Source organism: Nelumbo nucifera, chromosome 4 (genome assembly GCF_055504915.1).
Source record: "Nelumbo nucifera cultivar China Antique chromosome 4, China Antique-T2T, whole genome shotgun sequence".
NCBI classification, from domain to species: domain Eukaryota; kingdom Viridiplantae; phylum Streptophyta; class Magnoliopsida; order Proteales; family Nelumbonaceae; genus Nelumbo; species Nelumbo nucifera.
In genome coordinates, this window is record NC_142652.1 from 48,789,620 (window position 1) to 49,077,072 (window position 287,453).

General features: G+C 37.6%; 8 protein-coding genes, 2 long non-coding RNA genes and 1 other non-coding gene across 22 annotated transcripts in view; 6 read left to right on the plus strand and 5 right to left on the minus strand.

Annotated features, from left to right (window-relative positions):
• CCB3 (cofactor assembly, complex C (B6F)) overlaps window positions 1-183 on the plus strand; it is a 1,713-nt gene extending 1,530 nt beyond the window's left edge. The window contains exon 3 of the mRNA XM_010278982.3: window positions 1-183. This exon is cut by the window's left edge and continues 452 nt beyond it. Within this exon, the coding sequence (XP_010277284.1) occupies window positions 1-70 (70 nt within the window). The 3' untranslated portion in view covers window positions 71-183.
• A 37,860-nt stretch (window positions 184-38,043) lies between these two features.
• Window positions 38,044-42,266, minus strand: LOC104611779 (Pentatricopeptide repeat (PPR) superfamily protein). The gene is made up of 3 exons (XM_010278981.3): window positions 41,837-42,266; window positions 41,364-41,733; window positions 38,044-41,257 (listed from the first exon to the last, which is right to left on the minus strand). The coding sequence occupies exons 2-3, from the start codon at window positions 41,496-41,498 to the stop codon at window positions 38,138-38,140; spliced, it is 3,255 nt and encodes a 1,084-aa protein (XP_010277283.1). The 5' UTR covers window positions 41,499-41,733; window positions 41,837-42,266; the 3' UTR covers window positions 38,044-38,137.
• A 4,412-nt stretch (window positions 42,267-46,678) lies between these two features.
• LOC104611817 (uncharacterized) lies at window positions 46,679-61,942 on the plus strand. 5 transcript variants are annotated; one of them, XR_016068632.1, is made up of 7 exons: window positions 46,679-46,910; window positions 47,009-47,057; window positions 50,907-50,961; window positions 51,249-54,014; window positions 57,018-57,061; window positions 57,161-57,209; window positions 61,262-61,942. It is a non-coding gene; the product is annotated as an uncharacterized LOC104611817 (long non-coding RNA). The 5 variants fall into 5 exon arrangements; XR_016068631.1 differs by having other exon boundaries at window positions 51,249-53,853; window positions 53,949-57,061; XR_016068633.1 differs by having other exon boundaries at window positions 51,249-57,061; window positions 57,735-61,942.
• Window positions 61,943-73,357: 11,415 nt separating this feature from the next.
• LOC109115799 (uncharacterized) lies at window positions 73,358-75,380 on the minus strand. The gene is made up of 3 exons (XR_002023472.2): window positions 74,754-75,380; window positions 74,404-74,656; window positions 73,358-74,302 (listed from the first exon to the last, which is right to left on the minus strand). It is a non-coding gene; the product is annotated as an uncharacterized LOC109115799 (long non-coding RNA).
• Window positions 75,381-100,894: 25,514 nt separating this feature from the next.
• Window positions 100,895-108,426, plus strand: LOC104611778 (delta(12)-fatty-acid desaturase FAD2-like). 2 transcript variants are annotated; one of them, XM_010278980.3, is made up of 3 exons: window positions 100,933-101,031; window positions 101,616-101,695; window positions 106,875-108,426. In XM_010278980.3, exon 3 carries the CDS (start codon window positions 106,911-106,913, stop codon window positions 108,057-108,059), a length of 1,149 nt encoding a protein of 382 aa, XP_010277282.1. In that variant the 5' UTR covers window positions 100,933-101,031; window positions 101,616-101,695; window positions 106,875-106,910; the 3' UTR covers window positions 108,060-108,426. The 2 variants fall into 2 exon arrangements, with proteins under 2 accessions (XP_010277281.1, XP_010277282.1); XM_010278979.3 differs by lacking the exon at window positions 101,616-101,695 and having other exon boundaries at window positions 100,895-101,031.
• Window positions 108,427-116,603: 8,177 nt separating this feature from the next.
• Window positions 116,604-120,619, plus strand: LOC104611777 (mitochondrial import inner membrane translocase subunit TIM17-2-like). The gene is made up of 2 exons (XM_010278977.3): window positions 116,604-117,386; window positions 120,336-120,619. The coding sequence occupies exon 1, from the start codon at window positions 116,662-116,664 to the stop codon at window positions 117,361-117,363; it is 702 nt and encodes a 233-aa protein (XP_010277279.1). The 5' UTR covers window positions 116,604-116,661; the 3' UTR covers window positions 117,364-117,386; window positions 120,336-120,619.
• Window positions 120,620-139,851: 19,232 nt separating this feature from the next.
• TRNAF-GAA (transfer RNA phenylalanine (anticodon GAA)) lies at window positions 139,852-139,924 on the minus strand. The gene has a single exon. It is a non-coding gene; the product is annotated as a tRNA-Phe (tRNA).
• Window positions 139,925-139,952: 28 nt separating this feature from the next.
• Window positions 139,953-147,309, plus strand: LOC104611776 (E3 ubiquitin-protein ligase, putative (DUF177)). 2 transcript variants are annotated; one of them, XM_088902410.1, is made up of 7 exons: window positions 139,953-140,205; window positions 141,456-141,635; window positions 141,810-141,899; window positions 145,431-145,520; window positions 145,602-145,682; window positions 145,837-145,882; window positions 146,885-147,039. In XM_088902410.1, the coding sequence occupies exons 1-7, from the start codon at window positions 140,065-140,067 to the stop codon at window positions 146,893-146,895; spliced, it is 639 nt and encodes a 212-aa protein (XP_088758536.1). In that variant the 5' UTR covers window positions 139,953-140,064; the 3' UTR covers window positions 146,896-147,039. The 2 variants fall into 2 exon arrangements, with proteins under 2 accessions (XP_088758536.1, XP_010277278.1); XM_010278976.3 differs by lacking the exon at window positions 146,885-147,039 and adding an exon at window positions 147,046-147,309 and having other exon boundaries at window positions 139,955-140,205.
• A 5,892-nt stretch (window positions 147,310-153,201) lies between these two features.
• Window positions 153,202-237,722, minus strand: LOC104611774 (uncharacterized). 6 transcript variants are annotated; one of them, XM_088903051.1, is made up of 9 exons: window positions 237,393-237,703; window positions 207,455-207,871; window positions 198,673-198,746; window positions 198,184-198,564; window positions 176,700-177,999; window positions 174,747-174,838; window positions 164,292-164,427; window positions 154,104-154,238; window positions 153,202-153,951 (listed from the first exon to the last, which is right to left on the minus strand). In XM_088903051.1, exons 1-9 carry the CDS (start codon window positions 237,589-237,591, stop codon window positions 153,941-153,943), a joined length of 2,745 nt encoding a protein of 914 aa, XP_088759177.1. In that variant the 5' UTR covers window positions 237,592-237,703; the 3' UTR covers window positions 153,202-153,940. The 6 variants fall into 6 exon arrangements, with proteins under 6 accessions (XP_088759177.1, XP_010277275.1, XP_010277274.1 ...); XM_010278975.3 differs by having other exon boundaries at window positions 153,813-153,951; window positions 164,292-164,451; window positions 198,184-198,567; window positions 237,393-237,722; XM_010278973.3 differs by having other exon boundaries at window positions 153,202-154,238; window positions 164,292-164,451; window positions 237,393-237,700.
• A 20,710-nt stretch (window positions 237,723-258,432) lies between these two features.
• LOC104611773 (Class II aminoacyl-tRNA and biotin synthetases superfamily protein) lies at window positions 258,433-268,730 on the plus strand. Its single transcript, XM_010278971.3, has 11 exons — window positions 258,433-258,564; window positions 258,671-259,228; window positions 259,308-259,418; window positions 260,218-260,331; window positions 261,910-262,200; window positions 262,673-262,783; window positions 262,889-262,942; window positions 263,571-263,650; window positions 263,757-263,872; window positions 264,128-264,242; window positions 268,459-268,730. The coding sequence occupies exons 2-11, from the start codon at window positions 258,695-258,697 to the stop codon at window positions 268,583-268,585; spliced, it is 1,653 nt and encodes a 550-aa protein (XP_010277273.1). The 5' UTR covers window positions 258,433-258,564; window positions 258,671-258,694; the 3' UTR covers window positions 268,586-268,730.
• Window positions 268,731-272,293: 3,563 nt separating this feature from the next.
• On the minus strand, window positions 272,294-273,339 carry LOC104611772 (protein DMP3-like). Its single transcript, XM_010278970.3, has one exon. The coding sequence runs from the start codon at window positions 273,256-273,258 to the stop codon at window positions 272,347-272,349; it is 912 nt and encodes a 303-aa protein (XP_010277272.2). The 5' UTR covers window positions 273,259-273,339; the 3' UTR covers window positions 272,294-272,346.
• Window positions 273,340-287,453: the final 14,114 nt, after the last annotated feature.

A 287,453-nucleotide genomic window follows, 5' to 3' on the forward strand; every position in this document is an offset into this window, starting at 1 on the left:
GATAAGTTTCCTGAATGAAATATTGGTAGGCCCACAAGGGCTTCTTGTACTTCTTTCTCAACAGGTTTAGCTGTTGACAAAAAATTTGCATGGGAATGATAGAAATGTAAATACTGAGATGAAATTTTGTATTCACTTCTCATTGAATTTGATGACTCAGTACAACATAGTAACTTCTCATCATTTCTACATTGTTTCAACTTGGTTGTTCCATGATTTAGTAAAGGTTGAGAAGGTAAACAATGAACAAACTATTTGCAATTTGAAGGGTAAACTACTACTGATCCTTTTTTTCTTTGGCTTCATAAACTGCTACTGATCCTTTTTTTCTTTGGCTTCATAAACTGCTACTGATCCTGATAATATGCTGGAACACCAGAACCACAAGTCATACAAAATCCTGCTGATACTTGAGAAACCATACCTGAGGCAGCACATCAAGTAACAACGAAAACATGTTTGCTCATAACTTGACATAACCTGCACTCAAATGCATATCCCCTAGTCTATACTGCAGGATGTTTAGAAAAAGTGAGTTTTCTGTTTCAGGATGGGAGTTGCTTGACATTTTAAACCAAGTCTCTGTTTTTGTTGATACCTCCCCACAAGGTCTGTCAATGGACTGGATATTGGTCCAACCTGATCTGGAAGTATGAGTCCATTACAGATGGACCAGTTTCAATCCAATCCAATGTATATTTGGACCGTTTTGGAGCAGTCCAATTCAATGTCTGGACAATCCAATCTGTTCAAATTGGTTTCAATTTAGATTGGGTCCAACCAAAACCTGGTCCATTGAAACTCATACTCTTATGTTCTGTGAATGACCTGGATATTGGTTCAATCTAACCCAATCCAATATAAATCCATTATGGATGGACCAGGTCCAATCCAATCCAATAAATATTTTGGACCATCAAGTCTGGACTGGTCCAGTTCAATGTCTTATTAGTCCATCCAACCCATCCAAATTGATTTTGATTTAGACAGGTCCAACCCAAATCAGGTCCATAGACACCCGTAGTAGTCTACACTGCAGGATGTATAGTTAAAGTGAGCAAAAGGAAAAGGGTCATGTGAATTGAGTTAGAACTTAGAAACTGTTGATGATAACATGGCCTTTGTCTTGGTAAGCATTGTAAAAGCCTGCACAATGACCAATAAAAACGCACCTATAATCCAACTATCCAAATCAACTACTACTCTTTTCAACTTGTATTTGAAATGGCTCTCATGTTTGGCACCATTTATTAGAAATTTGGCCTTCATCTTGTCTTGTCTTAGCACCATATTTATCATTTTTCTTTTTCTTTATTCTCGATCAATCAAAATAGAAGAAGAAAAGAGGAGCAGAGAATCCCTTTACTGCATCAGGGGAGCTCAACCTTCGGTTGTTCTCCCTTGTAGCAGGTAATTACTAGCTATTGGAGAACTTCGTCAAAGCAAACGATTTGATTGTCTTAATAGTTGGGGCGTGTATTGTAACAAGAGTTAGAATGGTCTTGCTTTATGATAAGATACACCATTGCTTTTGAAGATTTACAAGGGATGCTCTTGAATCATAAAATTAGAATTGCTGCTCTAAAGTCCAACTTGCTAAATGCTAATGTAGCTACAAAGAATTACCTAGATAACAAATCTTCCAATTTCAAAGGCAAAGGTCCTAATAACGAATCTGTTAAGGTCTTAAAAAGTTAAATGGCTTGCTTTGATGCATTCTAACAATCTTAAGCTTTTGGTGTATTGGTCAAATACTCAAATATGTAATATTGGTTATGTTATAATAGGTCTGACAATCTTGACCCCAACCCACTCACCTTGTAACCCACCCATTCTATTGGCGGGTCAATATGGGTCGAATAACCCATTAGGGTCAGTGGAAAAGGGTCAGGGTGGGTTGAGTTGAAGGTACCCATTAGGGTCAGGATGGGTTGGGTCGCGGGGGTCAGGAAGGGTTTGGTCAAGCACCTATTTATACTCGCCAAGTCTAAAAAAAAACAACAGTTGAGGTGACTCAAATTCAAGCTTCCTAGCATGTCCACATCTTATTACAATTCCAAACCATCATACCACATTTCATTTTGTGATTAAAAGCGAAATAAAATAGATTTTATTAACTTTTGTTTTCACATGCAATTTTACACGAAAGCACTTTTATGAAAACAATTTTATAAAGTAATTTTATGGAAAGTACTTTTACGAAATCACTTTTACATAAGTATTTTTATGAAAGCACTTTTACCAAAGTAATTTTACACGAAAGCACTCTTACAAAAGTACATTTACACAAAAGTGCTTTTACAAAAGTTCTTTTATAATAGTACTTTCACGGAAGTACTTTTACAAAAGCACTTTTACACGAAAGCACTTTATGAAAGTACTTTTATGAAAGCATAAAAACACTTTTATATAAGTTAAACATTTTCTTTTGTATCTTTTGAAATTTCCACTATTTTCTATATTTTTCTGTAATGTTACGGGATTTTTCTGTATTTTTACAATTTTTTGGTGTTTTCTACATAATTTCTGCATTTTCTGGTGTTTTCATGCATATCCTGCATTTTTTTTTGCAAATTTTCTGTATTTTACGCAATTTCTAGTATTTTTCTGCATTTTTGTAGAATTTTTTATTTTCTGTATTTTTTGTAATTTTCTGATTTTTTTGTAATTTTTTGGCATTTTTTGCATTTTCTTTAAATTTTTCTGCTATTTTCTGCATTTATCTACAATTATTGCATTTTGGGTATACGGGTTGACCTGGCCCATTTTTGTCATGTAGTCTTGAGAGAGATGATTCTCTCAAAAATGTTTTTTTCAGATATACGGGCCAACCCAACCCGTTTATGTCACATGGCAATCTTAAGAGACATGGTTTTCTCAAAGATGTTTTTTTTTTTTCGGCCATACAGATTGACCCAACCTAGTTCTTTCACTTGGCATCCTTGAGAGAGATTATTCTTACAAACATTGTTATTTTTGGGTATATGGGTTGCCCTAACCCATTTCTACCACGTGGCAGCCTTGAAAAAGATGTTCTTCTAAAAAATTTGTATTTTCGGGTATATGGGTCGATCCAACCCGTTTATGCAACGTGACAACCTTGAGAGAGATGCTCCTCTTAAAAGGTATTATTTCAAGTATACAGGCTGTCTCATTGTCCCCACTCATTTCCATATTTATAGGTGAGGGTAGGTGGGTTAGTATGGATGAGGGTGGCTAAAGGTCAATATGGATGGGTCAAATGGGTCAATATGAGTGGGTCAGGGTGGGAAAGGATTGGGGTGGGTTATGACCATTTAACAAGGATTGATGATGGGTCATAGTGGATTGGTGGTTCAATATGAATGGGTTGGTATTCAATCCTTACCCAACCGACCCATTTGCCACCCCTACTCCTAAAGGTGAGATGACTTGGCTTATTGTATTCTAATAGTTTTAAGGCTTTTAACATACTAGATGGTACCCGTGCGATGCATGGGCTTATTAAACAAAATTGAAGTAAAAGGAACCCTATGATATTATTCCCAATTGAACTGTATCATTTCAAAATTAATTTTACAATTTTATTAAATTATAAACTATGCATTAAACAATATTGAAACAAAAGTCCTACAAAATTTCTAATTGATTTGAGTGGCTCCAATTTCTTATGTTTCTCATGATAATTTATAATTCAAAATATATCATAATTATTGTAAGGAAACAATGTAATACTCATTTAAATTAATAAATGAAAATTAATTGTTTTATTTTTAAATGTAACTCATATTAATATTGTTACTGTATTTTCTTATGTTATTTGTGTTATTTATTTTCATATTTTGTATTGTTTTCCCTTTGCTTTGTAGTTTGTATTATTTTATAATTTTCTTTTGTTACTATTATCACTTTATTTATTTGTCATATTTCATTAATTGTTTTATTATTATTTTATTAGTTATATTATTTGTAATTGATTTATTAATAAAAATCTGAAAATGTATAATAAATCAAATTAATAAAATCCATATAGGGACGGGTAGTGAATACGGATTGCATGAAACTCGTTTAATACGTACCCATACCACATACACCCATTGAAAACAAACAATGAAGGCCCCGTTTTCTTATCATCTTCTTCGCCAGATTGTTAAAACGGGTTTTGCAGAACCCATTTCAATTTCTTTTTGTTTAAAAAATAAGTATTTATTCAAATAAATACTTATTGCATCTAACTTCCTTTTGTGATGCATAGACTTTCGAGCCTAAGTTTAAAGCCAAATATTTGACTTCTGTAACAGTTTCTTTGCTGTCTCTTTGGCTAGGAGTCTGCAAATCTAATTTGTAAAGTTGAAGATGGCATAGTACTCCTTGAAGGGGTCAGAAGAGATGGTACAATGAATAACCTTGTAAGACAAATCTCTACTACATAAATAAACATAGCTTTTGGAAGACAGAACATCTCCCCGATTGACGTCTTTGTAGATGGTGTGGTGAAAATATTAATGAGAATTGGGGTTGCAACTTCTATTCAAATTGTCTTTTGGATAATATTAGTGAGAATTAGGGATGGCAATTTCTACCTTATCCGGTGATATCCGCCCCTACCCTCCCCGATGGGGCTGATGTTTTTGCTTGAAAACGGGTTTTGGGGTAGGAATGGGTTTTGGAATTCTACAATCCATATGGGTATGGTATTAGGCTAAACCCGACCTGCATATTGTTGGAAAGCATATAAGCTTTATTTATTAGGTGTTGAATTAAATAATATTTTGAATTTTATGTGGAGGATAATTGATAGATTATATATTTTTTTACAATTTTTAATCAAATAACTTTTAATCTTGTTGTTTGTTTATGTTATTTTACTTATTTATTGCTTATATATAATAAGAAATAATAAAAAAAATTAGATGTGGGTTCTAAACCCAACCTGCCCTACTGTTGAATGCGGAGAGGGTTTTGCATTTTCATGTAAGGAGAGGGTTTGTTTCTCAAAATGGTTTTGAGGTGGTCACGGATTGAGAGGTTTAGGGAGGTGGATAGGGTCTAGAATTTACAAAACTCTCCCGGAATCCGCCCTGTTGCCATCCCTAAACAAGATCACCAAACATCATTTTAAATAAAAGTAAAAATAAAAAAAGGAGAAAATTGGATAGATGATCTGGAGAAGAGGATGAGAGGTCAAGTGACAACAAGGAGAATGCTAGAAAAGGGGAATAGAGGGAGGAGAGAAAATTGAGGAGAAAGCAAGGAAGGGGGAATGAGAGGGCTTCTGACGTGGCCTATATCGCTATATAATATAGTATTGATTGGTAACAATTGGTATTATAAAATGGCTTAGCGCTTTTGGTGTATTGGTCAAGTACATCATGACAAAATGTTGTCTATCATATGAAGAAAAATCATATTGCTCAAGATCATTATTTCAAGTATCACCAATAACAATTGCATAGCTACCTCCAACAATTTAAATTAATAATGGTAGTTGGTGCCTTGATTAAGGAGCCACAAATCACATCACATTGGATCTTAGAAATTTGAAGCAAGGTTTTTAAAACTGAATCGAGTAACGAACTGGTTAGGGATCCGGTTTCTAGATTGAATGGTCCAATTGTTTGAATTGAGCGGCCCGTTCTCATAAAAAAATTAAAAATTAAAAAAAAAATCAAATCGTTGAATGGTTCGAACGGTTCAACCGCTTGGGTTAACGATTTACTGACCAAATCAATGGTTTTTGACAAAAAAATGGTTCTGGGGTAAAATAGAACCGATCACCTAACCGGTTCCCGGTTTTTCTGGTCTAACTGTCTGGTCTGATCCAGTATTGAAAATCATGATTTGAAGCTTCACTTTTGAGTACATTGGGTTGGGACTGATAAAATCCAAGTAGGCAATGTTGCAAGTTTACTGATTTTCAATATTGACTCTTCTACATTGCATAATGCCCGGTTCTCAACAAAGAATTTTGTTGTGAAGGACTGGTGCACGATGAAAGTTTTGCATCAGGGGTTGAATAAGCAGGACCTTTACAGGAGAGAATAAGAACTACAGTACTTGATGCATGGCATTAATAGAGGCTTACACATCTTACTCCTCGAGTTGTTCACAGAAGCAACCATTTCATCCCAGCATTACTTACTAAGATTGCATTTCCTTTATTTGGGTTTTTTTGTTTTGTTTTGTTTTAATCCATATGGTTCAGCCCTTGTAATTTCAAATATTACATGTTTTTAGCAAATACAAGTAAATGTGTACATGTATTTGCACGTGGGAGTATCTCTAAGACAACTATTTATAATTCATAGATAGTTTCTGAATTGTTACAAGTGGGCAGTTTCTGAACAGTTATAAGTGAGCAGGTTTTGAAATGAGAGTAAAGGACATATATGCCCTCTTTATGTCTGCTGTATTTTTAGACAAGGGGATAGAAAGCGTCCAATGAAAAATTCTAGAAAAAAGGGACATTTTCTCTTTTATAGGTAGTATAGATATAGATGTGTGGATTGATTCTCTTACTCAAAAATCAGATGCATTGGGGATCTTCTCAAATTTAATATATTGGCTAAAATCCTTTTGTTGACAAACGAATGGTGGGGGAGAATTTGTTAAATTTCAACATACTCTTGTGTCCCAAGTTATTTTTTGGGCCCAGTCTCACTTTGGGCCCCAAACTTCAAAACGTGATAATACAATATCTAAACTTTTAAAATGTGTCAATTTAGTACAAAATCATTAACCACTTTTAAGTGGCATGTGAAAGAACACTGTTGAGTAGGAGACCAAGAAGAAGAAGAAAAGAAGAAGAAAGAAGAAGAAGAATCAAAGGCAACTGAGTTAAGGCCTCAACAAAACTTAGCTTCAACCGAGTGAAGCTTTCTATTTATACTGTTCTGGCCGTACATAACAATATGTATACAGAATTACGAAAATACCCCTACGGGTACTAAGCCTGTGTACAGTACATATAATACACCTGTTAACACTCTCCCTCAAGTTGGGGCATAGATATCAATCATGCCCAACTTGTCACAGAGACCTTGATGTCTGGAATAATTTAGCCCTTTTGTAAATAAGTCTGCAAGTTGGTCTTCAGAGCTGATGTATGGAGTGCATACTTCGCCTGTAATGATTTTCTCTCTGATAAAATGCTTGTCAACTTCAATGTGCTTTGTTCTATCATGTAGTACCGGGTTGGTAGCAATACTGATAGCTGCCTTGTTGTCATAGAGTAGAGTCATGGGTTTACCAACTGGAAAACCCAACTCTCCCAATAGATTCTTTATCTACATACCTTCAGCTACTCCGTGTGCCATTACACGGTACTCAGCTTCAGCACTGGATCTAGCTACCACGGTTTGCTTCTTACTCCTCCAAGTAACAAGGTTCCCTCCTACAAAGGTGCAGTAACCACTAGCAGACCTTTTGTCACTTTGAGATCCAGCCCAATCCGCATCTATGTAAATTTCAACCTTTAAGTGTCCATGTTTCTGGAATAATAAACCAGCATCCGGGAACTTCTTAAGATACTGTAGTACTCTCTCTGCTGCTTCAAGATGGGTGGACCTAGGTGCATGCATGAACTGACTGAGGACACCAACAGCATATGCTATGTCTGGATGAGTCATAGAGAGGTACAACAATCTCCCTACAAGCCTCTGAAATTGCTTCACATCCGTAAGTGGTTCACCTTGACTGTCACTTAACTTATGGTTGGGATCAATGGGAGAGTCAACTGGTTTAACCCTAATCTTTTCAGTGTCCTTAAGCAAATTTAGGATATATTTCCTTTGAGAGATGAAGATACCCCTTTTTGATCGGGCAACCTCAATCCCAAGGAAGTATTTGGCGGGACGTAGATCTTTCACCTCGAACTGAGTGGCAAAGAAGCCCTTCAAACTTTGAATTTCATCCTTCTAGTCACCAGTAATAATTATGTCATCCATGTATACTATTAGGGCAACCATTTTACCTTCTACTCTTTTTATAAATAGTGTGTGATCTGACTGACATTGCTTGTATCCCCTCTTCTGGATTGTAGTATGAAATCTGTTGAACCAAACCCTTGGTGATTGCTTCAGCCCATATAAAGACTTCTTCAACTTGTATACCTTTTGTTCACTTCCTTGAGCCAAAAAACCGGGGGATTGAACCATATAAACTTCCTCTTCAAGGTCACCATTCAAGAAGGCATTCTTGATGTCAAGCTTATGTAGATCCCAATTCGGATTGGCAGCAAAAGAGAAAATGACTCTAATAGAGTTCATTTTGGCAACAGGTGCAAAGGTTTCTGCATAATCAACCCCATATACTTGAGTGAAACCCTTTGCCACTAAACGAGCTTTATACCTCTCCACGGTTCCATCAGCCCCATGCTTAACAGTGAACACCTATTTACATCCAACTGGATCCTTTCCCTTAGGGAGATCAACAAGTTCCCATGTGCCATTCTTATGAAGAGCATCAATTTCTTCCTTCATGGCCTTCATCCATTCTGGTACTGAGAGAGCTTCTGCCACATTCTTGGGAATAGGGATACTGTCAATGAAGGTAAGAAAAGCACAAAATGAAGGTGAGATGTTCTCATAGGAAATAAAATTGGAAATGGGATGTTTGGTGGTGCACGACCTAACACCTTTCCTGTGGGCAATGGGAAGGTCAAGATCATTAGCAATAGGGAGGTTGGGAGTCAAGTTACCTGAGCGAGTATGATCTTCCCCCAAGGAATCTGATGGCATTTGAGGTACAGCTTCTGCATTCTTCTCAGCTCTTGAACTTGATTGGCCTTTACGACGACGAGAAAAAACACGGAAAGGTGGAGGATCAGAAGGAGGAAGGGGAGAAGGAGAAGGAGTAGGAAGAGGAGGAAGTTGAACCAGTTTCTCCTCATACCTACACTCCCCCTAAGGAGAAACAAGAAAGAAGGGCTCATCCTCAAAGAAGGTAACATCCATGGACACATAGAATTTCCGTGAAACAGGATCAAAGCAACGATACCCTTTCTGAGAGAATGAGTAGCCAAGAAATATGCATGGGATAGCACGAGAGTCCAATTTTCCCCATGTGGGGGAAAGGTTTTGGACAAAACACCGACAACCAAAAACACGAGGAGGAGTAGAAAGAAGAGGGGCCTTAGGAAAGAGAAGCTGATGTGGAGCTTTGTACTCTAACCAACGAGAGGGCATTCGGTTAATGAGGTATGTAGAACAAAGGACGGCCTCAAGCCAAAAACGTTTGGGAACATTCATGTGGAGTAGTAAACCCCGTGCCACTTCAAGAAGGTGACGGTTCTTCCATTCAGCCACACCATTTTGTTGTGGCATGCGGGCACAAGAGCTCCGGTGAAGTGAGCCATGTGAAGCAAAGAACTCCATGAGGTCACTATGAAAAAACTCTTTTGCATTGTCTGATTGAAATATTTGAATTTCGGTCTGAAATTGGGTGAAGACCATCCGCTGAAAATCTTGGATAATTTTTGGTACTTCCTCACGGGTTCGCATTGGATATACCCAAGTGTATCTGATCCCATTTATCATGTTCTGCATTTCCAGAAGGTTGTTCTTTGATTCTTCCATTTATGTAGCCTACTTTTCCCCTTGTAGTTATGTATAGTTTGATCCCCCTTGACCACTCTAGGTAGTTTAACCCGTCAAGAGGAACAACAGCCATAGGGAAGGATAGATCACTGTTCCCACTCATTCCATTCAGCATTGTGGAGATTCTGGATGTAGCTGAATCTTCACTACTCATGATTCTCAGTTCAGAAATACACAAAACCAAAGCACAGTCTTACAGAGCTGCAACAGTCCACAACAAGACACTTGCTGATTTTCGGCCCCACAGAGAACCAAGCACAAACACTGCAACTGCAGTACTAGGGTTTATCACCTACACTGTGTAGGAGTCCACAAAACAATATACGAACTGCACATGTAGTGTAACCAGGTCTGAAAGACCTACAGTTCACAACTTTGATATAGCTTCTCAGCCCTAAAAAAAAAACACAGTAGGAGCAGCAATACAAGTGGTGATTCACCACACCTAATCGGTTGATATCCACTTTTCGGGGTAGCCGAACAGTCACTCAAGTTCTAGGGTTCATCACAGCCCCTTAGAGTGCAGACTAGGGTAACATACAATCGGAGGAAGGGGAACAGTCCCTACTCAAATTCTGGAACATTAACAGTCGTGCAAGAAGCCATAAACAGGGAAGAGAAAAAAAAAATCAGTACCAGCAATAGGCAGTACAGTCATGAACTCGAACTTCCCTTCAGGTCAGAGCCTTCCTTCGAACATCTGGGATGGATTTCTACAGTCCTCTTAGCCGAAGAAACCCAGTTACCAGCAAAAATACATGTAGTCGAACCCTTTTTTTGTGCTAGGAAGTTGAACAGTCAGCATACTTGTAGCAGAGCCCTACTTGGCAGTGGAGACTAACCGCAGCACCAGAAAAGCTTCCTCTTCCTTGTCTTCGAGCATCAGTACTATAGCTCCTTCGCAGTAGAGGAGAGAGACCTCAACTAGTTGTTTTCTAGGCCTGGATGAACCTGCTCTGATACCATGTTGAGCAGGAGACCAAGAAGAAGAAGAAAAGAAGAAGGAGAAAAGAAGAAGAAAGAAGAAGAAGAAGAAGAAGAAGAAGAGGAAGAAGAACCAGAGGCAACTGAGTTAAGGCCTCAACAAAACTTAGCTTCAGTCGAGTGAAGCTTTCTATTTATACTGTTTTGGTCGTACATAACAATATGTATACAGAATTATGAAAATACCCCTGTGGGTACTAAGCCTGTGTGCAGTACATATAATACACCTGTTAACAAACACAAATGCCCTTCAGCTATCATCTATTTTTCTTTATCAACCATTCAAATGCCCAAATCTCTTAGAAGCCAATAGAGAAAAGCAATTAGTCAAAAATGATCGGTTGCTTTGGTTCAACCTTGATTCTTGAGGAAGAAGATGATGAACAGTGCCAAAGGGTAATTTTGACATTTTCAAAAGTTTTAAGTCAGACATGTCATCACATGATAGAAATAACTGATGGAGTGCTAACGGTAGGGAGTAAATTGGCACATTTTGGAAATTTAGGAATTGGATTGACACGTTTTGAAGTTTAGGGACCAAAGTGAGGCCATGCCTAAAGTACAAGATACTAATCTACAATTTTCCCTATTTTTATCTATGTGGATCAGTCTTTGTAATTTCAAATATTATATGATTTTACATAACTTTTCTCAAAGTTGTGGTTATTGTGGTTATTAGTAGCAGGGTACTAACCTACAATTTTCTCAAAGTTTGTGGTTATTAGTGTTTTCCTTGCTTAAATGCCTTTCAACAAAAATAAGCTTGAGTATAGTTCCATTCCTTGTGTCTTCTTTGGTTATAGCCCTAACAATTATAGAAATAAGTGCCTTAAAATCTCTGCTGGACATGTATACATTTTTAGATATGCTCTCTTCAATGAGGATGTTTTTCCCTTTACAGGATTCAAAATATCGATATACCCTATATCGGACATATCATATTGTATCCTTTGGTCTTCGATATACCTATTTACAGGTGTTTTTGGTAACCCATTATTTCAAATAATATATATATAAAAATACATTTAAAACTGAAATTAAAAAAAAACTAAAACAAAGAAATAAGAGTATGGTTCAAAGCACTGATACATCTCTACTGATACATACCAAATGTAGTGTATTGATACTTTGAACTTGCTACCACATCAGATAATCCATCACAAGTCTCTTTACCCAAGCCTGATTGTTCCATTGATTTCGGTAGGCCTACCTCCTATTATGATATCTGCCCAACTCCTACAACTCCAATAGTTGATACTACTATTCAATCCTCTTCCACGGATGGGCCCAATACTAACTTTGTTTTAGCCCAACTCATAGCTTATTAAGCCCCTGCTGCTTCCATGCCCAACCAACTCACCCTTTTCATCTTAGTTCAGTCCACCTATCCCCTAACAACACTTCCCAAATTTTGAACTTTCTAGCCCAAAATCTATCACACGATCAAGCATTTCTCCTCATACCCGTTTATGGAGACCACCTACTTTTAGTTTACCTATCCATTAAACAACCTAAATGGTTTGGTTTATGAAATCCAATAAACCAAACTCGAACTGTAAACCACAATTTAAGAAACTAACAAACCGAATCAAACCATTTTTAAATACAAACTGAACCAAACTACAAATTCGTTTTGGTTCAGTTTAGTTTTGTGGTTTGAACCATACAATTAATACCCCTGTTTTTTACCCTTATAATAAAGAGGGACGAAATTCAGCAATAGGGACATTTTTGCCAAGAAATTTTTTAAAATTTAGACTTCATTCCCACTTTTAGTATAAATATGCCAACATTTAACATTCCCCTACTATTAGTCATTAGACAACAATGAAGGGCATTCATTATGGTCTTTGCATTATTAAGTCCTTTACTAATCAACCTCATCTTTCTTTGTCGGTGATTAGGTTGGTTGCTAAATGATATGAAATACTAGGGCAGATATTATGCATTTTATGGCAACCATACAGTTTTTTGATCAAGTAATCCATAGTTTTTTGGTCAAGAACCAAATCAAAGTATCGTAAGTTCGTAACATAGATTCAGAATCTTCTAAACCACTTTTTTTTTACATTTTCTTCTAGGGTAATTGGTCTCACTTTTCGTCTACTTATTTTAGGCTCCGTTTGGTTTGTGGGAAGATTTGGGTGGGATGGAAAGGTATAAAAATTTAACTTTTCTGTGTTTGGTTTTATTGGGATGGGATGAGATGGGAAAGTACCGTTCACCTTCCTCTTTCATTTGTCCTTCCTCAGGAACTTCATAAATAGAGGCACAACTTCAGGAACTTCATGAACAGAGGCACGACTTCAGGAATTTCACGAACTTTGTTGACCCTCGCCAGGAGCTTCGCCAACGACGAAGACGATTCGCTAGGAGCTTCGCCAAGAACTTCACGAACAGAGGCGACTCTCGCCAGGAGCTTCGCTAGGAACTTCACGAATAGAGGCGACTCCCATTGAGCCCGTCATAGTTTGAAGAGGAAGAAGAGAGAAGACAGAGGGAGAGAAGACGGTGAGGGAGAAGAGAGAAGAGGAAGACGGAGTCGCACTGAGAAAGGGAGACAGGGATAGAGAGAAGAGGAAGGCGAACCGAGGGACAAAGATGGGACCACTGTCTATTTGTTGTCGCTGAGAAAGGGAGAAAGTGAGGAAGACGGAGTCGCACTGTTTCTCTCCTTCCTCTTCGTTGTCGCTTGTTCATTTTTCTTGGCCTTCCCTCCTTTGTTCATCGTGATGGTAAGTGGTAACAGTGATTTCCCAATTTTTCCACCGGGGTCGCCCTGTTTTGGTGCGACCCCGATTGCATGATTTTGGGATCTTCCATCCCACATCATGATTTTGGGATCGCTTGTTCATTTAGTAACACTACTAACTGAGAACAAATTCATGGGAAATTTTGGAACATGAAGAACATCAAGAAGTGTAAGACCAAGAGGAAGAGAGAGAGTTCCTTGACCATCTATGGAAGTGTATGATCCATCAGCTAGTCTCACCTTGTCTCTTCCAGAAAGAGGGTGATAGGTTTGAAAGTAAGAGGACATATCAATCATGTGTTTTGACGCTCCAGAATCAATGATCCATGGAGAGTCAAGGTTGTGAGAAGTAACATGGAAAGCTGTGATAGATTCTAGGGGTATAAGATAAGGAGACCCCATTTCTCCTTTCTTGTTCATTCTAATTGCGGAGGTTTTGGGGAAATTGATTCATAGAGCAGATTCTAGGGGGCTCATTAGAGGTTGGAGAGTTGGGAGGGCAGAAACCCCTCTTACTCACTTGCAGTTTGCTGACAACACGATTCTGTTTTGTGAAGGCGGTAATGTGAGTTTTATTAGGAATTTGAAGTCGGTGATACAACTGTTTGAGCAAATATCCAACTTGAAAGTTAACCTTGGGAAAAGTTGTGTTGTGGGGGTGAATTTGGAGGAGGGAGAGATCAGGGAGAGTGCTGATGTATTGGGGTGTGAAGTCTCGGGTTGGCCTTTGAACTACTTAGGGTTGCCTTTAGAGGATAATCCCATGAGAGAGAGTTTTTGGAACCCGGTGGTGGAAAGGTTCGAAAAAAGACTGGTGTCATGGAAAAAGAACTACCTCTCTCTTGATGGGAGAATAACTCTTATTAAGGCCATGCTTGCTAATTTACCTATCTTTTTCCTGTCGGTGTTTAAAATCCCAGTGAAGGTTGCTAATAGATTGGAGAAGTTAATGAGAGATTTCCTATGGGAACCGAGAGAGGAAAAGAGGGATCATAGAGTGACCTGGGAGATAGTTTGTAGGAGTAAGACTTGTGGTGGCTTGGGGCTTGGGAATATTAGGAGAAGGAATATGACTCTGTTGGGAAAGTGGTTGTGGAGATTCCCCTTGGAGAAGGAGAAGCTTTGGGCTAGAATAGTGGCAAGTATTCATGGGCTGGAGCATAATGGATGGGACGCTGGAATCAGAACTAGGACTACAAGCAATTCTCCTTGGAAAGCCATTCATGACCTACTACCAGTTTTCTCCCCTAATATCAGGTATGATTTGAATTCCGGTAACTCCATAAAATTTTGGGAACAAACCTAGGTGGGGAGTGCCCCTCTAAAGGATCAGTTTCCTTCTTTGTTTGCTCTTTCTGATTTGAAAAATGAGCCAATCTCGTCTTTTACCACCCCGTCCTCTTCCATTTCTAGGATTGGGTGGAATTTGGGTCTAAGAAGGGATTTGAGGGACTCAGACTTTGACATTATTTTGAGCCTTATTGCAATTCTTGATAACGTTGTCTTAGACCCCACTAGGGCGGACTCTAGAATTTGGACACCTTCTCCCAATGGCATTTTTACTTGTGCTTCTTTCTTCAAAGTCTTAAGTCAGTCCACCAGTCCTACCTTCCCTCATTTTCCTGTTGATGAGGTTTGGTGCAAAGCAATACCTCTTAGGGTTGGTAGTTTTTGTTGGGAAGCCTATCTGGAAAGAATCAACACATGTGATTTACTCCAAAAGAAGAGACCCGATACTTGTTTGTCACCTCAGCGGTGTGTTCTTTGTAAAGCGGATGGGGAGACTGGTTTTCACCTACTGGTGTCTTGCCATTTTGCGAGGTCAATTTGGAAATGGGCTTTGTCCCTATTTGGTTGTTGTTGGAACCCCCCATCAGACTTGCAAGGCCTTTTTTCCCCTTCTTTTTTTAGGTGATGGATAAAAAGGGGAAGGACAATGTGGAAAGGACTAAGGGCTATAGTATGTTGGACACTTTGGGAAGAAAGAAACTCTAGGATATTCTCAGAAGCTCAGAGAGGAGCAGCAGATCTGAGGACTATCATTCATATTAGAGCGGTACAGTGGCTGAAATCTTTAGAGCTTTTCACAGATTACACTGTGGATGACATGTTGAGGAAGTGGGGTGAAATTGGAAGTTGCACACAAACTAAGTAATGAGTGTGGCTTGGACCCCTCCACCTAGTGGATTCGTGAAACTAAACTTTGATGGGTGTAGCGGGGGAAATCCGGGACAATTGGGGATTGGGGGTGTTTTTAGGGATGAAAATGGGGTCATTTCTGCCATGTTCTCAGGCCCAATTGGAGTGGGTGACTCCCTTAGAGTTGATATCTTTGCAGTTATGGAAGGAGTCCAAAAAGCTAAGGAGTTGAACATCAGGAAACTCTTAATTGAAGGGGATTCAGATGTGGTGATAGTGTGGTTGCTTAAAGATCACAATGGCTTATGGAAGTACAATAATGAGAGGAGGAAATTCAAGTGGCTGGTGCGGGAGATGGAAGTTAAGATACGTTGGGTTAAAAGATCGGCTAATTCCCTAGCTGACGGTTTAGTTAAACAAGGGGCAGAAAGGGATTCACTTTTTTGGGCCAAGCTGAAACTTTAGTGTGTTTTCTTTCTTTTCTCTTTCTTTTTTCCTTTTCTTGAGGTTCTTTGTTGCTCTTGGAGGATAAGCATGTTTGTCTTCCTTTTGTAAATCTTCTATTGATGAATTGATGAATTAATGAAAGTGTTATTGATAAAAAAAAAAGTTTCTTGTACAGTTTGGCATCCTCATCACACTTCTAATCAACATTCTGGTAATGGTCCAATTCCGACAGAGGTCAAGTCAGAGTAATATACTAATAAACTTCTCTCCCCCTATCGACAAGTAGATGATGTTGCCTGTAGTTAATAGATCTTGGCATAGTCTCGTAGTTTTGAATATGTGGATTTTGCTTGTTCCCAGATCTCATTTGCAGTTTCAGCCCACATGAAGTTCTTTCTTATTTGTGGTTGCATGGAGACCAAGAGCCAAGACATTACCATACTGTTCTCCTGATCCCATCTATCATATTCAACATTCCCAAAGGGTGGTTCTTTGATTCTTCCATTAATATAGCCTATTTTCCCCCTTGTAGTGATCTATAACTTGATCCCTCTTGACCATTCAAGGTAATTTAATCCATCAAGAGGAACAACAGCCATAGGGAAGGATAGGTCGCCACCCCCACTCATTCCATTCAGCATTGTGGAGATTCCAGATGTGGCTGAATCTTCACTATGCATGATTTCAAGTTTAAGAGCACACAACACCCAAGGCACACTGCCTCACAGAGCTGCTACAGAAAAGGGATCTTATGTCCTTCAGTCCACAAAAGAAGAAACACTTGCTATTTCAGCATACAACTAGGTACTTCTAACCCACGGTTTCACAGAGAGCCAAGAACGAACACTGTTGCTGCAGCACTTGGACTAGTCTGTATGACCTACAATTTTTGTAGGAATCCAAAGAACAAACATACAAACACTGCAGTTGTAGTACATAACTAGGTCTGTATGACCTACGGTTTTACAGTTTTCATACAACTCCTTAGTAGAAAGAAAGATACAAGGTGATAGTTCACCACACACCTAATCGGTTGACACCAACTTCAGGGTAGCCGAATAGTCACTGAGATCAACAATGTAGCCGAACAGCAAGAACAATCAATGGGAGAAAAAAAAACTTCAGTCTATCAACAATGTAGCCGAATAGTAGCAACACACAAGAGGAGAACACCACATTCGAATTTTTAGGGCACCATCAATCCATCGAAGGGTGCAAGAAGAAAACAACAAAAAAAACAACCTTAGTTGAATACCATGGCACCCAAATAGTAGATGGACAGTACCTTCTTAAACACCAGCCTCTCTGCAAACTAGAACATCCTCTTCGTACATCAGGTGACAGCCTCTCTACAGCCGAGCAATCAAGGAAAACAGCATTTGGGCTGGAAGATGAAAAGACTATACCAGAACTCTTTTCTGCGCTAGGAAGCTGAATAGTCAGGCCGACACCTTCTTCCTTCTTGAAATCGAACATCAGGGATACAGCTTCTAGGAGATGAAGAGGCAACCTACTCGGCATTGGAGAATGACCTCAACTAATTTGTTTTCAGGCCTGGACGAACCCGCTCTGATACCATGTTGAACAAGAGAAGAGAGAAGGAAGAGAGAAAGAAAAGAAGAGAAGAGAGGAGAGGCGAGAGGACTGAATGCCTCAAAAGAACGCTTCAGGCGAGTGAAGCAGTTGTTATTTATACTATACTGGTCGTACAACATAAAGAATGGAAAAAATTACTGAAATACCCCGGTGGTACTAAACCTGTGTACAACAACTTCTGTCAACAACTATTATTATTATTATTATTATTATTATTATTATTTTCAAAAAGAGTTTGCAAAAATTTTTTGATCTTAGGATCCATCTAAGTAGAGAGTGTGATATTGTACTTTGCAGTCAAGGAAGAGGTCATTCTTTGTGAACAGTGTTTTAATGATTATGGGCTAAGAGATCAAGGGCAAGACGAATTGGGATCTTCTCCTCATGGAGCACTCCTCAAACCAACCTCATAGCCACATCCCACCATGTATTGGGAACATTTCTCATAAATAACAACAAATAAGTACGGGAGATGTTCTCAATGTATGACTAGAACATGTTGTGAGGTCGGTGTGAGGAGCGCTTTTTGAGGAGTAGATCAGGACTCAAGTAAGAGACCATTATAGGGTTGATAACCTAATGGGCTTCATCTTACATAAGTTCATCATCCTTGGATTTTCATAGGGTGGCTAAATCTAAAGATCGTTTATGTTTAAATGTTGGGCCCAAACTGAAACCAAGCTGATTGGGTCAGGGGTTCACTACCCTTAGGCAATGAATTTGGCCTACCCCTGAACCATAGTGGACTTATATGAGACCTTTGTAGGTCCTACACTATATGTTAGGTTGAAGGTTTTGTATGTATGGATGGTTCGGCTGATAAGAGTTCTTATTAGCTTGTATTTGAGTTTAAGTTGTTATGTACTGGGCTTGTGTTAAATGGGCCTAAGTCTATTTAGTGTTTTAAGTTGTCTGGGTGTCCCATCACTAATCAGGGGCATCCCAGTCATTTATTGTAACATTGTACTGTACTTTAATATAAATAATAGTACTATCGACTGGGTAAGGCTAGTTCGACATTCCAGCATCTCTTCTTCTTCTTCTCTTTTCTGCTACTTCGGCTACAGTAGTTTAGCTTTCATGGTATCAGAGCATTAGCTTCTTCCTGGTTTCAGCCGGCGCACACTCTCTTCTCTTGCTGTCTTTTCATCTTCTCTCTTCCTTTTCTGGGTTGCTGCAGTAAAGACCTAGGGGTGTAAGAGAGTAAAGCAAGTTCGAACCTAGGGTTTCTCTTGGTTGTAGGACTCAAGGGAAGTAAGACCCAGAAGTAAATGTCCTACTAGGTTATTTCCAGCAAATAGTAGCTATTTGGCTACTAAGACAGGTCTGTATAGGACAGACCTAGTTGAGGACTGATTTCAGCAGTCCTAGCACTAGCCGAAAGGGGGAGAGCTTCCTCTACAATTGCAGCTTCGGTGCTCCAGCAAGACTTGCACAGACTCAGCTTCTTCTACAGAGCCCACTGTTCACTTGCTACTGTTGCAGCCTCGAACTGTTCACTTACTACTGCACCCGAACTGTTGTAGTTTCGGTTCAGCCCAAGTGAAGTCTATCTAGTGTTCTACCAGCACTGTGAACACTTCTACCAGCACAGCAAAGTGGTAAACAGCTCCAAGTTCAAGTTGGTTATCAGTCCGAAATCCCTCACCACTGCTGTGAGATTACCTGGGGAGCTGCCAGCTCCATATTGTTTAGCACTGTGAACCCTAGTTGAGGACTGATGTCAGCAGTCCTAGTATTGGCCACAAGGAGGGGCACTCTCCTTACAGTTGCAGTACTCGAAGTTCAAGTGGAGTCTGCATAGCACAATAGTTGAGAATCCTTAGCTTCAGGTCGGTTACCAGCCCAGAACTCCTTGCTTGCTGCTGTAACTGAATTGTTTCAGAACTGTGACAGTCTCGGCAAGTCTAAAACTGTGTCAAGTGCTGTCAGAACCTGCTGTGATCATTTCGACTAATCAGAATCTGCTCCAGAACTGGTTCAGAGCCTTCAGAACTGCTTCGGCTAGTCTTAATCAGTGTCACCTGCACAGTGGCTGCAGTCAAGATGTCTTCAATACCCAGAGAAGTTTCTTCTAGAGATAACAGGCCTGCGGCAAGTGGGAATCTTGTCACCAGCAACAATGATGACAACTCACAAAAGACACCAACAGTGTCTCCTTCTCCTATGGGACAGGTTGTTGATTCCTCTGGAACTGATACTTTGGGCTTCACTGCTAGCGAGGTAGAGGGCCTTAACAGGGCAGTGGCCCGTCTAAGGAATAATTCTTTTGCTTCTACATCTCTTGCCAGATCAAGTACAGCCTCTGCCTTCAGTGCCACTGGATCTATTGACTCTACTTCTTGGGTTATTGATTCCGGTGCAACTGACCACATGACACATATGTCTTCCCTATTCTCTTCATATCATTTGCTGTCTGGTCAGGATAAGATGAGAGTTGCTGACGGGTTTTTCTCCACTATCTCTGGAAAGGGAATGGTTGACCTAAGCAAGGACCTCTCTCTTAAATCAGTTTTGCATGTTCCCAGTCTCACCTCAAATCTTTTGTCTGTTTCAAAACTTACCAAAAATTTGAACTGTAGTATAACATTTTTTCCTACTCATTGTGTCTTCCAAGACAGATTAACAAGGAGAACGATTGGGTGTGATCATGAGTATGGAGGACTTTACTATCTTGATGTAGACATCGGTTCAGCCTTACAAGCATCTGCTGGTAGTAGTCCGGAGAGTGTGGAGTCAAAAACTAAGTTGCATCTTTGGCATGCTAGACTAGGTCATGTGTCTTTCTCCTCATTAGAAATGTTGTTTCCCGAACTGTTTAAGGGCATTTCAAGTCAGAGTTTAACCTGTGAAGTATGTCAAGTGTCAAAACAATGTAGAACTATGTATCCAATTTTCAGTAATGAAATTTGTGCTCCTTTTGATTTGGTTCATTCTGATGTCTGGGGTCCTTCACCCATTGTTTCTTTTGATGGCTTCCGGTACTTTATCAGTTTTATTGACCACTACTCTCAATGCACATGGATTTACCTGTTAAAAGGACGGGATGAAGTACCACAGATAACTATGGCATTTTGCAAGATGGTTGAAACTCAGTTTAACAAGAAGATTAAGCAATTCAGGTCAGACAATGCTGCTGAATACTTTGAAAAATCCTTGAACTTACTCATGGAAGATGCTGGCATACTACATCAGTCATCCTGTGCTTATACCCCTCAGCAGAATGGGGTTGTTGAGCGCAAGAATAGACATCTATTGGAGACAGCTTGAGCCTTACTATTCCAGCACAAAGTCCCCAAGCAATACTGGTCTCAAGCGGTTCTTACTGCATCATATCTGATAAATCGGATGCCATCTAAGGTGTTGGGTATGAAAACCCCTTTCTCTGTTTTGTGTCCCACTCTTCCAGATTTTTCCCTTCCTCCTTGGGTCTTTGGCTGTATATGTTTCATACATGTAAAGGATCCAAAGAAGACCAAGCTGGATCCGAAGGCTACAAAGGTAATATTCCTGGGGTACTCTCCTACACAAAAGGGTTATAAGTGTTATGACCCTGTCTCCAAGAGAAAGTATGTCACCAGAGATGTGGTCTTCTTTGAGTCTCAACCTTATTTTCAGTCTTCTCAGAATCCTCTTCAGGGGGAGACTGGTGGGATGGAAGAAGATTCTCATTCTCCCTCCTTTTTTGTTCCCCTATCTACCTCGGATCTTCCACCCTCTCCTGCTACTCCTTGTTATGGCATTCCAGGTCAACACAGTGAGGCTCCCACTATTCCGGTTACCTCTCCTGATGCTGCAAATGTTCCTGAAGGCTCCAATAGGCAACAGAAAGAGATACTTACATACAACAGAAGAAAAAGGGGCCCTCAATCTCATGACAGCAACTAGTTGGACTCGGATCAATCTGTCTCTACAATCCAAGGTAATTCCAACTCACATACTTCTGATTTGGATCTTCCTATTGCTCTCCGTAAGCCTATTCACTCTTGCACCACCCGACACCCCATTGCTGATTTTGTTTCTTACTCATATTTATCTCTTGCCTATCACTCCTTTGTGTCTGCTCTTTCCTCTGTGTGTGTTCCTTCTAGGTACTCAGAGGCTGTGTCTAATCCAAGGTGGAAAGAAGCTATGAGTGAAAAGATGGAAGCCCTAATGAAAGCAAGAACTTGGGAATTAGTGGATCTGCCAAGGGGGAAGAGCACTATTGGGTGCAAGTGGGTGTTTACTATAAAGCACCGGGAGGACGGGTCTATTGAAAGGTACAAAGCCAGATTTGTGGCAAAGGGGTTTACTCAAAAAGAAGGGATTGACTACAAAGAAACCTTTGCCCCAGTAGCAAAGCTCAACACAATTTGGGTTCTTTTGTCACTAGCAGCAAATTTTTCATGGGAACTTCATCAGCTGGATGTGAAGAATGCCTCCTTAAATGGTGACCTTCATGAAGAGGTATTTATGGAACCTCCACCAGGCTATGATTTTGGTAGAAAAGTGTGCAAACTGAGGAAAGCATTATATGGGTTGAAGCAATCTCCTCGTGCATGGTTTGAGAGGCTTTGTGGGGCCATGAAGAAAGTGGGGTACACTCAGAGTGGTGCAGACCATACCTTGTTCATAAGGAGATAGGATAGCAAACCTACTGCACTCATTGTTTATGTGGATGATTTGGTAATTACCAAGAATGACTTAGAAGAGATAAGAAAACTGAAGAAGTTTCTAGCTTCGGAATTTGAGATCAATGACTTGGGTCATTTGAGATATTTTCTTGGGATTGAAGTTGCCAGGTCAAAAGAGGGAATCTACATATGTCAGCGGAAGTATGTTCTTGACCTCCTAGAGGAAACATGCATGATGGGGTGTAGGCCAGCAGATACTCCAATAGAACAGAATCATGGCCTACAGGAATCAGTAGGGGAGGACTACTGTGATAGAGAGAGGTACCAAAAATTGGTAGGGAAGCTGATATACTAATCCCTCGCTCGGCCAGATATTTCTTATGTTGTGCATGCTGTCAGTCAATTTATGCACTCTCCAAAGATCCCTCATATGAAAGCAGTTGAAAGGATTCTCAGGTACTTGAAGAGTTGCCCAGGGAAGGGAATTCTCTTTAGGAAAAACAATAGAATTGAAATTGAAGCCTACACTGATGCAGATTGGCTGGGTCTGTTGGAGATAGGAAGTCAACCTCGGGTTACTGTACATTTGTGGGAGGAAACCTGGTCACATGGCGCAGTAAGAAGCAGAATGTAGTGGCTAGATCAAGTGCAAAAGCAGAATATCGGGCTATGGCTCACGGGGTTGCTGAACTCTTATGGCTCAGAACTCTTCTTAATGAACTTGGCATTAAGGCTGAAGGTCCTCTAAAGCTATATTGTGACAATAAAGCTGCCATCAACATTGCCAACAATCCCGTGCAGCATGACAGGACAAAACATATTGAGATTGATCGGCACTTTGTTAGAGAAAGAATTGTCTCAGGTGAACTTTGTGTGCCTTATACTCCATCTGAGATGCAAATTGCAGATGTATTGACTAAAGGGTTGGCTGCAGCAAAGTTCATGGACCTTCTTGGCAAGCTAAACATGATTGACAACCATGCTTAGCTTGAGGGGGAGTGTTAGGTTGAAGGTTTTGTATGTATGGATGGTTCGGTTGATAAGAGTTCTTATTAGCCTGTATTTGAGTTTAAGTTGTTATGTACTGGGCCTGTGTTTAATGGGCCTAAGTCTGTTTAGTGTTTTAAGTTGTCTGGGTGTCCCATCACTAATCAGGAGCATCCCAGTCATTCATGTAACATTGTACTATACTTTAATATAAACAATAGTACTGTCGACTGGGTAAGGCTAGTTCGACATTCCAGCATCTCTTCTTCTTCTTCTCTTTTCTGCTACTTCGGCTACAGTAGTTTAGCTTTCACTATACAGTATTCAGGCCTAAAGTGCCCATGCAATGCCTAGGGAGATGAACAATTAAGGAAAATGGGTCTTAGGCCCTTAACTATTAAGATTAGTTAAGTGATTACTTGGATCAAAAATGGGTATGGATCACCCATTTTTCTTAAGAAGATAATGATTATCTAACTATGGATGAGTCCTAATCCAAATTTGATTTCGATATGCTCCTAATAGGATTAGGAGAGTGCTTTATATAAGGGATGCGAGGGAGGTGGTGAACCACTCTATTCTCCTCACTCTCTTGCCCTCTTTCTCTCCTCACCTTGTACCCCAAAACCCTTGATAATTTTCTATGTTTTACCATTAGTTGATAAAACTATAGAACTTTTATCAACACCTATTTTAGTGACAACTTGCCAACTGTGGGTAAAAGTTTTAGTGGCAGTTTTTCTTGTAATGTTTCTTCAACTCCTCAACACTTTCATTAGAAATCAAAATTTGACCACCACTAAAAGTACTTTTCTTGTAGTGTCTCTTAAACTCCTCAACACTTTCATTCACAATCAAAATTTGATCAACAATTTGCCTATCCTTGACAAAGGTGCCTTGGAAGGGAGAAATTATAGAGGGAAGAACAACTCTAATCCTTCTTGGGAGCACTTTAGCAATTATTTATACAGGTTATTAATCAAGCTAATCAGCCTAAAGTCCTTTAGGTGCATTGCTTCAACTTTTTTTAAAACCAGAGCAATGAATGTAGAGTTGAGACTCAGATTAATTACACATATTTCAAAAATCTCATAAAAAAAACCTTCAATAAATCCACTTTCAATACCTCCCAACAATCTTGATAGAAAGCCATTGTGAAACCATCAAAGCCAGGAGCTTTGGATCTATCCATAGAGAACACCACATCTTTGATTTCTTCCAAATCAAATTTCCTTTCCAACCAAATCTTAGAAGCCTCAGATTGCTTGAACTATTCCAAAACCTTCAAGCCATACTCTTTCTTCCAAAGGTCTCCTATAAATTGATTCAAAGTGATTCACAAAAGCTTGGGCAATTTCCTCCTGATGGGTCAAAGAAATTCCACCCACCACCAATTTAGAGACAATTCTTTTTCCTCCTTTCTTTTTCCAGCACATGAAAGAATTTTGTGTTTCTATCCCCCTCCTTAAGCCAATCATTTCTTGATTTTTGTCTCAAACTTATCTCTTCTTTCAACAACTTATCTTCCAATTGGTTCCTTAAATTCCAATCTTCTTCTTTATCCCTCTCCTCAAAGGCACCCGAACTTTCTCTTGAATCAAGATCCTCAACCCTACTGATTAACTCTTGCTTTCTCTTCCAACCTTCCAAACTAATTAATATTCCATTTTTAATTTTGGCTTTTAAATCCTTCAATTTCCAGTGAAATTTCATACCTTCCCCATTAGCCCCCAAAATACTCATTTCCCATCAATCCTTAACTTTCTCCACAAAACCATTGGAACTTAACCACATATTCTCAAACCTAAGTGAGGTAACCCTAGGAAGGGCCCTAGAAGCTAGGTCACCCCAATGTTCCTCCCAATCAACTATGAATAAAAATCTGTCAAATTTGTAGCAAATTGGGTTGGTTTGTAAATTTTTTGATCAGCAAAGAAAAATTAATTTTATTAAGCAATGAGAAACAAGTGTCGAATTACAATACAGACATGTCAACAAAGCCAAAAAAATTATAGTTGTGTCTAAAACTGTTGCTGCCTATGGACCCCCTGTTTAGCTAATGAATCAGCCATTCCATTTGCAGTCCTTCTAATCCAAGTGGATGAAGCATTGAGTTCCCTTGCCAGACTTTCTCTCTCTCCCAATATGTGTCTATACATCCAGGGGACCATTACACCTTGTAGTAGTCCAAGAGATAACCAATTTTGAATCCCCTTCAACTTCCAACTTTTGAAAGTTTGCATGCTTAGCGAGTTTTAGACCTTGTAATAGCGCTTGTAGCTCAACCTCAATTGGGTCTCCTACCCCTAGAGGACCTGAGTACATTGCCAATACTTTCTGTGAAGAATCTCTAAATACACCCCTACGCCTGCCAGTCTCGGATTTCCTAAAGTGCTCCTGTCAAAGTTCGGCTTGACTTTATTGCCATCTAGAGGCTTCCAATCCATCACTTTTTTATCTTTCCCTAAAGTAGAGTGTGCTACTTCATTCCATGATCTTGTTTTGTCAATCACTAAGAAGCCTTAGAAAAGCTCTAGTGTTGCTAGCCTACTTGCAACCTTTATCTTTATAGAATCCACAATTTCTTCCTTTGACCAATGTTTTTCATTAAAGATCCTTGCATTTATTTCCTCCCAAATAGTCCACACCACCACTACCCTAACTGTTTTCCACATAACCCTTCCTCTTTTCATTGTCCGCCTTAGGAAGTTTGAATTAAAGAGACTCACTACATCCTAAGGAGTAGCCCACCTACAACCAAAGAGAGAGAAAAAAGAATCTAGACAAAGAGCACAATAGGACAATAAAGCAATAAATGAGGTAGGGATTCACCATTTGCCAAGCGAACGAAGAACACACACATAAGGAGAGAGGCAATTGTTTGGCCTCCTCTTTTGAAGCATGTCATAGGTATTCTCCTTTCCAAGGAAAACTTTCCAACACAAAGCTTGAACCTTGGGTGGAATTGGGTTGGTTTGTAAATTAGACTAAGTGAACTTATTATAGGCCAATTACAACTCCTTGAGCTCAAAACTATCAATGAATTGATTAAATTTCTTCATGTTTATATTTATTCTCTGTCTCAAGTTATTGGTCTCTTCCAAAAATCTTATTACATTGAAGTTACCACCCAAACACCAAGGCCCTTCCCATAATCCCCTGATATCTTCCAAATCTTCCCATAGTTCATCTCTTTCTCTATAACCATTAGGCACATACACATTTGCCAACACCCATTCAAAACCATCGGCAACTCGTCAAAATTTAACAGAAACCAGGAATGTACCCACAAGCTCTTCTACTCTAATCAAATATTCACTATCCCATAGTGTAATTATCCCACCCCCAAGATCCCCAAGAAGGGGAGGTTGCTAACTGAATTCCTTACTCTTCTATAAGCTTTTGGCCCACCTGCTATCAAATTCAGCCAGCTTAGATTCTTGTTTCATGATTATATTTGGCCTCTCCTTCCTCAAAATTTCTTTTATAGTAGCCCTCTTCCTAGATCTACCTAAACCTCTTACACTCTAGCTTAAGATCTCATTCCAACTGATTTCATGGTCCCTTATATTACCTTTCTTAGTTACTTCCCCTAATCCTCTCTTTTTTCCCACAAAATTCCTTGTCATAAAACATTGCTTTGGCATCCTAAAAGTAACAAAGGGTTGATCGATCTGCTATATATTGCCCAATTCTTGGATTTTTTTTTGGTGGGATCTAGTCATTAGGAAGGTGATCTATTGTTCAGCATCAAAATCAGGAAGAACTGGAGTACGGGGAAGAGTCCCAGAAAAGTTGGACTCTTTGTTTTTTATCTGATCTTGGGCGCTCAGGTATTATTAGTTTTCTCTTGTTATTCTGAAGAGAGTGATTAAATTTCTAGAATTTTCTAAGCCTCCTGGAGTGATCGATTCACTCTTCTCTCTGTTGGAAGGCATAGGGAGGAGAGAGATTTCTCTCTAGATAGGGTTTTCTTCTTCCGGAAGGGTTGGTTTTTGTGTGTGTGATATTAAATTGTTTTTGGAAGATCTCCAATCTATTTCTTCTTACTGTTGAACTGTTTGAAGTAAGATGGAGAGTTGGAGTACCGAGGTGAAGACCATCTGTACCGTAGGACTGAGTGTTTGAGGTAGTAGTGATATTTTTGGGTCTAGAATCATTAATATAGTAAAACTTGATGGTACAAATTATTTAGATTGGGCACTAATATACAAATTATTTAGATTGGGCACAATCAGCCAAGATGGCTATTAGTGCCCATGGAAAATTAGGATACATCATTGGGGAGGAGAAGAAACTTGATACAGATTCTTCCCAATGGGTGCAGGAGAATTACATGGTAATGTCCTGGCTGTGTAATTCTATGTTACATCATATTACAAAAAATTTCCTATGGGCTAATACTGCTAAGGAGATTTGGGATGGAGTGACTGAAACCTATTCTCAGAAGCAAAATGAGGTCAGAGCCTATCAGTTAAGGAATCAGGTGATAAGTATGAAATAGGGAGAATAACCCCTTGTTGTGCATTTTTCCATGCTAAAAACCCTTTGGCAGGAAATAGATCACTTAGAAACTGTGGTATGGAAAAGTGTAAATAATGTTGCAACCTATCAAAGACTAGTAGAGAGAAATAGGGTTTTTGAGTTCTTGGCAGGGTTGAACCCTAAATTTGAAAATGCTAGGAAGCATATTCTTTCTAGGGAGAGTGTGACACTCTCTCAAGCCTATGCCTTTGTCTCTGGAGAGGAGAGTAGGAGGAATGTCATGCTAAGACAGTCTGGGGTTGACTAGTCGGCTATGGTTAGTACAACCAAACCTAAGCCGAATGGAGACAGGGGTAGTAGTGAGACTAAAAGGAAAGATAAGGACTTGGTGTGTAATTATTGTAAGAAGCCTAAGCATACCAGGGACACTTGTTGGAAGCTTCATTCAAATCTTATGCCTGTTCGAATAAGGAACAAGAAGAGAAATGCAAATGTGGTCACTATAGGAGACTCTTCAGCCCCTCTTTCCCAAACTGATTGGGAATCCATTGCAATAGCAACAGTGAGAACAAAATTGGAGAGGTTTGGACAGCTTATGAGTAAAAAAGATTCACCTAGCTCTGGCCTTCTAGATGGACAACAGATTGTAGGAGCCATCTACACCACTTCTTTTGCACATACATGTAGTTCATATGAAACTGCAAATCTTGCATCCACTTTAGGTAAGGAGGTATCTTCCTAGATTATAAACTGATGAGCATCTAAGCACATGACTAATGTCCCTACCCTTTTCAGTTCCTATCAATTGTGCTCTGGTAGAGACAGAGTCTTTACAGTAGATGGTTCACATATTCCCATTACTGGGAAGGGGACAGTTAGAGTGACCAATGATATAACTTTATCTTCTGTTTTACATGTCCCTAGACTTCATACCAACTTACTTTCTTTTAGTTCTTTGACAAAAGATTTGAATTGTTCCATGACCTTTCTTCCTGGTAATTGTGTTTTACAGGATCTGGAGTCAAAGAAGATGATTGGGAGTGGTCGTGAGGTGAATGGAGTCTACCTTCTGGATGAGATTCCAAGACATCAGAGCCATCGTGTTAGCAGCAATAGTAGTAGTGGGTCAGAGTCAGTGAACCAGATTATGCTTTGGCACAATCGCTTGGGGCATCTTTCTTTTAGTTCTTCAAAATTTATTTTCCCAAAGTTGTTTGAGTTTGTTCAATTATCTACCTTGGAGCGTGAAAGTTGTCAGTTAGGAAAGCATTGTAGACATTATTTTAAACCAAGTAATAAAAGAAGTATTTTTGCTTTTAATATTATTCACACTGATGTATGGGGGCCATATCATATCCCTTCCATGGGAGGATACCGTTACTTTCTCTTGTTTGTGGATGATTATACACAGTATTCTTGGATATATTTGATGAGATCACGAGATGAGGTTCCTAACTTGGTACGATCCACTAAATGGTTCTCACACAATTTGAAGTAAAAACTAAGAAAACCTTTAGATCAGATAATGCTAGAGAGTACTTTGAGAAGGACCTGACCACATATTTCTTAGAACATGGTGTAATTCATCAGAGCAGTTGTGCATAAAGTACATATTTGATGTGCATTTGATTCATGTTATTGTGGGGAGATGCAATTCTTATAGGACGGCTATAAGAATTGCAGCTCCAATGATGTACATTATGACATTTATTGTAAATGAATAAAGTACATATTTGATTTATGTTATTGTGGTATGTTTCTGTGTAATACCCTTAAATTGGACACATATGAGACTCATTTTAGTTTAGAATCTTCACATCCGTTGGATAGATCTGGGGAGATTTATCCTGCCAAGGATGACACTGATGTGCTGCCAAGTTGGTTAGGGTGGCTAATCTCAACTACCAGGGTGAGACCTGAGGTACATGTGTCGATTTTATTGAAACCCTGAACCGGACCAAATTCCAATATTACCTTGGACCTTGGAGACAGATGGGCAAAACTGGTATGTTACACCTAACCCCTATACTCAATTATGATACTGCACTATGTGTCGGATTGGGCAGTCTTTGATGTGCTAATCAGTGAGATCCTTAGAGGGGTCAAAACCTGGGTATGTTGGGACAGTCCAAGAATTCATATGAGTGGGTGATCATAGTGATAGGATCAGCCCCTTTGTCGGACAAAATGAACGATCGGGGAAATGCACTCTCTCTGATGGAAACCTAAACTGTCGTAGTAGATTTCAAATGTTTTGAAATTTTGTTTTGCAAAATATATTTATATAGAGATATACTTATATATTATGGTTTCAAATTGTTTGCAAAAGGTTTTAATTCCTAGGATCCATGTAAGTAGAGAGTGTAGCACTGTACCTTGCAGCCGAGGAAGAGGTCCTCTCTTGTCGGGCAGTGTTTGATCATTAAGTGCTGAGGGGTTAAGTGTAAGACCATTGAGGGTTATAACTGATGGGCTAATCTTGCATCTGCCCATGGTCCTTGGGCCTTCATAAGATGGCTGGACCCAAAGACCATTTAGTGTAAATGTTGGGCCCATTAAGAGCTCATGGTGATGGACTCAAGGGTTCACTATATTTAACAGTGAATTCGGCTAAGCCTTATAACAAAGGCTAGGCTGAACCCATGTAGCTGATGTGTAGATCAATGATAGGGTCCCACGCCATACAAAGAGAGTCAAGCTAGCCAACATTAAAAGGAAGTGAGCCTGAAAGCTTAATGGGCCTAAAGCCCATTTCGAATTGGGTTAATTGGATTAATTAAATAGGGGCGAATCTAGGTATCAACAGATAAGGATAAGAGGTTAACTCTTATCCACTTAAAGAGTCTAGATATTTGGATCAAGGAACTCCTAATTTGATTAAAGAATAGTTGGTCTTTATTTACAGAGATAAGGGATTATCCTTATCACTTAAAGAATTCAGATCCAAATAAAGATTTGGATCAAGAGACTCCTAATCAGATTAGGAGGTCATCTCTTTAAGGCTATAAATAGAGAGCAGGGTGGATCTGGAAAAGACACAAACAATTCAGAAGACAACTCAATTTGACTATTTCTGCCTTCAGTTCTTTTTCTCCTTGCTCTTGCCGTCCTACCCTATTCGATCTTCAATTCTTGGAATTGATCAAGATTTGATCTTGATATTGTTTCTTGCTAGAAGAAGCAATTCTGAAGCTGTGCTCACTACCCCATTCGATTCTTACTAAAGAATCAAAGGTTCTTGGTGAAGAACTACCTACTGATCCTGCCTCATCCTAAGCTGTCATGTTCAGTGGATGGAGGATTTGGTACACTCTTTGGGCGTGAACACCTGCGTTGGAAGGAGCTTTTTGCGTGAATTCCGTATCAGGTATATCCCTCCCTAATCTTGGTTTCAGATTTGGTCCGGTTTGGTTATAAGAACGAACCTTGAAAATGTAGTGTTCTAAATTGGGAATAGAATTCCCGGATGGAGGTAAAGAAATTTTTGAAATTTCGCCCAACCTTCCTGCAGGGTTCAGCCTTCCATATGATGGATCTCCCATCCCTTCAGTGGTATCAGAGCTAGGTTCAAGTCTTGAACCAAATTAGATCATATCTGAATTTGCGCAAATGGGCATAAGGCGTTCTACCCGATTTATGCAATTAGCGTTTTTTTTTTTGGGAATTGGTTCCCAGATTATGGGCGAATGATCTGAAAAATAAATCTTTATTATTCTGTTATATTTATAGAACTGTTCTATGAATGTTTCTTGAATATTTGGGCTGCACATGTGATGGAGATCGAATCTTTTTGGTGCCAAGATTGGCGCACCTTGCTATTTCTTTTCTATTCAATCTGGTCTGTAAATATTTTTGTTTATTTTTAGACAAATTATATAGGAATTCAATATTTTATTTCCATATGGAGATTGTTGGAGTGCGCAATAGAGGAGAAGAAGATTTCGTAGAAAAAAGTTCTACGATCTACGATTTTGCAGATATCAATTCTCCAATCTGCGATTAATTATTCTTTGCAAGTTTACAGGATATCCAAGAAAATCACAGTGCAGCCCTCTGATTTCGTTTTCTTCATAATTTGATTATGTAGATTTAATTTATTTTTCAGATCATTATTCTTGAATTAAATCTTGAACACCAAAACTTGGGCCGATTTACACCAGATTTGGTACAAACTGGTTGGATTGAATTTTTGGTTCATTGGAGTTGGTATTTCTGACCCAAATTCGATTTCGGCCAAAGAGTTGATGGCCCACTTCAAGTTTTAATTCAGCCCTCCTTTGTAAAAACCTAGTTTTAATATGTTAAAACTGCATTAGCCCTGTTTTAGTTATATGGGTCGAACTGTTTTTTGTAGTACAACCCATATACATAGATAATATCATATGATAATGTTACGAACTCCATTGGGCTGATACAGATTTAATCTAATTAATTTAGGGTTTTGCCGATATTTTAATTGATTGGATCAATTTGTTTCATGCATGTGATGTATGGATGTGTGATGTGCTACGTACATGGGCCATAAGCACTTGGCCCATGTTAATTCGATAATGACTCTTTCGCACACCATGGCTAAATGCACATCATTGCCATGGTGTCCATAAGATCATTGGATGATCTCCCTACTTGATGGACCCCACATCAGCTTCCTCCCCAAGAAGAACCGTGCGGAACCCTAGCCGTTTAGGGCCCATTTAAATATGGCTTTGAGAAAGTCAGTGGGGGCCACTTTGGTTTGACCTAAATAAAACTAGGGCACAATATTTTGTTCCCTCCAATGAAATATAAGTGCATGTGATAGGGAGATTCATATGATGAACTCTCTAAAGGTCTCCCATCATTAACATGAAGATGAGTCCTTCAGTAATGAGAAAAAGCACCATAAAATTAGGCTATCCATTTGCTACTGGATCAATTGGATTGTTTCATAAGATGATAGGGGTGTCATAGACCGATGTGGGAGAGACCTATCCTAAAATAGAAGACCCTCTTACGGTACCTTGGCATTCACGAATATGATGGGTAAGCACTTACTAGATAGAAAGGTTTAACATAAAATGGCAATGAACCTTGTCTAACAGAGGCCAAAGGGAAAGTTTATAAGATGAGTGGATGTGATCCTTCACAGAAGGTGGTGGGGTTATGTAGCTGAAACAGTTGGCTCCATGCACTGTATGTAGTTTCCCACATTTCCAGAGACATAGTTCTCAGTCTCCGTCTCTGAGATAGGAGGGAAATCTCAAAGATGAACAAATGGAAATGGAACATAGATTAAAAGCCATATCTATGTAGATAACATGAATCAAATAAGGTTGTTGACTAATATTTGCTTTGCCTTTTATCAGAAATGGCAAACGGACAATTCACCAAACTGTTAGACGATAATAAGTTTAAGGGCCCAAACTATGCTGACTGGTTTCGTAGCCTTATGCTGGTTCTGACGTCCGAGAAATTGGACAAAGCTGCTAAGAACCCTGCTCTGAATCGTCCGGGTGATAGGGCTTCTGAGGCCCACAGGAGGGAATATCAAAAATGGGAAAAGAAAAACTCTCTTGCCCGGTGCTATATCATAGCCTCCAATGACAGTTCGATCAGATTGAAGTGTCCAAAGATATATTGGATAGTCTAAGGACCATGTATGAAGAGCAGAATCGTTCCACTCGTCAAAAGGTCCTAAAGCAGTTTATGACCGCATAAATGTCCAAGAACCAACTAGTTCATGACCATTGTCTTAAGATGATGGGATACATTAATGAACTGGAGGCTCTTGGATCTTGGCTAGATCATGTCACCAAAGTTGATACCATCCTGAACTCTTTGCCTCCTTCCTTCAATTAGTTCATAATGAACTATAATATGAACAAGCTAAATGTTAGCCTTCAGGAACTTAGCAATATGTTGTAGAGGGCCAAAGAACTAATAAAGAAGGATGAGCCCTTAGCCATGCTTGTTAAAGGTGGAAAATCGGGCAAAAGAAGAGGAAGGCAAAGAAGAAACCTCAGAAGAAAACTAGCAAGCCTAAAAAGCAGAAGAAAGACAAGGCATCAAATCATTGTCACTTCTACAAGTAGACCGGCCATTGGAAGAGGAATTGTCCTCAGTACCTGATGACCAAGAAACAAGGTAATTTCGAATCCTTTGTCATAAAGACCAATATGTTGGTCACATCTGCTTCCTGGTGTATTGACTCTGGGGCTTCTACTCATGCATGTAATACATTGCAGGGATTTAGAACAGGTAAAAGACTAAGTGGCGGAGAAGTGATTTTTTACTTAGGGACTTCTGCAAGTATTGTAGCTACAATCATAGGAACTATAGAATTGTATTTCAGAGAATGAATTATTACATTAAAAGATTGTCTTTATGTACCCAATTTGAGAATAAATTTGATTTATGTTTCAAAACTGTGTGTGGATGGTTATTTTGTTCTTTTTAGTAATGTGACTACTATCAAAAGAAATAACAAATTCCTCACATATGGAGAACTTGAGAATTGTCTCTATGTTAAGAAACACATAAAGTGTTTAAGAAACTAGAGAACTTGAGAAATTTGATTACAAACACAGAAAGTGTTAAAGAAACACATGAAAAGCTTGGGACTTCGGCTTGTACCCGATTGGAGCTAAGTGCAAGTGGGAGTTGTTAGATAGTGTATGCCCTTAGCTCCAATCAGCATAATGTACATTATGACATTTATTGTAAATGAATAAAGTATATATTGATTCATGTTATTATGGTTTGTTTCTGTGTAATACACTTAAACTGGACACATATGAGATCTGTATTAGTTTAGAATCTTTATAGTCGTTGGATAAATCTGGGGAGATTTATCCTGCCAAGGATGACACTGATGTGCCGCCAAGTTGGTTGGGGTGGCCTGTCTCAGCTGCTAGGGTGAGACTTGAGGTACATGAAGTGTCGGTTTTCTTGAAACCTTGAACCGGACCAAATTCCAGTATTGCCCTGGACCTTGGAAATAGATGGGCAAAACTGGTATGTTACACCTGACCCCTAGAGTCGATTATGATACTACACTAGGTGATAGATTAGGCTGTCTTTGATGTGCTAATCAATGAGATCCTTAGAGGGGGTCAAAACCTGGGTATGTTGGGATAGTCCGAGAATTCATTGAGTGGGTGATCATAGTGACAGGATCAGCCCCTTTGTCGGATAAAGTGAATGATCGGGGAAATGCACTCTCTCTGATGGAAACCTAAACTACCGGTAGTGGATTTCAAATGTGTTTGAAATTTGGTATTGCAAAATATATTTATATAGAGATATACTTATATATTATGGTTTCAAATTGTTTGCAAAAGGTTTTAATTCCTGAGATCCATGTAAGTAGAGAGTGCAGCATTGTACCTTGCAGCCGAGGGAGAGGTCCTCTCTTGTCGGGCATTGTTTGATCATTAAGGGCTAAGGGGTTAAGTGTAAGACCATTGAGGGTTATAACTGATGGGGTAATCTTGCATCTGCCCACGGTCCTTGGGCCTTCATAAAATGGCTGGACCCAATGACCGATTAGTGTAAATGTTGGGCCCATTAAGAGCTCGTGATGATGGACTCAATGGTTAATTGTATTTAACAGTGAATTCGGCCAAGCCTTATAATAGAGGCTAGGCTGAACCCATGTAGTTGATGTGTAGATCAATGATAGGGTCCCACACCATACAAAGAGAGCCAAACTAGCTAGCATTAAAAGGAAGTAAACCTGAAAGCTTAATGAGCCTAAAGCCCATTTCAATCTGGGTTAATTGGGTTAATTAAATAAGGGTGAATCTGGGTATGGATCAACAAATAAGGATAAGAGGTTAACTCTTATCCACTTAAAGAGTCTAGATCCAAATAGAGATTTGGATCAAGGAACTCCTAATTTGATTAGGAATAGTTGATCTTTATCCGTAGATAAGATAAGGGATTATCCTTATCACTTAAAGAGTTCAGATCCAAATAAAGATTTGGATCAAGAGACTCCTAATCAGATTAGGAGGTCATCTCTTTAAGGCTATAAATAAAGAGCAGGGTGGATCTAGAAAAGACACAAACAATTCGGAAGACAACTCAGTTTGACTATTTTTGCCTTCATTTCTTATTTCTCCTTGCTCTTGCTGCCCTACCCTATTCGATCTCCAATTCTTGGAACTGATCAAGATTTGATCTTGATATTGTTTCTTGCTAGAATTAACAATTCTGAAGTTGTGCGTACTACCCCATTTGATTCTTACTGAAGAATCAAAGGTTCTTGGTGAAGAACTACTTGCTGATCCTACCTCATCTTAAGTTGTGTCATCTTCAGTTAAGGCATTCTTTTTTCAGATACTTGCATATCTGAAAAAACACCCTGGCAGAGGCATTCTTTTCTCAAATCATGAGAATCTGAAGCTAGAATCCTATATAGATGCAGAATAGGTAGAATGCTTAGATGACAGGAGGTCTACATCAAGAGTGTATACCTTTGTCGGTGGAAACTTGATCTCTTGGAAGAGTAAGAAGCAAGCGGTTGTGGCAAGGTGAAGCGCAGAGGCTGAGTATAGATCCATGGCTCATGGTGTCTCAGAACTTCTTTGGGTTAGATCTCTTTTGAGTGAGATTAGGGTGAAAGCAGAGGAGCCTATGAAGTTGTACTGTGACAATCAGGTTGCAATCAATATTGCCCACAATCCAATTCAGTATGACAGGACAACACAATGAAGTTGATAGACACTTCATAAGAGAAAGGGTAACAGCCGGAGAAGTTTGTTTGCAATATGTCTCTTCAGAGTTGTAACTGGCTGATGTTCTCACTAAAGGGGTGGCAAAGAACAAGCTAGAGCATGATCCACACAAATTGGGAATGTGTGACATTTACTCCCAACTTGAGGGGTAGTGTTGAAGATTAATCAGTTTTATGTTGTTTTTCTGAGTAGATGTTTTATGTTAGTTGTTAGATAGGAGGTGGAGACCATAGTAGTTATGTGAGTCCAAATTTTATTATGTTTTTGAGTCTTATATATGTTGTTTTCATGTTATGCCGCCCTATAAGGGTATAGTTGTCTTTGTATTGCTCTATTATTTTTAACATAAATAATAAGTGAAGGGGGCGGCCAGATTACTGCTCTCTTTTCTTTTCAAAGATCTCTCATCTTCTTCTCCTTCTCTCTTCTTTCTCTCTTCAAGAAACCCTTTTCTGTTCATATTTTTTATTTTAGTAGATTTCTACTAACCTAGTGTCTGGACATCAAAGATGACCTATGTGTCAATGTAGGTTCTTGTCCCCTATTGTTTAGAATCATGTGGGGTCCACATTGATTTTTTGTATAGGTGAATGCGTGAGTGGCGCCCATAGGTGATATAACCGCATATGTCAATGTATAGATGGGGACTACATTAATATCTCGTATAGGGAAAAATATGTGGGTGGACCCAAAAGTACAATTTACATGTTTGAATGTTACTAGGTCCCACACATGACATTTCACATGTTTGTATAAGAAGGGCGGCCCACAAGTACTCTTACCAAACATTCAGTTTTTCTAGCTTTTGAGAAGATTTTTGAAAAAAAAAATAATGCCTTCAAAATATAGTGAATCAAATTAGAAGATATGTTTAGAAAGAAACACATAACTTTCTAGCTAAGAATTTAATGGGCCCAATGTCGAAGCAGGTACTTTGTTTTAAGTAACTTCATTGGAGCTTATGGTGGCTAATGTAATTTTAGATCATGGAGAAAGGTTAAGCTGTCAATCAGTAAAGTAAGATATGGCTAATGTTTTTGTAAGCAATTGCCTGTTGATTTTATGAAACATGGGGCCACTGGAGCCAGTGCCAATGATTCTTAATTAAATATTAAACGGGCGTATCAATGATGTTTTTCTTTGTTAAGAGGCATCTTAAAGATACAGTATGGTATCATATGAACTTGCTGTGGTGAAGATGGATATTTCAATGTGTTCATCGATTTGATTGAGAAAATGGATGTTGATCTCTGCTGGATGTTTTCAGGAAGCTCTAGAGCTCATTTAACAGATGAAGAGTGGATGCAATATGCCAACGTAATTCCTTGTTATTTTTAGTCTCCTAAGAGTTCGACACTTGACATCCTGACTTCCAAGTCCTTGTACATTTGAGACTTTGGTAAGTCTTCTCACTCCAGCTTGAAAGGTCTTATTCTTTTACTTCTCTGCATCTCTCTCCATAGGACAACCAGAGACTCCTCAACAGGAGACAGTTCGGAGCTACATTCAAGGGGGTCACATGTTATTCTTAAACTGTTTTTTTTTTTTATTTTGGTTGCAACATTTTATTAGCTATATAAACCATGTAGCTGATAGCTTCAAATAAATGAAAAGAAATTCAACTTCAACTGCTTGCTTCTCTATTAGTTGCAACTTCTGTTCTACATTTTTTTAAATCTTTTAGTCCGGTTAACTATTTCTAAATTTTAATTCAAGCTTTCAACTAGCAAAATAGCAGATATTGGAACAACTTTTTTCTACGAATTTAATGAATAAAGTACAAAGAAAAGAATGATAATCTATTGTTACAGTATATGCTCAATAGTCTGGCAGTTCAATTTACCAGTAATCTCTACATGAGCATAGACCACCTTCAAAATGGTGAAAGCGGTATGCATCTCGTACCACAACAGCCCGATTACAAACTTTTGAGACAAACTTCATCCAATTATGACAATCATTACAAACACGGAGGTTCTTAATTACACGTATAGGTATAACAGGGGACAAACTAATGAGCCCAAAAGTGACAGCAAGCTTTTCACTATGAACATATGCCGTTGAATCCTTGTCCTCTAGCTCAATATCATGTAAAAGGCTATAGCGATCTTGCACATAGCCAATTTCAGCTACCCGTTTGTTTAAATCCTCCAAATACTCGTAGATCTTATATGCTAGTGGGTGCAAGCGATCACCAACAAAAAATGCATGAATTGAGTTGTTGGCCTCAATCCAACTACGACCAGGTTCCTTCTTTACCCCTCTTTCTTTCATCATTTGCCTCATCCGATCTCGACAATCCCACTTCCTAGCCACTGCATATATGTTTGACAGGAGGACATAAGTTGCTGAGTCTTCTGGTTCCAATTCTAGAAGTTGTTGTGCTGCAAGCTCCCCAATTTTAATATTCTTATGCACCATGCAGGCACTAAGAAGTGTCCTCCAAACCATTGCATCTGGGACAATTGGCATCTCCTCTATGAATTCTCTTGCACGGTCCAACAAGCCAGCACGTCCAAGAATATCTACAACACAGGCATAGTGTTCTGCTCTTGGAATTATATCATGCTCCGTAGTCATGGAGTTGAAGTAGCTGAGCCCCTTGCTTACCAAACCCACATGACTACAAGCTGATAGGACACCCACAAATGTAATGTAATTAGGTACCAAACCTTGCTGCTTCATCTCCTTAAAGAGATTCAATGCTTCAATACCACATCCATGTTGAGAATATCCTGTGATCATGGCATTCCATGAAATCTCGTTTCTGTCAGGCATCTCACGGAACTTCTTCCAAGCATCATAAATGTTTCCACATTTGGCATATAATGTGATTAAAACATTACCAGACTCGGTATCTGAATCATATCCAGTTTTTATAATCTGTGCATGAATCTGCTTTCCTTGCTTGAGATCAGCTATGTTTGCACAAGCACTAACTACAGAACCAAACGTGAATAAATTTGCTCCTACACCTACTCGATTCATCTGAAAAAACACCTGCAAAGATTCCTCAGAGTGCCCACTTTGTGCAAATCCTGATATCAACCCGTTCCATGAAATCTGGTCTTTTGCATCAATCATGTCAAACACAGAATATGCATCTTGTATTCTACCACATCTAGCATAAAGATTAATAAGTGAGTTACCAATTGAAAGATCCATTGAATAACCAGAAACGCATGATTGAGCATGAATTTGCTGCCCTAGATTTAGTGCTTGAACTCCAGCACATGCACTGAGAGCACTGGATAATCCTATGTTGTCAGATCGAATCCCTCGAATTTGCATCTCTTCAAAAAGTGTAAGTGCCTCAATACACAAATCATTTTGTGCATAGCCAGCAATCATGGCCGTCCATGAGACCACATCCTCTTCTGTGAGATTTTCAAGAATTTGTCGAGCTAACTCTAGAACTCCATTTTTGGCATACATATCTATAAGAACACTACAAACGTATGCATTAAGCTCAAAGCCAGTCTTTATGATTAGGGTATGAATCTGCATTCCAAGACCGATAGTTCCCAAGGAAGTACAAGTTCTCAGGATACTCGGGTATGTATACTCATTAGGCCTGATTCCTCTAATTTGCATTTGGGAGAATATGTCTAAGGACTCTCTTAGATTTCCCAACTGCCCATAAGCTACAAGCATCACATTCCATAGAACCACATTTTCTCTCTTTGTTGCAAGGAAGAATTCATGGGCAGTTTCTATGTCAAAGCATTTAACATAGAAGTCAAGCAAAGAACCCTCAATCCTAATATCAGTAGAAACTCCTAACTTTATTGCATAGGAGTGGAGTTGTTTCCCTTTGTGGAGAGCCCCAACAGAAGAGCAAGCACTCAATAAGCTTGCAATGGTAACAATGTCTAGTTTAAATTCAGCAACCTGCATGTTCTCAAATAGTTGAATAGCTCTATCACTGTTTCCACACTTAACAAACCCTGAGATAACTGAGTTATAAGTGACTTTATCTCTACAGTCCATTTCATTAAAAAGCCTTTCAGTAGACACCAAGTCTCCATGGTAAATATAAAGAGTGAGAAGTGCATTGCAAACACAAATTTCAGAAGAAAATCCCCTCTTCAAGACTTGAGCATGCAGCTGCTCTCCCTGCTCAAAGGCCTCTACTTTGGTACAGGCACTTAGGACACTTGAGAACACATATGGGGTTAGAGTGATTCCTGACTGTTGCATTTGGTTAAAGAGAAGAAGTGCTTCTTCTTCATGGCAATTTTGAGAGAAACCAGAAATCATGGCCACCCAAGATTTGCTATCCCGCGAACATAATTCTTCAAAAATCAAACAAGCTGAATCTATGTACCCATTCTTTGAATACAAGTTGATCAAGGGATTACAAACAACTTGATCAGTAGCAAAACCATAACGAATAATCATTGCATGAATCTGTTCAACATAATGGAAACCAACATTGCCACCAAAACATGCCTCAAGAACACTGCTAAAAGTAAAATGGTCAGGCTTCACATTCTTTGCTATCATTTGTGAAAACAAACCCAAGACATGACTATATGATTTCTTTGTAACGAGGCCAGACATTATAATATTCCAAGAAGATAAACTTTGTTGAGACAGATTATCAAGCATGCCATTGGCATCATCTAAGTGGCCACAACCTGAGTAAATGCTAATAAGCTGGCTGCACAAAACAGGATCACAATCAAAACCCAATTTCAAAATCTTCCCATGGAGACATTTAGCATTGATCAACGACCCAGAACGTAAACATCCCTCCAAAAGCCAATGGTAGGTGTTGAAATCTGCATGAATACTAGATTCTCCACTTAAATGGAGAAAGTCTAAATTCTCTTTCTTGCTTAGCGTTTCCAATACATTTCCCCCCAATTCCTCATCGGAAGATTCATGAAAGGCACCACAAAGCACACTATTACCAAAAGCAGACGAATTCAATCTACAACCAATAGCTACAAATAACTGCACTTTGCACAGGCGAACAAAGAAGAAAAAGCGAGAAAAATTACTAACTAAAACATAGAGTCTAAACCAAAACTAAAATGGAAAATTAAGAGATCGACAGTACCTTCCGAAGCTTCTGGAATGATCCTATTGTGGTTTCCACCGGAAATTTTCTCGGGAAGAGACAAACCATTGAGTTTGAGAAGGACCCAACAGAGAGAATGCAAGCGGGATCCATGAGCTCATAAATGGGTTGCATTAATAGCAGCCACAAAAGGAAAGGGATGACATCTACTGTGTTCTTTCATGGCGGATTTACGTTGCGCCAACAAGCTAGAAAGTTTACATCCTCACAGAACAAAGTTTTGAAGCAAAAGTTGAAGAGCTAAATTGTTGGAACAATGACCGCTAAGCAGCATTAGTTCACTCGGTGCTCCCTTCAAAACTGTCTTTCTGGCGGTGATAGTCATACGTCCCGTAAACCTTCACCTCCCCTAAAGCACAACATGAAAGCAGAAAAGAAATCAACTATGATATGAGCGCGCCATTTGGATAAGCAAGCATTGAAAGAGAACAAACCATAGCCAGATTTCCTACCGAATCAGGTCTGATAAGCCAGAGCTAGTGAAACGTCTTCGAAGGTTCCATTTACGTTGTTAATTCTTATCTGCAACGTAAATTATAGAGTAAAGTAGTTAAAGTAAATTCAAAAGAACTGGAAAAAGAGCGGAATCCCTGATTTGTGTTATGGGGTGGAGACTGGAGAGAGAGAGAGAGAGAGAGAGAGGAGGAACTAAGGAAGAAGGACATCAAAATTGGTTCTCGGTGAGGAAGAGAGAGAGTATCGCGGTGGAGACTGGAAATCCCTATTTGTGTAAGGGTCCGTTTGGTTCTCGGAATCAGAATGATTTATTCCCTTCATTGGTTTAAACGGAAATCAAAATTGAATCAGAATTAGCTGGAATCGATTCTTATTCAGAGGAGAGGGAAAAGAAATGGGATTCCGGTTCTACTAAACCAAACAGTTGGAATTCAAATGGACCATTTTGATTCTGATTCTACACTTCTATTCTTTAAAATCAAATTTTAACTTTGCAAATTAAAAAATGAGAACGAGTACAGAGAACAAAGCTAACATTTTCCATCGGTTGATAGAGATCGATATCCCCGGATATGGGGTTACAACAGTCGTCAAATATTGGTTTCACATGTGAGTTTCACCAAGGATGGCTTGCCTCTCTCATCTCGATCATCTCGGTCGGGATCCTCGATTTTCATTGTCTATCTGGTTGATGTTAGGCTTCAAAATCGGGTTGGGTTGGGTTGGGTTGCATTGGATTGAAGTTCGAGTTAGAGTTAAGACTAAAAAGTATGAAAGTGTTTTAACTTTGGATTGGGTTAGGGTTTGATCCCTTAATCAATCCAAATCTAACTTAACTTCATGGATAATTATTGAATAAATATGCATTTAAGCAAGTATTTATTTACATATGTATTATTGCATATATATATATATATATAACTATGCATGATACAAGGAAATTATGTATGTATGGGTATCTATTTGTCTATTCTATTTATATGTAACTAGTAAATGTAAATATCACTATTAGAAAAATCACACAACAAAAAATGCCTTTAAAAAGAATAAGTGGCACTCCAAAAATAAGACATTGAGGCATAATCATGCCTAAAGCCTCTAAATCATTGTCATCAAAAGTATTTTATAGAGGCATATATTAATGCCACCAAATGTATATTTTTTGTGGCATTTTAATTAAATTTGAGGCAAATTTAGTTGCCTCTATAAGTAATTTTAAGAATCCTAGTTATGCTTTATAATAGTACTTGTAATTTCCACTAAAAGTATTGGTTGCTCTTATTTATAGGCACTTGTGACAACCTCTAAAAATCATTTATGTGTGTTTTAAAAAATTATTTTATCATATATAAAACTTTTATAAACCTATATAAGAATATTTAATTTACTATTTAAAATAATTCGTTGATATATCTATTAAAAGATCGATATTGATTGTTTCTGAATATTGTTTTATATTAATTGATACAAATTCAAAGAAAAAGAACAATTCATCTACAAAAACACATAAAATAAAAAATACAAAAATAAATTCACTTCCTACTCTAAGAAACGAAAAAAAATTAGTTTATCTCAACACCATTTGCATTCTTTTTCTTCGACAACCTACAAGAAAAAAATGGTACAACCAAAAGCAAAAAATTAGTCAAATTAGTAAATATAATTTTTCAAAAGCGAAAGATATTTAACCATCTAATTACATGTTGAATGATTCTTACCTTAAAAATAGCCTTGGGAGAGTAGTTTCTTCCTAGTCTTGCATCAAAATGCTACTTCATTTTGTGGCCTATATATATATATATATATATATAAGCAAAATATTTCATATTAGAAATGCCTTGGTATCGAATGCAACCTGAATGTGCCCAACAATTCTATAGTTCTTTATATTTTTTCTATTTTAATAATTCTCTTATTTGTTAATGCATCCTATAAAATTCAAATATTCTTTGTTGATTCATATAGCAAATTTGTTAATTGATTATGTCTTCACTCTTCATTCAAGTGAAACTACAAAATAAAAACTAGACATCCTAACTCAACCAAATTATTGGGAAGAAAAGGTTAAGTACTTACTTAGTTGTATCAGTAGCTTCTATAACTTCCTCCCTCATCTTCCCCTATAATAAATTAAATTGTTTCAGACTTTTAGTGGTAATTGTGGCATCTTGAGAAATTAAATCTTTATTCTAAATATAGACTGTCAGTGGTAACAGTTGTAAGTAAAACTAGTATCTTTTACCTAACCCAATGCAATTTCAACCCTCATTACATGTTAACCCCCTAAAACATTTGCTACCTGTTCAATCCCTACTTGGCCAAGGTATTGTCCAAGTTGTTAGCTGGTCTATAAATCCACTTGAAGCTAGTCACCACCTCTCCCATTAGTTTTCAACTTACCTCTCCCATTAAGTTCTTTATTTTTACCAAAGGTTCACAATTTCAAGACCAATGGAAATTATTTTAGCCTATTTTTATTAATGATGCATAATATCAAAGTAGTTTTTGATTTATCTTACTAACAATCTAATATCATGTTATTTTTCAAGTGCTTTTTTGATATATAACATCAAGATCCATAAACTTAAGATTTATATAAATTGACAAGTTATGGTGCAATTTAATAGCTTAACAGAATTTGTTTTCCTTTTAAACTTAGGAACTTTAAAAAACATGTGCATTTGTTATTAGCAGTATTTGGTGATTGTGAAAGATTTGGGGGAAATGTTATTTTAGAATGGTGAAATGAGCTATAATTAAGATTATGAAATTATACCCAGAGAGATATAAGCTAAATACTTTTCAACCTTTGAATCTAGTGAAGCATGTAGTTGTTTCAAGCTGGATATATAAGCATTGGATTTATTTCAACCACTGCAACAATGTGCATGACCTAAAGAATGTAACATAGTCCTAGTCAGAAACCAATGAAACAATAGTGATTTAATCATTTAAATATAAAAGTGAGAGATTATTGTTGTCTTTAAAACAAATTCTCTTAAGAGCAAAGCAACAAAAGTGAGAGATTCACTTGGGCCATGTGCATGCTCTTTTGTGGAGATTTTTTGCATTCTTTACCAGCTCCATATGATATGTGCAGAAAATTGTGTATATATCTTAGTAGACCTATTCATGAGCCGGGCTCGGGCTTGGTTTTTATCAAAATTTGAATGGGCCTGGCACATGCTTAGATCTATATACTATAGAGCCAGTAACCCAGGCGTTTCACATGCATAAATGTATATATGAAGCATATGTACCTTGTTCTGCAGCAGATCTAATTGCATTGATGTTTTGCAGCCCCACTAATTTTGTACATGTATGAATTTGAGCCAAAACCTCCAACACATGAAATCTACAAAAGTCGCATTAAATAAAAAATATATCAATATATGCCACAGACCCAATAAAACGAAAAATAGAAAAAAAAAAGTAAAATACTTGGTTTTTAACAAAAATTACTATTTCAAGAACTCAGGACATAGAATACAAGGTTAGCATAGAAAAAGAAAAACTGAAAGGAACAAAGAATTAAAACCCATGGGGTACATATCTCTGGTATAATTTCAAAAAACCTACTAGACTTAAGTCATTCGTCTAGTTAAATATTGGAAAAGTTTAATGCTTTACACTGTCAAGATGGTGGTTCATACTGCCTAAAAAAATGTGTGATTACAATATGGGGCATATAGCTTTTTTATGTAATCAATAAGGGCTTCAATAGACCACTACCATAATTAAAGGACAAAAATATAGTTAAGTTGTTATTGAAACAATCATGTCCACACAAAGTACAAATAAAGCCTTCTTGTCTGCATAAGTACCAAGACTAGATATAAAAGGTTTAGCCCTTAAAAGAAGACAATATTGTTAGAATATGGATTTCCTAGCTTACAAACTCAATCTCCACAAAACCTTCCCTTCACCCATATATCTTTAACAAGAAAAAACAAAAAGAAAAGAAACTCTAAAGCATGTAGGTGAAACTAATGTGACATAAAGTCAAGCATAAATGGTGGATAAAAAGTACTTCTATATGTATATATATATATATATATACATATAAGCCTTTGACTATTGATTGGATATAAAAAAAAATACAAGATTAAGAGTGAATGAAGACCTCTTGGACATAGAAAGGGTATAAGAAGAAAGTTCATATGCCACAACAATCACTCCATTCAATGCATCCTTCAATGAATGGACGGTTTGAACAGTTCGACTGCCCGAGTTAGCGGTTTATTGACTAAATCAACGGTTTTTTGCCAAAAGATGATTCTGGGGTAAAATAGAACCGGTTAGGTGACTAGTTCCCAGTTTTTCCAATTCAACCGTTCGGTCTAGTCTGGTTTTGAAAACAATGGGTTAGATTGTATTATTTTTCAGTATCAAGTATTTTTGGCATATATATAATTATAACCACATAATTTAGTTATTAGTGGATATAAATTGATTGTAAAATATTATAAAATAATAAATGTATTTAAAAACAATAAAGTAATAAATATTTTAATAAAAAGATAAAAATTAATAAATACTAAAATATTTACTAAAATGATTAGAAATTCATGTAATGCATGGAAATTAAAAATTAAGAAATGTTATTATTTATTAATTACTATTAATAGAAAAATTAATAATTAAGAAATTATTAAAATAAATAAATATGATTAAAAGTAAATAGTTAATAATTAATAAATTATTAATTCATTACTAATGCATAATAATAACAATTAATGATGAAATTATTAATAATTTCATAATTACATGAATTTAGCTTGTAACTACAGTCGTTTTGTCCGTGGCTAAAGACATTGTTTTGGTATTGTATCGTTTTTTGAATGCCCACGGTATTTTTGGTCTCTTTCCCTCCTGCCCCCAAAACCACTCTACACTTTCTCTTCTCTACTTTCTTCAATCTTCGTTTTTATACTCACAAAACCCTCCTCAATCGAGTTGTCTTGCTATACTCACAAAATCCTCATTCTTTTTCAATCAAGCTGTGTCTTTGCCAACAAATCATCAATTGGTTCGGGTGTTGCTGTTGGAGCAATCCATCAATTGTTTCATGTAAGATTTTTTTTGATTCTATAACTCTTTATCTCCCTCTCTCCCACTCTTTATCTCTCTCGTACTCACAAAACCCTCATTTATTTGTGTTTCTCTAGACGCAAGAGCTAGCTCGGGTGCCAAAGGTGTGCAACTTCGTTGGATCAGGTTTGTTTTAATTGCCCTATCTCTCATCAATTTCATTGTTCGTAAGTTTCCAATTGTTTTTGGGATACATGAACCGATTTTTTATTAAGGGATAATTCTTTTGAAAAGATTAAAATTGGAAACTATTACAGAAAAAGAAAATTATGCCTTGTTGTTCCCTGCAACAACTTTACAACAGAAGGATTCACCCTAATGAGAGAGAGAGAGAGGGAAAAAATGAGGAAAAGACCCTATGTTCCACAATGGATGGCACTCCAATGAGTACATTGAATAATTACTCAATAATTTTTTTGACTGTTATCTTAGAAATTGTATCTTACCTGTTTTTTCATTATTTTAGATTTCCTTCCATCGTGAAAAACAATACTAATTGTTTTGTCTTTTCAATATGTTCAGAGCTTGTCATTCACTGTAAAAGCATTGAAGTTATGACTTGTTGTTTGTTGGATTTTCTGTTTTGCACTAGTAAGGTCTGATTTATTTTCCTTCCAAACTTGAAGATGTTAATTTGCAGCCTTTCTTATTCTGGTCAGTGATTGACCATAACCCATCCCCCGCCCCCCAAGAAATTGGAGAAATAAAGTGAAATACTGGGTTGACTTTCAACTAGGACATCCTCTAGGTTGGACCTGTAGCATTGAGACCAGCCTATAACATATGGGCAGAGAAAACACTATTTGGTGTTGTTTCTGCACAATTTTGTACTCTTGTCTGATGCATGGAATCTTTATTGTCATAAAAAGGCAGCCTATTCTCATTCAAACTGATTAAAAGTAAACCATATTTTGAACCTTGGAGTGTAGCCATATTTTGAACCTTGGTTTCCCATGAAAAGTAAACCAAATTCCTTCCAAACGCTCACTAACTAATGAAATCCAAGTTTAACTTATCTTGTTGCAAAACGTTATTTTCATTGGCCATTGTAACATCATAACTTTTTCCTCTTCCCTAATATCACTCATGAAATGTTCATTCACAAGAAACCATCTTTTTTTCCTACTATTTAGTTAAAAAATCTGCCTGCTCCAAATAACTTAATCATATCCAATGTCTATCTTTGGACTAAGAAGGTAACACTGAACTAGGAGCCTTTTCCTTTTTTATAGTCCATGAATGGATCACTTAAACCAATCCTTTATCCATCCAAAAGATTGTTACCCTTAGAGACATGAATTGAAATCCTTATTCTGTTCTTGTAAATCTAGAAGCTTGTAATCAAATCAGCTGAATTATTAAGGGATAGAAAGTTTACTTGTAAAGCCTCTTTCCTATCTCCTTGCAAAATGTTTCATAGACCTCTATTCCTTTTCTAAAGAAACTTGATCCACCACACTAGCATATCCTCCAAACATTGTTATTTGTAGACAGACAACCTTATTTTCCTCTAACATTGGTTTTAAGTGGACATGTCCTTGAAACTAAACAATAACAACCAATAAATTATATACATTGCAAGGAACAGAAGAACTCCCATCCTGATCCTTAAGCATCCCATAGAGTGGGAAAGTCCAACAATGGATAAGTGCTTTCATATTCTAAAAAGATACAAAAGTAGGCAGAATTTTATTTGTACATTTCAATGACTAACCTTTACTTAATGAAAAGAACATGAGGCTAGTGTCTAAGTTTTAAAATGAACTATATGTTATTAACATATCCCACTCTAAGTACATGCCTTTATTTTGATTTTTTTTTTATTTTTTTGAATTTGATACATCTGTTCCATTTTCTTGTACTTCGGTCAAAGATACTATTAGAGAAACAGATAAATCATGATGGACAATCTTGATACTCAGGCAGAAAGCTATAGTGGAGTTGATTGAGCTTTATATTTCATGAAACCAAGTCAAACTATTTAAAAGAACAGCCATCCAATGAAACATTAAAGGGGGCATGCAAAGTGTCTAAGGTCTAAAGATAAATCATATAAAGGTCAAAATATGAGAAAAGGCAAAAGGTAAACAACAAAAAGATGTCACCATATTAAAAATAAAGAGGATTTCAGTTGTAAGGGTGGAAATTTTATAGAAATTGATAAAGATCAATGGGGGTTCAGATAACTAAAATTGAACCATTTGAATAGTAACCCACATATTCTCCATCGTTCAAACCACAATTGCTTGTTGTGGTTAGTTCGGATAAGTAAAGCCTAATTGTTCTAATTATTCTGGGGAATTAAGTTGTTCTCAATTTTCAAACTAAGCTTTCCATCTATTTCCGGTAGAAGTTGTTGCCTTATTTTCTATTAATCCAAATATAGCCTTAAGTAAGACCACTAACTGTGGGTGACAATATGTATGAAGCAAAAATATGTAAGACCAAATATAGGCCCCATTTTAGCATCTGAACCTTTGATGTGTAAGACCAAATTCAAGATTGACACCCTCCATTAAAGAAATGACATATTTGGTGGTCTGAGAGGAAAGATCATCCTTGTATTCAATTGACTAATGAGGTAATTTTAAGAGTTGTATATATAGAATCAGGGAATTTGAATCAAGAAGAAGAGTCGTAAAATAAGTAAATTTTACTTTCCTCGACTAGGTTATATAGGAATTTTGTTTTTGATCTAATAAAATTTTCTTACCTTATCCTATTAGCATCATTATCATGCCTCAAATCTTGTATTTTAAACACTACATCAAAATTTAGAAATAGTGGCAGTTTTGTAGGTGACTAAAGGCTCACTGCTGCTAAAATTAATAGTCTATAGCAGCAGTCATTTAAAATTGTCATTATAAACTGCATCGACTGCCACTAACAGTCAAATAAGGCGCAAAAATTTCCCCCTGTTTCTTTTCTCATTTTATTTCCGCCCTCTTTCTCTTTCGCACTCTTCATCTCTCATAGACTAGTCAACCTCTCACCATCGTAACTTGGTGAGAGGTTAGTATCAGAGTCCACGTGTATTGCTTCCGTGAAAGTCTAAATCTTGTTCCCATCAAAAACAATCTTGAGCTCTTCATACAGCTAAGCTTGTGCTTTGATCAAATAGTGGAAATAGAAATGGAATTTGTTGCGATGCAATTTTTCTTTTTCAAAGAGGATCTTTTCAGATTATTATTCCTAGGGCCTATCTGGTTCATGGGATTCAAATTGGATTATACGATTACATTCTTAGAATCAAAATTCGGATTTGCATATTTGTTTATCCTATGAACTATTGATAGAATGTTTATTAGCTCTTTTAGATTGACGTCCTGAGGTTAGTATTTTACTACTTCTTTGGTTCCTTTAGAACAAGTAAACTTGAATTCAAATAGTAGGTTTATTTTTGGGTTAGAAATGGAAGTGGGATTTGTTTGTTGTAGTTCAAATAGTAGGTTTCTATTTTGTGCATGTTATTGGGATTGAAATGGAATGCTGAGTATAAGATTTTTGCAATGAAATACATAAATAGAATTCCTATTAGGTCTTTTAGTTTCTTTAATCCTTGGTTTCTAATTTTCTACTATTTTCTTGGCTCTGATTTAGACAATTATAGGTTTTTACTTTTGGGGCTTGTCTACTAGGTTTTCTGTGGTGGTTTATTTGTTTTAAATCATAGGCACTTTTATCCCTTCTAAATATCTTTACCATATAATGTTGATACTTTCCTTGGCTTCATGACAATATGAACATCAAAAACGTTTTTCTATAGAGGAAAAGACATTTGTTCATGAAGTTTAATTGGCTATCTTTGACATACCATGTAAGAATATAGTCTTTGCTTCTACCCTTTGTTATCTATGTGCTTTTTAAATCTTGTTCTTGAATTGAGTAGGTCAAAGGGAAATTTGAAAAGCTAACCCATTTTCAAGTGCCTAAATTTTCAAGTCTAAAGCTAAAGACGTCCTTTAATTTTGATAGGTTTGCAAGTGAAGTTTTTGTTCTTATGGAGCTTTCATTTGTACTTGTAAAACATGTAAGTTATGTCTTGCCACTATATGTCTCATGGTCTTGCTTTTTAATGCCATTTTCTAAAGATTATTATAGGAATCATATAGAAGGGGTTACCCATAAGGCTTCTTGTGATTATTGAAGCTATACTCTGGTAATCTAACTTCTTTGACCCACTAGAATCTCCTTCTCAACCCAAAACAATAATCTATTATGACTTGAATGCTCTGTGAATTGTGTGGTTGACTTCCTTTCAATAGCATGACAAAAAGAATAATCTTTTTGATGTTTTTTCATCTTTGAATCTTCCAGGTATCTAAGGGCTGTCAAGGTAGAGGAAAGGTGCAACACGAATGGGGAGATGGACTAATTTCAAGGGAAGACCACAGTCCAATACACCACTTTGACCATTATACATTCAATAACAACTTATTTTGTATGCTTTTGATTTCTAAAGATCCTTACATTCCTTTCTTCCTAGATAGTTCAAAATCCAAATGATAACATCCCCTGTGCATCTCTAAAGATCCTTACATTATGTTTGTGTTTGCAGACTACAGTTGTTGATGACATTCATTTCACAAAAGATATGCTTATTGATAATTCCACCAAGGCTGCCTCCAAATTTACACAGAAAAAATCATCATCCTATAAAACCTATGCTTCCAACATTCCTAGAAAATTGGTCCTTATGACAGTAAATTTTTGGTGTGCATCCAAAATTTCTGTAGCTGAACTGATCCTACTATTTTTATTTATTTGAACACTATTGGTAGCAATGGGAAAGACCTTCAAATATCTGGAATCCAATTGGATCAAAACCATATTATTTCCATATTTCTTTTTCTCTTCTCTATTTATTTGAACACTATTATCTGATTTTCTGCTTGTTTTTCTTAACACTAAATTTATTGCTGCTCTGATTTACATCTCATACCTTTACCTTATCTTAGATAGAGATGTAAAATGCATATGTAGTGGTGAGATCCATTAAACTGTATTTAGAACCAGAAGTTCATATACATATACATCTTAGATAGATAGACGCTGGAAGTTCGTATACATAAAATGCATAAGATGTAATTTACATCTCATAGCTCCTCCTACTACTTTGTGACATTTCTAGATTATCTTTAATGAGATTTCTATCACTAAATTGATTAGAGATTCTTCTAGATTTGACTTCTACTTGAAAATTCTACCATTCCTTTCATACCTTATGGCATAAATCACAGCCAAAGGAACTACTGCCCAACAAACTCTCCCTTTCTTAGACATCCCCTACACTTTCCATTCTGCTAGAAAGGCCTAAACCAAAGCTAGAAAGCACCAAAATATGGGAGCACCTTTGTAGAAATGATCCCAGATTTTAAATGAGAACTTACAGAAGAGAAGTAAGTGATTCACTAATTCAATCTCCTGATTACAGAGAGACGGATTAGGTCAGGTAAGGTAGCATCTCTTTTCACAAGCATCTATTTAGCAAGAAAACATAATATTTCATTGTTTTCAGAGATTTGGGATGCACTTCACGTAGTTGTAGAAGCTGATTTGACTCTTGCACAAGCAATTGTGAATAGTACAGTTGTTGTTGTTACAAGTGCCCACTTGACAACCTGCTATGATGAAAGAGGTGCTTTGCTTAATTTGTTAGCTATGGATTCTTATTTCTTTCTTTGTGCCCTTAAGGTTTTGGGATTTGTCTATTACGGAGCTTCCCTTGCAAGTCTAAATATGAATTGCCCAAGTATGTTTTGAGTGAGCCAACTAATTTGATTCATGACAGTTGACAACAGAGAGAAGCTAATCACCATGCTTCAATAAGATTGAATGTAAATCATGTAGATCACTCATACTCTGAACACCTGAGATATACTTGAAGTATAAATGAATAGAGACACAAGGTTCTTTTTGCAGAAATGGGTGGAGATCTAAGATTTTTGTTTGCTATATAGCTTGACATTGACATAGAGAAGCACATGGACATGAATGGGTGACAAGGATTATCAGCCTATACCTATCATTTGGAAATAAAAAATAGGAGAAATAGTCAAGGAGGTCTGCTCCTTGGATATCTGTGCTCTAACTTCTGAGGCCCTTTAAACTTGCTCTTCATTGGATGTTCAAAAGATTGAAGATTGGAACCTACCACTGTAGGCTGCACTTAGGAAGGTTATTCCAAAAACTCAGCAAGATCAAATGACATTCAACAATCTGATTTATGCATTAATTCAGAGTTTCCAAGAATTCTATTAGGACTCTCATGCGTCGCCCAACAAGATGTCTGTGTAACTTAAATGTTTTGAAGCGAGAATGCACATTTATCTTTTATTTGAAATTGATGTTTTGATTTTTTTTTGTATTTAATTTCAATTTGGATGAATGAAGAGAGAACAAGTTATTTGAAACAAATTACAATTTTATTTAATAATTGAAAGCAATTACATGTTATTTGGATTTTGGATTAAATTATAGATTATTTTAGTAGGGGAAAAAGTAAATTAGTGTTATCTATAGTAGAGGATATTTTGAGCCAAACATATAGCGGCAATAAGGATACGCCTTTAGCGGCAGTCAGTGACTACTGCTAAATTCATATTTGTAGCGGCAGTTTTTTGAGTTGTACCGACAATCGCCAAAACTGCCACTAGAACCCTTAATGACACCTATTTTAGTGGCAGTTTGACGACTGCCGGTAGAACTTGTACTGGCATTTTTTAGGACTTTTAGCGGAAGTTTTGACTTCCACTAAAAGTATTTTGTTAGTTATTTGAGCCTTTCTATTTGACGTAGTTAATTTTCATGTCTATTGTTTTGCTTCTGTGTAGAAAATTGAGGAAGTTGCAAAAGAGTAAACAAATTAACTAAGCTTGTTCTATTGGTGTTACAGAATCACCTTGGTCTTGCTTGACGTGATGTGAGTCTTCCTTTCCTTCTTTTTTTCTTAATTTGGTCCATGCATGAATTAATGGAGAACAGGTTGCACAAACATGGATATGAAATTGATGGCAGTGCCTCGAGTGCGGAGGAGCCCTCTTCTTTATTCGCCCACTCAAGAATCGAATGATGGCCCTTGTGGTAGGAAGAATTGAAAGCGGACAATACCCATTGGTCCATGCATGTTTTTTTTTTTTTTTGCTATAGACTGCTTAGACCGTAGCTATAGGTTCTCATTTTAGCTACAAACAACCTAAGTTCGTAGTTGTAGTTTTTTTAATTTTAGCTATGGATAAAGTAAAGTGTAGCTATAGATTCATATTTATAGCTATGGTCATCTCAAAACCGTAATTATAGATCTAAATGTTGTAGCTTTGGGCACTTCGAAACCATACCTATAGAGCGACACTTAGCTACTATTGTAAAACAAATCGTAATATAGAGTGAAATTTGTAGCCATGGTTAACTTAAAAACCATAGCTAAAACTTCACATATAATTATTGAATCAGGCTTTAGCCACAGACATAGATTGTAGCTATAGGTTAGTTTTAGCTACAGATACTAGCATTCATAGTTATTAACTATAGCCACCGCGACTGTAGCTACTGGTTTCTGACCATAGTTAGTCCGTAGCTATAGACCTATAGCTACAGTTTTTTTGTTTATAGCTACAATTTTGTCCATATCTATAGGTCTATTTTCTTGTTGTGTGGTTTAACTTCACCACCCATGTCCATAAAAGAGCTATAACTATTATTCACTATAAAAAAAATACATAGTACCTTGTGACTTACAACTCAAACCAACTCTTAACCCTTGTACACCCATTCTCCCTTTTTCTCTCAACTTGAAGAACAAAACAAGAGAAAAGAGCCTATTATTACACTAAGAGCACTCCTCTCAACCTCCCTCTTTTTCCTCTCCAACAAGAAAAAGAATAAAGTTCTATAAACCTTACATACAAAAGATACCTTTTATATGTAAAGCTCACCTTAGCCTAAATGAAGGACCACACCAACCATTAGATTACAACCTAGTCCAATAGTATCCCGTGATGAATATGATTTATTGTCCCATTAATTAGGTTAACTTCATAAAATATATTAGTTGTTTTTTTATGCTTGGATGCTTTTGTGTGAGCTTATTTATACATTATGGCTACAACTATAAATATCTTTGTTATTTCCTCTTTGGTAATTAATGTTGGACTTCGAATAGAAAAAAAATTAAGGATTGGAAATAGGATTTTGAATATGTATTTGAAATTGCTAGCATTGGCTTAATAATTTTGGATGATAAGCCAAATATGAGAAATGAGAAGGCTCTAAATAGAACAAATTATTGTAGGACTCTTTTTTAGAAATATCTCTAAAAGAAATAATGTCAAAGAATTCTTAGTAGCATAATTGCAATTGTTCTAAAAGTTAAAAAAGGCTATAGTTAACATAATTTCTGTCAAATTAGTAATATGATGGAAATGGAAATGTGTGTGGATGCATCATGGACATGATACATCTAATGGGTTGTTTAAAGTCAAATCAAAGTAAAAATTTCTAAGGATTTCTGAATCAACCTTATTCTCATTTCTCTTCTTGCCTAATTTGGGACTTCCAATACTACATATTATATGTAGGAAGAGAAATAAATTGTTAATGAACTTATATCTATGTTTACTTAAGAGGAATATTATAAAATAATACTACTTTTGTGCCAAATGCACTTGATTATAACTTCAACTTTGGAAAAAATATTTTTGCATTCAGATGTTATTGCCAATGGTTCACTTTATTATAGGTTTTACAAATAGAATCTCAATTCTAATCAATAAGGGCTTCAATAGATCACTACCATAATTAAAGGACCAAAATATGTTAAGTTGTTATTCAAACAATCATGTTCACACAAAGTACAAATAAAGCCTTCTTGTTTGCATAAGTACCAAGACTAGATATAAAAGTTTAGCCCTTAAAAGAAGACAATATTGTTAGAATATGGATTTCCTAGCTTACAAACTCGATCTCCACAAAACCTTCCCTTTCACCCATATATCATTAACAAGAAAAAACAAAAAGAAAAGAAACTCTAAAGCATGTAGGTGAAACTAATGTGACATAAAGTCAAGCATAAATGGTGGATAAAAAGTACTTCTATATATATATATATACATATAAGCCTTTGACTATTGATTGGATATAAAAAAATACAAGATTAAGAGTGAATGAAGACCTCTTGGACATAGAAAGGATATAAGAAGAAAGTTCATATGCCACAACAATCACTCCATTCAATGCATCCTTCAATGAATGGACGGTTTGAATGGTTCGACCACCCGAGTTAGCGGTTTGTTGACCAAATCAACGGTTTTTTGCCAAAAGATGGTTCTGGGGTAAAACAGAACCGGTTAGGTGACCAGTTCTCAGTTTTTCCAATCCAACCGTTCAGTCCAGTCTGGTTTTGAAAACAATGGATTAGATTGTATTATTTTTCAGTATCAAGTATTTTTGGCATTTACATATATATATAATTATAGCCACATAATTTAGTTATTGGTGGTTATAAATTGATTGTAAAATATTATAAAATAATAAATGTATTTAAAAACAATAAAGTAATAAATATTTTAATAAAAAGATAAAAATTTATAAATACTAAAATATTTACTAAAATGATTAGAAATTCATGTAATGCATGGAAATTAAAAATTAAGATATGTTTATTATTTATTAATTACTATTAATAGAAAATTAATAATTAAGAAATTATTAAAATAAATAAATATGATTAAAAGTAAATAATTAATAATTAATAGATTATTAATTCATTACTAATGAATAACAATAACAATTAATGATGGAATTATTAATAATTTCATAATTACATGAATTTGGCTTGTAGCTACAGTCGTTTCGTCCGTGGTTAAAGACATTGTTTTGGTATTGTATCATTTTTTGAATGCCCACGGTATTTTTGGTCTCTTTCCCTCCTGCCCCCAAAACCACTCTCTACACTTTCTCTTCTCTACTTTCTTCAATCTTCGTTTTTATACTCACAAAACCCTTATTTTTCAATCGAGTTGTCTTGCTATACTCACAAAATCCTCATTCTTTTTCAATCAAATTGTGTCTTTGCCAACAAATCATCAGTTGGTTCGGGTGTTGCTGTCGGAGCAATCCATCAATTGTTTCATGTAAGATTTTTTTTTTATTCTATAACTCTTTATCTCCCTCTCTCCCACTCTTTATCTCTCTCGTACTCACAAAACCCTTATTCATTTGTGTTTCTCTAGACGCAAGAGCTAGCTCGGGTGCCAAAGGTGTGCAACTTCGTTGGATCAGGTTTGTTTCAATTGCCCTATCTCTCATCAATTTCATTGTTCGTAAGTTTCCAATTGTTTTTGAGATACATGAACCGATTTTTAATTAAGGGATAATTCTTTTGAAAAGTTTAAAATTGGAAACTATTACAGAAAAAGAAAATTATGCCTTGTTGTTCCCTGCAACAACTTTACAACAGAAGGATTCACCCTAGAGAGAGAGAGAGGGAAAAAATGAGGAAAAGACCCTATGTTCCACAATGGATGGCACTCCAATGTGTACATTGAATAATTACTCAATAATTTTTTTGACTGTTATCTTAGAAATTTGCATCTTACCTGTTTTTTCATTTTTTTTAGATTTCCTTCCATTGTGAAAACAATACTAATTGTTTTGTCTTTTCAATATGTTCATAGCTTGTCATTCACTGTAAAAGCATTGAAGTTATTACTTGTTGTTCGTTGGATTTTCTGTTTTGCACTAGTAAGGTCTGATTTATTTTCCTTCCAAACTTGAAGATGTTAATTTGCAGCCTTTCTTATTCAGGTCAGTGACAGGCTTGAGGTATGATTGACCATACCAAGAAATTGGAGAAATAAAGTGAAATACTGGGTTGACTTTCAACTAGGACATCCTCTAGGTTGGTCCTGTAGCATTGAGAAAGGAGGGTTTTCCTTTTTTTTAGCTACAGTTGTCTTGCTATTAATTCATTACCTTCTTTAGACAAAGAAGGTATCACTGAACTAGGAGCCTTTTCATTTTTTATAGTCCATGAATGGATCACTTAAACCAATCCTTCATCCATCCAAAAGATTGTTACCCTTAGAGACATGAATTGAAATCCTTATACTGTTCTTGTAAATCTAGAAGCTTGTTATCAAATCAGCTGAATTATTAAGAGATAGAAAGTTTACTTGTAAAGCCTCTTTCCTATCTCCTTGCAAAATGTTTCATAGACCTCTATTTCTTTTCTAAAGAAACTTGTTCCACCACACTAGCATATCCTCCAAACATTGTTATTTGTAGACAGGCAACCTTATTTTCCTCTAACATTGGTTTTAAGTGGACATGTCCTTGAAACTAAACAATAACAACCAATAAATTATATACATTGCAAGCAACAGAGGAACTCCCATCCTGATCCTTAAGCATCCCATAGAGTGGGAAAGTCCAACAATGGATGAGTGCTTTCATATTCTAAAAGGATACAAAAGTAGGCAGAATTTTATTTGTACATTTCAATGACTAACCTTTACTTGATGAAAAGAACATGAGGCTAGTGTCTAAGTTTTAAAATGAACTATATGTTATTGACATATCCCATTCTAAGTACATGCCTTTATTTTGATTTTTTTTTTTTTTGAATTTGATACATCTATTCCATTTTCTTGTACTTCGGTCAAAGATACTCTTAGAGAAACAGATAAATCATGATGGACAATCTTGATACTCAGGCAGAAAGCTATAGTGGAGTTGATTGAGCTTTATATTTCATGAAACCAAGTCAAACTGATTAAAAGAACAGCCATCCAATGAAACATTAAAGGGGGCATGCAAAGTGTCTAAGGTCTAAAGATAAATCATATAAAGGACAAAATAAGAGAAAAGGCAAAAGGTGAACAACAAAAAGATGTCACCATATTAAAATTAAAGAGGATTTCAGTTGTAAGGGTGGAAATTTCATAGAAAATGATAAAGGTCAATGGGGGTTCAGATAACTAAAATTGAACCATTTGAATAGTAACCCACATATTCTCCATCGTCCAAACCACAATTGCTTGTTGTGGTTAGTTCGGATAAGTAAAGCCTAATTGTTCTAATTATTCTGGGGAATTAAGTTGTTCTCAATTTTCAAACTAATTTTCATCTATTTCCGGTAGAAGTTGTTGCCTTATTTTCTATCAATCCAAATATAGCCTTAAGTAAGACCACTAACTGTGGGTGATAATATGTATGAAGCAAAAATATGTAAGACCAAATATAGGCCCCATTTTAGCATCTGAACCTTTGATATGTAAGACCAAATTCAAGATTGACACCCTCCATTAAAGAAATGACATATTTGGTGGTCTGAGAGGAACGACCATCCTTGTATTCAACTGACTAATGAGGTAATTTTAAGAGTTGTATATATAGAATCAGGGAATTTGAATCAAGAAGAAGAGTCGTAAAATAAGTAAATTTTACTTTCCTCGGCTAGGTTATATAGGATTTTTGTTTTTGATCTAATAAAATTTTCTTACCTTATCCTATTAGCATCATTATCATGCCTCGAATCTTGTATTTTAAGCACTACATCAAAATTTAGAAATAGTGGCAGTTTTGTAAGTGACTGAAGGCTCGCTGCTGCTAAAATTAGTAGTTTATAGCAGCAGTCATTTAAAATTGTCATTATAAACTGCATCGACTACCATAACAATTAAATAAGGCGCAAAAATTTCCCCCTCCTCTGTCTCTTTTCTCATTTTATTTCCGCCCTCTTTCTCTTTCGCACTCTTTATCTCTCATAGACGAGTCAACCTCTCACCACCGTAACTACCGGACAATACCCATCGGAAGCTCCGGTATCAGAGTCCACATGTATTGCTTCGGTGAAAGTCTAAATCTCATTCCCATTGAAAACAATCTTGAGCTCTTCGTACAGGTAAGCTTGTGCTTTGATCAAATAGTGGAAAGAGAAATGGAATTTGTTGCAATGAAAATTTTCTTTTTCAAAGCGGATCTTTTCAGATTATTATTCTAAGGGCCTATCTGGTTCATGGGATTCAAATTGGATTATACGATTACATTCTTAGAATCAAAATTCGGATTTGCATATTTGTTTATCCTATGCACCATTGATTTAGAATGTTTATTAGCTCTTTTAGACTGACGTCCTGAGGTTAGAATTTTACTACTTTGGCTCCTTTTGAACAAGTAAACTTGAATTCAAATAGTAGGTTTATTTTTGGATTAGAAATGGAAGTGGAATTTGTTTGTTGTAGTTCAAATAGTAAGTTTCTATTTTGTGCAAGTTATTGGGATTGAAATGGAAGTGTAAAGCCTATGCTTCCAACATTCCTAGAAAATTGGTCCTTATGATAGTAAATTTTTGGTGTGCGTCCAAAATTTCTGTAGCTGAACTGATCCTAATATTTCTATTTATTTGAACACTATTGGTAGCAGTGGGAAAGGCCTACAAATATCTGGAATCCAATTGGATCAAAACCATATTATTTCCATATTTCTTTTTCTCTTCTCTATTTATTTGAACACTATTATCTGATTTTCTGCTTGTTTTTCTTAACACTAAATTTATTGCTGCTCTGATTTACATCTCATACCTTTACTTTATCTTAGATAGAGATGTAAAATGCATATGTAGTGGTGAGACCCATTAAACTGTATTTCGAAACCGGAAGTTCATATACATATACATCTTAGATAGATAGACACTGGAAGTTCATATACATAAATTGCATAAGATGTAATTTACATCTCATAGCTCCTCCTACTACTTTGTGACATTTCTATATTATCTTTAATTAGATTTGAATCACTAAATTGATTAGAGATTCTTCTAGATTTGACTTCTACTTGAAAATTCTACCATTCCTTTCATACCTTATGGCATAAATCACAGCCAAAGGCACTACTGCCCAACAAACTCTCCCTTTCTTAGACATACCCTACACTTTCCATTCTGCTAGAAAGGCCTAAACCAAAGCTAGAAAGCACCAAAATATGGGAGCACCTTTGTAGATATGATCCCAGATTTTAGATGAGAACTTACAGAAGAGAAGTAAGTGATTCACTAATTCAGTCTCTTGATTACAGAGAGACGGATCAGGTCAGGTCAGGTAGCATCTCTTTTCACAAGCATCTATTTAGCAAGAAAACATAATATTTCATTGTTTTTAGAGATTTGGGATGCACTTCGAGTAGTTGAAGAAGCTGATTTGACTCTTGCACAAGCAATTGTGAACAGTACAGTTGTTGTTACAAGTGCCCACTTGACAACCTGCTATGATGAAAGAGGTGCTTTGCTTAATTTGTTAGCTATGGATTCTTATTTCTTTCTTTGTGCCCTTCAGGTTTTTGGATTTGTCTATTACGGAGCTTCCCTTACAAGTCTAAATATGAATTGCCCAAGTATGTTTTGAGTGAGCCAACTAATTTGATTCATGACAGTTGACAACAGAGAGAAGCTAATCACCATGCTTCAATAAGATTGATTGTAAATCATGTAGATCACTCGTACTCTGAACACCTGAGATATGCTTGAAGTATAAATGAACAGAGACACAAGATTCTTTTTGCAGAAATGGGTGGAGATCTAAGATTTTTGTTTGCTATATAGCTTGACATTGACATAGAGAAGCACATGGACATGAATGGGTGACAAGGATTATCAGCCTATACCTATCATTTGGAAATAAAAAATAGGAGAAATAGTCAAGGAGGTTTGCTCCTTGGATATCTGTGCTCTAACTTCTGAGGCCCTTTAAACTTGCTCCTCATTGGATGTTCAAAAGATTGAAGATTGGAATCTACCACTGTAGGCTGCACTTAGGAAGGTTACTCCAAAAACTCAGCAAGATCAAATGACATTCAACAATCTGATTGATGCATTAATTCAGAGTTTCCAAGAATTCTATTAGGACTCTCATGCGTCGCCCAACAAGATGTTTGTGTAACTTAAATGTTTTGAAGCATGACAAGTTATTTGAAACAAATTACAATTTTATTTAATAATTGAAAGCAATTACATGTTATTTGGATTTTGGATTAAATTTCAGATTATTTTAGTAGGGGAAAAAGTAAATTAGTGTTATCTATAGTAGAGGATATTTTGAGCCAAACATATAGTGGCAGTAAGGATACACCTTTAGCGGCAGTCAGTGACTACTGGTAAATTCATATTTGTAGCGGCAATTTTTTGAGTTGTACCGACAATCGCCAAAACTGCCACTAGAACCCTTAACGACACCTATTTTAGTGGCAGTTTGACGACTGCCGGTAGAACTTGAACTGGCATTTTTTAGGACTTTTAGCGGAAGTTTTGACTTCCACTAAAAGTATTTTGTTAGTTATTTGAGTCTTTCTATTTGACGTGGTTAATTTTCATGTCTATTGTTTTGCTTCTATGTGTAGAAAATTGAGGAAGTTGCAAAAAAGATTAAACAAATTAACTAAGCTTGTTCTATTGGTGTTACAGAATCACCTTGATCTTGCTTGACGTGATGTGAGTCTTCCTTTCTTTATTTTTTCTTAATTTGGTCCACGCATGAATTAATGGAGAACAAGTTGCACAAACATGGATATGAAATTGATTAATCCCTACTAACGATCCATGCTCTAGTGATATGAGTGTTGCATCAACCATTGATTAGTTCTTAATTATAACTTAATATTGAAGTGTTTGAAACTCAAAAGATAAACTATAATGGTTTCTTCATTTTTGATAAGGCTAAGATATATATGGACATATTGAACAAAATGTTATATTTTTTTCTTTAATTCCAAATAGACATTCTGTGGGTATTTTGGACCTAGGACATAGAAAACCATTCTTGTCTGATGTCTTGTTTTTTATTTAGGGATCATTCTTTTATTTCCCTTGTTGAGCTTGTTGCTCATGGGTTATTTATTGAGATCCTTTGATAACCAAACTAGCCTTGTGATGCACTATGATGATTTACTTGAATATTTTTTATTGAGATGTGTTTAGTCTCTGAATATCTTCTACTTAGTGATTTCTCCAATAGTTTTTCATCTTTCAAGTACTCTTTGTTGGCAATAGAGGAAATCTAGATTGGTGGATAAGTGTTGGATGTATATGCCAAGGTAGAATTATAATGAATTAGTGAAGGATTATTGCCTAATGTGCCTATCCAAGAGCCAAGAGTAGAAAAGGATCGTAGTTTACATGAAGGCATTCATGACATGCTATCTGATGCATTTCCAATTAGGAATGATAATGATGAGGTGATTGAGGTAGCAATTGAAGGTAAAGGGAATGATAATATAAATGCTCAGACATTTCATAGATTGCTGGAGGATGCAGAACAAGAGTTGTATCCAGGATGTAGAAAGCAATGAAAGTTATTATTCCTTCTCAAATTATTCCACATAAAGTGCATGACTGGTTGGACTAACAAATCTTTTGACTTGTTGATTGAATTACTAAGGGATAGTTTCCTAATAATGCTAAGTTTCTAAAGAACTTTTATGAAGCAAAAAAGAAATAGTTACAGACTTGGGTTTTGTGTATAACAAAATTGATGCATGCTAAAAGGGTTGTATGTTGTTTTGGAAAGAGCATGCAAATGATAATTCATGATCATATTGTGGTGCTTCAAGATGGAAGAGAGATGAACAAAACTTGGATAATAATGCATCCAACACAAGTAGAAAGGGTAAAAAAGTTACTGCTAAAGTTCTTCGACATTTTCCTTTAAAGCCAAGATTGCAACAATTGTTCATGTCTTTAAATACGACATCTGAAATGAGGTGGCACTTAGAAAAGCGGGTTGAAGATGAATTTTTATGACACCCTGTTGATTCACCGACATGGAAAAATTTTGACGAATTACATGCTGAGTTTGCTTCAGAACATCGCAATGTCCGGCTAGGTTATCTACTGATGGATTAAATCCATATGGAAACATGAGTGTTAATTATAGCACGTGGCCTGTGCTATTGTTTCCATATAATTTGCCACCATGGAAGTGTACGAAGAAACCATTTATAATTATGTCACTACTTATTCTCAGTCCATTTAGACCCAAAATGAATATTGATGTATACTTTACAACCATTGATTAAGGAATTAAAGGAATTATGGTTCAAAAGGGTAGACACTTACAGTACACTAAGAAAAGAAAATTTTCAAATGTGGGTGGCATTATTATGGATTATTAGTGGTTTTTCAGCATATGCATACTTATCAGGATGGAGCACTAAAGGGGAATTAGCATATCCCACATGCAATCAAGAAACTTGTTCCAAATGGTTAGATAGTGGAAAAAAGTATTGTTATATGGAACATAAACGATTCCTCGACCCAGATCATCGATTTCGATCCGATAAGTATCGTTTTAATGGTGAAGAAGAATGGAGATCTCCACCAATGCTCTGGGTATGAAAGTGTTAAATCAGATACATGATTATATAGCTTTGGGGCATGTCAAAAATGTTTGGGTTAATAATGACGAGGCACAAAAGAAGAAAAAGGAAGACAAATTGGAGGAAGAGAAGCATATTTTTTTAATTGCCGTATTGGGAGTCCTTAGAATTGCATCATAATTTAGATGTTATGCACATTGAGAAAAATGTGTGTGAAAGTATTGTAGGGGCTCTTTTAGACATCAAAAAGAAGACAAGATAATTTGCAAGCTCATGGTGAACTCATGATTTGCAAAAGATGGGCATTAGTCCATCACTTCACTCACAAGACATTATGGCTCAAAGAGTATTATTGTCAGCAGCTTGTTTCACAATGAATAAGAAGGCAAAGAAGAATTTTTGCAGTGTTGAAAGATATTAAGGTTCCAGATGGGTATGTGTCTAATATTTCACGACGTGTTAATCTTCAAACACTTAAAATTTCTGGGCTAAAGAGCTACAATTGCCACATCCTAATGCAACAACTACTTCCATTAGCTGTGCGTTGAACTTTGCCTCGTCAAGTTAGTTCAATTCTTATTAATCTCTATAACTTCTTTAGATATCTATGTTCTAAAAAGGCTGAAGGAGGGGACATTTTGCATCTAGGAAGGAGGATTATTGTGATATTGTCTTAATTGGAAACAATTTTTCCTCATTCATTCTTTAATGAAATGATGCATTTACTTGTCCATTTGGCAAATGAGGCCAAGGTAGCTGGACCGGTACAATACCGTTGGATGTATCCCTTTTAAAGGTATGTATATAGAAACACAAGTAGTTTTAACATTCATTTTAATAAAAATCTAACTAATTAACCATAATTATTTAACTTGAAGTTTTTTTTGAAAATTATAGGTACCTAGTTACACTTAAAAGGTACGTACATAATAGAGCATTTCTTGAGGATATGTTGCAAATGAATGTCTAACATTTTGCTCAATGTACTTAGATGGGATTAAGACACAATTTAACCGGCTAAGGAGAAATAATGATGATGGAGTTGTCAAAATGAAAGAAGGTTAGAATATCTTTTCATGATCAAGCCGTGCCTTTGGAAATAGTGGTGCAATTCCTTTAGACCAAGACACATTAGAGAAGGCACATTGATATGTTTTGTTTAATTGCAAAGCAGTTGAATTAAACATTCGATAGGTGAAATATCTTTAAAATATAGTTGTAGACAATTTAGCTTATAAACTTAAGTATCAATTTCATTTCATTTCATTTATAGGCAACATATGGAGAAAATCAAAAGGCAACATCATCGTGCTTCTTTAAAGGTGATTGAGGACATTCACCAATCAAAATTCCCTGAATGGTTCAAAAAACATGTGAGTGAAGATTTATATAATTCATAATTAATTAATATAATTCCCTAAAAGGTGGGACCCCAATCACCCACCTTTTGTTTGCAAATAATTGTTTAATCATGTGCAAGGTTGAACCAAAATTGGTGAGAAAAATAAAAGAGATCCTGAAAATTTTTAAGGAAATGTCAAGGGAGAGAATAAATCTGCAAAAAATCTAGAGCTCAATTCAACAATGGAGTTCACAAAAGAAAAAGAAAGTTTTTACTGCAATTACTCTAAATGTCACACATGAAAGTTCAAGAAAAATACTTGGGAGCAGAAATCTGGTTTCAAGGGATAGATACAAGCAATCATAAAGAAATCCTTGATAAAATTAACACCAAGCTAGCTAATTGGAAAGCAAAGCTATTGGCACAGGCTAGAAGAACTACATTAATAAAATTAGTCATTCAAGCTATACCCAGTTACATCATGGAAACCTCCCTTCTATCCAAAAAATCAATAAATCAAATTAATAGTATACAAAAAAAGGATCTCTCCTTATTTTATTAAATACTCTACTATTACTCTCCAACCATAGAGTCCAACACAAGGCCCTAGGAACTAGTTGCCATAATTTCCTTCCCTTGATACTGAGTGCCTTTGATGGCCAAGCTACAATTAAAGTGTAGGTATATAATTCACTCGGACCCTTTAAAGAGCACCCAGGTACCAAGAGTAACACCATAGAAATGTTTACAAGCAATTCACAGTCAATCCCCACGCTGCAATTAAACCAATAGCTTACTGAATAGAACCATTGCAATAAACCAATAGCTTACTGAATAGAACCACGATAAGCCCGTGAACTCACCTCGGACAATGAGTTAAGGACAATGGGTCGAGCCCATGGCGAGACCCGGGTGTGGTTGCCCAAACACATGCGAATCTGTCATAGAGAAGCATTTTATGGCATTAACGAATGCCAACCCTGGCACATGACTCATCACCTTCACGTAGGATTAGCCACGACGCACAAAAGGTAGTAGCATACGTGAGTAATGAGGGATCTCGGGGATAAAGAAAGCTAATCCTTGAGGATGTCTTCATGGACCACGTGGCGATGCCTAGTAGCGCGCCCAATAATTGCCAGCGAATAATATATTCCCTTTCCCAGAACGGAACGAAGATCCTCACCTCCTACCTTTTAGGATCGTGGTATCTTCTCCATAAATAGGGGGTCCTATTTGCATTGGAGGATCATAAAAAAAATCCCAAGCACTTTATCACTTAGACTCTCGAACCCCTACAACCCTCTCATTTTCCTCTAACCCCATACCGAAAGGCTTCTATTTTCTGTTGAGGCACTCCTTCGTCTTTCGAAGAGAGACCACTTCCGACCTAGCCTAATATCCCCCATATAGTAGAATCACTAGACGCCACAACAAGAGTTGATGGATTGTTTCACCCTCAGGAGAATATTCACGCAGAAGGTGAAGATGGACCAATTTGTGGCAAAAGAGCCAGCTCGTGTGGAAACTGATCCCTTGCCAACACACGCTCGAGGAGGTAGTGTCAACGTAGTCGGGGCTACAGAACAATACCAAGTTGACGCCTTGATAGAGAGATTGGAGTAGAGCGAAGAATTGCGTTAGTTTTTCATTAAGCAGGGATCCAACACGGCAACACAAAAATCAACCATAAGGGCGTTGGTAGAAGTGTTCCAATACCCTCTACAATCATATAGCCACGATCATGGTAGTGTGGAGTTCACGGCAGATGACATTCTAGCAACCGACCCTCTCCATAACCAGCCCCTATATATCACGACAAAGATAGGAGGTATGACATGCGGAGATCGATGGTTGACCCTGAAAGTTCTGTGAATCTTATCCCGGTCCACACACTGGAGCTGATGGGCATCTGAAAGGAAGATGTCAAAGGGTCCCCACTAGAAGTAACGGATTTCAACGGAACCCCCTTGACCACCGAGGGATCTATAGAGTTGCAGGTCGCAATCGGGCTGTTTAGCATAACACAAGAATTCCAAGTAGTATGAGGAAAAACTTCCCACCACACACTCTTGGGGAGACCGCTTATACACGACCTAGCCCTTGTCCCCTCGACGTACCATCAGTGCATCAAGGCAAGGTATCGGGGAAGGTCAATAAGGATTCCAGCTATCAGGGCCCCATTCGATAAAACGGAGATGCACCTTCATGACGCAATTTATTTCATAGAGCTAGCAGAAGACAACGAGACCAGGATAGCAAAGGTTGAAGGGGTGAAGCTGCCACATCCTCCCAATGATGGATCCACAGGAACGTTAGAGTGGCGGAAGAGGAGTAGATGCGTATAGATGACAGATGACGATGGGAAGGAGTACTATATCATCGTCGCTGAGTATGAGGACGATGAACCCCCTACAACCAAGAAAGCTATCCCGAGGCATGAGTTTTTTTTTTCTTTATATATACATATATATATATATATATATATATATATATATATATATATATGATTGTCTAGGTATGACCTGATCGCATCGTGTATAAAAAAAATATAGTCTTTACTATTCTTTTCAAGAAAAGCTATGATGTTTCTTTAAAGCATGTACTTGTGAAACGTGCTCGTATTTTCCGTATAACCGAAAGATCCAAGTAATGTTTTAACCAGTGCCGTTTTGCCACACCCCAAAGCGATATCGTTATGATCATGCCATCAGGCGATATACCAGCCACTAAACTAAGTACAAAAGAACCAAAAGAGGACACACTAGAATACTGCGATGAAGTTAGGGCATCCCCAAAATGCATGACAGACTTCATCAACACAGTAGAAGAGCCGTTAGAAGAAATCAGCTTAGCACTCGATGGATCTAACAAGAGACCTTTGTACATATCTGCCAAATTGCCAATAAAGGTTAAGGAGAGATTGGTAGCACTCCTGGAAGAGTTTCAGGACATGTTTGCCTGGTCATACGACCAGATGCCGAGACTTGACCTAGAACTGGTCCACCACTCTCTCTGCATAGACCCAAAATTTCAGCCAGTGAAACAACCACAAAGAGTCTTTAAACCAGAAGTAACACTAAAAATCAAGGAGGAAATAGAGCGGCTTCTGAAGGTAGGATTCATCAAGCCCATAGCGCATCCCCAGTGGCTAGCCAACGTAGTTCCAGTAAAGAAGAAGAATGGGCAACTAAGATGTAGTGTCGACTTTAGAGACTTGAACAAGGCCTATCCCAAGGATGAATCCCCCCTTCCTAATATGGAGGTACTAATAGATTCAATGGCGGGGCATGAACTTTTTTCCTTCCTGGATGCTTACAGTGGGTATAATCAAATCTTTATGGACCCCAAGGATGCCCCTCACATAGTCTTCAGGACACCAATAGGGAATTTCTACTATAAAATAATGCCCTATGGGTTGAAGAATGTAAGGGCCACTTACCAGAGGGTGATGACTAGCGTCTTCCATGATATGATCCATAAGGAAATAGAGTGCTACGTGGATGACAGAGTTGTCAAAACCAAGAAGAAGGAGGAGCATCCCGAAGTCTTGAGGAAAATATTTACTAGGTGCAGAGAGTTCAAACTGAGGTTGAACCCATTGAAGTGTTCATTCAGAGTATAGTCAGGCAAGTTCTTAGGTTACCAAGTAGATCAAGCCAGGATACACCTAGATGAGAACAAAGTTAAAGCCATCTTAGACTTGCCGCCACCAATAACTCAGTCCCAGCTAAAGACTTTCCTTGGGAAGGTTTCCTATCTAAGGAGATTCATCCCCGGCCTCGCACACGCGGCCTTAGCACTAATGAAGTTGGTCAAGAAAGCCGCAGAGTTCAAAAGGACTCAAGAAAACCAAGACACTTTTGAACGATTGAAACAAGCACTGGCCAAAGCACCCGCGATGAGGCCCCCAAAGAGGGGCAAGAGTTCAGGATGTATATCGCGACAAGATCAGAAGCCATAGGATGCCTGTTGGCACAGGAAGAGTAAAACAAAATAGAAACCCCCATCTACTACGCCTGTAGAACCCTCAAAGTTGTAGAGAAGAACTACTCCCACATGGAACAACAATGTTTGGCCTTGGTCTTCACCACATAGAAATTTAGGCATTACATTTTGGGGCAAAAGGTGAAGCTCATCGACAAAGCGACCCGATCAAGTTCTTTATGGATAGACCACCCTTGTTCCGGCAGGCTCGTGAAATGGATGATCCAGCTTAGTGATTATGATATAGGGTATACACAGCCCAAAGCTGTCAAGTGTCAAGCCGCCACCGACCTACTAGCCATTTTCCCATCTGCTTCTGACTTCCCTATATTAGAAGAAATCCCCAAAGACTTGCCCATGGTCGCTTTGGCAGAAAGTAGTGAGTGGATCCTAACCTTCGACGGAAGTAGCACAAGTACCTCTATTGGCGCCGGAGTAACCCTAACTTCCCATGATGGGCAAACTTTGGCCTTTTCATTTAAACTCTAGTTTCCTTTTTCACACAATATAGCGAAGTACAAAGAGTTGGTTCTCAGCCTGATAAAAGCAATTGAAGCTAGTGCGAAGAGGATAAGAGTGTTCGGTGATGCGAAGCTAGTGATTAGGCAGCTCGACGGAAGTACGACAGTAAAAGAACTCACCATCTTACCTTATAGGACCTTGATACAAAAATTAGTTCATGACCTAGACATACGCTTAGAACACCAAAATAGGGTCAAGAATAGGTTTGCTAATGCCTTAGCTACGTTAGGATCGAAGATGTGAGCTAGTCCTGAGCTGATAGAAATCACCATCCAAACAGTCGACAGATAGTCAATCCGTTACCTTGAGGGAGCAAGTAGAAGACGAAAGCAGATAACATCCAATGATTGGAGATATGAGGTGATACAGAAACAAAAGGGTCAGACCATGGGAACTCAAGATATAAAGCTGATCGTGAAGTATCAATTGGTGCATGGGGTATTATATCATCAAGAATCCAATGGTGTCAGGACAAGGTGTCTAGGTAAGGAGGAGGTCGATGCCAAGTTGGAGAAGATTCACAAGGCTACCTGTAGAGTAGTCATGAGTCCCCTGTTCCACAAATTACAACGGTTGGGGTATTATTGGCCAACAATGAGGTGGGATTTGACTAGAGTACAACAGAGTGTGATAAGTGCATTCCACAGATAGATAACAAAGAGTGCTTAGTGATTTGTGATGAAGACTGGAGGAAGATATACATAGATTACTTACAAGAACACACACTTCCCATTGATATTCGGTTGTGGAGGAAGTTGTTGTCCAGAATCAAGAGATTTTACCTCTAAGACGGGATATTGTACAGGAAGTCTTACACGGGCAAACCTCTATGATGTTTGACTGGCGAAGAAATTGATGACATCTTGGAAACAACCCACGACTTTGAGCCTGCGATTCACCAAGGCCAACTTGCCCTATACAACCACATCTTGCATCTTGGCATCTATTGGCTAACTATGATGGAGGACACACAACGGCACGTGTGTCGATGTCATAAGTGTCAAATTTACGCAGAGAGGATCCACAAACCCACCAATGCCCTGCACCCTATTATCACACCCTGGCCCTTTCAGACATGGGGGTAGACCTTATAGGAGAGATACACCCGCCCTCAAAGGGGTATTGCTTCATTATTGTCGTAACAGATTATTTCACTAAATGGGCAGAGGTCGTTCCCTTGCGACGGATTTGTGCCGCTAACATTGCGAACTTTCTGCAACAAAACATTGTCCACAGGTTTGGGGTACTGATGCGGATAATAACCGATAACGGCTTGTCCATAAAAAACCAAGAGGTTTGTAACCTTCTAGGGCAATACAGGGGGAAATTAGGGACATCGACGACGTACTACCCCCAAGGCAATGGTCAGGTGGAGGCTATGAACAAGACGTTGCTAAGAATGCTAAGCAAAACAATAGCTGACAAACAGAAAGATTGGGTAGAGAAGCTATTAGAAACATGGTGGGCTTATCGCACGACGATCAGGGAAAGCACACAAGTGACACCCTATTCTTTAGTCTATGGGCAAGAGGCCGTACTCCCAGCCGAAATCAAAGCCATGTCTGCCAGGGTAGCTGTGATAATGGGCAAAAAGATCAGACTAGAGGACCTAGATAATTTGCTGGCAAACAAACTAGAGGTGGTTGATGAAATAAGAGATAGAGTGGCAGAAAACCAAAATTAATATAAACAAGCATTAGCAACTAACTTCAACAGACACCTACGACCTAGAAGCTTCAATGAGGGGGACAAAGTGTTGAAGACAGCCTTCAACGTTATACAGTGCAGATCTGTAGGAAAGTTTGCACCGACATGGGAAGGGCCCTATTTGATAAAAGAAGCTTACAAGTCGGGTTACTATGCGCTTAAAACCGTAGACATGGGTGACGACGATGAAGCCATAAATGGCTACTGGTTGAAACCTTACTTTGAGTAACCATGTTTTTGAACACATGTGCACTCTTTTCTTTGAAATAAATTTATGACATGTGCTATGTGCACTCTTTGCTTTGAAATAAATTTATGACATGTGCTTTCAGATTCTCTTTCTTATGGTCTCTTGTCATGATAGATGTTTTGTACGCATGTGCATTCTTTGCTTTGAAATAAATCTATGATGTGTGCCTTTGGATTCCTTTTCTTATGATGATAAATGCTAAGAGCATATGCGCTTGTTCCGCTTATATAACTGCATGTATATATATCTCTCACCTCTGCAAAGCCCCAAACACCCCAGGTAATCTGACACCTTGGGCACAAAGCCCTAGACACCCTGGGCACCTCAGTGATAAGCCCCGGCACCCTAGGCATCTCTACAAAGCCCTGGACACCCCAAGCAATCTGGCACCCCGAGCACAAAGCCCTAGACACCTCGAGCATCGTAGCGATAAGCCCCGGTACCCCAAGCATCTCTGCAAAGCCCCGGACACCCCAGGCAATCTGGCACCCCGGGCACAAAGCCCTGGACACCCCGGGCACCTCAGCGATAAGCCCTGGCATCCCAGGCATCTCTACAAAGCCCCGGACACCCCAGGCAATTTGGCACCCCGAGCACTTCAATGGTAAGCCCTGGCACCCCAAGCATCTCTACAAAGCCCCGGACACCCTAGGCAATCTGACACCCCGGGCACCTCAACGATAAGCCCCGACACCCCAAGCATCTCTACAAAGCCCCGGACACCCCAGGCAATCTAACACCCCGGGCACCTCAACGATAAGCCCCGACACCCCAAGCATCTCTACAAAGCCCCAAACACCCCAGGCACCTCAGCGATAAGCCCCGACACCCCAGGCATTTCTACAAAGCCCTGAACACCCTAGGCACCTCAACAATAAGCCCTGGTACCCCAGGCATCTCTAAAAGCCCCGAACACCCTAGGCAATCTGGCACCCCAAGCACTCACTCAAAGCCCTGGACACCCCAAGCATCTGAATAAACCCCGACACCCGAGGCATAGACAAAGCCCTAGCAACCCCAGACACGGTAAAGCCCCGGTGATCCCAAGCACAGATAAAGCCCTTGCAACCCAACCCAAGGTACAAAGAAAGACCTGGCAACCCTAGGCATAGAGAAAGCCCTAGCAACCCCAGGGGTAGAAAAAGACGTGGCAACCCCAAGCATAGTAAGGCCCCGGTAACCCCAGGCAGAGAGATAAACGTGGGTGGCGACCCTAGGCGGAGACAACATTTTGGTAATACAAGGCAGGCACAATTCGTAAACACGGGTATTTTATCCAACCATGATGAACTTTAAGGAAGAGGAGCTTCGCTCGCATTAACAACAACAAATTCGCTGACGATTAACATTTCATCCCCAGACATAGTGGTGTTATAGTTCTAACTCGAGTTAACTATTTATGTTACGATTGAACGCTGAGTAGATCGTCTGCGACGGGCTTGAGTAACCCCCCATCTTTGCATTGATTGCGAAACTATAATATTGGTCAATCGGTTTCCTTTTACAAATACGAGTGTTGATGCCCCTGCCCCACCACCCATCATTGCTCTACACACACTAGACGATGTTTAATATCAAGACAACTCTGTTAGCCAATACCTGGAGCTTCTCTATAACCCTTTTCACGCTGGCCTTGAAAACCAACCTTGCGATGGTCTCGGATGTCCTTCATGGAACGGAATAGGTGGTCTACCTGAGGAATATCCCAGCTGGCTTTCCAAAACGCATATGCCAACACTACCAATACGTCTTTCGATCCGACCTATACGGACGGAAGCCCATTGATGCAAAAGCCCAGCAGGCTTCCATCCAGGACCACGATAGTTCATTAAAGTCGCCACCATATTAGTCGTAGTACCCCCAACAATTGCTGTTGTATCCGGAGCAGCTCTTCTTCATTCGATAATTCTTCCCAAGGAAGAATAAATTCTGGATTCGCCTCTTCGTTCCTAGAATGATGCTCCAAATCACCGACAACCTCAGGTCGAGGAGAAACATTGTCACTGTCGGCCGTCGTCTCCCTTCCCTCAACATTCCCAGGAGCTCGCAAAACCCGAGCTCACCATCGTTTGCCCAACCTGAGGCGTCGCCGATGCCGCCACATCACAGACACCCTCATCGCCACCACCACTCTATATACCACCCGTGGATTCCGCCCTAGGAGGTTGCATCACTGTCGACTTGCTCGGTAAATGAGCACTGTAGTGAATCAAATGCAACTAATCAGTCTAACAAACACATATCAAAACCCAAAAGAAGAGAGAGAAAAGAGGGTCAACGAGAAAACAACAAAAACTCACGCTGTGATCCATCTCATCGCCCCCGACAACCATCTTCATTGGGTCGAGCCTCACTGCAATCTACTCGCTTTAGTATTAAAGACAACCCCATAGTTAGTCCTCATGCCATACAACAAATACAAGGGTTCTAGGCACAGGTTCACATACACACCGAACCTTCCCCATCGTGGGAGCCGATCGGGCTCCCCGCCAACTGTTCCGAAGAGCTCACTAAGACTTCACTGACAGTCCGCCCACATACAGTCTCCATTGGCTGCAATAACGAAATTGAGCAGATTAGCAAAAATTTTGTTTCAAACATAACAGGACGATAAATTATATTCGTCAAAGGGGGCTTATCGGATCATCACTTTCATGTCGAGTGCGGAGGAACCATCTTCTTTATTCGCCCACTCGAGAATTGGATGATGGCCCCCGTGGTAGGAGGAATCGAAAGCGGTAATTCCCCTGACTCTTTGACCAGCGCGACTGCCCCCTTGGATGTCGCTAATTGGACCTCCTGGTTGTCAGTGGATACATGAGATAGATCGACAATAGGAGGCTTTAGCGCATTCCCAGGTTGTGATGGACGGGATACCCTTGCAGATTGCGCCCTTTTGGTAACTAGTGGGCGACTACTATTCCCCCTTTCTAACACCAGCGGACCCCTCTTGCACTTGTTTACATCCCTTCCCGATGAACTCATCGTGACAAAAACAGGGATAGCACCCTGGCTGGTGGCATGATCTTCCGGAGGCGCTAGGGAATGACAAGGCCTGCAGGCCTTCCTGACCACCTCTTGGAAGCCCGTCAGCAATGCACAAAGATATGACAATTGCAGGGCCCTGCACATTGGTTCCCTGAAGAAACCAGCAACTAGCAAACATGAGTAAACCGGGAAGGCACGATCGTGCTGACGAGTCTAGAACACATCTTCCCCGGTAGCCTGTAGAAACTACCCACCCAGGTTATCGTACCTAAACTGACGCATCTCCCGATCTGGGCGATATACTACTGCTAGCTACAATTCACCATTGCGATCGAGGTAAGCTATAACTCCGGGCCACGTAACCAACCGTGTTATGCCCGCCGCAAATGTACTCACGTCCACGTAACCAACCGCGTCACTAGGAACAGGTGCACCAACACAAAACAGCATAGTGTTGCGAACTAGTTGGCGATAAGGACTCCACTTGAACCCGCTTAAGGAAGCCAATTGGATGCTGATCTCAGTCATCCTCAAGCTCTTATGGTGGGCAGCCTGCAACCATCGCTTCCCCCTACAGACTTCAAAAGTCGTATACTCGGACTCGTCCCCATGTAGAGCCACCACTGGAACCCTAAAGCGTGCGAGTTGGCGTGGGGTAATCGCAAGCTCGAACTGTTCACACAGGTATATCAAAAGGAATGGCGCACAGAGATAGCTGACCCGATGCTTGCAACTCGGGTCCACCAACTCCTTCACGGTGTCATCTAGCTGCTCATACAGATACCCCACGAACATGGAAGCCAGGGGAAGCTGATGGCCGGTTGCGGCAAGGACGGCAAGGGGCACCAAGGAGATATGCAGCTCGTAGTCTGGGGGACCCGGGAAGAGTAATCGGGACACCACATACAGAATAAATGCCGCGAGATGGCATTGGTTATCCCTACCCCTCACCATTACACCGCGTCTGCCGTGAGATTCGAACCAAAATTCTATCCAATGATCCAACGACATCTTCCCACGAGACGTGGCCTGATCTTCCTGCACTTTGAATAAACCCACCGCATGGAGAAATTCATCGCACAGTTCTCTGTAATCCGTCGGGACTGACTCGATGTGCTGCAGATGGTGAGCGGACAGAGCACCACCAACGGGTAATGCCAATAAAGCAGCTGCATCCTCGACTGTTACCGTGAATTCCTCGAAAGCCCCAACGAACGTGTGAGTATGGCAACACCACAATTCCAGCAGACGACCTACATATTTCACACCTTCCCTACCAGACAAGCCCGTATAGCAATCAATGAGCCTGAACAAGCCAGAATCCTGCAACATCCAACAGTACATAAGGTTCTTAAGAACAAACTCTGCACATGCCGTATAGCTGCTCGGGGATTTCGAGTTGTTGGTCCTAGGTTCCTAACACTTGTAGGACAGATTGATCAGATTGACCACAAAGGCATAACAATTCGTTCCCCTAAATAGGATGGAATATACCCTCTACGCCCCTTGCCACTAGAACCGGGGGCCAGAATCCCTGTTCTCCCATAGCAACTAAGGCAATTTCCTTTTCCGATAGCATTTCCGCCATATCGACCGTCCTAAAAAAATCAATAGAAGGACATCCAACCATTTTCTCCGATTTCCTTATCTTTTGACCCTTGGTGACCCTAACATTCGGATGGTGATGCGGAGCCATGGATAGAAATCAAAGCGAGATCTAAGGGCGCACTGAACAGAGAGATCCTTAAGCACAAATTGTAGGCGAAAAGAACTCCTAGGATTTGCTTTCCCTTGTCTTATGAAGGCTTTCCGACACTAACATGCATGGCGGAACAAGCGGCACCGGCACAGATGAACGGACGCCCGTGCAACATACGACGCATTACATAGAATACATGAAATCTTGTAGAATTACCCAAATACCCTTTGGAGGGCGGGACTAGCGAGGGGCATTGATTTAAACAGCAAGCCACATCAGTAACCATCGCCGAACCATGTTAGGCGTCGATTTCGCCCCACACTCACTCAAACCCTTTAAAGAGTACCCAAGTACCAAGAGTAACACCACATAAATGTATACAAGCAATCCACAGTCAATCCCCACACTGCGATTAACCTACGGTCTATTATAACCATTACAATAAACCCGTAGCATACTAAACAGAATCACAATAAGCCCGCGAACCCACCTCGGACAGCGGGTCAGGAAGGATAATGGGTCAAGCTTATGGCAAGACCTGGGTGTGGTTGCCCAAACACACACAAATCCGTCATAGAGAAGCACTTTATGGATTGCCACATGGCATTAATGAATACCGACCACAGTACATGACATCATCGCCTCCACATAGGATTAGTCACAGTGCACAAAAGGTTGTAGCACACGTGAGTAATGAGGGATCTCATGGATAAGGAAAGTTAATCCTTGAGGATGTCTTCATGGACCACGTGGCGATGCCTAGCAGCGTGCCCAATAATTGCCAATGAATAATATATTCTCTTTCCTGGAACGGAACAAAGATCCTCATCTCCTACCTTTTAGGATCGTGGTATGTTCTCCATAAATAGGGGGTCATATTTGCATTGGAGGATCATCAAAAAAATCCCGAGCACTTCATCACTAAGACTCTCGAACCCCTGCAACCCTCATAAAGAAGCCAGGTCTACTAGCATGACCATGGCTACTCTTAAAAGCTATAGGAAGAGACAAGAGACACTAAGCACAGTAACAAATTGGGCACTATATTAATCAATGAGACACATTTTCAACTTTAGACTAGAAAAAGGCACACTCATTATCAATACCTAGCCCTCTTGAGAAAAGATGATCAGTTGTTGGAATTCTGTTAAGAATTGCAAACCATAGGAAAATTTTCAGATTTAGAGGTCATTGGATTTCCTTAACCATAACCAATAGGTAGGCTTAGATGAGTTGTGACCAAGGTCCACCACATGCTGTCCTACCTTATAGGATCTAGTTGGGACTAGCTGCAACATGCCTAAAAGCCTCAAACGGAAGGTCATAGAATTTGTAGCCTGGTTATTTTGTCCATGTAATCAGGCTTAGCAAATTTATATATGTGTGTGCACGCGCGTATGTGTGTGTGAGTAGAACCTGAGTTATTTGATAATATAAAAGAATACAAAGGTTTCATACAAAACTTTCTTTTTGCCATGGTGTGTCCTATTGCATTGGAGGAAGTTTGATGTGTTCTAATACAATCGGGTGATTCTCTTTGGAATCATGTATGATGTCCTCAAGTTTCTAATTCTTCATAGGGAAAACATTAGTAGTAGAAAACTTAACTTAGAATTAATTTTAGAGTTCCAGCAAGTTTGAACTCTGCTTAAGGAGATACAATGAAATGTGAATCTTGTTTTACTAAGAATCAGGAAATTTTGTTAAACCTGTCTTTCCTAAGTAAGTCAGAACTAGTACAAAAAAAAAGGAACTTTTTCTTAAGACTCGGTTTGGGAAAGAATGCAATTACAAATATGTACAGTTTAGAAATACCATATATAAGGTTTTGCACTATTTGCATTTGTACTCTTCCCAAATTGAGCATAAGAGATACAAATACAATTATATAGAGTGCAAAACCTTATATTTTGTATGTATTTGTATATGTACTATTTCCAGATTGAATGAATTGGAACAATTTTGCCTTGCATGAAATCTCCACAACACAAGGGACCTTGTTGGAACTCAGAACTAAGTTGCTTATGGAGAAGTTTCAACTTCTCTTAGAACAATTCCACTTGATCCCCGGACTAGTTTTCTAATTCAATGTTCAAATTTTCTATTTTTGTCCGAAACTTCAAAGCATCATGCTTTTGTTTGTCCAACTATGAATCTAAGTCATTTTTCTGGGCTTATTGTGAAGAGTCTAGTTTCAATTTCAGATCATTGACCTGACCCATTAAGCACTTTATCTTTGCAGATGCTTTATCATTTCCTTTTGAAGTTCCTCTCTCAATCGTTTTTTTCTCTCATTTGTGCACTTAAAAAGTCCACCTCCAATTGTAGATTATTGATGTTTTTTTTAAGTCCTCTACTTGATTTTAATTATTTATTGGAAAAAATTAATACACATTGCCATGCCATTATATTGCTCAATGCATAATTTGTGATTGATATTCAATCCTTGTACTTTTAATTTGTTTAAGCATTAGGCATGGAATGAAATTTATATTGCATAGTTAATGATTAGATTTTCATACATGATTTTATTTCTAAAAATGTGATTTTTAAATTATTTTCTTATATGTTAAACATGCTAAAGGAAATACTTTACATGTGCGGTTGAACACCAATTTAGTTTCATGTATTCAAGAACCTTGAATTTGTAATAGATTTTAAACACATGGATGTAATCCATTTCTTTATTGGAAATTTGCATTCAAATTTCATCTTATATTATGAATGGAATATGTTGTGCTTGTATTTGATACAAGCAAAAAGTGTCATCAACCATATATCAACAATTTTAGCTACGAATAGTTAAAAATCATAGCTATGATTCATGTTTTTTTTTTGCTATAGACTGCTTAGACCGTAGCTATAGGTTCTCATTTTAGCTACAGACAACCTAAGCTCGTAGTTATAGTTTTTTTAATTTTAGCTACGGATAAAGTAACGTGTAGCTATAGATTCATATTTATAGCTATGGTCATCTCAAAACCGTAATTATAGATCTAAATGTTGTAGCTTTGGGCACTTCGAAACCATACCTATAGAGCGACACTTAGCTACTATAGAGTCAAATTTGTAGGTATAAGTTAGTTTTAGCTACAGATACTAGCATTCGTAGCTATTAACTATAGCCACTGCGACTGTAGTTACTGTTTTCTCACCGTAGTTAATCTGTAGCTATAGACCTATAGCTACAGTTTTTTTGTTTATAACTACGATTTTGTCCATAGCTATAGGTTTATTTTCTTGTAGTGTGGTTTAACCTCGCCACCTATTTCCATAAAAGAGCTATAACTATTATTCACTATAAAAAAAAAAAAAAAATACATAGTACCTTGTGACTTATAACCCAAACCAACTCTTAACCCTTGTACATCCATTCTCCCTTTTTCTCTCAACTTGAAAAACAAAACAAGAGAAAAGAGCCTATTATTACACAAAAAGCACTCCTCTCAACCTCCCTTTTTTTCCTCTCAACAAGAAAAATAATAAAGTTCTATAAACCTTACATACAAAAGATACCTTTTATATGTAAAGCTCACCTCAGCTTGAATGAAGGACCATACCAACCATTAGATTACAACCTAGTCCAATAGTATCCCGTGATGAATATGATTTATTGTCCCATTAATTAGGTTTCATTTTTACATCTGTAACTTCATAAAATATATTAGTTGTTTTTTATGCTTGGATGCTTTTGTGTGAGCTTATTTATACATTATGGCTACAACTATAGATATCTTTGTTGTTTCCTCTTTGGTAACTAACCTTGGACTTTGAATAGAAAAAAAATTTAAGGATTAGAAATAGGATGTTGAATATGTATTTGAAATTGCTAGCATTGGCTTAATAATTTTGGATGATAAGCCAAATATGAGAAATGAGAAGGCTCTAAATAGAACACATTATTGTAGGACTCTTTTTTAGAAATATCTCTAAAAGAAATAATGTCAAAGAGTTCTTAGTAGCATAATTGCAATGGTTCCACAAGTTTAAAAAGGCTGTAGTTAACATCATTTCTGTCAAATTAGTAATATGATGGAAATGGAAATGTGTGTGGATGCATCATGGACATGATAGATCTAATGGGTTGTTTAAAGTCAAGTCAAAGTAAAAATTCCTAAGGATTTCTGAATCAACCTTATTCTCATTTCTCTTCTTGCCTAATTTGGGACTTCAAATACTACATATTATATGTAGGAAGAGAAATAAATTGTTAATGAACTTATATCTATGTTTACTTAAGAGGAATATAGAACTAGGCAAGTATAGATTGGCATTTGTAAGCTATACTTTGAACCTAGTTATTATTTACGTACTACTTTTGTGCCAAATGCACTTGGTTATAACTTCAACTTTGGAAAAAATATTTTTGCATTTAGATGTTATTGCCAATGGTTCACTTTATTATAGGTTTTACAAATAGAAACTCAATTCTAATTTTGTAAAGTTTTCTTTTTTATCTTTGCATGTGAGTAATAATGGCATTAAAAAAGAACAAGGATTGAAAGATTGGCTAAAATATGATATGTAAAAACTACAAAATTTATATGTTTGGGGATGTCTTACAAAGCCAAATTTTATGAAGCCAGTTTAAACAAATTAAACCCTATGGACTATAAGTTATTGGTATCCTAAAGGATTCAGGTTTATTGTTCATCTCATACCCTTAAGATTGTTGAGACATGTTAAGCTAATTTTTGAAGGATGGCAAGATCAAGGACAATCTGTATCTAGTCACCATTACAACTTTTCTTGATATATAATGTGGTAATCTTACTTGTAATTATATAGGATATGGTTAATGATCATCAATGTTAGAAGAATTAATTGGTAGTTTCAACTTGTGGAACATTAGATAGACAACAAAATTAGGAAACGTGTTGAACTTTAAAAGTATTCAAGTTAATTGGTTGTAGATGGTTTTATAAAATCAAAAGGCACTTAAAAGATAAGGTAGAAAATTTTAAGCCATATTAATGACTAAGGGATTCACTCTAAAACTAATGCAATGGCTATAAAAATACTTTCTTACCATCTTAAACAAACCATTTAGGATAATTATGGATCTCATAACTCATTTGGATTTGGAGTTACACCAAATGGACATGTAAATTGTCTTTGAAATAGAAATTTACAAGAGAATATTTATAAAGTATAGCTATAAAGTTTTCAAGCATCAAGAAATGAGCATTTGGTATACAAATTAAAGAAATCCACTAAAGTAGGATACCAAGCAATGGCAGCCTAATTGAACGTAAGCATGAACTATTTCATTAAAGTTCAATTCAATTGCACCTTGACACATGATATCGACCACATGAACATTGAATCAAGTTAGCAATGAACTCGCCAACAGTGTATGATGAATCTCAAACTAAATATACTCTACTGGTTTCTCTTTTCCATTTGAAGCATTTAGGGTTTCACAACCTAGATATACTATGCTGATACAAAATACATGGTTTTTTTATTCTTTTATTATAGAATTGATGCCCTAAACAATGAATAAGAATGGCTATAGCATTTATGTAAATTAATGGGAGATTGGTTTTCTTTTAGAATTTCTCTTTCCTTTTTATTTTTCCCTTTATACTTGTATGTTTTCACTAAATTCCTATTTGAAATTTCCTTCTCAAAAAAATCTTATTTGAAATTTGGCCATTATGACTTAAAGGTCCATAAGAATTTGTGCTCATGACACCAGTATTGCCCTTAGTAGAAGTTCAGGACTGTTATCAGTCTTGAACCCTAATGGATTTCAGGATCGAAAATAAGAAGAAAGGTAAGAGGAAAGAAGAGGAAGAGGGAGGAGAAGCAGTAGAACACAAGAGTTGAAAGGAGGAGCAGAAGCTTAATATTCTGTCGCCGCCACTTTAATTAATATTTATACGTTATTCTCATTACATGGAAAGGACAGATCTGCCCTTAGTCTTTACATAACAAATAGAGCAAAAAATAAGACTGAAATAAATAACAACTGAAACAACTAAATGACCAATAGCTAACCCTAGGCAAACTAGAACATCTTCTACCCTACGAACACAGTGGGACTGTAGCTATGGGGCCCACAGCAGTGTTCTCTACACTCTCCCTCAAGTTGGGAATAAATGTTTCTTCCGTGGTATAGCTTTGGTGAGGATATCTGCCAGCTGCATGTTGAGGTGATGTATGGGAGACACACTTCTTGTGATGAGACCTTCTCTCGTACAAAGTGTCGATCAACTTCAATATGTTTAATCCTGTCATGCTACACTGGGTTGTGTATTATATTAATAGCCGCTTGATTATCACAATACAACATCAGGGGCTTCTCATACTCAATACCCAACTCCTCAAGTAGTGATCTCAGCCAAAGAATTTCAGCCACTCCATTAGCCATTGACCTGTACTCAGCTTCAGCACTGGATCGGGAGATAACACTCTATTTCTTACTCCTCCAAGAGACCAGGTTACCTCCCACAAGAGCACAATATCCAGAGGTAGACCTTCTGTCATCAACACTCACAGCCCAATCGGCATCCGTATAGACTTCCACCTTCATGTGGTCATTGTTCTTGAATAGTATACCTCTACCCGGGCATCTCTTCAAGTATGCTAGTATCCTTTCTGCTGCTAGAAGGTGCGTGGTTCTAGGAGAATGTATGTACTGACTGACAACACTAACGGCATAATTGATATCTGGCCAGGTGAGGCATAGATATAGGAGCTTTCCCACTAACCGCTGGAACATAACTTTGTCTTCAAGCAGCTCCCCACTCTCTGCACTAATCCTGTGGTTCTGTTCAATGGGTGTATCTGCAGGTTTGACACCCAGCTTTCCAGTTTCAGCCAAGAGATCTAAAACATATTTCCTCTGAGAGACAAAGATCCCTTATTTAGATCTAGCAACCTCAATACCCAAAAAATACCGTAGTGTACCCAGATCTTTCACCTCAAACTCTTGATGAAGGAGCTGTTTGAGGGACTCAATCTCATGGTTGTCATTTCTTGTCACCACAATATCATCAACATATACTACAAGTAGTGTCAGTGACGATTCCACCCTCTTGATGAACAGTGTATGATCTGATTGGGCCTGTACATAACCGAACTTCCCAAGGGCTAGTTTGAATCTGTCGAACCAAGCTCTAGGTGACTGCTTCAAACCATACAATGCCTTATTGAGCTGGCAAACCTTCTTACCTGCCTCTGTATCATAGAATCCAGGAGGCAACTGCATGTAAACCTCTTCCTGCAAGTCCCCATTCAGGAAGGCATTCTTAACATCCAATTGGTACAAAGGCCAAGTGTAGCTTGCTGCAAGAGATAATAGAACCCGAATGGTGGTCATCTTGGCTACCGGGGCAAATGTCTCCAAGTAATCTATACCATAAGTCTGAGTGAACCCTTTTGCAACTAGCCGAGCTTTGTACCTCTCAATGGAACCATCCGCATTGTGCTTCACAGTAAATACCCACCTGCATCCAACTGGTTTCTTTCCTTTGGGCAAGTCAACTAGCTCCCAGGTATTTTCAACAGGGCATCCATTTCAACTTGCATTGCACCTCTCCACTCCGGGACTGATAGGGCTTCTTGCACTATTCTCGGAATAGGGACATCAGCAACGGAGGTGAGATAGGACCTGTAGGAGGGAGATAGGCGATCATAGGACAAAAACTGGGAGATGTAGTGGGTTGTAGATGTGGTGCAATGCCGTTTTCCTTTACGGAGGGCAATGGGAAGGTCAAGATCATCTGTAGAGGGTGAGGTAGCAACAATGGAAGGAGTCTCTATGGGCCTTGGGACTGTGATATCTGGACTTGGAGCCGCATAAGAGGTTGGAGCTGGCCGGGACTGCTGATGACCGGGATCAACCTGCCTGCATCGCCTGTGATAGACTCTCAACTCCCGATCCCTCTAACCACCCTTGCTACTGCAGCCCTCATCACCAATTGGAATAGGTAAGGGAACAACCCCAAAAGTATTAACCCTGCCCTCACTACACTCCCCCTGAAGAAAAGGACCCAAATCTCCACGCTCACTACTCTCCCCCTGAGGAGAGACCCGAGAATAGTAGGGTGTCTCCTCAAAGAAAGTGACATTCATGGATACAAACTTCTTCCCTGAGACAGGATCATAACAACAATAACCCTTTTGAGTTTGTGCATAACCAAGAAAGATGCATTTGGAGGCCTTGGGTTCAAACTTGGAGTGATGGGGACCGAGAAGCTGAACAAAACAGGTACAACCAAATGTCTTGAGGGGAATAGTGAACAACTCCTCATTGGGGTATAGAAGGGAAAAAGGAGGTGTCATATCAAGAACCTGGGAAGAAATTCGATCAATAAGATATACCACCGTAAGGATAGCATCACCCCAGAAGCGAATAGGGACATTAGAGGTAAACATAATACTTCTAGCCACCTCCAAGATGTGCCTATTCTTCCTTTCTGCAACCCCATTCTGCTGAGGTGTATGAGGGCAAGTGCTCTGGTGGATAACCCCATGATTAAGGAGGTACGATGCCAATGGCTTAGCAAAGTATTCCTTTGTATTATCAAATCTAAGCACTTTGATCCTGGCATCAAATTGGGTTATGATCATTTGGTGGAAGTTTTGGGTCAGGGCAGGCACCTCATCTCGTGAATGCATAAGATAAACCCAAGAAAACCAGGTGTGGTTATCAACAAATAACAAAAAATACCTGTACCCACCCATAGAAGGAATGTGATATGGCCCCCAAACATCAGTATGCACAATATCAAAAGAACTATTACTCCTTTTATTACTCAATGAATAAGAGTTTCTACAATGTTTAGCAAACTCACAACTTTCACACTTCAACTGAGATGACTCAACAGACTCAAACAAAGTAGGAAACAGACTCTTTAAGGACCGAAAAGATAAATGACCCAATTGGTTATGCCAAAGCATAACCGAACTGACAACCTGAGAAACAAGCAACTTCTTATCCACTGACTCTTCCCGACGAGAACTCTCCCCGAGCAGATAGATCCCATTCGTCTCACGGCCAGTTCCAATCACCTTCTTCGTCTCCAGGTCTTGAAAAACACATCGGTCAGAAAAGAAAGTTACTGAGCAGTTCAAATGTTTGGTAATACTACTAACGGAAATGAGGTTAGTATCCAGTTTAGGAACATGCAAGACAGAGGACAAGGATATAGTATCCGATAGTTTGATGTCACCCTTGCCAGAAATAGGGACAAGAGAGCCATCAGCTATAGATACTTTATCCCTACCAGAAGATAAGTAATAAGTAGTAAACAAAGAGGGCAAGCTAGTCATATGGTCGGATGCACCTGAATCTATTACCCAACAAGGTTCAGTAGTACCTGGAGCAGAGGCATGGTAGGCTGAGGCTCGAGTACCTGAGTGTGCAAAGGCCGATGTGGCCGGGGCTGACGATGACTGCGGTAATTGAGCTGAACTGCCAACTTCCTTCTCCAATTGTATTAGAGCAGCCCGAACTGCAGCTAAGGTCTCTAATGGTGTGCCTCTTGTGCCAGATGAGGATGTTGAATCAGTAGTCATAGCCACATGAGCATTACCCTTTTTATTTCTCAACTTTGCCGGGACCAAATGTGGATGCAGCTTCCAACATGTTTCTTTTGTGTGTTTAGGTTTCTTGCAATGCTCACACACCACATCCCTTTTATCTTCCTTCTTTCTGTCCTTCTCTGAATCACCCTCTGTTTTGGGTTTGACAGCTACCAAGGCAGGTGTAAGCAGCTGAGATTGCATCATGACTTTCCTCCTAGTCTCTTCACTGTGCATTAAGGAGTATGCCTGAGAGAGGGTCACACTATCTCTGGTCAAAATATCATATTCTGAATTCAGTCCTGCCAGGAACTCAAACACTTTGTTTGTCTTGATGTGCTTTCTATGTATCTGAGCATCTTTGGGACTCTCCCACTCAGAGTCTCTAAGTGATCGATCTCATGCCACAGGGACTTCAAGGTAGAGAAGTAGACCGACACCGGTTTCTCTCCTTGTTTAAGGGAATTCACCTCACATTTCAATTCATATGCTCTGGCAACATTAAGGGGTTGGGAGTAAGTCTCTTTCATCACATTCCATATCTCCTTGCCTGTCTTTTCCCATAAGTAATTTCGGCTGATATGGGGCTGCATAGAATTACAGAGCCATGTCATAACCAAGTAATTTTCTTGGACCCACTTGGTATACATAGGGTCTCCCTTGGAAAGTTCTGCCACATCTCCCAAGAGATACCCTACTTTGCCCCTTCCCCCAATAGCCATCATAGTTGATTGGGCCCATTCCAAATAGTTTGATCTATCAAACTTTACGGTTGTAATCTGAAAAACTGTCTCAGAACCACCACCATAATTGATGTTCCCAAAACTGCCTTCTGCCGGATTCTTAAACTCCATTTTGGTCAAGAACCAGAAGTCTCAAAATTAGGGTTACTACAGTCAAAACCAGCACTAGGACTACTAACCACAACCACAAAATCAGTATAGAACCAATCTGTACTCACAGTAGATGTGCATGAAACATGTATAAAACTGATCTGAAATCAATAGCCACTCACAACAGCAACAGTCCGAACTATTTTTACCCCTTTAGAAGTGTTCGAAACCCCAAAAGAAAATTGAAAAACAGTTTGAAGAACAATCTGATATGCTGAAGCCAATTTGAGGTTTTAATCAGTCCTAAAAGCCGTACACTCCAAACAGTACCGTACGGATAAGGTTTATATTAGGGTTAATATGAAACCCTAAAACTGATCAATGTTGAGGAGAACTATTAGGGTTTGCCACAGGGATAAGATTACAAGGTTCAGTCCAATACTAGGGTTTGCCGTAGGAATAAGACAAAACCCTAGAGTGGTTCGGCAACCCTTGCTGGATAGGTCCAACCTACCTTCTCTGATATTACTTCTCTCAGAAAATAAAACACTTACAATAGGATGCAGTTCACTGCCTACCAAGGTTACCCGAACCCTAGCCTTCTCTGATTCTTCCTGATCACCAACTCACTGCAACTGTGGCACTTCTTCAAACAGCCGCTAATCCTCTGGAGATCTCCAAGAACCAGTCAACGAACTCTGCTTTCTCAGCTTCCAGTCTTAGATGGTTCTCATGTGGTCGGCTAGACTAGACTCACATGAGAAACCCTAGCTCTGATACCAAGTAGAAATTCAAGACCGTTATCAGTCTTGAACCCTAATGGATTTCAGGATCGAAAATAAGAAGAAAGGTAAGAGGAAAGAAGAGGAAGAGGGAGGAGAAGCAGTAGAACACAAGAGTTGAAAGGAGGAGCAGAAGCTTAATATTCTGCCGCCGCCACTTTAATTAATATTTATAGGTTATGCTCATTACATGGAAATGACAGATCTGCCCTTAGTCTTTACATAACAAATAGAGCGAAAAATAAGACTGAAATAAATAACAACTGAAACAACTAAATGACCAATAGCTAACCCTAGACAGACTAGAACATCTTCTACCCTACGAACACAGTGGGACTGTAGCTGTGGGGCCCACATCAGTGTTCTCTACACCCTTCCACCATATTATGGAGATATATGGTTTATTAGGAGGTTCTCAAATTTCCTAACTAAAAATAAGGTGGTTTTTTGTAGTTTGAACTTTAAACCATTGACATTTTTATTTTGAAACTAGATAAATGGTTATGCTCCCTTTAGTTCATTTTCTTACACTTAGTAATAAGTGATAAAATCATCACTTAGTCTATAAAAATGCTTCTTTTGTTGTTTTAACACTTCAAAATTTTCTCATATCCATGCTTAATACTCAAAGAGAATAAAATTCAATTGCCACTAGAATTGATAGATCTAAAATGATAGTCTAATTATCCTCTAGACAAAGCATATCTTAAAACTTAAAAATAAGCTTTTGTCTTAATAAGATTTTATTAGACTTCATAGATATTAGACTTTTCCAAAAGTTACCTAAAAGAAATAATGGATCATCGAGATCCGAAATACAAACCACTTTAGTTTAGTAATTAATTGAAGCATAATATTCAAATAGCATCAAGTATGTTTAATTCTTCAAGGATTTTTTTTCTTCTTTTCAACAATATGGCCCTAAAAAAAAGGGAATAAAGAATTGTTTGGTAACAATGTGGTAGGATATGTACATTATATATATAAATATGCTTATATACATATTATTTATAAACTTTTCATAAATTAAATCGGATCATATCATATTTAGATATCTGACATTATTAACAAATTCAAATTCAAATTGGTGTTTGTAAGATCCAATTAGATCTTTGGATCAAATCAGATCTACTATTTGTATTATTGGATCAGATTTGAATATACCCTTATTCAAATCCAATCCAATCCAATCCATCTTTATCCCTAGCAGGTAGGTATTTTAAGATATCTGGAGTCTCATGACAGTGTTTGATGGGCTCAGGGAGGTTGAGATCAAGGAGAGCCGGATTACGAGTGTTTAACTAATGAAAAATACTTAAAATTGAATCTTTATGTGATGGAGGGTAAATTAGAGAATTTTGAATCAAAATTTTGTGGGTATTTAGTGTTAGGATTTAATTGCTTCACTAGGTAGTGGTAGCTAATTTCTTCCATTCTATTGGTGATCAAAATAAAGATACCCATATAGTTAGGAATAGGTTGCAATCATTCAAGAGACACAAAATTACATGAAGGAGATAAACAGGCTTTCCACATCGAGTACAAGAAAATGGATGATATAAAAACAAACCAGACCTTCTATTAAGATTTATTGGTTAATGAGACAGGAAAGACAATTTTCAATTATTATACAGAATGAAATCTAGTTAAAGTTTTGCATTAACCCTTTCCTAGGATTTGAGACATTACCAGGTGTTTAATTGTTTTCTTAGGGTTTGAGATGTCTATGGAGATAGCACTAGTAAGAATGGTTACAATAGTGACATAATCAGTCTACAATTACACTAGTGAGATTGACTTGTAGAAATTAGAACAAAGAACTCTGAAATGTGGTAAGGGATTTAATTGAAACATTAATACCAAAAAAAGTTAAAAATGAGGGAACAATATGAAAATGCAAGGAAAACTAAATAATTTCATGAAAAATGGGGAAAATAAGAGGATAGATCTTACCTGAATGCATAAGCCTCTTTAGTTAGAGCAAAGTTGCATATCTGATTTTTTGCTTGGTCATTGCTACTTACATTTGACATTTCTAATGGAGAAGAGAGATAGAATATGGATGGTATAGAGTAGTTGATGATGATCGATAAAGAACTGGCGGAATATCGGGGTAGGAGAAAGGAAGGGTAGAGAGAGAATGAATCACACTAGTTCTGGCTCAAGGGTAGAGAGAGAATGTACAGGACTTTCGTAATCACTTATGGGATCATAATCAAATAACCTACCATCATCAATATATGGTTGTCCAATGTCATTACATTATAAGAAATATAGTCATTGCCTTCATTTACTTGAACATTTTCATTTTTCTGGCCTTCATCATCAATAACAACATAGTAATTCTCATCCTTTAATCCTTTATCATCATCTTCCAAAACTTTTTCCATCTGCACTCTCTAAAATTTGTACACTACCAATACCATCCTCATTATTTATCTCTACACCCCTTACAATTTGCAAAGATAAAGTACCTACTACTTGTGTAACAAAGAGGACAATCTCTTGTAGATCTCGATGTATATCAAACATCACCATGAGATTGTTATCACAAGTTGACATCCCTATTTTTTGTGCAATTCCCATCTTAGAATCCTTGTAGGTTATATTAAGGGAACATTTCTTACACTATGCTTTTGGTTTAGCTAATTGATTAACTCTACTCTTACTGTTTACATATTGTCTTAAAGTATCCCTACTATTTTTGACAATTGACCTAAGAAAAATCAAAGCCAAATGAGAAAAAAAATTTGTAAGGCTTAGTTACAGAAAATGAATGAAGAAAAATAGGGCAAGCCAAGCCAAGCAAGGCAGAGATGGTTTTTAAGTTGAGAAAATAGTACTAGAGGTTTTTTAATCTGTTCATAATCCATCAGGGCTTGGTTCATCAGTTGCTAATACAACAATGGCTGAAAAACAATGATCCTATAGAAATAGGAGGTTTTCAAAGTTGGAAAAAATAGTAAATTTAGATTTCTAACTAAAATCGGGTAGGCTGATCTAAAACCATTCTCTACTATGCAATCTTCCCTCTTTATATAGTCTTTTTTTTAAAACATAACAGTCATGTGGTGTGTCATGTGAGCGGATTTTGACGGATTGTGATAGAACCCTAACAGTAAGGGAATAATTAGTCAATTGTTAGAAAACTTGGGGGTACTTTAAGACAATATATAAACAATAAGGGTAGAGAGTTAGTCAATTTACTAAACCATAAGGATAGTTTAAGAAATTTTCCCTTATAATAAAGATGCTTTCAAAAGGGACTTTGCTCAACTTACAAAAAAAATCATCAACAATGTCAAAGCTAAGTAACAAATTTATTCCTATCAATGTTATACATGTGGTCAACCTCACGTGAAACATATTCTAATATACCATCATGGGTCCACCATTTTCCACCATGGTGTACCTTAAAGGTGAAATAACCATCAGCTATATTCTGCAAAAGACATATGTATTAGAAATCATCATAGCATTTATTTTAAGAAGTTTCCAAGTAGGTGCATAGAAAGAAAAGGGCATAACCTTAGAAATAAAATTAAGTATTCTCTTGTTATATATACAAAAAATTACATCATTATTAATGCCAAGAGATAAATATACTACCTATATATCAAATATAAAATTTATGAAATTAAGGTGTGCATGTATGTATATATGTATGTATGAAAGAGATGTTAGTATTAGGAACTTTGTACAACTATTATTTTTTCTCATGGTTTGTCCTTTTATAGGTCTCACCTTTGGTACTATTCAAATCCATTGAATATATATATATATATGGTTTATGGTTTTAGGGTGTATAGTGGGAGAAGGGGGCAAACTAGCAGGTGGGTTGGGCCAGGAAAGGGGCATGGGCTGTGTGCCCATAGGGGGGCTTGCGAGTGGGCACAAGGCTAGGCGGGTAGGATGGGCTTAGGCATGGGTGAGGGGGGGACACTGGGTGTTAGGCATGGATGCAAGCATAGGGGTGGAAGGCTAGTCGAGAATTGGCAAAGTGACCCCATATACACATTTTAGTGAACACCCAGGGGTCAACTTAGCAAATTGGTTTCCCAATTTACCCTTCATTACAATAAAACTATTATTTTCAATTAATATGAATAATATACATCAAAAAAAAATCATTTTATCCAATTGATGGTGACTCAATTGGTAGGTTCTCTGATTCGTTGGAATAGAGACCTAGGATCAAATCTCGCTGCCACAAGGGGTTGGGGGGTTAAGGGAAAGGGAAAGGGGATGGGCTACCCCTGTTGTGTAGTCGCATGAAGCAAAAAAAAAAAAATCATTTTAATTTCAAGTATGTACAACAAAAAATGGGAAAACTTTGTTTCTTCTTTTCAAATTAAGATTTTGATTGGACCATCCTGAAAACAAAAGGTTCCCTAATAACAAACATAGAATCATGAAGATACAAGATACAATAAACAAAAGATAAAAATACAAAAAACAAACAATCTTAAGTTTAACAAAAGATAAAATATACAATAATCAATCTTTAACTTTAAGGTAAAAACAACATTGTAACTTCAACTACAAGAGATGATCAAAGTTGACTACCAAGATGAGTATTGGTTTCAGAGAGAAGAAAATAAATCCTTGTAAGACGTGACTGAACTCCACCGGTGAAAACGGGATGCAGCAAAGCGGTGGTGAAGTTTTCACTATTCCAATTTGAAAATGATGGTATTTTTTCTAAATTAATTACAATTAAGTTAGTTTTAAATTTAACCCGGGGTATATTAGTCATTTTCTTATCACTAGAGATAATGATTTATCGATATGAGAGGGAAGGTCCAAGTCAAATTTGAAAATGAGGGGATGTTTCAATGTTTAGGTGAAAAATCACAGGACGTTTAAGTCTTTTACCCTTTTCATTTCATTAATTAATGAAGTTCTAAATTGTTATATATTCTAGAGTCATTTACTAAAACATCCCTATAATTTCATGGATTTATTAAAATCTATCCTATAGTTTGCATTTTACCAAAGCACCCCCTATAGTTTAAAATCAATTTACTTAATTGACCTTCTATTAAATGATAGTTTTAACCCTAAGGTCCATTTAAATAAATTTAATAAAAAAAATTAAAAATGAAAATACAAATTTTGCCCATAAAAAGACACGAGCAACCACTCTATTTGGATCTATTTGGTCAATTTTGTTTTCTATAAAAAGAAATGTTAAGGGTACTTTTGGAATAAACAATCAAGGGCCTATGCCCTTGAACATTTTCCACTCAGTGATTAGGTTACTATTTTAATATGGCAAAATAAGGACTTCTTAGAGAAAAGTCAATTAAGTAAATAGGTTACAAACTGTACGGGTGTTTTAATAAATGAAAACTATAAGGTAGGTTTAAGTAAATTCGTGAAACTATAGGATAGAGGTGTTCACGGGTCGGATTGGGTCGGTTTGAGTCATTTTCTTCAACCGACCCGACCTAGTCGGTTCACTTATTGACTAAACTGAAACCGACCGACCTTGAAGGAAAACCGACCCAAACATGAAGGGTCGGTTTATTGGTTTAGTCGGTTTTTATATATATTTTAAACTAAAATATCTATTTCTAAATATCAATTTATATTTAAGTTTATTTCTTTTTAGTTTTTATGCAAAACCAAAATATATTTAAATCGATTAGTTTTTATGCAAAACTGATATTTTGTCCATATATATTTAAATTTATATAAAAATGAATTAAATATTGTACCATTGTACTATATTTGTATTGGTTTTATGTTTTCAGTTTTTATCATAAATAACCAATTTTTTTTCAAAGTTCAAACAAAACACAAATAAAATATATCAACATTTAACATATAGGGTAGGGACTAATTAATAATTACTTAAACTTATAGGATCGATTCGGTTCAGTTCATGAAAACCAAAACCGAACCTGTAGTTTTGAAAAATTGACCAACTTGGGTTGAGTCGGGCCAGTTTGGTCAGTTTGACATTTAATGTGAACACCCCTACTATAGGAGGTGTTCTAGTAAAAGGCCCTATATTGGCTTAGACCTTTCACCTTTTTTGGTTTAAAAAAATGGGTCAGATCTTTTAGTTGTAGGTCTTCTAGTAAAAATCGTCCCAACAAGCTTCCCACAAATTTGTGTCCACACATTTTTTATTTTTTCAAAAAAAAAGGCCTGTAGGCAAATTCATTCGACTTAACTCAGTATAGGAGTGATGCCCTTCATACAAGTGGAATAAAGAAAATTTAGCAATGAAGACCAAGTAAAAGATCTATCAAGAGATAAAGAATGTCTAGCAACAAGATGAACTGCATGATTTGTGGATCAAGCGACATATGAGACTGAGTAAGAAGGAAGGTGTTGTAATAGAGTCTGGCCATAATGATTTGTAGCAGCCATGGTGGATCAAATGCATCTACCAACAAGAACTGCACAATACTTAGGGCATCACCTTCAATAACTAATGAGGTTAAATGCAATTCTTCAGCAAATAGAAGTCTAGAAAGAAATGCTTGAGATTCAACCTCAAGTGGTGAAACTAGAAGTATGGGTATATACCAATATGGCCACACACAACTAGTCCATAAGCACAACATTATCAGAGGATATTGCTACAACGACATTGATTTTTACAACTCCTTGTGGAGGCACATGCTAATGAACTAAGGTTGGTGTTCACACATCTCACCATGAGATTGAGACCCACCATAAGATTGGGACTCACCATCATGGTGTTTGGTTCTGTGGCTATTTATTTGAAAAACAGTGCGAGCTTATTGTCATATAGGCATTTATTCCAAAATGTTATTTGCTAAGATTGTTTATTAAATAAACATTTTCTTGGTTTGTGTGAAAGCCAACTGTTGGGGAAAACACATTTTCTAATGTTTCTCCCAATACCTAGTTGTTTATTTATTGCTTAGCTAATGTAGGGATACCAATGGGTGGGTTTGGCATAGGTTTGCCTTAATCCTAAGCCGACCCTCTAGCGTCCCAACCTAAGTCTGACTTGACAAAAAATAACATAATTTTTTAATCCGACCTGACCCTTATAGGGTTCAACCCGATGCCTACCCGACCCATGGCATTTCAATTGTACTTTTTAACACATTTTGAAAACCTAAAATCCATTATTTAAGTTAGGAATTTGTTTTATAGATTCTAAGGTGTCATTTTTCCATTTAAAAAATAAAAGAAGAAAACCCAAATCAACATATAAACAATTCTAAACTTTTAAGGCTATGGAGCTAGAAGTAAAAAGTTACAAGAATACTATGTATATACATGTAAGGGTATCATGACCCGGAGGGGCAGGTCAGTAAAACTTGAACGTGACCTGAACCCACACGGGCCAAGGAATCAAAACCTTGATATGATCCTAAAGCTGAATATGCCTGGCCCTAGGGGTGAGCATTCGGTTTTTTTTGGTTCAAAACTGAACCGAAAAAACTGAAATTTTAAAAACCGATTTAATAAAATGGTAAATCGAACTGAACTTGAAATATACTAAAACCAATCAAACCGAACCGAATTTTTTTCGATTATTTCAGCTATTTCAGTTAAAACCGAAATAATGTATTCCACCATGTCTCTCAACTCAATACTATACCCAAAAGCCAGCAGTTGTTGGAGCTGTTGCAATTGTAGCTGTAGCTGATATGAGATTTACATAAGCTGAGGTTTTGTAGAGTAGACCCCTGCATGTGCACTTCTACTACGTAGTGGCACCTCTAAACATTTTCTAAGCCCATCTACTCTGCATGTATACCGGTTATTCAGTATGTCAGTTATCAGTATATGTATATTGAGTTCTAGCCTTCTGAGTTCTATCAAAAATAAAGAAGAAGAAGAAGAAGAAGAAGATTTATTTACCAGTAAGGTTGTAGTCGAATGTGAATGCCTGAATTGAACAGTAAGTGTTGAGTCTTGGGTCTTTACATCTCTAAAACTAAAAACCTTTGATTCATCTTGATTCAAAATAGGAGGAAGACAATTGTAACTTAACTTCTACGAAAAAGGGAGTAGAAGGCAGCCCAGCAGGAACGGGATCTGCTCCTCACATTTGGGCGCCTCACATGCACATCCACCATGCACTGGGAACATCTCCCATGAATAATAACTTAAGAGTAGAGGAGATATTCCCAATGCATGATAGGATGTGCATGTGAAAAGCCCTGTATGAGGAGTAGATCCGGTCTCAGCCCACACGAGACGCAACAGGAAGTCAGGGACCATAATTGTGATCCATTGCATGCAAGTCATGCATAATACATTAATATAAAATCATAAATTATATATATATATATATATATATATAATATTAAAAATAAATCAGTTTTTTCGATTAACCAATGTATCAACTAAGAAAACCAAAACCGAAAACTGAATTATCTAATAACCGAACCCGAGAAACCAAATAAATCGAACCAATTAAATTGAAACTGAAATTTCGATTTGGTTTTTCGGTTTTAACTAAAATATGCTAACTCATTAACGTCCCTAAATTTATGCGGTGCCTAACTGTCAAACAACACCAAATAAACATTTATCAACTACTTTCTGGTTCGGTCCCGTGATATCTGGTCTAATCCATTTACAGCTCTAATATGAGAGAGATTCTACTAGCATATTCTTCATTAATTAAAACAAAAATAAGAATAAAAAGAAAAAAGAAAACAATCAAAGCTAGAGGCACCAAAGAACATGAGCAAGGTCAAAGGTCACTGGACTATTTTTTTTTTTTTTTCTTAATATATAAAGAAATACAACCTTCCTGTAAGGGTCCAAAGCACGAGATATGCATGTGAGTTGAAGCAAAACACATGCTGCCTTCACAAAATATATCTGTGATATGGAATGTTTAAACGCAACCCACAGGAATCTTCTTGGCCCTCTCGCAGGTTCGATTCAACAACTCATTTCCCTCTCTCTCTCTGTGTGTTAAATATTTATGAAACCATAAAAAACTCACCCTACAACACTAATTGTCTTTTTCTCTTGTCTCTGATTATCCAGGAACATAACCACGGTTGGTAAATCCTGATGCCGCCCACTGAAACGCCTGACACTGAATCGTACTGGATCCGGTCGGGTTCTGGCACATGGATCAACGTCAAGGAGATGGGTGCCACTAGTTTACTTCCAACATTAATTCCAATTTCTAACCCAACCCAATGGGTTCTGTAATCTGTATGGTTTGATATTTTTTTATATACACTCACAAAGATATTTATAATGGAGGGTAAGAATTCTCAGCTTTTTTTTTTAACCGTTGCATTGGGAATATATTCGAGTCCGGACCTCCTACCCATACAAACTATGCTAAACTATGCTCACGTCTACCCATGTAACATAAAGAATATTTCATCCTTCTAGGGGGAGATGTTTCCAATTCATTGTAGATGTGCATGTGAGACGCCCAAATGTGAGGAGCAGATCCTGTCTCGTGTATAGTATATTGAACAATGTGGCAAATATACATGTCACAGATATAGTACATTTGCACGGTGGCAATGGAAAAATTTGGGTTGACAAGTGTGAGAATGCTTATAAATGGCCAATTTCTACTAAAATTGCTAAAAATCAAGTTCTTATCCAAATCTATTCCTTTCAAATAAGGGTGTCAATGGACTGGTTTTGGATTGGACCCCATCCAGTCCAAAATCAATTTAGACGGATTGGAGGGACCAACAAGACATATTGGATTGGACCAATCCAGTCCAAAATATTTATTAGATTGGATTGGACCTGGTCCATCCATAATAAATTTATATTGAATTGGGTTGGACTAAACCAATATCTGATCCATTGATATGAGATAAGAAAGTGTCAATGATCCGGGTTTAGGTATCAATCTAAATTAAAACAAATTTAAACGGATTGGACGATCCAGAGCCGGCTCAAAATATTCATTGGATTGGATTGGACCTGGTCTATTTGTAATGGATTCACATTGGACTGGATCGGATTGGACCAAATCCAATCCAATTGACACCCCTACTCCCAAGATCTTTTGAGACCATTCTGATTCCACAACCTATTCTGTCCGTTGGACAACCAAATAATTTCCCAGCACACGGTCCCAACAACATCCCAGCAAACCATTGTAGCCGTACATCATGCATGGAAAACATCTCGCCATCACTGGATATTGGGACCAGATCCGAACTCCAAATAAGGTGCCAAAGGATGGGATTTCCTGCCCACTACCCTCCGGATTCGAAACTGTTTTTTTGTACATATCCATAATCCGAATGACTTATGCCAAATGGAGGTTCGGCTCTTGGAATCTATATGGAAGGCTTTTTTTCTTTATAAAAGTTATGTAAATGTGGTCATTCATGTCCACTCCAATTACATGGATATTCATTTGATTGAATTCATATCCGATCCATTTGACAAAAAACGGATCCGAATCCAATCTCAAAGGGAATACAGATTTGGTCCTCACAAAATTTGTCATTAGACAGTTCTCTCAATAATTGCAGCTATGGATTGGAAACATCTACCCATGAATGAAAAAATATAAGGTTCATTTGGTTTGCAGTTGGAATTAGAATCCTCCGGAATCAGAATGGGAATGGTCTATTCCCATAATTTGTCATTAGACAGTTCTCTCAATAATTGCAGCTATGGATTGGAAACGTCTACTCATGAATGAAAAAATATAAGGTTCATTTGGCTTGCAGTTGGAATTAGAATCCTCCGGAATCAGAATGGGAATGGTCCATTCCCATAATTTGTCATTAGACAGTTCTCTCAATAATTGCAGCTATGGATTGGAAACATCTACCCATGAATGAAAAAATATAAGGTTCATTTGGTTTGCAGTTGGAATTAGAATCCTCCGGAATCAGAATGGGAATGGTCCATTCCCATAATATGTTTGGTTCAGACATGAATGGAAATATAAATTATAATCAAAAGGAATATGATTTCATTCTCAACTTCCAATAGAGGAGCAGGGAATGGCCATTCCGTCAAACGGGAAAATGCCATTCCAGTAGAAATAAAAAAGAGATTTCAATTTCATCCAACCAAAATAGCCCATTTTGATTCCGATTCCAAACCCCTATTCCTGCAAACCAAGTGGGGCCTAAGTATAGGAATATTTTTAATACACGGCCTAGAGGGCTGAACCCCTTCTCAATTGCAGATAGTCATTGGGTACCCACTTGTTTCATTTGGAATTCGATCTTATAAATTATTTTCAATTCACTTTGTTAATAAAATATGGTCCTTTGGTTCCTTGGAACAGGTACCTATTGGAACCATTTGTTTGGTTGGAATAGCATTCCAGTTTCATTCTTGGCAGAATTGGATTCCCCTATATAGGGGAGTGGCCATTCTAGGTTCCCCTTGTGGAGTTTGACAAAAACCCCAAAACCCTAATATTAATAAAATAATAATATGTTAAACAGTAATAATACTATGTAAATAAAATATTTATATAATATAATTAAAATAATAATAGACAATAATATATTAATTATTAAATAATAATAAATTAATATTAAAATAATAAAAACAAAAACAATAAAATATTAATAAAGTACTAATCAAATAATAAATTCTTAATAAACTAGTAAATAAATATTAGTAAAGTAATATCAAAATAATGTTATTATTAATAAAATGTTCATAAATTAATAATAAATACTAAGACATTGATTATTAAATACTAATAAAATACTAATATAATAATAAAATATTAATAAACTAATACAAAATCGAAATTTTTTGTTGATTCCGATTTTGACACCACATATACCAAACAACAATAATTAGAATCCAATTTCGATTCTTATTTGAACCAAATTGGGAATAGGTGATTCTAATTTCGTACGGAACTACGAGCCAATTGGACCATACAATATTAAAACCATTTTAATTCATTTTACTAATAATATATAATACTTTACTCATTTTTAATTTAATTTGTGGGAAATTGTCTAAAACTCACCATGAGTTTTCAACATTTCTTTTAAACTCACAACAACTTTTCAAAATGTATTTGCACCGTACATATTTGCATTTGTATTTTTTCCAGACTAAGCCTAAGTTTTTATTTTTCAAAACTCACATTTCGTGAGTGTACAATTAATGCTTCTTAACAGGAGTGTCCATGTTAGCATAAATAACAATTTTCATGACCAAATTACCCTTGAATGGTGAGTTAGAAGAAAAATGGTCTTTTTCAATTTTCAACTTTCTTGTTTTTTTTTTTGCATTTTTAGTGTTTTGTTATGATTTTCAATGTTTTTTATAATTTCTGTTTTTTGACATTTTTCTATTTTATATAATCTATAAATTTTCCTGTATATTTTTTATTTATTTGCAATTTCTGTGTTTTTTCTACAATTTTTATTTTCTGATTTTTTTTCAATTTCTATAGTTTCTATAATTTGAAAATATTTTTTATATTATTTGTAATTTCTATAATTTTTATATTTTTTGTATTTTATATTTGAATATATTTTTTTGAACTTTTTTCGTTTTTTATGTCTAAATATTAAAATGTTAATATATTAACACCCGTTAATTTATTTTGTATATATTTTATATTTTTTATGAAAATTAAAAATGATAATATATTAACACCTGTTAATCTGATTATCGGGTGAATTTTAGACATTTTAAAAAGTTGTGATGACTTTAAGAAAAATCTGAAAATTTATAGTGAATTTTAGACAAATTTCCTTAATTTATTAACCATCAAAACTCATTGCAATCCAAATTCAATTTGAATCCGATATAAACCGAATCCGATTCCAATTCCAATATAATCGAATCAAATTTGGATATCCACATAAATCGATCCGTTTGCAACCCTAATACGAATATACGATCTCTGATATGAATCACATTGCCACGTGATACCCACGTGCGATACTTTTATAAGCAACAATGATGTCCACGTGATGTACGAAGGACAGCAACAAAATACGGACGGCAATTTGATCTTTGGTGGGTCCCACTAACGAGCATTTAGAGGAGGGAATGAAAGGGACGACTGGAGAAACAGTTCCAGCGAGAGAGTGGGAGAGAAGTGAGCGGGAGGAGAAAGAGCGTGAGAGTGAGACACTCACCCACGATAGTACTTCTCTTGAGGTACTACCGACATTCTCTTTTTTCTTTGTTTGATATGATTCAGTTGATAATTTTTTATTTTTTGCTTGATTTTCGTATTGCATTTCTGATTGATTCTTGTGTTTTTTTTGTTCATAAAAATATTGGGTTTGTCTGATTTTGATCTTCCATTGTGGTCTCGGTGAGGAATAGTTTTGTCTTTGATGGATTTGAAACCATGAATGAATGAAGCTTTAATAAGCGTTTAAGGAAAATCTGGAATTCAGTGGGTTGCCCCAAATGGTTGGGATTAAGGTTGAGATTAGTTGTGTATCTAGAAACCAGTAGTTTAGTTGTGGCGATTTCTGTTGTGTAGGTCTCTGCGTCTCTTACTCTTTTGTTCATCGATTGGAAACACATAAGGAAATGTTGAGGTCAGATGGCTTGTTTCATGTGTGGTGATATTTTTCCTTACGGGAGATTCGATACAGCCCGTGTTTGAACAAGTTCAATTTGCATTATCGATCTAGACCAATTGAAATTCCTTTAATGTAGTTCTCAACCGTGATGGTTTATTTAGAAAAATTTCTTCCTTTCTTATGCATATTCATATTTCTTTTGAAAAGGGCTATTACCTGGAGCGCTTTCTTGTTACAAGGGATAAATGCTTTTACCGTGTGCTGTTGAAAAGGGTTCTTCTTATGAGGTTGGTACGAATTTAAATCAATGTTTTGTTGAACATCACAAATTTCTTTTGTTGTATAGAGTTGGTACAGGTGAATGACTATAGGGGGAAGCAGTGATTTTCTTTCTTTAAATATAGAGGGGTTAGTGAAAGATGGCAGATCGAGATTTCAAAACAAGAGTAATTTACCTGGGAACGAGAATGTGTAGAGATAGGAGGGGGTGGAAGAAAGAAGATGAATTTTACTGTTCTATAAAACATACTTCCTTTTCCTTGCCTTGCCTTTTTTATCTTTTATCTTTTCCCCTCTTTGCAATCATAAGAAAAGACAAGGTTACTTTTTCTGTCTTCTTTATTGGAAAAAGTGAAGGTTGCATGATCAATGTTGCGTGGAGTCTCCTAAACAGATGATGTGTCTCTGTTGGACATGTGTCAGATTCCAACACTCATGGGTTCTTCTGGGAGGCTTTTAAATGCCAATTTTCTTTTTTCTTTTTCCTAGCTTATTTGGCATAAATGAACAGGTAATGTACATGGTGACTTCCATCTTTCCTAGAGAACATCAATAATTAGGAAATATAAAACATTAGACTTTCTGCGGATAGTGATGTTTGAATTCAAAATATATAGGCTAGTTTAATAGCATATAATTTTCTTTCTCCATGGCAAGAGTCCATGTTTTTAGTTGCAATTCAGTATTTCAATGAGTTTTGACCTCCTCCAAAATGAACGTTAAGGGTATGTTTAGTTTCATAGAAAATAATAAAGAAACAGAAAGTTAAAGGAAAGCTCTTAACAAATTTTGAGAAATTACTTAGAACTTTCCCTCAAATTTCTGTTTCTCTCTTATTTTCTGTCAAACCAAACAAAGCCTAAAGGAAGTCACTAAGGTTTTCCTTTCTTATTTTTCCTCTTCTTTCCTTGTGTAAATCTGGTTAGTTCCCATTTCTTCTACTTCCGTTTTAAACCTCTTTAAATCTTTTCTACTTCATTTAAATTTTTAAGTACCTCGAATTCCATCCATATTTGCTTTGCTTTCATACGGAATTGGAAGGAAATGTTGAAACCTTTAAAATTGGAGGAAATTTAAAACCTTTCTCACCGAGGCTGCAGGTGTATGCTTATGCTTTGTCAATTTTGACATTGGTAATATCCACCATGGTTTCCTTTCTTTCCCTTTTAGCTTCTAGTGATGATGGTCAACCATGGTTTCCTAGTTTGGAACCTGTAAAGCTGCCTCATACAGTGATGCCCTCATAGAAGCATCAGTAATTGAATAAATTTATGCCTTTTGGACATTTTTTTTTTCTCTTTTGGATGTGACCAGGGTCAAACCCAAGATCAGAGATGTGTAATGTGTGGTCAGGATGTGGAGAATAAAAGTCACCTGTTTCTTCACTGCCCCATCTCTGCTAAGATTTGGAACCATTATATTTCTGCTCTGGGTCTTGCTTGGGTTATGCCTGGTTCAGTAAAGGAGATGTTATGGATCTGGGGCTGTCAAAGCTTGCTGCTGCTGTATGGATGTCCATTCCAGCTGCTGTAATTAGCACCATTTGGGCAGAAAGGAACAAAAGGCTTTTCCAAAATATTGCCAGAGATCAGGAGAATCTTATTACCGATTTCAGTTGGTAAATTGATCTCTTGGATTTTGACAGCAAAGGGGATTCAGGCCTCTCAATTGGCTAGACTGAATTCAAGGAACTTTTGGTATTTGTAATCTTGTTGTTTTTCCTGCCCCCCCTACCAGGGAGTTTTCCTTGGGGGGTTCCTTTGTACTATTATTTCTGTTCTTAATAAAATTACCTTACCTTTTCTCAAAAAAAAAAGACTCTATTGCCACATGGTTGAGGCTTTTCTTTTATTTATATACATATTTTTGAAAGTGGTAAGGTATTATTTATTAAGAAAATGAAAATAGCATACAAGGTTTAAAAGAGTGACTTTTCTTATTTCTAATATCACCTACAATATATGGTTGAGAAATATTGAATATAAATTTTCTAGTGAAAATTGGAAATGGAAAATTTACCCAACATTATCAGAGCTGAAACATAAAATTTTGAAGAGTTACTTGCTCCATTTTCCCTTATGGACTTAGAGTTTGCTACCATTGTTATGACTACCACTATCTGACGAAGTATTAATCCTACATTTTTTTTTTGTTATCTTAAGCATTATTTGTTTTTAAGAGTGAATAGGATAAAAAATCTTATTTAAGATTCTTATAGCTTTGTCATTTGTGGTTACCATTTTAATATTATTGAAGTGACAATTAAATACTATGGTTCTCTATTTCCTTGAAGATGACAAAAAATTAGTGTCTTTAACAATGAAAATTATATGCGAAGCCCATGTTCTATATTTTTGCAATAAGGCAGTCTTTGTCCCTTAGTATAAGGTGATCTACTAGTTATTATGTATTGGATCAACCATCTCTCCCTCTCTTCTTTTTCCTTTCCCTTTTCTTCTTTTTTCATCTGGATTAGATTCCTGACATTTCATAGCATGCATGAAAGAAGTAAAATTATATTTTCTCAGTCAACAACATTTGTGCAAATTATTTAGTCATCATCACTGATCATTTTATTACTATTGTATGTTATCCGGGTTCTTATCTGACTCACATATTTCTGAATCAATTTATTGTCATAATTGAACAAATTTTTTATTTTTTGAGCTAGAAAATGATTCAATTGGTTTGGGAGTTCTAATATTGAAATAGAGGTATCAGTGACATCCACCAGGGATTTCATGTTTCCAACTTGCATGACGGCCTTACATGAGGCTTGACAGGTGTATCAATGATTGATAAGTTCATCCTTTTGGATGTTAGAACAGCTCTAAGGCCCTGTTAATTCCATTGGCTACCATAGCATCATCTGGATAATTTTATTTTAGATTTTTTCAATGCAAATATGGAAGCAAAGAAAGGAATAGAAGACAAGAGATTGAAGTCAACCTGCAGAATGCAGCATCAACCAGAAAAAAGTGACTAATTTAGCCAGTCAAACCTTGTTTGATTTGGCTGAAGTTTGGTGGCATTAAAGTACACTTACAGTACAATAATATAGAATTTCATATCAATCCAACATATGGAAGTACCTCAAATAAATACTTTAAGTTGGTTGACTTTTTGGTTTTGCTAGTCACGGTCAAAATCTTAGCCAACAAGTTGACCAGTAAACCATGTTAGTATTTGTAGTAATTTTTGTCATTACTATTTATAGTAAAAGATGACTGACCATTTTTAGTAATTTTGGGTTTCTTATGCTTGGTGGAATTAGAGTTATAGTGTCCTGGTTTGAAAATGGAGTTTCTACATTTTATTTGTAGTTTGAATACAAGTAGGAGTTAGAGTCTTAGAATTCAAATAGGAGTTAGAAATTGCTACTTTGGGTCAATAAAAGAGTGTCAATAGGCCTTGTAGAGAACAATCTATCCATCCATTTGAATAAAGAATTTTCTTTTCTATTTCTGCCATAGCCTGCAGCTATAGTAGAACTAATTTTTGCTTCCTCTTCTATTTTGTCTTCTTTATTGCTTGTTAATTAATACTTGTGACTGAAGCCTATTACTAAATCCAATTATTTTGAAAAGAATTCGAAAATGGAACATTTACCCAAATCATGAATATTATCAAGGGCCAAATATAAAATGTTGTAGAACTAGCAGTGATCCTTTGCCTTCTAAATAAAGACCCTCAAAACAGATTACTGTTCAGGTAGCCACACTCCAATCAACACTTCATGTCTACTGTCATACTGTGTATCAAGTTCTTTCTGGGCTTTGAGTTGACTAAATTCTCTTTGAATTGAGTATTGTTTAACATGAATAAGTATGTAGTCATCTCCACATTTGTGAAGGAGTGTTTTTGTTTAAAGGCATGGAACTCTGTGGCACTCTTTATAGAGGTGAGGGACTAACTTAACAATTTATTTCTTTTAGGAATGGACATGTAGGAAGGTCAAATGGGTGGGAAAGATTTTAGGAGGGGATAGAGGTGGAAGGGTTACTTATCTTTTCATATGGGATCATAGTTGTCAAGGTGTTACCTAGGCACCTGCTGAGGTGTTGCCTATATATATATAGGCAACTAGGTGACCACCTTGGTGATAAGGTGCCTTGTTAGGCCACAAAAATAACAGGGTCAACACCTTATTATAATATCATTCATATTGCTAAATCTTACTAATATTTGTATTAATACATTCTATTATATACTACGTATATCATATATGCTTTGCTTCAAAGCTTCACTATTGAAATTAAAAAGATCAAAGGGTTTTGAGAAATGGAAAGAAAGAATAGAAGTGTAAAATGGTTTTCTTATTCTCTCTTTCTCTTACATTAAATAAAACTACACCTCCATCTGTGTTTATTTTTTTTTCTCTTTTACTTTCCATCTTGAATTTTATCATGTAAAGTTATAGCCTTCTTTAGTTTCTTATAGATATTAAATTGCTCTATAGTACTACTTTTATTTTTGAAAATGTTGAAATTAATATATTTAAAATGTTTTTATCTTCTGGATACGATGATTTGCCATGTTTTGAGAGGAAACTTTAATGTTCTTAATAAAGAGAATGCTATTTTTCTCCATTAGTATACATGTTGAATGGTAAATAAAATTAGGAAACCAGCCATTTATTTTATAAAATTCTTAATCACCTAAGCATCTATGATCCATCTAGGTGATTAGATGACCTAGTGTCACCAAGAATTGCCTAAACATCTTGGCAACTATGTATAGGATGGGAGAATTTTTGGAGGAGAGAGAAAGTTAAACTGGAAGAGAGATTTTAGAGTTTCTATGCAAGAATGAAGGAGAATGAATCCCGCATCTTTGTTAAAAAAGACCACAAGATTGGACAATTCGGAAGCTTAGTTCCTTGGATCTTGCAATCTTATCCCTGAAGGTGATTGGAAATGGCTTTTACATCACATGAGAAATTTACATATTCTGACAATAGATCGGATTTGTTTGGTGATGGATTTCTTCTGAGAATGAAGGGATCCTTTTGTTACATGTACAACCGACCATTCATGATCTGACGATTACTGCCATCCTTTTTCCAATTTATTACATAAAGCAAGTAAGAAAGTATAGCTTTTAGCATTCAGGATGGAACATGTTCTGAAAATTATTTGTGGAAGTTGCTTTCTGCTGTAAATTTGACGGATGCTCTGTTTTTTTCAGGCCCAGATTTCTATCCAAAAGAAGTAACAAATAACAATGGGTGGCGGTGGCCGAATGTCTGTTCCCACCCCCAGGAAGGAAAAGCATGATGCCCTTAACCGAGTGCCACACTCAAAGCCTCCATTTATGCTAAGTGAGATTAAGAAAGCTATACCACCTCACTGTTTCCAACGCTCTGTGCTTCGCTCCTTTTCCTATGCTGTCTACGACCTTGCCCTTGCATTTGCATTTTATTACATTGCTACTTCTTACTTCCACCTCTTACCTCATCCACTTTCCTACTTTGCCTGGCCTATCTACTGGGCTCTACAAGGCTGTGTCCTTACTGGTGTGTGGGTCATAGCCCATGAATGTGGCCACCATGCATTCAGTGACTACCAATGGCTTGATGATATAGTTGGACTTATCCTCCACTCTTCCCTTCTTGTTCCTTACTTCTCTTGGAAGTACAGTCATCGCCGCCACCACTCAAACACTGGATCACTTGAACGTGATGAGGTCTTCGTCCCAAAGCCCAAATCAAATATTCCATGGTATTCAAAGTACCTGAACAACCCACTTGGTCGTGTCCTCTCACTTGCAATTACTCTCACCCTTGGATGGCCATTATACTTGGCATTCAATGTGTCTGGCCGTCACTATGACCGTTTTGCCTGCCATTATGATCCTTATGGTCCAATTTACTCTGACCGTGAACGAATTCAGATATACATTTCTGATGCAGGTGTCCTTGCAGTCACTTACGGACTCTTCTGCCTTGTGGCCATGAAAGGGTTGTCTTGGGTCATCTGCATATATGGTGTTCCATTGTTGATCGTGAATGGGTTCCTTGTCACTATCACCTACTTGCAGCACACTCACCCCTCTCTACCACACTATGACTCATCTGAGTGGGACTGGCTAAGGGGAGCATTAGCAACTGTGGATAGGGATTATGGGGTGCTGAACAAGGTATTTCACAACATTACAGACACACATGTTGCACACCATTTATTCTCGACAATGCCACATTATCATGCAATGGAGGCAACTAAAGCAATTAAGCCAATACTTGGTAAGTACTACCAGTTCGACGGAACACCATTTTACAAGGCAATGTGGAGGGAGGCAAGGGAGTGCCTTTATGTTGAGCCTGATGAGAATTTGCAGGAAAGAGGTGTCTTCTGGTACAGGAACAAGTTTTGACACAAGATGAAGATCAGGAACACAGTGAGGATAATGGTGACAAAAACTGTTAGGAATCTTTCATTTGGTGAGATAGGATAGGAATAGATTGGCTTCCATTCCCCGTGGTCTGTGGACTGTGGTACTTAATCCATGTAGAATAAATGGTTTTGTTTTTGTGTTGCTACTTCGTAGGAACTTTGTGTCGCCAACAGTAAGCAGAAATAAGTGAGTGGGCGTTTAGACGCTGGAAGTGGAATGAAATCATTTCATTCTGACTAATTATCCTTCACATTTTGAAGCTCGAGTTTATTATCTAAAACAGTGTTCAAGAAATAATAAAAATTCTAACAAATGCACCGATCAGATCTTTGTTCGGATTTTTAAACATTGAAAGTTTGAAACTCTTTTTTTGGTCATATTTGGATGAGGATTCCTTTGAATGCTCAAATGCCAAGACCCTGCTTGGATGCCACATGAACTAAAATCATTTTTCATTTTCATTTTCACTTGGTTTATGGCTTGTTGCAGGCTGCTAATAAAGACGTTGGGGAAGTTTATTTTATAAGCAAATCTATTTTAACTTCATTTGTGTATTTTGTTGAATTGTTAAGGTGCTGTTTGGCAAGTCTTTTTAAGATCTTCCCACAGTGATGGTTAAAAGATGTAATGAGCTTTTTAAGGTCTTGTCTATAATGATGTAGACAAACGGTAAGTATCATAGTCTATTATGATTTACAGCGACGGAAAACTTCATTTGAAGCTTCCAGATTTTTAGCTATTTTGGGCTTATGTGAACTTTTTAAGGTGCAGGTATTTTGGTCTTCCAAGCTTTGAAAAGCCCTATGCATCAGATGATACATACATGTTCTATGTAAGATTCGTATATTACAAATGCCCAACCTAATACTTATAATGATTTAAATCTGGTTGAGAATGTTGGGTTTGGTCTTGTGGCTTGGTTAGCCTTGGTTGAGTTGTAAATTCAACCAACCTGAATCTGAATTTCACTTGGGAAAAAGCATGGTTTTTCAATCGGACCGGAAAAATCGGGAACTGGGAATCGGTCACCTCACCGGTTTCATTTTTCCCCAAAACCGCTTTTTTTTCAAAATCGTTGATTTTGGTCAGAAAACCGCTGAACTGATTGGTTAACCGTTTGAATGGTTATGACTGTTTTTCAAATTTTTTTTTATTTTTTTGTCAGAACGGACTGACCGTTCAACCCGGTAACCGGACCCCTGACTAGTTCAGTTGCCGGGTCGGTTTAAAAAACCATAGGAAAAAGGCAGTTTAGCCTATAGGAAAACAAATTGGAGGCTATGAGCAATTTCATTCATGGATTAGTGTTTATGTTTCCAATGCGCTAAACATTAAACCTGGCTGTGTTCAGAATGCTTTTAGAGAATTAATTCTAATGATCTTTGTGATTCTATGAGACACTTTTAAGTTTGAATTTGGAAAAGACTTTGGAATTTATTCTTTTATTGGTTCAAAACTCATTTTGAGAATTTATTCCTTAAAGTGAAAGAAAATTAGCTTAAAAAAAGTGGACACAGATTAAATCTGAATCGACCCAATTCAATATCCCTAGATCCAATTGGAATTTTTGATCAAATTTATTTCAAGTTTTGCTATAGGTTTGGACATGAATCTTGTTGGATCCCATTTGAATCTAGGGGTGTCAAGCTTTTCACGAGCTATTCAAGTTCGGCTCATGAAAAGCTCGATTCGGTTCGGTCTAAATCAAGTTTCAAGCCAAGATTGAGCCCAATAATTATATATATACACACATATACATACATACATTTATAATATATATTATACATATAAAAAATAATTATATGTATATATTATTTTTATAAAACGTTTGACTCATAGTCAAGTTCAAGTTGAGCCGAACTCGAACTTGTGAACTTTTGTCTCGAGCCAAATTTGAGTTCAAGGCTCTATCAATCGAGTTCGAGCTTGAACCTGATAGTTTATTGACGATCTGAGCTCGAATAATCAGATATTCAACTCGGTTTAACTCAAATCCACCCGATTTGAGTCCAACCCAATTACCGTCCTATCAAATATTCAATAGAGTTAATAAGACAATTTAACAAAGTGATTGAGAGAAGGAAAAAATAATGTCTTGAATTGAACTATTGAGAGAAGATAGAGTCATTCACATGATTTAATAAAGAAAGATAATGTGAGTTAATTAAATAAAGAAATTTGAATTTAAATTAATAACTCAAATAAATGAGTTAAGGGGAGGGAGGGAATGGGACTCAACGAAAGAGAATACGAATAAACAAAATTGAATTTGAAAAGTTTTAGAAAATAGGAGTATTTAGCAATAAATCTGACATCAACTGAAATAGACGATGGGATCTGCTACAGGAAAAAACTCTACACATACTCTACAAATATGGGCATCCGGTAGTGCATTGAGAACATGAATTTAATTAGGTATCATTTGGCAAATCTTTTCAAAAATATCTTCTAACACCTTAAATAGCCAAAAGATGTAATGGACTTTTGGGGTCTTGTTTTTAATGATCTAGATTATTTGGTAAGTATTCTAGTCTACCATGGTCTATAGAGCTATTAAATGAAAGATTTTAGGTATGAGAGGTAGTTAACTACCCCAAAGGTATTAATCAACTAATTGTGACAGCCAAGTCATAAAATGCTTGACTGTGAGACATAGCCAACTACCCCAAAAGGCATAATTGACTACCTATGACAGTCAAGGCAAAAATGCCCTGTTAAAGATGAATAGTTGACTATCCAAAAATGCATAGTCGACTAACCCATACAAACCGAGTTTAAACTAGTATCAATCGACTGATAGGAGGATCTATTCGACTAGAAGAGAAAAAGACTCCTTCCTTCTTTTAGTAGGTAACTACCAGATTTAACATTCAACTACTTCAAAGAAATTTTGACTGTTTGAATGCTTAAATGGCTATTACTATCTTTGGTAAGCCTTTTACCATGTTGAAGTATATTTGAATCATTACTAAGATTGGAAAGAATCCTCCAATGGCTAGGAAATGGTCACTTGCTCTATAGACCTCAATAAATAAAGGTGATCGACTTGAATCAAAAACAAGAAGAAGAAAACTAAGAGAAACAGCTTATGCTTTTAGTTTACATAGTCTTTAGTTGTTTTAGTAGAGAGCAAGTTAACAGAAGTCTTTTATGCCTTGAAGAGATTCTAAGTTTTAATAGTTTTAAAGGTGAGAGCTAAGAAGCCTTTGTGCTCATACAATCTTACCCATCTATTAAGTGTCTCTTCTTAGATCTAAGCATCTTGAGACGAACACTTGCAACTCAAACAATTTTTGTGTTGCATATTGCTTATATTTGGCTAGTCTAGAGGCTTATTGTAACCTCACACTTTGTGCTTTATCTATAATATCTTGAGTGTAGGAGGTTTTCTTAATTGAACACCATTAAGGTTCTATTGGAACCCGGAAGTCCAATAAAAGGTTTGGTAGACACCCCACATGTTCTACCAATTAGGTCTTATTGGCACCCATAAGTCCAACTCTTAAGGTCTTGTTGGCAACTACCAACTATAAAGGTATTACAGGCACCCATAACCCTTGCTGATTGTAAGGCTTTTTTAGTGCATAAAAATCCAACTTATTAGTGAAAATCCTCAAAGGAGATCTAAGGTAGAGGATGTAAGCAAGGGATTCTATCAAACCTCTATAAAATCTTGTGTGTCTTGAATCTGTTCTTTTATTGCTTTATCCTTTTTTTTTTTAGTTTTTGCAGTTATGTTGTTTCTAACATTGATTTATTTTCTAACTAACTGCTTAAACTTACATATCTGAATATCTTGCAGTTATTGCATGTTAATTTTCATTTGAACCACAAGATACAGATATCTTGGTGCAGCTATTATTGTGCTATTAACTTCACTAACCCTATTAATTGCACTAACATCTTGGTCCAATAGTTTTTGTGCTGCATTACTTACTAACTCTCACCAACTACTAACCATTTACTTTTAACTACTTTACATTTACTTTATTATAGTTGTTTACATTCAATGTTTCATTTAATATTCAATTGTATCATTTATTTTCAGTAGTTAATTTGTCTTTGAGATTTCAGTAATTAATCCAATATATTATTGGTTCTTCTCACAACTATTACTTTGTAGTTGGTCCTACATCTCCAACTACACAGATCGACACACACTTTTTGTGCAACTACAATTTACATTTTTCTGTATTTAGTTTTAATTGCCTTTATATTTCGTAGTTAGTTAAATTTATTGTTTATCCTTTATATTAACACTTTATAGTAGCTCATTTGTTTCATTATTACATTTACTTACAACTGCTATTTACGTTCAAGCAGTTACTTGCTTATTATCTTATATATGTCTAACTACTAATCCCTAAGCTTCTGTGTTTATATTGCTTATTTGTTTGAAGTTGTAGTTCTTTGTTCAGCAATAAAGTTAATCACATTGAGTAATCTTCTAAATAATTATTGAATACACAGGCTAAACCTTTATTCCGTTGCTACTTGATTTGAATCTTCAATAAGGCTTAGCTTTAATTTTCGGGGAAGGTATTTGAGCTTAATCTATTCAAAGTTTTAAGTTATACCCAATTCACCCCCTCTTGGGTATGGTCATAGCTCCCAACAAATGGGTGCTTAGGCCCTACCCTCTTAGCACCCCAAGGGACATTGGCAAGAAAAAATTGTAAGAAGGATGAACCTAGAAAATCTAATTTTAGTTTGGTGATTGGTATAAGAGGACCAAAGATCCTTCCCTTTTACAATTTGATATTTGGAAGAGAATAATTGGGTATTCTAGGTGCATTTGAAAAAGCATAAGGGAAAATAATTAATTTTAACATATCCAAAATATTTTTATTAAAAAACCTTCAAGGGAGATTGAAGAGAATAATTGCAAGATGCATGAGTATGGTCGAGAAAAATATTTAGGATTACCCATTATTCAAAATAAAAGGGATAAATCAAATATGAACTTCATCTTTGATAAAATGAGAGAGAATGAGGAGTGAAAGTAGAGGTGTTAATTGGATTGGATTTGGTCAAACCCGATCCAGTCCAATGTGAGTTCATTTACAAATGGACTAGACCCAATCCAGTCCAAATCCAATCCAAACCAAATGAAATATAAAAAATTATATAAAAAAACAAAACATATAAAAAATTACAAAAATATATTAAAATGAAAAAGATCTGAAAATTACAAAAATATACCCTTTTGGCATTGAAAATGCACTTTTGTAAAAGTGCTTTCGTAAAAGTACTTTTATAAAAGTACTTCAATGCAAGTGCTTTTGTAAAAGTACTTTCGTAGAAGTGTTTTTATAAAAGTGCTGCTGTAAAAATGCTTTCGTAAAACTACTTTTATAAAATTACTTTTGTAAAAGTATTTTTGTAAAAGGGCTTTTATAAAAGTACTTTCATAAAAGTGCTTTTATAAAAGTACTTCCGTAAAGTGCTTTCGTAAAAATTCTTTTATAAAATTACTTTCACAAAAGTGCTTTTATAAAAGTACTTTTGTAAAAGTGATTTCATAAAAGAACTTTCATGTAAAAGTACTTTTATAAAGTGCTTTCATAAAAGTATTTTTCATAAAATTACTTTTATAAAAGTGCTTTTGTAAAAATGTTTTCGTAAAAGTGATTTCATAAAAAGTACTTTCATAAAAGTGCTTTTATGCCGACTTCAGTTATGATCGGTTTCAAATTGAACAAGGGTTTGGTTTAGGTCCAATTTAAAAGTGCTTTCATGTAAAAGTACTTTTATAAAAGTGCTTTCGTAAAAGTACTTTTGTAAAAGTGCTTTCATAAAACTATTTTTTGTAAAAGTGCTTCGTAAAAGTATTTTTCATAAAATTACTTTTATAAAAGTGCTTTTGTAAAAATGTTTTCGTAAAAGTGCTTTTGTAAAAATGTTTTCGTAAAAGTGCTTTTGTAAAAATGTTTTCGTAAAAGTGCTTTCATAAAAAGTACTTTCATAAAAGTGCTTTTATGTCGACTTCAGTTATGATCGGTTTCAAATTGAACAAGGGTTTGGCCTCATGATCGGATTATTGAAAATTTGGTTTAGGTCCAATTTAGACCAATAAGAATATGGGCCAATTTATTTTGGATTGGTCTAATCCAATAATTATAATGGACTGTCCAGATCCGATTTGATAAGGTTTGGATTGGATTGGATCCAATCCAAAACCAGACAATTAACACCCCTATGTGAACGTCAAATATGCTTTCAAAAGTGGCAAGGTAGTTCTTATCAAATAAGCTCATAGTTTGTTTTCGGTTTATCAAATGATGTGCTTCCCCTTGAATCCTTCATATATGTTTGGCATCGATGTTGCAGATACAACACCGTTTTCTCATGTAAGACGTTAGAAGCACTGTTTTCTGAGAAAACAATGTCTTTTTTTTAGAAACATTGCTGCCAGGTAGGACATTTCCTGGAGCAACAACAACGTTTTCTATTTGGTACCAGTGCTCTAGGAAACATTTTCAGCACTGGTACCTATTATCCAATGCCACATCATGTCCCTATCACTACCACCTCTTGTCCCTGTTGGCAGCAATGAGCTGCAGCTCCAGAAAATGCAAAATTTGGCATTGCTCCAGAAAACGCTTACCCTTGGAGTACTGTTTTTATGGAAAAACGGTTTGGAGCACCATTTTTTCCAACGTAGCACTGATATATCGCTGTTTTTTTGAGGAACGACATCGATGCTAAACAGACGCTTCATGTCTTAAGGAAATTAACAAAATTAAGAGAATGTTCTTTTGGCGTGGCAAATCAAGTAACAAACCTTTGCTTGGACCAATTAGAGGAATATTTGCAAACCTATTAGCCATGGAGGATTAGGAGTTAGGAAGGCAACTAATATAAAAATAATCTATGCATGGGTTCATGTGTGCAAGGCCAAATATTTAAATAGCAACGATTTTCTCTCATGTTGAAAGAGAGCTTCCAATTCATTGGTTTGGAATGGGATTCTTGAGGCTAGAAATCTTATATATTCATTATATATAAATATATACTTATATTATATTTATAATGAACTATTTATAAATATATCATTTATTACTTATAATATAATATTATACATATATTTATATAATATATATTATAAATATAAAAACTGAAAAACCGAAGAACCAAACTGGTTAAAAACCGAAACCAATGGGCCGGTTAATCGGTGGTACCGGTTCGGTTTCGGTTTGGCAAAATGAAAAACCGGTACCACCGGTTCGGTTTACAAAAAGGGGCCATGGTTCAGTTAACCAAACCGTAGACACCCCTGGATAAAACTTGGAATTTGGGGAATATTAGGAATTTATTATCAAATGAATCAATTCAATCTATTATTAATACTTAGATCCTAGATAATCCCCAAGAGGATAAGGTTGTGTGGTAGGGTGAGTAAGAAAAACCAAAAAATAGAACCAAATTAAAAAATTGATTGAAATCGAACCGACCGGTATACATATATTTCTTTATATTTTATATATATATATTTATATTATATATTATATATATTATATTTTTATATATTATAAATTAATAAATATGCATCACATATATATTTGTAATATATATTATTATTTATTTAAAATATAATATTATATATATATTTCTATTTTTATTATATATTTATATATTTTTATAATATACACATATATATATATATATATTATAAATATAAAAAACCCAAAAAAACAGAGCAAAACCAATTCCTTTCAAGTCAGATTTTGGTTATTAATTCCTTTCCTTACATCTCTTGGATTCACCAAACCAAAGCAAAACCAATTCCTTTTCTTGTATCTCTTGGATTCACTAAATCGGAGCAAAACCAATGTTGGATGAATAGGTTTGCCTGAATGCGATGGTTGTTCGACTGATTGTGGAACCATTGATAAAATTTCACGCTAGTAATAAAATACATAGGGCACACACCAATCACAATGGAGTCCATGAATTTATTACTAGTGTGGAACCTCACCATTAGTTCTATAGTCAGTCGAACAGCCATTATGTTCAGTTCATCCGAATCCGACGAATAGGGGTGTATTTGTTCAACATGAATCATGGGTTTTATTGCCTTAAAAGTCATCAGTTGCACTCAAACTTAAAAATTTTCATCAAATGAGTTTTATTCTGAAAATTCGAAGAATGGTGGAGAATAAATTCAACATTTTATTTTTTCTATTAATATTTAACGATGATGTCAATTGTCAGAAAACTTGGGATACTTTTTAGACAATATGGGTAGAATTATTCAAATTTCTAAACCATAAGAATCGTAGTTTAAGAAAATTTCCCTTCTAATAAAGCCAAACATTTTTTTGATAGATCTAAAATCAAACCTATATGAAGTTTTAAACATTTTCCACTATGATCACATGGTTTAAGTTATCATTTTGCAAATTACAAGGGATGTTTTAATAAAACATAAATTATACTGTAGGTTTTACTACATTCGTAAAATTATAAGGGGTATTTTAGTAAATGAACAAAAAAATTATGGTAAATCCATTATAGGTCCCATTTTCTCCCGTATCCTAGCATCCGTCTTCTACGCTCTTCTTCTTCTGCTACTTATCGGATGGGGACGCCGGAGACTTCTCGAGAGCCCTGCCCGGACCGAATCCTAGACGATGTCGGCGGTGCTTTCGGCATGGGTGCCGTTGGTGGTTCATTCTTCCACTTCTTCAAAGGCGTCTACAACTCCCCAAAAGGCGAGCGTCTAATCGGCGGTTCTCAAGCCGTTCGCATGAACGCTCCCCGCGTCGGCGGCAGCTTTGCCGTCTGGGGTGGTCTCTTCTCCGTCTTCGATTGCACGATGGTCTATCTCCGACAGAAGGAAGACCCCTGGAACTCCATCATCGCTGGCGCAGCCACCGGCGGGTTCCTCCAGATGCGTCAGGGTTTCCCTGTGGCATCGAGGGCTGCGTTGTTTGGCGGGGTGTTGCTTGCTTTGATTGAAGGAGCTGGTATCATGCTCAACAAGGTTCTTAGTGCTTCTCAGAATTTTCCTCCAATGGAGGAGCCATTACCCAGTGTACCCAATCCGTCTAATTTTCCTGGGTATCCTAGTGGAAAGTTTCCGAATCAGAAATCGGCACCGACGCCAACTCTTGAAGCTTCAACAGAGGGGTCTTCTTCTTCGTCATCTTGGTTTGGGGGGTTATTTGGCGGTAAAAAGAAGCAGGAGACAGGGACTGATAATGGTAATGGAAGTAAGACGGAGGTTTTGGAAAGCTTTGATGCACCAAGTACACCAATTCCATCGTTTGAGTACAAGTAGATGACTATGGAGACTTTGTAGCGGTAAGTGAAAAGTAGAGATTTGATATTATATGTTCTAGATGGTTTTACTTTGAGCACTTGTTCTTGTTGGCTTGAATTATAATTGTGTGGAAAATATGTTGTTTATTTAAGCAATGGCAAACCAAAGGAAACCTTTTTCTCTGTTAAAATTTTATCAAATTAGTGGTATAAAAGATTATAAAATTGTAGACTATGGAGCTTTTTTTTTTAAAGGAAAGCACAAGAAGTCGGAGTGGTGGTGGTGGTTGTTTCGTTCCTGTTATTCCTTCTTCTTACAGTTTTCTAACAATAACATTTTCCTGGGGCTGGCTATAAATCTTAATCCTTGGAATCTGGTCATTGAAAGTTTTGGAAGATTTTCTCTCTAAAGGTGGCAAGATGACTCTAAATCTCTAATTCAGGGTGCCTTATCTAGGTTTTATTAGAACATGGTTCTGTGAGATAAGATAACAAAAGACTGGGGGAGGGGGGCAGATTATATATTCACAAAACAGTCTGCAATAAAGACTAAACAGCAAATCCAATAATTGTAGATATAATACGGATGATATGATATCATCTTAGCTCATCATGCTATGGTCGGTTACAATAGTCTATCTCTTATCTCTCTCACACTCCCCCCAATCTGAGATGATACAGCCAGCATCAGTTTTCCATTAGAAAGTATGTCTGTAGTTGCAATTCAATTGACACATGTGGAAGAGTGATGAGTACAACAGCATATTGATTATGAATAAAGTAACCGTCTACTTCATTATGGTATGCTTTTGTCTCTTCATGGAATACTAGATTGGAAGCAATACAAATGCAACTAGTATTGTTAGCATAGAGAAGTATGGGAGATGCCACATCAACTCTTAGATCATTCGAGAGACCTTGAAGCCATAATATATCATTGAACGCATAGGACATTGCTCTATTTTGTTGCAGCCAAGGTTTCAAGAGACAAGAGGATCTCCAAGAAAAAAATGCACCACCTTTGTTAGATAGACGAGAGTTTGGGTATACAGTTCAATCAGCATCTCTCTCTGTAAACCTTTTTTATTGGGTATTCACATCTGCATAAGCTCACAGCTAGAGTGTGAGGAGGAGAAGAAGAGTCGAAAGACCTATACTAGGTGTGACATGGAGATAACATATAATATGATGGACAGCTGTTGGATGGGGTTTGTAGGGACAAGATACAAACTAACTAACAATGTAGACCGTCATGAGAAATTCTGGGTCAAGTCGTAATCATATAGATGAGGTTTCCTGCAAGTTGATGATATAGAATAGGATCTTCAAGGGGAGGTCCATCATCTTTAGAATACTTGACATTGAGTTCCAAGGGTGTATTTCTATTGATTCACTATGTAGCCACGAGGAGATGTTCCTTGATAGCCTTATTGAATTTTTGGCTTTTTTTTTTTTATTTTTTTTTTCATTTTTGCGTCTTGCTTCAAAAAGGCGTGTGCCCTGTGCCTCGGGCGCAAAATGTCCCTTGCACTTTTTTTGCGCCTTTCACTTTTAAAATACTGCTCCAATGGCACTTCCTTCCACCATCGAACTTCAATGGAAGAGGCAATCCAAACTTTGTAAGCAATTCCATCAACAAAAACTTCTATCATCCACAGCACCATTTCTGGCCTTCTCCTACCAATTTCACTTTTGCAGCATGAAGGTCAAAGATATCAAAGAGTTCCATTTCTCTAGAGTTTTGCAATTCTAGAGAATACTTCTTCCACCCAAAGATGGAATGGTATAAGATTTTCTGAAAGATGTGTTCTGCTGGCTTGAGGGCCTTTTCATTGCTTCAATTGTCCCAACTCTGTACCATGGCTATGCCTTGTTTAGTCTCCATCGAGGTTGCAGCGAATTCTGGTAGGCTCTGCGGAAGTACAAGCAGTACCTTGTTGCCTTCAAAGGGTAAGAACTTCTAGTCACCTGTGATTTTTAACACCCCTTTTTCCTCTTCGCACAGCCCTTTCCACTGACCTACAACGTCGGCTTTTCTACCCTTTTAACAAACTGATTCTCCCTTTCAGCATAGTTACTTTCATTGCCCTTCTCAGAAGAGTAAGTGATCTTCATCCCAGCTCCTTCCTTTTCTTCTCTTTTCTCAACTACAGCTATTTGTGTGTCAGTTTTAATCTTGGAATACTCCTGTATAGCCTTTGCTACCATCGACCACCCTGAGGCTTCTCTTCCTTCTGGGAGACAAGTATATCGTTTCAGGCCTTACCCATAATACTCATACACCCCTAAATTATCAAAAAAAAAAAGGAACTCATACACCCCTATGAAACAACCTTTTCTGTTTACTTTCCTCTCCACAAAATATTTCCTTCCCTCTTCAACATGACAATGCTTCCATGTTTGGCCTGGTTCTGCTTTCTTTGCTCCTTCCAGTACCTTCTGAAACCAATCAACAGCTTGTCCTACTAGTATCAGCAAGGCTTTTCTTAGCTTCACTTTCTACAGTGCTGTGACACTTCTTGTCCACATTTCTTCCAACACAAATGTCTTAGCCTCTATCTTCAGAATCTTTCTCCATCTCCTTGCCGGTGCAAAGCTTTCTCCTTCCATTGCCGGTGCCAGCCCAGCTTTCTGATTGTAGAATTCTGTGAAAGTGAAGTATAAATCCTTGGATAGGACAAAGAGTTCACAGATCATACACCACTTGAATCCATTAAATCTTGTAATTTTACTTGAATATAATATACTTGATCTTGTCAAACCTTGTATTTTTCATGTTTTGTGCTCTCTTGCATGCAAAATGATCCAGTTGGATTTTTTTTTGATAAATATAATCCAGTTGGATTGATAACATGCATTTGTTTCTTTAAATCCTGATCCCTCCCCCTGATGGTTTATCAGCTAATTGTGGGAAGAAGTGGTTGAGTTTAACAAGTAAAATGAATTAAACCCACTTTTGCTTCTATTAACATGTACTTCTGCTTGTTGCAGGTAGAACTGATCTTTGATGAGGCTGTAGCTTTGGTTGCTCATCCATGATTTCCAACTTGTCCGGGTGATAAATGCCTGACAGGTTGAAGGATGTTACTAGAATAGTAGAAAACCCTTCTCATGCTGATAGTGCTGCTTGCTGGTGCATCATAAACAAAGGGTCGGGCCTCCAAACTTTTATAGTGTTTGTGTTACAAGTACATAATCAATAACCATTTTCGCTTAGCAGTTGTCTAAGTGTATTTGTTGTGGTGTATATAATATAGATAGCTCCCTTCCTCCTTTTTCTTTGGGTAGGCATGTTTATCTTATAGGTAGATGGTTGAGGTCTTGAGGAAAATTTGGGACAGTTGCTATTACTTATTCTTTTCTCCTTTATTAGGATACCATTCCCAATCCCACTTTTGAAGTTTGAACAGGTTTAAGTCGGTCAGGGTTGGGTTCTGGTTGCAAACTCTTAACCTATGATGATGGGTTAGGTTCTGTTTGGGTTACGGTGGTGTGCACAGGCTTACGGTGGAACAAACTCTCCTGTTCTAACTTTTAATCCTGTGTACATCTCATCAATAATCAATGTTTGTAATATCTCCCCACTCCTGATAAATCCCTCATTTCCTGTTAAATATAACCCCTTTTAACCCTCTCTAATAAAACATGGGTATAAATTAGGTAGGTTGGATGAGAGGATTAAGTGCCAATCGAAGACAAACCCCAATAAACATGGACCTTAACCTGGAACAAACCATTTACTAAACCCAAATTTTCCAACCCAAACTAACCAAATTGACTTCAACCCACATGCACTTGCATAGATTTGCTTGCTAGTATTCTATTAAAGCAGAATCAATGGTGATGTAGCAATCCATTTTCTGCTACAAAAGGAATCGACACATTTTTGGTTTTATGTATTGGACTCTCATTTTGTTTGTGTATCTTTTTAATATTCGTAAAAGCCACCTTTTAATTAAACATATTTTTTAACATATTCAATATTTAATGATTATTTTGGTAACCTTTAATGACTTTCTTTTTTTTTTTTGATAATAGTACTCTTGATCTTTTTAATTTGATAGAGAGTTGTTTTTAAATTTGTTTGGTAATCATAGTTTGTTTTATTTTTAATATTTTAGAGAATGAAAATTTATTTAATATTACTTCTAATGATTTTTTTATTTGATACGGGCATTTTTCTAATAGTATTTGCCTATTTGGCCATCATGTTTTTCTACATCTGTCTATTTAAAAATCCCACTAGAGGGAATTATATTAAAAAACAAAATATGCCCAAAAGAGTCTTAAAATATTATGAATTTTACAAAAATTCACCAAAACATTTGAAAACAAAAGATTTTTTTGGAAAATCCTTTATATTTTAATTGTTTGGAAACGTTTTCTTTTATAAGTAACGTAAAAGACAACATAAAATTATTACATATTATAATGAAAAATAAATATTAAAATTATTTTTATTTTTGTTGAATTTAAAAAATCTTCAATCTATTAAGAAGAAACAAATTAATATTAGGCCAAATTACTTAAATCTCCTTTGACTTTTCGGGTAAACTATACCTACCTTTTATGTGACATTAGAAACCTAATGCAAATTGGTGATGTTATGTCCTTAAGGCTGCGTTTGGTTGCAGTACAAATTTATTTGCACTAGTATAAATGCATGGGAGTGCAAATGAAAATAATGCAAAATTTAGTTTTTCTTTGTTTTGGGTTTACTTTATTCTGTTTCATATCTTATTTTACTTTATTTATATCACAATAAAAAAAGTTAAAATTAAAAAAAATAAATAAATCAAAATTTGCATCCAAACCATTTGCACTACTATAACTTTGCAACAGTATAGATCTATTTGCATTACAACCAAACACAGACTAAAGGCTTTAAAATCTCCAATTTTCCCATAGATGATGTTGTATTAAAAAATTATAGAAATGAAAATAAAACAAATAATGGTAGAAAATTAAAAAATAAAGATAAAATAAAATAATTGAAAATAAATTGAAACAGAACAAAAAATATATGGAAATGCATAAAATTTTAAAAATAGAAATTGATAAAAAGAGAATTTCATCTATAAAAATAAATAAAAATTATAGGGATCTTTATTTATATTTACCGTTTATGTTTAGCATAGGCTATCTGCTAGTCATATACAGTTGCTAGGACTCATTCAAATCACCCAAATGAAAGAGAAAGATTCTTCCACTACGACTAAAATATGCTACTACAATTCTTAAGTTTTAGTTTTCTAAGCCAACTTTAAAATTTTTATTAAAATAAAAAAAAGAAGTTGATCAGTTACATTAGTAATTTTCATAATTTAAGTCATATTTTAATTCTTCCATAATCAACACTGGTTCCCGTTGACAGAAACTTTTGACATTGTTTCTTATACTGAGGCTCTTACCAAACTTTACCTAATTTTGTATAGTACCAATATATACTACTCCAATTCTTCCATGTTCAGTATATAATCACCAAAAACTATAACGAACTCTATTCAATCAACTCAGTTTCTATAGTGTTTCATTCAAGCTAGATTAAAAAAAAAATAAAAAGAATCATTTCGATTCAAATGGTTGGTTGGGCGGAATTAGAATTCCATTCCATTCTCTCCTACTAGAATGACATTCTCCCATTTGAGGGAATGGCCATTCCCAAACAGACTATGAAAATAGACTTCCAATTCTGTTATCAAGGGATTTTGATTCCAATTCTAGCTACCAGCCAAATGGACCCATGTCATTTGACAAATGCTATTTGAAAAAGTGACGACATTCGTAATTATATCAAATAACTCCGAGGTAAGTATAGAGTAAATCTTGTTATTACTGAAAGCCAGTGTTTTCAAACTGTCACTGACCTGGACAGTCGGACCATTTGGCCTGGGAACCTTCTAGGTGGCCGGTTTCGGTTCTGTTTCACTCTTAACCCATTGACTTGGTCAGTGACCTGTTGACCTGGACAGTCTAACCGTTGACCCATTTGATTCGAAAACAACAGTTATAACCCTTATTTATTTATTTTTAATTTAGAACAGACTGCCTGTTCAAACCAGATGATTGAACCGCTAACCCAGAAACAGGTGGCTAAAGCAGTTCTGTTCTGGGTCGGATTTTAAAACATTGTTAAAAACCCCATAATAGCTATTTATAATTGAAAGGAATCTTTTGGTATGATAGTTGTCAACTTGTGATTGAGATAATAAAATGACATACTATACACACTAGGAAGCATGTTAGTCTGCATTGTCAGACTTTTGAACCTCTCCTGTCGAATTTTAGTGGGATTTTTCATTGCAGACTGCACACAGGAGCGTCAATTGGTAGCCATTAACAGAATAGAAGACATAAAAAGCGTCTAGTTGAGTAGGATTAATGGCCAATAGGCCATTGAAACTTATAATAATCTTGTTAGGATGTTGCTATAAACCCCAGAAGATAAAAGAGTTGTCAAACAGAGTCATTGTATTGTCCACAGAAGAAAAAGTATTCACTGCTTGGACCACACCACACCATCATCTGAGCAGAGACAGAGAGCCTTCGTTTGAACAGGACTAAAATGGCTATTGGGCCCATTACCAAATGTTGGGCCCAAGCTCTTGGGAGGGGGGAGGTCTGGAGATCATGGGCTAGGCCGGGGCTGGTCCAACTAGGGGTGTCAACTGGATTGGATTTGGTCCAATCCGATCCAGTCCAATGTGAGTCTATTATAAATGGACCAGGTTCTGTTTTTGAGCAATTTGGATCGGTCCAATTCAATGTCTGGAGCGTCTAATCTGTTCAAATTCATTTTGGTTTAGATTGGTTTCAATCCAAACCCGGTCAATTGACATATATATTCTTATCTTATATCAATGGACCAGATATTAGCTTAATCCAACCCAATCCAATATAAATTTGTTACGGACGGACCAGGTCCAAACCAATCTAATAAATATTTTGGACCAGATTGGTCCAATCCAATATGTCTTGCTGGTTCGTCCAAATTGATTTTGGACTGGACGGGGGTCCAATCCAAAACCGGTCCATTGACACCCTTAGGTCACACTGGGTCAGGCCGGGCTAGCATATGGGCTTGTCTACATTGAATGATAAAATTTGGCCCCTCTTCAAAACTCTTACCAACCAAAATTAACAAAGTAGTCTAAGCAAAGAAATGTGGACTTCTGCTTAACTATTCTTAAGAAAGAGTCTAAGTTGCAGCAAAATCTTTCTGTAGCCTATAGCCATCAACCATACCGGCAGTCATCCTCTTATAACAAAGACTAAATCAAGATAAAAATGAAAGCAATAAATTGGGCCTATTATCAACCAACAATTAAGCTCCAGACATGCTTTAGTTCTTCCTACTGATCTGAAACTTGCATAAGAAATTGATCAGTACTTGGAGCAGTCATTGTTCTCAGAAGAGATGGGTGGGAGTTGAAGGTTCATCACTCCACACTTCTCGGGTAGAACTTTGAGACGATGAGAATCAATTGGTCCAAAATCAGCAGAGAACTCATTAAAGCATTCACAGATACCTTGACGACCTCTCCTGTATCTCCACCACTGCGAGATGATTTTCATCCCACCGCAACAACTTCCCAATGGTTCTGGGTATATGCCCTCCAGGTACAACAAGCAGTCGAGGAATTCCTCAAGCAAAACAACGCAATCTGGTGAATAATTCAGAGACAATTCACCTGCCCAGGTGGGAATTCTGACTACACAAAAGTCTGCAGCAGCAGCTTGGGTTCTTGATCTCACATTTGATGACCACCCAGACACTAGCATGACAATCGCAAGCACAAAAACAAGACGACCCATTTGATTTCGACTCGTATAGATGCTAGTCAGTCATGAATTTGCTCAGTTATATACTTGAAACTTGCAGAAATTAATGGAGTTTGCACAGACAGATAAGTCTATTCTGGTATTCTTTGAGTTTACTTAATGGCCATGAAAATGAGACTGGGTGTCATGCTTCATCCATGAAGAAATGTATGTCTCTCTCCATGTTCGTAACGTGCCCCATGGGTCAGGTATTGTGCTCTTAGGAAGAAAAGAATGGAAAGTAATGCCTTCCTTACCAGGATTAAACAAGGTAGCTAGTTGTTACTTTAAGCCAACGCTATTTACTTTAATCTCAGGGATATTGGATTAGTAGAATGTGATTAGGTTTTGTATTTAGGAATCTTAGCTCCCATGAATCAAGATAAAATGACTATTGCAACAGCCAGTATTGTAAGCTCTACCAAACCAGGTCAATGGAAACCCTCCACGTGGCAAGTTGACTGGGACATAAAAAAGGACGCATCCATGCATGCAGATTTCAGCCTAAAACCCCTTGTGACATGGCCAGAACAAGCCCCTATATGAAGTATATTTTTTTTTTCTTTTGAGCTGTTAGCATCGCTAACAGTGAAGGTAAAAGTTATAAATTGCACATTCAAGAGTGACAAAAACAAATGCCAGAACGATGAAAATAATGCAATGCAAATTTATTTGTATTGATACGAAATTATAGTACTGAAATGATTTGGGTGCAAATTCTGATTTATTTTTATTTCAAAACCTACCTTATTTTGTTTGATTGCAGTACAAATGAAGTAAAATAAAACTTGAGGCAAAAAATGTAAAACCTAAAAAATAAAATTAAACTAGAATTTGCATTCTTTCCATTTGCACTCCCATGCATTTATACTAGTTCAAATAAAATTGAACTGCAACTAAACACAGCTTAGAGTACAAGAAATGTTCAAAATATTAATACGCCTGATACGACGTATCAGGCGATATCAATAGTGAGTCATATCAGGCGATATCAATAGTGGCGTATCGGGCGATATCAATAGTACTTTTTAGACTATTTTTTAATTTTTTTTCAAAACCGGTTCAGGGGGGCTGGTTTAAGGCTCCTCCACCCCTTGAATTCGTCAAAACCCCCGATACACCCCCTGTAGGGACGTATCGGAAAGCCACCGGCACGATACGCATCTGCCAATATGGACCAATATGTATCAATACTTTGAACCTCGAGTACAAGTGGTTGACAAGGAGATGATTAACCAATAAGTCATGGGGCTATAATGGGGTCTGAATTTAATTTGATTACTTACTTGCATCCAAATCTCATCCAAAATCTGATTAGATTTGAAGACCTTGAATTTGAATTCGATTTCTAATGGACTCGAATCAGATTCGGATTTAATCCGATTTCTCTTCAATTTTTTTTAATACAAAAGAATTGAAAAGTTAATTACTTTTCAAATTTTATATATAACATACTGAATTTATTTATATATATTCATATAATATATATATATATATTCATAAATTTAAATATAATTATTTAAAATTTATATATTAAAATCAATAAATATTATAATATAATTGGATTTGAATTTTAATCATATCGGATGGAGTCAAAACCAAATCTGATCCGATTATTTATTTTTTTTATTTTTGAGAAAAGGTAATGTAAATTTAATTGATAGAAAAAACTAGTACAAAGACTCCCCAACTAAACACCTTAGATGGGGAAACAACCCAAACATAACAAAATTACAGATGGCATAGGCTCCTAGAATTCAGCCTAGCCCCCAACTTAGCCTAGATTCCCTTAGAGGTTGAGATCCAAGAAATCAGCTTTCCAACAGACATGAAAATCAGGTCTTCTGGATCCTTATAGATATTCTAAAATAGTCTTTTGTTCCTTTCTACCCAAATGGTGCTTATGACTACAACCAGAATGGACATCCACATAGCTGAAGCAAGCTTTGACAAACCCAATAATCCCCAGCTCCACAACATCTCCTTCACCAAAGCTAGCATTGACCAGACAAGACCCACCGAACCAAGAAAATGATTCCATATTCTAGCTAAAATTGAGCAATGCAGAAACAGATGATTGCTATCTTCCACTCCTTGACCACATAACACACACCTCTGGTCCTGGATATGAACCCCTCTTTTACATAGGTGGGCTTTAGTTAAACACTTTTCTAGAACTGCAACCCACACTAAAGCATTGATTTTTTAGGGAGCGGATGGATTCCAGATTCTAGAAGCAGGCATATCTTCCGAAGTACTCATTGTCATGTGAGAAGCAAATGACTTGACTGAAAAGAGGCCATTTGAACTCCAAGTCCAGGATCAGTTGTCTTCTCTAAGCAGATTTAGGGGTTGAAGAGAGAGTAGTTCAAGTAGATCAGCTAGGGCAGGTATTTCCCAATCCTAAAAATTCCTTTTAAAAGAAGGGCACCAGACTACTGAGTTCCCCACCACCTCAAAACAATCAGCAACCACTGCATCTTGTTGATAAGCTAACTGGAATAGATGTGGGAATAACTTTGAAAGAGTAGTATTTACACACTAGGGGTCTTTCCAAAAGGACAACCTATCACCCTTCCCAAGGATGGGGCTTAAGCCTCTACTGAAAATAGGTAGGATGTCCATTATTTTCCTCCATACCGAACAACCTAGCGATGGGAGAAAAGTGGTGATCAAATCTCCTCTGTCTGTGTTGTATTTTGATGCCATTAACTTCCTCCACCAGTGATTTCTTTCCAACCTGAACCTCTAGATCCATTTCCCAAAAAGAGCCTTATTAAAGGTCCTCATTCTCCTTGTACCTAAACCTCCTTTACTTTCCAGAGAGCACACCTTATCCCAACTCACTAAGTGGAATTTCTTCCTATACTTCTCCCATCCTTTCCATAAAAAGTCCCTCTGCAGCCTCTCAATCCTTTTGGCCACTTTACTTGGGATTGGGAATAAAGAGAGATAAAATGCTAGCAAGTTGGATAAGGAGTTTTTTAACAAAGTAATTCTGCCCCCTAAGGACAAGTATTTAGCTTTCCAAGATGCCAATTTCTTTTCTAGCCACCCTAAGACTGGTTTCCAAATCAGAGCTAAAGTGCATTTTGCTCCTAGGGAGAGTCACAAATATTTTGTTGGGAGGAATCCCACCTGACACGCTAACCTCTCTACCAAGTCCTCTACATTTTCAACTTTTCCCATTGGGATCAAACTGCTCTTACTCCAATTGACTTTCAGACCTATCACCACTTTGAACCAACTTAGAACTCCAACTATAAGTGTTATTCATTGGCTTCCATAAAACATAGGGTGTCATCTACGAATTGCAGAACCTGAACCTTCTCCCCTCTTGGCACCACCTCAAAGCCTTCCCACCACCCCTCCCCTACTTTTTGGATGAAGATTGTAAGTAGTTCAATCATATATAAATGAACAAAAGAGGGGAGAGAGGGTCTCCTTGCCTTAGCCCCATAAAGTTTTTTAAAAAAGCCTACTAATTGGCCATTAAGGAACACTGGAAACTTAGGAGAAGTGACACAGACTTTAATCCAGTTCCTCTAAGTCTGCCCAAAATTCATTTTGTTCAACACGCAATCTAAACATCTCCAATTGACATTACCATAGGTCTTTTCGAGGTCAAGTTTACAAAGTAGACCTAGATTTCCCTCCCTTAATCTTGAATCAATTAATTCATTGGCTACCAAGACGTTGTCCATCATTTTTCAACCTCTCTGGCAAAACCTTGGCCAAAATCTTATAGAAGCTATTTAGGAGGCTAATAGGTCTGAAATCCTTCAAATTTGTGTCTCCTTCAATTTTTGGGATCAAATATGAATGTAGCATTTAAGCTTCTTTCCAATGAGGAATTTTCTATGGAATTCCTAGAAAACCTACATCACATCTGATTTCACCACATCCCAACAACTTTTGTAAAATAAAATGGTAAGCCCATCCGACCCAGGGGACTTTTCTGAATCTAAATTCTTTTATCACCTACCAAACCTCCTCTTCTAAAAAAGGAGCTTCCAAACATCTTTGTTGGTCCTCCGAGATTCTTTTGAAATTAACTCCCTCAGGTAGAGGTCTTTTTTTTCCAATCTTCCTTAAAGAGCTTCGTGAATAAATTTATAACCATTCTTTTCTTATCTCGCCAAGATTCCCCAACCTCCCCCGTCCAATTCCAGTTTTTCAATTCTATTTATTCTATTTCTAGCATTTACCATTTTTTGAAAAAAGCTAGAATTTCTATCTCCAACCTTGAGCCATTTCACCTTTACTCTTTGTCTCCACTTCAATTCATTCTTATATGCTAATTTATCTACGAGCAATTTTGCTTACAGTCTTCTTTTCTTTTCTTCCTCCGAGATGGGGCCTCTTTCCTCTGCTGAATCTATCTCTTTAATTTCCTTCACACACCTCCTCTTTTCATTTTCAGATTTATTCAAGATTTCTGCCTTCCATGATTTCAAAGCCTCCTTAATTGCACCCAATTTTTTTGCTAAAATGTAAGAGCTTGTTCCCACCACCTAAGTTTTTGACCAAATGTCTTTTAAAAAATGTATAGTCTTCTTCTTCAAACCATGCATGTTCCAATTTAAAGCTAGACTTCCTTCGGATTTGCTCACTGCAAACCAATTGAAGAGGGGAATGGTCTAAAATTGGCCTTGGCAAAGCCTACTGTTTCAAGTTTTGGAATAAATCTTCCCACCCTAGGGACATCAGAAATCTATCAAGTTTTAATAGAACAAACTCCTCTTTTGTCCATGTAAATTGAGCCCCAATTAGCGGAAGATCTATCAGTTCAAATTGATTTACAAAACTTGCAAAATGCCTTCTGTCTCTAGATGCGTTTCTACCCCCATTTTTGTCTTCCAAAAATCTGGTTACATTAAAGTCTCCCCCTACTACCCAAGGGATTGTGGAAGACCCTCTTGCATCAGATAAATCCCCCAAAGTCTTTCCTTCTCTTCTTAAGGTTGGGCCATAGACATTGGTAAACAAACCCCTTACTTCCCCCTCCCACTCTAATTCCACTAAAATGGAGAAATTCCCAACATGGGAGTCGATCATCTTGCATTTGATCTATCCCACATGGTAATTAGGACTCCTGCAGTTCCTCTAGATGGTTTGCATATCCATCTAACTTCCCCTTCTCCCCAAATATTTCTGATAGTTTTAGCTTGCACCACTTCCAATTTGGATTCTTGCAAGAAACGACCTCCGACTTCCATCTTTTCAAAAAGTCACACAACACCATCCTTCTTCTCCCTGACCCTAAACCCCTCACTTTCCAAGACAAGATTTTTAACTCCATAATGAAAACACAGTAAGAACACCCCCCCCCCCTTTTGTCCCAGCCTTTCCCTTTTCTCTACCCCTTCTTTCCCCTCCCCTCACCTGGCCCTCCTCTTTTCCCTCGTTCTCATTCAAACCCCAGGAGAGTCTTAGCATTTCCTTATTTTTCTTGAAAGAGCTTCCCCCTTTTCTGGCTTTTAGTTTTTCTTTTTCCGCTAACAACCTCTTCTCTATCCCCTCTAAGTAGCTAACTGTCTCCCCCTCCAGGCACTCTATTGACACCCCCAAAAACATCCCCAACCCCATTAGCTTTGAGGTTACCCAGGCTGAAGTAGAATCAACCTTCTTCCTTCCCTCATTTTCCTAACCCGTCTCCCCCTCCACAACCACCTCCTTTCCCCTTCTTCGTTCACCCTCTTGAAACAAAATGAAACTGTGTACCTGATAATTTGGGATTTCGGCCGATGGATGGAACTGTGGAATAGCTTCCTCTCTAGCTTCAATTATGACCAACGGGATAATTTCTTCTGTAGTTGAGTCCTCTAATCCTATCTTTGTTGTTGTAGTAGCTGCCTGGACATCCTCCCCCATCACAATTGAGGTGTTGGAGACCCTAGATGGTGTCTTTTTCTTATGAAGAGGCCTTTACAGGTCTCTTGAACATCTCCCCTCCACACTAGCCTTTGATCGAGCACAGTTATCGCTTTCTATAGGGAAGATCTCTATCAAGACTAACCAATTCAGTCCTTGTGGCTAGGTTCACTCACCCTCCCAAGATCCCAGAAGGGCTTGAGGAGAAACTAGTTGGGTCTAGGTTCCAATCGGGTTGCTTAGACCGTTTGGGGTGGAGTAGTCCTTCTCACTAATTACCCATGGTTCTCTTTTGCCTGAACCACCCCTAAGGGTCCTTCCTACTAGGCTTGCCAAATTCAGTGATCCCCTCCACACTAGCCTTTGATTGAGCACAGTTATCGCTTTCTATAGGGAAGATCTCTATCAAGACTAACCAATTCAGTCCTTGTGGCTAGGTTCACTCACCCTCCCAAGATCCCATAAGGGCATGAGGAGAAACTAGTTGGGTCTAGGTTCCAATCGGGTTGCTCAGACCGTTTGGGGTGGAGTAGTCCTTCTCACTAATTACCCATGGTTCTCTTTTGCCTGAACCACCCTCAAGGGTCTTTCTTCCTACTAGGCTTGCCAAATTCAATGGTCCCCCCCTTTAGTGCTCTTGCCTAGCTGGTATCCTCTCCCTTTCCTATTTCTTTCTTCCCTCCAGTAACCACCCCTGATCTCCATTATCCTCCACCTCCTCTTCTAGAACTATCATTCTGCTTACCTCCTGCTCCAACTCTTCTCTAGCTCCTCCAGGAGAACTCAGTCCCCCTTGGAACTCTTCCCCCTCTAACCTCTTCTTTTTCTCCACCGCCGGTCTTCTCTCTTTCCAGATCTAGATCCAAAATGTGGAGTCATCTATCATGATTTTAATCTTTTTTGGCACCTCTCCCTCTGTTCTAATCTTGATGAAAACCCATTCACAGGTTCTCAACTCCTCCACCGAATTGCCTGTCCCTAAAAAACCTCCACAGATATTCCCTATCGCCTCTATTATGTTTGGACACCAGAGCTGCAGCGGAAAACAAACACCTTGATCCATGTCTCCTTTGGTCGATGTATCTTTTCATTCTTCTCTATCTGCATGCACCCTAATAAGTCTACCCACTAATCAATCGCTTAGCCACTTTTGTCCTAACCACCAAGGCTCATTGTACAACACCCATTCCGCCTCTTCCCTAGAAGAGAAGATAAACAAGTATCAATCATCTATTAATTTCTTGATCCTCACCCCTACTACCTCCCCTCAACTTCTTGCCACCCAAGATTTGATTCCACCCCCACCTTCCTCTAGAAGCAGCCCACTAAGTAGCCCTTCAGAAAATTCATTCTGGCTTCCACTCCCCTTTCTTCCGTTTCTAGAAATTGCCAATCCCCCACCCTTCGAATGATCATCTCCCCAAATCCCATCCAAATCTCTACGCCTACCGCGCTTTTATAGGAGAAGTTTCATTTCAAACCTAACCCTTTTTTGTTCGGATTGTGCCAATTCTCCACCCCCCATCTACCTCCCTTTCTACTTAGAAAACCTGAACCACATCTTATGGAAACCGGGCGAACAAAGCCATGTAAACAACTTGTGGGCTTATCTGTCCCGGTTGCCAACGTTAGGCGACGTACTTCTCGTCGTCGTACTTTCCATTGCCTCTTGACAGAATACTTCTAATGCCAGGTAATCAAGGCATAGAAAATGAGCAAACCCCTCTTCCCAGTCTTTAGCCTCAGCAAGTACCCATCTTCTCCAGTAAATCATTTCTGTGTTGTTGATCAAAAAAAGTCTTCATTTTTATAACAGAGTGTATTGTGTGTTTTTCTTTTTCTACTTCGAGTATGGTTGTGTTTTCTTGTCGGCTGTGTTTTTCTTGCCACCTCTCTCTCTCTCTCTCTCTCTCACACACACACACACACAGAGTTGTGGTCCCTTGGTCGTTTGAGAGTCTTATCTTGAGAGGGAAAAAAGACAGTGGCAATGGTTGGTCAGGGTTAACATGAAAGGCTAATGGGCAACAGGAAGCAAAGACAAATCACCATAACTTAAACAATGACATTTTGAATGTGACAAATCTGATCCGATTATTAATCAAATGCAAATTGTAAAATCTAAATCCGATCCAATTACATAAACACATCATCTTAATCTGAGATAATTGGATCAGATGTCGAATTAGGCCACAGATTTTAGATTTTCGAGTATCATTGACAAGCCTAGTCCCAAAATGAACTTTGTTGAAACATACTTGAGAGAAACACGTGGAAGTTTGGATTTTAGAATTAAGTACAAAGTGGTTTCATAAAAATAACATATCAGGATAGTTTAGGTTTTAGAAGTGTTTGAAGGAATAATTCACAAAGTTATGATGGGATGCTAACAGAAGAGACAAAGTGCTACAATTAAGAAAAATATGGTAGTTGTTTGTAATTTACCCTTTTTTAGGTTATAAGCAAATATTGCAATTGATTCAATCCATAACTAAATGGAAGGAAAATCTATGATCCTAAAAATGTATGATTTCAAGAAGAGTATATAGGGGGTTATGTATATAGGGGATGGATAGCACTATTGTGTTGCTTGTGTAGGTTAAAGTTAGGGTTGTCAATGGGTCGGGTTCGACCCAATAGACCTGGACCGATTGGACCGGTTCTGGTTCCTAATACATTTTCCCGATTATAATTAGGTTGGTACCAGGTCCATCATGTCCCGAACCGAGTATAATTATATATTAAAATATATAATATATATAATAATTAGTAAATTACATGACATATATCATATATGTAATATTTAAAGAAAAGATGTCTAAAATGGTCATTTCTGTAGGATTTCATTCAAAACCCTATCGAAATGCCCATGTCCTTTTCTTTGCCCACTCTATTCGTCCGTCTGCAACTCTGCCATTGTCCATCTCTAACAATTGTTTTCTCAGTTTCTCCTCACTCACAGGTATATATTCTTTGTAGCCTCTCCTCCATTGCTCATACCACACAAGAAATCTATAGACTGTAGCTAAAATATGTATTGATTTTGGGTGTGTTTTGAACTTATTGCTATGGTCTAGGCGTCCAACTAAAATCCATATTGATTTTCCCTTTGTTTTAAACACTTTCATGAGATGAATCTTGATCTCTTGCTCTTCTTTTAATTAATTATTAATGGTGTTTGGCAGCTATAGTACAATCGAGTCTATCAGGTTGGACCCGATTGTCCCAAGAATTGATTGGTTTAGTTATGGGTCCAAAGTTACAGAGCTAGAGGGTCTGGATTGATTCTGAGTCCATATTTTTCTTATCAGTTTGGGACCATTTCTACCAGGTTCTAACCCAAAACCGACCCGTTGACAGCCCCATGATACCAGAATAACGTATAACCAATAAACTGGTATCATAAAGTGGTAATCAATCATGTGGTAACCAATCGTCTCTTCACCACTATAGATTATTCTTAGAGAATTTTCTTTTTTCTTTTTAGGTAAATTTATAAAACCTCCCTTGAAGTTTTTGATCATTGTTGAAACCTCCCCTGAAGTTTGGTAATTGCAATCACCTCCCCTAAACTTTCTAACACAATTGCAAGTAGACCCCCTCTGTTTAGGGGTGCAAATGGATTGGATCATGATCCGATCCGATCTTATGTGGTCAAATTCGGATCACCCCTATTTGGATCTTTGGATTGGACTCGGATCACCCCCTATTTGATCCGAGAAGATCCGACCTGATCTGATATATGTTATATATTTATAAATATATTATTTATATTATATTTTATAAATTTGTTATATTATTTATTTTTTTATAAAAATAAGTATATATATGACAAAAATAATTAAAAAATACTTGTATTTTTGTTCTTTTTATTTAAATTGGTATATTTTATTTTTCTTATAATAATTTATTGATTTTTAAAGAAAACAAGTTGGATTGGATTAGTTTTGAAGATTTGACTTACCGATAGGATTCAAATTCAAATTGAGGCCTATTAGATCTGATCGGATCAGATCCGGCATGATCAATGTTGGATTAGATTCGAATCTGATCCGATCTATTTGCATCCCAACCTTAGTTAGAATTCTCTAAAAAGAGACACAAAAATGTCCAAATACCCATGCAATTACTTTTAACCAAAATGTTATTTTCCAATTTTGTTTTCATTATCAATCGCTACCCTAAGCCCTTCCGATCACCTTTCTGAATGTAATTTATTTTTCAAATTTGCCCTTCATACCAATCACTCAAAGGTAAAATTGCAACTTTAAAATCTCTTTTTTTGTTGTTCATAAAATTTGTATTGTTTTTTTTTCTATAGAAACCAGTCTCAATAGTAATTGCATGGGTATTTTGGACATTTTTGTGCCTCTTATCAAAGGATTTTAACAAAGGGGTCTACTTGCAACTATGTCAGAAAGTTTAGGGGGTGGTGATTGCAATGACCAAACTTTAGGGAAAGTTTTAGCAACAATCAAAAACTTCTGGAGAGGTTTTAGCAATTTACCCATTCTTTGTTGATAATCGATTTTGGGAAAATACACGATGATGGAAAGACATGGTACTGGAAGAGCTTTGACCAATCACAACCTACTCGTGAATTTTAATAAATACCACCTAATTGATTGCCACATTTATTATGCAAGGAAGATTTGATATGGGAAGCAATGTCCAGAGAATCAAGCTGGGCATAGAATTGGAAAAGGGAGATGTTCACATGTCAGAAGTTCAATTGGGTCAAACCAATGGTAGAATCATGGTGATGTGGCAATTATGTATATATATAATGGGTCATATAACACTATATATAATATATTTTACAAATTTTATCTTATTAAAATATGGTGTATGGATGACAAATTACTTAATTTTTAAAGCAAATGAACAAGGTTCTAGTTTCTTAGGCCATGTTTGGCATCAATTCTAATATTTTTCTCAGAATCCATCCAAAAAACAATGGATTTTGGATTTTCTTGATTTTAAGAGTATATGTGTGAACGTTTGGGACACCTTTTTCTCATAATCAAGATAATGTCTAGGAACAAATTGTTGAGAAGGGAACTCTAGATTTGAAATGATCACCGTCGGGAATTCACTTACCATGTGAGCACATGACTCGTGGAATGGTTGAGTTGCAGAGGTGAAGAGGATGAAACCTCTACCTAGAAGAAAATTAGGAGAGGGAGCTTGGAACCGGGAGTGGCTTCATGAGGGCAAAAGATACAAAGCCAAGTCTTGTTGGTGGAGTTGATAGTAACGTCTTTGGTGAGGATGGGTTGGAGTGTCGTGCCGATCAATCTTTCCAAATGACCAAACCTCAACTTCTAAGAAGAAAACATAAATTAGAAAACAAGAAAGAAGGGAATGGGGTAGGGTTTCAAGTAGGTGTTTTAAGGATAACGGGAATTACTAAAGTTCCCTCAATGTTTGTTAATTCGATTTAACATGGCGAGAATTTGGTCGAGCGAGAATCGTGTTTCTGAGAAGTGAACTTTTTTCACTCCGTAGAATCTCGTTTCTGGAGGGATTTTTTCATCCCATTTCGAATGAGAATCAGTCACTTGGTTACACCAAACATGATTCTCATTCTAAGAATCACCAGAATCGGTAGAGTCCCGACAAGTGATGCCAAACGGGGCCTTAGTTTACAATTTCTTTAAAGTACATGTATAATATAAGTGATTGTGGGTTCAATTCTTGTCACATGTATTTTGAAATTTTAAATATTTATTGACTTAGGTGGTTTCATGAAACATGGACTGATTAACCAATTTTCTTATTAAACCATTTTTCACTAGGTTTTAGCAAGTCCAGTTCTTGGAGTGTGATTGATTCGATCAGGTCACGGTTTAACTGGTTAGATTAGAGGTGTAAAGTGGGCTGTGCCGAGCCGACATGGCACGACCCGCAGGTGGCCAACACAAAGTGCGGGTTGTGCCACCCTCTTCGATGAGAAGTTTGGGGGTCGACCCGGCACGGCCCACGACCCAATCCTGTTCGAGCCCATGCTATGTCGTGCCATGCCCTGGGCCTGGGTTGGGCCGTGGGCTTGGGCCGTACTGGGCTAGGCCACAGGGTGGGCCTTGGGTGTGGGCCGAATCGGGTTAGACTAGTCTTTTGACTTTCTTTTTGTTTTTTTTTTTGAAAATTTTGATTTTTTTCTAAGTGATAGTGTAAAACTAAAATATTTAACTTTTCTTTGAACTTTGTGAACTATTTGAAAAGTTAAGAAATGAGAAATCTAACCAAATAAGAATTATGGAATAACAAATTGGAAGAAAAATAGGAATTCTATTTCATTTAAATTTGAATGATACAAATTACAAAGCATACAATAGTTGGATACTTGGATGAATAAAATATGAAAATGGAATAAATTAATAAATATAAAAATATAATATAATTACAAATTGAAAATACAAAATTACACTGTTAAAAAAATAGCAAATAAATTAAATAAATTTAAAACAAAATTTACAATAATTTGAAAAAAAAATCTATACAACTAGTCAAGTATTGTTCATGACTTTCAGGTGAAATATCGGGTGTAGTGTCATGTCTTGCTTTGTCTTGTAATCTATCTTCAGCATCCAACCAATCTTTAAAGCATATGCACCTCTCTATACTTTCATCGTTCATGCAGCTTCTCTTGTCATCCAACACCCTAGTACCTGCATTAAAACAAGACTCCGATGGAACTGTAGACACTGGAGGGGTTAGTATATCAAATGCCATGGCGACGAGAACTGGATAATTTTTTGAATGTTCACTCCACCAAGCTAAAATATCAAAATTATTTGTTCCCTCACCTAAAGTAGAAAAATTTGCTTGTAAATAAAAATTATGTTCAGTAAATGAATTTGTTGTTGAGGTAGAAAATTTCTGCCTTCTAGTTATTAAATAAAAAAAGTTTTTCTCTCCTACTACTGGGCTTAAGTTCTGAAGTAGAAGATGTTGTATAAGTTGTAGAATTATTTCCTATTACTTCATATTCATATAAACTGTACATTGCAAATAATAAATTATTAATTTCTTCTTTTTTATTCCAATTTCAATATTCATATTTTCATAATATGTTTCAAGTAAAATATTTAAACCATCTTTCCTAATCCTAGGATCTAATATTGTAGTTAAACAATAAAGAGGAAAAATGTTCTCCCAATATTTTTTTAAATTTATTTTCCATTATTTCCACAATACTTTTAAATTGTGGATTATTTCTATATTTTGCAAAACAATCACTAATCACCATTAATTGATAAGATAAATTACAACTAGTTGGATAATAAATACCCGATAATTCATTAGTTGCATCATAAAAATGTTTTAAAAAAATCTCTTATACAAACTGCCATTTCCCAGTCTTCCACAAATATAATATCATTAGGCATCTTTGCATTATAAAAATCAGTAAGAATTTGTTTATGAGAATGGCTAGTATCACCCTTTGTGTTTGTGTTGTTTCTCTCCTTTATTCTTCTTTCTCATTCTCATGTGTGACCAAATGTTTTCTCAAATGGCCAGTATCACCCTTGCTATAATACCTAAAGTCTTTATTACATTTTTGGCAAATTGCTCTTTTTCCCTTCCCCTCAACATCCCCTACTTTAAATATTTTCTAAACCGGGCTACTTAACTTAGAGGCCCTCTTTTTCTTTCCCCTAATATCAGTACCAGGGGTGAAAGTTCCATCAATATCAATAACATCCATGTCAATGCTAACACTATCATGATGCGACTGAATATCATCGATAGTGAACATGTTGGGGAATTGGTTTTGGGAAGAGCCAGCCTTTTTTTTTTAATTCTAAAAAAATAAAAATTAATTTAATTGGACTTGCCCAGATTGCTAGTTCAAAATCCCAACTTGATTTCAACGGCTAAAGTCTTTCAACTCCAAGAGTCCAAGCTTCCCAAATTGCTAACTTGAGATACTTGAGCTGGTTGAGCAAGCATTCTTCTTGTTGAAACTTCAATAAAGTTGAGAATTGGAGAATAAGACAATCAGAGTTCACTCAGATTGCAAAGAATGTATAAGAGAGAGAAGAGATTAAGAGAATTATTGAATTTGTGTGATGAAAATGGTAGAGGATATGGCTATTTATAGGAATTAAAAATAATTTAATTGTCCAAAGTACCCTAAAAACTAGCTATTTTTTAGTTGTTAAGAGGGGTATTTTGGTCATTATAAAGTTATTTATAACTTTACCCAAAATGCCCCCCTAAACTAGTTATATAGCTATTGGGGGTTATTTGTGTCATTTTTCTCCCCCATTACCAAAATACATAAATACCCCCCTATATAGTTGTTTATATCTATTAGGGGGTATTTATAAAAAAAAAACCCAAAAAATTGAAACTAGCCACTGATGGAAGGGGGGGGGTCCCTAACGATTAATTCTCGGACGAGCCAAGTGCGGCCAGCCATGGGCCGTATCGTGCCAACCTATGGACTTCAAACCCCAGGCCCAACAGCACGGCACAGACTATCGTACTGGGCCAATCTAAAGTCGGGCCGAGTCGTGCCAGACCACAAGCAGCCTGTCCCGATTTACACCTCTAAGTTAGACCAACCAGTCCGGTCCAATTTCATAAACATTGATGGGAAGGGCTTTGATGTAGTAATACAAATGGGTTCAACTATAATACCAGAAATAGATCATATCTAAAAAAAAATTGTGACCAAGCAACCGGTATGGCGATATAAAAATTGATGGGTGGTTTTTGATTGAAGAAGGTTCTTGCGTACCCTCATAAATTTTCCCAATACAAATAGTCAAATAGATATGATTTAAAAATTAAAAAATAAAAATGCGGTGAGCGTGGATCGAACACGCGACCTTCAGATCTTCAGTCTGACGCTCTCCCAACTGAGCTATCCCCGCGCTTATAAAGCCGGTGGCATTTATCAATTAGTGGAAAGAAACTAAAATATAGAGCGACGATATTTCAACGGCAGATTGTTTTTGGATAAGGTCCGTCTGAGAGGAGTCTGTGAAGAGTACTGGGACTGAGAGAAGAAAAGATGGCAAGAACCAGCAACTTCCTCTCGACAAAAAGCATCAACACCCCAATTCCATCTCCCTGTACTGAATCTAAACCCTTCAAATTCCCTCCTCGCACCTTCAAAATCGAAGCTGCTTCTTCAAGGAAAAATGATGATCTGGTACATTATTTTTGATTTCTTGTTTGTTGCTTCTTCTTTAATTCTTCTCGTGTACATTTTGTTTCTTCTTTTTCTTTTCTCTTTCTTAAATTTCTTCTCTACACTTCTGAAATCTCTGCAACCCCTCCCAAACAAATGGCTCTAGTAATTGTTCATTAACTAATGGTCAGACTTAAGGCAAAATTTTATTCAATAAAATCTACATCTATCACTTTCTATTCAAAATTTTTAGTCATCATTAATGCACTTAAGAAGCATTTTACATAATTTATACATCCCTTACTATTACCAGAATTTTACATAATTTCTAGTAGTGGAAATGGAAATAAAAATTGAATCAGAAAGCTTATAGGCTCTCTTGTTTGGGATGCTTGTGGAATCTGTGCCATCAGTTCCAGGGATTTAAACTTTTCTAATAGGAAACTAAATTTGAACTTCAGAAAGGGAAAAATCTATATTATCAAAAAGACATGATATTGGAAGGGTTTTGACCAATCAAAATTCATAAATATCATCTGATTGAATACCAGTTTTTTGGTATCATAGTCAAACCTGTAATTTTTACACATGTCCCATAATTACCCAGTTTGAGAAAAATCTGCATTTCATTGGTTGCATGTGACCTTCAATGAAATGCTAGTACACCAACTTTTAAAATAAATTCAGAACATCACATCAACTGATTTTTTATTCAAATGATGTCATTAGAGGTCTCATGTGAGTGAATTAGGATCTGCTCCTCATAGAGCATTCTTCATATCGACCTTACAGCCACATTCCACTGTGTATTGGGAACACCTCCCATGAATAATGAGATAGGAGTACAAGAGATGTTTCGGATGTGCAGCTGTACATATTGTGAAGTTGGTGAAAGTAGCACTCGGTGCCATGTGAGTATGTGACCATGGTGCATCATTTTTTTTCTGAAAAAACGACTGTTCAGCCCATCCCAGAATTCTTAGCCCCATGTTACAGGTGGGATGAATCTCGACCGTGGATTAATGCCAAATTCACAGGCAATATGCGATTTATAGGGGGGGACTACTAATAGATTACGGGGAGCTGTAATTTCAGATTTCTGCCGTGGAATGCAGTGTACTTCACTGTTTTTTTCTCCCCCGGCCTACCTTCAAATGATTGAAAGCAAAATTTTTAAGTTATTGGGTGCTTAATATGCTCACAAGGGTGTAGTTAAACCCAACTACCCAAGTCTGGATAAAGGTCTGAGAGGAGTCTTGCTTCTATTCAAGATATTGAGAAGAGGCTCAAGAACCCCACGCCGTCTTATCAGCATTTCAACATCAGATGGGAGATGGCATGGTAGATGGACCTCTGACTATGTTTATTCTCTGGAAGAGCTGAAGCTGGCAGATCTAGCAGAGGATGGGCAGAAAAATGCAGAAGTCTTGATCAGCCTCAACATAGACAAGGTGGTTCTCCTACATCTCTTAAGTTTAGCTAGACATAATCAGAACTAAACAGATGTATGGGTTGTAGCAGTGATTCAGTATTTCTCTTTAAGCAGCTTGTGAATGGAGATGCATTTCTGTTGAATGATATGCTTCAAGATTATCAGTTAACTACAAGTATCCTCTGGTTTCCAGCATGCAAGCTTTGGGTTTTCTGTGAATGGAAGGATAGTCACATCATTCATTAGCAAATGCAGCTGCTGCTCTTCTTTATACTGCAGAGAGGTATGCTCAGATGCTCACTTAGAATCTTGCATTTAGACCTGTTCATGGCCCAGATAGCCTGACGGCCCAGCCCGCACCTTGGTCGGGCTTGGACGTGTAGTTAAGCCAGTGGGCTGACCTTGGGTCCAAAACATCAAGCCCGATTATGTTTTGGACCGAGCTCGGGATTTGTCAAAAAAACCCAGTTTGAGCCCGGCCTGGTCCGATTAATTTATATAATATAAAATATATAATATTTATTATAATATATATATATATATATATTAATATGTACATTTTTTATTTTTTTTATAACTTCTAAACTCCAAACTCCCAAGTTTCAAAACCCTATTCGAACTCGACGTTCCCCTTTCCTCTCTCTCTCTCTCTGTTCAGCGATAGCAGCGGCAGCAAGTTGAGCTTTAGGCTTTAGACTCGGGCCCAAGCCTAAGCTTTAGGCTTTTTATGAGGACTGGGCTCGACCCAAGTTGTAGGCCCGATGGTCAAGCCGGATTTGAGCTCAGGCCTTAAAAAATCTATTAATAAAGAGTGAAAGCCCAACCTAACCCATAAACAGGTTTATTTGTATTACTTGATACATCATAATGCTGCATACTCATTGTAGATGATCATTTCCTAGACATCCACTGTGAGCTGATGGTGGTCCATCTCATCGATCCTGATGGGCCATCATTTGGATTGGCAACAAAGAAAAGATTAATAAACAAATAGTTACAAATATGGTATGGAAACGGTGTGATACTTATCCCCAAAAATAGTCTTGCTATAATAGTGAAAACAGTATGACACGTAACAAGTTGATAATCCAATGATGGCGATTTTTATCCTATTCAGCGGCTTCCACTCCTAACCACCTTGACAAGGTGGGTTTTTTGTGTTTGAAAGATGGACAGGTTTTGGAATTTTACAACCTATACGGGTACAGATGGGGTACAGTATTAAGTTAAACCCGGTTCTCCTTGATTAGGGGTAAGCATTTGATTTATTCGGTTAAAAATCGAATTAAATAAATTAAAATTTAAAAAAATTAAATAAAAATATAAAAACCAAATCGAAACCGAATTATAAGAAAACTGAAATAACCAAAATCAATATTTTTTATCCAGTTTTCAGTTATTTTGGTTGAAAACCAAATTTAATTAATAATATATAAATATTATATATTATAACCTATAATATATATTATGAAATTGAATTTCATTATAATACATATTAAAATATAAATATACAGCATATTATATATTATATGTTATATATTGTATATTATATATTACATATTATATAGTGAATTTTGATTAATTCGGTTTTTTCGGTTCACTAAAATTCTAACTCTAAAAACTGAAACTGAAATTTTCAGTTTGGTATTTTGGTTTTAACCGAATAATACCCACCCCTATCCCTGTCCCTGACTTGCATATTGTTGGAAGGCATTTGAATTTATGTATTAGGTATTAAATTTAATAATATTTTGATTTTTACATCAAGAACAATTGATAACTTATGTGTTTTCTACATGTTTAAATCAAATACTAGAAATTTTGATGTTTTTTTCATGCTATTTTACTTGTTTGTTACTTTTATATATAACATGAAATAATAGAAAATTAGATGCAAATTCTAATTAACCCGCTACGGGACACCCTCAAATGTGGGAAGGATAGGTTCAGGGAGGGATTTGCATTTTCATTTGTGGAAAAGGTTTGGATTTAAAAATTAACCCGCTATGGGTTTTGGGGAGGATACAAATTGGGAGATCTAGGAAGGCGAATAGTGTCTAGAATTTAGAAAACCGTTCCCCCACCCTGTTGCCATCCCTACAATCCCTTGGGCGGTTCTAACCTGAGCACAACCCGACCCAACCCAAGTTAAGGTATTGCAATTTGGGCGTTGGGCTGGACTTGAGACTAGCAAAATCATGGTCCGACCCAAGTTAAGGTATTTGGTAGTTTGAGTCCGATCCAAGCTAAGCACAATGTAGGTTTGTGTTTTTTTGTTGGATTTCACTGAAGTTATATATTAAAAAGATGATGAAAAATAGAAATATAATGGCCAAATACTCATCTAGAAGGATTAATCTAATTTATAGCAACCCTTTGACCATTTAGGTTTAATTGATTTTTAATGAGAAAAAAGTTAACATGTACAGGCCTGACAAACCTGTCGAACCCAAGCCTGGTCTAACACAATCTTGAAAGTGTTTGGGTTTAGGCCGGTTGGACTTGAGCCTACAAAGTTAGGCTTAACCCTATGCGGGCCCTAGGCTGAAGCTCTAGGTTTCACATTTAGGGTTGGGCCTGGATGGGCCCAGCCCACCTAATTTGCTGCCCTAATTCACTCAAATTAACAGATTTTGATTGGTTAAAGTTTATAAGTTATTGTACCTTCAATTAAAAAATAAATGTAAACTTTTAATTTGAACACATTAAGGGTTCATTTGGTCCGGAGTCTAGAATTGGAATTCAACCGTTTGATTGGACGGAATTAAAATCTAATTCTCATTCTGGGTTGAGTGGAATTCCTCGGTCCATTTGAGGGAATGGTTATTCTCTCCCAACTTTTAGGAATAAAACACCATTAATCCAACTGATTCTGATTCTGATTTCAATCCCTCTTTGAACCAAACAGGCAGGAAAAATAAATCATTTTAATTCTGATTCTGATTCCAATTCTGATTGTAATTCCCACTGCTAATCAAACAGAACCTAAACTAAAAATAAAAATGATCAACAACATTCAAACCGACTTTACTATTTTTTTTACACCACAAACCAATTTTACTATTAAATATATATTAGGATTCGTTTGATTTGCAGTTGGAATCGGAATCGGAATCGAAATCCTCCAGAATTGGAATCGGAATGGTCCTTTCCCATAGTTTGTTTGGTTCAGATAGAAATATGAATGGGAATTAGAATCAATAGGAATGGGATTTTATTCCCAAGGGAGGGGTAGGGAATGACCATTCCCTCAAATGGAGGAATGTCATTCCAACAGGAATGGAAATAGGATTCGGATTCCACCCAATCAAACAGTTGGAATAGAAATAGCCCATTCCGATTCCAATTCCAGACCCCTATTCCCGTGAGCTAAACGGGGCCTTAGTTTTATGTTGATATACGCATATACTGACATAGTTTCATATTTAATCCAATTATAAACAGATCTAACCTGGGATGGGATCAACTTAATTGGATCGGATTTGAATTTGAATTGAGACAATTAGGTACTGTTTGCAGCCCTACAAGAAAGCCCTCCTCCCTGCCTACCCACCCCACTTCATGAGCAATATATAAGCTACTGTTGAGAAGGTTTCACAAGTACACCTTGATCCTCTTAGCTGAGGCACCTCCAGTCCATCAAAAAAACTTGAGTAATCAACAAATAAAAGAAATTGCATAGCCCATGAATTATAAAGTGAAATGGGTAAGGCTTAATGAAGTTGAAGTGATTAGAAAGAAGATAATAAGCAGACCTCAAAAGTATGAAAGTAGTTTTCTTAATGATACTACTTTGCTTCTTGTGATGTGTCAGATTGATACGAGTTTTGATGTCTGGTTGCTACCATCAAGTAGGGATAATCGTTCGATTCAACTTCCTGAAATTGGCGGAGACGATCCATCATTAAGTCCCTAACCCATCTCTCTCTCTCTTTTGAAGAAGAAGAAGAAGAATATTAACATCATCTATATATATATTTTACAGGTGATCTATGTAAAACCAGGATGCGAAGCTGACCTTGATTCACTGATCCGAGATACCATTCGGCTTACAACCTCAGTAAAGGCACGTAGTCTAATTGCAAGATGTGATGTGATATGAGTTTCTCAATTAATCATGAAGATATGAGCAAAATTCATGAAACATTACTCCATGTTTATTTTATTTTTCCTTCTTAATTAAGCTAATCAGCTGGGTCTCTCTTAATTTGTACATGCAGGACACATGCTCAGAATCTTGCGAGAAATCTGAACCTAAATGGCGCTGTATGCACCCTATTAACTCCTTTCTGTTTCATTTTTATCATCATCAAATCTATTGATTAGGTCGCAGTTTCTTACTCTCTTTTTATAGGTGTAATTAGAATGAGAGATGAGAGGGAATGGAGAATGGAGACTTAGGCGAAATTTTCTAACACTGAGATTTATTCTCCAATTAAAATCTAGCCAAAAAGTTGGGTTTGAAGTTTTTCTAAAGGATAAGGTTAAAAATATGAACCCTACTTAACTTCGGGCTGGAAGAAGATTGAGGCATTGTCCAATCTGACCCTTAAACAAGTCCTTCTAATTCAAGCCCAACCTGAAAATCTAATTCAATTAAATTGGATTAGCATAGGAAAAAAAATGGATTATATTTCAGTTAGAATTGGGATTTCAAGAAATCAAATTGGGTTGTGATTGAGATAAATAAATATTAATGCAAGGTTTTTAAAACCGGACTAGACAGGAAACTGTTATGGGGTCCAATTCCCGGGTAAAACGGTCTGACCATCTGGTCAAACAAAAAATAAAAAAAAATTAAAAACATAAAAAAGCAGCCAAAACCCATTCCTGGATTGAATGGTTTGACCGCCTAAGTCAACAATTTGTTAACCAAATCAATGATTTTTGACCAAAAAATAGTTTTAAGGTTAAACTGAACCAATCGTTTTCCGGTCCGACTATCCCATCCGGTCTGATTTTGAAAACATTGTATTAATGTGACTCTTTCGGCTCAATAACATTTTCTCTTAAGAGCTTGGGGACCAAGTATTAGCCCAACTTGATTGTGGGTAATGATGGAATGGGAAAAGTTTGGGGGGACCAAGGACCCCCCACCCAAGAACTAACATGCATCTGCAGCTTATACTGAATCTAGATTATTCCACATAAATTTGATTGAATTTGAATTCTTTAGTAGTGGTTTTGGAATCCTCTCAATCAAAATAACTTGGTCTCCTTCTCTGCACCTTGATCTGAACAAATGAGTTTCTGAAGTTATATTTGCAGGTGTAGATTGAAATATTCATACTTCTCTCAATCTGCCTTGACTGGCAATATTCTATAAATCTCAAGAAAAATGCTTGGGTCCATCAAGTGAATGGGTCTGTGTATATTCAACCTAAGCGCTCTTGCTATTTATCCACTTGATAAAATGTTTTTGTCTACAGATACTGGTGCAAGAGAAGCCCCCATTGATGGAAGGTGGTCAAGACTCCTGGAACTAAGGAAAGCATTGTAGAAACATACATATCGTGAGAAGGATGGAATACAATCTCATGAAAATGGAATCTAGTACGATTCCACATTTCATGTCAAGAGTGTTACTCAATGTAACAATAATGTATAAACAATCAAAAAAAAAAAAAAGTTACAATGTGTAACTATATGTTGCAAATAATACATGTGTGATAACAAACAACCTTGTTCCCTGACTTCAACCTCCCTTTGTACTTGTCACAACTTTGTTATTCTTGCTTTTGCTTCTTCCCCTATGTTTGTGGTTATTCGGTCCAAGGTTTTTAAAACCGGATCAGATGGGGAATCATTCTGGGGTCTAGTTTTTGGGTCAAAAGGTCTAATCAAATGGATAATTCATTCTGACAAAAAAATAAAAAATGGTCAAAAACTGTTGTCTAAATCGACGGTTCAATGGTTCGACCACCTAGGTCAGCAATTCACTAACTAAATCAATGGTTTTTGAACAAAAAACAGTTTTGGGGTGAAACGGTCCTGATTTTTCTAGTTCGACCATCCAATCTGGTCCAGTTTTAAAAACACTGGTCCAGCCCAAAGACTTCCTACTTATCTCCTTATTGAGTAAGCATAGAGCTAAGCAGCAGTAATAGTGCTTAGAGTTCATCATCTAACACCATCTTCATATAGTAGATAATTAATTTACAATGCTATGTAATTCATTCAGATGCTCTACAATGAAACATTGGCACCGACGTCAACAAATGCACTGTATTTGCACCAAAAGATGTTTTCTATAGTCACGACAATGCATGTATTGCAGCAATAAAATGTATTTTAGGCTCAATTTGGAAGAAGTACAAATACAAATATGTCTAGCGCAAAATCTTGTATTTTGTATGTATTTATAATGTATATGTTTGTAGACTCAGTTTGGAAAGAGTAGGGTTTGCACTCTATATATTTGTATTTGTACTCCTAAACTTAGCCTGGGCAAATTTCTGGGTTACACGAAAATCTCCTTTTTTTCTTCTTACTCAAATCAAGTATGGACGAGGTAATAATACAACAATAATAGACAATAGTCATTAGGGGTGAGAAAAATAAAATAAAATCGATTGAAACCAAACTGAAAAATTGATTAATTGAACCGATCAGTTCGGTGTTTTTAAAAAAGCGAAGGCACCGGTGTCAAGTAACCAATATAGAAAACCGGCGGTTAACCGAACCGACTGGTATATATTTTATATATATTTATGTATATTATATTATATATATATATTATTTTTATATATTAGAAATTAATAAATGTGCGTTATATATAAATATATTTATAATATATGATATATTATTTATTATTTAAAATATAATACTATATATACTTATATATATTTTTATAATATATATTGTAAAAATTAAAAAACTGAAAAGTCAACGAACCAAACCAGTCAACCGATTAACTGATTAGCTTCAGTTTGATTTTTGTTACTAGTTTTCTAAAAACCGGTAGTACCAATTCGGTTAAAAAAAAAAGCCCACACTTCAATTAACTGGACCGTGAACAGCCCTAATATTCATGCCAACAAAATTGCAAAATAGCAAAACAAATTATGTAAACTAATGTTTTTTAACATGAAAAACCTCTCCAATGTATAAACGAAAAAACGAGAGGTCATTGATCTAGTAAAATCTCCACTACAATGATAATAGTGGATATACAATAAACACTCTTACCAATAGCTAGAGGAAACCAAACCTCAAAGAGAAGAAACACCCATGGTTATAATCCAAATCTCTCACTAATAAGGTGGAATACAATCAACAATGAAACCAACACTACTTCAAACAAACTTAATTTGAAAAAGCTTGATGCAGCAACTTACTGTGATATGAGCCTTCACATTGAGCTCCCCTTCTCCAAGAAACCATCTGTGTTTTTCTCAAAACCCTCTAAGAGAAAAGCAAAATCTCTCATACATATATGTCAAAATCCTCTAAGACAAGCAAGAATTAATGAAGTGGGCTTTCCTCATGGGGCTGTACCTATGGTACACCCAACAAAAACAAGCAAGAATGAACATCTAAACTATATCAAAGATGAAATACTACTGTTGTTTAACCTCTAATTCTCGAACAAGAATTTGATTGACACCCTAATTTGGAATTAACAGCCAAAGCTGTAAGACAGCAACATAGAAAACATATTCTTTCACTCGGCCACAGATAAAATGCAACATAAGTTCTGCCTCAGTGCTTCACAATGCTTCTCTTGTCTTTTCAAACTTAGGAAAAAACTAGTAATACCAAAACAACTCATATATATATGCCTACGTTCTACAAAGCTCTTGTTAGAATCTCCTAATTTCTAACAAGGTTAAAAATATTTTCTCCTATTTTTGTAATTTTTTTAACCTAATTCAAAGAGGTTGGTTTAAAGCCTGTCTACCCCCTGAACCGGGTTAAACCCCAAAACACCCCTTATAGGTAGGGGTGGCCACGAGTCGAGTCTTTCACGAGCTATTTGAGTTCAACTCGTGAAAAGCTCAGCTCGGCTCAGTTTAAATTGAGCTTCGAGTCGAATTGGAGTCCAATATATAGGCTCGTTTTCTAATCGAGCCGAGCTCGAGCCCAATGAAACTCGACTCATGAGGCTCGCGAGTCTAGTATTAAATAAATAATTTTTATTATATATGCATACATACATACATACATACATACATACATACATACATACATAATATATATAAACAATTTTATTATATATAATAATATTTTTATTTTTTATGTATAAAAATAAATAATTTTTATATTCTTATTTTTTTGTATGTAAAATAAAAATAATTTTTATAATTAGTTTTGTATATATAATATTAAATAATTTTTATAATTCTTAATTTTTTGTCTGAAAAATAAAAAATAATTTTATACATATAATTTTTATTTAAAAAAAATTGGTTTATCATCAAACTCAAACTTGCGAGATATGGACTGAGCTCAAGTTTCTAGCTCGAATCGAGCTCGAGCTCAAGCTCAAGCCTAATACTATTCCTGTGAACCGTGCTAGAATAGCCAAATATTCAGCTCAACTCGGCTTGAATCCACCCCTACCTGTAGGGACATATCAAAAAGCCTCCAATACAATATATATCAAAATTTCAAACCTTAATTTAAACAAGCCTCCAATACGATATATATCTAAATTTCAAACCTTAATTTAAACTGGGTGTGCATTACTCCCCTTTCAATAAAAATTTATACATTAATGTTCTAATTTCTCAATCAAGTGTAAAATTAATTGATCATAAGGATTTCTAACTCTTTAAAATAACTAAGCATGCCAATTACCCAATAATGGCTATATTTTCACCTATTTTAACATTTCAGTAATTCTTTTAAAAATCTGATGAAAAGAAGAACACAAGGCAATAAACAAATACAAACCACCTAATCCAAACATCAAATCTGACTTCACCGATCAACACAGGACATTCAGAAGACTCTCCCAACACGACAATCATCGCCCAAAACAGGCCTACATAAAAAACCCTTCCATCTAAACACTGTATCAACGATCAGACTTGGCCATGAGGTTCTACGTACATATCCCAAAACTCCTGTCCACCCCTTTAGCCACTTGTGAAGCCCAATCACCACTAAATTGGCAAAGATTCGTTCCAAGCTGGTTCAATACAAAAACTGATCAATGATTAAACCACACAATCTGAACTTCAATTTTGATTTTACCATTGAACTCTTGTCTCTTTGCATTCATAAAACCCTCCTAGGGCAAAAACAAACCCAATAAACGCCAAAATTTACCACGTAACTGTTGTCAGTCCAAACCGTCCCAGGTCCAACAAAGAAAAAAAAACTCACAATCTGAGTGTTTGATCAATATTGAAATTTCATCAAAAAGTTTTGTAGATCAACCACTAAATCCCAAAAATTTTGTTTTGACATTTCGTGTTAAAAACAATTGAAAGGCCCAGAAACCCCAATTTAAGCTAACCAAGCACCCCAAAACTCATTTTAGCACCTGATTTACCACCCTAGATTCTCTAATTGTCGGAAAGGCCTATTCATTTGTGTGTGTGTGTGTGAATTAACACTTTTTTTCCATTAAACCCATTTGATAGGCACCATAAGAGTTGGATTTAAGGGGTACTGACTCAAACCCCCCTCCCGGCAATGGAAGCTTCTCCCCTATCTGATGGGGCAGAACAAAAACGTGGAGAAGAGTAAAAGTCTGTTTGGTTTTCCATTTGAATTGGAATCAGAATTGGAGTTTAAAACCCTCGGAGTTGGAATCGAAATGATCCATTCCTCCAACCTATTTGGTTCAGCTGGGAATCAGAACCAGAATTGGATGGAATGGATTCTTGTTCCCCAGGGAGGAGGGAATGGCCATTCCCTCAAATGGGACAATACCATTCTATCAGAAATGGGAATAGGATTCTGATTCCGCCCTACCATTCCAATTCTGATTCCAGACCTCTATTCTCACAAACCAAATGGACCCTAAATGGTGGCTGGCATATTCAATGTCCATAGAAGGTAGACCAATTTCCAACATACGCAAGCAGAATGTGTAGGATTCCTTCTAAGCCCTGTTCATTGTCATTCCCCATGGCAGCCATCATCAAAGCAATGAACACGACTGAAAGTGTTGCTTGTTAAGGACAATCTCTTCACTCTTCAGTCCGTCTCTCGTAATTTAGAGTGTTAGACATCAATAAATCGATTTCAAACCCTGCCTAGCAAGAGATGCCTTAGCCTCTCATTGAAGGTACAAGAAGGGGAGTTTGATTCCCCCAAACGAGGGCTGGCTCGTTGGTGTCTTAGCTGGTTTATTTCAGTGTTAATGCGGAACCGAATCCCACAACCAGCACTTTGGGGGAAAAGGGATCAAGGGAGAAGTTATTAATGATGCATGACACCGAATACCCAAAAATAAAATAAAAAATCCCCCAAATGTTATTATCTTCTTAATTCTAACTTGTGATTTATAAGAATGCTAGAAAATTCTCTAAGCATTTAATCTGTGTTTTTTTGCTATTTTTCAATGAGAATAAGCCAAATTGAGCCCATTCACATCGGTTTCCCAGTTTGAATTAAGCCTAAGAGGATTCCTAACCCCTTCCCCTTACTCAAGCTTTCTTTATACTCGACCTCTGACACAGAAGGATTGGAATCACCAATCCTTTGGGCTTGTTTCTCTTCTTTTATATAGCTTCCTAGGAGATGTTCACTCCCTTAATCCGTTGAGTGGCGATTTCAAATTAAGTCAGCGGACAAAAATCTAATGACCACACTGATGGTTCACACTACACATGAATATATGATACATTTGTTAATGTACATTATTCATAGTCAGAGATATCTATGATGCCTGATCAAGATAACCAGCTCTAGATTGAAAGTGTGTATATTTATGAATATTAATAAAAATCCTGAAAAATTTAGATACACCAAGGTTCAAAATATCGATATGCCCGAGCATATCAGGCCATATCCGTATTGTTTTTTTTTTTTTTTTTTTTATTTTTTTTAAAACCAGTTCAAGGGGGCCAATTTAAGACCACCCCTGAACCAGTCAGAACCCCGATACACCTTCTGTAGGGGCATATTGGGGAGCTCCCGAAACGATACGGGCCAATACGTATCGATACTTTGATCCTTACATATTTAATACCATGTATTTTTATGTATATATACCTCATTATTAATAGTAATCTGAGACTCATTTAGTGTAATTTATGTAATTTTCTAGCATACCCATGTGTATCTCTTGAAATTGCCTTTTCAATATTTTGAACCTTGGGTTTGTAATGATCATGGTTTAAGGTATATTGATAACATAACTAGAGATTTTAATAAAACCAGAAATTTCCTGTCGAACAATGTATTCATTGTGTTAGATACTCAATGTTGAAGAAAAAGTAAAGCAGGTACTGAAATGCTGTCATTTGTGGAGATGTAACAACAATTTCCCAAAAGCGAAGATGTTAAAATGTGTCAAAATATCATAGTTATGCTCCATGAGTACCATGTGTTCATCGTCTAATCATGGAGAGAACGAGAGATTCAATGAAGATTATTTTTCTTAACTTATAAAAATTACATCGGACAGATGTGGTAACGCATGATTTCTTATTTCTTTAAAGGGATTAATTAGATTTGTCAGCCCATATATATTCTTTATGATGTAAATGACAAGTAAACTGGAGCTCAAAAGGCTTGTTTTCTGATACAAATACAAAGAACTAATAGAACATTTAAGTTAACTGTACAATTGTGTGGGTTAAAGTAAAATCCTGCAAGAAATTCCAAATCAGTAATGAATACCAACCTGTTTGACCTTATCCTTCTTTAGCATTCCAGTGCTATTGTAACATTCCCGTCTATGGAAACCAAAAGCTCCATCACAGTGAATGCTATATACTGCAGATGGCTTGGATGGTCAATGGATAACGACCTTAATTGTCAACTTTTGGCCAATCCAACTGTTCTCTATAATTGTCATCACCGATATGCCAAGCTCCTTGAGCAATCTCATTGAAAAGTTGCTCCCATCCCCAACTTGAATAACCTAAGAAAAACCAGTAGTCACTGATGGATTGGTTTCCCAATTTCAAATGTTCAATTTCTTGAACTGTAGCCAACTGATCAAGAAAATAAACACTTGGGCGAACTTCTGGGTACTCTGAATTTGTAACTTTTTGGGCCAGACTAACAAGAGGCATCCCTTTCATCATCAGTGGGCCTCCAAATGATAGAGGAGCCTTCTTTAGCAATTCTAACCCTTTATCTAATTCCTGAAAAGTGTCCCACTTGATGTGTTTGTTGATAATCAGACCTTGAAAACCTATTTCACGATCCACCTTCACAATGAGAATCAAGGATTTATCAAATGGGGGTGCATTTAGAAGCTTGTCTGTAGCAGCAAGGATAGAGCCAACAACTACATGAGGAATTGTTTCATGTAAGTCATGCAATGGCTCCAATCCCATTTTGTTTCCATTGGATATTTCACCTGCTATCCTGTCATTTAAGAGGACCTCATGATATTCAGCCTTTGAAACAGGAGTCATTGCATGAGTTGGGGTTGGAGAATTTTTTGAGGGGTCCATCTTCCTGCCACCATTTTCTGCTCCAGTCCAAAGGATCCCTACCAAAACCAAGGAGCAGGCTTATCAGTAGGATACAAATACTGTTTATCCAGATACCAAGAGTACTTCAGAATATATAAAACCTTTAACAGGGAATATAGGATGCTGATTTGGCATCCTATTTTGGCAAGTGAGGCACATACCCTGTGAACACAAAAGTGTCTTAACAATGTAATTCTGGGTAGAGCTGGTAAGAAACAATTTAAGCACCAATAATTTAATAATGGATATGGCATTAAACAGAACAGAATGGCAAAACAAGATTCATGTAGCAGACCCCATATAGGGATAAGGCTTGGATGATGATGAATTCCGGGCTATTATTTAGGAACTGTTACTTGGTGTAATGGAAAAATCTTGGGCTGACAAGTGTAAGAACATGGACTCAAGTCTGAGAGCAGGAGGACGAAGGGAGAGGAAAAAAAGAACCGAGTCCTAAACTGATTTCTAGGGCTCTGATACCATGTGAATAATTCGATTAACCCTACTTCAGTTGTAGGTCTGAAGTAAGAAGAGAAGAAGAAGAAGAGAAAGAAGAGAAGAGAAGAAGAAAGGGTTTGGTCTGAGAAGAAGAAAAGTCACTCTCTCTCAGCCAACCCACTTTATATTTATATTCTTTGTACAGAGTTTTCAAGGTGCCAAGGCAAGGCTAGGCGATAGAGAGGTGCCTTGTCACCTAGTTGCCTAGGTGGGCGCCTAGGCATTGCCTAGGCGGTGGATTTTTTTAAGTGAAAAATACATATCCTAGGTAGTTCCCTAGGTTCCATAACCATCTTTCCTTAATAACTAATACATAATTTTCATAAGAAAATTATAAACTTCATGTTTATGTCTAGAAAATCAACATATTTATGAGAAGAAAAATAAGAAAGAAAAGAAAATTCAATAAATATGGGGACTGAACCCCTATTTTTGTTATAGGAAAAGAAGAAAAGAAAAGGTGGAAGAAGAAGAAGAAGAAGAAGAAGAAGATTTGGAGGAAGAAATGTGTTGATTAGACAAAACTTCAAGTTTTTCCCTTACTTATTGGTTCAAATTCTGAAGTCTTCGAGGGTTCAATACAGCAGTTAGCAATGTTTGTGTTGATTAAACCCTAACAAATAAGAAAATAATAAAAAGAAATTAGTTTATAAACACAAAAAATGAATATTTTTGTTTAATAATGTCGATTTTATAATTATAATCTCAAAAAAGTAACAACATAAAAGTATTTTATAAGACAGTGTACAAAACTGCTAGGCGACTGGGCGAGGCGAGCCTCCAAGGGCGCCTTGTCGCCTAGGCGCCCGCCTAGGCATCGCCTTGACAACTATGTCTTTGTATTAGATTACAAAAGACAGATTTGTCCCTCATTAAGTGTGGGACACACAACTTAAACCCAGACAAAATAGACAACTTAATCTTAATTAGATAGACAAAAGACTTAACTATCCTTGTACTCTCGATTCTAACACCAAGTATCTTCAGTTCTCCATGTCTTTAATTTAAAATTCCTACCCGAGAAAGGATTTCAGCTGCTGCTAAATTTTCTTACTATTGTCTCCAATCACATCAATGTCATCAAACATATAAGAAAACAGCCATTATACTGCCAAGCCCTTGCTTAATGAAGAGTGCATAATTGTCTTTACTCTGATTATACCCTATTTTTTTCATAGAACCACTACACCTCTTAAAACCAAATTCTAGGGAAAGCTTTCAACCCTTATAAAGCCTTCCTTGATTTGCATACCTTCCCTTTTGCATTAGAATAATTAAATCTTAATGGAAACTTCTTGTTTTCTTATTGTAAATCTCCATTAAGGAATGCATTTTTCACACAAAGTGGTGGAGAACCAAGATTTATTTGCATCAATAGGGAGAAGAACCCTAATGGAAGTAATCTTAGCAATTGGGGCAAATGTGTCTTGATAATCAATACCACAAGTCTACATGAACCCCTCGGTAGATAGTCTCACCCTGTACCTCTCCACCGAACCATCTGGTTTCGATCCTTTACAATGTAAACCCATTACACATAACAAGGCATTTTCCAAGAGGTAAAATCAACCAATTCCCAGGTTCCAATTTTTTCTAATGCTTTCATCCATTCATACAAGCATCTCTTCATACAGATTCGAATAATGCATTTGAAACACTAGCAAGAAAAAACTATGATAATGGGTTTAGGAATAGTAGCAAAACTCTGATAATGGGTTCAGATTCAAACTAGAGGCAACAAAACTATGATAAGGAGAAACAAAGTGATAAAAGCATAACCTAGGATGGGATGTTGACTACAAGATCACTTCCTTTCCTGACAGCAATTGGTAAGTCAATATCCAAAAGGTTACAATAGAAGGAATAATAGGTTTAGAAACACTAGAACTAGAAAACAATTTAGGAGAACTAGTAGAAACAGTACCTAAATCCAAAAGATGATCTTGGGGTAGTTATTCCCCTGACTGACCCTTTTTCCTCTTGGCTTAGACTTGTAATTCTTTGCTAATTACCTCATCATCACCCTTAGAGATGTAGATTTAATAGAGTCAAAGACCAATGGATGAACTGAAATAATTAGGAAGGGCATTCATCATCTCTTTCATTGGAGTAGTTTTCTCCCCTTGAAGAGAGTCCCCCCAAGAAACAAAGAAAATGGTAGCTTCAAAGAAGACATCCATAAAAATGATCTTCTTGCAAGAAGATATGTCAACATCATCATCTATGCCTTATCCCAATTATATGGGATCAGCTGCATTAATCCTGTTTTACCAATCCGTCTTATCCACTGTTAAATTATTAGTGCTTAATGCAAGAAGATATATGATAACAGTTATATCTCTTCTGTGTAGTAAAATAAACTAGAAAAATACAATTGAGAACATGAGGATAAAGTTTAAATCAGGAGGATGAACACGAACATAACAAACAAACCGCAACAGGATTATTTCTGTGTAATAAAAATATCTTCTTCTTCCTTCTTTTTCTTCTCTAAAATCAGGATTATTATATTTCTTCTTGGCACCAGAGTAGGCTCCCAATTCCTGCTTTTCTCTTTTTAGGAGAAATAAGTTGATGATCAATTGAAAATTGATGTTGCCCAGTTGGGGGAGATTTCTGGAGAAGATTAAAGATTCAGATTGAGGCCCAAGACAGGTTCTTGGAGATTTTTCCTGAAAACCCTAGCTGGCTGGAGAAATCATATTAAGAGGTCTAGAGACAGTTTGAAGCTGGCTGTTGGGGCTTATAGGAGAGTTTATTGACCTATTTGGAGATCAACTTTGGATGGAGAAGCTTCAGGAGTCCCGGTTAGGAGTGGCTATAAGTTCTCTCTTTCTCCCATGTTGTCGGGTATTGCGAAACCCTAGTTTTTCACTATGATGAAAAAAGTTTGACTTAAGGTTAGTGTTTTTTATCTTAGCTAGGGGAGTTGAGACAAAATATCCTATAGACTCCAGATTTAGCTACGGGGTCTGTGGAGACTGCTTGGGGCAGTGACTACTATGAAGATAGATAGAACTATTTGGCATGGTCTCAATCAATAAAAACCCATATCTATAGTAAAGGAAAATGGGGATACATCATTGGGAGTAAGGAAAAACCTAAGGAAGATGATCCTACCTATGAGAAGTGGATGTAGGAAAATTACACAGTAGTAGGCTAGTTAATGAATTCTATGCAACCTCATATCAATCAACATTACCTGTGGGTAAACACTGCCGAGGTATGAGATAGTGTTAAAGAGACCTACTTACAGAAGTTGAATGTTGCTAGGGCTTATAAATTAAAGAACAATGTGAATAATTTTAGATAGGGGAAGAAGCCCATAGCTATGTATTTCCCAATGTTGAAGTCTCTTTGGCAGGAAATTGATTTGATGGAGACAATTCAATGGGGGTGCACAAAAAATGTTGAATACTCATAGGAAACTAGTGGATAGAAATCAGATTTTTTCCTTACTGGACTCAATCCTAAATATGATAGTTAGACAAAATGGTTGCCTAAAGATGATGTGACCCTTTCTCAAGCTTATGCTATGGTCAGTAGTGAGGAAAGTAGAAGACAAATTCAGATTGTGGAAGTCCCAGTAGATCATTTTGCTAATGCTGGGACAAAGCAAAAGGTGATTACAAAGAAGGAGGCTAGGAGAAACTACTACAAGAAAGTGAAGCACACAAAGGATACCTATCGGAAGCTACATTCAAAGCTCATACATCACAGATTTAAGAAAATTAATAATGGCAGAAAGAGTGGCAATGCTAATGTAGCCTTCTCCAAGTGTAAAAAGGCGCAATATGATGAGAAGTCTGTAGGGGAACAGCTTGCAGCCGCAGGGTTGAATATGAGAAGTATGGTTGTATTATTAGTCATCTGGAATCTACCTCTTCAACTTCTCCTCTACCAAGAAATGGCTCCACTTCTGCCTATGCTCACTCAAGTATTCATGCTACTACGAACTATGCTTCTACCTCAGGTAATTGTAGGACCCACTCGATAATAGATTCTAGTGCCTTTGATCATATGACTAGTGTTTCCATATTATTCACTACTTACCAATTTTTATCTAGTCGCAACAAAATATCCCTTGATGATGAGTCTCAATGTGCTCCTAGGCTATGCAAATATTTCCAGTGTATGATAACCACTATTAAACTTAATTGACTCAACTTTTTAGAGTGGTCCCAATCTGCTAAATTTACCATCACATGGAAAGGTAAATTGGGATTCAATCCAGTTGTAGCAGGAAAAGGGTGGCACATACTCCTCATATGGTTCTGATTCTTGTAATCCATTTGTTTGTATGCTAAGTACTACACTTGCTTGTTCCACATCTACCGACCCATGGATTGTAGACAATGGGGCTAGTGCCCATATGACTAGTATGCCTTCAGATTTACCTCATATATGTTAACACCGAGGAAGGGTAAGATTACTATTGACGATGCATCTCAGACTCCTATCTCAAGTCAGGGTTAAGTCAAACAACCCACAAGGCCACAACCTATCCCTTGGATTTATTCATGTACCACAATTGCACAAAAATTTGTTATCAATTAGTTCCCTTACAAAATCCCATAATTGCTTTCTGACATTTTTCCTACCCATTTTGTTTTGCAAGACCTGAGCACGAGGAAGATGATTAGAAGTGGGCATGAAGTTAATGGAGTCTACCTTTTTATGTAACTTTAGAGCATGGATTGTCAAGCCAGACTGAGTTTTGTTCTAAGGAGAAAATGGGTCTTTTGCAACTATCGCACTGTCGTCTTGGTCATATGCCTTTTAATTCTATAAAACTTTTGTTTCCAAATTTGTTTAGCTCAATGTCAAACTTCAATCCTAAATGTGAAGTTTGTCATCTATCCAATCAATGTAGAACCACATATTTTGCAAGTAATAGAAGAAACGATATTGCTTTCCATTTGATACATATTGATGTTTGGGGACCATATACTATCCCTTGCATGGATGGGCATAAATCCTCCATTCTCTTCTATTGATGACTACAATAGGTATGCATGGCTCTACATGATGAAAAGCCAGGATGAGATTCCTATGATTGATTAAAACTTCATGAATGGGGTGGAGACACAAGTTGAAAAAAGAGTTAAGATAATAAGATCTGACAATGCCAAGGAATACATTGAGAGCCATTTGTGTGGGTTTCTTGAAGACCTGGGAATTATTCACCAAAGTTAATGTAGTCATACTCCTCAACAAAATGGGGTTGTTGAGAGGAATAATAGACATGTGGCTGAAGTTGCTCGAGGTTTATTGTTCAAAACTCATGTTCCTAGATGTTTCTGGACTGATGCTATCAAGACGGATATATATCTCATTAACCAGCTTCCATTAAGGGCCCTTATCCATCAACTTTTCTCCTCCCTAATGAACATTTCTTTAAATTACCTCTCAAGATCTTTGGTTGTGTTTGTTTTGTTCATGATATGAGTCCTTCCAAACATAAATTGGAGCCTAAATCAATCAAATGTGTATTCTTTGGTTACTCTCCTATCCAGAAAGGCAACATATGTTTTGATCCTCTTTCTAGAAAGATATATGTTTCTAAGGATGTTACCTCTCTAAAGTCATCCTCCTTTTTCCAATCGTCTCGCCCTTCTCTTCAGGGGGAGAATGCAAGTGAATATCAAATTCGCATTTGTCTTCTTGCTTCCATCCCTATACCTCCTCCCTCATCTTATCCTTGTAACAATGGTATTCCTTCCCCTCCTGTGTATCAACCTCAGTCCTAGTAGCAATTCTTCATCAGATGCAGTAAGAGGGTGACTCCTAAAGCTGAATGTCCATCACAATATGATCTCCTAGACTCAACAATCTTCAACCCCTAATAATTCTATTACTGATCCTAATATTGATCTTCAAACCCTCTCACCTTCCTATTGTGCCTATGTTTCTAGTATTTCTTGTAGTGTTACAAAGGCAATGCAGTCCTCTCACTGAAAGGAAGCTATGAACCAAGAGATGGAGTCCTTAATAATTCTATTACTGATCCAAATCCTGATCTTCAACCCTCTCTCACCTTCCTATTGTGCCTATATTTTTGTTATTTCTTCTATTTCCATCCCTCGTAGTGTTACAGAGGAAATTCACTCCCCTCACTAGACTTGGGAGATTATTCCTTGTCCCAAGGATAAGATTCCTGTTGGATGCAAGTGGGTGTACACTGTTAAGCACAAAATAGATGGTTCAATTGAGAGATACAAGGCTTGGCTTGTGGCCAAAGGATACACTCAGACATATGGTATTGATTATCTGGAAAAGTTTGCTCTACTTGCTAAAATGAACTCTATTTGGGTGATCATGTCACTTGCCGCCCACTACCTCACTATCAACATTGTTATTTGTATGGGCTCAAACAATCCCCTAGAGCCTGGTTTGTCAAATTTAGAATGCTATCTTAAAGACTAGATTCTCTAAATCTCAAACAAACCATACCTTCTATATAAGAAGGGTTGATGGTAGAATAACAATGTCGATAGAATATGTTGATGACATTGTCAAACTAGAAATGCTATCTTAAAGATTGGATTCTCTAAATCTCAAGCAAACCATACCTTCTCTCAGTTAAAATCCTTCCTTGCTTCAAAATTTAAGATTAAGGATCTTGGTGATCTCAAATACTTTCTTGGCATTGAATTGCAAGATCCAATAAGGAAATCTTTCTTTCACAGAAGAAGTATGTCTTGACTTGCTCACTGAAGTTGGGAAATTGGGGTGCAAGCTTATAAAAACTCCAATTGATCCTAACCACAAGTTGAGTGTTGCTAAAGGAGAAGTACTTCCAGACAAAGGAATATATCAAAGATGGGTGGGCCATCTCTTGTATCTTTGCCTAACTAGACCTGACATATCGGATGTTGTTGGAGTGGTTAGCCAATATAACCTGTATCTTTGCTTGAGAAGATCTGACATATCTGATGTTGGAGTGATTAGCCAATATATGCATGAATCTTGAGCATATCACATGCAAGTAGTTAATAGAATTTTAGCTTATCTGAAAGGGTGTTTTGGTAAAGGAATGTTGTACTCCAATCATGGTTACCTAAAGATTGAGGCTTACACAAATGTTGACCAAGCAAGGTCCATTGGTGATAGAAGATCTACTTCTAGTTACTATCTTAGTTGGAGGCATTGTGGTTTCCTGGAGAAGTAATAAACAATCAGTCAGTGCCCATTCTAGTGCTAAGGCTGAATATAGGGCAATGGCTCATTAGGTGTTTAAACTACTTTGGTTGAAGATCTTATTAATAGATGTGGGCAAACAAGCTAATACTCCAACAAGGTTGTACTATGACAATCAAGCAACCATAAGCATTGCTCATAACCCTGTTCAACATGATTGTAAAAAACATATTGAGGTAACAACGACTTTATAAGAGAGGATTGCTAGGGGAGAGAATTTGCCTTCCCTTTATAAAGGTGTACACCATCCAAAGTTTGTCAAGAACCTTGTCAAGCTGGGTATGATTGACATAGATGCTTAGTTTGAGAGGGTGTTAAAAAAGAATACTTGTGCAAGGTGTTTTGGTCTTTTCATTAATTGTTTGCATTTGGGCACACACACCTCTCATTTGGTAGTCTCTCTTCTTCTTCTTTTCTTCTTTCTACAAACCATAGACTAACTTTTGGATATCTCTATTAGATATGCCTGAGTAGAGCCAAGTACAACCTCATAATCCAATTTTTTGATCTATAGTGTTAAAGGCAGTTAGCTGTGTCATGTTATGTCATTATCGTTTGAGTCATCTTTCTTTTCCTTCATTAATGCTTTTGTTTCCTACATTATTTGAAGAAGCCAATTTATCAAGTCTACATTGTGAGTCTGTGACTTTTCAAAGCATTGTAGAAACTCTTATCTTGCAAGTAATAAAAGATCCACTTTTCCATCTAACATTGTTAACGTTGATGTGTGGGGGCCTTTCCAGCTATACTTGGCTTTATCTTATGCATTCTCGTGCTTACCCAAGCTTGTTTAATAATTCCCTGAATTTGTGCTTACCCAATTTGACACCTAAATCAAAATACTCCGATCAAACAATAATGCTAAGGAATATTTTGAGAAGTTTGGAGTTGTTCACCAAAGCTCTTGTGCTCATACTCCCAAGCAAAATGGGGTAGCGGAGAGAAAGAACCACCACATTGTAGAAGTTGCTAGAAGCATTCTTTTTGCTTCTCACATCCCTATAAGAATTTGGGGTGATGCAATGATGACAGCTACTTATTAATTATATGCCTTCTAGGGGTTCAAGTCTCCCTTTAGTGTCCTTTTTCCAAACCTTGATGTTTTCTCTATTACCTTACATGTTTTTGGATGCACCTGCTATGTTCATGTTCCTAGTTCCCAAAGACATAAGTTTGAACACAAAGCCAAGAAGTGCATTTTTCTAGGGTCCTAGTAGGGGCACCAGTTTGTTTCAATGGATGTCACTTTTGAAGAGTTTGTCCCTTTTTATAGCCATTCTTCTGAGGGGGAGCCCTTTATTGAGTTGTTTGCTTCTACCCTACCCATACCAACTCTTGTTGAATCTTGTGCTAGTCTTCTTGTGTTCACTACACTTCCTGTTCTTCAAAGGAGGTACCAATGACAAAAACTAAGGCATGCACAACTTGTTCCCTTATCTCTAGGTGAGGCCCCAACACTTACAATCACTAAAGAGAGGACATGTCCAATTTGCTTCTATGGAGGTCACTTTTTGTAGAGTTTGTCCCTTTTTATAGTCATTCTTCTGAGGGGGAGCCCACTATTGAGTTGTTTGTTTCTACCTTACCCATACCAGCTCTTGTTGAATCTTGTGCTAGTCCTCTTGTGTTCACTACACTTCCTGTTCTTCAAAGGTGGTACCAATGACATAGATTAAGACATGCACAACTTGTTCCCCCATCTCTAGGTGAGGCCCCAACACTTCCAATCACTAAAGAGAGGATATTCCTATACAACAATCACTAGTGCCTTCGTTCTCAAACCTTAACCTACCCATTGCATTAAAGAAAGGGTAAAAGGAAATGTACTACTCAATGCATTTCAAAACACCTCTCTTACAATTTGTTGTCCTCTTCCTACTACTCCTTCCTAACTTCCAATTCATCCCAACTTGTTCCTAAGAATGTATTAGAAGCAGTATCTAAGCCAGAATAGAGGGATGCTATGAGGATTGAGATAAAAGCACTTTGTAAGAACAGTACTTGTGATATTGTAGATTTACCTACTAGGAAGGAGCGTGTTGGTTGTAAATGGGTTTACACTATAAAGTATTATCATGTTGATGGTCGGATTGAGAGGTATAAAGCCCACCTTGTTGCCAAGGGCTATTTGTTTTAATCAAAAACTTTGATAAAAGAAAAGTAAAGTAGTGAAAACAAATGAATAAGCTTTTTCATGTTTACCAAATTAAGATGATAGGCTAGAAGAATTAAAGGCCTTCTAAGATGAAAATTCTCATGTTACACAGTACAAGAAGCTGAAAATACGACAAGATTCTGCATTTCCCAAATATCAAACTACTGTAGTGCAATTATAGATGTCTATTACTGACTCCAAGAAGAGCTACACTTACTATTACTGATATTATGAGAATGACTTCCATGTTCTGCTATAAACTTGATGATATTGGTTACTGTCGTATCCCCTTGATAGGGAACAGCATTCTTTACGCCTGCTGGAAATAACATCAATGCTGGATAAATCTCCCTCTGCTTATTTCGACACACATGAAACTAACACAAAAGTTAGATATCCTTTTAATGTCACCAAGTAAATTCATTACTATCAAAAAGCCTGTAAAGAAATATACCAGAAACAAGAGAGAATAAACAAATGATGGGAAAAAGATAACAAAACAAAATAGGAGATTATATCACAATCAAAACTAGCATAGATCCTCCCAACAAAAGATAAAGAAAAACCCAAAAAACATATTATAGCCACAAAATACAACAATATCCAACCTCCAAACTATGAAAAGCACAGAAACAAACAATAGCCATGATACACAACAATATCCCACCTCCAAACTACCACTTACTGCAATCAAAACTTGTTGAGGCCCAAAAGTCTTAAGCTAGAAATAAGAACACTTTAAAATATCCAATAGTTAAGAGACCAATCATATTTTTTTAATCAGTAACTGGTGAAATTTTAGTGAAGAAACGAGAATACATACAAAGGTTACAAGCAATGCAGGCACTACATGTACAATAGGTCCAGCCTATGATGTGCATATAAACCATCATCATCATTATCCAAGCCTTATCCCAACTATATGGGGTTGGCTACATTAATACAAATTATATTTGAATCCAATACACCTGTTTTCTAATCATCCCTTCCTTCGCTAATGCATCTGCCATTCCATTTTCCAATATCCTCTCCCATTGTAGCCTTAAATTCATGTTTCTAGTAAGCCATTTAAATATTTTCATCTCATTCCTATAACACCACATTATGGATTCTAGCTATTTGAGCCATCCCACCACCAATTTAGAGTCTCCTTGAATCACCACATTTATCATGTTCAGTTCATTTGCAATATGTACACCTTGCAATACAACAAGCAATTCAGCTCTAACAAAGTCATCCATACCCACTGGGCCTGAGAACAATGCAATGGCATTGCCTTTTGTATCTCTCATTACCCCTCCTATTCCAGAGGGCCATGGTTACCTTGGCTGCTTCCATCAAAATTTAACTTCACATAACCCTCAATAGACAGGCCATAGTCTACCTACACTCATTTTATCACCTATTGGAGCTGCTCCCAATTTCCAACAAATGACTTCATTTCTGATCTTATCCTCTTTTAGTTTTTCTACTCATCCATCTCAGCATATGCACTTCTGCCACACTCAATTTCTTGACATGTTATTGACTGCCCAACACTACGCTCCATACAACATAGCTGACCTTACAAGCATTTTACAGAATTTTCCTTTTAATCCAAGTGATATTTTCCTATCACATAAAACTCCAGATGCCCATCCTGCTCTAATTCTACGATATTTTCCTATCACAACATATTTTCCTAATTCTATGATATTTTCCTATCACAACATAGCTGACCATACAACCATTTTACAGAATTTTCCTCCTTTTTGCCCATCCTACTCTAATTCTATGGGTGACATCCTCCACAATCCCTCGCTTGTTATAAATTATCAAACCAAGGTACTAAAAGAGGTAACATTGAGTAATCTCTTCGTCTCCAATCACAAGTGTACCCTGAATTGCACTCCCATTGGTATTAAATTTAAATGCCATATATTCTATTTTAGTTCTACTTACTTTTAAAACCTTTTGTTTCTAAGGCATTTGTCTATAAGCTTAATTTTGCATTTAATCAATCATTAGTTTCATCAATTAAAATGATATTATCAGCAAACATTGTGAATCATGGGACCTCCTCCTGAATATGCTTACTCAATTCATCCATGCGTACTTATATAAAAAAAAGTCATCCATGATCGGTGGAAATAAATAAAAGCTATGTGTTGAACCTTTGTAAAGACCCATCATTACTGTAAAATCTAATGTCTGTCCCACACGTGTTCTAACATTGATTGTTGCACTACCATGCATATCCTTAATTAGGTCTATATACTTACTTTGAACCCCTTTCTTTTCCAAGACTCACCATATTATCTCTCTAGGAACTCTATCATATGATTTCTTTAGATCAATGAACACCATATGGAGATCTCTCTTTTCCTCTCTAAACTTTTTTATCAATCTCACCAAGAGAAAGATTAACCTCCATGGTTCATCTCCCTACCATAAACCCAAATTGGTTAATATACTTGTTTAATGATGTACACTTTAATCAATTATTGTCTCCCAATGTTTCATAGTGCAACTCATGAGCTTGATCGTCTGATAGTTATTACAACTTTGTATATCACCTTTATTCTTAAATATAGAACCATACTACTCTGTCCAATCGTCAGACACCTTATTTTCTTATAGTATCCCATTGAAAAGCTTAGCTACCCATAATAAGCCTTACCTTGTCCATCCCTTTCTATACTTCTATTGAAATCTCATCAGTCCTAACGTTTTTCCTTATTTTATTCAGTGCTTCTTTCACTTTAGTTGTACTAATTTTACAAAGGTATATATTATTTTCAACAATATTTGTATTACTAGTCTCTCCTCCATTAGCATCCTCTACATGTAATTCATTTAATAACTTTTCAAAATAGTTTTTCCATCTTTGCTTGATTTCCTCATCTTTTACCAGTACACTTTTAATCTTCCTTTTTAGTGCATCTAACATGGTTTAAATCTCTGCCTATCCTTTCTCTCATCTTTGCTAGTTTATAGATTCCTTTTTTCTCCCACCTTAGTGCCTAATTCATGAATTACAAGGATCCAACTATTTACTAGTGATCCTGCTTCTTGATTCTGATGTCTCAACAACGATGCTCTTACCATGTTTTATTGTAGCCATTCTACAATTATTTGTGAGTCCCCTTGACAAAAAATTTTAAATTAAGGTGGGGAGTGGTGTGTAGAAGTAAGAAGTTTGGAGGATTAGGTATCAGTAATATTCAGAAGAGGAACATTGCTTTGTCGGAGAAATGGCTGTGGAGATTACCTCTTCACATGGATAAGTTATGGACAAAGGTGGTTATTAGTATTCATGGGCTTGCGGCTGATGGCTGGGACTCTAGAACTTCAGCTAGGGCTACAAGAGCTTCTCCTTAGAAGTTCATTTGTGATATTCTTCCACTTTTCGTACCTTTTATCAGATATAGTTCCGGGTCTGGTTCTCTTGTTAAGTTTTGGGATCATATGGGTAGTCAATTCTCCTATCAAAACACAATTTCCCTTGCTCTATGCCATTTCCAACCATAAGGAAGAACCCATTTCTACTTTTCTGGTCCCATCTAACTCAAATATTGGGTTTGGTTGGGATTTGAGGTTTAGAAGGAGACTGTGTGACGAGAACCCAGAAGCTGGTCCAAACCCAGCCCGCTATGCCAATGAACCACAACCACCAATCACGATGGTGTATAAACGGAAAAGGAAACCCCGCCCAGCACCAGAGCAGCTCAAAGCCACTTCATTCACCATGCCTAACACACGATCAGCCTCTGTAGACGATCGGATGGATCGCCTGGAAATCGACATGCACCAGGTGACGGCAGAACTGAAGGACTTGAAGGTGCTGTCCATGGTAGCTTCCCAGCAACGGGAGAAGTCAGTGGCGGCGAGCAGGGATAATGAACTAGAGGAGCCCAGGAGCAATGGAGGAAGACGTCCGGGAACCTACAGGGGAAGATATGCTAAGCTCGACTTTCCGGTGTTTTCTTGAGGAGACCCCATTCCGTGGATTTTCAAGGCGGAATAGTACTTCGAGTATCATGAGGCCCCTGGTCATCAACGGGTGACTGTCGCCTCCTTCCATCTCGATGGCGACACCATCCTCTGGTTCCATTGGTTCCGGAGACCGCACCCACAAATATCATGGCAAGACTTCACCGATGCTCTCTGTGTACAATTCGGACCGACAACCTACGATGACTGGGATGAGGTTCTTTCGAAGCTGAAATAAACGAGAACGGTTCGGGAGTACCAAGTCGAATTTGAGAGGCTCGCGACCCATGTCGACGGCTGGATGGAGAAGGCGTTGGTCGGTAGCTTCATCGGAGAACTCAAAGAAGATATCAGGGTGGAAGTTAAAGCATGCAGACCTTCGACCTTACTGGCAGCAGTCGGGTTAGCCCGTCTTCAGGAAGAACGCCTGGACCGGTCCAGGAGAGTAAACTGGGCCACTGGACCGATTCTTAAGCCTCCGCCCCCCAAGTCAGATGGGCTTTTGCCCCGGCCCAATAACGGGTCAGACACAGTGATCTCCCAACAGCCCAAAATGCCTTTCCGGCGCTTGTCCTGGGCTGAAATGCAGGCCTAGCGGGAGAAGGGTTTGTGTTATAATTGCGAGGAAAAATTTGGCCCAAGCCATCGAGGTAAAGCCCAGTAGGTGTTCCTCTTGCAAACGGAAGACTCCAAAATAGAAATGGAGGTTCCCGCCCCTGGCGAAGAGGAAGCCGTGATCCCTAAAACAGAACCGGAGATTTCTCTCAATGCATTAAATGGTTCGGCATCTACAGGGGTTATGAAGGTTACAGAACAACTTTGGGGGCATCCGGTGACTGTTTTGATAGACAGCAGCAGCACCCTCATCTTTGCGGCTCGGATTCTGGCCCAACAACTAGGTATGGTTGTCCATTATTATCCTTCCTTTCCTGTTCATGTTGCGGACGAAAACAAAATAGTATGTGATGGTATCTGTAGAAATGAGAAGTTGCTCATTCGGGGCCATCAATTTACTATGGACCTCCAATCCCTAGAATTTAGTGGGGCGGATGTTGTGCTAGGGGTTCAATGGTTGCGCCAATTAGGCCCAGTAAGGTGTAACTGGGCCCAAATGACCATGGATTTTGAGTTAGGAGGAACCCCCTACCATCTACAAGGCTTGGGACCCCCGACCCTTAAACCTGGTGATGCCTGAACCCTCTTAAATCCCTAGGCCCAACTCTCAGCCTAGACCCAAATCAGCAACTCAACAATCAAGATGTGGCCCGCTTGCAAGACCTTCTGAACCATTACATGGATGTGTTTGGGGAACCTGATCATTTACCCCCCGCCCGAGCTCAAGACCACCGTATACCCTTACTACCAAGGGTAACACCCACTAATGTGCGCCCCTACCGTTACTCCTACTACCAGAAGACAGAAATAGAAAAAATTGTGAAGGAGTTGATGGAGAAGAAACACATACAGCCGAGCACCAGCTCTTTCTCTTCTCCTGTGTTATTGGTTAAAAAGGACGGATCTTGGAGGTTTTGTGTGGAATACAGGGCCCCAAATAAAATTACCATCAATGATCGGTTTCTGATTCCTATAGTAGAAGAGCTTCTAGATGAATTGGGAGGAGCCCAGTTCTTCTCCGAAATGGACTTGCAGTCAGGATACCACCAGATAAGGATCCACCCGGAAGACATATCCAAGACGGCTTTTCGTACCCACGATGGCCATTATGAATTCCTAGTTATGCCGTTTGGGCTAACCAATGCACCCTCAACTTTTCAGTCCATCATGAACAACATATTTAGGCCCTTCCTAAGGCGTTTCATACTAGTATTCTTTGATGATATTCTGGTTTACAGCCGTGATTGGCCCACACACTTGCAGCATCTTGAAAGAACTTTGGAGGTATTGCGAGAAAATGGGTTCTATGCCAAATTGTCTAAGTGCACATTCAGTCAGACCAGGGTCCATTATTTGGGCCATATAGTTACAGCAGGACAGCTTATGGCCGATCCAGAGAAGATCTCTTGCATTCAGGCCTGGCCCACCCCCATTACAGTGAAGGCTCTCAGAGGGTTCCTGGGCCTCACAGGCTACTACAGGCATTTTATTCCTGGATACGGGTCGGCCGCAGCACCATTAACCCAGTTGTTGAAGCGGGACTCCTTTATCTGGGGGCCCGAAGCCCAGTAGGCCTTTGAAAACCTGAAGAGGGCCATATCCACACAGCCCATTCTGACGCTACCAGATTTCAATGAGACCTTTGTGTCAGAATGTGATGCCTCGGGTATGGGCTTAGGTGCAGCTTTGATGCAAAAGGGAAGACCCCTGGCCTACTACAGTAAGGCCTTGACAGCCCAGGCCCAAAGTTATTCTACTTATGTCAAGGAACTCATGGCTGTTGTTTTGGCCGTCCAGAAATGGTGGAATTACCTATTGGGCTAGCATTTCATCATTAGAACAGACCAAAAGAGTCTCAAGTTCTTGTTGGAGCAATGGGTCCACACAGAAGATCAGCAAAAATGGATATCCAAGCTTCTTGGGTATGACTACTCTATTGAATACAAACCTGGGCCCACCAACAAGGCAGCAGATGCCCTCTCTAGGGTAATTGAGTTTCATCAATTGACGGGCTCTCAACCCACCCCCCCCCCCTTATTTGAAGCAATCAGGTTGGAGGCTCGTGAGGCACCAGACTTGGCCCAGGTACGGGCCCGCTATTAGCAAGACCCCACCACAGTGCCAGGACACAGCATGATGGGCCCAGATCTCCTATATAAGGGTCGGTACGTGCTACCTTCCTCCTCATCTCACATTCCTGCTCTCTTGCGACTGTTTCATGATTCACCTCAAGGGGGGCACTCGGGTGTTTTACAAACTTATAAATGGCTGTCTTCACACTACTATTGGGCTGGTATGAGAAGAAGGGTCCAACAATATGTGGCTGCCTGTACTATTTGTCAGCAGCAGAAGTATGATTCTCAGGCACCTCCCGGATTGATGCAGCCCCTCAAAATACCCGCCCAGGTATGGGAGGAGATCTCAATGGACTTCATTACGGGGTTGCCCAAGTCCAACCGGTATTCAGTCATAATGGTGATCGTCGATCGCCTGAGCACATATGCACACTTCTCAGCACTTCCGCACCCTTACACTGCTGCCATGGTTGCTGAAGTTTTTATCAGAGATGTTGCCAAGTTACATGGAACTCCCAAGTCAATTGTATCGGATCGGGATCCAACCTTCCTTAGCCAGTTTTGGAGGGAGTATTTCCGACTTCAGGGAACTAAGCTATACCGGTCCACCAGCTATCATCCACAGTCCGACGGCCAAACTGAGGTGGTAAATAGGTGCTTGGAGACATATCTGAGGTGTTTTACAGGTGACAGGCCACGGCAATGGGCCCAATGGTTACCTTGGGCCGAGTACTGGTACAACTCTACATATCAAGGGGCTACAGCCATGACCCCCTTCAAGGCCGTGTATGGAAGGGATTCTCCCGCCATCTTGCCATATGAATTAGGGTCCACTAATGTGGCCGCAGTGGAAACGCAATTGATCAATCGAGATGAGATACTGCAAGAGCTTAAGTTCAACCTGAACCGGGCCCAACAAAGGATGAAGTTCTACTACGATAAGAAGCATCATGAAGTAGAGTATCAGGTCGGGGAATATGTTTACCTGAAGTTGCAACCCTACCATCAAGTCTCAGTCACAAAGAGGGCCTGGCCGAAATCTGAACCCCATTACTTCGGTCCTTACAAGATCCTGGAGAGAATTGGTCCTGTTGCCTATAAGTTGGAGCTTCCCCCCTCCTCCCACATTCACCTAGTCTTCCATGTGTCCCTGCTCAAGAAGTGCACCAGCCCCCAGGCCATCATCAGCCCAACATTGCCCACATTCACTGATGACGGAGGCCTAGTTACTGAACCCAAGAGCATCATGGACTTCAGGTGGGTTAAAAAGGGGAAACGGGTCATCCAGGAGGCTCTAGTTGAGTGGGAGGGACTACCTACAACAGACACCACTCGGGAACCTTACTAGGAGTTGCAAACCAAGGTCAATCTGAAGGAGGGAGGAGGTGATGAGAACCCAGAAGCTGGCCCAAGCCCAGCCTGCTATGCCAATGGACCACGACCACCAATCACGATGGTGTATACACGGAAAAGGAAACCCCGCCCAGCACCAGAGCAGCTCTAGGCCACGTTCGATGGAATCTCAACTAATTCCATTATCATAACCAACTGAGTTGGTTATCCTGCAATGTAATGGTCAGCTACTGCTTATATAAGCTGTGCCTTCTAATAATCGAATAACAAGAATACAGAGTTCTTTCTCAGGAGGACGGTTCCCCTCGATGGAACCCCGAGATAGGCAGTAACCTATCAATGTGAGTGTGAAATTACAAGTGTCATGAGTGTGACTCAGAACCTTGAGGGGTGTGTCTGAATACAACAAAGAAGAAAAAGAGGATTCGGACTTTGTCTTCCTCCAGTTCTTTCACTTGTGCTTCCTTTTTCTCATCCCTTATTCAGTTGAGTGATGGTCAAGGGTTGTCTTTCCTGGTCAAGGAGATATGGAGTAAACCTATTCCACGGTATCCACCTAGGATGGGTGGTTTGTGCTGGGAAGTGTTCCAAGAAAGAATTAATACTTGTGATTTATTGCAAGGAAAAGAACCTAATTGGTGTCTTTCCCCACACTAGTGTTCTCTCACTCTCTGTGCAAGGTCAATGGTGAGAATTACTATCACTTATTAATCCCCTACTCTTTTTTCTTCAATTTGGGAATGGTTTCTCACTCTCTGTTAGCTAGTCAATGAAGAGGGGAAGAATCTTATGGAAGTGCACAAGGGCAGCAGTCTGATGGACAATATGGGAAGGGAGGAATCAGAGAAATTTTCTTGATGAAGAAAGGAGTAGTAATGCTATCATTGAAGCCATCACAATCAGAGTAGCCCATTAAGTGAAAGACATTGGATATTTTTAAGGATATCTCTGTGGATATTTTGATGAGGAATTGGAGGGAGGTAGTATATTCTTATCCTATCAAGGAGGTTATCAGGCTTTCTTGGTCCCCTCCTGGTGGCTTTTTAAGCTCAACTTTGACGGTAGCAGTGAAGGAAACCCAGGTCTATCTGGCATTGGAGGAGTCTTCAAGGATGAGGAAGGAAAAGTGATTGCAATCTATTCAGGTCCAATTGGTATAGGTGATTCACTGAGGGTGCAAATTATGACTGTTTTGGAAGGCATTCAAAAGGATAAATAGCTGAACATAAAGAATCTTTTGGTGGAGGGTGATTTGAAGCTTGTGATGAAGTGGTTTGGGAGGAAGAGGAGATTGGGTGGTGGTGTTATATCTATGAGAAGAGGAAAATCAAGACTGTAACAGGGGGTGGAAATGAACTTCAAATGGTGAGAAGAGATGGCAATGCTTTTGCTGACACACTTGCCAAACAATGGGTAGGAAGGAACAGCTTATTTTGAGCTATGTTTTTTTGATAACTTATTTTGAGGTTGTAACTAAAATTTCTGTTGGGGAGGGCTAAGAGTGTTTACCTCTCCCTTTTTTCCATCCTTTGTAGTTTGTACTTGTTTCTAATTAATGAAATCGATTCTGTTCATGATCCAAAAAAATAATAGACGAAACATATCATCCAATTCATAATCATGCAAATTTCTTCTAAATCTCAAAGTAAATGCCCATCCTCTTCAATCTCATGGAGCTCTTCAAGAGATGTCTCTTTGTCCTCATTCCTCAATAATTTCGATAAAAACCAGGAGATTTCCTTGTGTGGCCTGTTGTTGGCTTGTTGCACAATTAATCCCTCAGAAAGATAACATTGGAACCTTCACCTATTTTCTGATTCCCTTGATGAAATGTGAATAGTGCTTCTAAATGCCTTTCCAAAGAGAACAACCATAAGAGCCAGCAGCAATGCCTGGTATTAAGCTGCAATGATCTACCTCCATACTCCATAGGTTATTTGATTTTTTGCTGACAAACTAGAACTATTTTCCTAAAAGAGCAGAACATTCTAAGATGACAACTGAAATCGCCTGCTCATTTGGGAGGATATACCTCCCAAGAAACTAAAGGAAACTTCTAGTCATCCCTCCACAACTTCCACATAAAAATTCCTTCGGGTAAAACATGGTTAGAAACAATAACCATAGATACTCACTCCAAATCCATACCCTATGATGTCAGCCTCTCAATCCAACTTTCATACATAACATATAAGATAGATTCATAACAATAAGCATGTCCCATCAGTTCATCTAAATGCTTGCTTAAGTTTTCTACAAGTGTCAAACATAACCATGGGTCAATGTGTCCAATCTTCCTAGTGCTGTTCAGAACTAAGTTTTCCAAAAACAACATTTACCCTTTATTCATTCTTGAGTCCTTCATGAGTTGCAGTTATATTTCATGCTACAAACAACAAATCCTTCTTTCATTCTATCTTTTTTTTTCCTTCGTTGGATGTTTTATCACATGGTTCTTCATAGTTGGGGTTAAGGCTGAGTTGAATCAAGTAAGGTGGGAAGTAATCACATTATTTAAGGGGAAATAAGAACTTAGTCAAGCTAAATTGCATCTGCATTGTCAACTAGAATGCAAGGGCAATACATGCATAAATCAGAAAAGAGATAACTTAAAATAAAATGCAAACAAAGATACACATGCATTCCACAGGGCTCACCTGACCAAATGATTTTAGAAGTGAACCACAGTCATTCAATGTGCAGTCCATTAAGTAAATCAGTGGAAGCTCATCCACATGTTTCACGTTATCTGCCACAGATCTAACCATTAATAAAAAAACAGACATACTTATAGGGAAACTAGCCTCCCTATTAAATTTGTTTCTCATTCCATTGCATCTTATATTTAAAGCAAAACACTTAAGCAGAATAACAACATTATAATACACATTAAGAAAGGAATAAAACTAATCTTCTTAGTTACTCAACTCTTTTGATAGGCTTCTAAGTTACTCAAATTAGAATATCCTCATGCTTCAACAATAGAAAAGAAATGGGTAATTGACATCAACATACACCCATGTTTAGCAGGTGTTATTTTAAACAATAATAACAATAATATAATAAATAGCAATAGCAACATAACAAATATACACATACATATATACATACATATATAGATATATTATATACATATACATTTGTATGTATATATGCATTCAAAACAATGAGATAGTAACAAACTCTCCACAAGAACCTAAATGTAGTTACAAGGAAACATGACAGAACAAAAAAGAAAGAGTGTCAAATGTACCACCAGTGAATTCATCAAAATGGAAGGTGTTATTAAAACTAGTTATTTTGTTGAAATCATAAAAGATTTTTTGAAAATCTTTTCCTTAAAGAACAAATAGTGACTCAATGATTGGATGAATAGCTTACTATTCTCCATGTGATTCACTTACTAAGTCACTATAATTCAAAAAACGAAAAAGAAAAAAAATGCACAAAGATAAAAGCATGCACTCAATCGAATTAAAGCATATTGAATCAAGAAAGATACAAGTCAAAATGGCAAGTCAGTGACATATGAATAGAAGAGAAGATAGCTAAAAGACTAAAAGGGAGGCAAAGAGATACCTATTTAAGCCTCTTATTCTTCCTTTTTTGACATTTTGCTATGAAATTTTTGAGTCTTTAATATGGAATCATACTTCTAAAATGGCAAGTCAGTGACATGAATAGAAGAGAAGATAGCTAAAAGACTAAAAGGGAGGCAAAGAGAGATGCCTATTTAAGCCTCTTATGCTTCCTTTTTTGACATTTTTCTATGAAATATTTTAGTCTTTAATGTGGAATCATACTTCTAACAATTCATTTAGTTCCATAACAAATTCCATGTTTATTAGAATTTTTCTATAGTTTGATTAAATTTCCAAATATCTTAGTGAAATAAGCAAAATATCTCCGAAATTTACCAATCTATTCATGCAAAACACACATCAATATTGGAATTACAAAACATGTTGGTAACTTTTAGACTTTATATTTATAGTAATTCCAATAAGTATTATTTACAGTAAAATCACAATTTACTATTTTTAGTAATTTATGGACTCTCTACATTTAGCTTTAATATGATTAGTAACTGGTATTTAGAGTTACTTTAGAAGTTAATAGTACTTGTTTTAATATCCCTAAGGGTAATCTATTCTGTTGCCTTAAAATAGTTTGAAATTGTTTTGGGTCAGTTTCCTAGTTGACATTGGAGTTGTTAGAAGGACCCACTAAATATTGTACTTCCTCAAAAGGACTAACAAGCAATCTAAATATATGGCCTTGAACTTGATATGATGAAAGATTATGATAAAAAAGTTGAACGGAATTTCCTAGATAAAATTATGGAAAAGATAATCTTTGGTATCCGTAATCGCCATGTGTATCAACTGTCTCACATCAATTCCCATGTGAGATTCATTTGACATCCCCATTGGTTAAGGCAGTAATAGAACTAAAAGCATATGAAATGTAGTCAATAAAGTAACTTAAGAGATATGTGGAGAAATTAGCATTTTCGAAATGAATAGAAAAATAACAAAGTTAATAGTAACATCGATACAGATAAAGAAGAAAAGGAGCACTATATTTTTCAAGGCAGTAGAAGTGCATACCATTGATAAACACACAATGTCTTCTCATGGATCCACTCTTCAACATGTTCATGTAGCCCTTGAGGGATCGGTATACTTCACGAACAACCAGTTCCATTCTCTGGCAAAACCCACACCAACTATTGCTGAAAAGTACTAAAACATCCTTCTCCCAAGCATGATGAACATTTTCAGTGTCAGACAGGTTAGAACCTAAAACCATCTCAGGAAACGTATCAGCAGTAACTCGAGGGATTGCGTCCACCTCATGGAACACCAGATTTACAAAAGGTGGATGTGTGGCCTCTCTTTCAACTTTGTCCAAAGATTCTGAATGTTGATATGGAGGAACACTTCCATTAAGAAACCCATAAAGAAAATCAACTAGAGAATAATAGCTAAAAGCTGTCTCATCAGGAATAACATAATGTTGCTGTGAAATGGGATCCATTACTACCATTGAAGGAATCTTTGATCCTGCAGTCAGGCTTCTAAGCAACTGGTAACCACCATCAGAAAAGAAAAAGCATACCTTCAAATCTTGATGATGAACTACATTCTTCCCCAACTTCTCTATCCCCATGGAACTTTTATCCTCAGTCTGGCTATCATTTGCAATGCTCTGTTCATCATCTCTGATAATTTGGTCATATTTTGAAGGAATAGCTTCTTCAGTGCCGAACATCTCTTCATTGTATGGATGAGAAGGTTTGACATCAGCAATTACATCTTGTTGCTTGTTCTCTACAGCAGTTGTAACTGCAGCATTCAGTAATTCAGTATCCATGTTCACACTACTTCTAATAATCTCCCGCCTAGGTTGTTCTGATGCAATTTGGTAAGATTGACTTGTTTCAGTCTGTGATGGCAACAGACCTGCAACTTTGACCTCAATATCATCAGACAGAAGTTGGAAACCTACCTCCTTGGCAAGAGAACTTAACTTCGCTTCCTTCTTCTGAAGCAGATATGCAAGGACATCATTAATAGACTTAATCTGCTCGTCTGCAACTATATTATTTAAAGCTACACTGTGACCCTCCTTGATAACCATAGCAGCCATATTGTCCTTGAGCTTGACAATTTTAGTAGCCGGAGCATATTGAGAAGCTTGGGCTGAGGATTTCAAAGGATTAACATTGTTTTCTCCGTCCATACAATTCGTAAATTGATTGCGCAACATGAGTTCTCTAAGGGCATTAATAGCCTCCACACTTTCTCTTCTAGTGTTTACTGATTCTGATGATCTATCCACAAAAAGAATCACCGATAGCCTATTTGCGGGTAGAGCAGGCTCAAGATTGTGGCCTTCACCTTCAAGCTAAAAAATAAGAAAGGTGATGTCTTTGGATCCAGGTGGCAGGAGATATATTTTGTTACAAAGAAACATAATTCATGAAAATGACAAGCTTTAACAATGAAATTATAAAATAGCTTCATTATGGTACAAGATGTCAACCATGCAACGCGCAGAAAGTTTCAACATGATAACATATCATGACAGTTATTTAACAATAATGAGATATAAACAGATTGGCAGTAACTCACATGAATACATGGGAACAAAAAGTCGGTCAATAATTAGGTAGGCAAATCAAAAAGAGCAAAAACTTGTATAGTTCAGAGATAAACAGGTAGCAGAAGGGAAAATGGAATTTAGATGACAAGACTAATGATATGTGGCTGGAAATGGTCAACGGTATAAATAAAAGTAGCAAAAGACGTTTTAGGAGAATCTAGAGGAAAACCAGCATTGTGTAATGCCCCTACTCTTTTATTGTAGATTGAAATTAATGAGGGCATCACATTGTTCCTACATGTGCCTAGGAATTTTCAGAAATTTTTATGTATTTTTCTAGGGGTATATTTTTCATTTTAAAATTATTGGATTGGTTGGACATTAGTCCAATACTGGTCTTAGGTTTACCACATTTCTTGACATATTTGAGTAGTTGGCTTTCAGAATTAGAGTAATATTGTTTTCGATGGAAATTACACATAAAGGGGGAACCCTGCATTTTATATCTTTTGTTCTGGCTAACCAAAGTGTATACATATATAGAGGAATTCTAGTAAGCAAATATACAACACTTTGGTTCTTCACCCTAAATATGGTTGGACCCATAAAAAGACAAAGTTGGAGATGACTTTTCAAGGGTCACGCATTGTATGTAAGTCGAAGAAAACAAAGAGTTGCATCAACTTATTTACTAGCATTTCTCACATGAAAGAAAAAATTGCACTACACAGTTTTTTAATGTTGAAGGAAATTTATTAGAAAACAAAAGTTGAAAATAAAGAGGAATACACAATGAACAAAGGTAGTGAAAAATAAAATATAATAATCCTATGCCACCCAGAGAAAATACCAAGAGGCCCACAAGCCTCAAACATACAGGAAATACCTAGATACATCTTCAACCATGACAACCAAAACAAATTACACAAGATTGCCAAAGGGTACCCTACAAACTAGACCTACCACCCACCTAACAAAACAAACAACCTGAAAAGGAAAAAATAGAACCACCCAAGAAAGAGATCTCTACCAAAAGCACCAAAAAGATGTTGACCCTTCAAAGGGAACCCACCCCCACACCTTAACATAAAACAAAAAATAAAGCTTGAATATTTTGCTCCCCTCCCCAGTCCCCCTAACTCCTCCTACCTCTCCACCTGGTTGGTCAGACTCTTAAAACAACTTTCACTGAACTGACCATCATTCTACGAACTCCACCATCAACCTCCCTACTGTATTGCCACTCATTTAAAAGTTGCCCCCCCGGATCTTGTTTTCTTTTTCTTTTTTATATTTTTTTTTTTGATTAGCAAGCTGTCCCCCCATCTTCAGGGTCCCTTAGTTCAAGCATGCAAAAAAAAAAAAAAATCCATAAAACTTATCATTATCAAGCAAAAAGACTTCTTTTTGAAGAATAATGAAGAAAAGTTTTATTAAAAATCAAAAGAAAGAAGAAAACTGAAGAGAGTAGACCTTGAGAGTTCGGCAATGAGGGTTTGAGAATGAGAGTTTCGAACCTAACTCTCTCTTAGCACCCTAACACTATTTTATTAAGATAGATTTGAATAATTACAAGGAGGCCCTTAATTGGGCAAGAATTTACAAAGAACATAATATAGACAGGATGGGCCCAGAATAAGGCCCACTACAGAAAAACATAAATAACAAGAAAGAATAAACAGCCTATGGGCCATTCGACCCATCTTCAGATGTGATGTCACTCATGCCAAACTTGCTGGTATCATGCTGAAGTTTTGCCTTGGGAATGCCTTTGGTGAGAAAATCTGCCAACCGTCCTTCAAATGTGATGAAAGGAAGACATACTTCACCCGAAGAGACCCTTTCCCTAATGAAGTGTCGATCAACTTCAATATGCTTAGTTCTATCATGTTGCACTGGGTTGTGAGCAATGTTGATGGCAGCCTGATTATCACAGTACAACATAATTGGCTTGTCATATTCAACCTCAAGTTCTTCCATCAATGATTTTAGCCATAATAACTCAAAAACTCCATGTGTCATGGCCCTGTGTTTTGCTTCAGCGGAAGACCGAGCAACAACCGATTGTTTCTTGCTTTTCCAAGAAACAACATTACCAGCCACCAAACTGCAATACCCAGAAGTAGATCTTCTGTCATCAATGTTTCCAGCCCAGTCAGCATCGGTGTAGGCTTCAAGTTTCATATGACCATGCTTGGCAAACAAAATTCCCTTTCTTGGGGAGCCCTTCAAATAACATAGGATTTGCTCCACTACTGCCATATGAGTGTCTCGGGGAGCATGCATGAATTGGCTAATGCAACTGACTGCATATGCAATATCTAGCCGAGTCATGCATAGGTACAAAAGTTTCCCAAGAAGTCTCTGAAAGATTCCTTTGTCTTCTAACAATGTCCCATCTGAGGCAGAGAGTTTATGACTCATATCAATAGGAGTAGCAACTGGTCTAGCACCCATCTTTCCAGTTTCAGAGAGCAAGTCAAGAACATACTTCCTTTGGTCCCATCCTTGGATCGAGCCACCTCTATGCCAAGAAAGTATCTCAATTCCCCCAAATCTTTAATCTCAAACTCTGTATGGAGAAAAGATTTTAGATCATGAATTCCTGAAACATCATTACCAGTCACTACAATATCATCTACATACACAATGACGTATACTGCCAGAGGTCCACTCCTCTTCACAAAAAGAGTATGATCGGACTGTGTCTGCACATAACCAAAGTTAACAAGTGATGTTCTAAATCTCTCAAACCATGCTCTAGGGGACTGTTTTAGTCCATAAAGAGATTTCTTCAACCTGCATACCTTCCCTTTCATATCAGTTCCATACATCCCTGGAGGAAGAAACATATAAACCTCCTCATGTAATTCACCATTCAGAAATGCATTCTTCACATCCAATTGATAAAGGGACCAGTCAAAGTGAGCAACTAAAGATAGAAGAACCCTCGCATATGTCATCTTGGCAGCAGGTGCAAAGGTCTCCAAATAATCAATCCCATATGTCTGTGTATAGCCTTTTGCAACCAGCCTGGCCTTGTACCTTTCAATGGTGCCATCAGCTCGGTATTTGATAGTAAAGACCCACTTGCAACCGACTGGATCCTTCCCTTCAGGCAAATCCACCACTTCTCATGTGTCATTCTTGTGTAGGGCATCGATTTCAGATCTCATAGCATCCCTCCATTCTGGAATCTTAAGAGCTTCTGACACCGACCTGGGAATAGAGTTAGAAGCAACAGAAGAGAGATAGGCAAAGTATGAAGGTGAAAGCAATCTGTAAGAAAGGTGCTTGGAAATGCAGTGTGCAGTGCACTTCCGTTTTCCTTTCCTAACAGCAATGGGAATATCAAGGTCAGGGAATGATGACTCCAAAGGTGTTGAAACAGTACCTGTTGTCTCTTCTGTGACTGGAAGTGTATAAGGCTCATGTATTGTAGGAGAAACAACCTGCACATTTCTGGATCTTTGCCTTTGATACACCTTGGGATTGAGGATAGGACGAGGAGGTAGAGTACTGGGACAGGGAGAATGGAACGACTGATCCACCCTTGATACATTTGAAGGAGAAGCAAACACATCAAGAGACTCAACAGGGACAGGAAGAGGAAGAGCAAACACCTGTGACAAATCCTCCCCCTGTGGACAATGTCCTTCTGGAGAGGAACCATAAAAGGGGGAAAGCTCATCAAAGGTGACATCCATTGAGACATACCGAGTGCTAGTCTTTGGATCAAAACAACAGTAACCCTTCTGTGTGGGGGAATAACCAAGGAAGATACACTTTTGAGCTTTGGGATCAAATTTATGCCTTTGGACACTTGGAACATGTACATAACAGGTGTAGCCAAAGACACAAAGAGGAACAGGAAAAAGGTCCTTGTCCGGATGAAGGAGATTGAAGGGAGACTTAAACCCCAAAACCCTGGATGGCATACGGTTTATAAGGTAGGTAGCAGTAAGAACAACATCACCCCAAAACCTTGTAGGAACATGTGAGGCAAATAAGATACTTCTTGCAACTTCAACAATATGCCTATTTTTCCTTTCAGCAACTCCATTCTGTTCTGGGGTCCTAACACAAGAGCTTTGATGAATAACCCCCATGTCAGAGAGATAGCAGGATAGGTTCTTCTCAAAATATTCTTTTGCATTGTCAGATCTGAAGATTTTAATCCTGGTATCAAATTGGGTTAGAACAAATTCATGGAATTGTCTTACAAGTCTTGGAACTTCATCATGGGATTTCATCAGGAATATCCAAGTGAACCGAGAAAAGTCATCAATAAACAAGATAAAATATTTGTAGCCACCCATGGAGGGTAAGTGGTAAGGCCCCCACACATCAGAGTGCACAATATTAAAAGGAAAAGAAGATCTTTTATTGCTCAAAGGATAATTGTTTCTACAATGCTTTGATAAATCACAAGACTCACAATGAAGACTGGACAAACTAATTCCCTTAAACAGTTCAGGGAATAAATGACTCAAGGCAGAAAAAGACAGATGACCAAAACGACGATGACACAACATAATCCGACTAACAGACTCTGAAGAAACAGATCCGAGAGCAACATTCCCATGATGACCAGTGCATTGTCCCGAAGTATCAAGCAGGTATATTCCGTTCGCCTCATGGCCACTCCCAATCACCTTCTAAGACTCCAGATCCTAAAAAACACAGAACGAAGGAAAAAAGGTTACACAACAGTTTAGTGACTTGGTTAAACTACTTACAGACAACAAATTTGTATTTAGTTTAGGTACATGAAGGGCAGAAGGTAGGAATAAGGAATCCGTAGCCTTGATGGTTCCCTTACCAGAGATAGGGGCAAGTGAACCATCAGCTAAAGTGATTTTATCAAGGGATCTTGAGATTACCTGAAGTGGTAGCATGATTTGCAGAAGCCCTTATACATGAATGAGCAAATGCAGAAGAAGAAGAATTTCCTGGAGGGTTGGAAGGAGAAGTCACATCACCCAGCTAACTGATCATCTTCCCAAACTTTTCATATTCTGCTCTCATGGCTGCCAACTGTGCAGAAGCAGACATCTCTTCAGTATAGTACTTGTCACTATCTGGCCCGGCAGATACATTTGCACTTCCTGATCTTTTACTATCATGTTTTTTCTGAAACCGAATGGGAACAAGATTAGGATGTAATTTCCAGCACTTGTCTTGGGTGTGCTTCGGCTTCTTGCAGTACTCACATATAACTTCTTTCTTTCCTGTGCCACCAGAAGTTCAAGCATTCCCTTTAGGTTTAACCCCCATATTCGCAAAGTGATCCCTAATATCAGCCCCTTGAACTTGGACAGCCCTTCTGCTCTCTTCACTACTCACCAATGCATAAGCTTGTGACAATGAGACACACTCCTTGGAAAGAATATTCTGTTTTGTGATATCATATTCTGGGTTTAGTCCAGTTAAGAACTCAAACACCCTGTTCCTTTCAACCAATTTTCTGTAGGTCTCTGCATCATTGGTGGTGTCCCAAGTTACAACTTCAATTAGGTCAACATCTTGCCATAGAGACTTCAGGGATGAGAAATATACAGCTGGAGGTTTCTCCCCTTGCCTTAAATTCTTTACATCACTTCTCAATTTATATGCTCGGGCCACATTGAGTTTTTGGGAATAGGTTTCTGCAACACTGTCCCAAATTTCCTTTGCTGAATTCATCCATAGGTAGTGTTGGCTAATTTGTGGCTGCATTGAGTTCATAAGCCACCCAATGATAGTGTAATTTTCTTGCATCCACTTCTCGTAGGATGGATCATCTTCTGGGGGAGCCTTCTTGCTCCCGGAAATGAACCCCCACTTTCCTCTACTACATACATAAATCTTTACTGATTGTGACCATGCCAGATAATTAGTTCCATCTAGTTTGACAGTGGTCACAGTCAATAAAGAATCACTTGGAGTCCCCTGAACCAATCCATATTCAGCACCATTCTTGTTTTCAAACTCTGAGGAGTACATCATGTAAACACTTCAAGTATGATTTCAGATGACTTCTACAAGTATACTGAATGAGGACAAGCAAGGACTGAGTTCAGCCGACCACAAGAAGGCAATACACAAGGCCAAACTACACCCAAAAGTTGTGAGAACCAAGACTAAAGCAGAAACTTCTACACGAGTCACCAAGAAGCAGCTTGGTTCAGCCTTCAATAAGTAATCAGAAACTTCTAGGCACTATGCACTCAACCGAAGTTCCCATTTCAGATCTGGAACTTCAAGGTAATCACCAAAGAAATAGCCAAGAAGAGTAAATACCAATCGGTATTGCTGAAAAAGCCTTTTTACAAACACAGTGTGGGCAATAGAGACAACCCCACTGTCAAAAAAGAAAAAAGTCCTCAAGAGCAGTCCGTACAGTCCCCAAAAACAGCCAAATAGAAGCAACAATCCACAACTCTTGATACAAGGGTGTTTCGGCAGTTTTGACAGTCCAAGAAGGAATAAAAACAGCCCAGAAATTTCTGGGTTAAACCAGATTAAATGGCAATCGAAAGTAGTACAGAACAACCAGAAATTTCTGACACTTCAACAGTCCAAACACAGCAGAAAATAACCCAGAAATCTGAGCACAACTTACAGTTTCGAGCTTCAAATCAGAACCGAGTTGTTCCCCTTCCCTTTTTTTCTCTGATTCTTCCTGGCCACCGAACCACTTCTCCAAGAGATTCAAGTCTTGGGCACTTCCAATGACCTCCAAGAATCAGGCAACACGAGCCTAAGCTTCCAGCCCTAGAATATTGAAGTTCAGGCCTGCTCTGATACCATGAAGAAAACTAAAGAGAGTAGACCTTGAGAGTTCGGCAATGAGGGTTTGAGAATGAGAGTTTCGAACCTAACTCTCTATCAGCACCCTAACACTATTTTATTAAGATAGATTTGAATAATTACGAGGAGGCCCTTAGTTGGGCAAGAATTTACAAAGAACATAATATAGACAGGATGGGCCCAGAATAAGGCCCATTACAGAAAAACATAAATAACAAGAAAGAATAAACAGCCTATGGGCCATTCGGCCCATCTTCTCTACAAAGAACAAGTACAATCCAATCAGGTTTTGAGGCGACACACCAATACATCAGGCCAAACTAAAAAGATTCACATTACAGACATGGATCTAAAGAAGATCCCAAAAGTTCTCTACAAAAACTGAAATACTAATTTGCTCAAATTCTTGCAGAGAGAGAACACAGCTTATGATATGCTTTCTGACCAAAGCCACAATCACTCCAAAGCTCCTATCTTTATCCTCAAAAAGCCACCTGTTACCCTCACACCACAAAGCCAAGCAAAAAGATCCCCAGGCCCCAGCTATTTATTCAAACCAGTTTTTAAAAGGCATGGGAAACATGCATCTGGTGGCGCGCCTCCAGGCGAGGAGCCCCCAAAATGCCATGAGGCATATGCCATAGGTGTTGATACCTCTGAGGCATATGCTTCATGCACCTCACACACACTTCATACAAAAAGACAGAAAAAAAAAAAAAAAAGAAAAGAAAGGGAAGAAAAACAAAAGGAAAGAAAGAAAGAGAAGAAAAAAAAAAACATGAAGAGAAAAGGGAAGGAAAGAGAAGGGGAAAGAAAGCTTAGGCATCTTCATTCTTCTTGACATAAAAGATTTTTATTAAAAATAAAGAAAATGAGATCCTCCTTCCTCATCCCCCTCCTCTTAAGGAGGCTTATGGCTCTTACGTTCTGAACTACGTGTTACACCTCTAGGTGGCTTATGCCTCTTTGTGTTTGGGAGGCTTGCGCCTCTTACATTCTGAACCACCCCTCATGCCTCCAGGTAGTGTTGGAATGCCTTGTGTCACACCTCCGCATTTTAAAACATTGGTCCAAAGTTCAAACCCACCACCTTCCATCCTAGTAATTTATTCTATTCTTCTCCATGAAACTTCTCCCTCCCCCTCAGTCCTTTTCTGAACAACCACCTTTACTTCAGCTCTTCAATTTCATTCCCCACCAAACCACTAGAAATCAGGAGCAAGCCAGACTGATAACAAATCCTGAATCCTTGTATTCCTCACTTCATAGACAACATAGGGAGTGTATCTTTGTTTCTCCAAATCACACTTCCAAGGAATCCCATAAACTGCCTCTAAAACTCACCTGAATAAATTACCATCACTGACCCATCCCTACAAACAACTCTCTCAAACCATTCATTACCCCAAATTATTACTAATTTTCAAGTTTTTGAATTTCTCTTGTTTCTTCCTAAGAGGTTTCTAATGCAAAAGAAATTTCATTCCAAAGTCCCTATCCTGATCAAATTGTCATGGCTCAGAATGATAATCATCCATTCTCAAGTCCATAGTTTTCAAGGTGCCAAGCCAAAGGTAGGCAACAAGGCCCTCTTGTTGTTTAGTTGCCTAGACAGGTGCCTAGGTGATAGTTTTTTTTAATAAAATCTTGAATCCTAGGTAATTCCCCTAGTGCATGGCAACCAGCAACCATATTTCACTATTAATTATCAACAACCTTCACACTAAAACATAGAAAATCAACATATTTTTTGATTGATAACATGTAACTTCATTAATTTGAAAAAAAGAGTTGGATATATTTACAACAATGATAAGTGCCATGCACCCCGATCACCCCAAAGTGGTTGCTTCCGCCCCCCCCCCCCCCCACTTCTGATCCAACAAAGTGTTGGGAGTCATGTTAAATCAAGACCCATCATAGAAAACCAACATGTTCATGAGAAGATTAAAAGAAAAAGTTCAGAAAATATAGGGGTTGAGCCCCCCATTTTTGACCTAGGAAAAGAAAAACATAAAGGGCAAGAAGAAGATTGAATTGGACAAAATTTTAAATTTTTCATTGCTTATTGGTTCAGGTTTTTAAGTCTTCAAGGATTCAAGACAACATAGATCACAACATGCGTATTGATCGAATCCCTTTTGAACCAGTCTCCTCCAAGTTATCATCCTCAAAACCCACCATTGAACCTCATTGCCCCACCTCCTCTTCCACCTAATGACCTAACCTCATCCCATTTTTTGCACCCTTCAACACCTCTTCCTAACATTTCAGGCTTTTCCTTCTACCCCCCTCTTTGTCCTCTTTCATCCCTTGATCCCCTTCTGAACCAATCTCCCCCAAGTGATCATCCTCAAAATCCTCCATCAAACCTCATTACCCCACCTCCTCTCCCACCTTATCCCCAATGTTTTAAAAGTGCAACACACAAAAAAATGCAAAGGGCATTTTGCACCCAAGGCACGGCGCACCTTTCTAAAGCAAGGCACGAAATGCAAAAAATCCTCAAAAAAATCAAAAAAAAATGCCGAAAATTTTCAAAACAACAGCCAAAAAATAAAATGTAAAACATAATATTAATTAAAAATTTAAAATAAATGTTTAAGAATACCTATTTTTTATAGATAATAGGAAAGTATTGTATTAATGAAAAGGAGGGCAAGAAGCCCTCAATCATATACAAAAGAAGAGTGCCTTTGATATGCACAGATCATGTATAGAGAGAGATCTAAAAAACCAAAAGAAAAGAACTCAAAAAATGGACCACCACTGATCAAAAAAGGAACTATTAGGCACGTCCACAAAAAGCATCGAGCACCTAGTCCAGCTCACAAGCAGCCTTTCCACTTTTCCAAGAACCACCCCCATTTCAATAGATTTAGACTCAAAAATCCTCTTGTTGCACTCTTTCCACACCACCCAGAAAATTACAAAAGGCAGACACTTCCACAAGAACTGGCCTCTGTCTGAGAAGCAATTTAACCTCCAACCTAAGATTAGATCGTCCACAAATGCGGGAGAGACCCAAACCACTTGGAACAGCCTGAAGAAATGGCACCAGACCTGGTAGGTGTAGGGGCAGTGGATCAGAAGATGATGAATGGATTCAGAAGCTACTCCACAAAGGCTGCAAGTGGAATCCAACTCCATTCCGCGTCCCAACAATTAATCAGCAGACTGAGCCTTGTCCTTAACAGCCAGCCAAACAAAGAATTTGATCTTCGAAGGGACCTGAACTTTCCAAAGCCAGAAACATGGAACCTGAACACCTGTCAGCAAAAGCTTTGTAGCAACAACTAATTGAGAATTGACCCTCCTTCCCGATCGTCCACAGCCTAACACCCCTGGAGTTGGGATTGGGTTGGATAGCACTCATGCTGCTTAACAGCCCTCCTAAGAGATCCACTTCCCAATCTTTTAAATTCCTATGAAATCTGGGAGCCCACATCACCTGCCCACTAATCAGTTCATAAAAATCCTTAACAGCACGTCCCTATTGACAGATAGCAAGAAAAGAGGTGTAACAATTCTATCAGAGGAAGAACTGAACACCAAGCATCATTCCAAAAGGATACTTTGCTCCCATCCCCCACCTTAAAGGAGAAATGATGCTTAAGCAAAGGGAGCCAAGCCATAATTCCTTTCCAAACACTAGTGTCGTAGTCCTGTTGTGGGGCAAGAGGTACCCAGTCCATCAGAGAACTGCCATATTTGCTCACACTGACCAACTGCCACAACCGAGTCATTTCTTCCCCATATCTCCACAGCTATTTACATAAAAGACCATCATTCAGCAATCACAACCTCCTGAAACCCAAACCTCCCAAAGCTTTTGAGGTGCAAGCAGAGCCCCACAAAACCAGGTGCAGCTTCTTTTCCCCATTGGGGCCATCCCATAAGAAGTCCCTCTCCAACTTCTCCAAAGCACTAACAACCAAAGCAAGTAAGGAGAAAAGAGATAAAAAATAGGTAGACAGACTCAAGAGAACACTCTGAATTAGGACCACCTTCCCTCCTTTAGACTAACTTTTTTCCACCCTGCCAGTTTCCTCTTGCAACGCTTGACAACTAGATCCCAAACAGCAATGGACCTGTAATTGGCACCAAGAGGTAGGCCCAGATAAGTTGAGGGAACGAGCCTACCCAACAACCTAAAGTAACAGCCAACTCTACAATTTGAGGGACCTCCCATATCAGAATGATCTGACTTTTCCGCAAGTTTTTCTTCAGACCTGACGTTGATTCAAAACAAATCAGTAAACACCTGAGGAACAACAAATCTGAATGAGAAGCTCTTGAGAAGACAAGAGTGACGTCCGCAAACTACAACAAGGTAATCGTCGGACCATTAGAACCTACTGAAAAACCTTCAATAAAGCCTCCCTCGACAAACTTGCTCACCAGCTAGCCTACCTAACAGTTCCATTACTAAAGTAAAAAGGAAAGGAGATAACGGGTCACCCTGACGAAGACCCCTTTCTCCTTCAAAGAAACCTTCCAATGCCCCATTAATGAGCACTGAAAGCCAAGGAGTTGAGATACAGCCAAAAATCCACTTCTTCCACACAACCCCAAACTCCATTCTTCTTAGCACATAGTCAACAAAAGGCCACTTGTACATGATTGTAAGCTTTCTCAAGGTCCAGTTTGCAAACCAAATCAGGTTCCCCTTGCCGCATGTGATAGTCAATGCATTCATTTGCAATAAGAGGAACATCCAAGATTTGCCTTCCATCAACAAAGGCCCCCTGAGAAGGAAGGACCAGCTTACCAATCACCTTTTTGAGCCAGTCGGCCAGCACCTTAGAGATCACCTTGTAGAAACTGTTTATTAACCTTATAGGTCAGAAATATCTTATGTCAGAGGTGCCTGAGACCTTTGGAATTAGGGAGATAAAAGTTGATCTAGCACCTCAAGAAAGCTTTCCATTAACCTGGAAATCTCTAATTGCCAACATTAGGTCCAACCTAATAATGTCCCAACACCTTTGGTAGAACCCCATTGGAAAACCGTCAAGCCCAAGGGCCTTATCCCCCTCGAGATCTTTCACAGCTTGCTAGACCTCATTCTCCTCAAACTCCCTTTCTACTCAGGCCCTATCTGCCTCCCCTAAAGGTTTAACTCCACTCCGTCCAATGAAGGCCTGATCAAGCTTCCTTCCAAATAGAGAGATTCGTAAAAGTCTAAAATGCCATCAATTACCTCCTGGTCTTCTTCCAAAGATCTGCCCTCCACAGAGATTGTCTTAATCGTGTTTTGTCTTCTTCAACTATTAGCCATCTGGTTAAAGAAGCACATGTTCTTATCTCATTCCTTGAGCCACAAGACCCTGGATTTCTGCCGCCAAGACACCTCCTCTATTTGACACAACCTGCCAAACTCATCCCTTGCCAAGTCTCTCTTCCTTCGCTCCTCTTCCAACAAAGTACCAGAGGCTTCCTTTGCATCCAAATCTGAAATAGTGGCCAACATGGATTCCTTACGCTGGTTCAAGCAACCAAAGTCTTCAGCATTCCACACCTTGATCTTATCTTTAAGTGCCCTAAGCTTTTGCTCAAAGTGAAGGGATTCATCAAAGCCAACCCACCACTCTTCACCCCATCAACGAAGCCAGGAACTTCAAAGAACATCAGTTCTAAACAAAAAGGACCAGGCTTTCAACATACCTCCCCAGATTGCAACAGCAACGGGACATGGTCGGAGGTGGGTCTTGGCAAAGCACACTGCACAATGTCAAAGAAAGCTTGCTCCCAATCAGAGTTAACAAGAAAATGATCCAACCTTGACAAAGAGAGGCTTGAACCAAATTAGCTCCAAGTGAAAATGGTACCCTAAAGAGGCAAGTCAATCAGCCCCAACCTGTTTACAAAATCCCCAAACACTGCCATGTCTGTTGAAACCTCTGTTTCACCCCTCTTTTCAAATGAGAACCTCGCAACATTGAAATCGCCGGCTAGGCACCAAGGAAGACTCCACCTTGTAAAAACGGCCTCCAAATCTTCCAAAATAACACCCCGTTGGTCTGTCTGTAGGACCATAGACCCCTGTAAAGAGCCACTCCAAACCTCCTTCAACAGTACTAAAGACCACCAACAGAGAGAAGATCCCTACACAAATGTCACGGGCAACAACCACACCTAGATTCCACAAAAATAGAATGCCCCCAGAAGTGCCTACCACCGGTCTTTCCACCCACTGACCATCACCACCACCCCACACTTCCCTACACAAATCTCTGGACCACCGTTCCTTCTTGGATTCTTGGAAAGTAACCACATCTGGATGCCATTTCGAAACCATTGCCTTCACAGAGCTCCTCTTTTCGGGTCCCCCCAACCCCCTAACATTCCAAGACATGATTCTCATCATCAACGATTAAGAACACCCCTCGGTGCACCCCTTGCACCTCTTCCTCCCCTCACTGAATCCCCCTACAAGGAGTTATACCATTCAAAGTCCATTCTAACCGCCTTTGCTCATGAACAAATTTAGGTTTCTACTTAATTAGGGCTTTGAGATCATCCTCCCCACCACTAGTGTTCCTCTTCTCAATTGCCAAGAACAAGGCTAAAACCTCTTCCTCCCTCCCTTCGAAAGACACACCAAGAAACCTTCCTATGTCAAGAATATGATCCTAAACCCAGTCACTTATGCTCACACCATCACTTCCTTCAGAACGGATTTCCTCAATAGTCTCGTCATCAGCTCACCATAGCTTCCTGCTAGACTCCTCCATAGGCCTCTCTTCAACCATTGCCAGTGGAATCACCGACTCAACCCCCATGGTAAGGACTGAGAATCTTGGCCTACTATCGTTAACCTCTCAGCACCGTTGCTCTCCAAGGGAAGCGACTGAGGCACCACAACCTCCCCATAGCTTGTCCCACCCTTCTAAGAATCAGAGATAGGAACCTCTAAAGCCCCCTTTGTCCTATTATCTCAAATTAAAATACATAAGTATAACATGCAAAACATATTTAAAATGAAAAATTCTAAATAAAGTCAAACATAACATATAAAATATATTCAAGCACATAAAACTCTCAATCTCTTTATTTTTTTTCCCAATTGCATTACTTCAAATAGCTAGTGTCATGTAAAACATTATGCATTCTTGATGTTCACTTCACTCATTTATTGAAGCTTCGAAAACCCCTATTTGCTAATGGTGCTCATTCATTTAACCTAATAAAAGGTATTTTTAAAAAACAGCTAAAATTATAAAATCTTTTTTACAAGGATCAAGAATTTAAGATTAGATTTGTTTGGGCTTGCCTCAAGGGGCTTGGTCGGGGGACCACCATCCCAACCACTTGACATAAAAAAGCAAAAAAAAAAATAAAAGAAAAAACCAACTAACTTTCAAAAGGTTGTGTCTAGGCTGAAGTGCAAGGCGTACCAGGCGTACCAGGCGCACACCAGTGTTGCACCTAGGACATAGGTGAGGCACATACCCTAAAATGCACCTCATCTGTGTGCCTAGGACAGCACATCTTTTACATCACAACTTATCCCCATCAGCCCCTTTCTTAGCAATTTCGGCCTCAAAACCTTCCCACTCCCCCTCTTCTCTTTCTTCCTCCCTTTCCAAAACCCTTTTGTTAATCACACCATCTTCCCTTCCATTTGTTGAAACCGATTCATTTCCTTTCATGTTTCCATCAGCAACTTGTTGCAAATCGCCACCTTCAGGAGAAACTTGTATCCCTTTTTGACCACTTCTCTAACCTTATTTCTAGAAACTACGTACTGAAATAAGCTAAGCTGAAAATCTTCTTGTACTGACCACATGGTTTGGAGGAAGATACTTTTAGTAGAGCAAACGAGTTTTCTAATAGAGGAATGTAAAGGATAAGTTTTGATGTTTGAAGAGGAAGGGAAGTTCATGACTCCATGGTTTTCTGGTCTCAAACCATTGCAGGTTGGATTAAAAGATTTGTTGAGGGAGCAATCCATGCGGTGACAAGACCGGCTGGAGGAGTGAGTTGAGAAGGGACGGAAAATTCTTTTCAATTGAGAAGACAATAATAAAGGATGTATTTTTGAGGTTGTAGGAAGTGATGGAGCATGGTAGGAAGCGGGTTATTTGTTTGCTAGAAGGAAGATAGACAGGGATGGGCTGCAGTTGCTGAGGTGTTGCAGGAGTTAAAAGAAAAGTGTTGGCTGAAAAAAGTAAACCTGATGGTATTCGGGGTAGAGAAGAAGGTTCTGGATTCAGAGGATCAAAGGGGGAACAGGTGACATTTGGAGGAGCTGGTTATGTTCCTAGGCTCATGTTATCAGGATGCAAGGAAGATTGGAACAAAAAGATGATTGTGATAGCGAAGAAGAAAGTAAGTGATTGGAAGAGGATCCTTAATGATGTTATGAATAGAATTCCAACTGTGGAATCAGTTGTGCTTATCCCTTTCAATGATAGTAAAGTTGTGTTGGATTTAGGAAAGTTTAAGGCAGAGGTCATGAATGTTGGTGAAACGTTGAAAGGTTCGTTAACGGGGGCAAACTGGACACGTTCTTGCCATGAAATCTCAATCCCTGAGGGAAGTGTGATTTTTAAGATGTTTGGACTACCTTTCAGTTAGAGGATGGATCACATCTTCAATGGTTTAGCAGCTATGTGTGGAGGAGTTTTAAAAGATTTTTATATTGTGGATCTTCATGTGGTAAAGATCAAAATTACTGGTTCTAACCGGATAGGACTCCCCACTTGATTGATATCTTCGCTGTACGGAGATGGTGGAAGCTCTGGGTGGCATCGGAAGCTGAAGCATTTCTATGGCCTGGGAGAAAAGAGTTTGAAGATAGTGTCGGTAGGGTTTGGAGGAATCCATGTGGCATAAGCAGATCAGAAGGAATGAGGAAAGGGGGATATTGAAGGGGCCTTGGGTGTTAAAAGTTCGAGGCCGAATAAATCATCTGGTGTTTCTTTGAAAAAAAGGTTTGTATACTACTAATCTCAAGAAACAGGAGCTTGGAGAGAGAGAGTGAGAGAGAAGAAGAAGAAGAAGAAGGCAAACAGGTGTTTTGGGAAAAGAAGGTCATTAACAACTGGTTGGGCTTGTTCTTATTCGCCCAACACGTGATTCTCTTGGAGAGCATGTGGGCATAAAAGATGGCAACAATATGGGCACGAAACAAATAACTTTAGGCAGGAATATAATAGTGGGGTGGGCCCAAGAGATTCGAGTCAATTAGAATTGGACCGAAGGGTGGGTCCATTAATGCAGTTGGTTTGGTCCAAGATTTAAAGTTTTCCTAGGTCGAGCTGATTGCAGGACACAATTTATTTAAGTCAAGTAGTTCGACTCTGAGGCAAGAAACGATGGAAGAAGTTGAGATCCCTGATGATTGATCAGGTGTTTCAAAGTCTGAAGAGTAATTGATATAGAAGGAGGTTATAGAAGAGGTGGTTTGTGATGCCAAAGGTTTCATCTAGAGAATGGAAAAATTCTTCCCTAAAAGTAAGGAGAACTCAACGACTATACAAAAGGATGATAGGGGTGAAAAGTGGTATGTTGAAGAGAAGGGAGAGGCTCAGGTGGATTTTGAAGTTAGTTTTCTCCAACAAAAAAAGGGGAGGACAAGGAAGACAATTTGGATGCCACTAACAATAGGTGATATGTTTTGGAAGCAATTGAGGGAGAGGATTGGGGAGAGCAAAGAGTGGTAGTGAAAGAAGAGAATGGTGGAGAGGAAATTATGACTTTACTAGGAAGAAATGAAAATAGAGTCAAATAAGAGGGGAGAGCAATCAAGCAGATGAGGTAATTGGGGCTGTAGGGGCGAAGGAAATGAGAGATGCGGAAGAGTTAGTGGGAAAAAGAGGAGAAGGAGATAAAGGTTTAGTAGAGGAGAATGGAGGGGAGAAAGATTGAGTGAGGGGAAAGAGAGGGTGAAGGGGGTAAGATTGGGGATGGGATTAGAACATACATAAGGAAAAAGTATAGATATTTTTCCCTACAAGAAAACAGAGAGGGGGGTCGAAAGAAGATTTAGGGGAGGATAGTGAATATGAACCGATGTTGGATGAGATCCATGAGGTAGAGAAGATTCGTGACTTCGAGAAAGTGGTGAATGGGGGAGTAGAAGTCAGCAAAATTCTGGGTCTATTTTCCCTAGGAGGGGAGAAGCTTGCGAAAGAAGTCTTCAGGTCTATGGAGGAAAGGATTGGGAAGAAAGAGAGTATTGTTGCTCCAGGGGTTCACTGCAATTCCAGTAACTCAATAATTCAAGAGAGGAAAGCGTCTGTTGAGGTTGCGGGGATCTTATCAAGAAGCCAAAAGAAGATTTTGAGGGGGCGGTGGGTTCAGATAGGGGTCAGAAGTCTGTGGGGAAGTTGGAAGAAGCTGAAGGAACTCCAAATACAATTAGAAGATTCAGAACTCAAAAGCATAGAAAAAGTCAGCAGAAGATCCCAGTTTCTAAGGTTTTTGCATGGATAAAAAGGAGGTTTGTTTGGCATTGAGCCTACAAGCTCGTCAAAAAGCCCAAAAGATCAATCAGAAGACAACAAGAAGATTGCTCTAAAAAAATGATAATAAGAGTTATTGATCGGGAGTCCCTTGTGGAGTTGGGTGCTTGGTTTGGGTCTCTTGTGGTGTGGGTGTCGGTTTGCTTTTTGGTCTGGGTTTTGTTTCCGTTTGTTGTTCTTGTTTTCACTTTTTGTTTTTGGTTTTCTAAGGATTTTTTATGTAGTTGGGTTGGTTCTGTTTGTTTGTGTCTTTGTCTACTTCGTTTGGGTTCTCTTTAGGTTGTTGTTTCCTCTCAGGTGATTGCTTATCACCTTCCTTGTATCTTGTTTTTTGTTTAATAAAATTTTTTATCTTCAAAAAAAAAAAAACTTATTTCCACCACCAGCTTCATACCTGTCTGACATATTCTCATTCGCATCAGACTCAACATCCTTCTACCACACAAAACTCTGTTACTCTCCACACAAAACTGTCTACAAAGGCCGACAATTATTTAATTACCTTCTTCACTTGTTCTATTTTTCACTGCCTCCCCTGTTGAAGTTCCCCCATCTCTGAAGAAGACGAAGATAGACCCATTTAGGTCGATCAACTACCTTACCTCTTTCAACATTACATGCTCCATAAAGGAGTCATGTCACTCAATAGATTTAAGCCTAAAACAACTTGACCTAGCTGGCACCACTGACATGCTTATTAACAGGGTCAAGCTTCCGATCTTCCATGGGCCCAATGACCATTCTATTATTTCTCCATATACCATCCACCTTACCCTCCCCCACATGACCACTTGAGCTTTTTTTATCAGCAACACAGAAAAGATTCATTAATTCAAAAATCATGTAAAACAAGAAGTTGTGGGCAGACAAGAAGTCCAAAGTATCCCACTAATTACATCACAGCCCCAAACATAGCCCAGAGGACAATTCCTTTAATTACATCACAGTCCCAAAGGTAACCAATAAAGAAAATCCCACTAACTACAACATAGCCCAGAATATAGATTGTCTTTGAACTCCTTGCTTAGCTAGACCATCAGACATGTAGTTAGCTGACCTTCAAATCCATCTTATTTGAATCATCATGCCTTTAGAAGCCTGCTTGAAGTGTCTGAGCTCATTCCTTAGCTGCCAAGTTATCCCCCCCCCCCCCCCTTCTTCAGCCAGTTCACCACAATTTTTGAGTCCCCTTCAACAATCAACCTGTCAATCCCCATTTCTTTAGCTTTTTCAACACCATATACTGCTGCCTTCATTTCTGAGCTCACCACATTCCCATGTTGAATAGGACCTGAGAATATGGCTAACATATTTCCATTCTCTTTCCTTATTACCCTACCAATGCCCGATGGGCCCGGATTTCCCAAACAGCTGCCATCAAAATTTAGTTTCTTCCACCCAGCATCCAGAGGGGACCAGAATTCAGTTACAACAGATCTTCTAGATGCAGTACTTGCTATTGTTCCCCATGATCTGAAAAAGTCTTCTGTCTTAAAATCAGCAAACAATTTTAGTGTTTTCACCCAGTGTGCCACCCTTTGAGTTATCACTTCAATCACAACTTCTTTGCTTCTTCCTTTATCTTCAAAAATCCTCAGATTTCTATCTTCCCAAATTGTCCAAGCTACTGCAGCTCTAGTGAATCTTCCCATAATACTGCCTCTCATTTTAGACCACTTGAGTTATCACATACCACAACTTGAATTGCTGGTTCAAATGGATTGGATCAGTTTGAACCCAACTCTCTCTTTAACTGTTCAACTTCTCTTCACGCTCACTAAACCCAATATCCAAAATTAATAATTACACCATTTGTTAACACCTAAGCGAAAGTCCTAATACAACACATTAGCACAACACCATTTTCTAGGCGTCTAAATACTTCCTCCCGTCTCCACTCTTTTAATGTTTACAGATTTTGTTTACCCAAATTTGAAAAAATTCCACTACCATTTGAACCACCCACCCTCATATTGCCATGTAGCATTTTTTCTTCCATCTTTTCTTCTCTACAAGCTTCCTTCCACAGAGAAACCTCAGTGGAGGATTCCAGCCATGCAAAATAGAGCAAACCACCTGCAAGCACCTTAACCTTCCTCGGAATGTCTTCTGACCTTACTCTGTTTAACATCACAGCAACGGAGTGCAAACCAATTTGGAAAATTCCCTCTAGGAAGAAACTCTAGCTTCAAATTGTAAAAAAAGTCATGAAACAGATAATCCCATCCAAGGATCAAAGTTTCACAACATATCAGCCCATATTGGCCGATATGCATCATATCAGTCGGTCACCGATATGCAAAATCCTTGGTGTTTCAGGGCAAACCCTATTTCAGGAGCAATGTTTTAAAACACGGAGGCGTTACGTGAGGCGTTCCACCACCTAGAGGTGTGAGGCGTAGTTCCGAACATAAGAGGCATAAGCCTCCTTAGGAGGAAGAAGAGGAAGGGGGGGGGGGGGGGGGGGGGGGGGGGAATCTCATTTTTTCTTTATTTTTAATACAAATCTTTTAATAACCCAAAGTCAATGCAAACTCCATATATGGTTTTTCAGCTCACAATGGCCTACTCAAGTCCTATCCTAAGACATTCTCACTTAGTACTTTGGCCAGCCCAGTTGACCTCCAATGTCAAGTCAACAGGATAACAGATTACTGACTAGGATTCACAACAAACAAGCCCTACCATCATGAGAAGTAGAAGGTGCATTTGCATAGCTTACCTCTATAACAAGGGGATGATGCATCCGCAAAGCACTTCTGAGGTCCTCTCCTTGTTTGATAATTTTGGAACAGTTGGGGCATCCTGAGAAGTGAATCATTACCAGCCATGGATCTGAATTTCCAATACCAAGAAATGACAGCAAAGATCTTTCAGAAACCATCCCAAACCTTTGCCTTTCTGGAGGCAGGAAAAATTCCCTTGCAACTGTGGTGAAATTTGACAAGAAATTTTGAAATCGCCGAAACTCTTCAAATGTACAGCAAAGCCCAACATCATACTCTAGTGGAGTAGTGTCATTTGCCAATGTAAACCCTCCTAGCCAAGGGATACCACCAAGCCCATTTTCAGCCTCACAAGTTAGCTTTTCATTTTCCAACCCCTGCTTTTGAGTCAAAGAAAATAGGAATCAAGATTTCCATGACCTGATGCATAGTCTTCTATTTTTGTTCCAAAATCAAGCTCACTGCATTTAAAAACTACTAGCCACCTTCTGATATTTCCTCCCACTGGATAGAAGTGCTGCATTTGTTTCCCCATCAAAAATTGATCCAAAGACAACACCTGCAGAACAAAGCTCTTGTCAATACATCAAGTAACATTTTACCAGGGGCAACTCAAGTGCAACAGATTCCTTCCCAAACAAATGAGATGTACCCAAACTGTTTCTGGAGGCAATAAGGTTAATTTGTCATGCTAGATTGTTAGCAACTAGGATTAATATCTGATCCATTTAGCTGACAGTCTTGCTTAAGGAGTAGGCAGATCTGATTATTATCAGGGGAGCATCCCTTATATGGGAAAGCTGTGATGCCCGATTTTGTGTTTATTGTAGTTCTGCGCTTCCATATTATGCCTTGTAAAAGACTTGGGTTTGCATCCTTTATTATAATGAAGACATTGTACATGCTATATTTCAATCATTACTAATTCTCAACAAGGTCATGTTGCTTCTAGGGTTGGAAGGAGAGAGAGAGAGAAGTAGAAAAGGAAGAAGAAAAAGAAAGAACGAGTGATAGAATGAGGAGAGAATTGAATATGTTATATATACCTATCTCTTTAAAAATACAATGACAATATTGTCCCTACTTAAGTGTGGGGACAGCAACTTAAGCCTGAACATATTTGTAACATTTTTTATCAGCAAAAAATGTTTATTTATTAGATCAATTAGAGGGATAATTAATACAGCTTGATGACAGGGAAGTCATCCCCAATTCTCAAACCCCCATTACATAGAAGCCCAAAACAGTCGCCGCCTCATAACCCCTTGTTTGGCAAGGGAATCAACTAACCCATTTGTAAGAGTGAGCATTATTCGGTTTAAACTCGAAAAACCGAACCGAAATTTCAGTTTCATTTTCTTTGGTTCGATTATTTGAGTTCTTGGTTCAGTTATTTCAATCTTTTAAATATTTTGGTTTCAGTTTTAGTTTTTAGAATTAGAAATTCAGTTAACCAAAAACAACCAAATTAACTGAACTTTGCTATATAACATGTAATATATAATATATATAGCATATAATATTTAATATATAATATATTTATATATGAATATATAATATAATGAAATTTGATTTCATAATATATATATTAATATATAACATATAATATAGTATATATATTATTGAAATTCAGTTTTAACCAAAATTTTCAGTTTTGGTTATTTCGTTTTTCAAATCGGTTTTCATTTTTTAATTCGGTTTCTAAACTTTCGGTTTATTCAGTTCAATTTTTAATCGAATAAACTGAATGCTCACACCTACCCATTTGCACTTCTTCTCACCCATTTAAATTCTGCCTCCACATCCCTAGCAGTCTGTTCCACTTCCCTTATCACGTGTCTAAGAGTCCAGGGAGTATGTCTGCTGCAGTTTGCCCATGAGATAACTAGTTTTGAGTCCCCTTCCACCTCAACACGTTTGAAACCTGGCTGCTTTGCTAGCCAGAGACCTTGTAGTAGTGCCCACAATTCAGCCTTCAAGGAATTTCCTATACCAATTGGCCCTGAAAGCAAGGCCAAAATCCTCCTTTCAGCATTTCTGATTAACCCTCCTATTCCTGCCAACCCCAGGCTTCTGATTGAGCTCCCATATAAATTCAGCTTGATTCTAATGTATTCTAGGGGTTTACGATCCACCCTTACCCTATCTCTTTCTCTCAATGACTGTGCTACTGCAGCCCAGGCTCTTTGGATGTCAGTAACTAAGAATATTTGGAAACTATCTAATGTCTTTACCCATAATGCCACCTTTAATTTTATGCACTCTATCAATTCTTCCAAAGACCTATTCTTTTTAGAAAAGATTCTATTATTCCTTTCTTCCCAAACCACCCAACAAATTTCTGCTTTAGTGGCTCTTTAGAGCAACTTCCCTCTTTTCTTTGATTGCCTTAAGAAGTTAGGAATAAACAATCCCACCACATCTTGAGGGGGATCCCTCCTGCACCCAAAAAGAGAACAAAAAAACTCCCAAATTTGATGCACAAAGGGATAGGATAATAATAAATAAGATAGAATCTCACCACTGCACCTACATAAGAAACACCAGTGAGGGGAAAGGCAGGCATAAGGCCTTCTTCTCTGCAGCATGTCACAAGTGTTTACCTTACCAAGGAAAATTTCCCAACAGAAAGCTTGAATTTTACGTGGGATAGGCTTGCTCTAAATTTTTTTCACTGAGAAGTCCACCCCTTAAGGGTTAGGCGAAGCAAGGATTTTAAAAAAAAGGAGGAACAAGTGAAGCGACTGTATGGTGAAGCTTCCCAAATTCTAGAGTCCAGAGTCCTCAAGGGAAGGGTCTAGGAATACTTGCCCTAAAGAGTCACGTAAATGGACCAAGGAAAGGCATTCAAAATCCCTTAACCCTCCTCTGAAGCCCAAACCCCAATTTAAGCTAGTTGGGGAGGGTGTTACCAGTCTAGATACAGTTTCACCCTTGAAAGTAGAGAGTAAAGAGGTTTGCAAAATGATCTTTGAATGGAGTCTCCCCTAGCCACAAGTCTTCACAAAACCATACTTCATCTCCCCTTCCCACATCAAACCTGATGGAATTAAGAAAGATAGGGTAAACTTCATGCATGAATAGCTTTCCAAGGAGAAGCTAAAGAGGAGTGAGTGACAACTTTGGCATCCCATCCATTGCTTTCCAGCCCATGATGATTTCTATAACTTTGTACCATAGCCTGTCTCTCTCAAAAGGGAATCTCCATAACCACTTACTAGCAGAGCAGTATTTCTAGAGGCAACCTTTCCCAACCCCAGGCCCCCTTTTTCCTTAGGTTTGCTAACATGTTCCCATTTTACTAGGTGGTCCTTCTTTTCCTCACCTGGTTCCCAAAGTAAGTCCCTCATGAATTTCTCAAGTTGCCCTGCTATCCTAGTTGGGATATAGAAAGTGGATAGGAAACAAGTGAGAAGGCTGGCCTTGTGGCTCTAATCAATGTGATTCTTCCACCCAAAGAGATGTAGTTCCATTTCCAAAGGGCTAGTTTCCTAGAAAACCTCTCCACTAATAGCTTCCAAAATCCATCGATCCTACAGTTCCCTCCCAAAGGCAAGCCTAAGTCATAGGCCAATTTCTAACCTCACATCCCAATAAATCAACAAACCTCAAAAGCTCCCTCTCTTCCAGGTTGATCCATGCAATTCCACTTTTACTCCCGTTAATCCTCAATCCAATCAAGCCCACAAAGTTATCAATCAGATCTTTCAAGTTTCTCATCAACTCTAGATTAACATCCTCACGGAATAGAATTGTGTTGTCGACAAATTGGAGATGGGAGACCACTGCTTGATTTCTACCAATTTTCCACCCACTAAAAAGGCCTTGTAGATCTATTTTCACCACCATTCTACTTAGGGCCTCCACCACTATGGAGAAAAGGAAGGGTGATAAGGGGTCTCCTTGCCTAATTCCTCACCTAGTCGGGAAGAAGTCTTTTGCCAAACTGTTGATAACAATTGAGTAATGAACAGAGTTAATACACCCTTTAACCATAATCTCCACTTTGCTCCAAACCAAAGCCTCCTTAGTAATTCTAGAAGAACTCTCCAATCCACTAGATCAAAGGCTTTCCATAATTCCACTTCACACCAAGCACCTCTTTCCTGTCTTCCTCTTTTCCATAACACATTCATTAGCCACTAGAATTTGATCCACAATTTGCCTATGGCCTACCTTCCAAAAATGCACTTTGAAAGGGTGAATCCACTGGAGGTAGGACTTGTTTAAACCTCTCTAACAGGACTTTTGAAATGATTGTATACAAACTCCCAATTAAAGTGAATCAGTCCATGTGTCACCTTCCTCCCCTTCAAAATTTGGTCCAAAATCCCCATTCCTACTAGAGTTGGCAATTCTGACACCAACCCATCTGACCCACCCAACCCTCCCATTCTAATGATGGGTCAACATGGGTCGAGTGACCCATTAGGGTCAAGGGAAAAGGGTCAGGGTGGGGTTGGGTCAAGGGTTACCCATTGACCCTCAACTTAAAGACTAAACTTAGATGCTTTGACAATTTTCTTCTTCTCCTCTTCTTCTCAGTTAGGGTTTTCCTCTTCTCTCTTATTCTCAGTTAGGACTTTGCAAAACCTCCAACAATCACTCTCGTTGCAACCGTTCTCACTATTTAGGGCTAAATCAAGTGCGTTGTTACTCGCTCAAATTGTTGTCGTCATTCTCACCTTCACCAGCAATGATGTCAATCTGTTGAATCGTTGAACCATGATCCCAAATCAATGGCAAAATGAAGGTTTTGAAACGCTGTTTCAAACTTACTGTCAGCACTCCTTCTCCCAAAGCTTTGAATCAACAACATTGATGTTTCCTTCTTCCAATATATTGATGTTGATGAAGGAATAGAGGAGAAGATCAACGTCAACGATTGAATGGAGGAAGGAGCAACAGGGGCAAGCAAGATGATGTCGACGATTGAACGAATGAAGGAGAAACAGGGGTGGTTGAATGGAGGAAGGAGGAGAACAGGGGTGAGCAAGATGATGCCGGTGAGTGCGACGGGACCATCTGATCTAGAGGCACCGCCGCGGCCACTTTTTTTTATATTTTTATATTATTTTGTATATTTTATGTATTTTTTGTTTTTTATAAATCATTTTAGTTGAAATTTATAATGAGGATTGATGGTTATTATTTAATTACTTTTTGTAATTTTTCTTTCTTTCTATTCTTTGGTTGAAATATATATAAAAATTTTCATCATTTTTATGTAACTTTTTTCTATTTTTACCTGAAATGTATAATTTCTGGAGATTTTTATTATCATTTTCTGTATTTTTTATGATTATTCTTTTTAGTTTAAATATACAATTTTTTGGATTTTATTGTTTTCTAATTTTTTCTGCAATTTCTGATGTTTTACAAGGAATATATATTCTTTTTCCATTTATTGTATTTTTATGCATTTTTATTTTTATTTGAAATTTTTGAATTTTTATGTTTTTGTAATTGAAAATATATAATTATATGTTTTTATGCAATTAGAATATAGAAAAAAATTTAAAAAAAAAAAGTCTAATTTGAAAATTTGAATTAGAGGGTCAAATGGGTGGGTTAGGGTGGGTCTGGGTCAGAGTGGGTAAAGTGGGTTATGACCCACTCTGACCCACTCTAACCCACTAACATGGGTGGAAAATTGGTTAAAGGGTCAATATGGGTGGGTTGGTACTCAACCCACATCCAACCCACCCATTTGCCACCCCTAATTCCTACTTTTACAATTTTTTGAATTTTTTATTTTTTTTATTCCATGTAATTGAACATACTTGATTCAGAATTTCCCACCCCCAACAAACAACTTCAAATTCGAATCAATCATTATTTTAGGTTTGATACACTGAGATTCTAAGTTGTCATACAACCCTTTCCCTCTGTTCTCTCTGTATTTTCACTCTATTCTCTTTGTATTTTCCAATTGCTCGGGACATTCTAGACTCGCATCAGTTGGAGATTCATTGTCAACATTCATAGACTTAGCTTAATTAGCAGATTCAGAGAATATAGGCAAAACACCCAGGTATGTTTCCCAATGTCAAAAACCAACCAAAAAAGCCCAGACATTTAGAAACCCAGAAATCTGTTTTATGCTATGTTGATATTTTTAAGACATAAAAAAGAAATCTGTTCTATGCTATGTGCTTTGGTTTTTGGTTAATGGCCACTGGTGTCAAATGGAGTGGTTTTGGTTTTTCTGCAGTAAAAAAACCAACCAAAACACCAAAGATGTTTAAAAACCCAGAGAGCACCTGCACATTTAAAACCAAAAACGTTTTTCCATATTCAACCCCATATGTTTAAAACCAAATGGATTGGTTTTGGTATAAATAAAATGGGTCAGTTTTGGTTTCTTCTGCATTGAAAAACCAACCAAGATCTGCCCCTGTGTCGCTACAGTGGTCACTGTGTCAAGAGGCCACTGTAGCGCAAAACGGGTCAAGACAATGTCTCAGGTCGGATTCTGGATATTCTGACCCAGATCCATTTCCACATCGACATATTTTACTACATTTTCGATTTTATTAAACAATAATAATTACAGTAATCATAGTTATTCTTGCTAATAATAATTACACTAATAATCATTTCATTTTTATTAAATAATAATAATTACATGATTAACTAATAATTATTATTATTTTGGTTTGATTAACTAAAAATAATAATTAAAGTATTTTTGAAATAACTATAGTATTATTTAATATTTTTCGGAATATTAATAATCGTTCAACGTTTTCAACCATTTATTTCCGAAAATTAGTGTCATTTGTTGTTATTTAATATTTAATTCCTTATTGTAATTTACTGTTATTTTCTTATTTTAAATCATTAATTATTGAAAATTGTCAGAAATTGGTGTAATTTATCATTACTTAATATTTATTTTTTATTGTAATTTACTGTTATTTCTGACTTTAATCATTAATTGTTGAAAATTATCAAAAAATAGTGTTATTTATTGTTATTTAATATCTAATTTTTATTGAATTTACTGTTATTTTCTGATTTTTAATCTTTAATTATTGAAAATTATCATAAATAAGTGTAAAATTATACAAAATTAGTGTCATTTATTGTAATTTACTGTTATTTTAATAAATTTAATCAACTTTTTGAATTTCCCATGCATCGCACAGAACTCCACTAGTACATACATATATATGTTCATATTAGTGTTTTAAAAGCACAAGGGCCATTTTGCGCCTGAGGCGCAAGGCACAAGACAAGGCGCACTCCTTTTTAAGCAAGGCAAAAAATTACAAAAAAAGAGCTAAAAATTTAAAAAAAAAGTCAGAAATTTCAAAAAATGCCAAAAAAATTAAAAATGTGCAAAAAATTCAAAGAAAATATTAAACATAATTCTAATAAAAATATAAACTTAAATTTTAAAATAACTGTTTTAAAAAACCTATTATCTAAAATTAAAAAACATAAACATAACATGTAAAGCGTATTCAAATGAAAAATTAAAAACAAAAGCAAACATATAAAGCATTTTCAAGCATGTAAAACCCACAATCTCTGTTTTTTCCTTAATTGCATTGTTTCAAGTAGCTAATGTGATGTAAAATATATTGCATTCTAGATTCTATGAGTCACCTTTGTACCACACCCCCTTGAGGCAAGCCCAAACAAGTCTATGTTAGGGTCTGAAATTCTTATTTCTCACATAAAAAATAATGATTTTATAACTTTCATTGTCTTTTAAGAAGATATTTTTTATGTGAGAAATAAGAATTTCAGACCCTAACATAGACTTGTCCAAGCTTGCCTCAGTCGGGGGTCTGGGGGTGGAGCCCCCGACCCATCCGTTAAGACTCAAAAAAAAACAAAAAGCACAAAATTTTAAAAAGGCACATGCCTAGGCTGAGGCGCAAGGCACATCAGGCATGCGCCTTTTGAAAGGAGTGCTCGCCTGTGCACCTAGGCACGCATGACGCATGCCTTTTAAATCATTACTTCATATTTAATAAAATCAAATGTTACTTATCAAAAAAAAAAAAAAAAAGAATCATAGATTTATTGTACAAAAGAGTGAATTGTTTTATGTTTCAGCATATTCTATGATTGTCAGTGGAGGCTTTTTTTATTTTTTATTCTTTAGTTATGGGCCTATTATTATGGGCCAGGCCTCTTTGTAATTGTTATAAGTGTTTATAACTGCAGCCACCTTACTAGGGGCAGATCTGTAATTTTTCCCTCTATTACTAAAGTTCAAAAAGATATGGGATCTTAATTGAGCCACACAATCTGTTTTACTCATTCACACTTCTCCCCTTCCTTCTCTCCACCTCTCTAATCTATTCTCCTGCTGAAACCTACTTTGACAATCAAATTTAAGTGATTTCAATCAGAACCAGGTTGGTTGATTGACAACTGTTATCTATCATAACACATGTAGTTCAGTTACATCAATCTGAAATTTAAAATGCTGTTATTCAGCTTGCAAAATATATTGGATTGGTTTAAATAAAGGGAAATCAGATGCCAATTGGTATATAAAAATGATAAACTTATGATGTATTTGACATCACTATGCATACTTATCATTCCCATGTCAGACACAATGTGTCTGATACAACAGCAGATATTACTGCATAGACGCTTATTAGGGTTATATTATGAACACTTCTAAAATAATATATACTTTAACAAATCAGAATAGAAAACTTTTGTTGATCTAAGAAGTTTTAACATTTCACAAGATATAAAAATAAAATAAAATAAATAACCTAGGAATAAAAGCATGGAATCACCAAAACAAATGGGGTAAATGTATCCAGATCCCCGTCTTTGATCCCAAGAAATGGCCTACATCCTTGTTTCCCATGTTCATGTCCTTATCAGCAGCTGAGCATCTTAGAGGCAAAAATTATATGACTTGCATGCCACTTCATAATACTTTTCTCTGGGTAAAAGGTAAAGTATATTTGTATTTCCAAAAGATAGGAGGAAGAAACTCACAAATGTGTGGCTGTACAAGTATGATAATCTGTTTGATAGAATGTATGATAATCAAAATATTCAAAGTGTAAACTTACTAACACCTGAGCATCTTAGAGTGTAAACTTCAAGGCAAACAATATCTGTACATCTTATTGACAAAGAATTGGTTATTAACTTATTACTAACATCTAATTTGAGAATTCTCAACAATTAGTATAATAATGAAAATTCCTGATGGGGAACTGTTATTAACGAAAAAGGAAGACAAGTACTTAGAGAGAAAAGACTGTTAATGAGGTTACCTACCATCATCTGGCACATCTTGTACTACGAAAGCATTTTCACTGCCATTAGTTCCTTTGCGTAATAATTTGGTGCCCCATCCACAAAATTCTAGGAGAAGTACAGCCTTGTCCGTTGAGCTGAAAAATTCTTCAAGGTCTTCAGCAGTGTCTAGGGTTTGGATGGGGAGATCTTCAGGTTGATGAGACATAAGATGATAAACTGAAGACAATATATTCTGTGCCCGGAGTCTCCCTTGATATTTATATGACACAGAATGGTGATAGCAGAGTATTGTTATTTGCCCAGTAGCCCCAAGGACATCTGCTAGCATCTTCTCAGTATTTCTATGTATAACCATTAGCTTTAAAGGACCAACTCTCTCTTCCCTATTAGCCAAATATGCTATTTCCTTCATAAGAGATCGAGCTTCACCAGACCCTGAGCATCAAAATGCAACCTTTGTCATAATTAAAATCAAGAGAATTCATAATGCAAGGTTCTTACGGAATTTTTCTTTATAAGTTAACTAAAACATTTATAAGTAATAAACTTCTGTAAAACCACAGATAATTTTAACTTAGATATTATGCTACCAATTGTGTCATGTTGTAGATACTCTTCCTCTCTCTGACAAACACAGTCAAGGCAGAGATCATCAAATAGAAACATAGATGATGGCATCTCTGGGAAGGACTGTGATTCTTACTGGTAGGAGAAGAAATATGTCTTTCTCTCACAGAGATAAACATGATTGAACCAGAGATCATGAACAGAAACAGGAGATGATCTCTCAAGGAATAATTCCTCCCCTCTGATGGAACAACAGTAATCAGGTCTCCTTCCCTCCCTCTAGATGCATGCATGATCCACTTTTCCCTTTCCCTTACCTAAATATGTGGAAACATGGTTTTTTCCCCCTTCAAATCCACTTTTATAACCTTGAATGCATCAAAGCAGCTACTCAAGGAGGGTGCAGCATCCCAAAGATTATTATTGATTTGATTGTTATGTTGGCTCATTAGAATCAGACTATGGAGGAACTCATAACAACAATAGACAAAATAACCAGATGGAGGCAGGTAAAAAAGCCTAGCAGGTTTTATTAATTGGTAACTGAAAACTTTATTAATTGAAAAACATTCTTAATTACAAAGCATGGTACATCAGTTAACTACTAGTACTAGTATCCCCAAGTGTCATTCCCCAAAATAAGATATCCCTGTTGAGTGTTGGCCCCTTGTTTGGCTAGAGCATCCATGCAATTCGCCACCCTTCTTGTCCATATAAATTAAACTCTCCAGTCTTGTGCTAACTTCCTTATCTTCCCCATCACCTGTTGATACTGCCATGGTCCCCCATTATTACTCAACAAATAGTTTTTTCTAAGATAAAAATAACTCAACAAATAGTTTATACCAATTTGAGAATCACCTTCCACTGCCAGATTACATAAATTTAGAGACTTAGCCAACTTCAAACCTTGATGTACTGCCATAAATTTGCTCTTAGTGAATCCCCTTGGCCTATTGGTCACGAGAACAATGCAAAAATTTCCTCATTACCATTCCTGAAAATTCCTCTAATGCCTGATAGACCTTGATTTCCCATTCTCTTTCCATCAAGTTTAGCTTAATTTCGTTACCACTAGGAGCTGTCCAAGGTGAGATAATTGCTGCCCTTTGTGCTAGAGCAGTTAGCTACATGGACCAACCTCTAACAATATCATCCACAGAAAAGGGTAGAACAATGGAAGAGTTTTGACCTAATGAGTCACTCTTATCAAGATGGTCTCCATTGCTGCTTCTTTAGAATGGGAGACCGCCTCCTTGAAGATCCTATAATTCCTTTCCTAACATAAGGCTGATTCCTCAGCTAAATCTGGATTGAAGAAGAACTTACTGTATGGTGCAAATAGATCACCTGGTTGTTGAAGAGGCTTTTTGGGTCTTTTTGTTGCATATCCCTTCTCGCTGCACATCCTCGCATCTACATCTCAATCTTTTTGCTTGAAAGAAATAGCTACCCATTCTTGAAAAACAAAAAAGATATGGAAGCAACAAAAGAATCAATGGAGAGTTAATCCAGTTTTCCAATTCCTATGCCAATTTTGGAAATTTTGGGTTATAGGATATTGGTATTGTTTCAGATTTTTTATTTTCTAGTTGCTGGTGCCTCAAGAATGTGGTTCTGTCTTTTACACTTTATTTCTGTTTCATAATAACTATTTATGGTAACTTTCGGGATTTACTATTTATAGTAATTCTCGTAAATACCATTTTTAGTAAACTCGCAGTTTACTATTTTTAGTAATTTCTGGTGTCTTTAAAGTAAGTCTTAGTAGGATCAGAAATGAGTTAATAGAGTTATTTTAGCAATTAAAGTCATCATTGGAGTGCTCCTATGGAACTTCAAAGTATGGATTGTTGAGCCAAACTGAGTTTTGTTCTAATGAGAAAATGAGTCTTTTGCAATTATGGTACTGCCATCTTGGTCATATTTCTTTTAATTCTATAAAACTTTTCTTTCCAAACTTGTTTAGCTCAAGCCTTAGTATCAAAGTTGAATCCTAAATATGAAGATTGTCATCTATCCGAACAATGTAGAACCACATATTTTGCATGTAATAGAAGAAGCATTATTGTTTTCCATTTGGTACATACTAATGTTTGGGGCCCATATACTATCCCTTTCATGGATAGGTATACACACTTCATTCTCTTCATTGATGACTACAGTAGGTATACATGGCTCTACTCGACAAAAAGCCGGGATGACCAGATGAGGTTCCTATGATTGTTAAAAACTTCATGAACACACAATTTGAGAAAAGAATTAAGATAATCCTAACTGCTCTTGATAAGATGGAGAGATATGTGGACGCAGGAAGGTGGAGGAAAGCTATGAATATAGAAGCTAAGGATCTGATATTTGAAGAGATCAGGATCAGAGGATTGCCGAGTCTGAAGATCAGGGAGGCCAAGAAAGCCATGGTTCTGCTGGAAGGCCTTGAAGTGATTGAATGGTTGCAGGAATTTGTTATGGGAGCATGTTCTAAAGGAAAAGAAGAAAACTATAAGGAGTTCAAAATGGAAGCAAGGAAGAGGTATGTTCTGGAATGCAAAAAAAATGCCAAAGGTTCCTACATAGCACTACAGGAACACTTTGGTAAAAAAAAGAAGCAGCTAGTTTGCTTCCTTGAAGGTAAAAAGGGTCAAGGATGGAAGGAAGTTGCAGGGGTGCTGAGAGATTGTGTGCTTCGGCTGAAATCTAAACAAGCAGAGTTATTAACAAAGGCTAGTGAGATGGATAGGAAATCTGGAATAGAGGATATCTCTGAGCAGAGTTTGGTAATAATGGAAAAGGGAAGAAGAAACTGTAAATTAGTAGCCTCAGCTGGAAAGGAGAAGTGGGGAAGGAAGTATGTGATTGAAACGTCAGCCCCACCAAAAGACTGGAAAAGAATTGCACAGGTGATTCTGAGAGAGTTAAGATTGATAAATTTGATTTTTATCACACCCTACGACAGATGCAAGACCTTGCTCAATTTGGGTGATGTTGAAGTAGAAATCATGGCACTAAATTTTCAGTCAGAGGTAGGTGCCTTCACAGTTTTGAAATGGTGTCCACTTTCAAACACAAAAGCATTGATACTGAGGATAATGTAACTGTCTGGTTGCTTGGCCTTCCGTTCAACCTTTGAAATAAAGAAACGTTATAGTCAATAGCCTCTGTGTGTGATGCCAGATTAGATGGAGTTTTTGACTGTGATCTTCACTCTGTTGCAGTAAAGCTTGGTGGAGTAAAACCTGGCGACATTCCAAGAAGGATAGAATTACTAGCAGATGGACTCTCATACCCAGTCTGGCTGACAACCTCCATTGAAGCTCAGCTGTGGAAGGAGGGTCACAGGGTAGAAGATGAAGAGAGAGTCGGTCAGCTTGAATGGGTTGCAAGACAGAGACATTAGCATAAAATTGGCAAAGTCAAAAGCGGTAAACAAAAAAGATAAGAGGCAAGATGATATTTTTAGCACCCAGGGAAATAATGTTGGGCAGAGTAGACAGACGTATGGCAGTTCCTATGCCCAGATGGTGACAGGAGAAATTAATGCAAGGCATGCACAGGAATTTCAAATCCTTACAAGAATGGAGAAAGGATTGAGAGAAAACCAAGGGATGAACCGGAAACTAGATTCGAGTCAGGTGGATATTTTGAACCGGGGTCAATCACGTGAACCTTTAAGTGGTCATGTGGAAGGGGAGAAACAATCCAATGTTGGCCAGGCCCAACTGGAACTAGTGGGCCGGCCAACATAAATAGTTGGCTCATTACTATAAAAGAGACTGGCCCATTTTATAAATGTAGAGAAAATGGTTGACCAGCTTGTGGTCCCACCTACTCACATGTTCTTCTTGTATATAGTACTGTTAGACCTTTTTTTTCTATTGTTTCTAGTGACAGGGGCATTCCTGTCATTATACCTCTTAATGTTGAAGACATATTTTAAATATCATTTGGGGCGGCAGACTAAGCTCGCCAAACCCCTCATTTTCTTCTATTCTCTCTTCCTCTTCTCCTCTTCTCTTCTCTTCATTTCTGGTTTACTTTTCTTACTAAACAGGTCTGAACCCTCTTGGTTTCAGACAACTTGGTATCAGAGCAGGCCTAAACCTGACTTGGGCTCTCATGTAGGTGTTGTCCAGCCAACTACATGAGAGTTGTTCTAGGGCTGGAAGCTTCAGCTTTAGTCGCCTGGTTCTTGGAGGTCATTGGAGATCGAAAGAACGTGCCCAAGATTCAAATCTCTTGGAGAGCTGTCCAGTGACCAGGAAGAATCGGAGAAAAACAGGTTGGTTTTTGATTTAGAGCTTAAATCAGAGATTGAGGGTGGCGCCCAGTAATTTCTGGGTTGTTTTTATTTTTCTGAAGTTAGTACAGCTATTCGGTTGTTCTTTTTACTGCTTTAGCCCAGAAATTTCTGAGTTGTTTTCATATTTTTTGGACACTCAAGTGGCTGAAATATCTCTGGAATCAGTACTGCTGGTTGTTTTTTTCTCTTGGACTGTTTAGAGCTCCTGTACGGACTGTTTTCTGGGCTGTATTATATTTTAGCAGTGTGGTCTCCTCTACTGCCCACCAGGTGTTTGTAAAAAGGTCTCTAAAGTTGTCTACTTCCTTTGGGTGCTGTACAGTACCTTGAATTTCTGTTTAGAAAAGGAGTTTGGACAGTTCTATACTCTTCATTCAGTGATTACTCTTTGTACACTTCAACATGGAAATGGCTGGAAATGAAAACAAACCAAATGGAGGACTTATAGGAGCTGTAAACTCTACTGATAACAGTTCATTTCAGATTACTAGAGTCAAGTTTGATGGAACAAACTATTTGGAATGGGCCCAATCAGCCGTGATGGCCATTGAAGGGAGGGGAAAACTGAGGTATGTGACGGGAGACACAAAGAAACCAGCATAGGAGGACCCTTCCCTTGCTAAATGAGTTCAAGAAAATTATTTGGTTATGACTTGGTTATGCAACTCCATGCAGCCTCATATCAATAGAAACTATCTTTGAGCAAAGACAGCTAAGGATTTGAGACAATATGAAAGAAACCTATTCTCGGCCCCTTAATGGTGCTAGAGCCTATGAACTGAAAATAGAGGTGAATAATCTCAAATAGGGGGAGAAACCTGTGTCAGTTTATTTCTCCACCTTGAAATCATTGTGGTAGGAGATTGATTATCTTGAGACTATTGAGTGAGAGAGCCAAAAGGATGCTGCCACATTCAGGAAATTGGTTGAGAAAAATAAAGTGTTTGAATTCCTGGCTGGGCTGAACTCTGACTATGCATTGTAAGACAGCAACTTCTTACTAGAGATAGTGTCTCTTTAGCAGCTATGGAATCAGCAACTTCTTATAGCAAGTCAGCAACTCCTTATGTTGCAAATCCCATCTATGGAATCAGCTTTAGTAGCTATAAAACCAAAGACTAGAGGTGCTAAGGAGAGGGATGTAAAGAAGGATGGAAAGAGGGATGTGTTTTGTGACTACTATAAAAAGCCAAAACATACTAAGGACACTTGTTGGAAGCTTCATCCTCAGCTAATTCCAAAAAGAGTTAGGAACAAGAAGGGAAATGCTAATGCAGCTATAATACTTTGGGTTCCTTAATTTGGAAGTGGAAGGGGACTCTTAGATGGTCATCTCTTGGACAAGAAGTAGCATCCAAATCCCATGGATCTATAGGCATATACTTTTAGGGAGATTGTGAGCATTGTAAGGGAGTTGAATGTTACTTTCAAATGAGTGAGAAGAACAGCAAATGGGATGGTAGATACTCCAGCTAAACATGAGGCTAGGAGACCCAATTGCTTTGGGCTGAACTGTAAATCTGTAATTTGGGAAATGAACACTCTCACCCTGTCGTAATTTTCTGTTCTACCTCTAATAAAATATTATCTCATTGATCTCTCTCTCTCTCTCTCTCTCTCTCTCTCTCTCTTTCTTTATATATATATATATATATAAGCTTATAGAAGAGTCTTTGGAAAAATGGAGCCCCTAAAAGCATAAAAAATGCTCTCAAGTAAACAACCGCAGGAAAAAGAAAAGATCAGAGGTGTTGAGACTAATTTCCGACATAGAAGGAGACATAGAATTTAGTGGAAGAGGGGAGAGAGGGAAGGTCTCTAAGTAGGGGCCATGTAAATTGAGGTTGGTGCCAAAATCACTGTCTCCCATGAAAACCATTTCTTCTATTTCCATCCTTCGTAGTGTTACAATGGTAATGTAGTCCCCTCATTAGAAGGAAGCTATGAACCAAAAGATAGAGGCCCTAATAAAGAACCAGACTTAGGAGATTGCTCCTTGTTACATGAATAAGATTCCTATTGGGTGCAAGTGGGTGTACACTATTAAGCATAAGGCAGATGGTTCAATTGAGAGGTACAAGGATTAGCTTGTGGCCAAAGGATACACTTAGACCAATGGCATTGATTATCTAGAAACCTTTGCTCCAGTTACTAAAATGAACTTTATTTGGGTGATCATGTCTCTAGCTGCCCGCTACTCTTGGCCTTTTATATCTAATGGATGTGAAGAATGTCTTTCTTAATAGGGACCTACAAGAAGAAGTTTACATGGACTTACCACCTCGAGTAAGACTTCCTAACAGCGAAGGGAAAGTTTTCCGCCTAAAGAAGTCTTTATACAGGCTCAAGCAGTCCCCTAGAGCTTGGTTTAACAAATCTAGAAATGTTATCTTAAAGATTTGATTCTCTCAATCTCAAGCAAACCATAGTCCATACCTTGTTTATAAGAAGAATTGATGGTAAAATAACAATGTTGATGACATTGTCATTTGTGACAAGTGATGACATTGCAAGTATCTTGTCAATTAAAATCCTTCCTTGCTTTAGATAGGGCAACTGTGGTGTGGACTATTTGGGAGGAAAGGAATGCAAGAATTTTCAATGAGAAGTACAGATCAAAAGGATGGGTGGAAACCATAAAGATAAAAGTTGACATTGGATAAAAATACTAGAACTTTTCCAAAGCTTCTCAGTGGCTAATATAATGCGGGCTTGGAAGGAAGTGGCTTATTCCTCTAAGAAGAAAGAAAAGATGGGGGTGGAATGAAAGCCCTCAGCTCCAAACAAATTAAAGCTGAATTTTGATGAGAGCTCCATAGGAAACCCTAGATTGGCAAGCATTTGTGGTGTGTTCAGAGACTTCACAAACAAAGTGTTGGCAATGTATTCAGGGCCTATAGGAGTTGGTGATTCAATAAAGGCTAAACTATTAGGACTTCTTTAGGGTTAAAACTAGCCAAACAAGCATATTTTAAAAACATGGAGGTTAAAGGGAACTCAAAACTGGTGATCTCTTGGTTTAACACCAGGGTAATGCTCCTTGGATTTATAGACATACCCTACAAGAGATTGAAAGCTTAACAAGGGAACTCAATGCTTCTTCCACATGGATCAGAAGGACTACAAGTGGGATGGATGACTTGTTGGCTAAACAAGGAGTTTACAGGCAGAATTTGAGATTAAGGATCTTGGTGATCTCAAATACTTTCTTGGCATTGAAGTTACAAGATTCAAGAAGGGAATCTTTCTTAAAGAAAGGAAGTATGTTCTTGATTTGATCCATGAAGTTGGGAAATTGGGGTGCAAGCCTATGGAAACTCCAATTGATCCTAACCACAAGTTGAGTGCTACTAAAGGAGTTCTTCCACACAGAGGGATATATCAAAGATTGGTGGACAGTCTCCTATATCTTTGTCTGATTAGACCTGACATATTATGTTGTTGGAAGTAGTTATCCAATATATGCATGAACTAGAACATCTCGCATGCAAGCAATAAATAGAATTTTAGTCTATCTGAAAGGGTGTCTTGATAAAGGAATGTTGCATTCCAATCATGGTTACCTAAAGATTAAGGCTTACACAGATGCTGATTGTGTAGGGATCATTGATGATAGAAGATCTACACCTGGTTATTGTGCCTTAGTTAGAGGCAATGTAGTTTCATGGAGAAATAAGAAATAATTAGTTCTTGCTCGTTCTAGTGCTAAGGCTGAATACAAAGCAATGGCTCATGGGGTGTCTGAACTACTCTAGTTGAAAACCTTACTGACTGAGATGGGCATACAAGCTGGTACTCCAATAAGACTATACTATGACAATTAAGCAGCCATAAACATTGCTCACAAGGTGTTCACAAAACATATTGAGGTAAACAAACACTTTATAGTCTTTATTAGAGAAAGAATTGCTAGTAGAGAGATTTGACTTCCTTCTGTAAGGTCAAAAAACCAATTAGTTTATTGCCTCACTAAGGTGCTCACTATCCAAAGTTTGTCCAGAACCTTGTCAAGCTGGACATAATTGACATAAATGCTTAACTTGAGGGGGAGTGTTGAATGCTCGGCCAAGGTGTTTTTGGCCTTTTCCTTATTTGTGTGTATTTGGGCGCCCAAGTAAGGGATATCTTGTAGTTTTTCCTCAAAATATAAATATCAGATTTGAGGGTGTGAACAGTAACATACACCTCTCATTTGATAGTCTCTCTCCTCTCATCTCTTCTTCTTCCTCTTCTTTTCTTCTCTCAACAAACCCTAGACTAACTTCCAAACCATTAACGTAGATTGAAAAATTGCAATCCAAACAACTTGTGATCCATTTTCTCCACAATGCTCCAAAAACCACATTTTTCTATCCCCATATCCAAAAAACTCCAAGTCCACCATGTCATAAGCCTTTCTCTAGATCAAGTTCACAATCCAACCCAGCTTCCTTCTCTTCTTAAAATCCCAAAGACTCATTAGCTACCAAAAACTAATCTCTACCTATCCTAAATGAATGCCCCTTGAAAGTAGGGATGATCATGGGCTGGGCCAGGCAAGATTTTTATAGGGTATCAACAGCATTAAGGCTTGTTTGGGCCTAATATTACATGTTTGAGCCCGGTCTTGGGTCGGGTTGGGCCAAACATCCAAGCTGGCCCATATGAATTAAAATTTCAATTCAATTTTAATACTAGCAGGGAGGCCCCTGCGGACAATGATCTCCTGAAGATTCTTTATATTCGAAATAAGTACTTAATTGATTTTGCAGAAAATAATTGCTTTAAATTCAAATAAGACAAGAGATGTAATAAATCAAAATGAAAATTTGTTGATGTCTGTCCTATAACAAATGAACGAACGAATTCTATATTCCCTTCAATTACAATCACCTTGAACCTTCACAAAAAACAATGGCTTGTAGAATAATTGAACCCATTTTTGTTTCATAACATAGGCTGTTTGTTTCTGAGATGAAGTACTAAGGGTCTGTTTGGTTCGCAATCGGAATCGGAATCAAAATCCTCCGGAATCAGAATCAGAATGATCCATTCCCGTAGTCTGTTTGGTTCAAACAGGAATGGGATTTCATTCCCAAGGGGGGGCAGGGAGTGGCCATTCCTTCAAACGGGGAATGCCATTCCAACAGGAATGGGAATGGGATTCCTATTCCATCCAACCAAACAGTTGGAATCGGAATAGCCCATTCCAATTCCAATTTCAGACCCCTATTCCTACAAACCAAACGGGGCCTAAGATTCATGGTTGGTCAGATTTTTCTTTCTATTTCCAATTTCTTTTCTTGACTATTCTGTAGTCCATCATTCAAAAAATAAAGTTGAGTTGATGGTTTTATATTATGATTTTGATATATAATTTATCTCTGGGGAGCAATCAGCCAATCAGGTATCGCTCCCACGATCAGAACTATTGAAGACCAGTGATCTAAGAGCTACCCATCAATCCAATTGTAAAATGGTGAACATGTGATCATTTTATTGTCCAATTAGTCTTGTTAATTGAGTTTTATGAATAAAAATGTCAAATGAAACAGATTTTAAACTCTGTGGAGCGGCACAAATATCTTATATGAGCTTGTAAAGAGAGGAAAATGAGAACAAAATACAGTGTGAGAGTGGCAGAGAGAAAGGAGAGGGTCGTTGATTTACTTGTCTCTGTCAATTTCATTATTTAATCCTGTACTATGTGCCTGACAGATGAGATATGAAGCAGCCTGTCGATTCACGTACAAATCCTTCTCCTTCTCCTCAACTCGTCTGTCTCTCTTTTTCCCACTTTCTCTAAACTACTTTCTGCTCTCGCTTTGGCTTTCTTCACTGACAGAGAAATACCTGCACACTTCCTCACTCCACTTCCTCCCACAGGCACACATACTCAAAACCAGAACCCCCCCCATCAAACCCTTCTCTCTCTCTCCAGCGATGTATATGATAAGGGCTACAGTTGCAGCAGCAGAAGCACAGAAAGCAAAAAACGCAGATTTTCCAGCCATATCATGCCTTATTATTTCACCTTCCTCCTGCCACTCAATTCATCAAATCCATATGAAACCCATATAGAACTCCTCAAACGCAGCCTTGTCGCAACACCTCGCAAAGCAAGGAAACAGCCACCCTCTCAGCTCTTCTTCTCTCACTGTAGGCGGCTCACTCCCCCCGATCATGCAGTGAAGCGTTGAGCTCTCGTTAACTCTTGCTTGGCAGTGTTTTGCACCTCAGTTTTGGTGCAGAGGGTTTTTACTTGAGGATGCAGAGGGTTTTTCTGGAAGAGAGAGACAGGGTGGGGAGCAGTAGTCGGTAGAACAAGAAGAAAAATCGAGAGAGTGCAGAGGGTTTTTACTTGAGGATGCAGAGGGTTTTCTTGAGGATGGGATATCACGTGCTTAGGTGATTGTGATTTACTTGAGGATGCAGAGGGTTTTTCTGGAAGAGCGAGACAGGGGGTGGGGAGCAGTAGTCAGTAGAAAAGGAAGAAAAATCGAGAGAGAAAGAAGGGTTGGAGAGACGCATGTTGGGATGAGATATCACGTGCATAAACAATGTATATGTTCACACGCATACTTTATGGCTCACTCATGGGGATGCCATTTACTGAAAGCTGGTGCTGCCACGAATCACCATTTTGTAATATATATATATATATATATGTGTGTGTGTGTGTGTGTGTGTGTGTGTGTGTGTGTGTGTGTACATACATACTACATTTATAAAGCATCCTTGGCAGCAACAATACCCTATATCTAAGATACTATATTATTACCAAAAAAACACATTATATACACATTATACCAAATATAAAAGATATAATACTATAATATATTATATATGCATAATCCGGGCCAGGTCGGGTTGGGCCAGATCATAAATGATCATCCCTACTTGAAAAGTGGGACATGATAACTAAGGAGAACTTTAATTCTAAGGGAGAAGACCTTAGAGATGATCTTATATAAGCTACCTACCAAATTGAATGGTCTAAAATCTTTAGGGTAAAATACAAAAACCTCCCCTGAAGTTTCTAACAATCATAAAAACCTCCCCTATAGTTTAATTTTAGCAAAAACCTCCCCTCTATTTTTGAAAAGGTCAACAAATACCTCCCTTCTGTCAATGACCAAGACAGAAAACGTAAAAGAGATGATCATTTTTTTAAAATACCTATTTTACTCTTTTATGAATTAATGTGCATCTATTAAAATAGCCTTGTCTCAGCAACTCCATGGACACCGTTCATCTTCTTCCTCATGACGCACAGCTAGACATGTTCACAGGTCGGGCTTCAGGTCTAACTTACACTTATGTCCAGCTCGGGCTTCGGGCCAGGACCCATTCAAAATATGGAAAAAGCCAAGCCCGAGCCCGGCACATGAACAGGTCTACGCACAACAGCAGAATGGCGGTGCACTCCCCCCTCCAGAAGAAAGGGCTGGAGTGGAGGGAGAGAGACTCGCAAGTCGCAACAGTATAGGAAAGATCCTCTGCTCAGTGCTCATTGTTCGTTGTGTAGTAGAGGATTTGAAAGAGTGCTGGGAAAGAGGTAGAGAAAGAAGAGAGAGCTGACGAACACAACAGGACAGCCGTTAAAAATGGAGCTAAATGGTAAAAATTGCCCTTGAGAAAATGGCGGAAGTCCTATTCTCTATGCATTCGCCATTCGGCTACCTCAATTTCTTTGTGTGGCAAAACTTTTCAACACAAAAAAAAAAAACCGATCTTATACCTTTTTAGTTATGCTCCCCTTGATTTTTCCTTTTTTGTTTCTTCTTTGCCTTTCTCCCTTTATTTATTTATTTATTTGGCTACTTGCACAGTTCATTCTTTTCTCGGCAATCTTTCTCTGACTCTCTCCTTTTGTTTTCATTCCAATATTCTATTTTCAATTGAATCTGGTCCTTTAAGACCTTGAGTGGATTTCTTTTTCTAGAGGAGAACGGAGTTGCATTCTTGGTCTTGAATTTTCTCTTTTGATTTGTCTAGCAGAAATTTGTTTTTCTGAGAGTTAGGTCTAGGGTCCTTGCATCCCCCTTTTTTTCCCTTGCAAAGTTTGTATTATACAGATGAGTTGCTTTTCTTGTACGAGTCCTCAGGGAAAGGACGTAAGAAAAATTGAAGACAGTAACGGCATTCGATCTTGCTCTCACCATTTCCGTAGTTCTTCAGGTCGCCCTCCATTCCTTCATTTCTCTTTGCCGATTCAAACCTTCTGTTGATCTCCTTACCACTGCTTTGGCTTACAAGAACCAGTGTGCAATGGATGCCAATTCCACAAACGGGGCATCAATTCCCTCCAACCTCACTGCATCTGATACTGAGAGTGTCTCCTCTGGTAAAACTTCTGGAGTACAGGAGTGCAAAGGGATGTCTCGAGCTCGGACCAGGCCTCGTGGAATCAGTGTCACTGCTAGGTTTTGGCAGGAGACAAATATCCGATTGCGGTGTTTACAAGCCCCTGGTTCGACATTGTCGACGAACACTGGTTCAAGGGCGACCACTCCACCAAAACTTATTCCATCCAAGAAACCATTGAGTTTAAGCGATAGTCCCATATCATCTCCTCAAACTATCTCCACTACCAACAACAGGATGTTGTCACATAGGTGGGTTGCACCATCTTTCGTGCTGGGGAGGAACAGAGTGGCTGGTGTGGAAGCCTCAAACAGAGAAAACAAGAAGAGGGGGAGCAAGAGGAGACGTAGAGATGCCATTGATGAAGATTGAAGAATGATAAAGAGAGAGAGAGGGGAATGATGAATAGTGTTATTCCGTGTTGGTGGGGAGAGAGAGAGAGAATCAGAGGGAAGGTTGGAGGGGAGAGTGCACTGCCATTCTGTCGCTGTGCGTCGTGAGGAAGAAGATGAACAGTGTTGGAGCGTATTATAGAGTCGTTGAGATAGGGCGATTTTAGTAAAAACATATGCACATTAATTTGTAAAAGGGTAAAATAGGTATTTTGAAAAAAAATGATCATCTCTTTAATGTTTTCCATCTTGGTCATTGACGGAAGGGAGGTATTTGTTGAATTTTTCAAAAATAGAAGTGAGGTTTTTGCTAAAATGAAACTATAGAGGAGGTTTTTATGATTATCAGAAACTTCAGGAGAGGTTTTTGTATTTTACCCAAACCTTTATGATGAGAGGCCCCTGACTTTTTAGGCATAAGAGTTATAAAAGTATTGTTCACTCCAGAATTAATTATACCCCTCTAATAGAACCCAAAAAACACCTCCACCAAGTCCTCCTTGATGGTTTTCGAATGATTTTGAAAAAGCCCATCATGAAATCATCAGGTGTAGGTGCATTAAGACAAGAGGAGTGGTGGCGTTTTTTATTCTAGTGTGATCCGGCTGTCATAGAATATTGATGTAGTTGAAGAACACCAAGAGGTGTGGCTTTACAAAAATTAGTTGATAGAGAAGTTATGATGGGGAAAAGTTTGAGCCTGTTTTTTGGGGTGGTAAGGAATTTGCTAGGGAGGTGCTTGAGGAACTTGAAAGAAGAAAAAAAAGGAAGAGAAAGAAAAAAACAAAGCTCATTCGCAACGGAGAGAGTAATGGGATGAGGATTCCTCAACCCAAGAAGATATACTTACAAATGAAGACTGATGTGGGCCTCAAGATAGGGATCTTTGCTTTAGTTTAGTGCCAAGTTAGTGGCCCTTGTTTTATGGGGGATATGTGTTGGGTCTGTTTTTTCGTTTTTCTTTTGGGTGTTTGGGTAATGCTCATGGTTGTAAGCTGCAGTTGTATTGGGCCTTATTGGGTCTCCTGAGATGGTTCTCGTGCTTTGGTGATACCTTATCACCTTCTGTTGTACTTCTTTTTATTTTAATGAATTTTTTCTTTATCCTTCAAAAAAAATTCATGGCAAACACCACCTTTTTTGCCACCTTCTAAGCAAAGCATTTCTCCAGCTCTAATGCAACTAGCTCATCCAATTTTGGCCAATCAATCCCTTCAACTAGGTGTGTTAGATCCCTAAATGGCCATGAAGTGATCAACCATAACTTTAGCTATGTCATACTCCCAATCATAACCATCCCATTCACTTCTAATCCCGCCATATAATTCTTCTTGTTTCTCCCATTGGCAATTGCATGAAATTATTTTGAGTTCCCATCACCTTCTTTTAGCCATCTAATCATTGATTTCTTCCCTTTCCGTATTACATCTGTTGAGGTTTTTGGGCAGATTTAGTAGTTGTTTTTGTTTATTATTTGTTTAGATAGGAATTGGAGACCACAGCACATTTGTTGGGCCCCTTTTGAGTAGTTCTTTTAAATTATTTATGCAGTTTTATGTGTTAGCCACCCAATAAGGGCATATTTGTCATTGTACCCCTTTTAATGTACCCCTTTTTAAAATTAAAAGTATAAGTACTAGTGAGGAGGGCAGATAGAACCGATTGCTCTCCTTTTCTTTCTCAATCTCTTCTCTTCTCTTTCTCTTCTTCTTCAAGAAACATCTCTTTTCTTTATAAATTCTTTGATTCAGCAATTTTCTACTTAGTATCAGAGCAAGGTTAGGGTTTCTTGGAGTTTTTCCATGCAGTCCTAGATCAGCTGATTGCACGAGGAAATAAAGGGCTGATTGATCTACTTCAGACTGCCCAATTCTTCGATTTTTTTTGTGGGTTTCAGTCATCAAGAGGGCAATTTGTGTTTTGGCATCAAAATCATGAAGAACTGGAGTGTGGGGAAGAGTCATAGTCAAGTTAGACAGGTTCAGAGGGGCACTTATCTGGTTTGGATACACAGACTCAGTCTGATCATACTCTCTTTGTGAAAAGGAGAGAAGCACTTGTGTCAGTACTAATGATATAGTTGTTACAAGAAATTATCTGAGGGAGATTGATGCACTCAAGAAGTCACTACACCAAGAGTTTGAGATCAAGGATCTAGGTGAACTAAAATATTTTTTGGGGATTGAGGTTGCAAGATCCAAGCATGGGATATTCATCTCTCAAAGGAAGTATGTGTTGGACTTACTACAAAAAATTGGGAAGCTAGGAACTAAACCAGTTGATACTCCTACTGACCCAAACCATAGGATTAATGCTTTGGATGGTGAGTTGGTTAAGGATGTGGGGAGACATCAGAGGATGGTAGACCGACTATTATATTTATGTATAACACGTCTAGACATTTTCTATGTTGTTAGTGTTATGAGTCAGTATATGCATGCTCCTCGGGTTCAGCACTAGGAAGCAATTGATAAGATGCTTGCATACCTAAAGAAGCATCTTAGCAGAGGGATTCTATTCTCTCAAACCATGGGAATTTAACACTGGAGTCCTATATAGGTGCAGATTGGGCAGGTTGTTTAGATGACAGGAAATCCACAACAAGGGTATGCACCTTTGTAGGAGGAAATTTGATTTCATGGAAGAGTAAAAAACTGTTAGTTGTGGGCCTTGTGGCTAGGTCAAATGCATAGGCCAAATATAGATCGTAGAGAAGATGGGCCGAATGGTCCATTAGCTGTTTATCTTTTTTTTATCTTTTATGTTCTTTGTTGTAATGGACCTTAATCTGGGCTTATTCTTTCTTATGTTATGTCTTTTTAATTTTCTGCCCAACTAGGAGCTTCTCTGTAAATTACCAAAGTTTAACTTAATAAAATAGAATTAAGGGTGTAAGAGAAGAGATTATGTTCGAAAATCTCTCTCTGAACCCAAGTTGCCACCACCTTCTTCTTCATCTTCTCTCCTCTTAAACTCTGATTTCTACTACTTTCTTTTGAACTTTTGCATCTTTCTAAACAGTCCTTTCTTCTCAAAAGGCTGTTTTTCTTCTTGGTATCAGAGCAGGCTCGTTTTTCCCCTTTTTTTCACCTTTTTTTTTCCATACACAGTGTGTATGGAGAACTTAATCGTATGAATAGTTAAAGACACCTATTTCAGCCCAGTTGTTAGTGGTTTCTAGAGAGAAGAGGACTGGTTTTGTCATCCCCTTGACAGATTCAAGTGTGTTGCCCGAACCCTAATTTTCTGGAGAAATCTGATTGTGGGCCCCACAGGGAGTTTGACCTAGGCGCTCAGTGACTGAAGGCTTTCTCATTCTCCTTCTTGAAGATCGAATCAAGTGGATTGGTGTTCTGTGAAGTCTACAAGGAGCGGCTGAATTTTCTCCATTTCTCCCAGCATCCGAGTGTGACGCAGATTACCGGTACGGCTGCATAGAGGTTGGCTCACAACACAGTTTTTGTTCTGTCTTCATTTGGTGTTTTTCGAAGTTATTTGAAGTCATTTTTGAAGTGTTTAAGAAGATGAACTCCTCGGACTTTGAAAACAAGCATGTTGCTGAATCCGGATAGGTTCCAGGAGCCTTTATAGACTCTCTACTGGCTGTGACCACAGCCAAGCTGGATGGAACTAATTATCTAGCTTGATCACAATCAGTAAAGATTCATATTTGTAGTAGAGGCAAGTGGGGTTTTATCTCCTGGAGCAAAAAGGCTCCTCCGGAAGATGATCCATCATATGAAAAGTGGATGCAAGAAAATTAAACTGTTATTGGGTGGCTTGTGAACTCAATGCAACCACAGATTTGTCAGCACTATTTGTGGATGAATTCAGCAAAGGAAATTTGGGATAGTGTTGCTGAAACATTTTCCCAAAAATTAAATGTGGCCAGGGCTTACAAGTTGAGAAGTGATGTGAAGAATTTGAGACAGGAGGAGAAACCATTAGTTGTATACTTCTCAACACTGAAGTCTTTATGGCAAGAAATAGATTTGATAGAAACTGTAACCTGGGGCACCACTAATGATGCTGAGACCTACAGAAAACTGGTTGAGAGAAACAGGGTGTTTGAGTTCTTGACAGGGCTAAATCCCGAGTATGACATTACAAAGCAAAATATTTTATCCAAGGATAGTGTCTCACTGTCTCAAGCATATGCCTTGGTAAGTAGTGAAGAAAGCAGAAGACTTGTCCAGGTTCAAGGGGCTGGTCTAAATGATCACTTTGCTAATATGGGAGTGAAACCCAAGGAGGTTGCAGGGACTCCAAGTAGCTCAGGGAAGAAAGAGATTATTTGTGGGTACTGTAAAAGGCCAAAACACACTAAAGACAAGTGCTGGAAATTGCACCCTGAGCTCCTACCACTTCGGTTTCAGAAGAAGTCTGATAATAAAAGGGTAGGGAGTGCTAATGTTGCTGCTGGTCTAGATAGTGACAGATACCAAACTAAAGAGATGACGGCTAGTGTGCAGTTAGCAGCTATGAAGGCAGAATATGAGAAGTTTGGGAGGATGATCAGTCACCTAGAGGGTGTGACCTCTTCTTCCAACCCTTCAGAAAATTCAATCGTAGGATCCCTTGGATTACTGATTCTAGTGCTTCAAATCATATGACCAGCCTTTCTACCTTGTTTGTTTCATATGATTTACTTCCTGGACGTGACAAAATCACCCTAGCCGATGGCTCTCTTGCGCCTATCTCCGGCAAGGGAACCATCAAGGCTACAGACTCCTTGGTTCTTCCTTCTGCTCTTCATGTACCCAGACCAAATACAAACTTGCTATCTATAAGTAGCCTAACTAAGTCATTAAACTGTTGTGTAACCTTCTTCCCTTCCTACTGTGTTTTTCAGGATCTGGAGTCTCAGAAGGTGATTGGGAGTGGCCGTAAGGCGAATGGAACATATTTGCAGGATACTCCTGGACAGTGCCATGAACAACCTAGAAAAGCTGCTTTTGGGTCTACATCTACAGAGTCCATCAGTCGAGTCATGTTTTGTCATTTTCGTTTGGGTCATCTTTCTTTTTCTGCATTAAGTCATTTATTCCCAGAACTGTTTAAGGGAATTAGTTTGTCCAGTCTTCATTGTGAGTCTTGTGAACTGACAAAACATTGTAGAAACAGTTATCCTCTGAGTAATAAAAGATCTTCTTCTCCTTTTAATATTGTGCACTCTGATGTGTGGGGGCCTTACCACTTACCCTCTATGGGTGGCTACAAATATTTTATCTTGTTCATTGATGACTTTTCTCGGTTCACTTTGATATTTTTTATGAAGTCCCGTGATGAAGTTCCCAGACTTGTGAGGCAATTCCATGAATTTGTCCTAACCCAGTTTGATACCAGGATTAAAATTTTCAGATCCGACAATGCAAAAGAATATTTTGAGAAAAATCTGACCTGCTATCTCACTGATTTAAGAGTTATTCATCAAAGCTCCTATGTTAGGACCCCATAACAGAATGGAGTTGCTGAAAGAAAAAATATACATATTGTTGAAGTTGCAAGAAGTATTCTATTTGCCTCACATGTCCCTACAAAGTTTTGGGGTGATGTTGTTCTCACTGCTACCTACCTTATAAACCATATGCCATCCAGGGTTTTAGGGTTTAAGTCTCCCTTCAGTCTCCTTCATCCAGACAATGATCTTTTTCCTATTCCTCTTCGTGTCTTTGGTTGCACCTGTTATGTACATATCCCAAGTGTCCAAAGACATAAATTTTAACCAAAAGCCCACAAGTGTATCTTCCTTGGTTATTCCCCCACACAGAAGGGTTACTGTTGTTTTGATTCGAAGACTGGCATTCGGTATGTCTCAATGGATGTCACCTTTGATGAGCTTTCTTCCTTTCATGGTTCTTCTCTAGAGAAACATTGTCCAAAGGGGGAGGATTTGTCACAGGTGTTTGCTCTTCCTCTTCCTATCCCAGTTGAGTCTTTTGTTGAGTCTCTTCCTCCTTCAAATGAATCAAGGGAGGATCAGTCACTTCACTCTCATTCTAGTGTTCCTATTCCTCCTCCTTTACCTCATCGCCCTCTTTTTAATCCCAGGTTGTATCAACGGCAAAGAATCAGAAATGAGCAAGTTGTTTCCCCTACAACACATGAGCCTCATGCACTTCCAGTTACAGATGAGACAGCAGGTACTGTTACAGCCCCTTTGGAGCCATCCTTCCCAGACCTTGATATCCCCATTGCTATTAGGAAAGGAAAAAAGGAAGTGTACGGCACATTGCATTTCCAAACACCTTTCTTATAGTTTGCTCTCTCCTTCATATTTTGCCTACCTTTCTTCTGTTGCCTCTAACCCAATTCCCAGGTCTGTGTTAGAAGCTCTTAATATTCTAGAATGGAGGGATGCTATGAGAACAGAAATTGATGCCCTGCACAAGAATGACACTTGGGAAGTGGTTGATTTGCCTGAAGGGAAGGATCCAGTAGGCTATAAGTGGGTTTTTACTATCAAATATCATGTTGATGGCACCATTGAAAAGTACAAGACTAGGCTGGTTGCAAAAGGCTATACACAAACATATGGGATTGATTATCTAGAAACCTTTGCCCCTGTTGCCAAGATGACTTCTGTGAGAGTTCTGCTATCTTTGGCTGCACACTCAGACTGGCCACTTTATCAACTGGATGTAAAGAATGCATTTCTGAATGGAGAATTACATGAGGAGGTCTATATGTCTCTTCCTCCAGGGATGTATGAAACAGATATGAAAGGAAAGGTCTACAAACTGAAGAAATCTCTTTATGGACTCAAACAGTCCCCTAGAGCATGGTTTGAGAGGTTTAGGACTGCCCTTGTTAGCTTTGGCTATGTACAGACACAGTCTGATCATACCCTCTTTGTGAAGAGGAGAGGATCCTTGGTCGTTTACCTGATTGTGTATGTTGATGATATTGTTGTAACTGGTAATGATGTCTCAAGAATCAATGATCTCAAATCTTTCCTTCATACAGAGTTTGAGATCAAAGATCTAGGGGAATTGAGATACTTCCTTGGCATAGAAGTTGCTAGATCCAAGGATGGGATCCTTATCTCTCAGAGGAAGTATGTTCTTGATTTGCTCTCTGAAACAAGAAAGATAGGTGCTAAACCAATTGCTGCTCCTATCGATATGAGTCATAAACTCTCTGCTTCAGATGGAATATTGTTAGAAGATAAGGGAGTCTTCCAAAGACTACTTGGAAAACTTCTTTATCCATGCATGACTCAGCCAGACATTGCATACGGTGTCAATTGCATCAGTCAGTTCATGCATGCTCCAAGGGATACTCAAATGGCAACAGCAGAGCGGATTCTGTGTTACTTGAAGGGCTCCCCTAGAAAGGGAATTCTATTTGCCAAGCATGGCCATATGAAACTTGAAGCCTATACAGATGTTGACTGGGCTGGAAACATTGATGACAGAAGATCTACCTCTGGGTACAGTAGCTTGGTGGCAGGTAATATTGTCTCTTGGAGAAGCAAGAAACAATCGGTTGTTGCTCGATCTTCAGCCAAAGCAGAATATAGAGCCATGGCTCATGGAGTTTCTGAACTATTGTGGCTTAAATCCTTGATGGAGGAACTGGGTATTGAGCATGATAAGCCAATGATGTTATACTGTGATAATCAAGCCACCATCAACATTGCTCACAACCCAGTGCAACATGACAGAACTAAGCATATTGAAGTTGACAGACACTTCATTCGAGAAAGAGTGGCTTCTGGAGAAGTGTGTCTACCTTTCATCACCTCTGAAGGACAATTAGCAGATTTCCTCACCAAGGGCATTCCCAAGGCTAAACTTCAGCATGATACTGGCAAGCTTGGCATGATTGACATCTATGCTCAGCTTGAGGGGGAGTGTAGAGAAGATGGGTCGAATGGCCCATAGGTTGTTTATCTTTTTTTTATCTTTTATGTTCTTTGTTGTAATGGGCCTTAATCTGGGCTTATTCTTTCTTATGTCATGTCTTTTTTAATTTTCTGCCCAACTAGGGGCTTCTCTGTAAATTACCAAAGTTCAACTTAATAAAATAGAATTAAGGGTGTAAGAGAAGAGATTATGTTCGAAAATCTCTCTCTAAACCCAAGTTGCCGCCACCTTCTTCATCTCTCCTCTTGAACTCTGATTTCTGCTACTTTCTTTTGAACTTTTGCATCTTTCTAAACAGTCATTTCTTCTCAAAAGGTTGTTTTTCTTCTAGATCTATGGCCCATAGTGTTTCAGAGCTACTTTAGATTAGATCCTTGCTGAGTGAGATTAGGATAAAAACTAAGGAGCCCATGATGTTATATTGTGACAACCAAGTTGCAACCAACATTGCCCACAAATCCGATTCAGCATGACAGGACAAAGCACATTGAGGTTGATAGACACTTCATAAGAGAGTGGGTGACAACCAGAGAAGTTCGCTTACCTCATGTCTCCTCTAAATTAAAGTTAGCTGGTGTCTTCACCAAAGGGATTGCAAAGAACAAGCTTGAACATGACTTACGCAAGTTGGGAATGTGTGACCATTACTCCCAACTTGAGGGGGAGTTTTGAGGTTTTTGGGCAAATTTGTGCAGTAGTAATAGTTGTTTTTGTTTATTATTTGTTTAGATAGAAAGTGGGGACCACAGCACACTTGTTGGGTCCCTTTTGAATGGTTCTTTTAAGTTATTTATGCAATTTTGTGTGTTAGCCACCCTATAAGGGCATATTTGTCATTGTACCCCTTTTTTAAATTAAAAGTATAAATACTAGTGAGAAGGGTGGCCAAAATCAATTACTCTCTTTTTCTTTCTCAATCTCTTCTCTTCTTCTTCAAGAAACATCTCTTTTCTTTACAGATTCTTTGATTCAGCAGTTTTCTACTACATATTCTGTCCTGGTTTTCCACCTCAATTGTTTCTCCTCTTTGGTCAGCTCTTTTTCAGCTTCCAATCTATCTAATTCCTCTATTTTGTCCAGCAACCCATCTTTTAGCTCCTCTATATGACAAAACGCCCTTTTATACCACTCCAACTTACCTTGAATGTATTTCAACTACTTCTAGAAAGTGAAAACCCTCCATCTCTCTGTCCCCACATCCTCTCCCCACCAAGACTTGACACAATTTAGAAATTCAGGGTGTGCAAGCCACATGTCCTCAAATCTAAACAAGGTAGGACCACTATGATGAATGTTTCAATAAATCAATATTTGACAATGATCAAATATGAAATGGTAGGCCCAATAACTTCAGTGAAATAGCACCATCAACCAACATCTTCCTGTTACACAAAGGGTACCAAGGTTGAATCGTCACTCAACCTTCACTGGTTTCTATGGTCGAAAAATCCATTTTCTCGCCCCCCACATCCAAAATAGCCTTACCATTGTCATATGGCCTCAGCATTGTCGTAGCTTTAATTTCCAATTTCTCCACCACTTGTCCCAATACTACTTTTCAATCAGGCACTTCTTGTTTAGTTGTAATCACCAACCCCTGACCCCAGTCTCCTTTATCGCCCTTCAAAGTCATCTTCAGTGCCATGGAAGAGAACGATATTGAATCAGTAAGGTCTTCACTCTTAACTGTTTCTCCTCTTTCCATCAATCCATGTTCTTCCTGCTTCATCACTACTCTCTATGGCTCGGTTACTTGTTTCCTCCTCACCACGAAATCCTTTCCCCTGAACATTTTCTTTCTCAGGCCTGATCTTTCCTAACAGAGAGGTATTGCTGCAAAGATTCAGCAACTTCTCTCCAACCTGTGGCTAGCTTTCCTTCTAGGATGCAAATCAACCTTCAGCACTACTCTCTGTGGCTCGGTTACTGTTTCTCCTCATTTCTGCACCATAAAAAGTGTCTCCTTTGGTTGAGACCTAGTTTAACAGTCTCACTGAGTGAATAACACCTTCAAGAAAACCCTTTGAACCATAGAACTGGCTTTCCTTTCAACAGAGCCGATGCCTTTGTCAACTCGTTGGTTTTCAGGACTGTTCTTCTGGTTATAACTTCCTCCAACATGAATGTTTTGGCCTCAACTCTGATCTTCCTCCTCCAATGGGTAGGAAAAACCTCATTACAAGGATTCAGGTGGGGGAGGATTTGGTAGATATTTGGGAGGGTTGGTGAGGTTTGGGTGGTGAGTCGAGGGAGGTTTCCAACTCTTATAGGGTGTGTGTCTGGAAAGGAATAATGCAGTTCAACCATGATTTCAAAACCACAGTAAGCTTTGAGGTAGGAGATGGGTCAAGAATAAGATTTTGGGAAGACGAATGGTGTGAAGAAAGGAAATTGTGTGAGTTGTGCCCAAAGTTATATAGGCTGACTGATCATCAAGTCAAGGTGGATGAGTGCTTTGAGATGAGGGTTGATCAGGTCATTTGGTGCCCCAAATTTTGAAGACCTTTATTGGACCAGGAGATAGAGGAGTGCACTAAGCTACTGAAAAAGCTACAGCAGAGAACGGTCTCAATTTCCTTGAGAGATGGACTATGGTGGAAAGAGTGCAAAAATGGAGTGTTCATTGTGAAGTTTTTTTATCTGGCATTGGTGAAGGATCAACTGGAAGGGATCTGGGGGAACCTTATCCCTCCTAGAGTGGAAGCCTTTGCTTGGTTGGTTGCACTGGACAGCATATTAACTGTGGATCACTTAAAAAGTAGAGGGTTCAGCTTGGCCAATTACTGTGTTTTGTGCTCTTAGATGAGGAGACAGTAGTACACCTATTCTTCACTTGCAAGATTGCAAACTTTATTTGGAAATTCTACTGTTTACTATTCGGGGTCATAGTTTTTCAGCCAAGATCAGCAGCAGAAATATTCTCAGCCTTGGCCAAGAATCGGAGGTAGCAGGAAAGCAAAGATGACTTGGAAGTCGCATACCTTTTGCTGTTTGCTCAATCCTCCGGAATGAAAGGAACAGAAGAGTTTTTGAAGATAAACCTAAATGTACTGAATCACTTGCGGCTATGGTAGGAAAACTAGTGGTAGACTGGACTTGGGTGCTCCCAGAATTTGTTTGAATCAGTAAATCAGATCTGGGGGAGAATTTCTGGAATGCTCTTGAATTTCATTTGTAATGCCTCTCAGTTTTCAGTTTATAGTTCCAATTCTGTTATGTATGGTGAGGTGACATCTTGTCACCTCTTGACTGTAATTTTTCTTTTGATTAATGAAACTTCTTTTCTTTTTGATAATTGTAATGAAATTTCTTTTTACTCTTCAAAAAAAAAATGGGTAGCCAGAACGAAGCTTCTTTTTTCCTCCATAAAAAATTCCAGAATCAATTTAGTTTTTCTGAAATCTTCCTCCAACCTCTAGTCAACATTTTAGTCATTGCAGCAGGAGATAGATCATTTGGAAGCAGTTCAATAGGAAAGTCCTAAGGATAATCTACTTATCAGAAGCTAGTTAAGAGGAAAAGGCTGTTTTCACATACAAATATCATTCCATCAAATTCACATGATGATTGGTAGACTAGCATACACTAACTACCCCAACACTTCTTACATTAGGCTCCCTTTGGAACCTCCCCTGAAAATATTACCACTCTGTTTATCCCTTGTCTAGCTAAGGCATCAATCGTGCTGTTTGAATATCTTGGAACCCACTGAAATGTGACAACCAATTCTTCTGCCGAGAATTTGATTTCTATTAATATGTATGTACAAATCCATGTTCTCAATCTTTGCTCCTCAACCATCTCACCACCACCTGGGAATCCCCCTCTATTATGATGTTTTCGTAATGTAGATTCTTTCCCAGCCTTAGCCCCATGTAAGACTGCCATCAATTCTACCACCATTGAGTCTCCTAACCAATAGGTCCTACATATAAAGCCATAACCACCCCTTCTCACATCTGAAAACCTGTCCAATTCCTGACCTTCCTTGGTTAACCAAGGTAGCATCCATCAAAGCTCATCTTCAAAAAGGGCGGGACATGCAGCCTCCACAGGATCCTTGCTCTCAGTTTAGCAGTAGATGAATTGACAATGGCTTGTCAACTTCTAGTCATATTATCATAAGAAGTACAAGTAAACAGTGCTGGAAGTTTTGACCAGTGTGCCACCCTTTTCTATCTGCAACAGAAATTTCATTCAATAATTAAAAGGTGATAGAGTACAAAAGGCTAGGTCAATCCCCAGCCACCCATTTTGGTTTTGAACTTTATCCCAATTACAATACAGCCCAAAAAGTTGTTCCCACCAACTCCTTGCTTTGCCAAACAATCTGCTATTCCATTTTCCATCCTAATCCACCTAAAGCATAGTTGTCAAGGCGTCGCCTAGGCAACTAGGCACCCTTGGCTGGGCGCCTCGCCCAAACGCCTTGACTTTTAGCAACTAGGCGACTAGGTGCCCGCCTAGGCGACAAAAATGACAAGGCGGGCGCCTTTTATAATATCATTTATATTGATGTATCTTATTAATGTATGTGTTAATACATTTTATTATATGCTATATATATATATATATATATATATATCAATTATACTTTGTTTTAATGTTTTACTATTGAGATTTAAAAGATCAAAGGGTTTTGAGAAGAGAAAAAGAAAGAAAGAAAGAAAGAAAGAAAAGAAAGAGGAAAGAAAGAATAGAATAATAGTTATTTTTTCTATTCTCTCTCTCTCTCTAATTAAATAAAACAGAAACTCCATCCTTGTTTTTTTTTCTATTTTACTTTCCATCTTGAATATTTATCATATAAAGTTGATAACCATCTATAGCTGCTAATTAATATGAATTTTCTCTATTAAATACTTACTATAGTAGTATTACTATTGAAAATAATGAAATTAATATATGCACAAGATTTTTATCTTTTAGATATGATGATTTGCCACATTTTTAGAGGAAATTTAATGTTCTTAATAAAGAGAATTGCTATTTTTTCAATTAACATACATGCTGGATGGTATATAAAATTAGGAAACTGGCCAAAAGTCAGATTTTTATATTATAAAATTTTTATAGCCTAGGCGACTAGGCGCCCCAGTGTCGCCTAGACGCCTTGAAAACTATGACCTAAAGGTAGCTCCCATTTCTCTCACAATTGTAACAATCTCCTTAGTGTCTGCCTATTGCTCCAAGCTTATGGATCATTGCTGCTTAGCCAAGAGATGACAAGTTTAGTCTCCCTCCACTTCTATCTGCTGAAACCCCAACTGCTTAGCTAACCTCAGCCCTTGTTGCAGCACCAATACTTCAGATTTAATAGAATCTCCTACTCCACTAGAACCTGAATAAAATGCCATTATCTCTAAACACTCCCCAAATTCCTGCTGGGCCTGGATTGCCTAAGGAGTTTCCATCAAAATTTAGCTCAAGTCGGTGTCCTGTTGGTGGTTGCCACTCAATTCTAGCCTTCTTTACTTTTTTTTATCAGCAAAAGTTATTTTATTAAATTGATTAAAGGTGGATTAGTACAATTTGATTACAGGAGTATAATTCCCACGTGCACAAAAGTAAACTACAAAGATGCCCAATAAAATTGCTGACTTGTGATCCCTTGTTTTGCTATGGCATCAGCCAGCCTATTTGCACTCTTAAACCCACTTGAAATCAGCCTTGTTTTGCTAGCCTTCTCCTTTACTTTAGAAGAGTTTGCCACTTTACCCAGTGTTCCACCCTTACCAAGATTGTTGCCATCAATCATTAATTTGGTATTTATCAAAGAATATCAGCCCATTCCATTCTTCCCATACTGTCCATCAAACAGCTGGCCTCATGCATTTCCATGGTGGCTTACCCCTGTTTCTAGATGGAGAAAAGGACACCAAGAACAGGCTCCTAAGGTATAATGGGAGATTCCACCCACAACCGAAAAAGAGAAAAGAAAAAGTTCCAAATAGTACAAACAAAATAATAGGAGATTAGTAAGTGTGAGGCTGTCTCATAACCAACTCTGCAAAGAATGCACATGTTAGGAGAGATAGACCAATTTGACCTTCTCATTTGAAGGTTAGCACAAGTATTAATCTTCTCATGTAACACCCCAAGAAAAAGGCTCAATTTTTGGTGGAATAGGCCTCCCTAGACATAGGGGTGCAACTGGATCGGATCATGATCCGATCCTATTTTGTCAAACTTGGATCTTCCCAGTTTGGATCTTAGGATCGGATAATAGGAACTGACTAGAAATCGGATCGGATTCGTATCACCCCTATCCAATCCAATATATATGTTATTTGTTTATTTATTTACATAAATATGTATAACATGTATATGTATACGTTATTTATTTATTTATAAATATATTATTTATAATGCATTTTTGTAAATTTATTATATTATTTATTTTTTTATAAAAAACATGCATATATAAGATCAAAATAGTTGAAAAGATACTTGTATTTTTTGTGTTTCTTTATTTAAATTGTTATATTTTATTTTTCTTTTAATAATTTATTTATTTTTTAAAAAAAGAAATCAAATCGGGTTGGATCATATCCGAAGATCCGACAGTCTCATTGGATTTGAATTCAAATCCATGTTTATGAGACCGGATCGGATCGGACCTCCCCTTAACAATGTCGTATCGGACTCGAATATACCCTAATTTGAATCTGATCCAATCCGTTTACATCCCTACCAAGACAGCCTTCACCAAAAAGCTCAAACTCAGAGAATTATCAAGGGAAGAGCATTGAAAAAGGAAGCACGAGAGAACAAGTGTGATGTACAAGCATTCCAAACTATGTAATCCCTCTCAAACAAGTCCAATTAAAACCCTCTAAAGAGTCAATAAGCAAGAATATTTCACAAATCTCCCCCTCTCAAAGGCTCCTCCTAAAATTTAATTCCATAACAACCCAATTTGAGACAACAAAAGGCAATCCAAAACCAAGGCATTTTTAGAGACAATAAGTGGGTAATGAAAAGAGAATTTTAAATTTCCCCACCACAAATCAGTCCATAATTTGGATTGGTCCTAGAATGTACCTCCGCTCTAATGTGTTGAAGGAAAGTTTAAAGTGATGAAACAGCTTTCCAAGGAGCAACATGAGTAGTTTGGGCAGCCAACCCGCATCCCAACCACCAACTATCAAGCCATGAATACTCTTAGCTACATCATGCCATTTACCCAATAGTCTGGTTTTTAATGAATACTTACCCAATACCAAGGCCCCCTTCCACCTTACTCCCACACACAATATCCCAAATAATTAAGTGATCCCTCTTAGATGTACCTCTCAAAAAGAACATACTCTCAAAAATTTCTATCAAGAGTCTTAAATTCAAAACCCTACTCTCTCCTACATCCTCACAAAACAAAGTGATATCATTTGCAAATTGTAAATATGTGATTGTGATTTCATCAATGCTTATCTTCCATCCCTAATCAAACCACATCTCTCCACCTGCTCTATTAGTCACTCAATTGAAAGCATCTACTACGAGAATGAAAAGAAATGGGGAGTGGAGGGTCCCCTTACTTTAATCCCCTCTTTGCTAGGAAAAACATTTAACTACACCATTGACTAAAATAGAACAACTATAGGATTTATCAAAAAAAAAAACAAGAACAACTATAGGTTTTCACACACCCCATGATCCACTTCCTCCATCTCTCCCCAAACCCATATTTCTCAATCACCTCCTCCAATAAAGACTAATCCACTTTCAACCAATTCTCTTATATTCTCCAACATATCAATTGGTAATCAAGATTTGGTCTGTAATTCATCCATCTTTGATAAAGGCCCTTTGGGATTTTGTTATAATGGTTGGGAGTATGTCATTTAACCTTAATGAGAGAAATTCTACATTATCTTGTAGACAATTCAACCAGGCAGGCGGGTTTATAATCCCTAGGGTGGCAAGTTTTTGGTATCTTAGATATTAACACTAAGAAGGTAGCACTAGCTCTCTAACTGACAAATCCTCTATTGGGAAATTCAATAAAAGCATCAATCAGATCCCTTTTAGAACATCCCAACAATCAGGAAGGAGCCTTTCTTTTCATTCCCAAAAACATGTCTTCTTTTTTCAAATTTATAAGATCCTTACTTCCAAAGTGGCTTTAAAAATAAAAATAAAATTTAACAAATGCAATTTTGTTCCAATAAGATTATGTTTTTCCCTATATCGTTTCAATGAGAAAATTAACATTATAAAACCCCAAAAGATAGTATCTTCTTAAACTAAATATCTAAATATTAAATAAAAGTTACAAAGTCAACTTTTTCTCGCGGAATCTATTGGCCCAACCAAACATTGTAGTTAAACTGTAAACTTATTATCTATACAACACATACTTCCTTCAATACAAACAATGCTGGTTGAAAGAATCAATAAAGCGAGTAGTTGATCGACCAAATAAAACAAGAAATGTTAATAATATGTATGATTTAAAGGTGGATCTGGGAAGAGTTTCTTACAAGGAACCGAAACGAAGAGCAATACGTTCGGATGAAGTCGAATTTGCGACGAAAAGTTTCTCTTGGTGAGAATCTGCCACTCGAGACTGCCATTTCGATGGGAGCCAGCGACAACACCGTCGATGAAGAAGATAAGAAGAAAGAAAGCCATGGACAGGAATCCCCATGCCCTGCAGGCGGGAAGTTTTGGAGCTTTCATCGGAAATTTGAGTGAGTTTTACAACCCCTCGAGGAATTTTAGAGTTTAGTGCCAACTGCTAAGTGCTAACAATAAGCAGGTCTCTGGGGTTTGAAGTTCGAACCAAACAGGGGAGATCTAAGGTTTTAAAAATCGATCCGGGAATGGAACCCATTGGCCACGGCCCACCGGGGTTCGACCATCCGATAGAACAGTTCAAACGGTTGACTGGTTGAGCAGTTGATTATTTTTTTTTATATATAATCTTGTGAAGAGCTATACAATGGGGTAGCCCATGCCCAACCTAGGTGTAGGCGGGATTCGATCCCAAATACAATATGTATCATGAAAATCTGTCACAGGGTGAGGAAAATCATTCTAGTCCTCGTCCCTAATCATCATTGTATATTGCTAATCATCATTGTCCCGATGGGGAATATCATAACCATCCCTAATAATCATTACTATATTCGTTTTTTTTTTATAAAACCCAAAGGGCACTACAACAAACGGGGGGTAGTGTGCTCCCAATGGTCAGCTAAACAAATAGAGAAAAGAGAAGGGGGAAGGGAAGAGAAATTAAAAGATAAACACTCAGACGTAGCAATTTGGACTTCGTGCACCATCCAATCCGCAGTCTGATTCTCTTCTCCGTAAACATGTCGAAAGAAAAGACTTCTAGAAGAGGTATTCTTCATCCTCAAGCAGCACTCAATAATGTTTTTCATCTTCCAAGAGGGTTTCGTCTTCTGGTTGAGGCACGAAATCACCAACTTTGAGCCGCCTTCAATAATGATCGAAAATTGATGGAGATGTAAGGCCATCTTAATAGCCTCCTAGGCAGCCCATGCTTCAGCTTGATTGATGAAACAGTAACAATCTTGACAGCTTTAGCATCCAAGACACGACCAAGATGATTATGGGGCAATACACGCAACAAAACAATGACCATCTAAGTAAAGAGACGCATCAAAATTGATTTTAATGCAGTCCTGAGACAGGGCCGCCCACTGGATGGGCTTCCGAATCTTGTGATGTTTTTATTCTCTCATTATATATTGTTATTTTTATTTATTCTCAAACTATCCTATTTATTTTATTCTATTATATATATTTTTGCATTAGATACACCTGTCTGATTGGATCCTATTAGTCATGGGTTCTTAGCGGGTGGGTCAACCCAATAAAAAGAATTTTAATGGGTCGGGCAGGTTAGGTGATACCCAGGTTTGTACCGGAAGCATTATCTCAACCTAAATGGAGGGATGTTATGACGACTGAACTTGAAGCATTATATAAGAACCATAACTAGGATATTGTGGACTTGCCGGAAGGGAAGGAACCAGTGGGGTGTAAATGGGTGTTTACCATTAAATATCACTCGGATGGCTCGGCTGAGAGGTATAAGGCTAGGTTGGTTATTCAATATGTATATTTACATTAATTTATTATATATAAAAGTTCAAAGGTAATTAAATTTTTATTTTTTCATTTAAAAAAAAGGGTAGAATCGAGTTGAATCTGAGTCTGTTAGGATTCAAAGTCAAATCCAAGGTCTTTAAATATGATTGAATTTCAGATCGGATTGGATGCAAACTTTCTACAATTAGATTAGAGTTGGATCTTGCCGAATCTGGTATGAATCCAAACTGATTACGGCCCAATTAGCAGCCACACACATGATAACTTCTAGTTCCAACGGTCAAATGCCTTTATAAGACCTGGCCTAACTAATCGATAGAGGTGCTCAATGTGCCTAATCACATTTTGTGCATAGTTTGATTGTTTAAGATAAATATAAAAATATATAAAATGTCTAGAGATTCATATATAATATAATATATAAAATTATATTTTTTATAATTTTAAATATAATTATATAATATTAAAATTGATAAATATTATAATATAATCGAATTCGAAGTTTAGTTGGATTGAATGGAGTCAATTCTGAATCCGATCCAATTATTAATTCGATGTAGATTACAAAGTCTGAATCTGATATGATTACATAAATACAGCATCTAAACTCGAGATATCCAAATTGGATATCGGGTAAAGCCTCAAATTTTTGAGTATCATTGACAAGCCAAGCTGCTAAGTAGGGCCTACAACTTATGTTCCCAGTCTTATGTAACACTCTAATGCATTTTGTTTGTCAGTTAGTAGACCTATTTATGGGTCAGGTCGGGCTTTTTCGCCTTTATAAATAGAAAATGACTATGACCCAGTTCGACCCGACCCGACCATTAGGCCTAGATCTTGAGCTCAAAGTTCGAGACCGAGCCTGAAGCCCAATCTAGACAAATATTTTATATTAAATTAATTATAAATTATTAATAATATATTATATATTTTATAATATTCTATATATTATAATAAATAATATATATTATATTGTTTACTATATATATAATATTATCATGTCATACTCGGGCTTAGGCTGAGCTTATTTAGGAAAGTCTGAGCTTGGCCCGAAAAATAGTTGGGCCCGATGTTTAAAGCCCGAGCCCAAGTCTATGATCCTAAAACATTTCCAAGCCTGATTTAGAATGGGTCGGGCTAGGTTGGGCTGTCGGGCTACTAAGTCCATCAACAAGTCTACCATCTACATAGAGCTATAATGTGGGTCAGGTAGGTGGTGTGCTGGCACAACCCAACATGACAAGGGCCATAGAGTTGTAATGCGTAACACGTCCTCAACCATGCCTGACCTGACTTGGGAAGGGGACTGGGCTGCCCAAGCATGGCCTGCCAAGGCCCAAGGCCCAGAATAGCACAGCACAGATGGCATCTAGGCCACCTTCAATCTGTGACGTGCTAGCACGGCCCACATTACAAGTCTAGACAGACGTATTTGGGGCCCATGGAATGAAATTTTTGTATTTTTGTAATATTTTTTTATAAATTTTTATTTTATTTTGCAAATTCTATTATTATTTTTTTTTGTAATTTAAAGTTTGTTCTCTGTTTTTGTAATTTATATTATATTTCTTCTATTTTTGCGATTCTCTTTTTTTGTGTATTTCTTTGTTTTTTGTAGTTTATTTATTTCTCCATTTTCTATGTTTTTTCATAATTATTTTGCAATTTTTATTTGTCTTTAACTATATGTTTTTTTTTCTGCATTTTCTATCTTTATTTATACATTCTTTTTTTATAGTTATATTTTTCTACAATTTATGTAGGTGCAAATTTAATGGGTTGGGTTATGGACTTATGGTGGGTTTGGGTTGAACCCATCCCATTTAATTTTTCATAAACGGGTTGGCAGGTCAGGTGGATTCGGTTGAAGCTCAACCCAAACCCGCCCAATCGCCACTCCTACCTCAAAAGACATGAGCATTAACAATTTTGTCCACAACAACACTTCGAAACACTTGATTTAATTTAGTTTTATCCCAATTCTTGGAGTTTTGATCCACAAAGTCTCAAACTAAGAAAGATTATTGGTTCTTATTCATGGGTCCCATTGGAAACTCAAAAACATTATTACTCCTGAACTATGGGAAAGACCAAATATTTAAATATGATTTCCTATGAACATACACACCCAACTTAGGAAGCATCTTATGAAAAGCTCTAAAAATCGCTTTCCAAACTGAAAAAGCTTTATTTAAAACTCTTCTAGGAAAATTTTCAATGTTAGAAAGATACTTACTCTTCAACAACCTAGACCACAGAGCATTCTCTTTATTGAGGAACCTCCCCTCTAACTTACAATTCAAAGCAAGATTAAACAAAGAAGCATTTTTAAAACCTAAACCCCCATCTTTCTTCGGATAACAAAAAATCTCCCATTTTGACCACTTAAAATCCTTATTACTCTTCCCGTTCCACCCAAAATTCCTTTGAACCTTTTCAATTTCATTGATAGTTTTCTTTAGTAATTGAGTAATTGTCATACAATAATTAGGAATTGTTTGTAACAATGATTGAATCAAAATCTATCCTCCAACATAAGATAGAGATGAAAATTTCCACTTAATTTATTTCTCACTTTTTCCAAAATAAATTCTAAAGACTTAGACTTTTGCTTTGACCACAAAAGAGGAACACCAAGATATTTACAATTTGAATTTAAGTTTGACATTTTTAATTGCTTTTTAATCATTTTTTGCACCTTTAATTAGAGTTTTCTTATTGAATCAAACACAAGTGTTTTGAATGGAAACCAAAGAAACATAAGTGTTGGAATCTTTCCCCCTAGTGGGAAAGTTATTTACTCACCTAGGAGATGCTAAGAAAATAAACTTTCCCTAGTCCCCACATTAATCTGAAAAAAGAACATGATATTCTTGGTCAATGGAAACCAAAATCCCATTGACCAACTTTCTCCCTTCTCAAAATCCAAAAAAAAAAGAACGCCGCCTAAATGTTATTAGGAAAATTTGAAATTTAAAAATACCTCCAATATTTAAAGTGTTCTTATGGGGAATACGTCGTAATTTTGTGTATTGAACAACATCCTTTTGATAAAGGTTTGATTTAGGATAATCCTTGTGTTTTCTTTTGTTAAGAAAGTGAGAAATCCATCATTCATTCATTTGTTTTATTGTTGTCCTTTTGCACGAGTTATTTTGTTTGCTAGTCCTTGGAGTTTTAATGTTTTATGTTTTAATTTTCACTCAATTTTGGATTTCCTTATGTTTGTCTATAAATTCTAATCTATATAAGTTTGAAACCTTAAAAGTTTTGTCTTGGTTGGATAATTCTTTTTTATTATATAGGGCAATCAAGAAATAATTGTGTTTTAAAGTCCACCTATGTGAAAGTATAAAGTCATTTCGTGCATGCTATTCTTGAAGAAAAATAATGTTCATGAGTAGGTGATAAGCCAATCAGTCCTCCAAAGGTTAGGAGTAATCCAGAGTTCCCACTAAAAGTCAAAAGGAAGGGAGAAGGTGAAGTAGGGATAGTACACCATGGTAATCTCAAATGAAGGATAGTCAGATGTTGTTCTATATGCAAAGTATTTCGTCATAACAAAAGGAATTGTCATGTTTTTCCTAGTGCTAGCACATGACTAGAGGTGAGATCATGTAAATGCCTTCATGAACTTCATCCATTAATGGCTTTCTTAAATTTATCTTTTAGAGGCTTGGAACTAGTAATTCTTAATCAAGTTGATTGGTTAGTCAGAAGGTACTCTATCCAAGGAGGGGTGCATGGTGCAACTCTTATCCAAGTTGTGGAGTTTTTTTCAAGGCCAGCTTCTATCCAAGCAAGCAACATATGAAGTAGGTTTTTCTTCCAAACAAGCTTGTGCAATAGTATATGAGGTTAATTCTTCATCCAAATCAACTCTTTCTAGAGGAGGTGCAAGCATAGGTAGGGCTCATTATCCTGCAAGAAGAGGTATAAAACAATTGACTTCTATTTCACTATGTTCAAGTTCAGGAAACATGCAATCAAGAGATTAGATACTCCCAACCTTGAAGACCCATTTTTTCCTTTATATGCTTATGACTAGATCAAAAGGAAATGAGGAACTTCAATAGTTCAATTGAGAATTGTGTGGTTGGAACTCTTTTTCTTTTTGTGTATATTGATGATAGACCTAGGTTACCATACTAGAACCACATTTTATGTATAGATACATTACAATCGTAGGACACTACATCATCTTAGATAGCACATTTTTTTTGTATAGATACATGGTAGTCCTAGGACACCACATCATCATGGACATCATATATGACCCTATTTTTTACTAGGGAAACAAATTGTTGAACTATAGTTTATATGCGTATGGGTTGAACTATATGATATTTGATGTTTGTTAAAATATGATAATGCATTTTTACTAAAGTTGAATGGTACCACAACTCATGTTTCTTGATTATCAGATTAGGGAGGCTTGTTATTGATTATCTAATTGGTTTTAGATGTATGTTGTGTGTTCTTTACTATCACATATGTACAGTGAGTGTTATGTTCAAAACACCAGACACGTGTTGGACAGACTTCCAGCACATGGGATGGTTTTGTTTGTTTCAGGGTTTAAAAAAATGAACCAAAAATGGAACCGTTCTGGTCACCGGTTGTTGGGTCGATGGTTCTATCTTCCATTTCGAATGAATGGTTGGTTCTGACAAAAAAATAAAAAATAATTAAAAATATGTCAATATAGGTAAAGAAGAATGAACTTTATGAAGTCCAATGTAGCAATTGATTCCTCTAGTTTCCCTTGGCACATCCCAAGATCATGTGCTCAAGACACTTGTGGCTTAATTAGACAATTATTATTAGTTTGCTAATTTTTATATTCAAAATTGAAACATTATCTTACTTGTATGTATCTCTTCCATTGTAGTTTGTTTATTTTAGATTGGTATGGTACAAATCTTTGGTGGAGTTGACAGTTAAGTAGGGAAGTTGGACATCTGGTATTTGTTTCTTGAGTAAAATTGATCATTTGTATCACCATCTCAAAGAATGTAAACAAACAATGTTAAATTGTTTATAGGAATTTTAGATTATAATGTTTAAATGTTCAACTTTTGGACTGGATTATTGGACATTAGTTTTTAATGTGTAAGTGTTTTGTATATGTTGGGCATTAATGACGAGGTTTTGCAGGGAATTAATTGCAACAATTGATGAAATACCAGATTTTGAAATTTCATGCACCAGGTGATCTTTTAAGGTCTCATTAGTAAAAAATAAATATGGACAACATATTTTTTACTAAGTGTGTGCATATCATCCAGTATTAAACAAAATGAGGTCATTCTACAGACGTATATGTATTCAACATTAAATAGGCTGAATGGTTTTTTGCAATTTCAAATTACCAATAGAGTGGTTAACATCTATTGTTTAAGTGCTTTAATGGTCTTAAGAGATTCAAAGTCATATAACAATTGAAAGACAATGTGGTTCTATATGATTCTTGAATATATATTAAGAATACACATCATCTAATATTAAAAAGATGATTTTTTACAATTTCAAATTCCCAATAAAATTGGTTAACATTTATTATTTAAGTGCTTTAATGGTCCTAATAAACTCAAAGTCATCTAACAACTAATAGATCATATGGTTTTATATGATTTTCAAATATGTGTTAAGACTACACATCATCTAGTATTAAATAATTTGAATGGCATTTTATAGACATATGTATTCGACATTAAATAAATTGGATGATTTGTTGTAATTTCAAATTATCTACAAGGTTGGTTAACATCTGGTATGTTTGAGGTTGTATAAACTATTAAATCACCTTAGTGATATATGTTAGCTAGCCACTATAATCGATGATTTAAAATTAAAAGAAACCATCGGGTCTATTTAATATTGGATGGTATGAAAGGCTACTAAAAGCCATTTGATTTGTTTAAGACTAAATGATTTGTACATATTTGAGAATCATATAAAACTATATAATTCATTGGTTTAGAAACATATATCATTCATGTGATCTTGTGGTATATACATCCTAAATGCATCTAAAAACTGATAAATCACATGGTTCTATATAATTTTTAAATATGTACAAACCATTTAACATTGAACAAACTTGATGATTTTTAATAGACTTTTACACCACTTGGTACAAAATGACTAGATGGTTTCTTTGACTTTCAAAATGCAAATAGAAGTGGTAAACATCAATCACTTAGGTGATGCCGTGGCATTTATAGCCTCAAATGCATCTAAAAACTAATACCACTTGCTTCAATATGATTCTCTTAAGTTTGTATAGTCTATTCAATATTTAACAGGTTTTATGGTTTTTAAGAGACTTTCACACTATTTGGATCTATTATAAAACAAACCAAACAATTTTGTTCGACTTTCAAAACACAAACAAAAGTGGTAGACATCTATCACTTAGGTGATCTAGTGGCATTAAGAGACTTTCACACCATCCAATACAAAATAGACCAAATGGTTTCTTTGACTTTCAAAATACAAGTAAAAGTTGCAAACATATATAAATCAAGTAATCTAGTGGCATTTATAGCCTCAAATGCTTCTAAAAACCAATAAATAACATGATTTTATATGATTCTCACTTCTTAAGTATGTACAAAACATCTAGTATTTGACAAACTGAATGGTTGTTAACAGACTTTTACATCACTTAGTACAAAATAGACCGGATGGTTTCTTTAACTTTCAATATCTATACTATTATCAAAAGTACAAATGAGGGTGTGGAACTTTTCTTAACTAAAATGCTCATATTTGTTATTTAGTACTATTATCCAAAGTACAAATGTAATTTTAATTAATGCTTTCCATTTCATTTAATCCCTTGTCATTAACTCTTATATTTAAGGTATTAACTCTCATTTTCTCTAATTGAATTATATATTTAAGTTATTTTTCACTAATAAATGCTATTAGTTAGATATATGTCCAATACTTTTAACAATATAAACCCATATATTTTAAAACTTACTCAAAAACAAAACCATTCTTTACCTAAACTAAGCAATTCAACCATCCAAATCAAATTGGTCAACCCATGAATCCATAGTTAGATAATAAAATTTTTAAATAAAAATAAATATACAAAATTATAAAATTGTAGAAAAAATAGACACATTTATGATATTTTTATTAATCAAAGTAAAAAAATAAGTGTAATAAACAAAAAATATTTTTGTTGGTGATGAAAATGAAATATATAATCTAAAACTAACCAAAAATGAAATTATTTTTATAATAAAAAACTTAATAATTAAATGTCACAACTAATTATCTTATGTGCTCCCATGCTGAAGTAATAAAATATAAAAACACAAAAATGAAAAAAAATACATAAATTTTACAAAAAAATTATAGAAATATGAATAAGATTGTGGAGCTTTCTTTTGATGAAAATATCCACTTTTTGATTTAATCCATATTTACTTGTGATGTTTAAAATGTAGTTTGAAGTACAGTTTTCACTTCATTCAATTCCCTTTCTTTAAATCTTACATTTTTTTTAATAAATTAATAATAAAAATGCACTAAGAAAATTAAACATTACAAAAGGAAGAATCCTCCAAGTAGGTAGGTTGTCAATGATATTCAAAACTTTGTAGCCCAATCTGAGGTGTTTACATAATTAGATTTAGATTTTGCAATCTACATCCGATTTATAATGAAAAAATAAATAAAAATAAAAAATACATGAATTTTATAGAAATTTTTTGATACATTATTACTATCATCATCATGATATCGAATTCCCACATTCAAAGCACGTGCATAATTACTAGTACCAATAAAAGTGGTAAACATTTATCATTCGGGTGATGTAGTGGTATTTATAGTCTCAAATGCTTATAAAAAGTAATAAACCACTTGTTTCTATATGATCATCAATTATGTATAGTCCATTTAGTTTTTAACGAATGAGATGGTTTTTAATAAACTTTTACACCATTTGATACAAAACAGAACTAATGTATTTTTTCAACTTTTAAATTACTAGTGAAAATGATAAACATCTATAACTCGGGTGATCTAGTGGTATTCATTACCTAAAATGCATCTAAAGACCAAAAAAAAAAAAACATGGTTCTATATGATTCTCAAGTATATATAGATCATCTAATATTTACTGGACCGAATGGTTTCTTGTACTTCCCTACTAATTAAAGTTGTTAACATTTGTCACTTAAATGCTATTATGGCCTTTAGAGAATTAATGACATTTAACATATAAACATTTTTTTATTAACAATCAAACATATAAGCATTTTTTATTAATAATCTAATTTACATGCATTAAAATTGTGAATATCATTACTAGAGAAAAAAAGAAAAATCCAAATACATTTTTATTAACATTATAGATTGTCAAAGGGGTTAGACTTCTTATCCATTCCTTGATACACTAGAGTCTACATATTGTTAACAACTTGTAGTAACACTATAAATTCTAATTTAATATAAAATTCAACTTGGATATCTTAAATGAGAGACCAGGTTTCCTTTCAAACATTCATTGACATTGAGCCACATTTCCAACTCAACACCCACATGTACTTTAAAAATTCAATTTGGGGTCCATTAGTTTTTCTTCTTGGGGTTGCTCCTCAATCCATCTCTTTCTGTGTGTATTACAAACAAGTTGGGGTGATCGATCTAATAGTGGAGTTGACTTATTATACAACATAATTGTGGTTACTTTGCTTTCCCAATTGGATGTGACTTAGTAGGATTAACAACACAATTATGAACTTTTCTCTTCTTATGCCTTGTATGTACTGGAATGTTTAGTGGAGACTCTAGTTCATTAGACCCTTTATTTTTTATTATGGATGCACATGCTAATTAAGTAGTAATATTTAGTGCCTCACGAACATCTTGCCTACATTCATGTTGTAAATTAGCAAGAGGGAGTAGTGTAGGAAGAAGATGCATTAATGTTTCTTGGTGAAATAAAGTACAACAAATAGCACAATGAGAAATATGATTTCTAGCAGCAATTTTTTTTTGAGAAAATAAAAGAAAATTTTGTAAGCATTATGGCGTCGTTTTCTAGCAGCAATTTTCAGGTTACAAATAGGTGACTGCCGCTGGAAATATTGTATTTTTAGTAGCAATAGGTCTAGGTTGGGTAGGGTTTTTTCCTCGTGCCTATTCATCTTCACATTTTTCTTTACGCCTTCTCCATCTCTCTCCTCCCCCAGTCGCCTCTATCCCTTAGTCGCTCTCTCTGTCTCTCTCCTCCTTCAGTCACCTCCATCCATCAGTCGCCCTCACTGCCTCTCTCCTCTCTCAATCGTCTCTCTCTCTCTCTCTTTCTCTGAGTCACCCTCTCCATCTCTCTCCTTTCTTAGTTGTTTCTCTCTTAATCACCCTCTCTGATTCTTTCCTCTCTCTCAATCGAATGGCATTGTATATGTATCTATTCATAAATGGTGATTTGTGAAGGATCTTGGGGAATTAATTTGTAATTTATATACTATTAAAATGAATAAGATGTATCATTGTTGAAATCATGATCCAATTGAATAAGGTAAATTCCTATATGGTGGGATTTGGAAACCTTCTGAAGGTTAGGTTCAAATTCAAATTAGGGTATATTCGAGACACTAGGGACCAACATTAGGTAATGAATTTTTTACATGCTCAAGTTCTCATAGATGGTCTGAATATTAAAACATAGCTCAAATACTCGGAAGGTGAAATATTTTGTAGCTTCTAGATTTGATACTCCTACTACACTTTCGTCCCAATTTGTCTCCCTCTCCTAGCCTAGAGTTTAGTTACTTAGTCCCATGATAATAGGAAACTGTATAACCTTCAACTAGGTTAACCGCAATTACCATCTTTTTATGAAAGCATACTTACTAAATCCACTAAAAGTATGTAACAACACTCTTACGATTCTTAATCAGGATATTTTGACTCAAAATATAAAGAATGTTGTTATAAGCAAACTAAAGAAGTTCTTTGCTTAGTAGTCTACTTCCAACATTAATTCCCCACCAACTAGAAAATGAAAGGAAGAAAGAACCACCTTTCCTAAGGCCTTTTGTTACTTTTGAAAGAATATTTCAGCAAACAATTTATGATGACACAAATGGGTGACAAAGTATATAAACTAAGGCTCCACTACTACCATTATGGAGAAAAGGTTTTCTCTTTATGGTGTAATCTAAGAATCCATAATTTATAGCGCCATATACCTTTTCTAAGTCAAGTTTGCAAAGACTCCATATCTTCTTATTTCCTTTAGATGATCCACATATCCATAACTAATTAGCTACCAAATTTTTTGTCAATTTTTGACAAAGCCTCCTCAGGAAGGGTTAAGAAACACTCAAAAAGTCCATGCCCCTTCCATTTACAACACTAAAATCTCCATTATCTACACCTTATTTTGGTTAGACTGCAGCGGAGCTGCAATGTAAGACAAATCCTGATGATCCTCAATAGTCATAAAAGAAGATTCTTCAAGGTTACCTAAAATGAAAGAAAATTAATGATGACTTGTGCAAGAGTTTCACTATAAGCAGCAAACTACATAAATATACCATTTAATTTTATTCCATACAGAATATTTACATTGTCCATATCACTAGTATTCATAAAAAATACAAATCTGGGAATACTACTAGCCTAAACACTAAAAGCAAACCATTATTGTCAATACATGAGAGCCATACCTCAGATCCCATCAGTGTCCTCATCACTAAATTTTCAGCTAGCATTTAAGGCCTGAGCCCTGAATGATAAAACTTTGCATCACCTTTTTTCTTTGTAAAGGAAAGAGCTAAGGAATTAAAATCCAACAAGTTTCCACTTCATGCATACCAATAACCAATCATAATCCTTGTTATCCTTAACTCTCCAAGAACAAAGCCATTATCACATGACATATATACTCACTTTTGAATTTCATTTTCGCAAATTAATTGAATAACTGTATTTATGACTATAAAAATGTATATACATGAAAAAATGTTCAACAATGTAGAAAAAATACAACTTATAGATAGTATTCATTGCCCAAAAAAAATCTAAGTAGGCATAGAGTTGCCACTATACTAAAAGTTCAATACACACCTATTCTAGCTAAGGCATCTCTTATTGAGTCAACCTATCCAAGGATCCACTTACTTTTACCTATAAAGATAGTAGGATTTATTTGCAAAGGTAACAAGTTACCAATAAGGATAGTATGAAGAGACATTGGGACATCAAACTCCATCAAGTCCATCAAATAAATCTATTGGACGGCCAATTTTCATTTTCCAAGTCCTTTATACCTCTTCATTTACTCATAAAATGATTCCAATTCAAACATGTGGACCCTTTCTGAATTAGATGTCTTTATTTTTTTATTCAAAAAACCAAACTACCTCCCTTCCACTTTATCATCCTCTACCTTTTGGATTTCTACCAGCACCGGATTCTCATCAATGGTCTCTATATCTCCCCCACTTAATACTTGGATATGGTGGTGACCTTGTGAGTGGTATTTGATAAGCAAGCATCTCCTTCAAGTGCCTTGTTCCCCTGTTGTAGAGTGAGAAAAATGGACAAGAGCATTACATGGAAATTTTGTTTGATGTTCGAGCATCAAACTCTGTAAATGATGTAGATTCAAGCAATAAGAATTGCATGGAAAAATTATGGGGGTAGGTTAATAGATTGGAATATACCCACATGTATATAGTTTTAGGCTTTTAGCTAGAGAAGCAATTAATAGAGAGGTGGTTATCACTTATGCCTAAGTAAATAGGTAGGTTCGGATTAGGCTTTGTCTTAGGCCAACCTAAATAAAACTTGGGGTTGGGAGATCTAGGCCTCAGGCTAATCAGGCTTGACGCCTAAAGCTCACCTTTAATTTTAAGTTGAGGAAACAAAATTGAATTAGCTTTTTGTGTTTTTTCTTTTGATTGGATTTTTTTTCTATCTTTTGTTGTGTATTTGTTTCTCTAGGTGCATATGAGTTCCCAAATGTTGAACAATTTATTGACTTGTTGATCACTCTTCGACTAAAGGTCATGAGAATGTTCTTTTGTATGTAATGTCATAATGGACAAAGCAACAAAATGAGCATCATTCATATAGATTTTGTCTTAAACAATTAATACTTTAACCATAGTACACAAAGCATGTGCTTTCAATTGTTCAATTTCAATTCTTAACTTTAATAGATAATATTTGGGGCCAGCTAAATGAATCATATCTTGCAATTTTGCTCTATCAAAAGCCATGCTTTCTATCAGATTTCCACTTTAGACCATTGTTTTAAAAGCTGAGCCTGAAATGGTAATGCTTTTCCCTTTGGGTGGCAGGTTAGTGGTTCAATTTTCTAGGTCAAATGGGTCAGCCCATGATGACATTGATTAATTATATAGTAAAAATATTGAAAATAAAATTAGGCATGTCTATAGTCTTCTATATTCATCATATTTAACAAAAATAAGTTTTAAAATTGTATATCAATAAACTTAACTGATAAACTATAAGCACTTCTCCAGACATATGAATCAAAGTTGCCAAAGTTCAAGAATACAAATCTTGGTATCCAACCTTCACCTCAACAACAACAACAAAAATGATTCCTTGTAAATTTGAAGGCTGCTTAGGCTTTTGCACTTGGAGCTATCAAGGCAAGTTAGGGCCACCTCTGAATTTGACTGCATGTATCATATGGCTGATCTCTAGGTTATGACCTATTCAGAATCTAAGAATTCAGAACTTTGGCCCGCTCCCACCCACTTCTAAGTTCCAAAGTTTGCCAAGAGAATAGACCGTGGCCCTTTCGCTTCATGGAAAGACTAATACTGGATGGCTTCTAGTTTACATCAACACATAGCATGGCCATTATTTTCTTTTGCCCAACCCTGGACTGATGCATTACTTGATTATGAATATGACCCACTTGTTATTGCTTTTCTCTTTAGCACTGGTTGCTTTTGTATCATTATATATCATATGTTGCAACTTCCAAGTTGGAACATGTTTTTTTCCTCTTTTTGGAAAATACAGTATTATATTATATTATTAAGAAAAATATTTATTAAATATTTGGCCAAGTAAGAATGATACAGAATGTGTTGTTAATATTAGTCATGTATTCTTGTATTTGATATTAGTCAATTTTTAGATGTAAGTGGTAGGTATGTACAGGAACTTAGATACTCTTATTGAATTGAAAATTAGTTTGTCACATGTAAGATGTAAATGGATTCATTTTTGGGTTAACTGTTTGATGGTAGCAACCCATGAATCCAAAGGCACAACCAAACAAGTACCAGTTTGGAGGTAGTCTATTTGTTTATTAAAAAGAAAAGTAAATAAAGGTAAAAAATGGGATAAAATATTTAAACAGGAGCATGCCCTTATAGATAGGTATTTACTCTTGATGGTTTAGCAAAGCTATCATATACATAGCCACGCACAAAGCCATCTATATACTTTTTTTTTTCTGAAATTTGAAACATATTATTTATTATGTTATCGATGTATAATCTCTTATCTATTAGAATTTCCTAATCGACGTGTTTAAATAGGTGCATTGATGTATTTTATCTTTTATTTTAATGTAAGAAATTTCATTGGAAACTCTTTCAAAACAAAGTTGTGTTTGAATTTGATGTCATTAAATCAAAACAAAATCCATCTATAAGTTTGATAATCAAGTTACTAGTTTAACTGCTTATGTCAAAAGTTTCCACCCTAACTGGTCACTTGCTGCCATTAACTATTAGTAGCCATTTTCTCTCTATGTTTAATAATCAAACATAGCTTTTAATTGATCTTCATATATAATTAATTTCATCTTGAGCTTCATTTATATACTATGTGAAACTTGACTAATCCAACACAATTAAAGTTTTCTTATTTGTATAGCTCAGCCCATGAGTGTTGCTTATAATGAAGACATTGAATTTGCTTATGGTGCTGGTCGTATTGATCTAGTGAAAGCCAGAAACCCTAGTTTTTGGTGTATAATGCCCATAAGTGTGGCTACATACAAATGCTCTAGAATATTGGTTATGACTCGAAGAGGGTTAGGCTTATATCAGGTGCCAACAACAATTATCCAAAGTTGAGTAGTAATGGCTCAATTACACTTCAATAATGCCCATAAGTGTGGCTACATACAAATGCTCTACAATATCGGCTATGACTCGAAGAGGGTTAGGCTTATATCAGGTGACAACAACAATTACATAAAGGTGAGTAGTAAAGGCTCAATTACACTTCAATGGGACTTTATGTATCTAATATATTTTTGTTTTCTTTCATACTGCAATTTTCTTGAGAGAGAGAGAGAAAGAGAGAAGTTTTTGTAAATCAAATGTTTTGAGTTTTGACAATGGATGATGCTATTTGTATTAAAGAATTATCAATTTGAAACTAAGATGTATTTGTGACTCAAATGTTTTGAATGGGGAATGGACTTTTTAAATCTTATTTGTAATTTATGTTTTTATTTTTCTTTCATTTCAATTTAGATGAATGTAGAGAAAACAAGTTATTTGAAGCAAATTAAAAATAAATCTTAAAAGATACAGTATGTGAAAAAATATATATAGATTTAGCGGCAACCCGTAAAGATGTCCTTGACTGCCGCTAAAGATTACGTGTCAAACTTATAGTTGAGAAAACTGCTGCTAGAACTTCTAGCAACACTTCTTTTACGGGCAATTTACCAATTGCTGATAAAGTTTCTAGCGACAGTTTTGGAGACTTTTAGCGACAATTTTCTTATAGTATAGGGTTGTCGATGGGTTGGGTTGGACCCAATGGACCAAATGGACCTTAATTGAATGGACAAAATGGACCTTAACTGATTAGGTCGGTTTTGGTTCTAGGAAGTTGGAACCAATGGGATAGTTTCGGTTCCTGATATATTGTCACAATTCTTATTGGTTTAGAACCAATTCCACCTAGTCCCAAACTGGTTTAGACTGACCTGAGCTATATTTGTTAAATTATGTATGTATTATTTAATATATATATATATTAAATGTATAATATATTATATATTAAATAAATTAATATTATATATAATATTTTTAGCATGTTTATTACATTGGGTCCATTAGGTTAGACTTAATTGCCTCATCGAGTCCGACCAATTTAGTTTTGGGTCCTTATTATTTCTTACTAGGTTGGTTCTGGTTCTACTTTGACCCAACCCAGGCTCGACCCATTTATAACCCTAACAACAAATTCCAATTGATTAATTATTTAAGAAAACAAAGGTCCATCTTACTAAATAAGATGCTAAATTAAAGTAAGTACTTTTTTTTTTGTATTACCAATTAACCTCACAAAGATACCATGTCTGTCTCACCATAACCTTGATTTTCATAGATATCTGATTAAACAATATGTTATATTCATCCAAAGTGAAACCACCAAACACTTGAGTAAGCGCATCTAAAACCACCAACTACTAATGAAGATGATGAATTTGTTTGTATGTTATCTAATTAAACCATGGCCCCAAACACTGGGCATAATTTAAATCAATGGCCAATTGGGAGGGTGGCTCATGAGGAGTTAGTTCTTCGCTTGCTCATTCATTATAGATATGTATACAAAGTTTGTATTCCTTTGTTTATAAAGTTATCCAAACCTTCCATGGTTGAGATCCAGTTCAGAATCCAAAACGAGATTATAAAGTAACTGATAAGGACTCTATCTATACATGCTTATAAATCAGTAAACTTCAATTTGATGATTGATTACAAGAATGCAATAAAGCTCTGAATATGATTGAAATGGACTTAGGATGCATATGAAGGTTTGTCCTCCATGTTGAAAAAAGAGATTCGATGGGAATAAGACTATAGAAGTAGATCTACATTAAGCAATCTCAAACTATTGATTTGTGATAAACCGTTCGTGCATAGTGCCGATAAAAAATATGAAAAACGAATTCTGTGTAAGGTAATAATATGTTCATCTTAGTTAATATCTCTAAGTAGGACTAAGCTTAATATCTCCAACAAGGATGTTGTATGGCACTACATTGAATGTGTTGCAGTTTAACTTTCTTCTTTTTGTAGATTTCCTAGGTCTTTTCTTTTTGTGTCATGTTGATTAATATCCCCTATTTCCATAAAAAAAAAACTTATTGTATTGTCCTTTATTGTGTAAAGTAATTAACAAAAAATCAAATATACTGTAATGTATCCAACCTCTTTGAGCCATTAATGACAAAGCAATAAACTTCTCAATTCAACCATTTTAGTTACTACCACACATCCCCATAGCTGAAGTAAACAATTATTAAGTTGAATATCAATTACAATGGACAAAATCCAAAAATATCAAGTCATAAGTTGACACCTTAATTATAACATATGATATTTTTATAATGAAAATATCATCCAATTTAACCAAATTAGGACATTTAGAAAAAACAAATAGAGAATGTTAGACTTTTGATAATATGAGGATAGCAAGCTAACTACAATTTTGGCAATCATTTGAAAATCCACATGTGTGGTCTAAATAAGTTAAGCAAAGTTACTCTACACACAAAATGACTAAAATGAAATAATGGTTGATGACAAAGGATTTGTAAACATCAAAAGACCATCAATAGTAGGACCCAAAAGAAGGTAAAAACCATTCGCGACATGGCAATCTAATATATTTACTAGTTACCATCAAAATTTAATAGCAAAAATGGAAAAGACATCCAAAAGAAAGTCCAACCATTACAAGATATCACAAGGATAAAAAGCTAGAAAACCATGAATGTCTGTCCACAAGGGACACCACTACATCTGCATAGTACCGACACCTTTAGCCAACTTCTTGATGCTACCTCCATTTTGCTCTTTTGTTGCAACCAACTTAGAGGATGCAACTATCACAAAATTTCCCCCTCTCTTTGCAACCGCCATAGCTTTCTTTGTTGCCTTCTTCTTTTTTATGTCCAACACCATAATTTTGGTTAAAACACACAAAATTAGTTCGTGAAATCCCTATGACAACAATGTTTTGTATCTAAATCAAAGCAAAAAAGATAAAATTTTAAGAAAAATAAAATATTCAAAACCTAAACCAATCAAAACATGAGAAGATAATGAAAATAAAATTAGAAAAAAACTAAATCAAGAATGAGATTGGAGCTTCATATAAATATAGATGCCTTTGAGAGATTTGACGATGTAAATATTGGGAAAGGTGGAGTGGTAGTCAAGAGAGCAACCCTTGAGGGTTTTGTAGCATCTCTTCACTCTCTTCTTTAAAAGGCTTCTATTGTTCTCCATTTTCTAAGAAGAGGGACACTCATGGATGATGAGGAGAAAGAGAGACTACTTGTTGGGTCCTATCACCTATGGGTATGTCATTTAATAAAGGGCCTTTTTGTCCAAAAAACAAAACCTTGTTCCACTCACTCTTTTTGTATTTTTTTTTTCCAAAAGAGATACCTCATCTTGACAAATGATCAAACTTGATCATTTATTTTGCAAAAAGCCATTGACGTTTCTCTTCGATAAGGATCAGAATCAGAGATGGATAATTAATAAAAAGGGAAAATTCTTGATAGGTACCTTGTACATTAGGCCGAGTGCCAATTTAGTACCCATACTTTAAATCACGACAATCTAGTACTCGAACTTTCAATTTGCGACAATTTGGTACTCGGCGTTAGATTTCCATCAATTAGAAGATAAAAAGTCTTAAATACCCCAGTGTTATTTCGACCGATTAAAATTACTAAAATAGCCCATCAAGTAATGCAAGTAGGAACCACTATTCATACTTGCATTTACAGAGAATCCGAGAACCAGCTCCCTTACGCTGGTGGTGTCAAGCGAATGCGCTACTGGGAAAGTTGATTTCGACGTACATGACGCTGGAAAATTATTGTGCCACCGAGAATCTAAGAACCAATGCCCTTTTTGGAGGACGACTCCTGTTACCTGTCGCTAGAACACCCACTGTTTACTCAGCCGTTGTCGGAGAAGACGACTTGTTGCTGACACCGAAGAGACAACCAGGGTTGATCTTGTTATTCAATGGAGGCCGATTCAGAAGAAGGGGAGAAGAAAAAGGCAAAAGGGAAACCCATCTGAGATGCTGTTCTTCTGATTAGGGAGAAGGGTTTGCTGCAAGAACCGAAGAGAGTAACAGAGGAGTTTCACCGCTGCAACTCCTCTGTTTCAGTATCTCCTCGCCATTGAGGAGACAACAAGGGGTTCTCCTCTTTCGTTCGTTCAACCTAGAATGAAGACAACAGGGGATTAGGGAAATAAGAAGGACAGAGGGTAATTTTGGTATTTTGAAAATTTTAACCCGCATGTAAGGCTTCTAACCGACGAAAATCTAACACCGAGTACCAAATTGTCGCAAATTGAAAGTTCGGGTACCAAATTGTCGCAAATTAAAAATTCAGGTACTAGATTGTCGCGATTTAAAGTACAGGTACTAAATTGGCACTCGACCTAAGGTACAGGGTACCTATCGGGAATTTTCCCTAATAACAATTCAGTGGGGATGGTGAATATGATCCCCACCTCTGAATCCGTCTCATTAATGTTTTAAAAAATGACCCAAAATTGAAACCATTTTAGCCACTAGTTTCCAGGTTTACGGTTTAACCATCCGATTCGAATGGATTGCCCATTTTCCAAAAAAATTAAGAAATAAAAAAATAATTAAAATAAAAAATAGCTAAAAACTGTTGAATGGGTCGAACAAGTTGACAATTCGACTGTCTGGGTCAATGAGTTGTTAACTAATTCAATAATTTTTGACCAGAGACCAAGTTTGAGATAAAACAGAACTGGTTCCATGAAAAATTCCCAAGCCAAACAGTCCGATCATCTGAATCAACGATGGTTCGAAAACATTCCGTCTCATTGCCATTCCTACCACAGACTAATTTGACTGATCCGACCGTCGAAATCAACCACGAATTGGAAACATTGGCCCGTAACAGTGGATGGTAAGGATATTTTCCGCGGCAGCCGAAAAGAATTTTTTTGTCCGTGTGCGCGGATTCTTGCGTTGTGAGTCATTTTCTAGGTGCGCTGTCGGGCATGAGCACGAGGAATTAGGCTGAAAACCCTGAAAAGAAATGGTGAAAATTTAGCTGTCAAATTTCGACAGCTTGGGCTGTTAATGAGGCTTTTTGTGAACGACACGTTAGTTCCCCTCGTTCAGGAAAAAGTCCACGCCGGGAGATGGTGGAAATTTGGCTGTCCAAGTTCGACAGCCTGGACTGTAAATGGGTTTCTTGTGGATGACACGTTAGTTCTGACACAGGAAATGCCCTATTTGTCAGGCTGTCGATCGTGGACAGTCAACAGCCAAGGTAGTAGTAGTATTTTATTTTATTTTTACCCACCGATGGATCTTGGTCAATTCCGTAATATTAAGGGATAAAATGGTAAACTAAACCCCACTATATATATGGTGTTATTGTACAAAACCCTCTGCTCATTCGTCGAATTGATCGGGGCGACTGGGGAAGTGGCGACCGGAGAAAGAAATAGTTCGACTTCAGAGAGATTGAATCAACCTGAGCGAAACCAGAGCTTGTGATAGGTTTGGTCGAATTCCATATTCAAGTTTCTTATCTGAATTATTCAACGTTAGTTCAATCTTCTCTTCCTACGGTTTTCTTGGCCTTAATTCGCCTTAAATTTTCCAGGATATTTTTTCTTTGCGAATTGAAATGGCGTCGGAACCCGAAAACCCTTCCAAAGCCACTGATGCGACTAATGGTAGTGGTGCTGATGTAGAGGAAGAAGGGAAGACTTTGAGTAAGAAGGCGGCCAAGAAGGAAGCCATGAAACTAGAAAAGTTGAAACGCCAACAAGAAAAGGCGGCAGCGGCGGCTGCAGCAGCGAACATGACAGAAGGTGATCCTCTTGCTGGTAATTACGGTGACGTTCCACTTGAAGAACTGCAGTCGAAGGATGTGACAGGCCGAAAGTGGACAGAAGTTGGATTACTAAACGAGGAATTGAAGGATAAGGAAGTTTTAATTCGTGGGCGGGTGCAGACGATTCGTGCAGTTGGTAAAAAAATTGCCTTCTTGGTATTGAGAGAGAAAGGCTGCACGGTTCAGTGTGTTGCAACGGTAGCTCCGGAGCTTGTTAGCGGACAAATGGTGAAGTTTGCGACAAGCTTAAGTAGAGAGTCTCATGTCGACATTCAAGGGGTTGTCTCTGTGCCCAATGTGCCCGTTAAGGGCACGTCACAGCAGGTAGTTTTCCTTTATCGAGGAAGAGGCTCTATTTTGGAATTCTTTTGGAACAAAAGGGAATTGATCTTCTTCTCAACAGGTGGAAATTCAAGTGAGGAAACTATTTTGCATTAGCAAAGCAGTTCCAAATCTCCCCATCAACATTGAAGATGCTGCTCGAAGTGAGAGTGAAATTGAGAAAGCATTGCAGGTACGCGTGTTAATATGAGCTTAAACATTTTTCTAACCTTTATTAGGAGAATCGTTTTTTTTATAGCTCTTTCATCTAAGTAACTTGATTAGCTATTGATACATGTAACAGCAGTTCACATGCGTGTAAGAAAAGTTAATTTTCTCCCCCTTGCCCATTTCCCCCCTCTTTTGTATTCTCAAATTTTCATACAAAATTCTCTCAGTATACATAAACGTGGGGCTGCAAATGGTAGCCATTTTTCTAAATTTGATTTCAAATCCTATCTGGTTAAGGAGATCCAAGTTTAACCTGTTGATAATTGGACCAAATATCTATTCGACCCAATCCAATCTGATATGATCCCGTCTGTTAATATTTAAATGTATGTCCTTGCATCTAAATTAACTATATGTATCTAGGAGTGGAGTTGATTTGAATGTTGCATGCTTATAGAGTCGTGGTTCCAATCTCATACAAAGTTATTTTCGAGTCATTTTTTGTTTGATATATTAATAATATACAGTATTTTAATCAATTTTAATTTAACTTATTAATTGTATTCTACATCTGAATCTGATGCGAATGCAATCTATATATGAATATTATCAAATCAAATTTGGATCTGGTTATATCTGTGTTGACCTTTTCTGTTTGTGGCTGTACATGGAAGAGGCAATTCATTTCATTAGTGATAAGAGATGTAGACAGAATTTACAGATATAGAAAGCTGATTACAAGCAAGAATTACTACACTATAACCTCTTTTTTTAGTTTTTTTTTCCTCCTCTATATTAATGGTCTGCTTTAACGTGTTCAGGCTGGAGAACAGCTTGTTCGTGTTAATCAGGATACACGCTTAAACTACAGAGTCCTTGACATGCGTACCCCTGCTAATCAAGGGATCTTTCGTATTCAATGTCAAGTTGAAAATGTAAGTACATGTTTGGTCCTTTTGCCCCATGAATTAAGGTTCTTTGCATATATATCTTTATCAGTGGTTTGACAAGTTTATCCACACTAATCCAAAATATGATAGCTGTAAATTTAACATTTAATGTTCTTAATGTGGATTCTTGCATTAACAAAATGTGGATGTTTACAATACTTATCAAAAAAATGTGGGTGTTTACATTTTTATTTAATGTTTTCTCTTGAAAAATATGTTTTATATGTATTTACTACAGTTCTATGAGATCTACACTTGTACAAAAATGATAGCTGTAATTTTCTCTTGTAACATATTTATGTGGATATGTGAATTTTCCCTTTGGAAAATGTTCTATTGTATGATTTCACTAAACTTCTATTTTTAATTCAATTTCAAATTTTCAATACATGAGACATGTAATTTCTCTATTTTCTGATGATTTATAACCAAAAACTATTATCTACTGTGCCTTTGTTTAAGGTTCTTGTTCTTGAAGGATGTATTATTTTATAGTTATAACTGTAAACCTTGTATTATGCATACCTTGTATTGCTTGGACCTTTAGAGTGTTAGACATTCATGACAACATGTAGAAGTTATCAGTTACCATTGTCTTATTTTTCCTATTTTTAAAGTGTTCTGTTCAGAATATGTTTTTAGTGGGTTGAATTAGAAATTCAAGTGTTTAACTTGTAATTGTGTGTTGATCATTATTGTATCATTTCCAAAGCTTCATTGCAGAATTTCAATGTTTCATTGATGTCCCCATAGTTGTCTTAATTTTTGTAACGCCTCTATGTACATCCTTTGCATGCATCTCTTTTTCTCTCAATCTTTAATAACTTCTTCATAAAAGAATGAGGACTGAAGCATACACCAAGACAGTCACCCACTGTTATATATGGGTTGGATTTTCTAACACCACAGATTGCCTTCATAGATAGTTAATTTGACTCTGCTGGTTAGACTGCATATGGTTGTTTGTCTCAATCTTTAATAACTTCTTCATAAAAGAATGAGGACAGAAGCATACACCAAAATGGTCACCTACCATATATACGGGCTGGATTTCCTAACACCACAGATTGCCTTCATAAATAGTTAAGTTGACTCTGCTGGTTAGACTGCACATGGTTGTTTGTCTATTTATAGTCCTGGATATAAGGAATTTAAATTGGGAGTTTATGTGGCATTATTAATGGTTTGATGGCATACTTATATAATGTCTTAATCATCCTATTTATACATTATCAGTATGGATACTTGTGATCATCTAAAGGGTTTTCTTTTTTTGCCAATTCCTTTGTTTTCAGGGTTGATGTTTTGTAAGGATATTTGAATTGTGGCAAGGTTGTTGCCTCTTGCCTATTGTGTTTCTTGGTATCTGTATCTTTTTTGGGTATATGTTGTGTTACAATACCATCTCTGATCATCAGATTAAAGTTTTGGGTGCTTATATATATTTTTCCATTGTTCATAATTTTCACCCTCTGCCTATCAATTTAGTTCCATTATTTTATTCCTCTATGGTATTATATTTTGTTGAAAATCTTATCCTGAAAATTATTACATACTATTCAGATATTCAGGCAATTCTTGTTATCCGAAGGTTTTGTTGGAATCCATACCCCAAAATTGATAGCAGGATCAAGTGAAGGTGGCTCAGCTGTTTTCAAACTGGATTACAAAGGGCAGCCTGCATGCCTGGCACAATCACCTCAACTTCATAAACAAATGGCAATTTGTGGTGATTTTGGCCGTGTTTTTGAGATTGGTCCTGTATTTCGGGCAGAAGATTCATATACACATAGACATCTCTGCGAGTTTACAGGTCTTGATGTTGAAATGGAGATTAAAGAACACTATTTTGAGGTAAGGCCAGAGTTTTAATCCATTTGGGTTTGAGGTGACTTGTGTATTGAAGTATTGAAATTGGTGACTTACGGCTTACCCTCCATCAGGAGTGAAGTTTGGGATAAAAAAAGCTGTATAAGGGGTTGGATCCCCCAGGATGAGGATCTGTAATCTGTGTTTTTCTGGGCTATTTTAGTGGGAAGGTAGCCTGGGGGTGGGGGTAGAGCTAGTCTTTAACCTTGTAAAACGGTGCATGTGCACTATTTTCTGACTATACTTCTTATCTTTTTCTTTTTTTTTTTCTTTGTATTTTTACATATATTCAATAAAGAAGACTCTTTATCAGTTAATGATAAAAATGTTTTTTAACTTTTCATCACATTTTTCTGAAGGATGTGACTTGGTTGTTCCACCTAGTTGGAACATGGGGGGGGAGGGGGGGGAGGCCATGGGAATCAATGTTATTGAAGAAGTAATCTTGTTTATGCAGGTATTGGACATTCTGGACCGCTTATTTGTTGCAATGTTTGACAATCTGAATGAGAAGTGTCAAAAGGAACTTGAAGCTATTCAAAAGCAATATCCATTTGAACCTTTGAAGGTTATATTTTGATTTTGGTGTCCCAGATATTTTTATCTTTGGGTATGAAACTTTTTTCTTGTCTTTCTTATAACCCTATTGATGACATTTTGTGTTATGTAACAGTACTTAAGGAAGACGTTACGACTGACTTTTCAAGAAGGTGTTCAAATGCTCAAGGTGCGTAGAAAGGATTTGTTTCATTGGTATCACCATCAAATGAATGAATGAATAATTTGGATATAGGTGGAATTATATCATAACCTGCATAGGAGAAAGTTTTACAGAACCATGATAGGTCGGTGTAATTACAAAGTTCATCTTAGTTATGGCTGTACTTTTGCATCTTTATGCGGAAGTTAGCTCTGCCAATATGATTCTTTGGATTGGCAAGAAGACTGATTGCCTCGTGCCGTTTGAGAATGGTGGGTTGTGGGTCACATTGAGATGGTTAGGGATGTTTTACTCACAGGTTTGGACTAGAGAACTTTATGATGAGTTTGGTCATTCCCCATATTTTTTCGGTTATTTGCTTCCGTCTTCTTGTTGGTGGGTGAAATATCTGTTTCTCTTTTGTTGGCAATAATGACCCTGTGAATAAAAGGAATTAAATTTACACTAAGACACTACTTCTAATTTTTGTTTCCCTTTGGGATACAATTGCTACAAGTAGAGTGATATTACAGGGCTGGCTCGGAAATTTTGAGGTTTTAATTTTAGTGTGCTTTTTGAAATATCAGTGAACTCACATGGCATGATCTTATTGATAAATGTTATTGTATTAATATTATATCATTAATTGGCTCAGGAAGCTGGAATTGAAGTTGATCCATTGGGGGATCTAAACACGGAGACAGAGAGAAAATTGGGCCAATTAGTGCTAGAAAAGTAAGTGGTTTCTGAAATTTCTTCCAGAACTATAAATTTATTTTATTTGGGTGTGGAATTGTCGTGAAGTATAGCTGGCTAAGCATGGTTCTACTTTTGAATATAGGTATGGCACTGAGTTCTATATACTTCACCGATATCCTTTGGCTGTTAGACCATTCTACACCATGCCATGTTATGATGATCTTGCATACAGTAATTCATTTGACGTTTTCATTCGAGGTACTGAAAATCTCACCCTTATATTTCTGTATTGGTTCCTCCTTGCTTTAGATGATATTTCATTATCGGATTGCTGTGCCCTTGATATCTCATGCGATGTGGTTTTTGTAATTTTTATTTGATTTCAAAGTTGTGCGTATAGCCAATCGAACTACAAATGCTGGATCTTCTCTCCTTCCATCTACATACATTGTCTTCTATGTACATCGAATATTTTTCGCTTATTTTCTTTTCATTCTTTCCTTTTATCTAAAGGTGAGGAAATTATATCTGGAGCTCAGCGTATCCATGTACCAGAATTTTTGGCTACTCGTGCAGAGGCATGTGGCATTGATGTCAAGACGATATCTACATATATTGATTCGTTCCGGTATGTTCATGTTATGTGCTGCTTTGTCTTCCATTTCTTGATTTTCCATGAATGTCACCATGGTCAAAAGAAATTTGCCCTAGTGGTCTGGCATTTTGAATTTGGAACCAGCATTTATAATCTTCCTTTCATTTAAGATTTGGTTAACCATCTTGCCTTAGTTGGGTTGTGCTATTTATTTTCATGTTTTGAGCAAATGGTGCATGGTTAATATCATGAGGAGTATTTAAATTCAGACAGGACACCATGGCCGTCATGTCAACCTGTTGTCATTACTTGATGCACCCATGTAGGGTGTCTACTGTCTAGGACCCTTAATTGTTATTTTAATCAAATAGAATCTTGTTGCTCCACTTGACTTGTGGTGGCTGTTTGGTAACTGCTGAAATAGGTGCTGAAAGTGGAATTCAGAAAAGATTCCAAACCTAAAAATGATTTAATCCAGGGGTAAGTTATGATAAAGTTTTAGAACTAAAATAATCACCCCGATGCTTGTATTTTGTCATTCAGCAATTGAGTAGGTCTTGAGTTATTGAATGCTAATGACACATTTTTAAATTTGGAATCTTTTCAGTATTCTACTTTCAACTTCTAATCAGCAGTTATCAAATGGCACCTTTGGTTGGATAATATTAAGGGTAAATTGGTAAAATTCTTTCTGCTGAGTGCTAAGGTATCTGACAATTACTAATTCATACCTCCATTTTCTTAAATGACTCTGACATTCCTTGTCCTGATGTCATAGGACAAGACCACACCCTTCTGCTAGTCATCCATTGTTCACTGTCTGCTAGTTGGTTGATGTAATGACTCTGATATTCCATTATGAATCTGTCTGGGTGGTTTTGTGGGTTGTCAGAAAACTAAAGCATGACTTAGTAATTGTCGTATAACTTAGGGGATTTTTTACCCCAAATTTTACTCCTGCTGGAGGGATGGCCGCTGTTAATTTTATTAATATTGGAAAAAAAACCCTATGAGGGGGACGCAAATACCTTACCTTAAACACTATTTCCTGACTAAGAGGGATTATATGGGCTACACAACAGGGGGTAGCCCTCCCTCAAACCCTTAGACCCCCCACCCCAGGTGAAGGTGGGACTCGATCCCAGGTCTCCGCTACAACCAGCCAGAGACTTTACCAATAGGCTAGCCGGCACCTTCAACTGAGTAGTTGATAAATAATCAGAGTGTTTTGTTATCTTGTTCACTTACATCTGATTTGCAAAAAGAAATAATATGGAGTTAGGAAAGCTGGGAAATGAATTTGTGAAGATTTCTCAATCTGATCTCAATGAAGGGTCAAAGGTAGTTTCTCAGATGGAAGTTTTAAGAAATGGATCTGAGAAGATGAATTTAGAACTTGGCCAATGGCTGACCTTGTCAAAAAAGGAGGGAAGGAGAGATTCCCCCACAATAATACAACCAGAATTAGAAGAGAAGAGATTGAGTATGGTACTGGTACTTTTAGTACTTTGCCAGAGTTTTAGTAGGAAGGTTAAATGTTGAAGTTAGAGCTGGTTGGAAAGAGGTGGGTATCTTTTGGTTTTCAGGTGTTGTTCTAAGAATGCTAAAGGTATTGGAGATTGAGACTAATTTGTTGTAAGAATTGGTGGATTAATTTGGGTGAACTTGATAGGTTTGCCTTTGAATGTTTGCCTTTGAAACGAGACTATCGCTTGCCAGAGTTTTTTCATTCTTCTTATGTTGAGGTCTCTTCCTTTTCTCCCCCATCTGTGAATGTTCGAAGGAACTTCACCTTTCCTCCTTCCCAAACCCTGATCTTTTCATTCCTTTCATATCTTGTAACCACCCAAATCCGTCCTCCCTTAGCCGATCTTTTGGTTGGAGGAGATGAATTGTCTTCTCCTTTCTTCGAAGACATGGGGGAATTTTCCAGAGAGCCCCTTGTTCTTTTGTCCTTTTTGCCCCTTCCTTTCTTTTTAAACTCTACCGCTAACCTGCTGAAGCGGTAGTCCTTAATCCCTCTCATTTGAGAGACCCAATCGGCTGTAACCCGTTCATTCCTTTTCTTCTTCTTTGGCCCATCTCAAGACTCCTAGTCATCCTTCGGGTCCACTTCCATAGCGTCCGCTTGTCCCTCCTCTTTCTCATTTTTGGCTATCCCTTCTTCCATGTGTGCCTCTTGATTTGACCCTAAGTCTGACTCAGCATCTTCTTCCTCCCCCATTCGACTCTTCGTCTCCCTCCCTTTCTCCTGTCTTTCCTCTGTTCTCTCCTCTGCTCTCTCCCCTGCGTATCAGAGCACTCAACACCTTCCTCGGATCTCCCCTTCTCTCTGTGCTTTGACAGTGGCTTCTCCTCTCTGCGAAGAGTTTCATCAACTCTTTCTAGCAGCCTCAACTCATACTACTCCCCTGCAAACTCCAGAATTAACCTCCCAGGTACATCTGCTGGATTCTCCACCTCGACCAGAATCCTAGCTATATCTAACTTTTCCCACGTTCTATTGCGATCGTCAAATTTTATGAATTTTCCACAAGCTGCAGCCACTTCTTCGAAGGTGAGAATACTCCACACATGAAGTGGAATCCTCCGCAACTCCAATCCATGTCGTGACTCCCCCCCAACTCCCCAGCTGCTAGGAACCACCAGTCCAACCTCAGGTCTTTGGCCCTTTCTATTACCTCCTCTCCCTTTAAAACCTCCTCTACAAATTCATTCTAGTGAAACATGAATAACCAACCAAAGCTCTGCATTCAGTTTCCTCACCCCTAACACCTTCTCTATTCCCCATTCTAGTTTCGCACAGGCCTCAAACTTCCTCGCATCCATGTCATTTCCTACTACCCTTCCCACTAAGCTCACATGCAGGACCTTCATCCGCTCCTCCAACTTCCCTGTCTTTCTGATGTCCACAACTTTCTTCACAACTCCCTTCATCACTAACCAGTTATCAGCAAGCTATCGGAGCGGTGAGCAGTTCGGTGAGGGGTTGAATAGGCTATCAGAACTACCCTTCATGGTTATGGTACCTAGGGAGCTGTAAGAGGCAGACATAGAAACCACACCCTTTGAAAACTGAAGACCAGTTCCATGCATGGTGCTTTTGTGCTGTGGGAGATGCTTACGGGAAATTTTGGAAAATCAACCATTGGATAAATAGATGGGTCATGGAAGAATATCGACACAAGGATGGGGATCATGGGGATTGGAAAATATAGAACAAAACTTGGGGATGACTGCAGGAGGGGATGGCAGTTCTATTTGATGTTGGTCTCTTTTTGCTTTTTTTTTTTTTTTTTTTTTTGCTGTGGGAAGAGGTGTTTGAAGTGTGGAATGAGGTTCTGAGTTTGAGTTTAGAGAAGATTGAGGAGGGGTTTGTCTTTGTAAGGGTGCTTTTGGGGGTTGCTTCTTATCCCTTTTGGGGGGTGATTTCTTATCACCCCTTTGTAATTCTTTTTCTTCTTAATGACTTTTTCTTAATTTATTTTCAAAAAAAAAGAAAGAGTTACATGAATGTAGGCTAGTCGATAGGCTAAATATAGTTAGTTACAATTACACCTGATAAGGCTCAGTTAGGATCCAGATTGATTGGTAATGGGGTTAGATCTGGATCCTATTAATTCTTTTCCCCTTTTGTATCAATGATGGGATAAAGGAGGGTCAGAGAGAGAGAGAGAGAGAGAGAGAGAGAACACTTGAAACATAATCCTATGTAAGTTGGGTCTCTTTGCACTCTTCAAGCACAGAAATGTAGATAAAGGGTGATGTACCGTGTATTTAATAACAGTACCCTCTTGTCCTCTATCTAGAAGATCTGTGCAGTTCAAAGATCAGTGATAATAGGCTTGTCTTGATACCCACAAATCCAAGAAAAGTTGAATAGAGAAAAAGGTTTATTGACTAGAAAATAGAGTTTCTATTGATTTTAGTTGATCTTTTTCTTCAATATTTCTTGGATAGTTGCATCTCATATTGAAAAATACTAATAAAAAGAACACTACCCATCAGTTTTTTTTTTTTTTTTTTATATTAATTGTATGCAACTATGCATCTTCATGCTTAATTCTTTTATCAGTTGTTTTTAAGAGTAAAACCGATTTACGAGAGAATGTAAACCCAACTTGTATTGAGAACGCTGGTTCAGAAACAGCCTTACTTAACTGGGGTTTTGATTGCTTGGTCAAAGCTCTTCGGTATCATACCTTTCTGGCACATGGATATTGCCTAACTTATGGATGGACTGTTACAGGTATGGTGCACCACCGCACGGTGGATTCGGAGTGGGGTTGGAGCGTGTGGTAATGCTCTTCTGTGCACTCAACAATATCCGCAAAACATCACTTTTCCCTCGTGACCCACTGAGGATTGCTCCTTGAAATTTTATCATCAAATGAGTTACCTGTTTAATTTAAGATTATGCCTTTGAAATTCTTATGCTAAGAAATTTTAAAACAAGGTTTTATTTTCTTGAATGGTATTGATGTGTCACTATTTTTATATGGAAGGAAGTTTTCTGACAAAGCTTGAGCTGATATTGTTAAAACGTTGCCAGCAAGCATGCCTTGAGCGACGTTACATATATTGTTGAAACTTAAAAGTGGACCTTTCTTGTCAGTCTAATTATCAGAGCATTGGAAACGCCATTGTGTATGCCTGAAGTTGCTTGGACAGGTGCCAATTCATCTACAGCTAATAACATGAAATTTTATTAACTATTTGTCAAAAGGAAGAAAAACGAGTGATTTCAAACTGGTAGTAAGCTGGTTACAGGGAGAAAATTCAAAGTTCTGGATCTATGACAATGAAAAGAAAAGTAAGGTGGTTGACAAGAGAGATTGAAATCTCTTTCAATTGGGTTAAACGTTGCGCTAGCTCATTAGTTGATGTATTAGCGAAACCAGGGGTGGGGAGAGAATTTATTCTGGGCACTCTTGTAATTGAAAGATTGCTGGGGGAGAGATAAGAGGTTTTCTCTCTCGTTGATTGAATCTTATTTCTCTTGGAATTCTTGTCTTGTACACTTTCGATCTATTAATGAATTGAAATATTGCAGTTGTCGATCAAAATTATAAACCAAAACAGAAAAACAACCGGTTCTTGGAACGGGAGAACATCTTCATGGAACAGCCTCAACAACTCTCTAAGCATGTTACCACCTGAGTTATAGCAATAGGAAGTTTAGGAACTTCCCATCTACCTCTATTGGCAAGATAATTAGCAAACTGATATTTCTCTCTCTTAAAAAGTATGTGAAAATCTCACATTCATGTTCAGGTTTTTTTCTTGTCTAATTCCTTGCAAGATATATGTGATGTTCCAGGGGTGAGAGACCTTGTGCAAAAGAATATCAATCAAGCATTTATTGTCACTCTACCTCCAAATCTGTTATGCCATGATTTAAGCACAACTTGAGACCATCATAAAGGGTCAAAAACTCTATACGACTAGAAGATCCAACACCATAGAATTTATGAAAACCAAATTGGAACTCAAATTTGGTTTTTCACAATGCCACTTCACTGGTTCCTGAGTTACTGCGATTTGCCCTATCAAGTATCAACATTTAGTTTAAATGGAAGTCTTGAGGGCACTGCCAAATGACCCATCGAAGTCTTGATTCTCTCACAGGTTTGAGAGGAATATTTAAAATATTTCAATTAAGGGTCCATTCTTATTGACAGTGGGCTTTAACTCACAACACCTTTACCTTCTAATCTATGACAGCATTTTTCTTTCTAACTCACTGATAAGATGATCGAAGGAGTGAACCTTATGAGATGTTGGATTGAGAGTCTTCTGGTGATAACTAAGTCAATCGGAATTGCTTCATATAAGAATTTCTACACAAACTATGAGATTTCAGTAGTAGGGCCTAACTCCCAAATATATCTAGCCCAAGAGACAGAATTTTCATGAGATCTAACAAGCTCCCAAGATGAATACAAAGAAAAATCCCCATGAGGCTGATCTCTCCAAATTAATTTTTCATCGACTTCAGCTAGAGTAATAGCACTCTCCAAGGCCCTCTCCTTGATTATGATGGGAATTGGACTCAGTAGATCAAAGTTTAAATAGAAACAGAGAAAGATATTCCATATTAACATGGTAGTGAATATTAATGATTGCCAAAGATGCCTAAGAGAAATTTTGTTAGTAATGAAAAGACATATTTATGAGTAAAGAATGACAAAAACATAGAAACTAGTTGATAAGGAATGTTTAAAAAATAATTAAAATACAAAAATTAAGATTTAGATTAAGAGGGTTACAAATAGTAAGTCAACATTGATGATGATGAAGAGAAGAATGAAGAGCGAAGGAATTTTATGTAAGAAGGCATAGATCAAGAGCTATCAAGTTTGGTTCATTTATTAAAATATCCCATATGGATTTGTGTTTTGCTAAAACACCCCTATAGTTTGCTACCACTTAATCTACCTTCCATTAAGGGGGCGTTCTTTTTCTGGATTTTGAGAGGGGGGAAAGTTGGTCAATGGGATTTTGATTCCCATTGATGATGAAACCCATGTTTTTTTTTTTTTTTTTAGATTTATGTGGAGAACAGGGAAAGTTTATTTTCTTGGGTACCACTTATCCCGAGTAAGTGATATCCATCTGCTAGGTGGGTAAATAACTTTCCCACTTGGGGGGAAAGTTGCCAACACTTAAATGGGACAAAAATGCCCTTTTTAACATTGGATTTTTATGGCTAAAATGGTCATTGCCTTATTTACATGGGAAATAAAAGAACATGGGTAAATGCACTTGCCCAAGTAAGTCTTTCCTGGGAAACACATACTTGGGTAAATGCGTTTACCCGGGTAAGTAACTTACCGAAAAGCGAACAAAGCCTAAGAATAATTTGTATTGCCATTTGAAAATGGTCACATGATCACCTAAACTGAGTGTCAAATGTATAAGGGCATGGACCTATGGTTGTTTATCTCAAAAGTACCCTTAACACTTCACATCAAGCTTTTAGAAAGAAAACCTTCCCCCACAACATATCTTGGTTGGAGAAGACGTTGAGTGTGTGTGATTGAGGCTTCATGTTTCAATTAGGTATCATTTTTGAGGCTCTATATTTAGTTTAATAATAATAGATTTAGAATGTAAATTACATACACTGACTTAAGATGAAGAAGTGATGATGATCATGGTTATTTTCTCCTTCATGTGATCCATGCTTGCAGGTTATAATTGGCTTGTATTAATTAGAACTGTAATCTCATTGTGATGTCTCTTCTTATCTTCTCGTGTATGTCGTAAAAGAGTTCGCCCGCATTTTAATAGGGGAAAAAGGACATTTCCAATTTTGTTTTCTTTTGATTAAATTTGTTTTAACAGACATTGGGGGTAAAATGATCATTTTCCACTTCCATCTAACACACACTGATCAAGTAAATTGGTTGTGAACTATAGGAGTGTTTTAGTAAAACACAAACTATGTTGTAGGTTTTAGGAAATATGTGAAACTATAGAGTGTGCTTTAGTAAATGAAGAGATGGTATTAGGATGATGAAGATCAAGATGTTTAGTGGAATAGTTTATATTTTTGGTGTTGCAACATATGTTTCAATTTTCAAAGACATTTAGGCTATGTTTGGTTTCAAGGAAAAAATATGGAAAGGAAGGGAAAGGTAGATGTCTCTTAAGGTTGGTTTGGTTTGCAGTTGGAATCAGAATTGGAACCAGAATCAACATATGGAATCAGAATCGGAATGTTCTATTCCCATAGTTTGTTTGGTTCAGGTGGAATTAGAATAAGTTGGAATGGGTTTTCATTCTCAAGGGAGGGAGAGGGAATATCCATTCTCTCAAATGGGGAAATCCCATTCCAACGGAAATGGGATTTCGATTCTACCCAACCAAACAATTGGAATTAGAATGACCTATTCCAGTTCTGATTCCAGATCCCTATTCCCACAAACCAAACACAGACCCTTAGTTAATTAAACTCCAAAAAGTTGCAGGATTTAAATGATCTTGATGAAAAGAGAAAAGCATAAAGGGATTGCATTTAGTTGCATGAACAATAGATCCCAAGACCTTGATCAGTTGTTGGAAACAGTGAGAGAGAGTCATTACACTAATAAAGGATATATATTAAAAAGAATATAAATCAGTACATTCAATCTTAAGATGTGTTATCACTACTTCCCTGGCCTGGTGTAATATGGTATCCTATACCATGTCTTGTGGTTGGGAAAACCACAAACAACAGGCTGCAGATGAGTCCGACGGCAACGGGGACGATGTCCAAAACTTCCTGGGTCTCATGCTTGGGCTTTGGATAGAAGCAACTGACGATATTCCTATCTCTCAGCGCCACTGCAACAAACACCAGCACTGATAAGACTGCATGGACAAAGTCAATCAACTTTATCCTGTAGCTGCTGAGATCATCTGGAGCGCTAGCGCTTGAGCCTGCGTAGTCGAAGAGCCACATGCCCTTGCGGGTGGCAATACCGTGATACACCTTTCCATCTTGTGCTTTGAAGCTGTCGGTGAAGCAAGCCAGGAAACAAGAAGCAGCCAGCGCCAGCAGTAAGATTAGCGTCGCGGGGCGGGTGACTGAGTCGCAGGTGCCGTTGTTGGTGAAGGTCGGGGTGAGGAGTTGGAAGGCCAAGAGGGTGCCCGTGGGGAGGAGGTTGGCGAGGTGGGCAGTGCTTGCCAGAGTCTGACTGATGGCTTCTTGTGAGACAGAGGGAGAAGACGAGCTGGGAGTAGCTGTGTTTGGGATTATTAGAGGTTCTTCTTCTTCTTCTGCATCTGATGGCTGCTTGTTGGTGGCCAGTCTTTGTCTCAGAGACATCTCTGTCTGCATTAATTCTAACGTTGAAGAATCAATGGCTATGGCTAGACGGGTAGGAGGCGCTACAGGTCTGATAGAAGGGGAAATGAATAAGTATATAAATAGTGAAGGGAAGATGCAAAGATATATACAAGAAAAGGAGTTTCTTGTCTTGTAAAGGTGGTGTACACGTTGGTCTGTCGACTGCCGTTTCCGTTTGGTCCAAGCTTTGACATCTTCCATGATCCCGGGCATTGACAATCTCTCAAGTCAGTAGTCACAACCATTTCCCAGAAGATTTCTACTTCTCCTAGCTATCCGATTTGGGCTTTTTCAATCAACTTTACAATTACTTTGAAACTCAGCTAACCTGGAATGAATATTATATATATATATATAAGTACAGCTAGAATCGATATGGTTTCACGTTTATTCATTTAATCTATTTCTTTGTTGGCGGAGTAACACGTTATCTCTATTCTCTAGGGGTGTCCATAAAAAACCGAAAAATCAAACTGAACTGAAAAAATCGAATCGCAAAATGCGGTTAATTGAATCGATCGGTTCAGTTTTGATTTGAGATTTTTGAAAAACCAAAGGACCGGTTCGATTTTCAGTTACCCTACAAAAGAATCGACGGTTAACCGAACCGACTGGTATATATATTTTTATGTATATTTTATATATATTTTTAATATATGTCACATATTTTCTATATATTATATAAATATATAATCATTATATATATAAATATATACTTATATTATATTTATAATGATCTATTTATAAATATATTATATATATTATATATTTTTCAAATATTTATAATATTTTATATATCATTTATCATTTATCATTTATTATATAATATTATATATTTGTATAATATGTATTATAAATATAAAAATCTGAAAAACTGAATTGGTCAAAAACCGAAACCAGCGGACCGATTAACCAATGGTACCAGTGCAATTTCGGTTTAGAGAATTAGAAAAACCGATAACACTAGTTCGGTTTAAAAAAAGTGCCATGGTTCGATTAACTGAACCGTAGACACCCCTACTATTCTCTATAATATTCCAGTTGTGTAGGTCTTAGTCGATCGGTTAGGCCTTATATGACTCATTAGGAATGAGTCATAGTTTTGGATTCTGTTGAGTCTTACAGTAATTAATGAGGAGGCATTAAACCCTTTGTACAAGTATTCTCCTATTTAGTTTTCTTTTCAATCAGTTAGCGACCTTCCTCGAAAGACCATTTTAAGTTTTATGCATGGATTTCAAATTGGCAAGGAGGCATAATTTGAATTTTGTTTGGATATTTTAAGAATATTATTGCGGGGAGTTGACTAGAGTTGGTGTAATTTTATGCTTGGTGATCATGTTTTTGCTGCTCGGCTAATGGTTATTGTTGGATTATGGCAAGTTGCAGATATAGTGGATGCATTTAGTTGTAATAGAAAGGTAGAGTTTATGGGGTTATTGGCCTTTCGTTGGTCTTCTCATAGTCACACATTTATCATGCATGACATGGGAGGAGAATCGAACACTATAGTCTCATTGAGCTTGAAGTATGGATAGTATAGGCCCACTCATACCTTATGTTGAAACTTAATTAATCATAATGGGGTGATGAGAATCATCGAACACTAGACCACTTGATCAAAGTGACTCTGATACCATCTCAAAGAACCATTGAACCTAAAAGCTTAAACTGTTAAGTGAGGTCTTTGAATAAGTCTTATTCACTAACATTCGATATTCTCTGTTGTTTCCCTGATATTGTTTTATCCTTCCATGAGTAGTGCATATCCTGCTAATCGTGTATATCATCAATTAGGGTTGGATATGCTCCCCTTTGTTAATCACGAGGACTTGGAGGTTGGAATGCATACTGAAGTGTCAAAGGTGGAATACTTATCCATCTTTTACTTCTTTTCTTGTGATTGATAAGTGTCACATTGGTAGGACATCCGATAGCTACAACCAGTTCTGGGTATCTCAAATAATGTATTGGCAGAAATTTATTACAAATCATTCTCCAAGGAAGGCTGCTACTCTATTATCTAAACTTCCTATTATGAAGAAGAAAAGCCCTAAGGTAGGTCGGAAGCGAAGGGCTATGCCTCAGAATGGCATTGATAAGAATAAGGGTCCTTCTCTAAAGAGGACTCATGCTAGCTGCTTAACGATGGGGAAGGTGGAAGGTAGTAATAAGTGACAGTGAGAGGGATCTTACACACTTGCCCTGCCTAGAACTCAATGTGAGGTTTCCTCTACATAAATGTGGGGAGGCCGCTAACATCTCATCCCACTAGGACTAGGTCTATCGTGGTGAGGATTGTAGAGAAAGCAATAATGATCCAACCTTTGGATCCTGTTACCACGACACTTGCTCCTGTAAACACTGCCCTTAGTTAGTGGTGGTTCTTTTTAAAAAACGGCTAAAAAATGGAACAGTTCTGGTCACCGGTTTTTGGGTTGATGGTTTGACTGCCCGGTTCGAATGGACGGTTCATTCTGACAACAAAATTAAAAAATGGTCAAAAATCATTGAATGGGTCATTAGGTCAACGATTCAACCACCTGGGTCAATGAATCATTGATCGATTCAACGGTTTTTGGCTAGGGGTCGGGTTTGGGGTAAAACAGAACTGGTTGCTTGAATGGTTTCCAAGCCAAACGGTCCGACCGCCTGGGTCAACGGTGGTTCGAAAACCATGATCTAAAGTGAAGGTATGCCTTTATTCGCCTTGCCATGCTTTGTTATTAAGTATCATTGGTTACTGTTCTATGTGTTTAATTAGCATTTTTTATTTTTATTTTTTCATGTAGAAGTATCAAAATCTTTACATGTTATTCCAAAGGATAAACTTGGATTCTTCGCAAGGAGCATGCTAAAAAATTCCATTGGAAGTTGAGCACCGGAAAAATGTGGAATAGGTAATAATGTGCTTTGTAATTTTCTTGTGTTTCTATCCTTAGTTATTCTGTTAATTAATACTATTGTTTGATGTATTAGATAGAACGAAAATTTGAGTAGCTTGAGCAATGCCTTTACGAGATTCAGGTAAATATAGCAACGTTAGCAACATCTATGCGTGATAATTTTTTTAAGGACACATTTGAAAGTGCTTATGTTAAAAATAAGTGCTTATTGAATAAGTGCAACTTTTTCAAGTACTTATTCTTAAAAATAAGCACTTATTTTATATTGGACATTTGGTAGTCTTTTTCTTCAATAAGCACTTAAATAAGCATTTGTGACTATGTTGTCCTTTGTTTTTTTTCAAATTTTCAAAACATGCCCTTATGAAAACATTTTTATTAAATTATTTTTATAAAAGTACTTTTATAAAAGTGCTTTTATGAAAGCAAAAGAAAAAATCGAATAAGTGCTTATTGTATAAACACTTAAAAAAACTGAAAATTTGGGATTAAAAATTAAGCCATTATTTTTAAAATAAGCACTTATTTCAGACTTATTTCACAAACACATAAGTTATTAATAGTGTGGTCCAGGCCCAAATAAGCAAACATGTCCTAAATCTCCCAGTGAGGATATCAATGGTGAATTAGTTGACTTGTGGATGAGTATCGAGTTCATAGACGCTACTTTTAACTCTAATGCCATGGCTGCTCTTCTTGCTCTTGAGGGGAGGATTTTTGATAAGATTGATATAGATCTCATTGATTTTTTCTTCCTATGATGAGGCCTTAGGTGATTTGCACAATTTTTTTTTTGGGTGAGTCGGCCTTTAATATAGAAGTTGAGGGTAGAGAAGTTGCTTCTAGGGTTGGGTTATCCTCATCCAATCTTATTTGGTTGATGAGGCTTAGGGGTTATAAAGTAGGCCATGGGCTAGGGGCATGGTTATTAGGTATAAAGATTTTCAAAAAAAAAAAAAATACAAGGTATAAAGGAACCTCTTGCCCCTAAGGCTATGTTTAGAAACAATGCAAATGTAGTGTAAATCCCAGTTCAGGGTAAATTTGCACTCTGGTTCACTTTTGCCTGTTGTCGACACAAATTTCGTGTATTTCAAGCACAAAATATGAAGACAAATTACAAAAATAAATTTGTAATAAAGAAAGATACAAGGGAATAAACTCTCTTTGATTTATGCTCGATGACATGAACAACCTTTGATTAACGGTCGAATTTGGTGAAGACGAGGGCCGTTGGTGTGTTTCTTGTACTTCTTAGATTTTCTTGATTTTAGTGCTTTGGGAGATTTGGTGTAGATTTTTTCACTTAAGGATTTGCACTTGATCAACTGTGAATGATGCTTCTCTAAGAAGGGGCCCTTTTGCGGTGGCTTGATTTTCTTGGAAGAGCTTGAACCCAAGTGTGTTGTTGAGAATGAAGAAGCTTTTCCCTTCTTTCTTCTCTCTTGATCTTACAGTTGTTGGAGTTTGTAGGAGTTTGTAGTTACTTGCAAATCCTCAAGTGTTGGTGCATGAGAGCTTCTTGCAATGTGATTCTCCAAAAGGGAGGCTCTTCCTTCTTAAGCAAGGCTATTTATAGCCAAGGATTAAGATTGCCACCTTAACCTACTTAGCTAACCAATCCATGTGAGTGGGGTATTGGGTTAAGGTTAACTCCCACGCATGCACCATTATGTAGGAGTTAGTGGTTTTGCCAATGGGACTACCCTATTATAATAGGAGATGGGACATATTGGACTTAGTACACTTGGATCCTAGGGCCACTAAGTCATATTTATGTAGACTAGATCCTTGGGCCCATGGAGGCCCATATTTATTTAGAGACTACTATGTAAATTAAGCCCATGCATTTGGCTTTGAATATTCACATGTCTACAAATGCCTCCCGGAGGGAGGACGAGAGCTCCGTACGATGCCGATGTCCTCGTTGACATTGATTTCCATGTTGGATGGTAACTTGACTTGAATGCTTGTGATCTTGTTCAGTTGTGGGCCTTGATGAAATGGATGCTTGTCCTTTAGGTTCCAAGAAAATGATTGCATTCTACCTCATTGAGCTTTACTGTCCTAGGATCATAGCAGTAAGAGTTGTAGTGAGGAGATCGTGTTCTGCTAACATGCAGGCTTTGTTGTGTTTATGGATGAAACATGATTAATGCGTCACTCCTATTGGCTGTTGAGCTGATCTCTTAATTAGAGTCCCATACAAAGCTAGGCTTCATTCTCGGAGAGAAGTCCTATGGGTTGCTAGACTCCTACTAAAATACGAATACCATTAAGAATGCTTTAACCGAAAAGCAAACAGAGAAGGAATTATCAATGTTATGCACAAAGGTGGCTGCACATGCGCCGAACACATCTTCTATCAATAGTCAAAGGAATCAGATTAAAGTAGATCTTGCCATTGTCGAAGATTCGCGATGCCAAATCACGGCAAAGTTTCAAGCACTTGAGGATGAGATGCAAAAGGTAGAGGAAAAACATTCTTCCTTATTATCCCGAGATAGTGTTCTTGCCCAAAACCAACGAGAGGCTGAGGTGTCACTTGTAACTATAAAGGCTCGATATGATGAGCTGAAGCAAGCGAAGGTTGCAAGCAAAGAAGAAGTGCAGGGCATAGACAAGATCTCCTTTTTGAAAGGTGCAAAGACGAACCTTCTTGTTGAATGCACAAGCCAAACGAGCTTGGTAGAACTCTATTCTTTGTTGAGCTTCTAACCTTTTCTCATCTAGCGCTTCGAGCTCAGCTAGTTGTAGCTTTGCATTCTCATTTTCTATGATTCCCTCTTGGATAGCCATCATTAGGGAGTTCATTTTTCTTTCTAGGGGAAGTACAACTTCTACACCATATAATAAAGCAAAAGGAGTTGCATTTGTAGCGGTGCAGTAAGATGTTCGATAAGCCCATAAGGCCTCATCCAAGCGTTCATGCCAATCTCTCTTGGATTTGGACACAATCTTCTCAAGTAATTTGTAGAGAGTTTTGTTAAAGGCCTCTGCAAGTCCATTCACCGTTGCATTGTACATGGTTGAAAACCTCTGCTTAATGCCAAACTTGTTACAAAACTGTGTCACCAATGCTGCTAAGAATGGCTTCCCATTATCTGTGATTATGTAATGTGGACGCTGTAGCGATAGACAATGTGAGTCTGGAGGAAGTTGATAACATCTTCTTTCATTACTTCTCGAAGATGAATTGCTTTAGCCCATTTGGCAAATTAATCTGTTGCTGGTAGGATGAAGAGGTATTGATGAGAAGACATAGGTAGAGGACCAACCACATCAATTCCCCATGCATCAAATGGCCAAGATGCAACTGTAGGATGTAGAGGTTCTGGTGGTTGGCGAATAAAATCCCCATGAAATTGACATGTTTGACATCTTTTGGCATATTCAATTGAGTCTTGTACCATTGTTGGCCAATAGAAGCCCATCCACTTAAGGCGATCATGGAGCTTAGGTCTTGATTGATGAGCACCACAAACTCCAAAGTGTGCTTGATCGAGTGTGCTTTGGATTTTGTCTCCATGGATACACCTCATGTAGACATCATTGAAGGAAAATCTATAAAGGCTGTCATTGTAGTATAGGGAATGGGGTGCTCGATGCCATATCTCAGCTCTACACTTGGGATCTTCGGGAAACTTCCCGTGCTAGAAGTAGTTAATGAAGGGTCGCCTCTAGTCCTTAACCTCCATAGTAAATACAGAAACCACATTACTTTCCTGTTCTTTTCTTCTTGAGGTGGCTTAGGGGGAAGAACCCATTTTGCTCAAACGGGTATTGTTGTTGCTTCATCACCTATGAGTGCTAAGACTGCTGCTAGATTGGCAAGGGCATCTGTTTGCTTGATTTTGCTTTTGGGTCCATGTTCAATAGTAGCATGCTCGAATTCCTTCAGTAATTGGATTACATAATGGTGATAGGAAACTAGGTCATCCTTGCGCATCTCATACTTTGTCTTTAGTTTGGCTGATTACCAACTTTGAATCCCCATATACTGTGAGGTGGTGGATTTCCAAGTTAAGAGCCATTTCTAAGCCAATGATTAATGCTTGGAGCTCTACCATGTTGTTAGAGCAAAACTCAATTAATACAAATGAGTATGTAAGGATTTCTCTTTGTGGTGAGACAAATACAACACCATCATCCATACCATCTTTGCATGCTGCTCCATCGAAAAACATCATCCATGCTGGTAAGATGTCTATGTAGAAAACCTCTTCATCAGAAATGTCTTCAGAGAGTTGTCAATCTGTTGGGATAGGATGATTTGCAAGAAAGTGTACTAGTGCCTGTCCTTTCACGGCCCTTTATGGGACGTAGATGGTGCCAAATTTTGACAAGAGGAGAGTATGTGCCCTTGAGATGAGGGGATCTGCCCTTGAGATGAGGTGGACAGTATGTGCCAATATGTAATGCCATAACTTCTTCATGGCAAAGATGAGAGCAAGACAAGTCTTCTCTATGGGTGAATAGTTCAACTCGGCTCCTATTAGTGTCCGACTGAGATAGTAGAGTGCATTCTCTTTCCCTTCCTCATTAACTTGTGCCAACAAGGCTCCCAATAACTGCTCTTGTGCAACGATGTATAGGATGAGCGACTTCTCAGGGATTGGTGCAACAAATACTAGGGGTTTGAGGAGGTATTGTTTTATGCTCTTTAAGACATTTTTGCGGGCCTCACCCCACTCAAATGGGACATCCTTTTTCATTAGCTTGTTGAATGGTTGACAACGTCCTGCCAAGTTGGAGATGAACCGTTGAATGTAAGCCAATCGTCCTTGGAGACTCTTCAACTCTTGTAGGTTATGCGTCTCTAACATATTTTTGATTGGCGTCAATCTTTGACTGATCAATTTCAATCCATCGATGGTGAACAATCAACCCGAGAAGCTTGCCTGAGGTGACAGCATCCAGAGGCTAGAGCTTCTTCGCCAAAGAGTCACAGCATGCAGAGCTTCATCAGCAACAGGCCCTCGCAGACCTTCAATGGTTCGGGGTCCCTAGGTCCAGAGTTTCTTCCCCATGATCCCCATCCTTGTGTTGATGTTCTTCCATGACCCATCAATTTATCCAATGGTTGTTTTCCAAAATTTCCCGCAAGCATCTCCCACAGCACAAAAGCACCATGCATGGAACTGGTCTTCAGTTTTCAAAGGGTGTGGTTTCTATGTCTGCCTCTTACAACTCCCTTGGTACCATAACCATGAAGGGTAGTTCTGATAGCCTATTCAACCCCTCACCGAACTGCTCGCCGCTCCGATAGCTTGCTGATAACTGGTTAGTGATGAAGGGAGTTGTGAAGAAAGTTGTGGATATCAGAAAGACAGGGAAGTTGGAGGAGCGGATGAAGGTCCTGCATGTGAGCTTAGTGGGAAGGGTAGTAGGAAAGGACATGGATGCGAGGAAGTTTGGGGCCTGGGCAAAACTAGAATGGGGAATAGAGAAGGTGTTAGGGGTGAGGAAACTGAATGCAGAGCTTTGGTTATTCATGTTTCACTAGAATGAATTTGTAGAGGAGGTTTTAAAGGGAGAGGAGGTAATAGAAAGGGCCAAAGACCTGAGGTTGGACTGGTGGTTCCTAGCAGCTAGGGAGTTGGGGGGTGGAGGGCGAGAGTCACGACATGGATTGGAGTTGTGGGGGATTCCACTTCATGTGTGGAGTATTCTCACCTTCGAAGAAGTGGCTGCAGCTTGCATTCACCCAATGGAGTGCACTGATGTAGAGGCTAGAGCTTCTTCGCCAAGGAGTCACAACATGCAGAGCTTCCTCAGCAACAGGCCCTCGCAGACCTTCAATGGTCTAGGGTTCCTAGGTCCAGAGCTTCGTAGACTTTCGGGTTCGAGGTCTCTTAGATTTAGGGATTAGCTTGCATAGAGCTTCTTCGCCAAAGAGTCACGACATGTAGAGCTTCATCAGCAGCCAACCCTCGTAGACCTTCAATGGTCTAGGGTCCCTAGGTCCAGAGCTTCGTAGACATTCGAGCCCGAGGTCTCTTGGATTTAGGAATTATCTTGCATAGAGATTCTTCGGCAAAGAGTGTTGCAAATATCTTTCTTCTCCATTTCAAGGTAAATATTTCATATGGCACTGGCACTCTTATTTTGCTTATGCAGGTAATGACTTCCTCTGGTTCTCTTTGTCACAATGTCTCTTCATGATCATCTCCTACACCCTCACTGCTAAGGAGTTTGCCTCAAGAAGGGTGGGTGATGGAGCATGTGGATCCTGCTTTGAAGGGACAATTCCTTCGCTTTCCTAACGTATTGGTAAAAGCTCACGGGTCGAGGAGTGCTCATCACACTGAGCTCATACTTGCCGTTGATGAGTTGATGATAGGTCCTGATGGTCGAAGTGGAGTTGAACCAGAACCACTTTCAAGGTTGACAAAGATTAGTTGGTACCCTGGGAGCCATGAAATGCACCACGAGGATCATATTACTATGCCTAGGAAGCCATGCTTAAAACATCCCTTCCACCATACCGCTACAAATAACCGTCCATTTCCCTATATTGGAGAGAAGATACAACAATGGTCCACGAAATGGGGTTTTAATCTGAGCCCAAGAGTGGAGATTTAGTATCTTAGTTGTTTTTGGGATTGGGGTCGTGAAGTATTCAATTGTCTTTGAGACACAAGGAACATGAAAGGATTGAGTTGAGAGGTCCATGCAGCTACTCATGTGTATAGTTGGCCTGACAACATTTATAGAGCCCTATGTGAGGTTTGGTGCCCTGACACAAACACTTTTGTGACTAGTCGAGGTGAAATCGGACAGATCTCATGCCTTTCCATTGGTAGAGAATATTATGAGAAAGTGATTCCCAGCTCAGAGGAGCTAATGTCTTCTAGTCCAGATGGTTTGCCTCGTTCATGCCAGTATTTGTTCAAAGCCTATGCTTAGCTTGCCTTCGACAAAGGATCTTATCGAGTTACTCATGCAAATTGGCTTGAGTTTTGGTATATAACAAATGAAAGGATTTCGAATCCTCACTTTCTCTAGGATTACATAGATGCCAAGTTTGGATATGATTTCAACAAGAAGACCAAGGAACATTATGCAATTAGGAAAATTAATAGGCCTTTGTAAAATAGAGGAAAGCAGGTTAGCTCTAAGAGGTGCAAAGAAAATCTATTTGTTAGGTTAGGATTTCCAAGGGATCAAGTAGTTGAGAATGAAGCATGGACAACAACCTATTTAGCTTTGTGGTTGTGTCGCTTTGTCTTGCCCTCAAATGATCTCAACGTTCTTTGTCTTGGAACATTCAATGCAGCATCACGAATGGCTCATGGCATTACATATAGCTTGGTTCTTCCTGTGCTAGCAAGCATTTATCAGGGTCTTTTCAACACCTATGCGCAAGTAAAGGGGTCATCTAACTTCCTTGGGGCGTCGACGTTTGCATTTCCTGAACATTACTTGTATGCTTAGGCTGGATTATACTTTGTCAGATGTGTATTAATTGATGTTTTGTCGACTTACGGACGACCTCTCATTGAGATGTTCCAAGGGCTCTTGAATGCCTACTATGAGGCAGAAGCCAAGTTAGCTTAAGACTTCCTTCATGGAGCCATGTTAGAGAACGTCTTTAGTTGGAGACCCAGAAATTTGCAATATAATGTTCAGAATCTTAGAAATCGTTTAGATGATGATTCTCGCTCCACAGAGTCTAGAGAATTTATGTTCAACATTCGCCCTGGCTATGTGATGTTGCGTTAAGGGTCTCAATGTTGCTTCGAAATGTATAGCCCACATAGGTTTGCTCATCCACAGGGTTTTCATCAAAGACTTTCGGGGTCTCTAAAGCACTTATTTTATAAGGTCGGCCCCCACTAGTTCTATAGTTTGTGGTTCTCCCTTACTCAAGTGAATACCGGTGCTACATTTTATATTCCAGGGCTTGTTGGACATATTGATTGCTAGTACAACCCTAGTAGTTATTTGAGTTGGTAGATGGGTCTCAATGTTGCTTCGAAATGTATAGCCCATACAGGTTTGCTCATCCGCAGGGTTTCCATCAAAGACTTTCGGGGTATCTAAAGCACTTATTTTATAAGGTCGGCCCCCACTAGTTCTATAGCTTGTGGTTCTCCCTTACTCAAGTGAATACCGGTGCTACATTTTATATTCCAGGGCTTGTTGGACATATTGATTGCCAGTACGACCCTAGTAGTTATTTGAGTTGGTAGATGCAAGGTGTAGGAAAAGCGTTAGAGGACATTGTTGTGAGGACCTTATATTTGAGTGAATTAAACGGAACAACAGAACAAAGTAAAGCTGTACAGATGCCTAAAAAGACCCTAGGGAAAGGAAAGACAGTGAATCCAAGCAAACAACCTCCAGGTCCTCCATTAAAGAGAGGTCATGATGATGACCCTATTACCACTTCCCTTTCCAATAGTGAGCATCCTCGCCGAAAGTTACTGAAGATACATGGACCTAAGGCACCGTTCGCATAGTCCCAAAATGTAGTTGAATTGGATGGTGATCCCAAAAAGGTACCAACTTCAAGAACATCCCAACAACATATAGTCACAGATGTTGATGCTTCTCGGAGTCTAGGAAGCAGAGAAGATCTTCCTCCACTAGCGACCCATGACAAGGAGACTGAAGTAGCTATTGATGTTGTAACTAACAAATCATCAGTGATTAGTTCGCCTTCTTTAATTTTAGCTCCTCCCTTAGATCTATTGCCCCGTACCATTGCTAGTGGTAAGATCTATACTTTGTATTTTAATCTTGTTTTTGTTTCCTTAGTTTTTTTACTAATGTAGCCTCTCTATCTTGCAGCCTTCCCACCAGTGCTAGAGGATCATCACTTGGAGCCATTCCTAGAGATACCTCATAATGACACAATCGGCATAGATGTCATAGAGAATATAGGGGATGTACTGGGAGATAACATCAATGACTTTTCTCTTCTTGTTGATGACACACTCAAGCATGCATCTTCTAATATGCAAGGCAGAGAGCACACTAAGGAAGTACAATCTCTTCCATTTCACCATTCTCATAATGCCACATCTTCCAATTCTTATAATTCTTCTTCTCCTTGTTCAAGAGGTCCTTTCACAGATCAAGCAGTACTAGAGTTTTCAAGTTATTCCAAGAGGTCCACCAGTCTTGTTAGAGATTATGCGACACGTGCACGCTTCCTTAATATGGAAGGAATAAGAAGGTTCTTGAAGGATGAGTTGGAGTTTGTAAGCAAGAAAGGTTTCAATTACATGAAGGGTTGGCGGACAACCAAGTTTCCTTCAATTGTAGAGGCCTTGATGACGTTTTCCACCTTGATACTTCTTTCTTTATTTTAAAAGTTGATTCATTGTTATCGCACATAGAGGATTACCTTGCTTAGAGAGATAGCATTAAGAATGCTCTAACCGAAAAGCAAAAGGAGAAGGAATTATCAATTTTATGCACAAAGGTGACTGCACATGCGTCAAACACATCTTCTATTAGTAGTCAAAGGAATCAGATTAAAGTAGATCTTGCCATTGTCGAAGATTCGCGATGCCAAATCAAGGCAAAGTTTCAAGCACTTGAGGATGAGAGGCAAAAGATAGATGACAAACATTTTTCCTTATTATCTCGAGATAGTGTTCTTGCCCAAGACTAACGAGAGGCTGAGGTGTCGCTTGTAACTGCAACGGCTTGATATGATGAGCTGAAGCAAGCGAAGGTTGCAAGCAAAGAAGAAGTGCAGGGCATAGACAAGATCTCTTTTTTAAAAGGTGCAAAGACGAACCTCCTTGTTGAATGCACAAGCCAAACGAGCTTGGTAGAACTCTATTCTTTGTTGAGCTTCTAACCTCTTCTCATCTAGCGCTTCAAGCTCAACTAGTTGTAGCTTTGCATTCTCATTTTCTGCGATTCCCTCTTGGATAGCCATCCTTAGGGAGTTCATTTTTCTTTCTAGGGGAAGTACAACTTCTACACCATATAATAAAGCAAAAGGAGTTGCATTTGTAGTGGTGCGGTAAGATGTTCGATAAGCACATAAGGCCTCATCCAAGCGTTCATGCCAATCTCTCTTGGATTTGGACACAATCTTCTCAAGTAATTTGTAGAGAGTTTTGTTAAAGGCCTCTGCAAGTCCATTGGCCATTGCATTGTACATGGTTGAAAACCTTTGCTTAACGCCAAACTTGTTACAAAACTGTGTCACCAATGCTGCTGAGAATGGCTTCTTGTTATTTGTGATTATGTAACGTGGAACACCGTAGCGGTAGACAATCTGCATTGATGCAGATTGGTCTAAGTTCTTCTTCAGTGCCAAGGTTCAACTCCTTCAGATCGTCCACTGCTGCTTGGCCTCCTTCAAAGGTAGGTGGGGTAGGCTCAAGTTCTTCATCTAAAGAAGTGTTTGACAGATCTTCATCCTCCTCCTCCTCCTCAATGGTGATGTGATTAACCGAGACAATGTCTTCATCCTCAATTATCCTTTCACTTTGTTCTTCCATGTCTTGTCCTGGTTGAAGGTTGAACTTTGATCGAGAAGATGATGGAGATTGATGACAATAGTCTGTTGTCTAACTGTCAAGGTTTCCTTAGAGGAAACTTCCAAGTTTGCCACCCTCTTCATACGAGAATGAACAACACTCCGAGGTTCTGACTTCTCCTTTGTAGCAATGGTACATTGTAGGCTTTGACTTTGTTGTTAGCCCTTTTTCTTTATATTGGAACCCTTGGGCCCTATGCGGGAGAGTACTGGAGTCTTTTGTGGTTGAGCAGATGACATTGGAGCAACATCTTGTCCTCCAAGCTTGTTGAACACTAATTGTCTTTCTCTCGGTTCTCCTAGCCGATCGAAGACTAAACTCCGTTGTCTATGCTTCTTTTCCTTCTTGTCCACCACTTCTACATTGATGTTTGACGGCGTTTTCCTCCGTAAAATTTGAATTGGTGGAGTCCAATGATATCCTAAGCCAACATTTTGCTAAGGGATGTGGGAGAGCTTTACTTTGTAAAGCTCTTTGCGTCTTTGTTAAGCCATAGGCTTGTCCACTCGTAAGGATTGTCTCAAGGTCTCATAATTGACAATTTTCACTTTCTTTGTACCCTACCTCATTAAGGAGTTTCTCAGCGTTGGGGTCAAACCACCCTTTTTGATGTTGCCCTACTTTACTGGTTGATGAAACTCTAACAAATCTCTTTAGTGGAGGTTCAGAAATCAATGACTTCGATCTCTTCCAATTTAGTTAATTGGATCTCTTGGCCATTTCGTCAGATAGAGGAAGGGCATCAAGCATTGCCAAAGGAACATCTTGACACGAGGGGGATCGATCGAAAGCTTAATTTTCTAAAAACTCTTCCAACTTAGGCTTGGGCACAACCAAGCTGCCTGACTAGCTGAAGAAAAAGGGAGTTCAAATCAGCCCCCCACATGGGGGTGCCCCACAACATATCCCCGCCATGTATTGGGAACATGTTGGCTGAAATGGCCAAGAGGTTCATGTTGGCTTCAAAATAAATTTATAAAATGAACTGAAAACA

Coding starts and splice junctions, on each gene's coding strand:
- LOC104611779 (XM_010278981.3), bottom strand. CDS start 41,498: ATGCAACCCATTTATGAGCTCATGGATCCCGCTTGCATTCTCTCTGTT. Junction 41,258..41,363: donor CATTCCAGAAGCTTCGGAAG/GTACTGTCGATC, acceptor TGCAAAGTGCAG/TTATTTGTAGCTATTGGTTG.
- LOC104611772 (XM_010278970.3), bottom strand. CDS start 273,258: ATGCCCGGGATCATGGAAGATGTCAAAGCTTGGACCAAACGGAAACGG.
- LOC104611778 (XM_010278979.3), top strand. CDS start 106,911: ATGGGTGGCGGTGGCCGAATGTCTGTTCCCACCCCCAGGAAGGAAAAG.
- LOC104611776 (XM_010278976.3), top strand. CDS start 140,065: ATGGCAAGAACCAGCAACTTCCTCTCGACAAAAAGCATCAACACCCCA. Junction 141,636..141,809: donor TCAGCCTCAACATAGACAAG/GTGGTTCTCCTA, acceptor TCTGGTTTCCAG/CATGCAAGCTTTGGGTTTTC. Junction 141,900..145,430: donor CTTCTTTATACTGCAGAGAG/GTATGCTCAGAT, acceptor GTGATGTGTCAG/ATTGATACGAGTTTTGATGT.
- LOC104611777 (XM_010278977.3), top strand. CDS start 116,662: ATGGGGACGCCGGAGACTTCTCGAGAGCCCTGCCCGGACCGAATCCTA.
- LOC104611774 (XM_010278972.3), bottom strand. CDS start 237,591: ATGAAAGCTCCAAAACTTCCCGCCTGCAGGGCATGGGGATTCCTGTCC. Junction 198,747..207,454: donor ACAAGATGTGCCAGATGATG/GTAGGTAACCTC, acceptor TTTGTTCTGCAG/GTGTTGTCTTTGGATCAATT. Junction 174,839..176,699: donor ACATTGTGTGTTTATCAATG/GTATGCACTTCT, acceptor GATCTGTGGCAG/ATAACGTGAAACATGTGGAT.
- LOC104611773 (XM_010278971.3), top strand. CDS start 258,695: ATGGCGTCGGAACCCGAAAACCCTTCCAAAGCCACTGATGCGACTAAT. Junction 259,229..259,307: donor TTAAGGGCACGTCACAGCAG/GTAGTTTTCCTT, acceptor TCTTCTCAACAG/GTGGAAATTCAAGTGAGGAA. Junction 262,201..262,672: donor TTAAAGAACACTATTTTGAG/GTAAGGCCAGAG, acceptor TTGTTTATGCAG/GTATTGGACATTCTGGACCG.